The 288,358-nt window shown below is 40.1% G+C and overlaps 4 protein-coding genes and 1 long non-coding RNA gene across 7 annotated transcripts; 2 read left to right on the top strand and 3 right to left on the bottom strand.

Annotated features, from left to right (window-relative positions):
• Nucleotides 1–27,598: 27,598 nt before the first annotated feature.
• LOC133214647 (uncharacterized) lies at nucleotides 27,599–29,614 on the bottom strand. The gene is made up of 2 exons (XR_009726182.1): nucleotides 29,198–29,614; nucleotides 27,599–27,827 (listed from the first exon to the last, which is right to left on the bottom strand). It is a non-coding gene; the product is annotated as an uncharacterized LOC133214647 (long non-coding RNA).
• Nucleotides 29,615–34,807: 5,193 nt separating this feature from the next.
• Nucleotides 34,808–68,050, top strand: ZNF366 (zinc finger protein 366). 2 transcript variants are annotated; one of them, XM_061357739.1, is made up of 6 exons: nucleotides 34,841–34,959; nucleotides 50,552–50,621; nucleotides 55,282–56,609; nucleotides 58,660–58,851; nucleotides 64,438–64,612; nucleotides 66,231–68,050. In XM_061357739.1, exons 3-6 carry the CDS (start codon nucleotides 55,311–55,313, stop codon nucleotides 66,764–66,766), a joined length of 2,202 nt encoding a protein of 733 aa, XP_061213723.1. In that variant the 5' UTR covers nucleotides 34,841–34,959; nucleotides 50,552–50,621; nucleotides 55,282–55,310; the 3' UTR covers nucleotides 66,767–68,050. The 2 variants fall into 2 exon arrangements, with proteins under 2 accessions (XP_061213722.1, XP_061213723.1); XM_061357738.1 differs by lacking the exon at nucleotides 50,552–50,621 and having other exon boundaries at nucleotides 34,808–34,959.
• A 32,205-nt stretch (nucleotides 68,051–100,255) lies between these two features.
• On the bottom strand, nucleotides 100,256–116,091 carry PTCD2 (pentatricopeptide repeat domain 2). Its single transcript, XM_061357736.1, is given in 11 exon segments — nucleotides 100,256–101,419; nucleotides 102,790–102,903; nucleotides 103,710–103,784; nucleotides 105,317–105,430; nucleotides 107,456–107,547; nucleotides 108,751–108,829; nucleotides 110,227–110,344; nucleotides 111,267–111,396; nucleotides 113,741–113,833; nucleotides 115,868–115,978; nucleotides 115,981–116,091. Coding segments are annotated over 11 exon segments (1,221 nt in total). The 5' UTR covers nucleotides 116,051–116,091; the 3' UTR covers nucleotides 100,256–101,194.
• MRPS27 (mitochondrial ribosomal protein S27) lies at nucleotides 115,979–168,720 on the top strand. 2 transcript variants are annotated; one of them, XM_061357735.1, is made up of 12 exons: nucleotides 115,979–116,112; nucleotides 118,215–118,292; nucleotides 125,759–125,829; nucleotides 127,738–127,796; nucleotides 151,907–152,021; nucleotides 152,498–152,576; nucleotides 153,889–154,004; nucleotides 156,903–157,005; nucleotides 159,773–159,915; nucleotides 163,225–163,380; nucleotides 164,805–164,927; nucleotides 168,297–168,409. In XM_061357735.1, exons 1-11 carry the CDS (start codon nucleotides 116,049–116,051, stop codon nucleotides 164,916–164,918), a joined length of 1,098 nt encoding a protein of 365 aa, XP_061213719.1. In that variant the 5' UTR covers nucleotides 115,979–116,048; the 3' UTR covers nucleotides 164,919–164,927; nucleotides 168,297–168,409. The 2 variants fall into 2 exon arrangements, with proteins under 2 accessions (XP_061213719.1, XP_061213718.1); XM_061357734.1 differs by lacking the exon at nucleotides 164,805–164,927 and having other exon boundaries at nucleotides 168,297–168,720.
• An 11,236-nt stretch (nucleotides 168,721–179,956) lies between these two features.
• Nucleotides 179,957–246,921, bottom strand: MAP1B (microtubule associated protein 1B). The gene is made up of 7 exons (XM_061357733.1): nucleotides 246,625–246,921; nucleotides 241,745–241,846; nucleotides 199,038–199,120; nucleotides 194,918–195,058; nucleotides 184,689–191,238; nucleotides 182,327–182,565; nucleotides 179,957–181,618 (listed from the first exon to the last, which is right to left on the bottom strand). The coding sequence occupies exons 1-7, from the start codon at nucleotides 246,800–246,802 to the stop codon at nucleotides 181,463–181,465; spliced, it is 7,449 nt and encodes a 2,482-aa protein (XP_061213717.1). The 5' UTR covers nucleotides 246,803–246,921; the 3' UTR covers nucleotides 179,957–181,462.
• Between the last annotated feature and the right edge of the window lie 41,437 nt (nucleotides 246,922–288,358).

Raw genomic sequence — 288,358 nt, 5'->3', positions numbered from 1 at the left:
AGAAATTCCCCAAATTTTCTAGAAGCTGCAATACAGTCACAGGAATGCTGAGCAAACATGAGCACAGCTGTTACACATCTGCTGTGTAAGAGAAAAAAAATCATCTGTGCATTTGTTTACATAGTCTCTGCTCTGACATTTGGCCAGGACACACAGCTCCAAGCTGAAGTGTAATACAAAAGTCATATACTGCATGTATGCTGAGTATGAGAGGGCTTCTCCACAGCTGGCATCCCTGTGCCACACGTATAGACAGGAAGAGAACTGAACTCCAGTTAGCCTACTGTCATCTTAGCATGTTAACTCTCAGTTCAACATCCAGCTGGCTGAAACCTTCTACTCTCCAGTGTGCTGCTGGCATAGGAATGGTGCAGGAGATTGAAGGAAGCCCGGCTGGGGATGAAGTCCCAGTAAAACTGGCTGCAAAAGGGATGTGGGGTTCTGAGAAAGGAACTGGGGACCTGGAAAAGCCCCTGAGCTGCACCCTGGCTACTGGTAGAGGACCTGGTGGTATGTGCAGGGGTACTGTGCATCCTGCTGCCTGCAGCAGGGAAGCAGCTCATGGGGACTTCGGTGTTTTGTGCTGCTGTACAAACCTGCCTTGGGCTGAACTTGATCAGAGTGCTGTCCTTTGTAAAGTGACTTCCAGTACTCTGAACTTAACCTTTGAATGATTTCACTATTTATTTCTAGTGGTTCTTCAGAGATACCTTCACTTTGAAGTGACATAAAATGGAGCATTACAGTTCCACTGCATGCAGTTCCAGGATCCCTAAAAATTTCCAAGGAGATGTTGAGAGAATATAAGCCTATTGAGTGAGGAGTTGCCATTCTTCACTCTTTTCTCAGAAACTGTAGAAATAGCCCACAGGTCCCCATGGTCTACATAGAGTGTATTGAAAATGTTGCTAGGAAAAAATGAACCACACCTACTTCTGTAAACGATTACATCTACTTATTCATTTTAGTTTGTGTTTGTAGGCCAGAAAACACATGAAAACAAACCTGGTTATATCTAAGTCTCTCAAGTTAGCATGAACATCATGGTTCAGTTATTTAATTTCTGGTCACAGTTCAGAAAGAGGTAAAATCAACATCCATTTGGTGGAATTTGTTTGCTTTTCTGTTCATCCCTCCATTGATTTTCCATCAAGATTTCTACAGGAAAATGGTATTTGTTGTCTTTTGGAGTTAGTAGAAAGTACGACATGTTACCCATAAAATTGGAGGAGGCCTTACATGTTGCTGTTTCCATGAGCCAGATTATACCTACAAATATTTATAATTTGGACCTATAGGTAGTTTGTGTGTGCACAACACCTCTCACTTTTTGATTAATTTGACTGTAGAAATAACAATGGAAAAAATCTTAACAAATATGGTCCACTTCTATTTTTCTTCAGATTTGTTTCTGATCCTATAAGCTTTGATCTAAGTATAGATCAAAGCAAAACCTGAAATGAAATTATAATAACATAATATATCTACCGGTCACACTTGTTGATCATAATGTGTAGAAATACACTTACACACACGTGCTTTTGCTCATTCCAAGCCCCATTGAGCTCATTTAGAATTACTCTGGAGATTTTGCTGTGTAGTACATCAAATTCTGGTCTAAATGACATCATGCTGGCCAGACAGTGGCAGTGATTAATCTATAAATCATCATTAATTAAAAAAAATATATCGTAGCTGAGATGCCAAGTATATTAAACCCTTGAAGAGCAATGATCTAGAAACTTGTGTGGAATGTGATGATTTCACTCTGGCCATGGGTCAGAGTCTGCACACAGTTGAGATGTAGAAAGTTGTTTATAATGCTATGACAAAGCAGTAACCTGACTGTGGGCCAATTTCAGAGTTGATGTGAAGGAGTGAAGAACTGATTTAAAAGGATGGAGTTGCACAAGGAGGGGTTTCTCTTCAGAGGTGCAGAAAGGTCCTTGATAAGTACACTCCAGTTAACACGGCTATGTTCATTCAGAGACAGGTTTTGCTCATCTCACTCTCGTTGAGTAACATCCATTTAGGACACTGGCATCTCACTATATTTGATGGATAAAGTAGGAGAGCTGTGATGGTATCAGCCCTACAGATGGAGTACCAGTCCAGTGTTTGGGCCTGGGGAAAAGCACGCTCCACAGCAGAGCACAGCACAGGAAGAGACACCCATAAGTTAAGTGGTCTATTTAAGTCTCCAATAAAAAAAGCTGACAGAACATAAATAAGCATGGCAGATCTCAAGACAATCAATTTGCAGTCTTTGTAAATAAAAAGGAGTCACAAAACCCGTTATTAATGGTGGTTTTAATTTTATTTACATGTTCTGCAGCAATACGTAATTAATGTTCTGCTTCCATGCACAGTAAAGAAATTAATAAATATTGTGGGAGTGGGAATTGTGGAAGAACATGGAATAATTTGGGGATTATGCATGTCACTTTGACTTGCTGTATGGCCGTTGAAGAAAAGACCCAATATCCATATGCTGAGATTACTGAAAATATAGAAGATATATGCAAGATTATTGAAAATATAGAATGTATATGCAAGCATTAATTTTCCTTTGTAGTTCACGTAAAACCCCCCATAATTTGGATACAGATTACCAGGGTAGCGGCTATGTCGTTTTGATTCCACCGTTATTCCATGACACTTATTCTAAGTGGACTGAAAATGAAAAGTGAGATTCATTTAAGCCTCTTTTCCTTTGTTTGGAAGAATAGGTAGCTGCTACCCATGGAAGTGGCTTTTTATGGCTGTGCCTCCTGCAAATGCAGCCACTAGCTATCTGTGTGCTAGAGATTTCTTATCCTCTGCAGAGAAGAAAAAGGAAAATACAGTGAAATTGCTCTGTGAAATATCACCCATGGTGTCTTCCAGGATCTCCTAAACTACTTCAGCTTGAGGCACTTGTTAGTACTGAACAGAGATGAGCACTGTTCTTGCTGTCATGACCCTGATAAAGCCAAACTTAAGTGGCTTTTTAAATTGTTGTTTCATATGTTAATTATTAAACTCCATTCAAGTAGAAAAGGACACTTACACAGCAAAGCAATCTTTTTCTCTTGCTGTAAAATCACTTAATCAAACTCACTACATCAAAACTATTTCACTAGCAACATCTGATTTTGCAAACACAAAATCAAGCATTTGCTGCTGGAATATGCAAGTGCAACTCAGCTAACAGAGTGGAGCTCTGCTTGCCTGTGTCAGCAACAGATTTGGCATCAAGGATCATTATTTAGATTGCAAATACCTTGTCTGAGGAACTATGTATTTGTTTGAGGGATGTTTCAGATACTTCATCTGCTTTATAAATAATAATATCACAACTAGAAGCCTCAGGGAAAAGGATGTCTGATTGTAGAGAGAGAGGGGCTTTGTAGTATTCAAAGAGACCTCATGCCAACCACCTTCCAGGGACTCAGAAATAAATTAAAAAAAATGCTTAGGTATTTACTAGTTATGTTGGTCTTTAATTAAAAGCTTTGACCAGGGTGTACTTAGGTCTTTGGAGGTACTTCAACATAAGTGCCCTGGACTGTGAGTTACTCACCTATGAATGGTCTTACTGCAGATCCCAATTTCATCAGGATTTGGGGAAATACACGGATGGAAATGAAATATGGGAAGAACTTTTATGGTCCCTTTTTCAGATGTGCTTGGGAGAGGGTTTACTGTGGAGGGTCTGTGAAGACAGATGCCTTTACTACTGTTTTCTGAGCAATGTGTCTCACCATCTCATGATGCTGATGAAGCCAACACCTACTCAGGCACCATGGTCATTGTGGTACCTTTCTAGCTGGAGACAGCTTACAAAACCACCTTACACAGTCCAACTGAACAGCCAAAATTTGCTTTGAGTAATCAATATTGAACAGCTAAACCGTGCAGCCCCTAAGGAGCAGGTAAACTCAGTCATATTTGCAAGTACTTGGGAGAATTTTTACTCTAAATTTAAATAAAATAGAATGTGGAAGATCATAATCTTTGTAAGGGAATTAAAGTTTAGATTTTTGAGCCATAGCACAAGCATTTGATGAATAACCTAGTCAATCAGGCTTTGTCTGTGTCATTGGTAGTACCAGTTTTTAGACATTAGCAGTCTAAGCAAGCAGCACTCTATCTTTGAGCATCCTGAGAATACAGCTAAATAGGAGTTTTAGTAGTATGATGAATACAAGCAGATCCCAGAGCAATGACTTTACAGGACTGAACTCATTTGAATACCCATTAGGTAAATGTATAGAGATTACTATACACTCAAACTATTGCGAATTTGCAAGAACCCTCTTGCTGCAGAAATTTTTGGAAGATGACAGTCACAGTGTCACTTTTTTCAGCACAGACCAACACTATGCTAAGAATTATATACAGGGGAAAATCCTGAGAGCCAAATGTAATTGAAACTTATTCCCACATAAAATATTAACATGAAATGTGTTACTATAAGGGCCTCTGGAACAACGTGTGCAGTGATAGCTTTGAGGAAGATAGAAAATTAGATGCATTTACAACCTAGAAGACAAGGCCTATGGTGGGATTTGAAGTCCTTCTGCTCATTTGCTGAATCTTTGAAATGACAGGTTCATTAAAAAAATACACGAATTTTTCATTTCAATTTATTTAATCTCAGGAACCCCCTGAAAGCCACACAGATTTTGTATCAGTATTCTTACACTGCCAAAAGTAGTCATTTGAGCTTCTCTGCACATCAATACATTGCAGAATTGCGTTAGATTGACATGGGCCTTGTTTCAGGTTGTCTAATCTGAGACTGTTTTGAAGCATGTATATTTTATAGATCCAACTTTGAAGAAGTACTGTGTTTTGGGGATATGAATGTTATTAAAAACTGTATGGATGAATCAGCAACAAACTGTGTACTTAGACATACAATGATGAATGAAATACATTCTTCATTAGTATTGAGAAGGAATTTTCAGTGAAACAACAGTAATGATTGATTTTATTACAGAACTGATTCAATCATATAATGTCAGGCATATGATAAATCTAGCTTGTTCTCTTCTAATAATGCAAAAATACTGTAGATCAAAGTGAAAAGAGCAATTCCTAACAACAACAAAAAAAAAAATGCTTGCCCATAGCATACCACTTGAGACAAAGTAGTATTTTCCACCCCTCTGCAGGACAGAAAAGGTTCAAAAAACACCCTCCTCCTAAAAAAAACCTACTTCAACAGGGCAAGTATTTTCTTCTATTCGTAATTTAAAGAGAAGAATGAAAGGCATACCACTGTGAGTGGAATAGCAACTATGGGACCTTTCCACAAACTAGAGGACTGTCCAGAATACAAAGGATCAACAAGACCACACAATTTAATTAGAAAATTTAGTTAAATATAACCCATTTTACTCAGGTGTCACAAATCAGTAAAGTTATAACAATAGCATCGTTTCTGATCCCAGATGTGATAGCATTTCTTATACCAATTATAAAATTCAGCTTTTGTTAAGCACGCAAAAAAGCAGTCACACATATGAAGTACAAAGGGAACAGCTTATATGAGGATAATTCCCTATATGTGTAAAAACTGGTGTGTTTTAGATTTGAATTGAAATCAAGATAGATTTTCTTGGGGAGGTAGGAGATTTTTGTTTGTTTTCTGGTTTAGAGAAATGGGAGCAAGCTAATTTTGTAATAGCCACAACAGCATTTTAGAATACAGTTTGGAAAAAAAGAAAGACACATCGTTGTTTGGTCAGCAAACACGTACTGCCATTTGTATTCGTGTTTCAGTCACTCTACAGAAGTTAGCTCTATATTCGAGTATTTTAATATTTTGCTACCCCATGCTAATGGTTGGAAATTCTCTCTGCTTTCATTTGGTCAAAGAACAAAAAAATAGAACACCCGCCCCCCCAGCCAACTCTTTCATGCCACCAAGACTCTAGCAAACAGGCAGAGAGAAGCAATAGAGTTTATTTAATGCCCCAGGGTGCAGTACTTTTAGCTGATTTTGTAGTTGTATTGCCAGACACTAGGAAGTCCTGGCCTATGAAGGCCGCTGATACTCAGAAGGGGAAATTTGGAAATGAGAGGCTGACACAGAATGCTGGTTACAACAACAGCAGATCATATGGTGATTTTGCGGACTGGGTGCACACGGAATGCTTTCTATGAACCTCGCGACCTTCCTCCTTAATTTTCCCTGAATGTAAAATGGGAATAGTATCTCTGCTTCAAAAGAGAACTGATGAATTAGGGGGGTGTTTGTAGAGCACTGTATAAGTTATAAAACACAGTCAATGCAGAAAATGAGACAGAAATCTTTAGGAGAAAGTCCAAGTGAAAAACATCTGGCAAAACAGAGAGGCATAGGAGACCTGACAGAAGGAACAGAAAAGCAGCATTATTGCGTTGTTTTTCCCTTTGTAGATCAAACCGACATGTCAGATGCAGTGCAATCTGTTGTTTGCACAAAAAAAATAGGGAAAGGAAGAATGGGAACATCTGAAATAAAAAGTCTCTTAAAAAGTAACTGTGCTGTGCAGAGAAGTAGATGGAGGGTGTAGATGGACACACAGGGGGGACACAAAGGGGTACATGGAAGGATCTGACTTTGAGCACCAGCAGTCTTCCAGGACAGGGATATCCTGAGCTCTGGGGTCCAGACTGGGCTGATACGGGTGCGTGGAAGTAGCTTTTTGAGTCTCTGCAAGGAAGTGAAAAAGCATGGCCTAACGTGGTCTAACTTATCTGTTAACTCAGCTTCAAGGCACAGTGATCAGCATTCTTTTGCACCAGTGAAACAAGCTTTGAGAGATTGTAGAGACTGAAGTTTTTCCTGTTGTCTTCTCCCCAGGCTCCCTGTTCCTACTTCAGTTTTGGTCCCCTTCTTTTCCTTTTGTCTCTATTACATTTTTTCATTTCTCCTGCACTCTTCCTTAGTCATCTTCTGTCCCATTCCTCCTTTTTCACCTCTCTACTCCATTCTCAAGTTCCTTTCTCCCTTGTATTTCACAGTGTGACTATGTACTCATTTCCCTGAAGTCTCACCATGTGTTGTTCCTTCAGTAAATAATAGCAGCAACAACTGTTGGGCCTTGGTGCTCCTCTCCAGTGCTCTTGCCTGTAGGTAATGTTCCTGTGTCTAATGTTCCTGTTTAGGGAAACAAAACCAAACTGATACAAACACTGCAGGCACAGGATATACAAACAGTAGCACAGAAAGATTTTGTTATCAAAAAATCAACAGTGGGTGTAAGACAAAAGAAGTGGATGAATATTTTCAGACAATGAACTACAAGGCAGAAGAAACAGCATGACAAGCCAAAGTTCTAGCAAATTAGCTTAAGAAAGATTTTTGCAAGTGTAACAGTCAAGAATATGGGTAATCAGCCTAATCTGGGGCAGAGCAGGGGAGCCCTTAGGAAATGGAAAGAACAACAAAACAAAGTGGTGTGCTGGTTTTGGCTAAGATAGAGTTAATTTTCTTTGTAGTAGCTGGTATGGGGTTATGTTTTGTATATTTGTGGGAAACAGTATTGATAATACGGGGATGCTTTGTTATTGCTGATGCTGAGCTTGTGCTTACACAGACTACGGAACTTTTCTACCTTCTACCCAATCCCACCAGTGAGTAGGCTGGAGGTAGGAAAAGCTGAGAGGTAAAACAGCCAGTATAGCTAAGCCCAACTGACCAAAGGGACATCCCATATTATATGATGTCATGCCCAGCAATAAAAGATGGGATAAGAAAGATGAAGGGGGTATGTTTGGAGTGATGGTATTTGTCTTCCCAGGTAACCGTTACATGTGATAGAGCCCTGCTTTCCTGGAGATGGCTGAACACCTGCCTCTCAACGGAAATGAGTGAGCGAATTCCTTGTTTTGTTTTGCTTGTGCATGCAGCTTTTGCTTTACCTGTTAAACTGTCTTTATATCAGCCCATGGGTATTCTTGCTTTTACCCTTCTGATTCTCTTCCACCATCCCACTAGAGGAAAGTGAGTGAGCAGTTCTGCAGGGCTCATCTGCCTGCTGAGTCAAATCATAACAATCTGAAAAGGGTCTGTGAGAAGATCCAGCATAGGAGCACTGTAAGACAGCATCATGAGTGGTCAAATGTGAAAGCTGATCCTGTCATACTGAATGGGAGAGGGAAAGTCTATAGAAGACTTGTGGAAAGGGAGGTGGACCATTTCTGTCCTGTGTGCTAGAGAACGAAGACCCAGCAGAGTGACAGAGTTGAAATGATTTAGCTAGGTGAGTAGCTGTTGTTCATGCACTTAAGGTTCCCATTTCAAGCTTTTTTCTGCTTTTCATAGTTAAAGCAACTTAAAAAAATAAGAACATTGGGTTTCATATCACAATACTGTTTTAAAAGCTATGGCTAAGGATAGCATCAAGTCTTGTGCAACTCCTAACAGAAGAGCCAAAGTCTGAAATGCTGGATGCAATTGTGAAGGTTTCATGTAGAGTTGCATGAAGCTGGACATGAGATTCTCACTAGAAACAAGACAGAGAAGACATGCAAAACCCACCTTCATCTGAAGCTATCCTGGAGGAGTATGCAGATGGAAAACACCTTTAGGCTACCATCAGGGCGGTGAGGCACTGGAATGAATTTCCAAGGATGCTGTAAATGCTGCATCCTTGGTGGTGTTCAAGGCCGGGCTGGACAGAGCCTTGGGTGAGATGGTTTAGTGTGAGGTGTCCCTGCCCATGGCAGGGGGGTTGGAACTAGATGATCTTAAGGTCCTTTCCAGCCCTAACTATTCTATGATTCTGCCTCTGTAGAAAAGGTTCTCACATATTAATGTATCTGTTTTGAGGCCATTTGTCTCCAAAACTTTCTCCCTGAAAGTGGCAAGTCCTTTTCTAGTATTGCTGGGGCAAAGGGTCTAAAGTACCTGATTCCAAATGCCAACTCAGCACAAGGTTTAGACCTCAGTTTAAGCCTCCTTATCTATTCCATTTAGATCAAGGTCATGTTCCCATTATATTCACCTTCTTTTTTTTTTTTTTTTTTTTTTAAATTGAAATCACTAAACTTTGAGTTTAGAGGTATCAGGTCAGGCTGAGAACGCATATAGTAGGCACTAGGAATCTTTTATCCCTTCCTCCAAAGTTGTATAGTGGTAGTAAAATTCTTACTCGTGTCAAATCCTGGTAACTTTTCAAAGCAAAGTTGTTATTTAATCTAGACAGGATAATTTCCTTTCTCAACTTCTCCATCATATTATTTAATGTCAAGCATGCATGACTTCAGCAGCACTTCCTCACCAAAGTTCTAAAACAGGAATAACTGCAATCAGTGAAATATAAAAAAATCAATAAGGTGTTCTTGTACTAACAGCCTACTTAGAGTAAATATATAGCATACTGACCTTTAGGTAGAAAGCATACTGAAATGAAACATCAGGAGCAAAGCTAAAAACATATAGTAGCTTTGTGATGTGAGCTCTTAAGTCTCATTAATATCAGTTGTACGTATGGTTCAAAGACAAAATATACCAACAAAAAAAGGAGGGTAATTAAAAAGAAGGGGGCTTCCTCCTAAATCTGTTGTCCCAGTGCAGAACTGCTTTGCTGTCCTGCAGGAAGCTAATGAGGAAACTCACTCGCACCAGAAACAACCAGCCAATGCACTGGTAAAGAAGATTTCTACTGGTGCTGCCAGGAAAAAGCGGTGGGTTGTAGTAGTAGGGGACTCTGAAAGGGACAGAAGCACTCGTCTGTCAGCCTGACCTGGTCTCAAGGGAGGTGTGATGTCTACCTGGATTTGTGCAAAGTGTTCGACACTGTCCCACACGACATCCTTGTCTCTAAATTGGAAAGACATCAATTTGATGGATGGACCACTCGGTGGATGAAGAACTGGCTGGATGGCTGCATACAAAGAGCTGTGGTCAGTGGTTCAATGTCCAGCTGGAAACCAGTAACGAGTGGTGTCCCTCAGGGATCGGTGTTGGAACCGGTCTTGTTCAACATCTTCATTGCTGATATGGACAGTGGGATTGAGTGCACCCTCAGCAAGTTTGCCAATGACACCAAGCTGTGTGGTTCGGTTGATATGCTGGAGGGAAGGAATGCCATCCAGAGGGACCTTGACATGCTTGTGAGGTGGGCTGATGCCAACCTCATGAATTTTAACCATGACAAGTGCAAGGTCCTACACCTTGGGTCAGAGCAATCCCAGACACAGCTACAGGTTGGGCAGAGAAGAGATTCAGAGCAGGCCTGTGGAGAAGGACTTGGGGGTGCTGGTCAATGAGAAAATGAACATGAGCCGGCTTCAGTGTGCACTTGCAGCCCAGAAAGCCAACCGTATGCTGGGCTGCATCAAAAGGAGTGTGACCAGCAGGTCAAAGGAGGTGATCCTGCCCCTCTACTCTGCTCTTGTGAGACCTCACTTGGAGTATTGTGCGCAGTTCTGGTGTCCTCAGCATAAAGAGGACATGGAACTGTTGGAACAAGTCCAGAGGAGGGCCACGAGGCTGATCAGGGGACTGGAGCACCTCCTGTATGAAGACAGGCTGAGAAAGTTGGGGCTGTTCAGCCTGGAGAAGAGAAGGCTGCATGGAGACCTCATAGCAGCCTTCCAGTATCTGAAGGGGGCCTATAGGGATGCTGGGGAGGGACTCTTCATTAGGGACTGTAGTGACAGGACAAGGGGTAATGGGTTAAAACTTAAATAGGGGAAGCTTAGATTGGATATAAGGAAGAAATTCTTTCCTGTTAGGGTGGTGAGGCACTGGAATAGGTTGCCCAGAGAGGTTGTGAATGCTCCATCCCTGGCAGTGTTCAAGACCAGGTTGGACGAAGCCTTGGGTGAGATGGTTTAGTGTTAGGTGTCCCTGCCCATGGCAGGGGGGTTGGAACTAGATGATCTTAAGGTCCTTTCCAGCCCTAACTATTCTATGATTCCATTACTCTATACCCCAGGATATTTAAATTAATGTAACTGATTGAAATCAATTACAAACCCTACTGCAGGCAATTACAAATGAAAACATAAAGGATCTGAATCTTAACCCCTTTCTGATCTAATTAACTACCCAGTCACAGTGTATTTATTTACATGCAGGAGGGCTGACTGAATCAGGACCTAATTTTCTAAATAACATCTTTCCTTCATATAAAAAGAAGACAGCTAACCTTGAAACTGTGGTTTTGAAAGACATTTTTTGGCTATGTTTAGCAGCACACTTTATTCTTAACATTGTAGTGTTTGAGAAACTTACTTGGCTTTCCTTCCATCCTCAGTTATGATGAATAATAAGATGAATATCAATAATGTGTCACACTTATGTAATGTCCTTCATTTCAAGATCTTTAAGGGCTTCTTGGACATGAATAAATTGAGCATTAAGACAACAGTCTGCTGTGATATAAAGAAGGAAATGAAGTGCTAGGAGTGACATAAATCACCCAAGTTGAGTCAGTGCTGGTTGGGAAGTGGAACCTGGATAACGTGGCTATTGCTTTTCTCTTCTAACCACTAAGCACATCATCTGCACTTTATCACTAAGAATATTTTGTATTAGCAAAGTCAAAACAAAAACCTAATCAAAATGCTACATAACAAAAATAATGAATCATGAATAATGAATCAAAACAATGAATCAGAGAACACAGGATTGTGAGAGTGTTTGAGGAGGCTGCCTCCTGAAGGTCTTTCGAGATGCCGTTCCCAGGCAAGCAAAATGAAAACCAGCAGCAGCTATTCGAGATAAAATGTTGCAAGATTTCCCATGTGGTTTCCTACCTGGGTACTCTGGAGGTATTTTCAAAGCAAATTCCATGCAAGAATCAGAGATGCATGTTTGTAAGGGAGGGGAAGGAAGGAAGCTGTGCACTTACCCACCCACAGTGACCCTCATAGGTGCCACCAACTCATCTCTTCACCTCATTCTCATGACAAACGAAAACTAATGCAGCAGGTCTTCAGTCTTTTAAACTCAGACTTGCCTTGTAACTGAATTTTAAAGAGTCCATCTACCGGAGGATGGACTTTCAGGTGGAGCAGTGCATTAGTCGTTGTAATCAATGCAGTCCTTCCTCTTACCTGCAAAGCCTATTGCTGTGCATAAGCAATGGAAAATGACGGTAATTTCGATAATTAAAAAAAAAATAAAGTGTTTCCCTTAAATATTTCTTGACATTCTTATAAAAAATAATAATACTGAAAAGGAGAAAATGGGAGAATGAAACAACAAAATGACAGTGTAGCTGTAGCATATGAAAAAGCCCGTGAGAGTAAATTAGTGACCTCTATGACTTCAGCTTGTGATACAGTGGTTTCCTCAGAGCAATGAGAAACAATGAAACTGGTTCAATAATCAACAAAATTATCAACTTCAAATCTGGTAATTCAGCTGTGATATAAAATGTGCACACACATTCCCAGGTACAGGTGCTTATTTTCTCATGTGTCTAATTTAATAACATTCACACGTAGTTTTTCCAGTGGATGGTTTCAGGCCTGTCACATTTTGTGATCACAAGAGATTTGTGCTGAAAGAGGAGGGGCTGCTTTATTCATCAAGCACTGATGCTAACAAGCTTGAAAAGAGACCTAAGTCATTGTGCTTGGAGGACTCTGTCTTACTACTGGGCCTGAAGAGGCTCCAAGAACTCACTTAAGGCCAGGCAACACTGAAGAGAAGAGCATATAGGGAAGTAAATAAAAGAAGAGGAAAACACAAAAAAGAACATGAAAATTTTTCCTTTCCCAGTTACAGGATAGTAAATACAGAAAAAGTGTTGACTTAAATGGGCTTATGCTGAACATGTTCCATATAAGAGAAGGATGTTTAATCTGAGGTGCTCTCAGCAAAATCTTTATTTTTTTTCTTCTGATCACTGATTTTTATTTTTTTTTTGTCAATGGAAAGACTGATCTAGCCTTGATTTTCTAACATGTTTCCCTGCGTCTCATTTTGATTTGAGATGGAAAACGTTTATTCTCGTTTACATCCACTTTAGGTTATGTCTGTATTCCTGTGCAGAGATTCATTGACTGAAGTGTTCTTTAACATCCAGGTGAGAAAAGGGAACTTTGTGGTGGCCTTCCTGGTGGCAGTTACGGTTAGTATAACCACTGCTGGCACCTGGGACAGCAAGAGGCAGACACTGCAGTATTCTCTTAGTCCTCTAGGTGAAGAGGTTGGGTTTTTGCCACCGCTGCCTATCTCATGTTGTGACCTGCTGGAAGATGCAGTTGTCTTGGATTTTCACCAACTGCCTGAGCTCCTTTTCTTCATTTTCCCAGTTCTTTTATTCCCTTTAGGAGTCCCTTTGTGGAGTTATGTTACATTAGTATCTGGCAGTTTTACCTGCTCTGGTACCTGCTGGGCCCAGAGCCTGGTTTGACCCTATCTCAGAAACCTGACTGCAAAGTCCTCAGAGTCCTAAAATCTGCATTTGGCTTGTTGCCAGGCTGTACATTATAAGGGGACACAGGGTAACGTGTACCAGTGAAGTCTGACATTGTGTAGTGTACAAACTTGGGACAGTATAACTTCTGATCTTGTTTAATGGAAAACATTACACTGAACTTGACCTTCTGACTGAATGCAGTGCCGCTCTAATAATGTCTTTCTCATTTGTATCGCTCAAGGAAATCCTGCTGTCTGTGACATTAGGTTTTATCTACACCATCGATCTCTAGCAGAAAGACATACAGAAGCTCTGCTTAGGGAACTGCACAAACCTCTTTTATTATTATCAGTACTGAACATAACTACTTCAGCTTTGTAGTCATTGCTTTCTGAATTCATCTGTTCACTTTTTGGAGCTTGAGAAAAATGTAGGTTTTATGTCTTATTTAACAAACTGTAGTTCTCACCATAATGGAATTGCAAGTTACTGTCAAATCACAGATAATATGCCACTGTGATGTTATACTAAACTGTTGAGACAAATATTCTTCTGATATAAGTCAGCATAGTTTAATTTACATAATCAGAGCATTTCAACCAAACTTGAAATAACAAATCCATCCATCCAAATGATCTTTCCTTTCTTTTAATTCCAAAGTGCAGATTTCAGAAGTTGCATTATAACCTCTAGGAGAGCGAAAGTACTGTAAGTGGAAAGCAAACAAACAAGCAAATCAAACTAATATTTTTTAAAACAAGTTCACATATAACTTAAACACATATATTGTGTTCTGTCTGCCTCTAAACATTAAACTGATCAGTCTGTAGCAGAATCTTTGTCTTCAGTCTTCAGAAATTAATGCAGGAACTGAGCCTTTCCTTTTGTTGGTGTTAGAGGTCACTATTTTTCTTTTGAAAGTGGGTATTATACTTGGTCCAAAGCACTGTCATGTCTTGGCTCTTTCACCAGTACAATAACAAACAGGCTTTCTGATTTTATTATATTATTCCTGCACAAATACCTGAGGTAGTTCAAGTACCTGCAGCAGCCTGCCTGAAGCAATCACCTTTTCAGTGAGGGCAGAATGTCATAATAAAATGGCTACTCTACCTCCATGCTATTTCATATGGGCCTAGCATGAGTGTCTAAAAAAGGCATGTATGAGACATACACCTCTAAAAAGGGACAATGACACTGGGTTATCTGCCAAAACTCTTTCTGTATGCTACAACCACTGCCCTCTGTGCTGGAGATTCTCAGGGACAGGCAGGGAGGTTGCTGTGGGCAGACAGATTGCTCAGACACCCACAGACATGTCATGTCCCCTCCAGTGATGGATATGTTACATGACCAGATTTGCATCAGACATGTGATGAGGGAACTGAAATTTTGGTAAATGCTAGAGGCACTTTCAGTCATTGGACAAGAGAGAACACGGCTTGCAGTCCCAACATAAAATGCTACATGACCTGCCTTTGGTGTAGCACTTTTCACTCTCACTTAAAATATGTGGAGTCACAAGTAGTGTCATTATCAGGCATTGACAAAGAAGTTAAGCACAATGCAATACTCTGACTGTATTGCTTAGAACGTGATGAGACAAGAAACTCAGAACAGCTCAATGCTTGGCCAAAGGCACAGTTAAGTAAGATATAAACAGCTCATGAAAAAAGAGCATCACAGATGCGTTCAAAATTTTCCCAAACTGTACACATTATGGATGTCAGGACACCTGACCCAAGCTAGCCAAAGGGGTATTCCATACCACAGCATGTCATGCCCAGTATATAAAATGGGGGGAAGTTAGCTGGAAGGGACTGAACATTGCTCAGGGATGGGCTGAGCATCGTTTGGCCAGTGGCGAACAATTGTATTTGGCATCACTTGTGTTTAGTTTTTGCTTTTTTAATTCCTCTCTCTTTCCCCATTTCTAGGTTTTTTTTCTTATAATATTTTAATTTATTTCAATTATTAAACTGTTCTTATCTCAATGCACATGTTTAACATTTTTTCCTGATTCTTCTCTCCATCCCATTGGAGCATGTGGAGGGGACGAGTGAGCAGCTGTGTGATACTTGGTGGCTGACAGGCTTAAGCTATGACAATGGCAAATCAGAAAAGAAAAAACCCCAGCAATTTTATGGGAAAAAAACTGATCTAGGATTTTTTGGAAAGACATAGCAATAATTGCGGATACACCCACAGTCTGTTTAATACTTGTCAGCAATAAAAATTCTGGACTGAGAGAAGATGAAAGCTGAAGCACTGCCATTTTTATCTTCTGGAATTAAAATAGCTTTCCTTTCACCTTGCAGAGCAGCAGCACAAACAGGGCTGCCCACACCCAAGCAGTCAGAACTGCATTGCCAACACTCAATCACTGTTTGGAAAGAAAGCAGCATTGGGAAAGAAAGGATGGGAAGATTTTTCTACAATGTTTGAGAATGTTTGAGGCTGCCTGCTGTCCTGCCCAGGAGCTGGTGCACAGAACTGCAGATTCTGCTAATATCATCCAATGTGTTAATTTGCCTCTGCTTTGAGTGTTTTTTTTTTCATCATCCTTGTCCAAAGCAAGAGGTAGATAGGAGGGACTTTTTCCTTCTCCCTTTGAAGCCAACAGCAGGTTTCTCTTCAATAAAAAAGTGCCAGGATCTATACCTAACCAAATAATTTTGTGTTTCTGCAGCTGACTGCATTTCCCTAAAAGTTCCTGATCTGAGTTATGGTTTCTAGAGGGAATCGCATGGCTCTGTAGGAATGATTTTGGCCCTGCCAGTGCAGATGATCCTCCTTCTCTTGGAGGATCTCACTGTAGAGAATCCTGGGGTTCTACTGGTGGCAATGCCCTCCCTGTTGTCTCTGGGTTAACCTGTGTCTTCCCTGAGATCATACCTTGGCCCTTCTTTGTTTTCACTTTCTGACTTGTGCTTACACTTGCAGCTTCACTGGCTGTATTAGCATCAGGAGAGATCAGCAGGATCTCTGGGTTGTCTTCCTTGCAGTTCTGGTCCGTCCTGCAGCGGAGTGTTGCATTGCAAGGGAAGCCATCATAAATGGTGTCCTCAGTGACAGGTCTCTGTTCTGGTTCTGGTGCCACAGGCAGCAGCTCCAGTGGGAACAGTTTGAGAGATGTGACCCTTGAGCTGTATGCCCTGAGAAGGTGAAGAATTCCCACATCACACACACACAGACTGAGTTTTATCCTCAGACAGAAAAGACACTGGTTATGTTAACTGGAAAGATAAACTCCAGCCTGGAACACCATACTCACTTTGCATGTAAGCACAAAGTGTTTCATGCCAACACACAGGGTTTGCGCAGGCTCTGCTCCTGTGGTTCCTCCCCGTTTGTGGCAGAAGGGATCAAGGAAAAAGCTGTAAAAGTGAGTAAAGAAGAAAGCCTATACAACATCAACCACCTGCTTTTCAAAGTGAAAGTCTGGACCTGGTTCCTGTTTCACTGTCATTGTCAAGCAAGATGGAAGCAATGGGAAGTGGTAGCACTCTGTTTTTAAGCTCAAAAGCATTAAGAGGAGTATGGCACTGAAATTAAGAAAAATATCTGATTTTTTCCTTCAGGAGATGCATACTTTCCTATCAGGGAGATCAAATTTGAACAAGCACAAAGAAACACTTACATAACATGACTGTAAAGAAGCAGTATACTGTAAAAGAGATCTGCAGACCAGAGCTGAAGTGGCATTGATTTTTCTGGTGATAGCAATACTCAAGTGAATAAACCATGGAGCTTTGAGAGCACATCAGAAATACACATTAATGCTTAAGGCATTCAGATGAAAGCAGAAAGGAGTCTGTTGAGCTATTCCGTATCTGAGCAAGATGCAAATATAGTTTGCAATATACTTGTGTGAATAGAGCTTACAGACATAATCAGGAAGCAGGAGGCCCTATACTATGTGTTTTCACAATACATGTCATATACAGTGCTTTACATCATGGTGTGATAAATTGCTTGTATCCACAGCCTGACATACTTTAAAACAATCAGCAAAGGACTGCATTGCAAAAAGGCTCATCATTGCTGATGCTGTGACTCTATAAATCTACAGTTTGGTTCAGATAATTGCCGTCTTCCTTTTAAAAAACATGTGGCAATATAGCAAGTATCAAAGTGGGAAGAAAGGAACGTGGCGAAAGCCATAGTTTAACTGTACCCATCCTTTCTCATAGCAGAGCTGGTGTCAGACATTTGCAGTCTGGATGCTAAAGCACTGCAACTTTCCCCTTCCTCCATTAACATCATGCAACTCGCAGAGTTACCCAATGGCCTTGCTCATTTCTACAGCCTATGGTCCCACTCAGTGCATTTGGTTGTTAAAACCAAATAAAATACATGTAGACTTTCTCTCTGCCTTGTACCATAATTAAAAAATAGGAAGTGGTGAATAAACTTTATTTTTATCCAAAATTTCGTGCAGATTTACAGGCAATTGTTAAATGTCTCAAACCTCAAATAAAAAAATGTGTCAGTGCATTTTGTCAAGATGGAAACACAAGAAGAGAGAAGTTAAAGGACCTGTTGAAAAGAATACCAGAAAGTTAGTGGCAGCATCAAGAATAAAACAAAAGTAAAAACCTCCTATCTTATAATTTCTTGTACCAGCCACTGTAACATAGTCTTCATCACTGTCCTTGTAATACAATGCACGGCAGTGTGTGACAGCTTCCACTGATGCTTTACCACTAGGAGATTCATTGCTTAACAATTTCTTTTTCTGAGATGGGAATATGTTATAATAAAGTTTTTCAGTGTAGATTATTCCCTGCCAGTAACAATTATCTCTAAAATCCTCAAGTGATTCTTCAGTGTTTTTCACTTTGAAAGCAGTCTGTCTACAACAATTTTTACTGCACAAGCAGGAATAGTTTAGTATTAATTTTTCAGGGTAGGATACTGGTGTACCCAGAAGAGATGACCCTCTTCTTAAGGGAAGTCTAGTGAGCACTAGAATTTTCTTAAATTATTGACATCTAACATTGAACACTAGGGGTCATATTTAGATAATTACTGACATACTCCAGAGCACATGCAGGAGAAAAAATAACCACATACACACAAATGTTTTACAATTCACAGAGGAACATCTGTTACTTTCATAATATACAGCACAAATGCTGGTTTGCTCTGAAGTGCTGGGTTGACTTCTATATTTCTGTGCTTTCAGCAGGCATTTGGAAACAAAGTGGGAAGTATCACAAGCTAACAGCATAAGATGAGCTCTACCTTTTCTCTTAAAGGGGAATGCCCCTCCATGGATGTCTTAGGATCTGTGCCCTTTGTATTTTTAGTGTCACATCAATTCCAATTCAGAAAAAGCAGGGTACAGTTGTTGAGCTGAAGTACTTTTGGGAAACTGAGAAAGTTCATTTAGTAGCCAGATTCAGAAGCAGCAACACCAGTTGTTTCATCAACTTTACTAAGCTTTTGTATCCTTAAGTATTTTTTCAAGTTAACTGTCACCACCTTCAATACCCACACAGAAGGGACCTGACTCCAAGTGAAGTACCTTGACATTACACAGATTCCTGGAGGCCCAGTTAATGCTCTTGTGAGGAATAGCCATTGTGGAGCATTAATTTTTCCTCATTCTTACAATAGTGGAAAGAGACTGCAAGGATATAGGCTCTTTTGTGGAAGTGCAGTCTAGGTGCTGAGAGACAGGTGCTCAACAAGAAATGCTAGAAGGGGCCTGGCAGATGGCTCTGCATCCCCACTGTGCCCAGATGTGCTGTGGTTCCTGGATGGCTGCAGAGGGTTTGTGTGCTGACACTGTTACAGATTGCTGTAATTCAGGATAGATGTCAACTTGGAGCATTGTATTGTAGTAGTAGAACTGTTGTAGTTCCATTTGATGAAATGCAGGCCTAGAAAATAAGCATTAGCTTGTGCCTAATGCCTTTCTGTCTGCATGGTTTGCTTGTTTCCTATGTAACAGTTTCCACTGTGCTGTCCATTCACCTTTAAAAGCCCTAAGTACTGGAGTTTCCCCCATTTTCTTTAGGAGTCTATTATTTCACAATTTGAAATGTCTTGCTGTCAAGGAGGTTTTCCTGACATTCATCCTAAAATTTCCTTCTCTTAATTTCATCTCATTATTCCTAATTAAACACCCATGTAATGAATTCCTTCCCACAGCTAGAGCCAGATTGTGGCTGTTCTTTCATGTACGAGCAAGTTGAAGAAGGAAAAGGGAACCTGAATTTACCAGTGCCCTGTGAGGTAAATGCAGAACCAACATCAAGCAACTCTCTATTCTTTCAAATTTGAAGTGATGAATAAATTAATATATACAGTTAGTTTGAACTCCGATCCTGTAGAAAATGTTCATCAGAACTGAAAATAAACAAGCAGCTCAAGACAAGTAGAGGTGTAGTGGATTTTCACTGACCTTAAGCTTTTTCAGCAACATTTACTGCTATTTTATACTAAAAATATGGTTTTCTTTGAAAATGTATTGCCACACCTAAGTACTCCCACTGTTTTGTAGAGCTTCTTGTGAAACTCCCTAAACACTACAACTCCTTCTTAAGTGTTTAGCAAATTACTTCAAAATCTTATTGCTTGTGACTTAGTAGTAACAGGTTATCCCTCAAAGCAGGGATCTGTGATCAGGCACAGTGTGAGAGACTGATCTGAAATCAGACTCCACTGTCCATTGTCTCAAAGATTGGTAGGAGAAGCTGAGATTGGATTCCACTTATCTTTTGTCTCAGAGATGGGTGGAAGGAATTGAGATAAGTCTTTTCCACTGTCTATTGACTGAGGGATGAGTGGGAAAGAGCTGAGATAAGAGTCTTCTGTCCATTACCTCAAGGACTGGTGTGAGGAATTGCTGTCTGTTACCCCAAGAATTGCTGCAGACATGTATGTGTGTGCACGCGCGTGTGTGTGTGCGTGCGCATGTGTGCGTGCGTGCTTGTGTGTGTGCAGAAAGGTGAAGTTGAAGAGCTGACTGCAAGGGAAACTGGTCCACCAGGAACCTGTAATACAAAACATGAAGAACAGAGGTACTCCCCCCAACTCATTATAAAAGGGGGAAAAGGTAATCACCAAGAGGCACATCGCCAGGGAGTCTCTGCCATGAAGATGACCCCAGGAGGACACCTCCATGAGGGCACTCTCCACCGATGACTACTATGGACACAGAGGGACACCCTCCAAGAGGCATCGTTATGAGGGCAACTCCACAAGGACACCCACCTCCGACGGACTCTTGGGGGACACTCTGCTCAAATACCGACTACAAATGCTGAAGAACTCCCACCACCAACGACGATGACAACGGAGACCCAGGACATTGCTAGATCCATGGTGATGACTTTCCCCCTCTCCCTCTCTCTCTGCACCCCCAAGCCTTGCTTCATTTTCTACTTTTTTTCCAATCTTGTTCTATTACTATCTTCTTTATTACAATAATTTCCCCATTTATAATACCTGTCTTTTTATAATCTGTAATAAACAAACTCTTCTATTATGGTATTTGACCTTGTTTGTGTCTTAATTTCACTCTTGGGATCACGAACTGAAACAGGGCCCAGCACTGGGATTTTCTCCAGTCAGACCCTGACACATGGTGATAAGAAACCCTGGATCCATAGATTTAACTCAATCACACCAGCACTTTGGGCAATAATAAGTTACAGATTAAGTCCATGTTGTCCTGGTTATATTCCGATTTACCACTGTTTTGCTGACATTTAGTTCTCCTGTAGTTTCAAATTGAATGTACAGTTTTTAATTTCCCTTCTCAAAAATGGTTGCACAACACTGGCCATTCCACAGTGACGGCTTTAGTTACATCCATCTCAGACAGTACTCCTCAACATTAACTGGAATAACTGGTGAGATACTCCAACCCCTAAACATTCTGTAGGAAAACAAAAAGCTCTACCCATTTACAAATTTAGTAGCATAGAATTTTTTTGTTGTTGTTATTTTTTGTTTGGTTTGGTTTTTGGTTTTGTTAAAATGCATAGCCGTTCATGAAATTTGCTTTTCAGAAACCCATGTTTTTCCTTACGTATATCAAGTTTCTCTCTGGTGTGATTTTAGAAATGTCAGGACAGTATCAACTGAGACTGAAAAGGACAATGCCAACTTTTAGAAGTAAAAAATCTACAGAAATAGAAAGGAACTTTTAAAAATGCTCCAATTCAAATGAAACAGCCTATGTTTAAACCATTCTTGTTTTCTTTAAGATCTTTGGGAAGAAATGGGTTGGCTTTAAAAAACTAAGCAAAGCACAGTAAATATGAGCTATTGTGACTTAGGTCTCTTACTTGGGATACCACAAAGTTACATTACTTACATGCTTTTTTTGTGCTCAAGACAGAGAAGCATCACACGGCTAAGAGGTGAAGCAAATACATCTTTTCCTACTCTGTGCATGGCTGGATTTGTGGGTTAGTTTCTAGCACCCAGGCACACAAAAGAGTATTGGTAAACTACCTCTCCTGGCTCATCTCAACAGGATTAATCTGATCTGAACACAATTGATGATGTGATGCCATCCCTGATTTCAGGGTGGGCAAGGGGAGCACAGATCCAGCTCATGGTCCCTGGGGATAGAATGGACTCTTCCATGGACTGCAGATGAAAAGTGTGCTCCTTGCTCTGCCTGTATCTTGGAAAGGGTCTCGTCTGGTGAAAAGCAAAGCAGGCAGGGAAATTGATTTAAAAAATCTGGTTTGTTTGAGGCCCTGCAGACAGTTCAAGTGCAAAACAGCTATAGTATTAGTAGTACTTTTTTCTTCTTTGGGTACAATGCAACAAGGGAAGTGTGTAAAGGCTGAGGCTAGGAGCTGGAATAAACCAGCTTCTCAAGTGAGTCTTCACAAAGCTTTATTGATGTATTTTCATGATGGTCAATTTTAAACAATTTGTTATTACCCGTTTTAAATCATAAGGGGTGTCCTATTAATTCTGTAAAATGCCATCTTGAAAAGGGGAAAGTTTTACAGACTGTCAGCAGTTTTATGATTTACTACCTTCCAGCTTCAGAACTGAACTTTTATAAGAGTATTTTTCCCTGTCTCTCACACTGTATAGAAAATTATTTTGAATGGGCTATTATGTTTATTTTAGCATAATCTATTCCTGAAATCAGACATACTGTAAAAGAAGGATAAATACTAAGCTACAAATTTTCTATCCAGCAGCCACAGAGGACTATTTTTATTAAAAATATAATTTTGGAACAAAAAAGACACCTGATGTATAAAATTAAGGCAGATGGGGCAACTCATCAGAGGCAGGTCAGAGGCTAGAAGAATTAGAACTGAAGCCTTATACAGATCACTTTTACCTGGCATGCTTTGTATTCCTACAGGTAATCACATAAGCATTAGCTGCGTGCTTAAATGTTGAACTGAGATGGACAACTTTTAAAACCTGGTTTTAAAAATCCTCTCCTGGAGAAGGACTTAGCTTTGGAACCACAGCTTATGCAAAACTCGGCATTTCTTGTGGGATGAAGACAGTGGCTCTCCTTTGAGGTGCTAACTTCATTAGGTGACTCTTCAAATAATGATTTCCCTGCTGGAAGTAGCAGAGTCCCCTGCTAAGGATGTGGCTGAACATCCTCACTTCTTTTCAATGAGGACTGGGGAATTCAGCACCTTCCAAGAGCTGAGTAATGTTTATGGAATTACAGTGTCACGTTTGGTGTAATTTTCTGTAAAACCGAGAAAACATTCCTTCAGTTGGAGTATTTAAGCATACTGCAAGTCAAATTTCTGATGTTGTAAGTGCTAGGTCCATTTTCTGTAACCACTTATAGGGGGTTTTATCCAAAATGCGCCAGCAAAATTTACAGATTCACTAGAGAGTACAGCACAATGACCAATGCCCCATGAGTATATCTTGACAAAATGTAGTTATTTTGCTTTGGCAAAGAAGGACATAAAAGGTGATGACTGTAATACCTGAATATGACAGTGTTCACTTAAGGCCACGCTTTTCAGAGTATAATCGTGAGAACTATTTGCTTAATCACAGAATCACAGAATAGTTAGGGTTGGAAAGGACCTTCAGATCATCAAGTTCCAACCCCCCTGTCATGGGCAGGGACACCTCACACTAAACCATATCACCTGATTGTTTAATGTTGACAGTCCTCTTGCTGCTCTGCAATAACAAATGAAATCATATTTTAATGTCTTTGAGCCAACATAACAAAGAATAAACATGACAGAAAGGAACAAAATAACTAATCTGAGTTATTGCTTTTAACTTCCAGTTTTATGGCTATTGTAAAAGAAATGAGTTGTCAAAATGGATTGGGTGGTATCTTTGGTGAGATGAAATCAGGAGGATCCAATGCACGTTTTCCATACTGTGCTGCCTCTGTCACACATGGTCATGCCATGTAGCGGGCACTGGTTTTAGAATATTTTACCTGAAATCTACCCTTCCAGAACACCATATAACTTCTTGAAATAATACTTACCTCTTCTAAAACTGTGAGAGATATGTTGTAAAGGCTGAACCCAAACATCCAGTTTGTTTTATTTCATTATTTCCAGTTATCATGTTTAGTCTTCATTTAGACAAAACTTCAGATGAAAGGTGAATATTCATTGATATCCCTCCCTTTTCTTACATATCATATAAAATATAGTGTTGAATTTAAATTGGGTTTGTCTTGCAAGGAAGCCAATGACAGTGGCAGGAATAAAAAAAAATAAATTACATAATAGACAATTTACATGAACATGTAGATAAGAACATCTATATTTTCAGTATCTGGTAATAAGGACACCTGAAAATATGAGGTCTGAAAATACAAGCAGGCATGGAAGGGAAGTCTACATTTCTACGGGCTGCCTCGTGACACATAACAGCAAACTAGGAAGAAAACTCAGGACAGCAAAAAATAAAGACCAATTCACTCTAGCCTTTCCTCAGGTAGAGAAAGCATGGGGGTCTCTGGCTATCCTAGTGGCTGTTTCCACTGGGGACACAGAGCTGTAGATCCTAGAGCTCTGCAGGACTGCAGGGTGGCCTTTAGAGGAAGGCCTGAAGTGTCACCTTTCTACTTGCTTCCCACCTGCCTTTCAGAAGGTGGTTGACTCATGAGTCTGTGGCTTCCTGACATGACCTGCTCATGGTCTTGCCGCTCCCCCTAACCCCTCATGCTATGCACATGCCACATGATAATGCTCCATTTGCTAAATTACCCAGTAAACAGAGACTAATTCTTTACACTAGGATGGATGATTCATTGTGCCAAGAGGGACTGTTCACTCACAGGGTCTCTACACCTCAGCACTGCCTCTGGGACCCTCTTTGCCCCACACACCGCAACTCTGTCCTGGCTTTTCATTCACAGTACCACCAGTAGCTTGCTCCTACCTTTCCACAGCCCAGTGGAATGTTGAGAAGGTCCCACGTGTGTGTACAGCATGTTCTTTCATGCTTTTCCTCATATTCCCATTGGTCTCAGGGCATGGAGACATTTTAGTGCCAGATGAAGGTAGAAATAAAACATCAGTGAGAAAAATGGGGGTCTTGTGGGCCCAGCTTCCCCTTTGAACTGTGATCAACCCCTTGGGACACTTCACAAGACAATTAGAAATTATCTGAGGCAATGTTAAGACCGAAGAGATATATTTGCACTGTCTGATTTTAGACGTACATCATATGTATTCTGACTAGTCTTCTGAACAGCTCAATCTTTCTCATTAACTCTGCTGGCAGCTTAGTCACTAGGCTCCCCTCTTCTGCCACCATTAAAAGCCCAAAGTGGCCCAAACTGTGGGATCACACAGTTACACAAACTATACCTCTGCTTTCCTGAGCTCAGATGCTGGGAGCTGTTAGTTGGTGCATGAAGCAGGACATCCTTTGCATTTCTTCTCCTGATGCACCAACCCCTTCCATGCATGCGGAGGGACCAGGGGCCAAGGAGCTCTCCCTGTCAGCAAGCAGTGCTGAGCAGTTGTGGCCACATGTTCTCCATGGTATTCACCTGAGGAGACCCCTTCCCCACAAAGAGCCACTCTCGACCTTCTGTTTCCCAAGGGAACAGCACAGGGACACATGAGGCTAGGACTGTTATAATGAAGGCACACAGAACACTGTGAAGAATGGAATTTTGAGTCTTTTCCAAGAATGGGTGATATTTATATGAAGTGCTTAGCTCCAACTTCGTTTTCTAATAGGATGTGATCTGTCTTGCAACTGCAAAGTGCTTCAAATCTTATCTTTTGGTGCCATTGCATTTTATGAAGCCCGTGAAAATGACGAGACACACCAGAGACTGAGGCTGTATGCTTAGTAGATTACAGGAGCAAATTACTAGTGCTAACATGCAGAGGATTTTTTGTGTGATTGATCTCTCCATGTATCTCATTTAGTGAGAGCAGTTGGCAAATAAGATGGAAAGAGAATCTATGTTACAGCTGGCCATGGGAGATTGAATTGAAGTTAAAAATGTCTTCAGAGCCTGTGAGCTGATTTTATGCTAGTGCATTAAAGCAGCTTTAGGAGTGTGGCATTTGCTCGTGACAATAAAAGAGTTTAAAGTTACCAAGAGGTAGTTGAAGTCCCAATTTTTCTGCTGCCCAAATCAGTAAAATAAAGGTTTACAGAACATAAAGATCATTGAAGTATCTTTCAGATGAATGTGTTATCAAAATATAATTTTTACTGTGTATTTTGTAAAAAACAGTAAATGCTATTAAACCTGATTTATAAGAGTGGTTTATCTGATTAACCTTATTTTTCTTAACTGAATGAAGGCAAACATGAAGCAAACATGAGAAATAATGAAATATATATGCACTTGAGAAAAAATACTACTGAAATTTAAAAATCAAATTCTAGATCTGTCTGTACAAAAATGGTTAACTGAATTTGCTATGAAAATGTCTGATTGTCCCTTGCTAGGGAGCAAGGATCATCACCTGCACAGACATGTGGTGGCATTCTCGTGATGCCTGAGCACTTCTACATTCCACCCTTGTCCATACATGCTGAAGGAGTAGTTCAGACATTGTACGATGCAGATGCAAGGATTTGGCACAGTGTGGGTCTGTCCGTCAGAGTTTATGACACTTTGTCCCCCACCAACCTTGCTCAGTGTGGCACAGAACTCATCAGTGATTCCAGCCACTGGGGGCAGGGAGAAATCAACTTCTTTGAGTATTTTTTTCTTAACCCTGTGTGGAATCACATTCTGTGTACATTCCTGATGGTGCCATCCTATACAAAGGGATCCAAATCGTCTGCTCTTACAAGGACAGTCACTCCCCTACAAAAACTTCCCTTCATCTTAGCTCCCGCCCTTGCAGAACAACTTGATTTGTATCTGATTTAATGATCAAATTCTGATACTTTGCTTTAGCTACATTGATCCTGCACGTATTCAGATGTTACTGTAGAAATAGAATTTTGATCTTGTTCTCCTTCACTCAATTGAGGGTATGTTCCCTGCTGTTCTAAGTTGCTTTGTGATGATTTTCACCCATGGAGAATCTGTTTTGAACCAGTTTCAGGTTTGTAACCAGTATCAGGTTTTGAACCAGTATCAGACTCACCCTAAACTATCTTGTCTTTTATTTCTGCTCTTGGCAGAAACCTCTCACTCCCCTCCTGGGACCTTCCCTCTCCCACAGGTGGGACATTTCAGGCTCCAGTTTTTTTCCAGGGTGACTCCAGAACTGTTAACTTAGAGTGAACTAAATCAAGACATAACCAGAATCAGGCATTCTGTTTCTAATCTGATTTCATCCTGAAAGCAGACTTTGCATGAAAATCAGCCATTTTGGTAAATCCAGCTAGCTTTTTCAATATAGGAAAAGCTGGGTGTATTGCTCTGAGTATTTCCTAGCACAAACTCAAACTGGAAGATACTCAGAGAAGCATGGAGTTTTCAGTGAACTAAATCACTGTAAAAAGCACACAACCAGACTGACCACACAGAGATGTGTCATACTGCTGCATATACATTCCTCTTGCACACAGAATCAAAACTCAAGCTTTTGGTTGGAAATATGCACGATTTAGGAGATGAAGCCTGTATAACCACTCTGAAATTTATAGTACTTTATGTTTTAGCAGTTTAAGTTTAAACTTGTATTCATCTTAGAGTTTAAGACAAAATAATAAACAGGAACAATTTTATAGGTAAGTGATCTAATAATTTTTCATTAGAAAGCAGTTAATTCAGGAGCCAAAGAAAACCTGGATTTATTGTTATTCCTGCAGTACAAAATAGGTTTCTCATGTCCATAATTTTATTTTTTTTGAAAATTAGACAAAAACAATGATTACAAGAAAAAAAAACGGTGACAGGTATTGTGAAGGTCTAGTGGCACAGTAAATCCAAAATACTTTGTTGGACTTCATTGGGCTCATGCCGGTGTAAGAGATCGTCTTCACAGTTATACAGGGCAGGCTGGAACCAATCTTGCCGTGCATTATAAAAATCTTCATCCACATTGTAACCTTACATGTGGAAAATAAACAAAAGAAATATTGCAGCTGAGCTCGAGAATGGTATCATTGCCACTTGCACCCTGTTGACAGCTATTTGCAATATGTTCCCGAGAGTGCTGATTTACTCCAACAGCCTGAACTGTGGTGTTAAAGTTATTAAGAAAAAGAACAGAGAAGAAACCCGCTCCTTATGTTCTTGCTATTTGTTAACCATCTGATTTGGAGCCACTTGGGCATGTACTGTGCGGATATAACCACTGTGCATGGGATGGCTGCCAAGCAGAAAACATATGATTCCTCTTTCTCCCCTTTTCATGCTTGCTGCTTGTGTAGGTTGCTGCCTTACACAATCTTGACAACCTTTGCAATGTAGGTGGTTTCAGACAAATAGAAGAAAGGCAAGAACAGCATGTCTGAGAAGGGAACAACAGGCTTGTCTAATGGCATCCCCACGCAGAGGGATGATTCAGGAGCTCATTTGGGTTTATTTTCTCTTTCCCCAGCTTATTAACCTATTCATTGTCAGACCCCTTGTGAGACACCAGAAAAGACAATGGCATATGTGGATGTTTGGCTTCCGGGTAGCTCTTCCCAAGCCAGCACCTACTGGAGCTCTCTGCAGTTTCTGCCCAGGGCATGTGTCTGGTTTACTGCTGTCTTGTTTGGTCTCTCTCTAAACCAGAAAACAAATACCAGAAGAATATGCCAGGGCCTGGGGATCAGCCTGTGCAGCTGAGGATACAGAGTAGAGAACTTCTGCAGCCAACAAATTTGATTTTCTCTTGATATGAGACTTCAGTCTTACAAAAAATCCCCACCAATCACAACAAAGGGAATTATGATCAAATGTTGTTGTCCAGGTCTGATAATGGTTTAGACTGATAAAGTCTCTCAAAGGGACAGTCCAATGAGTGGAAAATCTTATAGCACCAGCAATGTTGCTTTAGTGCTCTAACCAGTCCCGTCAAAATGGACAAACTACGCTAAACATCAGTGAGAAACGAATAACCAGTCCAACGAACTTAGGGGAATTGCAACATCATAAAGTAATCAGACCTAACAGCAACTTTTATGAAGGATTCCTTCTTGGAAGGAGACAGCAAAAGGCAGCAAAGAATATGCAGGTGATCACTGTGACCAAATGTGTCACAAATGAGTGATTTAGATTACTTAAAGAACCACTGTCAAAGGTATTAGAAAAGGTGGCTTTAATAAGGTATTGTAGAAGTGTGACTTAGCAAGGTTTGATGGCAAGGTTCAATCTACTTCTGTACAGCACAATCATTTGAGCAATGATTCAAAACTACCAGGACAAAATCAAAGTTACCAAGTCCCAAATCAAAGTTACTGCAAGGTTATGAGTGGTATCAGTTGCTTACCAAAGATCTGCTGTTGGCAAAAGGTCTCTCTGCCTTGAGAAGCAACCTTGAGAGGTGTCCCAGATCAAGAGAAGATCACCACCATGCAGCCACACTGCCTGCTAGGGAGAGCTCAAGGAAAGCTGCTTACAGAGGCTGTCCTATTTATTGAATAAAGTGGTTGGCTCATAGTCAAATTACAAAGATATGCAGGAAAGTCCTATACACACAACTTTCTTTGTTCCTTGATAAATGAATCTTGGAAAAGCCACCTGCTATTCATGTGTGTGATTGGTGTTTCAAGCTCATATGCATCAATGCTCACTGGGTCACTCTGCTCCTTTTTGTGGGTTTTCAGAGAACAGATTGAAACTGGAGGAGTTCTTGCCCCATTAATGGCCTAGGCATTTACTTCCTTTGGAGCCTGTACTAAGCTGCCAATAGCCTGGTTAAGGGATCAGAGTGCACAAGTCACAACAGTGCCTCCAGCTGCAGACATTTCCATTTGCTGCTCTACCTCAAGCAGCCAGAGAAAATACCTATCATTTTAAGTCTGTGTTTGACAGGAGACAAAAAGCCTGCAGAAAACTCAACACACTATCATGCAAGCCTAGCAGCTTGCATGTTCTGTAACTGCAGTCTTCAGTTCTACTCCAGGCTGTTCTTCCATCCTCCTTTTTACTGACTGTTGCCTAGGACCAAGCGTTGCCAGTTAAAAATCTTGCTAGACTCTTAAAAATAATTAAAAGTACCACACAAAATAGCACCATTGTCAATCACTACACATACACATACATAGACAGCTTCTCCGGAAATAGTCAGGAACCTTATAACACTGTTTACTGAGTAATAAGTTTGTAGAAGGGGTATTCTGACATTATGCATATGCAGAATGACCACCAGCAGTGTTGCATCAGGGCATGCTTTTGGTGTACACCAAAGTGAGCAGCCCTAATGAGCAAAAGGGAAAGCTGAAGAAATCCCAGTGGAAAGACTTCTAGAGTAGTTTGAGGGTTTTCCTGTAGGTTTTCTTTTCCTGTGCTTTAAGTTATAACCAAATTCTTTTCTACAAAACAATAGCAGTCTTACCACAAGTGTTTTATTAAAATAAAAAAAAGACCACCAAGGAGCAAATCCAAGACCCATTTGAACTTTTTGAACAGAGGAAACGTAACAGACCTCAGAGCTCTGCTTTGTTTTCTTTTCCCCTAATTATTCTTGTGAAGGTGTCTTAGCACTCCCTTTTTATTTATTGATAACTGCTTTGAACTCATGTGAGCTCATGTGTTGAACCATATGCTCTGTCAGATGCAGTAAATTAGTTTACATTGTCTGATCACTGTCTGTAGCCTTTAATATGTGTGGGACCTAACGAAATTATCTCCAGTTATGGGGGAGTCTTACATCAGTCAGTAGGAACATCAAATGAATGAGGACTTCAGCAGTACAGTGTTTGCTCTGCCTGGTATTTCAGAAGTGTCAAGGTACAAAACAAACCCCAAAATACAAAAATACAAGCAAATCCAAACAAAAAAAAAATGAATACACCAAAACTACAGCCCAAACACAAGCAGAGAGGCCCTTCTGCCTTGCCTTGCCTTGCCTTGCCTTGCCTTCCCTTCCCTTCCTTTCCCTTCCGTTTCTTCTTCTGCCCTCTCTCTCCCCACTCACCCTCCGTTCCCCAAAACCTTTTTCCTTCTTTCCTTCTCTCCTTCTCTCCTCATTCATCTAAAAAAAACCTTCAAACACAATTTATCACCATTCACACACATATGGAGTGCTGATTTCCCAAGAGATTCCTGGGCTCTAGAAATCAGAGGTATACTACTTAGTAGCAGTGGTGGTGGGTGTTCACTATCTTGCTCCCAGAAAGGACCTTTTTGAAGTGCCCACAGCCCTTCAACTGAAGCACAATCACTGAATACTTTGGAAAAATATCACAAACTAAAAGACAAAATTGTATCTCAAAAATCAGTACTACTATTTACTTCTCTTAAGACAGAGACCTATGTTACCTAAATTAACTAAAGTAATTAAAATGCAAATGACTGCAATTGCAGACAGATGAGAAAAATTAGCTAAATCCATATTAATTTCAAATTTATCTTGAAATATACACTCAGGCTTCCAGGCGAAATATTATCATGTTGTCAGAACTTACAAAGTAAAGAACATCACTGCATAGGGAAGAATATGCCAATATGCCTGTTCCTGAAGAGTGACAAATTTTACATTAGATGACCAGCCTAAGCCTGTAAACATGTTAAGTAATTTCAGATGTTACTGTACACTTAGCGGATATTAGAGTACATGAACACTCTTAATCAAGTGAGGTCATCAAGAAAACAAGAACAAATGTTGGATTAATTTTCCAGTCTAAGTAGGGGTAAGACTGCAGCCTTTACCGCTGTCAAACAGCCAGACCAAAACACTTGCTGGATACTTTGGCAACTTTCCACATGTTACAGATCTTCAAACGTGACACCAAATTCAAACATACTGACTAAAGACAATTTCTTATCCACCTCTGACCTGAATAAGGCTCACAATCCTGCTCACATAACTTTATGCATGTCAAAAGATGAAAACACATCCTCTTAATCATACCATCTTATTTTAAAATAGCTTTTGATGGTATTGTTTTAATAAAGGTAGTTGTGATGATTACATACAGGGTACAGGAAAAGCCTGTCTTTGAATGACTTCAGCCAATGTCATTTACCAGAAATTAGTTTGGCCCAGCATGAGTTATAAAGGCCACTTTAAATTATAATAAGGTATTTATTGCCAGGAAAGCTCCTCTCTTTAATAAAAATCCCCACTTTTCTCTTCCCAAAACAACTGAAAAAATATGATTGGTCCAAAGGTTGTAGTCTGCAAATGTCAGTATTTAATTTAAGCGGTGGTTAGATATTACTTGACTCAGAAGTAAAAATGTGTAGGTGGCAGAGTAGTAGATATAGCTGTACAAGCAAACAGATGTGAGAATACTCTGATCATACTATGATCCTGAAAGACATGTAGTAGTGTAAAATATCTGGAGTATTTCTAACATCCTAATATTTTCTAATGTGAAACAAAATGAAATACATATAGTATGACTGTAATAACTAAAAAACAAACAGAAAACAACCAACCAGAAAAGCCTGGAGTTATATTACTGTGTAACAATGTGACACATAGCCGTTCAACAAATCACAATATGTAACTGAATACTGACAACTACAGCCACATCCTTCACATGATGCAGCACGTGAGGGGGGTCCTTTAGGCCAAGCTCCACTTGTCTCTGGTCCCATTAGCATTCTGCCAGCTTGTTCCTGAACAGTCTACAGTAAACATGCAGTGCAGAACAGAAACCAGGAAAGCAAAGTTGATAGTCACGTAAGGAAAACAATTAGGGGTCCTTCAATATTTTTTGTCTCTAAGTGAGAAGTGTATTATTTTTACCCAGTTAAAATTCCACAGGTATATTGTAGACCGGAAGGAAGATATTAACCTTACTTTTTTGCAGACAGTTCAGATGTATAAGGTTATTGTCCTAAAGCAAAGCAAGCAAACCAGTAAATGTCTCCATGTTTTGCCTGCAGTCTCATTTTTTCAGGATGAAGTGAAATACCGTTGTTGCTGCAGTTACCTCTGTGTTCTTTTATATCCATGCTGGATAGAGGCTTAAATTACTTTTAGCATGCTGAACATGTTTATTTCATTCTTATTTTGAACATATAGGATGCCAATGGAAGGAGCTTCCAAACAAAATTCCTTACTGGAGCTAAATAAAAGAAAAAAACAGACCGACAGCAACAACAAAAATAAATCAAGGCTTTAACTTCTTAGCTGTCAGTCTGGCAGAAGATCTAGTCTCATCTAAGAATAATCCTAACTTAGTCAGTATAGGTTTTCAACTAAACTTCTTCAATGCACTCCAACAGGGAGGAACAAAATGATACATAATGGCAGTGTGTAGGGTCTCATTAACCTGACATGCCTGGCAAATAAGTGGATAAAACAAACTTAAAAAGCCCGGAAGCTTCTACCATCTTCAAGATCTTGAAAAACAATTTCTAAATAAAATATTATTTTTTTTTTTGAGCCATTCGATTGACCTTCACAGGACAAGACATTAATTTGGTGGTTTCCCATGTCCTTTTACTTTCCTTGTGCTTGGTATGCACTAGACATCTGGAGTGTCAAGGACTTCATTTTCAGTATATACCTAAGTGCATTGCGTTGTTTTGTTTTTAAAATTCACCCTCCTAATAAGCTTTCACCTACTCCAGGAAGCACTGGAGATCACTCGTAACACCTGCACAGCTTTGTCAAGTTCTGATGTCCGTTATCAAAGCTTTCAGTTTCTGAACATTAAAATACAAGCCTCTCCAGCCAAAAAATTGTTAGATGTCTTCTGGAAATAGCACCAGAAACTGCATGAAGGAGCACAGGTGCCAGAAAGCTACTTCTTATGTTGGTTTGCAGCTTATCAATTTTCATTACTGTACAATAAAAGAAATAATAATTTTTATGGGATAAAATACCAGCTTGTCTTCCCATTAACAATGGTTTTATAGCAATGTCTCAATTTACTTCAGCAACATTCATCTAGCTATTGCTCTCAGAGAGAAGTCTGGATGCACAGATTATAGGAGAGGTCCACTTGAAATGGCTTTCTGTTTTCTTTTGCAGAGCTCAACCCTGAATTACTCATCAATGAGCAGCTCCATCTCCAGTACCACATTACAAGATTAACTGAAAAATCCAGCCCTAGTGACTGTGAAGGTGTTTACTCTCAAGAATATATATTAAAAAAAAAAAAAAGAAAAAGAAGGAAAAAATATCAGTGTAAGTGAACTTCAGATGATAGATGAAGTTAGGGGAAAACATACAAGCAAACAAAAAATACAGTAGAACACAATAGACTAAACTTATCTGAGGTATAACTCTTGCCAGCTGGCCAGTATCTCTTTGTCAAAATATATTTAATGAGTAAAGAAAGAAACAAAATACAATATAAAATGTGTCCAAGAACATAGCAAATTGGTTCATTTGGATACATCAGTATGCCTTCTATGATGAAAATCTTCGAGATAAATTACTGATTACTGAATTCTTACCAATTTTGTGACCATTTTCATCCCATTTCTTATTTCACAGCTTTCTATAAATACCTAATGTACTATATTCCTGTGATCACAGTAAAGAAGGTACCTATATCACCATGGAAACAAGATATATGTATACATCTATGATCAGTCCTTCTCTATAGTAAAAGCCTACACTATTCGTGCAAGCTTATGGCTAATTGCTCTGCACAAGATACTTGTGTCTTATTCCTACCTACTATGTTGGAAATTCATTTCATGTAGTTGCACATAGCAAGCTGTAAAGTAGGTTTTATGGAGCCAATAATTCAGATATAATACTTGAGGAATTCCTTTTAGTTTAGATATATTTATTTTTCCAAACATTTTGTTTGAGAGAAAATGAGATTGCTATCTTCTGTTTCCTTATTTTTTTGCAGGAAAGCAAAGGGTTGTTGACTTCCTCTCCCCTCCCTTCCTTCCTTCTTTCTGAAGGTACTGTACTCATCTGAAAAAAAAAAGAGAACGAAATGATTGTTCCTGTTCTCCTTCTTAAGTCATTTGAAACACTGTCCCTGCTAGTTTTCTAAGTTTACTGCAATCTCTGCACGGGGGGAGGGAGAGAAAGGGAGAAAGAGACAGAGATTACCAACATGACAGCAGGTAGAGAGTTTAGGGCAAGACTCCTTCCAGCTTCAACAACTGGTAAGTTAAGTAAAAATGTATTTATGGTTAACTCTTTACAAGTACAAAATATATGCTTCTGTATTAAGAAAAGGCGCTAATCAGATGCACATTTAACTGATAAAAATGTAATAACCATATGCATTGACAAGGAGTATATTTATGCTATAGTTACCTATAGTCTGTTTTTTAGATACTGGTGGTAATAGCATAGTGTTTAATCAGTACAGACAAGAGAGTGTTTTCCAGTGAGGCTGATAATATTCATAACATAATCTGCTGAGAATTTTGCATATATCCTTTCTGCTACCAGAATCTTGCTTCAGGCTTCACTAACCTTATCCTGAATGTTTCAGCAAGGTTCACTGGGCCATTGCTGAAATACAGACAAAAACTTTGTCATATGCAAATTGATGTATTTCATATATCATCTGCCACTATTGAAGTCTGCTCCAACCCAGCAATCTGTGCTATCATGGGCGAAGAATTACTAGCTGTTGTTTTTTTTCCGTCAAACTGTATTGTGTTTATGATTACACATGTTTATCTCTACTCATCTGTGTGTATGATTAGTGTAAGAAGTGACTTTTAAGACATGGTAAGATAATTCCAGGTTCTCACTTGAAAACAAAAAGTTTCATGTCGAACTGAGGCTGATCACCACCACTGGTAATAGGGTGGATTCAATTTTTGTTTGTGTTTGCATTGTTGTAGGTATCAATATTTTTCATGTTGGGTTTAAATGTATCAAAGTTATCAGCAGCTGCATGTAAAATGAGTGACTGAATGCAAGCATATGTTTCAAATATCACCCCCACATAGGCTTTTATACAAGTGGAATGCAGAGGTGGGGGTAAGAATTAGGACAGGTGTCCGTTTATCTGCAAAAGGAAAACTTGGTCATCTTCTGATCCAGTATTTCTTAAAGCTGCTGCTCTCTGCAGCACAGGGTCCTCTGCAGGATACCCAGAGCTCAGTCAGAGTGTCTCCAAATGGTGAGCAGGCATCGCAGACAGCTGGAGCTGCCTTGCTCCCGCTCCTGCTCCCACCAGAGCACCTGGGCTGTGCTTCCGCCCCAGGACAGCCCTCTGCTCCCACCCCTCGCTGAACCAAGTAGTGGAGATGATTTTCTTCTTTCTCCCTCTGGGGTCTTTCTGCAAGACTTTCTTTAGGAAGAAGTGATCTACCCCCATTTCAGCCCGATTTCTGGGTAAGTTGTAGATTCCCTTTGCTTCAGGAGCAGCATATGGGTTCTACCAAATGAGGTTTCTCGAACTCTGCATCTTAATGTTGCAGCTTGGTTTAGGTTGGTACCAATTGTTAGGTTTATTTGGTTATACTTAACCCACCAAGAGTCCTCTGCTAATAGCAAGTAAATGCCAGATATTACCATGAAAACCACTTGCCACTTCTTTCGCTTGGGACACATGAGGTTATGTTTTATGTGACTAAATACTGATTCAGATGAAATAGATTATTTGGATAGCTATTGTGACAAGTTACATGTCAAATATATGGAAAATCTCTTTTTACTTTAAGTGAGAAATAATCTCCCAAACATTAAAAAAAACCCACCCAAACCAAACAACAAACCATAAACATAAGCTCTGTAATGGCAGTGGGATTTTTCTCAAACTGTAGAGTGTTAGTCTGGATTGCAATTGCCTGTAAGTTTTGGTCTGGTTAGTTCAGAAATTCAGTTTGTTATGTAGGTAAGAGCCAGTTGCAGCCTTTAGGTACCAATTTTGTTTCTGAAGACACTAGACATTAACGTGTTATCAGTATGGACATGAATACAGTACACTCTTTCTCTGAGAGATTGTCTGAAATACATAAATAAGAATGTGCGTTCATATTCATAGTAGGTGGTCAAAGCAGTATATGTGATTTTTAAACCCATTACCAAATAATAAGCACACAGAAAGAGCATTTTCTGAATGAATGCTTAATAATTTGACAGTAAAAAACAGACCTTGAATTTTGAAATTCATTCTTAGATTTCACTTACAGGTCTTACTTTTCCTTCAAATAGTACATCTAAGCAATCGTTTGGAGTTTGTTTTCAAATTGTATAATTTATTGCTGGAATAACTGTAAATGATTTAGTATTATGCTAGCTTGTAACACAACTAATACCTTTCTTCAGGTGTCAGGAATAGGAGATTTTTAGTTGATGTGTAGTCTTTATCCCACAAGCTGAGATATTTACAAGCAGAGAAGGATATCGTCTGAGACTGCATTGAGTACAGATCTACTACCATCTTATGGCACAATTTAAATGCTTGTGAAAGGAATTTTCAGTTATTCACCTCTATGTTATTAAAAAAATAACATTGAAGCAATAAACCAAGAATAAAAAGAGAGAGGCTCTGCTTATTTTGCTTAAAGTGTTATTGCTTCTCTTGCTAGGAGCTATATTTATGTATATATCATACATAACTCAGTGTATGTATTTTCTCAGAGAATTATTTCGTGTTTTATTTCCATTTCCAATAAATATTTCTGTTTGATTTGTTTGGAATTATAATGAAAGAAAATATAGACATTTTGCTTTTGTTCTGAAAAATAAAACCAAAACTACAACAGTGACGGCAAAGATGTTAAAAAAAGTCATAGCTTATGGAAATCCCAGGTCTGATTCAAAAAAGCATAGACACTGATACAAGTCTTTCTAAATGTCAATTGCCTTTTTATATTTAGGACCAGCTTCTTTAATGATGAAAACTGTTGAGAATCAGAGTTTTGGATGAAGGATAGTAGCATAGATTTACATTCCTAGTAACATTTTGGAATCTGTAATGTAGATTTTTGACCAGGAGGTAATTTGAACCTTTTTTACTGGTTTTGCATTCTTTCAAACCCTGGGATTTCCGTAAGCTATGACTTTTTTTAACATCTTTGCCGTCACTGTTGTAGCATCAGTGAGAGCCTTGCTTCAGGACTATCTGGATGTAGAGCAGATACTGGTGGACTAAGAGGCATGATGTGCATCTCACAGATGAACATATTGGCATGTCTTTTAGCTGCTGTTTCTAGTAGCATCAGACAGATATGCAGAATTTAGAATGGAAGAAGCACAGGGGGATGAATCATGGTAGCAACCCAAAATAAACCTTATATAGAGGCAGAAGAGTATGGATTACCCAGAGAGCACTTCCATTGCTTGGAATCCTTGATATTGCAAAGGCTAGATGCCACAGAAAGACATCTGTCTGAACTGTGTGCTCCAATTAGCCAGACATGTCAGCAGAGTATCACCATGAGAAACAAAAGCAGTAAAGGCTGCATAAGGTAACACTGATTTTCTGTGGCCATGGTTTAAGGACACAAGTCAGGTAAAGCTATGTAAAGAAAAGTAGCTTTGTATTAGTTGATAAGAAATGGTCTGTTGCTTCTGAGCACTGATGCATGTTCCTCAGTAGTAACTGACCCAATAAAACAAACTGACCTTATTAGTGCTGTGTAGACTGCTACAGATAGTTGTAAAATTACTCATTTGTTTGATGAACTAAGTTTATATCCCGACTTTTAAAAATAGACCCCCTTTTATGAGCATTTTCTTCTTAAATGCAGTAGTTTTCCCCATTCTAGTTTACAAGCCCAGAAGATCACTGAAAAGGAAGGAATGACAGCTTTATAGAGAGAAATAGTGTGAATCATTTAAAAAGAAAGAAACAATTTTGGGAAAAAAGATGACCTGGGATTATCTTCTTTCTGCTGAAAAGTTGATATTTGGAAACTGAGACCACAGCTCTCCATTGCTGTTTAAATGTAGTGGAATGCTATTCAGATTTTCATCCAATGAAGAAGCCTACCATATGTATTAATATATGCATTGATTACTTGAAATACGTATTGAATTGCATACTGGATGTCTGATTTTTCTTTATGTCTATCTGGTGTCTATGTTTGTATCTTGTCTGGCTTCTAAAATACTAATGATCCAATGAAAAATAGTATTTAATCTTTGTTTTAGTTTCTTCCAAGTTAGTAACTTGGTGACTTGCTTTTGTAAAACAAATACTTTTATACTAGTGTTACCCTGATCTTGATAAACAAAACCTATCATTTTCCTTCTAAACTGAAAATATTTAATGTATTGTAAAGACTTCTAACATCACTGGAAGTAATTAAGCAAAGTAATTATATATTAAAAGAAAATATTTTTGTGCCCTGAAGGTTATGGGAAGAAATTATGTGAATATTTGCCATTTTTTTTTCTTTCTGCTTTCACTCCTTATTTCCTGCTTTGTATGTTAGAAAGACACATTACTAATTATTTGAATGAAGGCTGAAAAAAAAATATAACTTTTTCTTCCCTCTGTCTGCCACTATGAAAGCTAAAACACTGACACATTTCCCTTCTACTTTGTGGATGTATATGAATTCATGTGATTTACAAGAAAAACTTATGATAAAAAGAGTGTTTCATGAAAACCCATTTACCCACTACTGACACTCATAAAAAGTATATCTGGAAACATCAGACTTTCCAGCTGCTTATTCTCATTAGCAGCACTAGAATTCAGAGAATACTGAGAAATGCAAATGTTCGTTGAATCTGCAAAAATCTACAAGGTAAATTGAGTCTCGTATGTTGCTAACATCACTTTTTGCTAATGAATTACAGAAAGGTACAACTGTTTTGAAATTGAAAGCAAGGCTACAAGAAGGGTCATATATTTTTAATAGTTAGATGATGCTGTACTGCAAGGAATAATAATTCACAGCAAGCAGGCATTACCTATGCCAGCCTCTTGAGGCCTGATGAAAACTAGAAACCATCTAATTTCTCCTTGTGGAAAAAAATTTGGCAGGGTAGTGTTCCCAGGGTAGAGAAGCAGCTGTGGCAGTTCTGGGATGGAAGTTCACAGCTTTGTCCCTCCTGTGGGAGAAGGTTGTTCTGACACCAGGCCCTCTGATAAGCCACATGTGTGTTGGCTGGGAGGGACAAGATGACTTCCAGTCTTCCTCTTCACTGGTTTGTTACTATTTCTGACTGTGCAGAAGACACTAATGCTTTAGTCTTCTATGGTTAGGGCTGCAATCTAACTGTAGACTCTTTTTTGCAGTCAGGAAGGATCTTTTGTTGTTATGCTGTATCTGCTACTAACGACTTTGTAAACTGGAAAAAGTATGTGCTCTTACCCAAATACACTAATTTATCTTTTTCTTGTCCTTTACAAAGGGAAGCCTTCCTAAGCTTAAGCTGCAGGTAAGGAAATGCAATCAAATAGGCATCACTGGATTCTATAGGCAAGTGATCAGGATCTGCATTGTCTCTAATAACTGCAGTGAGGATTTTCACTAGCTCGACCAATACCAGACACAAAAAATTTGTGAACAGGCACCCAGTGGAAGGTACTGAACATAGTTAGGACAGTGAATTGGAACACAATTCACACAATTATTTATTCTCTGGGTAATATCCTCTTGTCTACCACAGCCTTGCCTGCTATTCCTCCCAGAACACAGCTATTTCTTCCAAAACACAGCAATAATTTCTATCAAATCTTCCAGGTTTTTGTACATGGCAAAAATCCATGAATAGAATTAGGGAGTTGGTGGAGGAGTTGGGGGGAGGAGGAACAGATACTAAGAAAATGGTTTTGATATATAAGGTGGTTTTCACAGAACATTTTATACTGCTGGATGGCCATTCTTAGTCATGGAGTAGCATCACTGTGTTTTGATGTTTTCTTCTGCTTCTTTTTTCTTTTAATGAAAATCTGAACTAAGTTAGTACCTAGAACAAGCCTTTGGCATCACTAATGGTGAAGGATTAGCATTAGAGTGGTTTGGGGAATGTTCAGAATTTCAGATTTGAAACTATGTCGAGTTTCTTCTCGCTCCTCACCCCCAACCTCCGCCCCCCCCTCCCTTTGGCAAGAAGTGATTTCTTATTTGTTTGTAGCTCTGGACTCTGTTCCAGTGTCTGCTTATGACTTTTGGTTAAGTCTGAGCAGCCATTCCCACTTTGCATGCTAATTAACTGAATTCAGTAAAATTGGCATTTTAAATCTGTTTCAATTTAAAATAATTAACGTCGAGATTTTTTCCCTGTTAGTTGATTTACATAGAGGTTTGTTTTCCAACTGATCAAAATCACTGAAGCAATATTAAATTTGTTTTAAATTTCAGATTTTCTTCAGTTGTGCCAACAAACTAATGTTTATTTTCAAAACTTTCTAGAAGCTAACAAAAGAGTTAAGACCCATAGGCATGATGCATCTTGGGGATCAGAAAGGAAAAGCATTTGCTTTTTGCTCTTTAGTCAAGAAGAAGGTTCAACTATGGTAGCATAGGCGAAGGGCAAAGTCAGGGAGGAAGTTATCCCAAACTACTTTCTTGCAGACTCTTCAAGTGATCAGTCAAAAATACCATTTATGCTGGAACTGAATAACTAAGCACATTACTCTTTAAAAAAATTCAACTGATTTTTAGAAGTTAATGCTTATTTGAATGCAATTGTGAGATGTAGGCGAAGGTGATATTTTTCTAAACAATAAATATCTATTCAAAGTGGTTTCGATGTTTTAAGAGAGATGCTATACTCTGTCAGACTGAAAAGCAGACCTCCTTAATCACAGTGCAGATATATAAAAAGTAGTTCCAATGCCCCAGAAATTTGCCTTAAGAACGATCTTTAACTCTGTGTCATTGCTCATGATTCCTCTATATAATTTTTTTTTCTATTTGGGTATTAATGGAATAAACACAGCGGTGTCTTAGGAATGTCACTGACATCTCTAATTCCTTTGCTGTGTTTCCTATTGAATTTACGTTCAGAGTGAAATGTTTAAGTCACTACTGAGGCAGCTTTATTGCAAGTGAGTAATAGAGGTCCATAGGGCTTAAATAGTCTTTTCAGCCAAGCAGCTTTTCCAGCAAGTCTGCTCAGACTTCAGCTGAAATCTAAGAAAGCCTCATCTGGTAATTACTTTTAATAAGTGGACACCAAAAAGAGTGCTCGGTAGCAGATATATTTTTCCTATTTCTGCCAGTTTCTGGATTAAATCCTCTTCTTTTAGTTCTTTTAGGACATAGAATGTCTTACTGGAACACATGATACCTACTACTTTAGCAACCTTCAGTTTCACTATGAGTTTTGAATTGTGTGAAACAAAGAACTGAATGCAAAATAAACACAAAAAACCAATGGTCCTGCTGAAGACTAATAAGACTCCTCCATGTCTAGACTTTCATTAAAAAAAAATCTGCTTTGGAGACTTTATATGAAAGTCTCCTATACAATCCTATTCTCTCTTGGCCCTTCTACAGGCAGAAGTGCACATTTCACCTGGTACTTTCTCTTTTGAGGTACCTGTTGATTTACACATGCCATGCCTGGAAGGTCTTATTAACTGCTAATGGTGCTAAGGGTGCCAGCAGGATGGCTTGTAAAACCAAGGCTGAAATCGGCCCTTAGTTACCCTTTAAGATAACAAAGAGGTAGGAGGAGACCAGACCATCTCTCTGGCCTCCACAGAGGTGATAAGGACACTGGGACTACAGTAGGAAGGAAAGCTCAATCTATTTCCTTTTTAAAGGTCATGAATGCCAGTGAAAGGTTTACTTTCGAAACAGCAGCCCAAGCAGTGCAGCATAAGGGTTATGGAAGGGCATGCTTTTTTCACCATTCTAACTTTGGGTGTTCTGTATACCTCCATTGTTTTAAAATAACATAACTGCACAGCTCAAAACCCTCTGTCTCCACTTCACTCTATAGCATTTAATAGCTGTGCTTTGTAGGTGGAAAGATTATGCCCAAAGTGTTCTTTCAGGGACCCCACACTCTATTCAATATTGCTATTTTACTACTAGGTGTTTCCTTACATTAATATTATTTATTTTTTCTTCTGTTTAGGCCATCTCTTTTAATATTTGTGTGGTGAGAAAAGGAAAAAAAATCCTAAACCTTCATTAGTGCTATTTTGTAATTTTCCAGAGGAAAAACTATTTAATATATAGGATTCCTATGGTGCCAAAAACGTGCTATTTTAATTTGCAGTGGCAGATATGGAAGTAGACAGGAAGCAGGGATGGAGAGATAGGATTTTTGCCGAGGTGAGTAGCTCTAGGGAGGATGCCTTCAGCACTGGAGCGTGGGAACCAGGAGTCTGGCTCCTGAATGGCCAGAGCCTTGAAGGGAGCCCCAAGTCCTCATCGATCTTTGCCCAGGAGCTGGCAACGCTGCTGAGTGAGCAGCTAATTCATAGACAGCACATTTGAAGCTGTGCTGCTGTATGTGCTCTGAATGTCACCATCATGGCCAGCCCTGAACTCTGGGTGGGGTCTGAAAACTCAGTATACCTATGAGGAAATGCTCCTGGGGATGAAGTCCTGTAAGAGTATTTGTATAAAACTGAATATACACCAAAGACATAAAATTTGGTGCAAAATAGAACAGCTACAAGATGGGAGACTTGGATTAATTTTCCCCCTTTCTCCCCAGGGAATTTGGACCCACATCTCATGCCTGTTAAGAGAGTGCCCTAACTAAAGCTTGTGAGGGTAACCTTGCTCCCCTTTTGCTGAATCTGTTCCTTTACACAGACAAAAATGTCATTGCCAAGGGGCAGGGAGCAGAGAGAAGACAAATGGGGTAGACAGGCTGCAGATTCTATCCATCTAACCGTAGGTCTGGGCTCCAGGTATTGTTTCTCCAGGTTCATTGAAAGTTAAAGGCACGTCAGCCTCCTGAGTGATTATGTTTATGGCTTGGCTATGGTGTCAGGCTCCCTTTAGTTCATTCTGACACACAACCTCTTTTCTGCAGTGCAAAACCTCCAGAAGGGACAAGTATGGGTGAGTACAATTTTTTATGGTACATCCTCAGTCTAAACTCAGGTCTGTACTCATTTCCTGCAAAACAGGTCCCTGAGCTCAGCTTTGTGTTTGTGTTTTCTTTTTGAAAACAGGCAAAACTGGTCTGGGGTACCTAAGAAAAATTTATTCCTGACATGGACATAGGAGTGCCTCCAGTGCCATACACTGTGTGTGCTCCATCCCTGGCAGTGTTCAAGGCCAGGCTGGATAGAGCCTTGGGCTGCATGGTCTAGTCTAAGGCGTCCTCTGCCCATGGCAGCAGGGTTGGAATGATGCAATCTTAAGGACCTTTCCAACCCCAACTATTCTGTGATTCTATGGCACTGGTTAGCCTGCTTGAGGTAAATAGTTCACCCCCATGTATCCTTCAAACTTCTATTCAGAATATGAATGTATTTCACTTTCCCATTTTAGTGAAAAAGAAAAGAACAAAAGAAAGGAATTGTACAATAAAACCCCTTTACATAAAGACTATACGGTAAAAGGCTTATCAGCAAAAATGATCTAGTTTTATAGTGGCTAAATAATGGCTTCTAAAGACGGGAGAAGTTGAAGCAGGACAGGGTCAGCTGATGAAGGACTTGATGGGGGGATAGAAAGTGAGGCATGAGTGAAATAATCTTCAGTACACGTTGGTTTCAGGGGACTTTCAGGAGAAGAAATAGAGGTGTTTCCTGGAGAGGTAGGTAGAGAAGAAAGTAGGTAGGCACCTCTCCTCCTGCACAGCACAATTCTCACTGTCCTGGCTTCTCTCTAATCCTCTGGAGGTACAAGAACCTCCACCAAAGCACTCAAAGATATCTCACTTCCTATCTTTGCATGTCCCTTCTCCCACAAGAAACAGTTGTCTTTTGATTTTTATATTAAATAACCTTCGTCCACATCCGTTCTTCATGGAATAAAATAAGTCAGAATGCAACATGTTTGGGTCAAGAAAGCTCTGAGCCACAGACAGCTGAAGGACTGAGGACAATACTGGAAAGCTGTCACAATACTTCCTTCTGGTTTTCATATTCTTCACAAGTATCTTGGTGTAGCTACACTAGTAGCCTGCGCTGATATGTCTGGTTTTGCATCCTTCCGTACCTCACCAGCAGCTCTGTTTCAGGCTACACTTGACAGGTTTGTGTGGGGTGAAAGAGAAAGGCAAGAGCCCATTCTGCTATGGGCAGAGATAAGGCAGGGCTGTGCTGTGAACCCAGAGATATGCCATCAAATAACTGTTCCTTCTCCACTTTGTTCCCACCCCAAAGTAGCCTTGAATTCCTTGCTGGTACCAAAGAATCAAGAAGGTGGAAGTGCTCATCTGAGGATATTTATAATATTTGTTCCATTACACACTTTTAGACAAGATCATTTGCTGTGCCTTGCAGGCTCCTATCATGTGTGTCTGTGGTTTGGGGTGACTTTGTGAAAACAGCTTCAGAGCCTGTGGACTTAACATCAATTTCAATATCTAGGTTGTCTATGTGCTGCTGACAATTTTAGCAGATAGAATAGAGAAGCAGAGAGGGAGTGAACCACAGATAGAATAGAGAAGTGAAGAGGGAAGGAAACATAAGAGAAGAACTAAGAAAACTCACAAAGGGGAAGAAAAAGAAAAAAAAAGAAGAAAGGAGGATAAGAAAAAGAGAAATAAAGAGCCAGACCACCAGCAAGTCCAAGCTGTACTCAAAGGGCACTTTGTATGTACATCAAAATAACTAGAGGTGGTCCATGAGGCTTAAGTACTGCTCAAGGCATCACCAGTAAGGCCCTGTTGCAGATGTTCAGTGGTAAACAAAGCCATACTGCTTTGTGGTTTCCACTTACTGTCCTGTTGGACATCAGGACTAAACTAAGAACACAACACTCACACTGGAGAGAGGGAAAATGTCTAAGGGTAGCTCACTACAACACCAGGCAATTTTTTTCTATTTAATCCATGCCACCACTGAAAAGCTAGTTATACCATAAATTACTCTATAAGTGCTCATCATAGCACAAACAGTGCCTCAGCTTTCACAGGGTGGGTGATGGGATGGCTCCACACTTTCAGCAGAGGAAATCTCAGAGTCTAGTTTAACACCTCAGAATCATAGAACGGTTTGGGTTTGAAGGGACCTTAAAGCTCATTCAGTTCCAACCCCTCAGCCATGGGCAGGGACAACTTCCACTACACCAGGTTGTTCAAAGCCCTGTCCAGCCTGGCCTTGAACACTGCCAGGGATGGGGCATTCACTAACACTTCGTATAGTTAGCAAAACAAAAATGATCTGTAGGTTATGGAAAAGTGAATGCACATTAATTTTGATACTATTTTAATAATTTTCTCTATTAAAAGAAATATCAATAAAACCTGTTAACTGTAAAAGTGCTCAGTGTCTTGCTCCCTGAAAACTGAGTACAAAACCAAGTTACACATATATCCAAGATGACTGCAAAAGCCACTTTATAGGCAAACCAGGCAAACTGGTATGTTCCCTTAATTTTGTATTTTCCAGCCAAAACAAAACAGAAAGGATTTAACTTAAAATGTTAAAATTTGGGAATAACAAAGACAATGCAGGGAGGGTATTTCTGTTGCATAATTTTCTGAAAAAAGACCCGTTTCTTCACATTGGTGTCATCTCCCACACAACATTAATGCAGCTACACTGCATAGGAAGAACTTAGAGCAAAGGAATATCTAAAACAATCAAACTTTGGACATGAAGCAAGGAAGACATGCCAAAACAGAGTCAATGAAGGAAAAAAGAAAATAATTAACATATAGGACACCCTTGAAAGTTCATTTCTTCTTGCATTTGTTTACTGAGTCATGTTAAACTGTTCAACCATGTCAGATTTTTTATCAGTTCAGTTTCTTATGTGTGTGGTCGTATGATTTCTACTACATTTATCTGCAAAGTTTGCCATCTGCTAGCATGTTGTCTCAGGATATAAGTTGTATTTTTCATATATGTACCATACATTTGCTAAAAGTAACCAATTTTGGTCATGGCATAGATGGATTCGTATCTCACTGGACAACAGATCCTATAACAAATAACAAGGAAAATTGTGACAGATTAATTTCAGAGTTCATTGGAAGTCTTCCCATAAACCTCAGTGAGCTCTAATTATGCCCTATGAAGAGTTACCAACGTTATCAGTTTTCCTTTAATGTGTGCTGAGAAAAAAAGCACACGTTTGTTAATGGAAAGAAGAAGTTTTCTCCTGAAGCCTGATACCAGCAGATGAAGGTAATTTCCCAGGGAGAAGTGAAAAAGACACTGAGATCCTCAGTACTATCACACTAATGTAGGAAGAAAAAACCTGATCTGGTCCACTTCTCATTTTCAGTATTCCAGATCATTTTCATGATCAACTTGTTTCCAAAGGCATGTGACAAGAAGCCTTAGCTTAAATGACAGTTAAGGAGATGTTAAATCATGGACTTCGTTTAATACCAGGTCTGCATGCGAGAGAGAGAAAACAACTGTTTGTAGAAGTGGTATTGAGAAGTTTCGACTAAACTCCACAATGGCTATTATTTCCAGCACAGGACTGTTTCTTTAAGGTTTCCCCACCATTTGTGTCTTCCTAATCAGTATCTGCACTCATTGATTTTGGATACTTTCCCTCAATCCATGTTTATTTTTGCAAAGTAGTCCAAATTTCTGTCTTCTCCTGGCTCTACACTGTAGCAGGAAGAGTGCTCTCTTCGTTTAAAATGTAAATCAGCTTTTAGGTTAGCTGCAAATAATGTAGCTTACGGACTTCAAGGCTGATTTGACTATACAACACATACCCAGTTTATATACTTGTCTTGAGTATAAAAACATGTACTCAGTATATGTTAATGGACTCAATTTTTCAAATTTGTGTGCTTGAAATGTGGATATTTATACTGTGAGAACATGGATGGAAAACACACTTTGCATAGACTTCTCTAAAGAATTAGAGAGTTGACATAGATTTTAAAGAAATTCTGATGAACGTTTGAACATGGTCTTTTATCTTTTACCCTACTCTAATGACTACAGTCACTCGCTCCTAGAGTAAATAATGTACGTTAATTTGAAAAAAACGCTATGCAAATAATCTATTATTGAATAACCATCACAGTTTGAGCCAATATCTAGTGAAATATCATATTCAAATAACTCTGTATCTTCCAAGCATGTTTAGAACTTCTGCATCATTCATTATTGCAGCAGCATTGTAGCACTATTACCTAGAAACAAAAATTTGACTGTACAAATGACAAGCAGGTGCACAGATTTTACAGCTGTGGAAGTTTATTATCATGTAGTCTAACTTCTTACGGCAGGCTATAAAACCGGGAAAAGAAACAAGAAAAATTTTAAAATTACAGGTTAAAAACATCCAAATGATTGATTTACAACTCTCTAAAACTATTAAATTCCCAATAGAAGAGGAAATGAGGAATGGCAACATTGTTGCATGACTTCACTCACACTCTGAAGGCAGCAGAAAAGAAGTGGAATAGAAAGAAAAAAGGGGTTAATGGAGAGTTCATGCCATCACTGAAGGAAATCAGCATGGAGGATAGTAAGGAATGATCAGATGTGTACTAACTCAAAATACTCCGTTACCAGGAGCGTATGCATTCATGTTTGTACAAGTATTCCTAGCATTTTCAAAGTCTGACAAATAAATCAGTGTAGATGCCATAGGGAACACTGCTTCACTGCTGAAATGAGATGAATTTGTAACCCCCTTTTTGGTCAGATCTGGAGACTGATGTGAATTTTGCATAAATCGAAATAGTAAACAAGTGAAAACTAAGTAAAGACTTTGGTTCTTAGTTCAACAGCTGTATGACTGAGTACATTTAAAACCTGTTCCAAAACATCTAGTACATTTAAAAACATTCCAAAACCAATTTGGAAATGTGAACTGAATGAAGAAGATTCTATTAAGATAACCATGACCATCGATATATAGCGGGTTACAACAGTCAGTGACTGAAAAAAACCCAGCTGGTTGCTCAATAAGGCTGAAGCTCTCCAGCTGCTCAGCTTCACCTCAAGAAATGTAATAGTGTGTCATTTTTCACTGATCTACACCATTTCCAATACAGAAACAGCTGTTAGATTTCATTCTTTCCTTACAGAGGCCAATATTTCAGGCCCCAAAGGAAAGCAGAAATACATTCTTACAGGGCACAATTTCTACAGTCATACATGTTCCATCAAATGTGTAACTTCTCTTTCAGTAAGAGAAGCCGTTCAGTCTATTCAGCCACCTTTACACTTCTTCCACTTTCCTCTGTTTCTTCTTCTTGTGAAAGAGCAAACACAAGTGCAAACCTCTTAATAAAGTAGACCATTTCCCTTTGTTAGGGAGTACATAAAACTTTCACTCATCTTGGTCTCATTTCTGGTTTTAGCTTTATGCTGCCCAAGAGCAAAATCAGAACAGTAGTATTCAGTGTTTAAGCTTGAGAAAATTCACCACCTCACACTTTTATTATTAGAAGACACTTTCATGCACAACTTTTGTTCTACTGAAGTCTAAAGAAAATTTGCTGCTAACCAGTGCAGAATATTAACTGGAAACTGTAACAAGCATATGTTTGTAGAGTGAATAGCATGATTTACATACTTTTTTAATCCTTTGTAGAAATACGGTGAAAGGAAATGAGAAAATAAAGGGGGATTCATATTTGGTATAAACTATTCCTCTTTAATGGAAGTTAACAACATTATTAGGTGTTGCATAAATATTCTATCGTGGAAATATTTCAATAACTACCTGAACTCACTGTAGTATTTCTTTTCTTTTGTTGAAAGTGTGGGGTGGGAGCTTGTTTGCCATTCTATTTTTCAAAATCATGTATTTCCAAGTATTTACATATAGAAAGAAACCATGAGGATGCTTGTCTGTTCAAAAGAAATTAACTTTTTAATAAGCTCTGGAGTGCTAGGTTTAGTGGGGTTTTTTTTAAAGTGTAAGTGCCAATACAGTATGAAAACCGCTGTCTCAGTGAGATTTCCATACCAAGTTTTCAAAACTGAGGAGCTGAAATGCTACTGATAAAAGATAGAATTTCATAATATCTATCCAGGTTTAAACTAAGTGTTTAGAATCACAAGCCGCTGTGCTACATAGCATTACAATTCAAATAATAAGTGCTGAAGAAAGAAGTTTTAAAGTGCTTTTATAGGAAACACAAAAGATCACTAAGAGATATTTAAAACAAATGTTTTTCAATTCACACCCTCATTATTCATTGTTGAGTATTAAAATGAGATCAGCTACTCCAGAGTCATACAGAATAAAATTACTGAGGAGCTGCAGTTAAAATCTTTGAAGCTCCTTATTTCTTGCATGGTGGTTAGATCTGTAGTATCTTCTGTGGTTTCTTCAGGACTCACATACTTATGGAATTAAGTTCTGATCAAGTGAAGATCATGGCTCCCTAGAAATTAGTAAGGGTTTGCTACCAGCATGAAAGCAGATGAGAAGATAGGTTACATCTAATCTTTCCTTAATTAATTTCTCCACTACAGTGTTTGGCAGATTGAAGAGGAAAGAAGAGCAGAAAGTATTTACACTGCAATATATTGTAATATAGTAAATATTGCAATATATTATAATATTTTGTAAATATAAAAAAATACAGTAGAGTTTACAATATATTATGATTTACAATATATAGTAATATTGTAAATATAAAAAAAATATTTGCACTGCAAATCTGTACTCTCCCTCCCCTTTTAGGTCCTCTTTTGTTGGATTGTGTAGCACCTCTCTGACTGCTTGTCACTGACTGTTTAAATACTTTCCCCCATAGGTTTTGTCCTGTGATGTGTGTAGCTGTGGACAGTGCGATAAACCCACAAGCTCAGTGAAAGCAGCCAAAGGTTAGTAGTGCAACAAAATTAACTCTTTCTAGTAATTTCAAGCCATTCTACAGCCTTTGCCATGAGTCTGTATTCCAGAAAGATTGAAATTTTGCATAATGCAGGCAGTGGAAGAAGGGAGTAACTGGCAGCCAAGAGACAAGAGAGCGATTAGTCACAACTTCATTACTTCTGTGTATTTTTGGCAGTATTTCAATAATCTAACAAAAGCAGTAAATAACATAGCTGGGTTTTCAATTGTTGTGGGCTTTCTGAAGCATTTTATACCCATATTGCTGGGAAAGAATCAGTTACACAAGATGAAAGGTATTTGAGGGACAGGTCCATACTTCGAAGGGAAGATTTTGGTGTACAGGCATAATTTATGTTCAAATTGTGGGAGTTTAACTTTGCTTATACTGAATTTTGAAAAAAACCCAACCCAAACCCAAACTTTTTTTCCTTTTAGGAAAAAAAAGTGGAGTCTTTTTCGGTATTCAAAGGATTCCTCTCCCCTTCTCCTTTTTTAGTAAACCAAGCCTTTGCACCCAAAGAGTCTTCAAGGTTTAACTGCTCCTTATTTTGCCCAGGGACTTAGGATGACAAGGAAACATAACAGAATGCATATTCCATAACAATCCTTTCTGATGGATCGTACACAGTTACATATATTACTTAAATACACATACAAACACAAAAATAGTGTACACATAGTGTGTGTATATACACATACACTATATCCAGTCAGTGAGTCAGGGACTAAAAGTCACATCCTGGCATAATTATTAAACACTTGTCCCAGTTTTAAGCAATGTTTTTGCAGCCTTTTCTACTAGCACAGATGTTTTCTGAGTAATCAGTTTAGAGCTCCTACAATTTTTGCTTTGGTTACTACTTCTTATCTGTGCACTGACTGATCCCTTTGTGCAAATTTTCCATCTTAAAATTTCATCACTAAGCCTTTGGCTTCAAACAGTATCTCAAAGATAATTCTACAGTCTAACCTGTTATAAGGAAGTAATTTGCTTGTAAGAACGTTTTTAAAATGCCTTCTTTTGTCCACAGCCTAACTAGGTCACAGAAATGTGCTTTTATCTATATTTAGAAGCAGTTTTATCCAACATAGAGCCTCCTGAAAAAGAAACAGGAGTATCTTTAACACTCCAACCACCTTCACGCTCTCCACCCAGCATTTCCAAGAACGGGGTTATAAATAGCATCAATGTGTCACAGGTGACAGAGGGAAAATACGTCTGGTTTTCCAGCACAACCTCTGTTTGGTTGGATGGATGCATGTACATAAACACACATGCACGCACAGATAAGTGCATCCCTCAGGAGGACTACAAGGATGTCATGAGGTTATGCATGGAGAAAATTAGCATGGCCAAAGCCCAACTAGAAATTAATCTGGCTACTGCCTTAAAAGACAATAAAAATATTTCTATAAATACATTGGCCACAAAAGGAGAGCTAAGGACAATCTCCATCCTGCATTGGATGCAAAGGAAAGAGTGACAAAGGATGAGGAAAAGGCCGAGGCACTTAATGACTTCTTTGACTCAGTTTTTAAGAATAAGACCAGCTGTTGTCTGGGTGCCCACCCCCTGACCTGGAAGACAGATATGAGGAGCAGAATGAAGCCCCCATGTTCCAAGGGGAAATGGTTATTGACCTGATACACCATTTAGACACATATAAGTTTATGCAAACATGAGGGATCCACCCAAGGGTACTGAGGAAGCTGGCAGAAGGTCTCACCAAGCCACTTTCCATCATTTCTCAGTAGTCCCGGCTAACTGGGGAGGTCCCAGTTGACTGGAGATTGGCAAATGTGACCTTCATCTACAAGAAGGGCTGGAAGTATGACCCAGGAAACTACAGGCCTGTCAGTTTGACCTCAGTGCCAGGGAACATTCTGGAGCAGATCATCTTGAGTACCATCAAACAGCAAGTACAGGAGAAGGACAATGAGGCCCTGTCAGCACAAGTTTTTGAAAGGCAGGTTCTGCTTGACCAACCTGATCTCCTTCTATGACAAGGTGACCTGCTTAGTGGATGAGGGAAAGGCTGTGGATGTTGTCTTTCTAGACTTCAGTACAGACTTTGACATCATTTCTCACAGCATTCTGGAGAAACTGGCTGCTCATGGCTTAGATGGGTGTCCTCTTCATTGAGTGTAAAACTGCCTGGATGGCAGGGCACAAAGAGCAGTGCTGAATGGAGTAAATCCGGTTGGCAGCTGGTCACTAGTGGTGTACCCCAGGGCTCAGTATTGGGTCCATTTCTGTTTAGTATCTTTATAAATGACCTGGATGAGGGGATCGTGTGCACACTGAGTAAGTTTACAGATCACACTAAGCTGGGTGGGAGTGCTGATCTGCTTGAGGGTATGAAGTCTCTGCAGAGAGATCTGGGAAGGCTGAATCAATGGGTTTTGGCCAATGGTATGAGGTTCAACAAGGCAAAGTGCCAGCTCCTGCACTTGGGCCACAACAACCCCATGAAATTCTCCAGGCTTGGGGACAAGTGGCTGGAAAGCTGCTCATGGAAAAGGACCTGGAGGTGCTGACTGATGGAGCTGACCATGAGCCAGCTTGTGCCCAGTAGCCAACAAGGTCAACACCATCCTGGTCTGTATAAGAGATAGTATGGCCAGGAGGGCCAGGGCAGTGATCATTCCCCTGTATTCGCCACTGGTGAGGCTGCACCTTAAATCCTCCATTCAGTTCTGGGTGCTTCACTGCATGAGAGACATTGAGGTGCTGAAGCATGTCAAGAAAGCCAGAAAAGCTGGTGAAGTGTCTAATTAACAAGTGTTAGGACGAGTAGCTGAAGGAAGGGGGATTATTTAGCTTGGAGAAAAGGGGGCTTGTGGGGGACCTTATTGCTATCTACAGGAGGTTTTAGCGAGGTAGGTGTGGGTCTCTTCTCCCAGGTAACAAGTGATAGGACAAGAGGAAATGACCTCTAGTTGCACCAGTGGAGGATTAGATTGGATATTAGGAAAAATGTCTTCACCAAAAGGGTTGTCAACCATTGGAACAGGCTGCCCAGGGAAGTGGTTGAGTCACCATCCCTGGAGGTATTTAAAAGATGTGTAGATGTTCCATTTGTGGACACAGTTCAGTGATGTACTTGACAGTGTTAAGTTTGTGGTTGGACTCACAGATCTTAATGCTCTTTTCCAACCTAAATGATTCCACGATTCTGGAGAACAAAGACAAAAGGTAGCTGCATTATTTAACCTGAAACATAATTCAATATTTTAGGTGAACCCTAAATTCAGGAGAAGCTTTGTGTACAGAATCATAGACTTGTAGAATAGTTAGGGTTGGAAAGGACCTTAAGATCTTGTAGTTCCAACCCCCCTGCCATGGGCAGGGACACCTCACACTAAATCATGTCACCCAAGGCTCTGTCCAACTTAGACTTGAACACTGTCAGGGATCGAGCATTCACAACTTCCTTGGGCAACCTATTCCAGTGCCTCACCACCCTCACAATAAAGAACTTCCTCCTTATATCCAACCTAAACTTCCCCTGTTTAAGTTTGAACCCATTACCTCTTGTACTATCACTACAGTCCCTAATGAAGAGTCCCTCCCCAGCATCCCTATAGGCCCCCTTCAGATACTGGAAGGCTGCTATGAGGTCTCCATGCAGCCTTCTCTTCTCCAGGCTGAACAGCCCCAACTTTCTCAGCCTGTCTTCATATGGGAGGTGCTCCAGTCCCCTGATCATCCTTGTGGCCCTCCTCTGGACTTCTTCCAACAGTTCCATGTCCTTTTTATGTTGAGGACACCAGAACTGCACACAATACTCCAAGTGAGGTCTCATGAGCAGAGTAAAGGGGCAGGATCACCTCCTTTGACCTGCTGGTCATGCTCCTTTTGATGCAGCCCAGGATACAGCTGATCAGTGGAACATAAAATTTTGCCAGAAGATAATTATTAATCTGCTTTGTGACAGTCTGACTAGTAAGGCTTGGAGCATTCTTATGTATCAATTCCTCTGGAGACCTGGGGGGTTGTTGACATTAAATCTGTATTTAGTTTTATAGTGGTGATTTCGCCCATTTATTTAGAAACAAAAACCCCTCCAGATTAAGCCTATAAAACTGGAAGTAATTTGGAGAGTTGTCAAAGGTTTTTTCCTCCTCCAAATCTGCCAGGTAAATATCTCTGGGATTAAAACAAAGAAAATAAATTAATCTCCGCCTTCTTATTACAATACAAAGTGAGAGAAGCCAGGAAACATGGCGCAAAACCTGATGGTACACAGTGTCCTTAGATCTCTTGGCCATTGTTTTCTCTCACAGCAGCACATGTTAATGATACAAAGAAGTTTAACATTTTTTGGCATTGGCTTTTCATGTCACAACCATAATAAATGTGAACATTACTGTTTGTATTGCTATATCCTTTAGATGCACAGCCAATTTCTAGAACCTGTGCATGCACAGCCAAGGACAAGATTTTGCCTACAAATAGTGTGGTTGAATTAAATTAAGCATAAATCTTGCTATACAGATTCAGATGCAAAGTAGTGTGTCACTACATGGTACTGATTGTTTATGTTGCAAAGATATTGTATGGGTCAAACTTGATAAATAAAATAACACATTAAATCCAGGAGAACAGGAAGAAATAAAGAGATTTTGGTGTTTGTTTATTTGAAGGAATTTGTGCAACACAGGAAAAATCGAGCATGATGAAGAATGAAGAAATGAGTTTCAATGTGGACAGTACTGCAGCCTCTTCCTTCTCTCGCTGCCTGCAGCCACTAAGCCCTGTTACAAAGCCACAGAGAACAACTCCATTTGGTGAAGAATTCAGATCGCACCTCTCACATTTCCACTATGGCCCTCCTCCTCTTGGAGACATGGAAACATTTCAGGGGTCCTTGGAAGGAGGTTCTCGGAAACGTAAGAGCATGCCAACAAAAATGCCGCCTTCCATTGCCCTTGAGGGTTCTTCATCACCACCAGACAGACCTGAAGACCACAGTGATATAGGCTCTTCTAGTCTCTCCTTGGTGTTCCAACAGCCAGCACAGCCCAAGTACAGTTCCCAGATGATCGACCTCTGCAACTTTGGGTTTCAGTTCTACAGAACTCTGGAGCACTTTGGAGCCAAGCCCATTAAGCAAGAATCAGTGAAGCCTAATGTGGCATGGCCCAGTAGCCCAGGTTTCATGCAGGCTCCTTACCCTTATTATCCTAAAGTCCACCCTGGCTTAATGTTTCCTTTTATTGTGCCGCCAAACTTTCATTTCAGGAACCCCTTTCAAATGAAAAGACCTCCAGAGCCACCCTTCAGGAGAGCTGAAGTAAGAGAAAGTGGTGAAAATAAACAGAAAGTGGAACGAGTAGATGTCAACCTTCAGATAGATGACAGTTACTATGTTGATGTTGGGGGTGAACAGAAACGCTGGCAATGTCCCATGTGTGAGAAGTCCTACACATCCAAGTACAACCTGGTCACCCATATCTTGGGGCACAGTGGCATTAAGCCCCATGCTTGCACCCGATGTGGCAAGCTTTTCAAGCAGCTGAGTCACTTGCACACACATATGTTGACACACCAGGGCACTCGGCCACATAAGTGCCAGGTGTGTCACAAGGCTTTCACTCAAACCAGCCACCTCAAGAGACACATGATGCAACACAGCGACATCAAGCCTTACAACTGCAGAATCTGTGGCAGGGGTTTTGCCTACCCCAGTGAGCTGAAAGCACATGAGTCTAAGCACGAGAGTGGCAGAGAGAACATTTGTGTGGAGTGTGGTCTGGACTTCCCAACCCTGGCTCAGCTGAAGAGGCACCTCACAACCCACCGTGGCCCTATACAATACAACTGCACTGAATGCGATAAGACATTCCAGTACCCAAGTCAGCTGCAAAATCACATGATGAAGCACAAAGACATCCGCCCATATATCTGCACTGAGTGTGGCATGGAGTTTGTGCAGCCCCACCATCTCAAACAACACTCCCTAACTCACAAGGTAAGCCAGAACCGGTTGCAATCTCACTTTGCATCAGAAGGTAGCACAGGGATTGCAGGCTACTAAAGATACATGTATGTAGCTCCTCGGAAAGAAGATAATCAGGTCATAGAGCCTCATGCTGGCCCTTTGCCAGCTGGAGAGTTTTATGTAGAGCAAAAGCCCCAGCAGTACTGGTAATAGTAGGTGCCATATGTCTCTGTCTGTCTTAAGAAAGTACACACAAACTGTGCTCTGTCATAAATGGGAGTCCAATTAAACCACCTATACTATTTCTTAAAACTGTATTCACATGTTTCCATCTGTGGGTTTTATCTTCAGAATGACCTCCTGTAACATAACATAATTTGGTAGAACTGTATAACCCCCCTGAGATTTTAACAGAAATTTTCCACTGAAAAACAGGTCTATCGCTATGCTCCCTTAATTGGGAAGTAGGTGGATTGGCAGTAGACTGCAGCGAGAGACATTATTACTCAAGAGATTTGGAAGAATCATCATAATGAGACACTTAGGGAAAAAAAACAAAACACCAAAACAACCTAAGAAAAATTCCCCCTCTCACATAAGTTATCCAGAATGCCAGCTAATGAAAGTGGACAAGCAGGACCATAGTCTCAGCCAATATATATCAAGCAGCGGCAGCAATGACAGCAGAGTCAGTTTAGGCTGGAGCAGGCTTTGGAACACATCCAGGAAGACTGCTTTCAAAAATAGCGAAAATGTGACTGATCAAGAATATCTGAAATTGGCTTATTCGCCTTTACAAAAATGCTGTTAAGATAAGCCAGAACTCCATATATTTTGTAAAAATTTGCTTTGCATACTTTTAACTCTTGAATTTTGGCTTTTACATGAAAGACATTAAAAATACAGAAAGCTACAGCATTTCAGTTTTATAGACACGTTTGCTTTTAAAACCCAACAACCTCTATATCCACATTTGCTTTTTCTTTCCTACTACATGATTATATTTTTTTGCTGGTTTTGGAGATTCTGTGGTCTTTGGATTTACCATGCAAAATTCTACCAATCTGAGACCTGTTAGTTTTCTGTCACAGGAAATGCAATGCCTCTGAGTCTTTAGAGAGCTTCTGCTTCTTTGTCCACAGCTGCAGGTGGATTCAACTGTGAACATAATTAACAGCACTTAGGTGACCAAATGCAGTCTCACATCAGACAGGCGGACACTTAAAGACACTGTTAGTGTTCACAATTTTAGCTCCGCAAGTAACTGTGAAAAACACTGATTAGCACAAAAGTAGGGATGGTTTAGAGTGTTCTTTGTTATGGGGCCTGCAGGAGGAGTAATTGCTCTCAGCACAATTCTCATTACCTTCTGCAAGTTATACCTGAACTCTTAAAGTGTTTAGTGGTAAATTCATTGATTTTCATAGCATCTAAATGAGTTTTTGAGGAGCTGGCAGTAAGACCATATGTGCGTAAGCAAGAATATTGAATTACGCATTAGTAAAACGACTGGATGGCATAAAAGGTGCTAGAAATGCTCTGTAAACACCAGGTAAAAATTGAATGTAACACGTATATCGTTATTTGGTTACATTGCTTGACTGCTCCTCAGTTGCTTCAGATTATTTTCTATAGCTTTCCTCAAAGCAGGGCTATGGGTTTTTTAGAAGCCAATGACATTCAAAAGCAAGCACTACTTTAGTTTCTTAACTGGTTAGTTTTTTTTCTTGTCTATTAATTATACACATTTAACCAATAAGTAACATATGCAGCAGAGTGGGACACAGAAGCTCTGTTCCTGACTACGTCTCATAGGATTTTTAAACTTACTGATGGAAATAAAACTTAGTATTCATTAAGCTTATATTTCTCTGTCTTTCAGATCTCTGTAAGAATTTGCCAGGAAAGAAATACATAAGTATCTACAACTTCAGCAAATGATGTTAAAACTGAAATAATTTATTACCTGCTTTGCTAATGAAGAATAAATAATTCATATATTTTTGTACTGAACATTAAATGATCTAGAAAATTTTCCATCTATAGAATTTTCTGATTTTTTTTTTTCCTTTTCTCACAGGGTGTGAAAGAACACAAATGTGGAATTTGCGGCCGGGAATTTACTCTGCTGGCCAACATGAAGCGACATGTCCTGATCCACACCAACATCAGAGCCTATCAATGCCATCTGTGCTTCAAGAGCTTTGTGCAGAAGCAGACTCTCAAGGCCCACATGATTGTTCACTCTGATGTCAAACCTTTTAAATGCAAGGTAAGTTCATTTGGTGTCAGAGGCATTAACACACTGGATATTTCTGTGATATAATGATCTTGTGATGTGACAGCAGTAAAAAACCAAGACGTGACTAACTTGCAGTTGCGTTTAAACTAGCATAAACTGGCCTGGTTTTCTGCCTTTATCCAGGTTCTGCTTACATAGCACAAAATAATGGAGGAAAACTTCCGTGGTTTACTCCTTTCCCTTTCAATATCAGCATCTTTCATCCTCAAGTATTTTTCTTCTGCTTTGTGATCATTTCAATGCCACAGCAGTTTGAGGACAACAGGTATACCTGACATTTGCTTAGTACAGCCATCCAAACAGAAGTCAAAGTGTTTAACAGCTTGAAACAGTGACTAAAAACATAGTTCAAGTCATGCACCCCACAGAGGACTGTAGAGAAGCAGCAGCCGCGATTTCACATAGTGATGCTGTGTGACAGTTCAGAGAAAGACTCGAGGAAAGCTACAGAAAAATACAGCTGCAGAAGGGATTTGAATGGGTCAAGTGTAAATACCAGGCTGAAATTCAGGGCAGGACATCAGTATCCTAACAAAGCAGCCTCTAAGACCATCTCACCTTTTTAGGGTTCTGTGTGAATTCCAGCTTGCTGCCTTCTGCCAGCCCATCGGAGGTTGACACTCCCTTTCTATCCCCTCTTCTCCCTCCTCATAAACCTTTAAAGATTTGTTTTTCTTTACTGAGCTCATCTCTAATATCTTCCTTATGAATTGGTTGTGTTTATATTCTTATCCAGTATTGGACACTGCATCTGCTCCTTTGCTGCCTATCTGGCTCATTATTTTAGACATAACTTGTCAAGTCAAAGGTTGTAGGTTTTATTCTTACTATGATCTCCTCTAAGAGGGTTATAAATATAGAGTGGAGCATTTTATCCAGTTTAAGCATAAGTAACTGAAGACTGATCTGGAAGCAATTTCTAGAACTCTTTGACCCAACATCTTCATGGAATTAAATATTTTCTTAAAACGAAAGCATCATTGAGAAGCAGATTTGGGTGAAACATTTTAAATGGTATTATTTTGTCTCAAAAGATGTAGAATTTCAAAATGTCATAGGAAAATATGGCATTCAGTGATAATCTTAGTAGGAAAATGTTAGACTTAATCAGTGCATTTTGCTTTGACAACTTTGCAGCATTTCACCTTGAAAAAATAACAGAAAAATCTTCCAACTTTAGGTTTTTGTTTAATTTTAATTTATGTCCTACTAAAAAGTTATTTTGTATACTAGGATTTATGTTAGTCTAGACTGATTAAATAACTTCTGTTACTGAATTGCTTCCATAATTCTATGTCAAATCTTCTGTAGACTTTCATTCTGTGTGAATACCTGCAAACCTGGCCTTTTGTTCCCAGTTGGTCAAAGTTCTCATCTGATCCCTCAAATTTCAGAAAAGAAACTCAATTGTTTGATCAATTGCTCTGCAGTATCTGGACCCACATTATTTTTTAGTATGTGCAGATTAGCTGGAAGTTTGTGTTCAGCTTACAGTTTGATGATGACAGACTATTTGTACTTGGAGATGGCAATAGCTTGAACAGGGAACTGGAGTACCACCAGGAACACCTGTTTTTCTTATTTTTTTACTTCTCTGTCCCCACCCAGTGTTCCTAGGAGAAAAGAAACAAGTAAGCACAGTAAACCAGTTTCTCCCATGGCTGCAGGGATGCCCCTGAACAGAATGTAGGTTGTAACAAGCAAAGGGAGAACCAGCATTTGCTCTTTTGTGTTAGGAACATCCCTTGGCTCTCTGGTAGGGCAGAGACTTGGGCAAATATTCTGGCTGGTATTCAGAGGGTTAAGGCAATGACCAGATAGCAGCCTTTTGGCACCAAGCTCCTCCTCAGCAGAAGGAAGGATATAGCTGTATGAACAGCCTGCTTTAACAATGGCTCACATGTCCCCAGGGAACCGCCTGCAAATAGATTTCATCTTGCTTTCTCTTGTACTTTTCAAAGCTTCCTGTTTTCTCACGGTCCTTTTGGACAGTTTACAGTCTTTCTCCCTCTCCCTCTCTCTTTGAGGAAAGGAACACCCTTCTTATGAAGAAAAAAAAAAAAAAAAAGAAGAATGTAAGGGAAAGAGAGCACAGCCAGTAGCCTTTCTACTTCACCACATGCAATGGTTTTCTTTACCTTTTTCTCACAGCAAAAGAAAACATGAGGCTTTCCTATGTGTCTAATCACAGCTAAGCACAGACTATCTGAAGTGAGGGAGTAGCAAATAACTGTCCCTTCTGTTTCCTCATCCAGCTGCAGCCAGGATCTGTGTCTAATTTTTGTCTGAAGACTGAACTTCTCTGTAGTGTTTAAAGGCCTGAGCCCATGCTGCCTTTTAAATTTCTGTTTAAAAGAAAAACAACAACCCCCTCCACCCAAAACCACTGAAGAGTTCTGAAGGAGTTGCACCAACTGGTGCAATAGTGCTAATTCTGATTTGTAGAGGAAGCTTCTGTGAAACATACCATTGCTTTTAGTGCTGGAGTCAGCAATATTTTAGACCTCCAGTAAAGAATGTAATGAAGTTTTCTCCAGCCCAGCCAAACACACTTTGCAGCAAATGTTTTGAACTCCACTTTTTTCCCCATCTAAAATCATGGGTTTAGAACAGGAGTCAAAGCCAAAGGAAATGTGAGAGAGAAGTACTTCGGAAGAAACAAAACAGACTGACAAATCTAGAAAGGTGATACTTCAAGTGGTGACTTAGGAAGACAAAATCTAGTGTTGATCTAAATTACTTCAGTCCATTTCATCAGCTAGTGCAGCAAAGTGTGTTCAGCAGACTTGCAACTGAGGTCCTTCTCTTCAGGGCTTGAATTTTACTTTGTCCAATATAAGCCTAACAAAAGGTCCACAAGTAAACCTGTTGTTCCTACTATCCCAAGATCTCTTGCATGAGCTTTGATTCCCCTTCAGTGCTAAGGTGCTCTGTGAAGAGTTCTGCTGGAGCTCCCTCTCACGCAGCTGGCTCAGGACTCTGATCAGTGCTCACAACTCTGCCCTTTCACAGAGGCAAAATCTTGTGCACCTTCCTGGTTTGGTCTGCAGGCTCAGGCTGTTCTTTAAGCGCTGGCCGTGAAACCCAGCTAGCTCTAGGTCACTGTCTTCCGGCATAAGAGCACACAACCTGACCCCTTCATCCTTTGGATCATGAATACTCATCTGAAAGTCATCATGTGCCTTTTGAAATGTACGGGTTATTGAGAGATAATGCCACACAGAGCAATCATCCCAAAAAACAATTTTAATATCTGCATTTCTTTCATTTTCCTGCCACTCCTCTTCACTGTGCTACCATTTCCTCATGTTCTCAGGGGAGATTTCAAGAGAAGAACACATTACACATCCATAAGACTGTGCATGACATTGGGTATAGAAAACCTACCCCATTTATTCAGATACACAAAATTTTAGTCCCTGTCTTTTCCTTATGGAGATAAATAAATATTGCCTTCACCAAAAAACAAAAACAAAACACAAACCAAACACCAAAAACCCCACCCAAACCACAAAACAACAACAAAAAGGGCTTCTACTAGACGCATTTCAATAATCAATACCTTATAAAGATAAAGCACCTGATAACCTTTTTTTCCTGATTATCAGTTTAGATAGAGAAATAAAGACCTAGCTGTCAGAAAGCAAAAGCTGGTGAGAACACAGATCAGCCACAACACAAGCAGACAACTAGAAGCCTTCCGCTGAGGGGTGTTATTATTGGCATTCTTGTAGCCTGAGAAACATTGACATGTCGTAGGTCATTCCATAAGCTGTTGAGATATAATCAGCTCTGTTCTTCCTTGCAAATTTTCTGTGTTCATCAGTGCTGCTTCTCCTGTTTGTTTCCCCCATCACTTTCAGAGTGGTTTTGGGTTTTTTTTGTGCATTCATTTCCCTGAATACCAGTCATCAAACATATTAACTTCATTCAAATGCAAAGAGACAGTCCTCTTTCCTAAGTGGATGGATGACCCTTGGAATCAGACATTTTAGTTTTACTGGTTAATATCTCGTTTTCAGTGGCTTTCCCCACCCCAGCTCCCTATCTTGGTGAACATTTTGCTGATAAATTTGTCAGAATATTAATTTTAGCAAAATTGCAGAGAGCAAATCATGGAAGAGAATTTGTGCAGCAAATAGTTTTTTTGAAAGCAAGTGAATATTTCCAAACTCTCTTTTTGCAGTGCTGACTCAGACCAAGCTTTTATTTGAACACAATACCCCTGTAAATTTCTGTATTAACGGAATGCTTCCATTTTCCCCTCGAGAAATGGTTTAAAATACAAAAGAGATACAGTACTATTTCACCAAGGATCATTCCACTATCTACATTTCATCCACATATTTCAGGTGATGGCTTTGTGAATTTGAATCAAAAAGTACTGTAACAGACATTCTGTATTATCCAAATAAATTAAATCAGAATTCAGATTAGACTAAAATTTTGGTGGACTCTCAATAATTGTTTTTCTAGTAATTTTCACCTCAATGAGTACACTGCTTGATAGAAGTTTCTTTTACTCAGTAATAGTGATTCTGGTTCATATAGCGATAAAGCTTGTAAAGAAAAAATATCTGATGGTAAAACTATTCCTAAGAAAGGACCTGAAGTAGAAAGCAAACACCAAAGTTTGCAGAGGATGGAAACAGCCACTTGAATGTGAGTAAAATTATAAATCCTAATAAGGAAAGACCAGAAGACAAGTAAGACTAGAAGCTTGTAATAGTGATTTCAAACTCTCATGTCTTGAGAATACCTTTGACTCATAAGGAGCTAGATTACAAAAGGATCCATCTAGATAAACAATAATAATGAAAACAGAAATCCCCCTTACTGTTTCATGAAAGGCAAACTTGCACGATCAATGTCTTGTTGAGCACGATCAGTGAGGAGCACGGTTCAGGAAAAGCTGAGTCATTCTTGTAGCCCCATGACTGTTTAAATTCCATCTTACTCACCAGAGAGACTGAAACACAGAAGTTGGTAAACAGAAGACAAGAGGATCAGAGAAAAACAGGGGAGTAGAAAAGAAAAAGAAAAGGAATTGTTCTAGTTTAAGCAAAATGTGCAACCATTTCATTTCCACTTAATGAGAAGTAATACTCTGCTTGACTTTTTCACAGAAACCATTCATTAGTTTTATTTTGTATCTCTATCTCTGTCTGGTGTTGCTCCTGCCTAAAGGCCGGATTTATAAACTACAAACAAAATGGTTCACCAGTGCAGAAAGTTATACTTTGCATTTCACTAAAATTAAGAGCCTTCCACACTTAAGCCTCTCACCTCCTTACAAGAACATTCCCTGTTTTTGGAGAACCCTTGACTGTGTGTTCTACTCACCAAATTTAAAATATGACAGCAGTGCAGAAGGCCCTAGGTAGATCAGACTCAACTGGATATTCCTGTCCATAGTTTTTTTGTCTGTATCTTTAAAAAAAAAAATTGTAGCCAGAAGCTGCCAGGGCTCAAGTTGAGAATAGGTCCTATTTCCTTTCAAAATGTTCTGCTTGTACCCACTTTAACTAATCATTTTCATTTTTACTTTTTTTGCAGCTTTGTGGAAAAGAATTTAACAGAATGCACAATCTAATGGGACACATGCACTTGCACTCAGACAGTAAGCCTTTCAAGTGCCTCTACTGTCCCAGCAAATTCACCTTGAAGGGGAACCTAACCAGGCACATGAAAGTCAAACATGGGGTTATGGAACGAGGATTTCATTCTCAAGGTAATATTTTTCAGCAAGGCTGTTCTCTGAGAGATTTGAAGATGCATATCCGTAAACCCACATGGGCTTTGTACTACAGATCCAACGTGATTGGAAGAGATTGAATCCCATAAGCCCTGGAGGTTGCCATTAACTATTTGTGTCACTTCAGTGATACAGGTCAGAGATCCTCAAGGTAGCGACCCTTGTCTTGGAGATCTTTCAGACTAGATATCTGATAACACACAGGTACAGACCGAGATGGAGGAATAGATGGAGACAAAATGCAACAGCATTTATGAGCAGAAAAGAAATAATTTTAGCATAATAAGTTGCTGTTGTCAGGTGTTAGGGAGAATATATTCAGCAGTATGAGTGTAGAAGATTCATCAAGCCATACCAAATGTTCTTATACTTTACAAAGTTCCCAACAGGCAATGAGATAAATGGCTCATTTTTTTTTCCTATAAATCTCCCACAGCATCATGCTGGTTATGCAATTACTTGTAATTGAAGACAGCCTAAGAGTTTTTCAGTGTACAGAGATTTTTTCAGCCCTTGAGGCTGTTAGACACCAGGCAATTTGTAAGGTTTGCCACCTCCTCATGAGTCATTTTAACAAATACAAACTGTTGCAAATTAGCAGCTGCATCTAGTGAGGCTGCATTGATCAACTCCTAAGAGGAAAAAAAACCCAAACCAAACTAAAGCAAATAAAATAGAAGCTTTCATAGATACTTGCTAACAGGTGAAATCTTCACCCTAGTAGTATCATTATTCTTTTAATTAAAATGGACTATGCCTGCAATGTCTGAATCTTCTTCAGTGCCCCCCAGTGCTCAGAGTGCATTTGAGTCCATGGATACCTCCTAGGTAATGCCTGGATTTCCAGCAAGATAGGAGATGCTGACAAATACTGAGATAAACCAGATCCAGGATTATGCTCAGACTTACACTGCACTGCTCAAAATCATCATTTGTTCAAAATGATTTCCTCAAGCTAAAGCACTACCTATTTCACAGAGCTTTTTCAGTGGCATGAATGGCTTCTCAGTGGCTGAAAGATGAAAAATTAAGAAGAGTGAAGGTTGTAGGCTGCCGAGACTTGATTGTCATTTCATTTTGAAGTGGTAACTTTGAACTGAAGTGTTTATAGGACAATCACATTAAAATGTTTTTAATCTTTTCCAACCATCTGGAAAAAACCAAACCAAACCAAACCAAAACAAAAGTACAAAACCTGAGGCTTTGGTCATGGCATGTGATGCTTTAGATCAAAGTTTTCATTTCTTAAAAGAATAAGAAGGAAGAGGGAATGTACACTGGCAAAAATAGTTAAAAGGGGCCAGGCCACTTCACTTTTATCCCTAGCTCCCTAATCCAGTGTCTGGCATGTCCAGCACAACGTTTTCTGTGTCATGACCTGGCTGTGAAGTGTATACAATAGTACTTCTTTAACAGTATCTCAAAGGAGATGTCATGAGACATAAACAGCAAAGTACTTGGAGACAGCTGAATGGAAAACAAAGGTAAAGTATGAAATAGGAGGCCACCTCACATTCCGTTTTTTTAACCATGTGTCATGTAAAATTTCCTATATATAAATTGTTCCTTTTCTCCTCCCTCAAACCACTACAAGGTTTTGGAAGAGGAAGAATTGCTCTGTCCCAGACAAATGTCTTAAGAAGCTTGGAACAGGAAGAGCCCTTTGATCTTTCCCAGAAAAGTCAAGGGAAGGGAATCTCATTTCATTCAGATGGCGAGAGTGCCAAGGGAAGCTCATGCCAGGAAGAAGAGGAAGACAACTGCTATGAGGCAGAGGGATACACCCCTGCCATGTACCACCAGGATGACAATAAGCTATACACGGCTCAGGATCTGTCTGGCAAACCTGAGTGCATGATGAAGGACTTCAGAGAGTCCTACTGCAATGAGAAAGAAGAAGTGCAAAGTGAGGGACGACTGGAGAATAGAATAGGGAGCTCAGACAAGCAGGAGAGCCAAGGAGAGAGAGACCTTGCAGAGGACAAAGAACACCTCAGCTTTAAATCCTTTGAAAAGGCAAGGCTTGGCCACTCTCTCTCTGATTACTTGTATTTCAAGCACAGGAACAAGAGCTTGAAAGAATTGCTGGAAAGAAAAGTTGAAAAACAAGCAATGCTTATAGGCATTTAAGATGGACATTTTAAAAAATCTGGAAAATGGGAACTAGATAGCTTTTAACATGAACTGTAATTTGTCAATACCTGGAATTTTGTAGGAGTCTTTAGAAACAAACAAGCCAATGAATAAAAATAATTTAAGGTAAAACACACATATTAAAACTATAAAGCAGTTCAAGGTCACAAAGAAATGCAATAGATATTGAAAAATAACGTTTTAATACTTACCCATTTTATGTTTAATCAGACAGTGGGGTAGGTAAAGAAGCTTATTTTTCCTTTATCTGGGATGGTAGAGACATATGCAATTTTCTAGTTATTAAAAAGCAACATATTCTAGCATTTGATTTATTATCTGACTAAACATACGAAGAATTCTAACTATAAAAGTCAGAAAAAAAGTAATCTCAGTGCTAAGTATTTCACAGTGTAAGTAAGAGTACTGTTAAACATGATGCACATGAAAGTGTTGTCATTCTCAGAACTAACACAGTCCAAATACTTCCACCTAGTGAAGTGACAGTTCAACCACTTACGATGAGAAATGGGAAAGAAATTAAGAAGAAATAGTAATGTTTTGTGATATGGTGAAGGGCAGCTCTGTAAGGACTGGAATTTATTACAGTCACAGAAGCTTTTTCTCTGGCACAAGGAATGTTTGTGCTTTGCTCTTTCAGTCAGTATGGGAGTATTCATCAATTCTTCAAGTGAAGTAGCATGGACTGTGCTGACATGTTGTTCTACTGTCTGCTCAGACCAACATATAATGAACAGCAGCAGCATGTAGCATTTGCAAGTTTTGCTGTAATTACACATAAAGCAATATGAGTAATCTAGTAGAGAAAATGGTGCAATTTTGCCATTTATCTCTTCAGTTTGTCTTGGCTAGCAAGGCTGATTTTGAAATAGACAGGTCTGAGCAGATTTTATTTTAGAAGATATGGCAAAAAAAAAAAAAAAAGAGCCCTTATAGGGAAAGCAGCACATCACAGAGGAAAATTGTTTTTGTATTTCCTCTTTACCAAGTAAGAAATTTTTCCTTTATCAACACGGTTTGACCAGTAACCTCCAGGCCTTTCAGAAGAATTCCACTCATGCTGTTTTTACTGAGTCATTCACAACTTTTCATTCTTTTGATTCTCATAACAGATGCTAAGAAACCACAATTCCCTTAAGCACATTCCATTAATTGCATGAATAATTTGATCAGCCCATTGATTACTGCATCTTCAAAGTAGACTACAAACAGCCCCACTCCACCCTATTGCTTATAAGGAAATAAAGATTTAATACGTCATTTAATTAGTCCTATGTCATTCTGACATTCCCACTCAAATGGTTTAAATCCATATAGGTGGTACATCGTATCCAAATATGATTGCCTTCTTCACTTACCTGTCTTGATTTGAATTACACTTAATACATAGCAAGTTATAATTAAATATAATCATAGACTTGTGACTCCCTAAGGCTAAAGTCATGTAGCTGCAACTCTCTGCCATTATTAGAAACCACTCACCTTTCAGAACTGATGATTCTCATACCTACCAGTTAATCAGTGTTCACAGGGCAGCAGCCCTTAATGATCATATAAAACTGGGTTTGTGTAGTCTGAGGCTGCAGAAGGCAGTTTCAATTTTCATGGCTCAAGCACAGTATAATAAAGATTCTGAAGAGCAGAAAAGCTGTTGATAAAAGAAGCTGTAAGATGCAAGTGACTCTTCTAAAATGTAATGAACTCTACAGCTGGCATACAGGGTATGCCAAATTGAAGTGGAATATAGGTCATGTTAGGCCTAGAATTAATATCTTTCAAAATAAGGTGTAATTCAGAGATGCATATCCATATTTTTTCAGTGATGAATTGTTTTATCATACAAATTCAGCATGGTTTAGGAGAGTGCCTGTTAGAAATAGGAACAAGTCCTTTGGTTACCTTCTTGGCAATATCTTGTCTCTGTCAGACAAAAGCTCCTATTTGAGAGTGCGTACTGCCAAGATCTGGGAGCCTCTGACTCTTAGAAATGTCACTCTCAAAGTAGTGTAGTTTCTAGATATTCATGATCCAAGATCAGTCCACTCCACCTTTGCAGGCATATTAGTTTCTATAATAAGAATACGCAGAGAATCAGGAGCCTGGTTGTAATTTCTAGAATGGTGTGCATGTAAATGAACTTAGCAGTTCCCTTCGCTTTTGTGGTAGGTAAAGACATGCAGCCTTTGCATTGTAAAGCTCTGTTGTCTATGCATTGGAGAGTGTTATGATGCAGCTAGACCAACCCTATAATGAAAGAGACAAATGTTACATACCAAAAGCACTCCAGGTAAGCAGAGCAGAGGAAACCTTTTCAGCAGAGCTCAGCTCCCAGTAGATAGCATAACCACAAACCTGATGTCTGCTGGAAGTATGTGTACAATTCAGAGTTCCCTTACAGACTTCATAAGGGAAAGTGCCAGACACGTCATTAGGAAAGGAAATCACTGCAAAGGGTTCTGGATTGTCTGGATTGTCTGTAAACCCAAACACTTTCAACCACATTGTCACTGCAGCCAAATTACCCACTTCTACAATCCTGCTTCTTATTGGAGCAAAACCAACTGCCAGCCACATACAGACAGGTGGAAAGGAGTAGAGACCCCCAGAATGGCAATGCTATTTGGGAATAATTTGTAATGTGAATTCATTTTCTTTCATTCTTCCTAGAAAGCAGAGAATATTCCATTACAATGAATCCTTGAGACTGTGCCCAGTCACATAGTCACACAAAACTAATTCACAAACACCCGAGGCTAATTCATGTTAGAGTAGTAAAGAACTCATCTAAAATCATTAAGCCACCAGTCAGAGGAATTACAAACAAAACTATTACTAAGATAAGGAGACAGTGCCAAGTGACCCAAGCAAAAAGGTTAGGAGATGATAGTCCTTCTTACTGCAGAACATAATGCAGCTGGGTCTAAGACACTTGTTAAAAGAGGCCCCAAGGGACAAATTAAAAGTGAAATAACAGTCTTCATTGTGAAGCACCTTGCTTTTCAAACATAAGTTATTTTCACGCTATTTACATTGGCACCGTTTTGGGAACAGACAGTAACAGCCTTTGCTTTTTAATAGCTTTGAAAATGCTTTATAGAAATTTGCTCTCATAATGAAGTTATTTCCCATTTCTAATTTTTGAGAGATTAGCTTCCTTGTTATGCTTTGAATAGAGGTTCAGAAGTACTGTGTCCTGGACCTTAGGGGATATATTTTCTTTTTCTTTTTCCTCCTTCCTAATCTATCTACCTTCTTCTTGCTATTTTGTAGAAAAAAGGTATTTGACTGACCCTTCTCTGCTATTTGGGTGTTCAGCTTGTGGTAACACATAGAATTAAAGCCCGATCTTTACCACTTCTGTATTAAATCACACCCATACTCTTTCTGTGTATTATTGTAAGAAGCCTAATTTCATCCTCTTGAAGAGCACCAGAGCAAATAAGAGTGGCCACAAATTCATACAACCAAGATGCTTTCCAAACTCATAATAAAATTAGATGCCTCAAGAAGACATGTTGAGGAGAGGCAAATAGGCCACACCATAATGAGTATGGGCAAGTGAATGCAGGTGGTTTATTACATTAAGAGGCTTGTCTGCTGTTAAGGTCAGCAGGGAGAATTCTGCAAGACACTGTACAAAACAGAGTACATGCGGATGAAAAGTAAAAAACTGGGTGAAGACAACGTATTCACTGGGAAGGTGAAGTTGTAGGTAACCAAGGAACAAACTGGTTTGTGTCTAGCTACCAGGTCTCAGCCATCTTGTTAACCTGAGTTCTCCCTGGCTGAGGACAGCCTCCAGCCTGTAAATACAAAGACAGGTGTTCTGTGTTCAGCAGCTCAAAGGATAAAACACGATGTTATAATGGAAGTTTATCTTATGCTGTGTTCTGTAAAACAAGTTGCTGGAAAGACCAGGTAATGCTACTGCACCCACCTTTTTACAACTCTCTGTTGATCTACTAGCTATTCTCCTATTTCTCTCTTCATATGGTGCTGCTGGACTCTGCTAGTATGAGTGTACAGTTAAGAAGTAATATAAGTACTGTATTTATTGTCCCAAGAAGTTTTTAATAATTATTAACAGTTTGGAAAATGTCATGTCTGCTTAGCTGAACAAGATGTAACAGAGCTAACATTTTGTACTTCTAACAGATTTTGCAAATAAAGTGATGTATATTTATTTTGCGTAGAATGCTGTGTTCCTATTCAAAGCCCCAGCTCAAAAAATAGACCAAATATCTGTGAATATTCAGCTTCTGGCTTTATATCTCAACAGTAAAAGCATGTACGAGGTATTGTATTAATTTAAACAAATAAATATGTACTGGAGAAGCTGCTGTACTTTGTGCTGAAATGGATCTGATGTTTTTGGAACTCTAGCTGCTTTATATAGTAAATGTATGGGGCTGGTCTGACAAGGTCATGCCTCACTCAGCACCGCTGAAGAGTGGTCCTTGTAAAGGGAAGCCTCGAAGACAGGAGTGGAAGAGCTGCCAGATCCTTCGAGGCAGAAAGACCACTTTATTACTACAGACTGCAGGAGGACATAAAAATGTTCTGCGATGATTATGGTATTTGTTAATGTGCCTTTACACCAGATAAAAATCAAAGATGTAATTCTTACCTTAAAGATATTTCAAAGATCTGCATTATGTAAAAAGAGAGGAAAAAACAACCAGATGTGTTATAAGACTGAATTTTAGAAAGTAGGTACACCTTTGTAACTTGAGCAAAGCAAAAGATTCTGAATTTGGAGGCTCAGAGTTTCTTTTTGTAATGGAATGAATCACTTTAAGTGATGATTAAACTCTTGAATTTGTTTGGTTTAATGAAAACCTGATGGATTTGGCATCATCAGACTTTGCAGAGAACATTTTAGTTTGTTTCTGAGCACCAACAGAAAACAACTGGAATGTTGGATATAAAATAACTGAAGCAATAATGAAAATAGATATATTCTAATTCTCAAACTTACATATCTTTAAAAGTGCAAGAAGGCTTATGCAAACACCAGAAATACATGTAATAGGCTTAAAGAAACATAAAAAAGGGTTTTTTGCTTTCCTGTTTTCCTACATTCTTATTTTCCCCTCTGTTTTGATCACAGATAAAAACAACTATGAAGATTATAAGCTACCTCTACATGAGGAGAAGGAGCGTATGTGGGAAGTGACATAGTTCATTCCCATGTGACTCAGCATCACTGAATCTCAAAAGTTCACCTTTGCCAGTCACAAATAAATAATTTAGGAATGCAAGCTTGGTCCTTTTCACAAATTTCCTTTTTCATTTTTCTTGAAAATTGAGCTATGCTCCCTTATGTCTTCAAACAAGCAGAAATGAAGTAGAAAAGAAAGAGCCTCTCAGATGTTCCCAGGGGGCTTTTATGTGCCTGTAACGAAATGGTGACAAGCCCAGAATATCTAAAGTATTTTCACAGAGACAGACAAATTAATACCAATGATACGACAAAAAGGGGTGAAATATTACATAAAAAATAACCCTAGTTATGTACAGATGATATCTCTGAGTAGAGAAAGTCACAGTCAAACTGCATTGTTAGAGTTTCAACAAATTAACATTCTAGTTTAAGAAACAAGCCTTTTATACACAACTTCTTGCCAAATTTGTCCCATTAATCTGCTCTATGGCTTGTGTAATGTAGTACAGCTAAATGTGTTTGCCCACTGGTTCATGGTGCAAAAATCTGATCTAAAAACACATGCAGGGTGTCAGTCATTTCAGCACTTGCAAATGGTGAAACAGTATATAGGGATCACTGCTAATGCTGTTCCCAGATATGATATGATGATGTGTTGGATCATACAGCATAAATGTCCTTAGAGATCAGCCTGCAAAGAAAGTACAGCTGGACAGAGAACAGACACTTTGTGAATAAACCTTCTGGTGTCCTATCATTCTGTTTACCCTGTCTGAAAAAGTAGTGTATATTCAGTGCAATTGTATAAATGATTTTGTTTGGAAGGAGCCAGACACCATTGCCTTACAGTGAATTACTTCCTGGACTGAAAAATCTCTTACAGGGTAAGCATTTTGTTCAACAGGCTTCTGTCAATTTACATCCATGGAAGACGTTGGCTTGTATTTTTGGAGCTGGGATTCTCTGTTTGTACTGTACTATTTTCAGTACTTGAGTACCCTTAGAGTTCTGAATGGAAAAATGAAGAATAGATTATGATCGAGACACTGATTAGCCAACTAAAAGACAGGATGCAATAAAATGAGAATGATGCAGTTGTGTGAAAACATGAAATGTATTTCTACCTGTTATAAAATTCAGAGAGATGGGAGCAGTACAAATTCGTCAGACAAGGTGCCGCAGAAATGTCTCTAAAAGAAATACCACTTAGCAAGGTAAGTGGCAGATACAAATCCAGAGAAATATCCACCAATACAGAGTGATATGTTGCCATTTTCAGCTACAAGCTATGTGACTTTCTAGGAACACTAACTCTTCATCTTTTTTATTTGTTTCGTAGACCAGGAAGACTTTTTAAAATTAGTATATAAAGCATTTGTACAAGAGAGGGAATCAACCCTCCAGCAGGCCATAAATATAATGAAAACTGACAACAGTGGTGAAGTCCTGCTGCGAAGAAAGTTACACTAAAATTGAAACAGGATTGTGCCTACTATAATCTATCTTGGAAGTCTGTGAGAGCAACACCAAAACCAGGCAGGTCAGAGATGGTATAGGTCTGCTAGAGACACATGTACTGCCTGAGAGTTTACTCAGCCAGTAAACTGTCTTCTTACTTCTGGGAAAAATTAAAAGCTGTCCCCTAATGAAGTTTTCTTTAAACTGGGACTAAAACCAGTGCAAGCTCTAAAAGGATTGTATGAGGCAGACTTCACATGATTTGACACTAGACACCATCAAAATTACTGCCATTGAAATATTTCCTACAGAAATCTGGGGTTCCCAGTGTTACCATCATTTTGTGGGAGGCAACCACCCACAGCCAGCCAGCAGAAAGGATCATGAGAGAGGTTTGTGCAAATGTCACCCATGCCAGTGCAGTTAGTCCATTCTAATTATACCATAGCCAGGTTAAGCAAGCCTGCCTAATTTCACTCTGAAGGTGATGAGGCATAATTGTGCAGCCTGTTCCACCCACTCTTCTGTAACATGCAGCTATGGGACAAATACATTTTGAATAGCTGTACTTATTTTAGTAATGGGCATCTGATGATGTCATCCACTAACATGCTTGATTTCAGCAGTGAGGTTAGCGGTCCTTCTGCCTGATTTATATTAGCAGTTCCAACACCTCTGCAGCATGAAACCACACAACACTGATACCCTGTTGGATAATGTAGGGCTTTTTCATTTCCATTGCCCCATTATTCTAATTGCAGGAGTCTGTTAACCTTGCTGATGGCTTGACCTGCTTCCTCCGTTGGTTATAATCATGTATTTCCACAACGATTTTTTTTTTTCCATGGCTTTAGTTCTGCATTTTTAGGCTTCCATGTAGAAAAAAATTTGCTTAGATCTTATAATGCATACCGAGAGGAGTAAGTGCAAGTAACTACTTGTATGAATTTTTGACAGACGGTGGCAAGCTAGCAAATATTTTCTAATGTTTTTGCTTTTTTATTTTGCATTTTTTAAAAAAGATTTCTTCTTTTCCATTTTACGTTTTCTGATCAAATCTTTGGGGCTCTATTACATAGACTACCAATCACCTTCCTACAGGGGACACTTAAGTGTTCAGGGTGATCTACTCTGAGACCACTGCTGTGGAGCCATTCTTATGAAATGTTTCAAAGAAAAAAGAACACTGTAGTGTGACAGACAGTCCTAGGTGCACTTAGCATCAACTCCAACAGCCAGCACCATGAATATGACGCATTAGTCCTCTCTTCAAAGCAAGGTGCAGATTACCAGGGAACTACGGACCAGTCAGTCCCACCTCTGTGCCTGGCAAAACATTGGAGCAGATTCTCCTGGAAGGCATGCTAAGGCACATGAAAAACAACAAGGTGCTTGGTGACAGCCAGCATGGCTTCACTAAGGGGAAATGCTGCCTGATCAATTTGGTGGCCTTCTATGATGGGGCTATGGAACTGATGGACAGGGGTAGACCAGATGATGTTGTCTACCTGGACTTGTGCAAAGCGTTCAACACTGTCCCACACGACATACTTGTCTCTAAATTGGAGAGACATCAATTTGATGGATGGACTACCTTATGAAGTTTAACCATGGCAAGTGCAAGGTCCTACGCCTGGGTCGGAGCAATCCCAGGCACAGCTACAGGCTGGGCAGAGAAGAGATTCAGAGCAGCCCTGCAGAGAAGGACTTGGGGGTGTTGATTGATGAGAAAATGAACATGAGCTGGCTGCAGTGTGTGCTCGCAGCCCAGAAAGCCAACCGTATCCTGGGCTGCATCAAAAGGAGCATGACCAGCAGGTCGAAGGAGGTGATCCTGCCCCTTTACTCTGCTCTCATGAGACCTCACCTGGAGTATCGTGTGGCGTCCCGGTGTCTTCAACATAAAAAGGACATGGAACTGTTGGAACAACTCCAGGGGAGGGCCACGAGCATGATCAGGAGACTGGAGCACCTCCCATATGAAGACAGGCAGAGAAAGTTAGAGCTTTTCAGATGAGAGAAGAGAAGGTTGCGTGGAGACCTTATAGCAGCCTTCCAGTATCTGAAGGGGGCCTATAGGGATGCTGGGGAGGGACTCTTCATTAGGGACTGTAGTGGTAGGACAAGGTGTAACGGGTTAAAAGTTAAACAGGGGAAGTTTAGATTGGATATAAGGAAGAAGTTCTTTACTGTAAGGGTAGTGATGCACTGGAATGGGCTGCCCAGGGAGGTTGTGAATGCTCCATCCCTGGCAGTGTTCAAGGCCAGGTTGGACAGAGCCTTGGGTGACATGGTTTAGTGTGAGGTATCCCCTGCCCATGGCAGGGGGATTGGAACTTGATTATCTTAAGGTCCTTTCCAGCCCTAACTGTTCTATGGTTCTATGTTTCTAAATATATGAGTAATAGCAGGCAGTGGAAACATACAGATTCACCCATAGTGGAAAAAGACTGTTAATCTCTCTTTTCTCTTCATATCCTGCGAATTAGCAATCTAGTCTAAAAGCATGTATTTATAATGCAGCTACTTCCATATGTGACGTTAACAAGACACACAAAAAAAAATCAGTTTGGATAGACCACAACCATAAAATCCTACAATCAGGGTATGAAGGGTGGTTTCATCCCATTCATATAATCCTCAAAAACCAGCTTCATAAAGCAGTACAATAAATAATTTTACCAATATTAAACACCTTCTAACCTATACATTGAATACCCCTAAAATGTCTTTCCTTTTAGAGTTTCTGTATGATGTTAACATGAAGACAAGCCCTAATTGCCCAGGAAGTAAAAAACTATCCAAAATATTAAAACCTGGAAATTCTTCAACGACATTTAATTAAATACTTAGCTTTTCATGCCTTATTATGAAGTGGTTTTGTTATAATATGCTTTCACATTACTGACCCTCTGCCACTTTCTGAATCAGTTAGGCAGGAGCATGCCCAGAGGGAAGGCCATCAGAGCAACCACACATCTCCAGCCTCCTGTCCTCTCCAGCCAAAGCACCTCCTCAGCTGATACCTCCTGACAACTGCATGTTGCAAACTGGTTACTGGGCAAAAGCTTTCCAGCTCGTTCTTGTGGGGTGCAAGCCATTGAGATCAGTTGCACAGAAGAGATGTGAGAATTTTCCCCACAATGTTAAAAGGCCACAAGCTTCAAACTGACCCAATGACTCCGGGCTGAAGCAGATGCTCCACTGCTGCCAGGGCTGCTGAGATGGCTCACACCCAGGCTGGGGCACTGGAGTCATCCTGCCACTGGTGGGAGAAAGGGACGCAAAAGGCATACAAAAAGGGACCACGCTATATCTGTGCATCACCACTACCATGAGTCATAGACTTTCACTTATAAAGCTCAACGAGTGGATGAAAGACAAGGGGTCTTTTTTGACCTGCTCTCTTGCATCAGCAGGAATTATTTTTAAGAAGCATGCCTTTCAGGAGAGCATGAATACTCTCGGGAGTCATCAGCTCTGTCGAAAAACAGCCCCAGAGCTCATCAGGACAGAAACACATAGTCATAACTGAGACACAGTTCTGTATTTCACTTCTTCTAGCTTCTCCCTGCACTTAGACCTACCTCCATTTTCTGAGGTTCTTTACCTCTGCGGGGTACAAGCCTGTCTCATAATGCCTCCAATAGCCATCTGACAAGGATAACCAGTCCTTATGCTCCTCATTTTTCCCTTACAGGTTTCCAACACCTTTAAAGCAAAGTTACATATCAAAACATCAGTTTTCCCTCCAAGCACTGGAGAAACAAGACCTCTTCTGACTGCCTCTTTCCACCTTGCTGCTCCCACTGACAAATCTCCCTCATTGAGTGGGTGAGCTCACTTGGTTTCCATGTTGATGGAGATGCTTGAACCCATTCCTCACCTGCTCAGAATCCACCTCCTAATCTTCTGTGTAGAGCCTGAATAATGTCCTGCTAGTGTATACATTTTGTAATTACGGAGCTCTCCTTTGTAAAAGAAGGAATATCTTCACTATCTGTAAAAGAAGGAATAGCAAGCACCATCAGACTGTCTTTTCAAGAAGCCTTTTTTCCCCTTCTGCTCTTTCTTTCTTTAGCTTGTTTTTTATTCTTTCCCGTAGGTAGATGAAACTTGCAAATCCTCTCTTCTGGTGGGAAGCAGGTAGGTGGTTATGTTAGTAATATGAGAACAAATGAAAATACAGAGCAAAACTGCATGCAGCTCTGTGAATGTTAAGGTTCACTGTGCAAGAAGTAACAGTAGTTTTGTGTTTATGGTGGATGCAATTGCACTCTCCACCTTTAAATGACAGTTTTAACTCCCTTGTCTTCCACCATCTGAGGGATGTTTTTTTCAAAAGGGTAAATTTTAAAACCATAATCCACAGGAAAGTTGAATTGACTTTCAGAACCGGCTTTTGCTTTACCACATACAAGAGTAAAAAAGACTTCACGGAGCCATTTTAACAGGTGTTGACAGCATCCCAGGTCTATTCCCTGTCTTTAACAAGCAGTAGATTGGGCCAGCCAGAAAGTGTTTACCTCAGCCACCAGCGATGACAGTATCAGCCAGAGATTTGTGTCCATAGGCAAGACATGCACACAGAACTTACACATCAATGTAGTCCACTGCACAGCTGAAATGGAAAACAGCTTTAGATGTCAGTTAAGGCTGCTGCCTGATGCTTACAGTTTCAGCCCAATAACTGAGGAAGGGATGTACCTAAAACAGGTGCCACTAGACCTTTCAACTTTGAATGCCTGATCAGCTGCCAGTTGGCTTTTTACAGTAGAAGATAAAACAAGGTTTCTGACAGCCAAACTTCCTTTGCTCTCTCTGCCTCCTCCCATGGCTGAGCAGACTGATCTGAAAATGCTCCCGTGTTGGTGTCTGACTGGACAGTATTATCCTGGTAAAGTGCAAACCTGACCCAGTTTGACTTAGCTGTTCAATTTTGAATGGCACACAGCCAACTTGCTACCAGTTGGGTTATTCATGCTGCAATAGGAAGCAATCTTCCTGACATGCGAACTTCCTTCTTCTTCTGCCTGCGCAACAGTGCAGGCAGTCAAAGATGCTGAGATAGATAAAGAAAAATTCTATCCTGTAAAGGTATGGGTCTTGACTGAAGGCTGTATTTCAGCATCACTTATCCCATATTCATATGCATATGTATGACCTGGAAATCCTTGCTAAATAAAGTGGGCCATGGAGATAGTAATCTAAATTGGAGTTCAAGGTGCCAGTGCAGAGTTTGATTACATTCATTTTGCTGTCAAGAATGCTAACCTATTAGAGATTCATCATCTGCCTGTTAAACCAGTTATTTGAGATGACTTTCCTCCTCTCCTTTTCTGTCCTTATCAGAGCTCTTAATCCTATTTTTAAAGGAGGGCTCCCTCAGCCTGCAATGGTTTTCATTAGCATGGTCACCTGAGCTGATGCACAATGTTCATCCTGGAGGACAGCAAGTTAGATGAACTACCTGTTTCACACAAGAACACCAAGGCACCAATACAAACCATGTGTTTGTACAAAGCTCTCCTTAGCTCCTTACCTGAAGGGCAAAGAGAGGTTTGGAAGAGCAGGAGGAAAGAAATGGGGAGCCTATATTTTACTTTTCAGCTGACACAAAAGTGATCGCCTACTGCTTGTGCTCTCACACATACTTTTTACTCATTCTCTGAGAGTGTTTGTCAATACCCAGCTGAACATGAGCCAGCTTGTGCCCAGGCAGACAAGAATGCCAACAGCATCCTGGCCTGTATCAGCAATAGTGTGGCCAGCAGGGTCACGGCAGTGATCATCCCCCTGTACTGGGCACTGGTTAGTCTGCACCTCGAATCCTGTGTTCAGTTCTGGGCCCCTCACTACAAGAGAGACTTTGAGGTGCTGGAGCGGGTCCAAAGAAGGGCAATGAAACTTGGGAAGTGTCTGAAGCACAAGCGTGATGAGGAGCAGCTGAGGGAACTGAGAGTGTTTGGTATGGAGAAGTCTCATGGGGGATGTTATCGCTGTCTACAACTATCTGGACAGAGGTTGTAGCGAGGTGGGTGTCAGTCTCCCAAGTAACAAGCAATAAGACAAGAGGTAACAGCCTCAAGCTGTGCCAGGGGAGGATTAGATTAGATACTGGGAATAATGTCTTCACAAAAGGGTTGTCAAGCTCTGGAACAGGCTGCCCAGAGAAATGGTTGAGTCACCATCCCTGGAGGTATTTAAAAGATGCATAGATGTGGCATTTGTGAACATGGTTCAGTGGTGGACTTGGCTGTGTTATGTTTATGGTTGGACTCAACAATCTTAAAGGGTTTTTTTCCACCCTAAATGATTCTACGATTACAATGGATTCTATGATTCTAATTGATTCTATGATGCTACGATTCTATGCCCTTCTGGAGAGGGGCTCCACATTGCCAGTGAGCAGTGCAGGGAGAGAAAGATATCCGTGCACAATACAGAAGGAGAAAAAACAAATTGTGTTCAGATTCCTGAACTGACCTTTATTTTATTTTTTTTTCTGCCAAAGATCAATATTTCCTTGTAGCTATGCAAAAGAAGGTGGAGAATAGAGATAACAAAGGCAGTGAATTTTAGAAAAAACAGTGGCTATGAACCAAATATCAGTACCGCAGGCACATAATCCTGCTTGCAGCCAAGACTCTTGATGGAAAACAAGTTAAATATGGAGAGTTTGAGATGTGGGGTGTGTGTTGCTCTTTATTTACAAAGAAAGTACACAGTAGGGACAAACAACAGAAGGCAGTTTCTTTGTTTAGAGAATTAAATCTGTTTTAAGCCAGCATTCTGTCCAAAATTAGAACTTTCACTCCTACTTTGGATTTCTTCCAGGGCCATGCTGCTGGTACTTCCTTGGCTGGCCCTGGCTCTTTCTTGACTGCATTTTTGTTAGGTTCACTTCACATTCTCACATATGCACCTTTATGATCTAGTCTGAACCCATCAACCGTGTTTGCAAATTGTCCCAGAGAAAGCTTTTAGACTGGTACAGTCCAGGCCCCTTGATGGTCTGTGACTTGGGTAGCAGTTTCTACCATTTCACTTGTTGCTAGGTAAAAGGGTATTTAATTATTTTCTCAGTTAGGTTATATGAGAGTCTACCAGCCAGCTATACTGAGGTATGACATAACCAATATGTCAGAATTATGAAGTCTGACAGCTACCAGCATCTTCCATCCTAGGAGTGTCGTATTTATTGAAAGTTTAGAATATGCAGGCATTCAACTGGCAGGTTGACAACATGATCAGAATTGAGAAGATTAATCTGAGTTACATAAAGGTGTGTATTCAAAGTGGAGCATTCTTACAGCTTTAGATTCTTAGGGGCTAAGGATAGCGTGAATTTGACTTGACTAAATTTCCTTTGAATTTTAATTAAGCTACCTAAAAATTTAATTATAAAAAACAGCATACAAAAAAAAAATTAAATGAGGTTTACCTAATCTTCTTTAAAATTATTTTGGTTCCACAACCCTGAGGGTCACCTTGTATATCTAAAACATGAATATTACCTCCCTGACTCTTTTCATGGCAATCATGAAAATGAAATGTCTGCTTGGTGTAGTATTAAAATATACTGCATACTTGAAGTAGTATGTAATAGGCATTCAGCATTGTTCTGAAAAATAACTCCAGCTGATGATATACAAAACAGAGGGTATAACAATGTGATCCCTCTGCCAAATTTGCTCTTAGCTGCAGCAGTTGTTAGATGTGACTCATGAACACTGATTTAGTCAGTGCTTTGCTGCTTGGGAGTGTGGCATATCCCTAGCTAATCCAGTTTAGGATCAAATAGGAAAGTTGACTTAATACATCTATGAGAAAGGGGCAAAGCAACCTGCTTGGCTGGTCCAAAAGCAGTCGGAAATCCACTTCCATGAGAGTGGCAGTTTGATGTTTGTTTTATTGTTTGTGTCACTGAAAAGTAATTTCATATACTGCCTCAGAAAAATGCTTTCCAAGCTGAAGTGTTTGTAGGGTCCCTTTCTAGCAAATGGAGGGCAGCAATTGTCTCAGCCTCCAAATATACTCTCCTTCTTCTTGTGAATCACCACCACAGAAAACAAAGACACGTCTTTTTCTCTGCTGGCTATGCAGGCGCTCAGAAATGTATACAAGCACAACTTATGCTACTTATGTAATATCATCTAATGTCATCAAATAACAATTTATTTTTTTCAAATAGATTCCAAAATGCAATCTGAATCTTTTATTAAGTTAAACATTTGCTGACTGCAGAATTTTTCACTGAAATCAATACAGCTTTGAAAGAAAGAGATAGGTTGACTTGAAACAGCTTTTTCTGACAGAAGTTACTTAGAAAGTGTTTCTGAACTGTAGCCACTCCCGACCTTATAACAACTTCAACTGTTCTCTAAAACTTGAAAGCTGTGATGGCTACATGTGCAGTGCTGTGTTCCTTTGACTCTTCCCCTTCCTTTAAAATGTAACCCCATGACAGATCCATCTATTTGTTTATCTTTCACAGTATGGAGCCACGCAAATCTCTTGTGCTATGCAAATGATTAATAATGTCACGACTTTTTAACCACTGTCTATGAAGAAACACTGCTTTTTACCCTCTGCTTTATAATTTGAAATCTCCCACCCCCATCCATGACATACAGGCCTGTCATTCTCTTTCACTGTCATTTCCTTCTATTTTATCTAAGTGTTTCAGAGTTTTCCCCAGGAAATTCTTTTCTATTCATTTTTAGTGCTTTTAAGGGAGCAAACAAGATGAAAGCTTACGGAAAAAAAATGTTGTCTTTTTTGACATTGTAAATATAGCTGATGTTTCCCTTTTTGCAGCTATGTGGGTTGCAAGCTGAAAACTATTAAGGTAAATAGCAGTTAGTGAAGCCCTCATTTTACAGCAAATCAGACACTGCTGAATATCTTTCAAAAACAGTTAGAAAACAACACAAAGTCAAAGCAATGAAGCAAAAATTTTCAATTGATAACTAAAGCCTAATTGTTCCTCTCCACAGAAATACTTGCCGAATATTTAACTACTGTTTATTCTTATTAGTGGCTTTAAACCCAGGAATATAACTTGACTGTCTTCTTATAATGAACTTGATTGCCTTCTTATGGTGTAAACCAGGAATAACTGACTTGGTCCTTTCCAAACCTAACTATTCTATGATTCTATGAAATCAGGTTGTTCTCATGTGCAAGGCTGCTAACCAGACTCTGGTAAAGCAGATGAAAGTAGTTTCCTTTTCTCTAGCTACTTGTGTGCAACAAGCAACATGCAGAAGATTAAATGTCTCTCCACATCTTTTGCTGGCACCGACAGCCATTAGGCAGACAGTTTGCTGAGCATTGTCTTCCAAACTCCAATCTGATAGAGTACCTGAATAGTACAGCATGGTAAAAAAATAATTCTGTAATAATCAGGAATTCTTCCACCTTCATTTAGGTCTTCTTAAAACATGATAATTAATCTAACAAGCAGAAAAAAATAAGAAAGAGGAATTCCCCTTGTCACCATGGAAATTACAACCCGTTGACTGACAAAGGAAGACAGGTTAATAGAATCACAGAATGGTTTGGGTTTGAAGGAATCTTAAAGATCATCCAGTTCCATCCCCCTGCCACAGGGACACCTCCCACTAGACCAGGTTGCTCAAAGCCCAGTCCAACCTGACCTTGAACACTGCCAGAGATGGAGCAGCCACAATCTTCTCTGGGCAACCTGTGCCAGTGTTTCACCACCCTCACAGGGAAGAATATTTCCCTAATATCTAATTTAAATCTACACTCTTTCTTTAAAATCTACACTCTCCTTTTTTCTCTAAAGCCATTACCTCTTGTCCCTTGTAAAATGTTCCTCTCCAGAGTTGATTTAGGCACAGTTTAGGTATTCGAAGGCTGCTTTAAAGTCTCCCCAGAGCCCTTTCTTCTCCAGGCTGATCAACACTTGCTCTCTCAGCCTGTCTCCATAGGAGAAGTGCTCTAGCCCTCTTCTCTTGACTTGTGCCAACAGTTTCACATCCCACTTGTTCCCTAGTGGGGGCCCTAGAACTGGATGCAGCACTGCAGGTGGGGTCTCACCAGAGCAGTGTGGAGGGGGAGAATCACCTACCTCAGCCTGCTGGTCACATTCCTTTTGATGCAGCCCAGCACATAGTTGGCTTTCTGGGCTGCAAGTGCAAATTGCCAGGTCATGATGAGCTTCTTATCAACCAGTTTGTTGTATTAATAACTTCAGCAGTTGAAGACAACTCCATATTTATAGAATTGTAGAGTTACAGGATAAATGAGATTGGAAGGAACCTCTGGAGGTCATCTAGTCCAAGTTCTTGGTCAAAATGGGTTGAAGTAGGTCAGATTGTTCAGGACATTGACCAGTTGAGTTCTGAGTATCTCCCAGGGATGGAGACTTCGCAGTCTCTCAGGGAAACTTGTTCGAGCACAGCTGGAATTTTCCCATGGAAACTGTTCCTTATTAACCAGTATGGGCCTCAGTCTCTGTTCCTGATGGACACAGTGAATAACAAGACATCATACTTCACACTTATGGTTACAGAACCCCTTGAGCCTAGCAGGTCTGCAGATTTTCCACCTGATCAACAATCTGTGTATTCAATCCCTAACTCACCCATTTAGGTACTAGGATACTACAGGAGACCAAGTCAAAAGCCTTGCAAAGTGCGGTACAGTCACAGCATCACAGGAGTTGGTCAGTTCAGTAACCTTTGAGCTGCGAAAGATTCATACTGATTTATTGGTTTTTCCATGTTTCTTTTAAGCCAGTAGTTTTGACTCTATTACTTAGTTAAAGTCTCTGGTTTCTGTTGTCCAGTTGCCCTGGCACTGTTTGAAAACTTAATGTCAAATGAGTGAGAGGAGGAAGAGGAGTTACAGCTTTAGATCGTTATTTTCTAGCTAATTATTCTATTGATGAAATCTTCCCCCAGAGATTTTCTGCCTTACATGAACAAGGATAAACTTTTCTTTTTGCCCCCAAATCATATAATTCCTTGAAATGAACAAAGCTTTTCTTTGTGGTTGAACTTTATTACAACCAGGAGCTCAGAAAAGGAGACCTACGCTGTCTTATGGCTCCTGCCTGGTGGTACAACACAGCTGTATTTGAAACAGTTTTCAGTCAGGAGGCTGGTTTTCTCTGCTGGCCAGGATCCCTAGCTGGTTAAAGCCACTGGGAAGGCATTATGTGGTCTCCTTCTCTGAAAAGAAAGAAAACTGTGTATTACACTCACACAGCCAAGACGTACGATAGAAGATTTAGTTTATTTATTGCTAATAGGCAGCACATTGCAAAGACACTATTCAGAAAATAAGTCTTTAATTTCGGCATAAATGCAATCGAGCTCAACCATAAAGGAAAGCTTTGCTCATTTCAGGGAATTGTATGATTCGGGGGGAAAAAAAAAAGTTTGTTCTTCTTCATGTAAGACAGAAAACCTTTGGGGGAAAAATTTCATCAAAAATTTAGCTTTCCATCAAAGAGCAGCTTAGCTAGAAAATATTTCCAGTATGTCAGCTAAGACTAGATGTGTTGAGTCACTGGAACATAGCTGAATATTAAGTCGTCATTTAAAAGTAAAGATAGCACTAATGACACTTGTATACATTTTACAAAATGTCCCACATCACTCTAATAAGAAAATGCCTCCTTCCAAGCTGCTATTAAGACTTTGTGGAAATTATTCAAATGAACATTTCAAGTATCTGATGTAATACCCAACATTAGTTGTTATTATTATTATTACAAGACACATAAAACAGTGTGGATAGTCCATTTGCTTCCTAACAAATTCCTATAACAAAGGACAGTCACACAGATTTTTAAATGTCAGTAACAGTTAACCAAGTAAAATAATCACCCCAAATCTATGATTCATCTGACTTCAGAGCAGTTTGCTCCATCTCCAGCACCCATATAGCCTCGTAAATGCCTGACGTGCTCTAACAAATCTCCATTGCATTCTCAGGATATTGTAGCTACTTCCTTGTACCTTGCAGTAAAAGTATTAGAACAGTAGCTCATGTATCATTATCCTTGCATGACATCAGTTCTTGCAAATATCTTCCTACACATATCTAAGTGGCTTTCATTTGAATTTGTGTAAACATTTCATGCTATTGAACTAGGAGTCACTTAATTTTGCACCTGTCCCTTCCTCAGTTTAAATAATACACACATATTTCTCCTTCCTGCTATTGTTCTCCGTATAGGAAAAGTAAGAAGATTCAGAGTGTGCAACTTGTAAAGGAAATTGCATTAATATATATTGGAAAAGCACGTTAATAATAAATGAGTTAGCAAGTGCCCAAGTTTGCTTTATAAGAAAATCCAGCTCTTATTATCAAAGGCATTTTTCTACAAATGACAGTATCTATTCTTCTTTGCATGTAGTTTACATCCAATTCCTACTTCACCCAATGGAAATGTTATTTTTCTCCAGCACTGACAAAATCTGTGAAGTACAAGAGGACAAATGATTTATACATTCTGTTTATCCAAAGTCCTTGTGTATGTCATTAACCATGAGAGATTATATAGCACATGAATGAGAGGAGGTTTAAATGAATGGTGGTGGCGCCTTGGAGGGGGGTATAAAGGACAGAGTTTCCAGAGGCAGAGAACCATTTTGAGCAACATAATTGAAATGTAGCACTAACCAAGGTTAAGAAGCTAACAGGCAACTGCAGAGTCTCAGAACAGAGACATCTTGATAAATTTAAGGACTGGGCCAAGAGGCAGTTCATATGTTTCAGTAAAGAAAAGTGGAAGAATCCTATGCACTGGTATGGCAGCTGTACATCAGGGAAACCTGGCTGATGTGCTGGGCTACTTGAGGAGGACTGTAGCCAGCAGGTCAAGGACATTTATTATCACACACTATACTCCCACTATGATGGTGAGGCTGGCTTTGGAATATCGCCTCCAGTTTTATTAATCGCCCCACAAGAAGGGTGTGGACAAAATAGAGTGAAGGATTACCAAAAGGCCCAGGGCCTGCAGCATGTATGTTGTGAAGGAAGACTGAAGGATTGATTTATGTCTTCATCTAGGGGAAAAAAAGTTAATGGGTGATCTAATAGGTACCTGTCATTACTTGGACGGTAGTTACTAAAGTGACAGACCAGTTCTTGGTAGTGGTAGATGATGTAACAGAGAGAGTAACCAAAAATTGTGGTTTGGGAGGTTCAGGTTTTATATGAGTGGCATTAGAAAGCATATTCTGCTAGCAAAAACTACTGCAGCACAGGAACAGGTTCTCTGGAGACGTTTCTCAGTCAGTGGAGGTTTTCGGGACTCAGCTGGAAAAAGCTGTGGCTGTGTAGGAAACTGGACTGAATGACCACCATTGGCACTTCCAGTCCACACTTCCAAGCTTCTGTGAACTAAACTGACCTGAAGTCTGTCCACTCTAACGCCAACAATAAACTCATTGAGATAAAAATGTAAAAATGTAGCAAAACTATGTTATTTACTAGCTACAAAAAGAACTGAAATAATTCATAGCAATCTTTACTAAATGCTGTGACAGATAAACAGCCAACAGCATGCCTAGAAAAAAAAAGAAAGTTAAAAGGCAAAATTCTTAAGGGCTTTTTTCATGGTATAATGACAAATTTCAAGATTTGCTGTTGAAGGAAAGTAGAAATAGCCAAAGTGTCTTGGTGTCTATTTGCCTCTTAATTGGAAAAGGCTAACTATTTATTTTGCATAGCTTATTTTTAGGGAAAACACCTTCTCTCTGGTCACATGCTCCATGTTTTCATATTGCCATGTAAGATCTCAGAAAGAGTGTAAGGAGCATTATTCCTTTAGTGATGAAACCTTCATAACTACAGTGGCATATGAAGGTCTATTTTCAGTCCTGTTGCAAAGACAAGGTGCAGATGTCACTTTCTGATTTTGCATTTAGTGAAGTTAAGTTTCAGTTGTGCTCACTGTAATGTGTTGGTGTGTCATGTGGATATTTTTCAGACATTTCCGGAGCTCCTCTAAACATAGCGTTACTCAGCCAATACTAGACATCTAGCTACTGAGAGCCATGGATACCAATGCAATATGGTATTCAGAATATTCAGAATAGCAAAGTCCATTGTGTTTAGTATGATGGGATACCTGGTTTTTATTTAGCAATTTGATAATATGTATACCGTGAGCCAAGAGCAGAAAATATCTTTAAACACAGAATTCTTCTAATTGCTTTTTTATGCATAAAGATGGATGGATGGGTGGATGGATGGAAGGAAGGAAGGAAGGAAGGAAGGAAGGAAGGAAGGGTGGGTGGATGGATGGATGGATGGATGGATGGATGGATGGATGGATGGATGGAGGTCACTGTGACCTCCTGGCTTCTTTAAAAGTACATGTAAACAAGTTTAGCATTATTCTGTATTTCCATCTCTCTTTGAAACCATTCCAAGGATGCAATCACTTTGATAGAATTATGGTTTCTGAAGTTCTTGAGAGTTAGCATCTCATGCTGAAAATGAGAGAGGACATTTTTATTCTATCAATGTCACAGTAAGACAAATTTTAATTCTGTGAACAAAACCTTTTACACAAGATGTTTCCTCAGTGTCATCTCTTCTGACAGCTGAAACTAATATCATAGAATCACAGAATGATTAGGTTTGGAAAGGACCTTAATATCAAGTTCCAACCCCCCTGCCATGGTCAGGGACACCTCACACTAAACCATCTCACCCAAGGCTCTGTCTGTCCCAGCCTTGAACACTGCCAGGGATGGAGCCCTCACAACTTCCTTGGGCAACCCATTCCAGTGCCTCATCACCCTTACAGTAAAGAACTTCTTCCTTACATCTAACCTGAACTTCCCCTGTTTAAGCTTAAACCCATTGCCCCTTGTCCTATCACTACAGTCACACAGCCACTACAGTCATAGTCAAATGAAGGTTCAAAAACAGTGGTGGAGTTGAAACAGAGGATCTTTTAGGTAAGTGTAAGTTCCGTGTAGCCAGTAGATGCATATGTACTTGCAAAGAGCCCATAAAAGAAATTTTGTCTTACAGATGTTGAACACAGAATAGAACCAACATAGTTCTGTTCAAAATAAAAATATGTAAAATATGGCAAGTAGCTGGACTAAGGCAAACAGTGCTTATGGGGTCAATCACAAACTTGCAGTTGCCCACCTAATACATCAGAAACAGTAACTACCTACTTAAGCATATTCACAGTATGTATGGATTTTATTTTATTTATGTCACACAAAATATACTCAGTAAATTTTAAGTAACTATTGCCTAGGTGAAACATTATGTCCTAGTAATAAATTGATTTTTACTGCCATATATTAATAGACCTTGTTTTGTAGAACAACAAGCAAAATAAGCACTTGCTGTCTAGATGCCCATCTGCAGCAGCTTTCTCCTATGCACATGGAGTTTGTTTGAACTTGTTACTTTATATTTGACACACAGGATTTTGAGATACAGGTTTACTTGCAGTGCTTGAACAGTTCTTGCTTTAGCTTGCCTTCATTTGCCTTCTGCTGTTGCTGATTCAGCATGATGATATCTGTATTACTAAGTCTGATTCCAGCTGCAATACTTTGAGCTGATCTTACATTATTTCATCTGCTATGCTTCAAAGTGCACTTGCAACTGTCTGATTCCATGAACCAGCAAAATATTGTTCTGTGTATTTCCCAGTTTCTGTCTGTGCTGCTGAAATTTATAGCCTACAACTACAATATACAGTTTACGCACACAAAAAGTTATCCTATGCCAGAAAAGCAGTGTCACATTTATCATTAGTGAGAGGAAGTACACAAAGCACTAGCTGACTTTCAGTGGAGTGTGCAAAAAGAACATTTTAGTTTTTCAGAAAGCCCTTTAGCTTTACTAGTTTTCAAACATTTGAAACCATCAGCAAAAATAACTGCAGTCTCACTCTTATCTTCATAAACACCACTGAAGTGGGTCCAGATTTAGCAAGGAGATATCTTCAACCCCTTTTTGCTGTAGAAATGGTGAATTTGGACTCTCAGTTTATTCCATAAAAGTAAAGAAAGAAGCTACAATAAAGAATGGCTGCAGCTACAGACAGCAGCAGCAGTCATGAGATGTACAAAGAAAGATCCATCTACAACAAAGGTAAAGGTCCCTACCTCCTGTCCTACCTGCCAGAGCGTGAGGTGCATGCTGAGTAGCAGTACTGCTCCACCAGAGAAAGAGAAAACTATGTTCACAGATAAAATCAGTACAAGGAGAACGGCTTTCTTGCAGGTCAGGGCATACTGAAATAACCTTGCCAATGACGAGGCATACATATTAGAAAATACATGGGGTTTATTCACTTACACAAAGAAGAAAGTAAATTAGACAAGGCCAAAATTAGCTTTGCGCAATAAACTGAAAATCTACTGTAGCTTTTTCTACGCTTCTGGACTGAATTTGTCTTTACTACTCAAAAAGGTCGTTTTAAAAAATATCTGATATTCTCAGTTTTATACCTTCATTTTTTCCCTTAAGGTCATTTAAGGAAACAGGAAGCATTCTCACTCATTGTGTTTCTGCTTATTATTTAAACAACAGCATTCTCTCAGCTGCCCTTTTAACCACATTCACGAAGTCTGCAGACTGGGTGCTTGGTGTTGGAACCCAATGAAAAATCCTCTAACAGCAGAAGTAATCAGGGCTGAGCTGAAGCAAAGTGACACGCAACAATTTTACCAGTGGAGGTTTCTGTGAGTTCTTGAGTTTCTACAGAAGCCCAGTAGCTTCACATACCTGAAAGAAACCTGCTGGGATGTTGTAATACAGAAGTAGTTCTGTTCCAATATAAGGTGGGGTTTATGAAGTTTTCAGTGTAATTGTGCTGGAATTCAAATTCTGTCAAGCTTTCAGGATCTTTGGATTTGCAAGGTGTGTAGGAAAATCAGAAGATCACATCACTTCCCATTATCCTTCTACACCTCTATTTCTGGCACAAAGAAGGGCTTTGGAAGTAAAACAGCTTGGTTAAGAACATTTAGAGTGGGCATGTGACTTGACCGCCATGAGTTTTTAATTCATTTCACAGCTGGAAGTCACCGAGATACCGTATAGATACCAGCCAAAACTGTCAACAACACTTTTACAGAAGACATCCAGTCTGTGCTGCCTCATTTCTGGGACACCCTATGCAGTGCCTGATTTTCTGAGCTGCCAGACAGCACAGAAAACCCTTACAAAACACCATTTGAAAGTCAGTTCCTAAATTTCAAGAGATGGTCTCCTCAAAACTGAAAAAAAATATCCAAAGTTTGGGTATAAGAACATATTTTTATATAAAATACATGGAATAATCCCATCACATAAATGTTATTTCTAAGCCCCTTGGACTTTCTGGCTAGTAACTCAGGAGTCAGGTTGGCTAAATTATCTCAGATTGTCCTAAGGAACAGATTTCAGTTCTCACACTAGTTACTGATTATGGTCACTGCAGCATGCAGAGGATACATCTCTACTTGTGCTTTGAATAAGGAAGAGATGGCAGTCCCTCATGACACTTCCAGAAGCTTTCTAAGTTATTTCATTGCATAGTGGAACTGATTCAATTACTCAGCACTACAGTAAATTTTCTAAATGTTTTCTTCTTAAAGAATACATTAATTGGAAACATATTAGGCTATTCACAGGTGTTGAAACAGCTGGAAAACATTCTCGGCATGACTATGAACCAGCTGATTTGCTACTACCCTTACTCTTTTCTTTGATTTGCCCTAGTTTGCATCAGGAATCATGACTGCACCCAGCATAGGAAAACAGCTTTGATGAAGTGAACACCCACTGATGCAGTTTTCTTCTGACATGGAGAAGTATTTCATACTTTCTCTTCCCCACCACTCTGTTTTCATGGGTCTCCTTTCTGAATGTGCAAGTTTAAGGAAAGAAATATTAAGAAACCAAACAGAAGACCAGCACAGTATGACTTTAAACTTGCAATTTCCAGGCTGTGTGCATAAATGTCCAGACTAATTGAATGAGCAGTCTTTCTCAATACTAACAGTATGACTCACTATTTATAAGACTGACCTTGAATATTTACAAGACAAATACCACATATGTAAATTATTCCCTGCAGCTAACAGGAAGACTAAACATTTATGCAAGCAAAATGTTGTAACAACATGCATGATATTCTTATTGGCAAATTGAGCACAGTGCTACATTCCTTGCTAAATGAAGAACACAATCGGGGAAAAAAAAAATCGCACCTGTGAACACAAAGGAAAAGAAACTCACATATCATCTTGGGACCACAGAAAATATCTGACTGCTGAAGCTTACTTTGGGAAGACAACAGTTTTGCTTGTTTGACATCCAAATCTGAGAAAGGGAGAAAAGACACCAGAGCAAATATAAGGCTTATATTTCTTAAAAGCTTTATGCCCAACATATATATCATACAGGAATAATCAGAACCATCCTGGGGTATGGCTTCTTATTGCTGCTTTTTTGGCAGTATGCAAACTTTGTTATCTGGACTTTTCTAGGTATGTCATCGGGATTTGGCAAGAGGTCTTTAGATAAATATCCTTGCAAAAAAACATCAGTACCACAACCATCCCTAGGAGTTCCAAGAAATAGAAGTGGTTAATTATATAGTTAGTCCACTAAATAACTAACATGGGAAGTTTTGACTTGGTTGAGGAAGCTGTACATTCACTCTCACCCTAAGGACATTTAAAAGAACAGTGTTAAGTACAGAAAGATTGTCAATGAAATAAATGTGACTTACGACTGCATACTAATTGATAATCACCTGTAATTGAAGGTGACTGATTATATTTAGCCAATAGTTAAGAAAGACTGTGAAGAAAATAAAATGGTGCTACAGCAAGTGAGATATTAAAAATCATCTGTCAATGGAAGAATACTTCTTTGTTCCACTCTGGTGCTCAGAAGATGCTTTGAGGCACCCCCGCTTAGGAAGAGAATAATAAAAGATAGGTACTAATACAGACGCAGAGGTTCTCAATCCAAAGTTAAACCACTCTAGTGAGTCTAGAGCATAGTAATTTTAGGAGTAGACACCAACAAGAGCTAACTATAACGAGGTATGAAGCAAGAGAATTAAGTGAAAATACATGTATCTTAATATGAATAAAAGTTGAAAGAACAAGTTTGGTTACACTGGAAGGCAAGGGAGCTAGGCCCGTAAGTCTACAATTGTACAGGCAACAAGCTGAATTTCCTTTCTCTGACTGAATACTGAATGTTTCAGTGCTATTCTTTGCTCGTATGTAATGGGGGATGGAAAAAGGTGGCCTCCAGAAATCTCTTTCAATGTAAGCTAAATTTACAGCTCTGCGATTAGTTTGCAAGAAAAAAAAAATAAAAAATCAGCCCAATGCACAGGTGTCACTAACATAGTTACAAATATATGTAAACCAAACGAAAAATCTAAAACTTCCCTCAGTAATGCAAATGTGACAAGGCATCACACTTTTTCTGCCACATTGTTCAAGGTAGCAAACTACTTTGCTACCCACAGCAGCTCAAGGAAGAAATGCTTTCAGACTAAGCAGTTCTGCCCATGCAAAGGGGCTTACTGTGTAAAATTTCAGGCCTGAAATTTGTCATGCTGATGTTTTCATCTGTGTGCTGGCCACAGAGAGCTGCATTAGGGCAACAGTCACCACAGGTTCATTTCTAAAATCAAGCATGCGCTTTTTTAGCAATTTGTGGGGCATTTTTCAAAGCTTTAACTTGTGAATGCTTATAAATCTCAAACCCTTCCAAAGGGTACTAAAAGTGCAGAAGAACAGAGTCTGTGGTCTGAATTTCCCCTGAAAGTACTTAACCATTGGGGCAATTCTGTAGATGTATTATCCTTTCTCCATCACAGTTCTCTTTTTCTGTCATTCTGATGTGAGAACTGATAAACAGTCAAACATAAAGAAGAAGTTTTCAACAGTCTCTGCCTTTTATTTCTCCTTTTTTTTCCTCCCTTCCTTTTACCCACCCCAAGTGATTGTATTATAGAGAAGGAGGATAAGAAGTTTCTCAAACTGTTTTGCTAATGCTTAACCAAATACATTTGACTTCTCCAGTTAGGTAAAGTGAATTTGTGAGCTGATTCCCTTTCTTATTCTACTAAATTATGCTGGACTCTACAGCTCCAGTTCTGCAGCACACTTTTTTCATTATTCTTTTCTAAACTTTTCCATAAAGATCAGTGCTGCCAAATCTCTTGCTACAAGACATTTCCTGTTCCTAAAGCAAACGTGATAATCTCTTGCATGGTAGTTAGCCTGAATTACTTAGCATAGGCAAGATTGGAGATGGGTAGTTTTCTACTTTATTTTGATGTTGCAGTTTCTGCTGAATATGGCTGTGGTCCTAATGTCTCTTCAGGCATCTCACGAAGTTCAGTGGGACTGAGACCCCACAAACTTCCTTTAACTGTATAGAAACTGAAAGCTCAGGACTTAGGAAACTGGACATGAAAAGCACATCTTACAACCTTCTTGAGTACAAAGCCTTGAAAAAACACACCTTTAACATGAACTAAGAGGACAATTTTTTTTGAGTATGTGCCAGAGTGAATGCAGGGGCAGGTTGCTGCAAGCACCCATCCCTTTGGGACTCCAGGAACAAAGAACCCCAGCTATTCCAGACAAACAACAGTCACATTGCCTGTTCAAGCATACCATCAGCCCAAGCAGCTAAGGCAAAGCTTTGTGTTTGACAGAAGTGAGTGCAAATTTTTTCTTCTGCCTAGCTCCTGAAGCAAGCAGTTGGTATGACTTGAACATAGAGCTGTGGCCGTTTGGTAAGAAAATTAGAGCAGACTGCTGGTAACATTGTCTTAGTCCACATCATTATCTGCTTTGATATTGTATGTGTAAAGGAGACAACCCCTTAAATTACTCCAAAGATAGAAAGAAACATTAAGACCATTACTATAATTGCCTGTTTATTGATGTGGTAAAGCAAAGCTCTTTTGAGATGTTTATTTTCTTTTATCCTGGCAGATTGTGAAGTTTCAGGAGACAAATAAGGGCTGATAATATGAGAAATTAAATGACTACACTTGAGCTGTTTGTGAAAACTTTGTACCAGCATATATATAAGCCAAAATACCAGGAGGTATATCATATTAAAGCAAAGAAATAGCAGTAATTTTGGATATAAATGGGGAATGTAGCAATTGAATGTTTGAATCATAGGCTGACTAGACCAGTTCTGTCCAGAATAATCCAGGTAACAATACAATGTTGGTCTTATCCCTTTCAATCTTACATTTTATAATATGAATCAGACAACTGTGGAAAAGGAATAAAATGTACTATAGTTCCACCATAGATCAAAGTATCTGACAGTGTTCTTGAACTCATTTTAAATCCCCCTGCTGTCCCAACAATCTTGGACATTTGATTTTAGAGATGCTTACCTCCAAAAAAGAGTAATGTTTGACCACATAACACAGGTCCTACAAAGAACTGGTGAAAAGATTTTTCATGCCCTTTAGCAATGTCTACCAGCTCATTGCGTTCCCAATCCACCTTGTTCTTATTATACCATATCCAGATAAATTCAGTGATTTCCAGTCCAAAGGGTGGAATTAACCAGACTAGCTATCATCTTGCCTATTTGCAGAGCACATGATTGTCATATGATTTGGAAATTTGCACTCCTATGCTCTGGAGAGCAAAGGAGCAGCAGAGAGGCTGGGTCAGAGTCTAGAACTTTCATTGCAACTCATAATCCCCAAGGGAACATGGGGACCAGGCAACCCCCCAGCTGGGTTGAGCACCACCCTCAGTACAGATGAGACTAAAAAGAGAGCCTTGTCTATGAAAATGTGTAAAAACTGACTAATGAGCCAGCTACATGGTGGCATGCTGGGAGTTTGAAACCTTCATGTGCATTTCCCACAGGACAGTGAGGGACTGCAAGTCAGCATAGTCAGTAGCTCACCCAGGTGTCTCATAGAACAGTTGAATTTAAAAGGTCATATAGTCCAAACCACAGCTCACAGCAAGTCCAATCAAGCAGGTAACTTGGGGCCATGTCCTGTTGAATCTTGAAGACCTACAAGAACAGAGATTTTACATCCCCTCTGGGCAGCTTGTTCCAGGGCTGGATCTCCCTCATGATAACTTTTTTTTCCTAATACCTGAACAGAATCTCTGATGTTTTAACTTGTGCCCATTGCTCCCTGTCTTATCATCATGCATCTTTGAGAAGAGTCGAGCTCCACCACCTCTTTGTCCTCTGATCAGGTTGCTGTAGAAGAGAATAAGGTTTACCCTGAGCCTTCTCTTTTAAAGGCTGAGGGAAACCCACTTCTCTAAGCCTCTCTTCCCCAGACCAAAAAGGCAGTGTATCTCAGCCTTCTCCTTGTCACTTGTTACTAGTTCCCCTGCCCCAGTGAACACAGGCCCACATTTTGTTAACATTCCTTTTGCTGCCAGTGGACTTAGAAAAACCTTTTTTCTCCATCCTTCACCTCCCAAAAACCTTTTTTCTCCATCCTTCACCTCCCTTGCTAGTTGAGCTTTGGCTTTCCTGATCCCGTTTCTATGTGCATGGTCATGTGTTTGCCTTCCTCCTGAGTAGCCTATCCCTGATTCCACCTTATAGAATCATAGAATAGTTAGGGCTGGAAAGGACCTTAAGATAATCTAGTTCCAACCCCCCTGCCATGGGCAGAAAAACATCACACTAAACCATGTCACCCAAGGCTCTGTCCCACCTGGACTTGAATACCACCAGTGATGGAGCGTTCACAGCTTCCTTGGGCAACCCATTCCAGTGCCTCACCACACTCACAGTAAAGAACTTCTTCCTTATATCCAATCTAAACTTCCCCTGTTGAAGTTTTGACCAATTTCCCCTTGTCCTATCACTACATGAACAGTCCATCCCCAGCATCCTTATAGGCCCCCTTCAGATACTGGAAGGCTGCTATGAGGTCTCCATGCAGCCTTCTCTTCTCTGGGCTGAACAGCCCCAACTTTCTCAGCCTGTCTTCATACGGAAGGTGCTCCAGTCCCCTCATCGTCTTCATGGCCCTTCTCTGGACTTGTTCCAACAGTTCCATGTCCTTTTTATGTTGAGGACACCAGAACTGCACACAATACTCCAAGTGAGGTCTCATGAGAGCAGAGTAGAGGGGCAGGATCACCTCCTTCGACCTGCTGGTCACGCTCCTTTTGCTGCAGCCCAGGATACGGTTGGCTTTCTGGGCTGCAAGCGCACACAGCAGCCGTCTCATGTTCATTTTCTCATGGACCAACTCCCCCAAGTCCTTCTTCTCAGGGCTGCTCTGAATCTCTTCTGTGCCCAGCTTGTAGCTGTGCCTTGGATTGTTCTGATCCAGGCATAGGACCTTGCACTTGCCATGGTTAAACTTCATAAGGTAGTCCACCTATCAAATTGATGTGTCTCTAAATTGGAGAGACAAGGATGTCATGTGGGACAGTGTCAAACGCTTTGCACAAGTCCAGGTAGACAACATCAACTGCTCTACCCCTGCCCATCAGTTCTGTAGCCCCATCACAGAAGGCCACCAAATTGGTCAGGCAGGATTTGCCCTTAGTGAAGCCATACTGGCTGTCACCAAGCACGTTGTTGATTTTAATGTGCCTTAGCATGCCTTCCAGGAGAATCTGCTCCAAGATTTTGCCACGCACAGAGGTGAGACTGACTGCTCTGTAATTCCCCGGGTCATCCATTTTCCCCTTCTTGGAAATGGGGGGTTATATTTCCCTTTTTCCAGTCATCGGGAACTTCACCTGTCTGCGATTTTTCAAATATGGTGGACAGAGGCTTAGCAACTTCATTTGCCAGCTCCTTCAGGACCCGTAGATGGATTTGATCAGGTCCCATGGACTTGTGTACATTCAGGTTCTTAAGATGGTCTCATGTATAGGACTCCTTTATACAGAACTCAATCTCTCTGTCGTTCTTGTCCACCCCTGTCTTTCTTGCAACATTCTAGTCATGAGAGCTACCCCACTACATTACCATGATACTAATGAGGTCTTAACTCTGTAGCTGTGCACAGACTTCCCTCTGGCTTGCTCCTCATGCTACATGGATTTGCGTACAGGTATTTGTGATGTGTCTTAAATTATGCTGCTTTACAGGGGAAGTGTGAAAGCCTCCCCTGTCATGCTCTCGCAGGTGCATCTATCTGCCCTGCCTCTTGTGCCTTCAAATCTCTCTCCAGCTTGGGCAGCATCTCCACAACTTCCCGATTCTTTGCCAGATTGCTGCCTTTATCTCTGTATAAGGAAGCCTCCTATAGCTGTCATACCACATTTACCCTTCATGTAGACACCAAGTTCAGGCTCAGCAGGTTCTGATCCCATATGTCTGATTTGAGCAGATGGTCCCTAAATCAACTTCCCTCTGGCATCAGTGCTCCTGCATTTATTTGGAGTTGCTGCTTGGCAAAAGGATTTGGGAGCTGACCTTACCTGACAAGCATACATAAAGGTTTGTAGTTAGAGCATCAATACTCGCAAAAAACAGCACCTATGCTTGAGGAGCTGAAGTCACACTACCCCGGTTTCCACTGCATGTGCTGCTGGAATCATTAGGAGGTTTAGACAACTGTGCAGGGCAAAGACACACCAAAAGCTCCTAAAGGACTTCATCTACCTATCTTCAATAGCAAGAGCAAAGATAGATGTGGAAGTAGCATTGTATCTCACATCACAAAAAATGAAGCTAATATCAGTAGTAGTTTTAAGTCTACTTAGCCCCTCTTGCTGCTTAACTATACCAATCAGATGAAAATGAGGTGACTTCAAAAGTAGCCTGGAAAGGAAGCAGACAGACACTTGCTGAGTTCTAAATACTGCTCATAAGCAGCAGGAGAAAAGAAAGAGGAGGAAAGGGGTGTATGAGCAACATCTACTTTTAATAAACTTAGTAATTAGTATGTGGCAGTACAAGGGCATGTAAGCAGTCACAACAGACGCAGCTTTAAAACAAAGAAAGAAAGAAACAAGTTTTTGTTATTTTGCAATAAAAATTTTTAGAAGGATGCAATTTGAAACAACCCTGAGGAAAAGAACACCTGAAAACCAAGCTCAAAGTTGAACAGCTCTGGATTTACACACTATAGGACTACCTACTTTCTATAGTGCTGCAAAGTTCTAACAAGTCTTTGTTTCAAAAGTTATTTAAGCTTATGTAGAAGGTTGATTAAGTACCCAAAAACTTTTCTTTAGGAAGCATTCCTGAGCTCCCCTGTACTGATTAAGCCTTTCACCTTCATTTTCATTGCTCTGAATCACAAGATTAACAGGAGCACAGAGGAAGTGCTCCTTCCTCACTAAGACTCAAGATGCTTGTCGAAAGGAATATGAATGAGGTATTAACCCATGGAGAATAGCAGAAGCATCTATAGCAGAGGAGTATCAGCCCTTTGAAGACTGCACACAATAAAGATGCCATGTAAATGTAAAAATAAATTGGTTTACAATTCAAGCTGGAAAAAGTGCCCAACTTTCTCTTCAGATGTATAGCAAAGTAAACCTTTATAATTGTCATTGGCAAATTAGAAGTAACTTCAACAGCCTGTCTTCTACGTCATTGATCAGTATTTCCACAGAATACTCTAAAAACTGCATCATGATCACTGGCAAAGATAAGTTGCTTCAACAAATGCAGTAAGGTTCAAATAAAATACTGTAAATCTATAGGTTTGCAGTCTATACCTATCACCAACCACTCAGTGGTGCGAACTAATGCCTGGCTTTTCCATTTTGAGACTGCATGTGTTAGGCATAGGGCAAACTGTTCATTCTGCCCTGCCTTTACACAACTGGCACCGCAGATGCAAGGTATCCCTGGAAATTGAGTCGATAGGAAAGCATGATCAAGAAACGCCACCTGCTGTCTCCTGAATCACTGTTCTAAAAAGCTGCTGGAGTGCGAGGACAGCGCTCTAAACTCATGTTTCCTTTTATTGCAGGAAAAATATTTGAACACAATAAACAACAATCCTTCAGATCCCCATTTAAGACACTTACCACATAAAGTTTCAAGAAGTATTTCCTACAGAAGTCTTTTGAAGTGAAACCTAGAAAAAAAGGGCAGCAATTCCTTTGAAATATGCCTTGTTTTTTTCCAGATTGCTCCCCTCCCTTCCCTCCAAATAATTAATTGCATTTCACAATGTTGGCTTCTCTTGAATTTCAAGGTTCATCCTTGATTAAAACTCTATATAAGCAAAGTATATCTATACACTGGCTGCAATAATATAGCGCATATCTTTCCTTGTGGCTATCCCCAAGAAATGCTCTGTAGTGACTCAACCCAGGACATTCCAGCCACTCCAACTCAGCAAAAGTTTGGTTTCCTGATCTTGGGCCCTAGGAAACTAGATGCCAACGTGCTAAACTAAGCATATGGTTGAAGAACTGCACAAGAGCCAGTGTGCTCAGGACCTGGATGCACCAAAAAGTAAATCTGTAAACACATATGAAATCCAAGTTTCCCTGATGAACAAGCTGCTGTGCAACTTGAAAGAAACAAATCAGACTTTGTTTGGATTAATGTGCATAAATATTAGAAGTTGCTCTTTTCACCTCCCTTTTTTCCTAACAGAAGATGTTACCAGTCTTCTACAACACTTCCAGAGCAACCTTCAATATTTTCATATTTAATTGTGTGAATTTTGTGTGTGTTTTTCTTTGAACCTACCCTTCTTGGGTTCCTGCTTTCTTTTTCTACTGAAATATTTTTAGTTATTTAAGGGCATTGCCTTTCTCTCTCAAGACAAAGAAATGGTGCTTCCTTAAAACAGATTATAGCTTGAGTAAATCAGCCTCAAGAAAGCAAATAGTCAAGAGAACAAAGGATGGAAAACATCAGCTATACTGGTGATTGTAATAGAAGTTATCGTTACTTCAGTTACAGGTAGGACATAGCCTGAGCCAGGAACCTAACCAATTCAGATTAAAACAAACATGTGAATCTCAGTCCGAGGATGAATTAACTTCTTGCAATTAATTCAAGTTTGAAAGTGCCAAATAAGGAAATGAAAAAGACTTGACCTTATATATTTGCTCTGTAACATGCTAAATGGATAAAACAATCTTCTATTATTGCCAATAAAAATGTAGTTTTACATCAAACAGTTGTCCTGATAGTACTAGCCAACCAAGTAAACTGAACAGTAGTGCACACCTTTTTTTTTTTTTTTTTAATTAATCCTTGCCACACTGCAAGCAACCTTCACAAATCCTTTATCAAAGTTATTTGTGGAGAAAAGATTGGGAGCTACTTAAGGTTCCACATTGGAAGTGCTGGAATAATTTCCAAGTGAGGGAAAAAGATGCCTTCTTCTCTCTGATTCTCCTGAGATGTACAGAATTTGAATAAACAGTTAACTTTTGTACTCTGTTATCTAGAATCTGGACTGCATCTGTCCTTTCCGTCAGAACACTACATCTGACGAAGACTGAATTTTCTTCCCACAAACCACAAATCAGGTCAGACACACAAATTGTTCTGGTCATTTTCATCAGGATGTTTAGCATAGGAAAATTCTGATTAAAGTGCCTGAGGAAAAACTTCAAACCATTCTATCATTCCATTTCTGACCAACACACAAATATACATTGTCATGGCTTCTTTTTATCATCAAAATTGAAATCTGAAAGCTACATGATGTGTATTTTCACACATGATGTGCAGTTCCACACAAACAAAAAATTGCTCATTGTGGAGGAGAGGACAAGACATTTTACTTGAATGTGGCTTCTAAGAGATGCTAACAGCAGTTCAGTGTGTCATCAAATATTCAACTATTCCGACAATAGATTCGACCGAAGTGGTTTAGCAGCTTGATAACCCAATAACTTCTGATTGAAAAGCTTTGCAGGGATCTTCTTTGAACTTGGAATCTGGAAAAGCATGTCTTCTAGCGTGCACATGGTTATCCGTCCTGAAGTTTGTAGTTTCATATGAATATCTCTTAATTTGGCAGAAAGGTAGGCATTTTCTTCCATCTTTTCCCTGACTGCAGCCAGCTAAGGAGGAGAAAATGACAGACTTACAGTTCAGCAAGTGAAGATCTCACTCAACCACCATACTGAAGGCAAGCAATCACTCAAAGAAAAACAAAAAAAAAGGCACACAATGTAAGATATGTGGCTAACACAGTGACCAGTAAGAAGAGGATTTCATGCATCACCAAATACAATACCACACATTACACATCACCAAACAATGGTGGAAATGCACTGGCTAATCTATCACAGAGAATCTGTTAGATTTAAAGCTTCCTCAAAATATACAGTCCAGTTTTCACTCCTAGTACAGACTATCACTAGTACAGACTATCACAATTATTTTTCTATTCAAACCCAGGAAACATTAATTGCTTCCTGAAATCTACTTTCCAGATCAGCACAGTCCTAGTTATTATTATGTATCACACTAAATGTACAGAAAAAGTAAACAAAAAAGTCAGACTATAGAACACTGAGAAGTTCTGTATGCCATACCCAGTCTGAGCTCAAGTGCAAGTATCTCTTAAAAATTCTTATTTATCAATAACCTTTTGTGGAAGGAATGGATTAGGACCAATGCTTAGTTGTCTTAGGAACTGTTCGAAATTTGCCTAACAAGAGCAAAATACAACACTGACAAATGCAACATCTATTGCAATGAATTTACAAAATGAAATGCTGCTTAAAAAAAAGTTCAGTTTCAACACACCAGTTAACATACATGGGCTGTGTTTTGCAAGATGTGTCCTACTACTTTTTAGTATTTGTTATTTTATGTGTCAGTTTAATAGGCAGCAGCGAAAGGCTAAGTATTTAATTATTAACATAGTCTTAAAATATCTTATTCCATAGACAAGTTTCAGGAAAAGCTGCAGGAATGCTTCCAAGCTGATAGGGGTACATATGTACTCTGAAGGAAGTCTTCTTGGCGATCAATATTGTAAAAGCTTTTTTTGAATAGTAAAATATAATAAAATAGCAAGTTATTACTTCCCATATCACATTTCCCTGTGTAGCACCACAGGTCTTTGCAAATATCACCAACCTAGCAATACTGTTGTCATCAGAACCTTATTCTCATTTTTATATCAAATGGAAATAGCACAGAAGGCAAAGGATTAAATCACTTAATGCCACAAGGGAATGCTTCATCTGCATTCAGATGAAATCTGGGCTCCTAAGAGCAAGATCTACAACAAAGGGAAGTGGGCAGCTAAGTGCTTTATCCAACAGTACAGAAAGCCAGCCAGCAGCCTTGCCGTCTGACTGCATCAGATTCCAAACAACCTCAGTAGGGTGAACTCCGGCACCTAAAGTTCTGTAACTGACCCACCATCACCATGGCTCAGCCAAGCACCATGGACCTCCTCTCATTACTGTACACTTACCACCTGCTCAGAAAACTCGATTTTTTTCACAAAGGGAGGAGTATCAACTTTCACTGCTGCCTCTAATGTCCTTATTACTTCTTCTAGCAAACCAGATCTGAGCTGGACAAGAACCTTAAAAATAAAATAAAATCACACAAATAGTACTTATAATCAGAATGCAAATTTTAAGAAACAAACGTGTTTGAGGAAGAAATGAAGCAATGCAGGAAAAAATACATTTCTAGACATTGAACTGATAAAAGTCCATTAATCATGAAGAAAGCCAAAGGAATGACTGATTTCCACAGATGTTTAGGGGGTCTTTTTTGCAGCTAGGACCTCGAAAGGGTGAGCCTGGAGACAAAGCTCCTCTGGCAGAGCTGCATTAGCTGTTCTTGTGTAAACTGAGGGTTTTTTTCCCACAGCTTAGAGAAGTTACTCACAGGGCACATGCAGGAGACTTTCCCTCAGGTTTTAGACCATGCATTTAAGGTGAAAAAGAGTTCCGTGCACATGAAGTTAAGATTCAAAGGGCTGTAGGAAGCCTGAAGTGGGCAGAACACAGCTAAGGAAGGCATTTATTTGGAACTGTGTTTTTTTTAATCTCTTGTAGCAAGAAAGCAAAATGTCACGATGTCACAATTAGAAATTGTTCACAGCCTGTACTCACAGACATTGGACTGGTCTACTTTTCATTCTCATCTATGGTGGGAAGCGATTTTAAAAAATGGTGGCAGGGTGTTAACAATTCAGAAAGCATTGACAATTTTGTCAGTACATCTGACAGAAATTGACTGCTCAAAACAAAGCTGAGCAACAGTACTGGTACATGCCTGTACTACTGAGAAGCTGGACTTCTGTTATTCTGCACAAGGGAGTATTTTGTCCAGTATAGCATAATTCTCAGCAAGATCCTAATACAAATCAAACATACTTACTTTAAGATTATTGTATAGTCTGCTCTCTGTTTTCAATATCCGGGAACAATAAAATTTGGCTTGTGAAACATCATTCTAGGAAGCCATTATAAATAATAAAAAGAATATGGTTAAACATGTGGGACACACTTTGACAAGAAAAGTTTAAGAAAAACAAGTCTTTCGCAACTTTTCAGTGAATCACAAACCAGCATCTAGAATCCCTTCACCAATCCATGGGTCACCAAGATCCACAGATTCCAAACAGCATCCAGCCTGTGAAAGGAACACTCCATGCTGGAGTTCCCATGTCATCTGGCTCTTTAGCACAGTACTGACAGTACTCTCTGCGTCAGACCAGCCACAGAAAGAAGCATGTAACCAACAGTGAACATGAGAGCACCTAAAAGATAAAAGATCTACACACGTGCCCAATCTGGCACAAGTCAGAGTACTTAGATGAATTGCAGTATACGTTAATGTATTTATCCTGCCCAGCACTTCTAACCTTTTGGACATACATATTTACAGTACTGTGTCTGTGCCATCAACTGATTTGCATAGACAGTAAATGTTCCACTGACATTTACTAGACTAAACATTGTTACTTGGGGTCAAGAAATATCTTACAGCAAGATGTACTATCAAAGATCATGCAGCTTAAGGAACGTAGAGCATTATTTTGTTTGCAAAACAATAACTGATTTTTATATAAGGCAACATCATGAAGGATATTTCATGTTGTGGTGGAGACACATATTTTGTTTTTAAACCTCAATGTCAGTGAGATGCCCTGTCATTTCACCATGCACATCAAAAAATTCATTAGATGATGCTGTTGTTCAGTGTCTCTGTTCACAGAGACAGTGCAAAAAAAAGAACACAGAGTGCACAAGAAAATTTTAACGATTTTACTTCATCCATTTAAATCCATTAACAACATCAAATCACTAACTTACAGTGCTTCTGACCTCTGTTTATACATGAAACAGAGAAAGTTCAGAATTTTCTTCAAGTGGTATGCACAAATTATTTGTTGGTGAAATACCAGACTTTACAATTTCCTAATTGTTATTTTCTTTCTCAGTCTTTAATCCTGTACTGCCTCAGAGCCTCTCCACATCAGTGCTTAGGCACATGAGGCATATGAAAACCTCCCCCTGAAGAAATGTTGTGGAGAAAGACAAGCCATCTCCCAGGCAGTAGGACAATACATGTCATAGCCTTTGAGTTTGCCTCCCAAGATACATATTTTTAAAAGATGATTATACACATACTTTAAATTATCATTTTAATTACATTTAGAGGAAACCATCACTAAATAGCAGTATCTGAAGGACTGGGCCCATGGTGACATCTGACCTGCTGGCTGAACTCTCTTTACTGGCGTTGTTACTAGCACCAAATATCTGTGCATTGGACTCAGGATGTATGTTTAGATTAGAGAATTTCTATATTCACTTTATGTGGGAATTGTCTATAATCTTAAAGGGGCCTAAAAATTCTAGTACTTGAAGTTATTACATATCTCAGTTATGCTTCCTCTATGTTAGCTTCCTTTCACTGACTATCTTACAAAAATAAAACTAGAGAGATTCAGGCACAAATCAGAACAAAAGGTACTGTACCTGCTTCAGAGCAGTTGCCACAGCAAAGCAGTATGCTCGCAGTGGTAATGTGTCACCTTTTAGCTGTGCTTCTTCAAGCAGTTTCTCACAGATTTTGCAAGATTCCAGGTTGTCCTGCATTGAAATTTCAAACCTAAGTTGCACTTGCTATTCTTGTGATACGAAAGGACTGTAGACAATTGCAATCACATTCAGAAGGCAATCAGAAGTCAATATACTGTAAGATACCAGCACCATTATTTTCAGTATTCAAGTAGCGCATCTTGAAGATATTTCCCTTCAAGGTTTCTTACGAAGTTTTTTTATGTTGCATCATGAGCAAAAAAACTTTGGAGCTTCACGGTTTCCCACCTACCGCTAACAGCTGGATCAGTAGATTAAATTTTTCAAAAATCCTCACCTAATCCTCTTTAGTGAATATAGGGTTACTACAGCTTATTCCCTTATTGATAGTATTTTATCTTCATTAAAAAACCAAAACAAAAAAAAACCAACCCAAACCCCAAAACCCCAAACCCATCAAAAAACCAAAAATGAAACAAACAAAAAAAAAAACCACCCCCCAAAACATCACACATTTATTGTGGCTCTGAAAACAACTGGGTGACAGTTGAGAATCATTTCTCCTCTATTTTTATCAATTCACTAAACAGCTAATGATCGGTCAGATTCTCTACTGGAAATATAGGTAGGGCCAGAAGTAGTAGAAAACAAAGTCTTGGGAACCTCTTCCTGTTACACATGCCATAAATCCAAGGGTTCTGACAGCAAAAGAACTATGTAAAGATTTTAGGGAAGAAACTACCAAAGACTGAGTAAAGGATACCTCAGAGAAACACAGTAAGTTTCTCTGAAAGCCTTTACCTATATGGGCAGTGTTTTACCAGGGAGCAACCCTGAAGTGTAAATATTGCCTCAGTAGATGCTAGTAGTAAACACCAGGTTATAAACTTGGGTTGTAGCATAGCGTCAAAAGTCTTTGTATATTCACAGCTTTGTAAAAAAGGCACCTTCTACATAGAACTGGTAAGAACCCTAAACTGTCTGTAATCATCAATCTCTTTTTTTTTTTTTTTTTTAAACAGCAGACATCTTCTGCAGCTCTTTCTCAGCTCAGTCTACTGCCTTACTCCCCAAACACCAAAGCCACATGGCTATTCCTGACCTAAAGGCAGCCCTGATTCATTAGGACTGAGGACTTCAAAAGCACCACATAAATTACTACTGAGCTACAATTTGAAGCCAACTCCTTTTTATCATATATGTACCCAGTTTCATTGTATGGTTAGTTGAGAAACATGAGAAAGCTTAGTTGAGTGATATAATTTTTCCTCAGCTAGTGTCTTTCATACTAAAAACATGGGGAAATTAAAGAATATTTCCCTACTGAGTTTGGGAAAGGCCTAATTTAGCATTTAAAATTGCAGAACTGATTCAAATCTGGATAGAAGGATCAAAATAAAAAAATCTGGGGATCTCACTTTGCTACAAAAGAGAAACAGTTATAAGGAAACACTCGTAGAACCTACGTAGCCTAGTTTCTTGCTGTATTCGTGCTCTTTTTCTCTGAGCTAAAAATACAGTTAACGTCAAGAGGCTGCCTGTCTCTCACTGAAGGCATTCATTTGGGTTTCTTTTCTCAGCTGCCCATTTCCATCAGGCATGCAGGAACAGATTACCTTTGAGAACTACAATCCTTGTCAAGTTTGGGTGCAGTTAAAGAAATGGTTCATGTTTACTTGGTGGGGAAGGCAAAAATGTATGGGAGATGTCTGACAGAACATATCATATATACACCTTATTTCTTAAGAAAGCCAGACTGTAAAACCAACATTGAGGCTCAAGCACAAAGCACAGTCTGAAGAGGTACACAGGATCCAAGAGAAAGAATACTATCACAGTGTATCTAATTTGCTCTTCAGCGCTTATGCCCACGTATGTTGAGATTTGCTTTGTGACATTAGTTTCCATGGGAAGCTATGTATGTGTACTCAATTAAGCAATTTAGGACTTAAATATGCCTAAAATACTTGTGCTAGATAAGAAGTAATGACTGGGAAATTTTAAATTTCATAGAAAAGAAAGACATGGAGAAGGCATTTCAAATCCTTTTTCATCATGTAAATTGAAAATACTCACCAGTTTGTAGCATATTGCAAATGCAATTAGATAGGTTTCTTTGCTGAAAGGTATACTTTGTTTTTTCATTTCAACCAGAACTTCCAAAGCACCTATCAAAAATACATTAGTGTTATTTACTTCACAAATTTAAGGCTGTACATTTTGTAACAGGGAAAAAAAAAAATTAAATCATGATGGAATAATCTTAGTAGGTGTATTTCAAAATCGGAATGTAATTGAAATCTGTTTAAAAAAAAAAAAAAAACCACACACCACAAAACCAAACATTTAAAAAAGTTTAATTTAGAATCAGTTGGATGCAAATATTTCTTGCCAGCAAGAAGGTTTTCAATCGACATTAGCATCTGGCCTTACTGTTCTATTCTTTTCATACAAATCTAAAAATAAATACTAGACACTTGACAAAGCTGCCTTTATTCTTCCCAACTGCCCAGAAAGTCGGCCTTTAAAACACATAAAAAAAAATCCACCATTTTTTGGAAACTAGCAGTTCCTCAGCAACACACATGTTCCATTACACCACCACACTGCATTGAGGCTCTGATCCAGTTATTTTTACAGTCTTGACTTCTATGACAACCTCTGGACTTAGATTTGCCAAACATCAAGAGAGTTAGCGCTGTGTGTTCAACAAATTTCAAACAAAGGGATTTGCTTGAAAAGCTTACTCCACACTCAATTTAAGATTTTGTCATGGAATGTCTTTTCAGTCAGGTCAGATGATTCACCATTATCCTCAAAAAGGACTAAAATGATTTAAAACACTTGACTTAAAATACTGCAGTGCTACTCTGTATGGGTACACTAGTAGGACAAACAAAGCAAAGACTGCAGCCTGGTTTTGTTATCCAAGGGAAAAAGGGTACCCTTCCCTGCTCTGACACAAATGCAAAACTGCCAAAAAAGGTTGTGGAAGAGCTTACTGTTAAAAAAACTGCATAAAACAAACTCTGAATAGAGAAAAGAAAAAGCTCTGGAAATTACAAACCAAAGAGAAGTTAAGCCTTCAGAAAAGAGGGGTTAGGAAACAATCTCCCTGGATAACTACAATTCTGTGCAACTATGAAGGGTAAGAATACTAGTAGAAATGCAAAACAAATACAGTCTTCCATTTTTAGTACACTCTACAGTGCTACTCATCCACATCTACACTTATATACAGGATGTTTGGCCTTTGAAACCATAAACCAATGAGTAATATTCATTAAAATGTACATGTATTTATAGACGCACACTTACAATGAGAAGCATTCTCTTCAAAATGCATTTGCCTTAGCAAATGGAGTACTTACTTTCAAAATGGCCCTTTTTAAATAACATAGTCATCAAAATATGGAATGATGTACTCTCCGAGAAAAAACCACGCAAATTCTGGAGAACAGACACAGCGAGCGTAAAGAAAGTTAGGAGAGTGAGCATTCTTACTGTGCACAGCATCTTGCAGGTCTTCCTACTGGAATAGTCCCATCTTCCTAAGTTCCACATTTAACATTCCGGGTTCCCTGACTGTCCCTCTGTCAAGTCACCTCTAAAATACCAGTGATTAAGTATAGTCAAAAGTTCTCTCAACTTAAGCAGAAATTTCCCAGAGATTCCCCACTACCAATTTTTTTAAACAACAGATTGTGACTTCTAAACTGATGCAAGCAGAAGTCACTGACTAATGGCAACTTCAAAATCTCAGCAGAAACACAGCTTGCAGCTCATTAACAGTATCTTTAGTGTAAGGTACCACCACTATGAAACCAAAAGAATTTTTTGCTCATCACAGTATCAAATGATGAACAGAACAGCACAATGGCTTGAGAACAGAATAGCAGAAGAAAGAGCAAGTACATTTTACATTCTGCTTCAATGACACTGTGTGTTGGGAACAGCCATATAAAATGCCAGAGGTGTTAAGTCTAAATTTCTGCAGCAGTCTGAAGAAGTGGTGCTCTAGCTTACTCTCCATTAGTTACTAAGTACAGCAGGACTTGTCTCAATGAAACAGCTCTTAAGTGAAAAAAAAAAAAAATCAAGACGAGACAAAAACCACACATACTTTTACATGTGCCTAATTTAACAATAGCAGCACAAGCAAGACTTCTCCCATTTCTGGCTAGATAAATCACGTTTTAGAGGGGACTTTCCACTGGCTGCCAGAGATTTTTGAAGACATGACGCTATTGCACAGAACCTTGTATATTTATTATACAATGGGCATGACTCCTGTCTTGTCCTGATAGCATACGCAGCATTTTACAGACGTTCAGAAACAAGCATTTAAGTTTCTTCAACATTTAAAATGGCCAAGTTCCTGAGCTGATTAATATTACATCATCACTGCAGGGTTCAGAGGGAGTTTGAAGCACAAAATAATGAGATACATATGCTGGTGCAAACAACCCAAGGGATTTCAGAGGACTACTATGTGAAGTCCCAGAAGTGTTCATTTCCAAGAACAATCTAATGCATCACAAAATGCAGGAAAGCATGCATCAGCTGTGTTTGAGAAATTTTTTAATCAATACTTATAATGCAATTATGCAGAAGTACAACAGTGTTATCAGTCAAACTAGCATTTAGTTTTCTTTTAATTACCGTCTTGCTATTTTTAAGGTAAACCCCATTTAATTTGCATCCTCACATTAATATCATAGACATCCTTACTAATGCAACACATACACTTCAAGTCCATAAGCTCATGCAGGGCTCTTGTAGTACACGAATTACTCATATAGGACTAATAATAACAACAATATTTTCTAAATATATATGTGAATTACCTGATCTTTGATAAGTTCTACTGCAGGTCGTTCAAGATCTAGCTCATAGCACAGCCTCATAAAGAGTGGCCCAAATTTAAAATTATGTAAGGCTGTGATTCCATGCTGCTCATGGTACCTATTGGAAAGATTAAAAAAAGTTAATCGCACACGGCATGGAATTTGTGAAGGGAAAACAGGTTTAACTAGACAGAAAGATCTGTATAGGCAATGACAAGCACACTTCTCTATCTGCACCACCCAATGACATTTAGATAACAGAAGATTAATTTTATGGAAAAAATACTGTTTTGATCAAACTAATAAATTAACCAGTAATATGCAAAGTAACCTGCATTGGATTAATAGCAGAATGGGTTTCTGCCACAAAAATTCCAGCTACTTTACCCTCTATCCCCAGAGCAATAGCACAGGAAGTGGCAGCATTCCATTTTAGCAGCAGTACCTGTCCAAATAACTTTTTCTCTCCAACATTAAAAGAACCCCAATTAAAATGATAAAGTGTTTCATTTTTTTCTTTGCAACTCCTACACTGCAATTGCTGGGAAGGCTTTAATTCACAAAACCTGCCACTACTGCATCCAGACCAGTTTATAACGAGGGATGGCTTGGCTGGAAAACGCCACTGAACACACTATTGTACCTGGCAGTCCTCAAGGCCAGGTTGGACAGGGCCTTGGGTGACATAGTTTAGTGTGTGGTGTCCTTGCCCATGGCAGGGGTGTTGGAAATAGATGATCTTAAGGTCTTTCCAACCCTAACTATTCTGTGATTCTATGATGCTTCTATGTGGCACTGCTCATTCTGCATACAATAGGAAAGCACTTTGCTCTTGTAGCTTGACTCTCCTTTGATCTAAGAGTCTGTGAAGGGTTGGAAGATCCAAAACAAAATAAAATACAGCCTTATTTTAAGGGATTAACTATGTATATGACCACTGAATTAGGGTAAGCCCTCAACTACAGACATAACCTGAAATGATCTAATAAAACCAAAAAAATAAAGACAGAAAAGAGTGTTACCTGGATTGTTAAAAATACCTGTAAATAACTTCTCTGGCTAGTTCCACATCAGATGAAGTCTGACATAAATGCAGCAAATTTTTTAATTCAGTTTTGAGAATTATTTCATTTTTCTTTAATTTTTCTTTAATACTTTTAAAATACGGATCTGAAAATAAAACACATTATAGCAGTAGTCTATAGACAATTCCTTTACCTTCATTGCATACTTCGTACCTGAAACACGAAGATTCAACGAGGCAGAAAGCTTGGGTGTTTTTTCACCAAGAAAAATGCATGAAACTTCATGCCTAGGTGTCCCCATGAAGTCATGTCAGACTTGGAAAACAAAAGGATGCTTACTATGAACTTAACTGCATTGTGTGTGTTATGTAATACATAAAAATTTTGAAGAGGAAGGAAGTTTTGTAAGTGACATTTTCTGCCTTATGTTTTTTTTTTAAAAAGCAAGCAAACAAACAAAACCAATCCCACTCAGCCTTCAAATGACTATAGGAACTCCTACTCAACACTGCTTGTGCAGAAAACTTAAATTCCTTCATGACTGATGCAAACACAAAGAATCTCATACATAATCTATGTATTTCTATATATATCCATAACCTTAGGAGTTGTTGCCCTTTTCCTGCCAAAACCCAAAAGAGGTTTCTCTATCCAGTACGTTTTCCTATGACAAAGCAAGCACAAAGATGACTCCTTCATTTGGTAATCTCAAGCCTCTGATTCAGACACATCCAAGACTAAAAATCACATGCACCACCTGGCAGCCCCATTCCTCCAAGGGTGCTACCCCATCTTGGCCAGCGTAGTTAACTTTTTGGTAACAATTGCTGGGTAAGTGCTGTTCCCAAGCTAAAAACCTACACAAGAGGCATAAAGTGAGACTCCCAGAGAACAAGGTATTCAGCTACTGGATACATATCTGTTGCTACTGGATACATATCTGTTGCTACATGCAAATACAAGTCCTTACTCAAGCTGCAATACAGAGCTGAATCCTGTGAAGTCAGAAGAATGTATATAGATGTATGCATATAATAGTTGTATTCAAAGATGCATAGAAATTAAAAAAACCACCTGGGATTCCAACTGTCTTTGTATTATAGTATGTGACCGTTTAACTGCTGTAGTTAATAGAATAACTATTACAGCTAATAGTTGCATTATAATAACTAATAGCTATTATATACTGTGTAATTTCTATATATATATTGTTTCTGCTTCTAAGCCAAGTTTAATAATAACCCTAATTACTTCTTTTCAGCTTTCAAGTATTAGACTAAACACAGAGTACAGAAACCATGCACACATACACACAGATAGGTGCTTAGAACATTGTTTTAATTAGTCCATGGAAGCTTCTATTTGTACAAAACAAAAAGATCTACTGTGACCTGTAAAGTCAAATATTTGCTTTCTATAAACCTGTTTTAGCAAGAGTGATTAACCCATAGCAATAAATTCAATTTGTTATATTTAATAATAATATTCAATACATTTGATTTATCACATTCATCCTCCCTGAAGGGCAGGATGAATAATCCCCCATGTGAATATGTCATCATCACAGCATAATATAGCAATATTATGACTTGCCACTGCCTGATTTAAACTGTACTTTCATTTAATATAGGAAGACTGTCCTGTTGACTTTACCTCCTACTCTGTCCCAGAAGACTGGCTTACACAAAACAAAATTTGATTATTTGTCTCTTCTTTGACATACACATAAAACCCAAAATTAACTACATCCTTTGGAACAAGTGCCAATTTGAATCACTAGAACACCTGCACATGATTAAACAGGTGCAGGAAGGGGAGCTTAACCAAATCTTTCTTGAATATTAAGGACAGATTTATGTTTATATTTACATTCCTTAAAGAAAGGAATTTGTTTATTTTTTAAGCAGCTTGATAAAATCCCCATCAGGTAAGAACCACTGATCTTGCTCCTTCGTAAGTTTGGAAAGCCTAAATTTGTTTTCCATATTCTAAGTATGTATATATCACCTAGAATTGGGTGTACAATTGAGAACTTACATTAGGTAAATAGAAACAAATCTAAAAGAATAAGCTAACTAAATTTACAGAGTAGATCAAAAGAGAATTACTGTCATAGGCATTCTCTGGATAGTTAAGCAGCTATTAGGTTTTGTATTAACTTTCGCTGATACCATATTTGAAGCAAGATTTGTAGACTGAAACAGTATTTTCTATTAGACTATCTGACAAAGTTGGAAAAGCAAGGGCACAAACACTTATGTGAAAGTCTGCATGCTTGAAAACTTCTCCACATTTTCCAGCACACCATAACTAATATTGTTTCACTGTATATCTTCCAGTAATTTTAGGAACAAAAAATTTGCAAGAGAAAGATTAAGTCGTTGTTTTACGTGGGGTCAGTTGATATCACATTATAATGACTATGACTGTCTTATTTCCTAGACTTATTCCAAAACCGAGAATGGTGATTATGAAATAAATAGTAATACCTTTGTTGCCGTGAACTTCATTTGTAACTACCACTTTCATCTGCTGAAATTCTTGTAACTTGATATCATCTTCTGTTAGCAGATACCTCTTCCCTACCACCAGAAAATAAAGATGAAGGCAGAGTTTTATGTCACACTGTCTGTTTTAATAGTGCTGAACTTTGTATTTATTAATGACTGTCCTTAATTACTGTGTGATGCCTAAACAGGGGCACCATGACACTAAGAAAAAGACTGCAAAAATTGCAATTGCTCATGTGACCGACAAAAGTGCCTGAGCACTATGTCTCAGCTTCACAAAGTTAATGTCTACAAGGATGAAGAAGTATGTATTTACTAGATTTGCAAAAGTTTTCTCCACCAATCTAAGATACATGAGGATTCTGCACAAGCATAAGGTATTTCACCCCTTTCATATTTTTTACAATGATTTTTTCATATTTTTACAATGATTTGTCTTCTCTTTCTTCACAATGCACTAGTGGCACAGGCTCCTCACATCTGCTGTTCCCCCTATTGTAGAATGTATTGTTCTAGAAGCTCCAAATGCAGTAGAAAGACAAAAGTTAAAAAACATAAAACTTACTATTTGGACTGCATTAACACTCAAGAGACCTAGTAAAATTGTAGTGCAGTACAGACATCAGAGAAGACAGTCATTGAACCCAGAATCTCAAAATTAGCTTTGGGTGCTGACCTCAACTGTGCTGTGTTGTAAGCTCCTTTAATGGAAGTGTCATGCAAATGATATTTGTGATTTTTTTTGCTGAAACAAAAAAAGCCCTCCAGTAAATTTTTGTTTGCAACCAGTGATTTTATAACAGACAGTCACTGTAATAGTTTATGTTGTCACAATCTAATCTTTTAAGTTTTTGGCTTCTTAAAGAATGATTCTAATCATGAAGGGACAAAAGCAAGTATTATTCTGAGCTAAGTTATTTCTCCTGCTTCTGTGTTTCCCTAGCAAAACAAAAACGTTTTCTATGCAAGATAAGCATGCTAATGATACATTTCATAAAATCTGCAGAAACCCCCCTTCATTAAATGGCATCTTTAGCCATTAAATTTAATGGAAACAGTTTCAATGGGTAAGCAAATACACTTTGTCCAGCATGAAATTGGCATGGATTATATTGCCATCACTTCCCAAAAACCCACTCAGCTGGTCTAACAGCACCCCTGTCCTGGGCCTCTCCATAGCTGATGCGGGAATCACGCCAGTGGCTGGGCTGGTACACAACACACCACACTGTATGGACACAGCAGTCACAGGTGTGATCAGAGAGCTTGGGACAGCAGAAATTTACCCTTCTTGAAATTAATTTGCTCTATTCTACTGTTTTCTTAAATACACACTTTACAGTGTTGTAGAAAGAAACTAATGCAAAGAGGGCCGCTGAGCTAAAAAGGAGGGAAATCGAAATGATGGTTGGCACACACAAAGCAGTGCAGGCCATCCCAGAGAAATTAACTGACCAACCTGCTTTATCTCTGACACACTGTGACTCTCTAAAAGGAAGGCCAGTGAAAAGTGGTGGGCAGACCACCATGCAGCAGGGATCTTCATGTTTCTGAGGTGTCTAAGAAACCTGTAAACTAAGCAAACCCTCCACAGACGTTGGTACAGCAACCCAGAGACCCAGACGTGGCCTATGCTGGAGCCTTCTGACACGTCCTTTCCCCAGACCTTGGAAGGCCTCTGAAGGCTGGTCACGGTGGTGACAGCCAGCAGGCGCGTCTTGATAATGTTACTTTCCCAGAACAAAACCTCATTTATGAAGCTGAATGCTTATTGGGTTTGGTGACTCCTATGTAGCCGACGGCAAAGACAGGATAAACCGAGTAACCCTGCCCCGCGGGACAACCCTGTCCCACCAACCCGGTAAACCACGGCACCCACGCGCCCGCCCTAAGGCCCATCCTCAGCCCCTCAGCGCTTCTTTCGTTCCATACCTAGCGCCGAGTGGGCCTCCCCGCCGGAACTACAACTCCCGTCAGGCACAAGGTTACGACAAACGCCGATCCTGCTGGGAGTTGTAGTACCCGGGCCGGAGCCACAGCCCGCTGACAGCTCTGTGCCCTGGCTGCGCACCCCGCCGCCCGTCGCCACCGCTCAGCCCGCAGTACCTGCAGGCGCGGAGCCCCAGCAGCCGGAGGCGGGCGGGTGAACAGCGGAGCGCCGCACCGCCTCCCGCACCACCCACCGCGACCCGCCTGCGAGCACCACCGCCATCTTGCTCCAGACTTGCCGGAGGCGGGGCGCTCACGGACCTCCCCCACACCGCAGCTCGCCTCTTCCCTCGGCACCATGGCCGCCGCCGTGCTAAGGCGCGGAGTGTTCTGCACCAGGAGGGCCCTCGGAGCCGCCGCAGGTCGGTGCTCTGTTGGCAGACGGCAGCAGCGCTCGTCGGGGGCTCCCACTTGGGGGGACTCCCTGAGGGGCGGTGGGCGCTCGATTTGGGAGGACAGGCCGTGGCGGGACGGGTCGCTGAGTCGCTTGGTTGGCAGAGCGTGAGCAGGCGCGGGGTGCTGCCTAGGGAGTTCCACTTTGGCTTTATACAAACATGTAGAAAGGTGCGGGCAGATTTGAGAACGGCGTACCACTAGCATGCGGTGCGGGAGAGTGTTCTGAATCTGTTTTTTATAGGTATTCCACCTTGCCGATTTCATAGCTTAGTATGATAGGAGCTGCCGTTTGGGGTCACGTGAAGCCACGCGGGGTTGTATGGGGGCTGCTGAGCCCGCAGCAGTCGGTGTTCAGCACAACCTACTAACTCAGGTCACAGAAGCACAACCAAGATTGAGGGGTTTTAAAGCCACCTTTCAAAAAATCCTGACATTTGGGATGATGGGTGACTGTGTCTTTTCTGTTTCCCTCAGCAGGAATTTCATAGTGTTGCTTCCTGTTACCTACGTGTCCCTGTCTCAGTAATGCCACCCATTGCTTTGACACCAGACCTCCAGCTTACCTGAGCAAAACACTGTCATGCAGGCAGTTACTTGTACTATAGAAAACAGTTCTTTAAAGCTGTATCCTTGCTAGTGGTGTCCTTAGCTGTGAGTGAGCATACAGAAGTTTATCCTAACAAAAGAACATCGCAAACCCTGATCTTTTGTGTGCCTCCTTCATGAACATAATTAGAAATAGCTTTAAAGGAAAACCCACCAACTAGATAGACTGGATATTAGAAAAAAAAATCATCACCAAAAAGGCAGTCAGGCATTGCAACAGGCTGCCCAGGGAAGTGGTAGAATCACCATCCCTGGTAGTGTTCAAAATCTGTGTAGATGAGGCCCTCAGTGGTACGGTTTTTATGGTGGTCTTGGAAGTCCTGGGGTAATGGTTGCACTTAAAGGTCTTTTCCAACCTAGCTTATTCTATGATTTTGTGATTTGAACCAAACAAAAATGCCTCTTTTTCTTCCTTTCCAACTGTTTGGCAAAGCATTGCATTTTTTTTTCACATTGTGACTGTGGAATGCAGTGTACCTAGTCTTTTTTGACAAAAAATTGGTAAGATGTTCAGATGCGTATGTATAATTTCATGTCATAAGAATGATAAGGAGAAAAATTGTTTCACACAAGAACAGCAAACGTTTAGTGGTAGCAGATAGATTTTCAGATAGAGGCTTTCAGATGCTAGCTAAGAATTCTGTGTAGCATAGTGATGTCTAGTTCTTGTTTCTTCACATGGATTTCCACAACCACTTGCATCTATTTCTGTATATTCTTTAAAAAAAAATTATCCACATATTCCTCATGCATTTTCAAGGCCTCATCATCTGTGAATGATGCACAAACATAGTTTGCTCTTCCAAATTAAACAGTTTCTGTTTTGTTTCACAAGCTAGAACATGTCTTGAGCAGATTTCAAAAGTGGCACAAGATAGTATTTGGAAAATAAATGCTTAAAAACATTTGAGCAAACTTTGCATTTCACAGGAGATGCAAAAAAGGGAGATGAGCAAAAACAGAGTATTTCCAAGACTAGCATCTACTTTTAATTTCCGCTGAGACAGATCTTTACAGGTGAAAAAAACCTGTGCAACAACAGAAAAGCTTTTTAGTGTATATTCCTTTTTTTTTGTTTGTTTATGTGTTTATATCTACATATAGCTAATTGTTAGCATTTGATGATAAAGGACTGCAGGCACATAGAAGCTATTCCTTGTTTGTTTTTTTCTGTGTTTACAAATTTGTCATTTTCTTAAATATGGAGTTTAGTTTAGAAAGATTTGTTTCATGCTGAAAAAAAATTAGGTAAGGGCTTTTCTGTTTTAAACATGACGAGGTAATGGCTCATCCACATAGAAGGAACTGAACCATTTCAATGTCTGCCGCTAACAGTTGTGTCATAAGACAGTTTAATGCATCCAACTCAGTAAATGTGACAGAAAAAGGTGATATCTAATGAAGTGTTTATTTAGAGGTGTCTAAGCAACCTGGCTTTACTAGTGATTTCTTGGTTCATTAGGGAGAAGATACCTTCTTTCTGCAGCCTATGTGGACAGCTCAAAATGGGAAAACAGAAAAAAAGAAGATCATAGCCTAGGTAAGAAAAGTTTGTTTCCTTTTCTACACTTTGACTAATTGCAACCTGCACTCATATTAGACTAGCTCATCATCTATAAGTATTTCAAAATTAAAATATTTGTGGAGCAATATGCTTCTTTAGGATCTATGTCAAAATCTGCTGAACTCATTAAAAATCTGTCATGTTCAAAACTATAATGCAGAAATAAGTTAAAGTTTTCCCATTTAATTAATGTTTGGCTTCTACAAGCTAATTTTTTTTCTTTGACAAAATTCAAGGTTTTTCTGAATGTCATAGTTTTGTGTCTGACTGTTAAGACTGTTTCTAAGTGGCCTCTTCATTGATACTATGGATAAGGGAAGAGCATCTGATGTCATCTACCTGATTTGTGCAAAGCATTTGACACTGTCCTGGCTGACATCGTTGTCACTAAATTGGAGAGGCATGGATTTGATGTATGGACCACTTGATGGGTAAGGGTTGGATGGTCACACTCAAAGAGTTGTGGTCAACAGCTCGATGTCCAAGTAGAGATCAGTGACAAGTGGTGTCCCTCAGGGATTGGTGTTGGGACCAGTCTTGTTCAACATCTTTGTTAGTGACATGGGGGATTGAGTGCGCCCTCAGCAAGTTTGCTGATGACACCAAGCTGTGTGATTCAGTTGATACACTCGAGGGAAGGAATGCCATCAAAAAGACCTTGACAATCTGGAGATGTGGGCCATTGCCAACCTCATGAAGTTCAGCAAGGCCAAGTGCAAGGCCCTGCACCTGAATTGGTGCAGTCCTGAGCGTAAATAAAGGCTGGGCACAGACTGCATTGAGAGCAGCCCTGTGGAGAAGGACTTGGGAGTGTTGGTTGACAAGAAGCTCAACATGAACTGGCAGTGTGTGCTTATAGCCCAGAAAGCCAGGCTATGCTGGGCTGCATCAAATGAGCATGGCCAGCAGGTCAGGGGAGGTGATTCTTCCCCCCTACTCCACTCTTGTGAGACCCCACTTGCAGTCCTGCATTCAGTGCTGTGGCCCCCTCAGAAGAAGGATGTGAACTTGTTGAATCGAACCCAGAAGAGGGCCGTGAGGATGTTCAGAGGGCTGGAGCACCTCTTCTGTTAATTTAGGCTGAGAGAGATGCACTTGTTAAGCCTAGCGAAGAGAAAGATTGGGGGAGATGTTACAACAGCCTGCCAATACCTAAAGAAGAGGGCCCAATACCTAGAGGAGAGATTTCTTTGTACAAGGGCATGTAGTGGCAGGACAAGGGGGAATGGCTTTAAACTGAAAGTGAGAAGATTTAGATTAAATATTAAGAAGTTCTTTACTGTGAGGGTGGTGAGGCACTGGCACAGGTTACCCAGAGAAGTTGTGACTGCTCCATCTATGGCTGTGTTGAAGGCCAGGTTTGACAGGGCTTGGAGCAACCTGGTCTAGTGAAAGGTGTTCCTGCCTGTGGCAGAGGATTGGGACTAGATGATCTTTAATGTCCCTTCCAGTCCAAACCATTCTCTTATTGTACAATATGATTCTATGATTGTTTTGATTGTAATGCAATGAAAAAGAAGACCTATTCTGTAATTATTACAGGGAATTCATGTTTGAAAACATTTTTTAAGACCATTTTCTTCATAGTTTTGCAAAAGGAAAGTTATATTTCTTGTGGAGACTTTAGATTTTTCTTTTGGGGAAAAATGAAATTATGCCTTTATTTCCAAGAATCTGTACATTAAACTGTATCTTGGATGGTAGTGAGATCTCTTGTGTGAATTTCATGGCTAAATCCTTTCGCTAGTTTACATTTGAAATGACATTCCACTATCTTTTTGGTGACTGTGTTAAATGGAAAGCATCATACAAAACTTTTTTTCATGCTAAAGATACAAACACATTTTATACTGCAGGTGTTGTAGAGACTCCTTAATGCATTACCTTTGTCTTCCATTTTTTGATCCCTGGCCCCTGAACTGTGTTTGCTAATTGTAGCACAGATTATGAGGCTGAAAGAAGAAGCAGCAGGTGAAATTCAAGGGCTTTTGTCAGGCAGGAAGACAGACAAAATGGTCAGTTATCATTGATCAGTAAATGATCAATAAATGATCAGTAGTTTTTATGCACTGATTTGTTTCTGTTGTTTCCCTATAAGCGGCTAGGTTGGTATTGTCAACATGTTTTACTGTACATGGGCCAGAAACAGCCAGTGGCTGCTCATGACTCTAGCTTGGATCCTGCAGAGACTGTTAATACCTTCTAACCCTTCACTGTTAATAGGACTGATCCTACAGTATTTTGGGGCTGGAGTCACAGTCTAGTGGCCTGAGATGCATTTGAATCACTCACCTCCAGACAAAAAAAGGTTCTTATTTTTGTCAACAGAAATCCACTGTAGAGGAAGACGTTGTGCAAGTGCTAGTACAGTCCATGTTTGGCTTTCCCTGGGCCTGGCAAGACCCTTCATGACTGCTTGGCAAGTCTTCATGCCGCTCTGCTGATGATCTTGATCCAAAGCAGATGTCTGTTCCATGCTTTTCAAAGAACTGCTTTGCATTTTCGTTTTGTGCTCAGCAAGTTAACACAGTGTCAGCTGTATTAGCATTTTCAAAGGGGAGACAGCCCCGCAGACGTCTGCTCTGTAGCTGTCAATTGTGTGGTTGCACATATAATCTAGCGTGTTGTAGCTAGAGTGAATTCCTTGTGTGGAGATGCTCTTTTATTTGTGTATTTCAAACACTGTTTCAGAACTGTTACTCTGCAAAACTATGTTGTAAGAATACATCTAAAGGAAAAATAAGTATTTTTGATTTAAAGTCGGTTCCATTTCTCTGATGCAGTGATGTGGTGCCATCCCAGACTTAAACTCATTTACTGTGTCCATGTAAGATATGCTTTATTCTATTCTCCATAGTCTCAGTTTAGCATTCCAATTATTACTAAGTTTTGCTGAACTTCAGTACTGAAAAAAGCATGGGAAAAAACAAGACTGTATTTTGTGTATAGAAGAATGTTTGTTCAAAAAGGTAGGACCTGAAAATGTGTTGATTTGCAATTTAAAAACTGCTAGCATTTAGAAACCTGTCTGGAAGTAATTAAGTGGCAGTAACCATCTTGATGAGAAGAATATCAGTTATCAGAATACATGGGGATGGTGGAATCCGAGTAAGACAGTAAGTGGCTTTTTTTTTTTTGTTAGAAAACCTCATGGTGCCCAGAATGGTTTATCTGCAACACCAGGTGGCAGTGTTGCCTTTAGAAACTTGAATAATTTCCATTCAAAGCCTTTTTTGGTACAGAACTGTAGTTGTTTCCAGAAGATGCTAGGGATGTGGCAATACTGAGCAATATGGAGCATCTAAATTTGTAAGACAAAGTATTTGCCTCAGCCTGCCTTTGTATTTTAATTGGATATCTAAAATAAATCAGAAAATGAAATGTTAGCCTGTGAGTTAAGATACTAGCTCTGCTCAGCATTCACAGGACAACTAAATTTTGCATCGTAGTTGTATCCACTTTCATGTTGCTGTCTCGTCACTGGATTTAACCCCTGGCTGGGGTGGACCACGTCTAAGAATAAGGGGGTAGCGACCTTATATGGTGGCCAAATGTGCCACTTGTTGATGTTGCTACATCCTATGGGTAGGTAAAGACTGCAGATCAAAATGAAACAGGGTTGATCTCATAGGTCACCAAACTAACCACTAACCATAGTGTCATAACCACTAACTTGGGAGGTGATGGTCAGTATTTTCCCAAACATTGTCCTGAATCACCCTGTTGAAGACAACAAGGCACTGAGTTTATATGAACAACAAAACAAAAAAATTGAACATGAAATCTAAGTTACTAGTGTTGTAGAGAAAACTGAAGTCATGACCAGAAGTTAAATGATCTCATCTCAGGCTTATAGTTTGTTTTGTTAATTTCTTTAAATCCATGAGTTTTTGCAGTATGTAGAAATGAAAGTTTTTTAAAAATTCATCTTGTAGAACTGTATTTTTAGGTAACGTGTATGAGAGGTTATATCTACTAGTGTCCTCTTTGGTAATGACTATCAAAGAAAGGTACTTGCAACATATATATAGTAGAATGTATGTAGAATTTTATTTTGGCCATTAAAACATTTGTTTGGTTCAGAGACCAATGTTAGTTCTCCAGTTTTACTGCCTACAGTGGCAGGAGACTTGAACATTCACATCCTTGCATTCTGGTACTTCTGTTGGGATGTTTTTAACAAAGAAGCGGCTTTTATCTTGGTTATAGAATGGCAGCTTATGAAACAAACATGGTTTACAAAAGGTGGCTGAATTATTTCAAATCATGAAAATAAGAAAAAAAAATGATTTTAGGTGCTTTTCAGAGAAAACTGGGGATTATTCAAATCTGGAAACCACAGCAGAAACAGCCATTTTTCTGGAAACAAACTTTCCTCCTAGCTTTATTTGTCTTCTATTTAAGGTTTAATCAGCTTTCATGTTATTGTGAATCTTATACTGGAGCTGATAGAGAAGTGTTTCATGTTGTTTTCCATGGTAAAGTTCTTATGGAGAGATCTAGCTTTGTAGGCAGCATAAAAGGTCAGTCATTAAAATTCTGTATGTGAACTTTCCCAGAGGAGGCCTGTATATAAATGGCTAACAGTCCTGGGATTTTGTACTCATAGCGTTCTATTCATTTGGTTTATATTCTGCATAAGTATTTAGTGTTTCCTGAAATGAGCTCTTCATCTTCATGAGCAGGTGAACAAAAGAAGTGCTAAGCTCAGGCATTGCATATGTCACAGAGTGGTCTTAGGTACTGCTTTCTAGTTTTCTGAGGAAAATGCATAACAAAATTAGGTCTGGAATAGATAAATAAACTCCCAGCCTGTGCGGTTGTCTGTCACAGGTCCACATTGCTATGTCATGAAACATAGCAGATTTCAGAGTGAATAATTTTTTCCCAGCCGTCTTCAAATGCCGAGGAAGAATGTTGGAGGACAGCAGGCTTAGTATGTTTAGGCAAGGATTTAGCCAGCTCTTAGTTCCTGACAAGGTGACTTGACCGCAGCATCCTTTTGGTGTAACTTCTAGCACTGCTGAGAATGCCCCCATAGTCTTTACCTGCGTGCTCCATCATTACATTTGTGAGTGCTGGAGAGATGGGTAATACGAAGTCAAATACAGGCAATTCTTGTAAGGGTATTCCCACAGAAATTTCTTTACCATTAAAAAAGTTGATCCTCTGTTTTAGTTGTATATCATGGCCTTGGTGGCTCACATCAGTTCAGCATCCTGTGCTGTATTTCTTAGGAGCTAGTACTTGCTAAGTAATTCAGCCCCAGATTTCCATTTGCTTCCATAGTCATGAAATACTTGCATTCCTGTAGCCAGAGATAAATGCTCTTTTTGTGTTTTGAAGAACACCTTAAGGTGTCTGAGGAAGGAAGGTGTTACACAAACACAAAATACTGCTATGCGGCAGACAACAACATTGTACAGACTAAGAGCCAACTTTTATTCCAAATCAAGGCTTGATCATTTTACTGGAGCAAAAATCTTTGCGTGTTTTGGAATTTGAGGGACTACCTACAAGGTCAGAATAGCATGGAATGCCATTTGTACTGTTAGAACTGTATACCCCGCAGTGTTCACTGGCAGTACAGGTGTGTTTTATAACATAATGAACACTGATATCAAAGTGTTTGTGGACTGAGCAGATATGGGCTGCATCTCTTTGAGACATAGCATGTTACTGGTGCAGTGCTGATTCGAACCCCTGACAACTTTACCAGATTTGTTCTGATGTGGTGTGTAAGTTGTGCTTACTTCATGTTTCATTGACAGGTGTGGAGGTCAGATGAGCTTTTGGAAAACAAATCGTAAAGTGAGCCAACCCATAAACTCTTGAGGGATGACCAATGGGACTAATGCCTGAATGGAAGGATGAGTAATGGGACTCAGATGTGTCAGAGGAGAGGCTGGTTTAGTAACAGTTGCAGTCTTGGGGTGCAAAGGATGAAGCAAGATGCTGATGAAGCAGAGAGAATATGTTGGATTCCTGGTTCTAGAAGACGCAGAAGAATAGAGTGATTGAAGCCTCAAAATATTGTAGACAGGATATCATCAGTTTGTGTCTCATTGAAGAACCGAACATAAGAAGCTGACATTAATCATACAATAAGCAGCTTACTCTTCTTGAGTTATCATTATTTTACAGGAACATTACAAAACTAAACCTTCAAATTAATTTAACTTCTAATTAAATTCATTAAATGCAATGGTTGGCTACCTGTTCAACAGTCAGAAGCTTGAAATTCTTGTGTGGTCATATCAATATTGTTACATGACTGTGGGAGCAGAATGCTCTGAAGTTAATAGAGTACCGGCACAGCATCCAGTTTGATTAACAGGATTTCTTTGGATTGATGTTTGTGACTATAGGGCTTATCAGTATGGTAGTTTGTTTCTGTGTTTCATTGTTTTACTGTAAAATAAAGGATGAACGCATGGCAGAGGCACTGTCCAGCAAATGCTAGGCTTGAAAGCAAGTGTGAATTTTAAGGACATCTGCTCAGGAATTTTTTGTGAATTATATTAGTTGTACCAATTTAATCTAACACATTATAGGGTAGTTTGCTTTCCCCCTGTTCTTTTTAGCAAGTTAAAATTACCATGTTGAGAATATTTCTCTGTATTACTTTCTGTTAAACTATTTAACAATAATTACAGAATCATAGAATCATAGAATAGTTAGGGTTGGAAGGGACCTTAAGATCATCAATTTCCAACTCCCCTGCCATGGACAGAAACACCTCACACTAAACCATCCCGCCCAAGGCTCTGTCTTGATCACCACCAGGGATGGAGCATTCACAACTTCCTTGAGCAACCCATTCCAGTGCCTCACCACCCTCACAGTAAAGAACTTCTTCCTTATACCCAATCTAAACTTACCCTGTTTTAGTTTTAATCCATTACCCCTTGTCCTATCACTACAGTCCCTCATGAAGAATCTCTCTCCAGCATCCTTATAGGCCCCCTTCAGATACTGGAAGGCTGCTATGAGGTTTCCACACAGCCTTCTCCTCTCCAGGCTGAACAGCCTCAACTTTCTCAGCTTGTCTTCATACGGGAGGTGCTCCAGTCCCCTCATCTTCTTCGTGGCCCTCTTCTGGGCTTGTTCCAACAGCTCCATGTCCTTTTTATGTTGAGGACACCAGAACTGCACACAATACTCCAAGTGAGGTCTCACAAGAGCAGAGTAGAGGGGCTGGATCACCTCCTTCGACCTGCTGGTCATGCTCCTTTTGATGCAGCCCAGGATACAGTTGGCTGTCTGGGCTTCGAGGGCACAACTGAAAGTATTGTTTTCATACAACCTCACAATGAGATGTTAACAAGGAGCCATAATTTAATTTTGTGGACAGAGGTTATTTTCTACATCTATATGATGGTTCTGCCAGATTTTCCTATAATGCCAGTTGATTAAATATACTCTTTTTCTATTTTCTGCAGCCGACTTAGCCCACTTAATGGACAGAACCTATGAAAGAAAGCTACCTGTCAGCTCTTTGACAATAGCCCGGGTAAGGAAATAAATCCCAATCATAAAGTAATGGAAATAACAGTGGAATGTTTATAAAGTCAAGTGAGCTGAGGGGAGATAAATGATACCACCTCTTTTGGGAGGTTCTGGGATGGTAAAAGTCTTGTTACACTGTTAAATTGCTGTGTAAAGCTGTTTTATTGTTACTTTGTACTCATTAGTTAGTACCTGGACTGTAGGGTCTTCAAGATAGATACAGGGTTTTTTTTCTGAGCAAAATCAGGTCTTGCTGTTACGGGGCTATGTATTTCATTAATACACGTTCCCTCTCTTTCTGTGGTTTCTACCTTAGTGAGAGCTTTAACGGCCCCTCTGGTACTTAATAAGGACCCAGGCTGCTAACGGACTGCAGTGAATTAGTGCACTGCCTGTTTGCCTGTATCTTCCGCCACTTTCTGGCTTCTTTCAGAGTAAGGCAGAGGTGATACCTTTTGCCTCTATGGTTTTCTTTTCTTGCCTCAGGAGACTGAGGAAGGAATGCTGGTATGGGAGAAGCAAACCCATTATTTTTATTGGAATTATTAACCAACTCCATCCTCTGAATGGGTTAATCTGGGGAGGAGGAGTGAAGGCAGAAATGTGAGGTGTGCTTTTAAGTTCCCTGTATGAGTGTACTGAAGAAGGAGAATAAATATGTCACTTGTGTTATACAGAAAGTTGACTAAAATTTCAATCTTCAAGATTATCCAAAAAAGCTGCATGAGCACCTTGGTATACCTCAGTGCTACCACTAATTAGGATCATTGGCACCACCAACTGAGGAGTCACAGAATACTTTGTGCAGTTAAAAGCTCAAGCATTTATACAGGTACATTCTTGACCATTGCTTCTGAGACAGGATCTGTGTGGGTAACGGTTGTTCCTCTGCCTTTTATTACTTAGCCAGCTTTATTCCTTTGCTTCGTGTTCCTGCTTTGGGTTGACCACTCCCCTTGACATGTGGCATTTCCAGTTGATCAAATTTTCCAATACCTGGAGCTCATATCAGATTCTTATTTTCTAAAGTGTAAATCATGCAAACATACTGTTGCCACACACAAAAGATGAGACCTATATATGCAGCAAGCAAGGAGCATGAAGAAACTGGAAACAAGTACCAGTCAGCTGAAATTATTATTTTTAGCTTAGGATAAAGAGAAGTACTGATCTTTAGAACATGTTGTTTATATATTCTGAGTTATTCTTCTTGTATTGGAAAGACTCCAGAGTGTTCACTCAGGATTCACTGTTACCATAAGGCAGAGTCTGGTTAAAAACTTTGCTTTTATGTAAATACTTGACAGCACCGGGAATTTTAGAAGATTGTGTGGAGTAGACAAGGTTTGAAATGAGAATAACATTGTGCTTTACAACATGGGGGGTGATGTATTTTCTTACTGCTATTTATATGTGTGGTGAAATACAAAATGCTGTTGCCCCTGTCCCTCAGAATTCACAGTATGAATAGGCATAGCAGGCAGACTTTAGGGAAAAGATTACTTTTTAGTGAGAGAAGTAAGACATGTTGAGACTTGCTCAAAATTGGGGAAAAAAATGAGCTGAGTGTTCTCAAGTGAAAGAATGCCTCTAAAGAGCAAAAAATTCGGAGAGAAGCAACAAAATTACAAGGTACTAAGCTACGTGGGCATTATGCTTAGATCATCTCCATGTTTTCAAGGGGTATAACTTTTCTTTGAGGTGAGGAATGGCGTCATCTCAGTTTAAAAAGATTTGATTTAGAGCAGTCTAGAGGAAACCAGAGTAGGATCAAGCAAAGACTTGAAGATCTCCGGTACTGTGAGACACCTAATTGCTTTATGCATGTATTTTGTTTATTGAAGTGGCATTTCTTTCTAATATCCTCTGTGAGTTCTCCCTCTGAAGCTTTTATTTCTTATTTTTCAATCAGTTTGTTGACAACATTTCTTCACGAGAGGAAGTGGATCAAGCTGAGTACTACCTTTACAAGTAAGCATCTTTCCCCCCCAACATGAACTTTGAGACGTACAAGTAAATACCTTGAAATCTTGCCCTTTTAAGACTCTGACCCTTTCCAGTTGACTGGCTTTAATTTCTCTTTTGCAAAATATGTGCATCTACTTGTCTTACAACTCACAGCTAAGGGCCTTCTTAGTAACTTCTTTGTTATGGCTATCCTCCTTCAGGTGTTCTGTCATAGACTGCTGTCAAGCATGTTGGGCTGGGCCACTGAACAGCTAAAATACCTCTAGCTATGATTTACAGTAGAGATTCTGAAATAGTAAAAGAATTATGTTTGTACATTTTTTCCTTCTGTTACTTTCTTTTGTACTCTTTAAGTCATTATTTAACTAAATTGGCCAGATGCATAATTGCGTATTCAGCTGTAGGCCTCATGGAAGCTTGTTTCCTTAGAACAAACAGAAATGAGAATGGGCATGCTGTGGTAATGATCAAGTCAGCAAGGCTAAATGAAGTATATTCTTGGATTTTACTCCCTTGGTACTTTATGTTCCCCAGACAAACTTTTATTGTTCACCTTCTGCATGGTCTGTTAGGGTTTTCTGCAACTCTTTTTGAGTTGATTGAAGTGTATTGGGTACCTTTTCTGCTAATGTCAGGTTGAGCGCTTGCTTGCTTCAGGTCAGTACGTCTCAGTATCTCCCTTAAGAGGGCAGTAATTCTTGCTGGTAACTAAAATAAGTTAGTTCTCTTACAGCTGGTTGCATACACATTTTGAGAGCTAGGTTTTCTGATGGAGAAAGTAACTCATCCTGTCAAAATGCATGAGAGAGCATCTTTACAAATATTGTCAAGTTGTTATTTCTAAATAATAACAATTGTTACTTTAATGAAGTTTACTGGATGGCCTTTTTAAGTATATGTGTAGTTGTAAAGGCGTGACTGCATTACATGTCAGATCTCTGTGATTCTGTGGTATTACTGGGGCAGTATCTGAACCTCAGAGAAGTCCAGTTTGCTAATACTAGCAATATCCTGTAATTAAAAAATATAAAACGAGGAAGAGCAATCTCTCACAGATAGAAGGTTAATAGAGTTTTTGTCACAATTTTGTTAGTGTTGTGAAAATCTGTGCTCAGAAATCAGTTTTCCTTCCTGCAACAGGTGAGATGAAAATAGGAGAAAGTAAAGCAGTTTAAGGCAAGCCTTCATTTTTGTTTTACAGATGTTCTTGAAAACAAGAGGTTCAGGGAGAGTGGCAAAAAATTAGAATATAGAAAACATTCCATAATAAGAGGGAGAGAATAAAATGGGAACCTAGTATATATCATGTAAATATCCTCTCCACTCTTCACCTGTATCTCAGTTTAAAACACAGGGGCTTTATCCTTTATCTAAAAGAGAGGTTTGCAGTTCAAAAATAATGACAGTTATTTACTGGTTCTCTAAGAAATAATTCTCCTGTGGCTGGTGAGAGCATAGTTATGTGTGCATCAAACATGATAATTTGCAATTGATACAGATTTTAACAGTCTGTGTGGAGAAAATAGAGAAGTACTGATGTGTCACATGGCTTGTCAGACATGCTTTCATTGACATTGTTCTTGTGTGTGTCCCTGTAATGCTGCTTTGTTTTGGTGTTGCAAATTGCTTAGTCTTTTAGTGATGTTAGCATAAGTTTTCCATGAGACTTCATTCCAACAGGATCCATGAAACTATTCTCAATATGCATTTATATGCACGTAGTGAAACAGCGTAAAGAGGTCTGTAATTCATGTGAAAATGTAAAATCCCAATTATAACATCAGCTTCCCTTTCAAATGAAAATGTGTGCTAGCTTCAGGAAATTGGAGATGTGATTGGTATCTGAAAAGCCCCTTTTTGTTGTTCTTTACATTTTATACTTAGGCTGGAGTTCAAATGAAGGACATGTTTATAAGATACCTCTTTGCAGCTGGGAGGATGTTTGACACAGGAAAACTTGTGCAAAAGTGGCCACTCCATGTGATACAAAAGAGGTGGTAGAGAGGGAGAGTTAAGAAACAAAAAAACTTTGACAGGAAATCACTTTTTCTGGCTTAATGAGGAACAGTTTGAGAAACAGTTCAGAGCACAATTTTTGCACTGTATGTAAGAAGAGTAAACCTCTAAAAAAGAAAAAAGGCAGTATCAGCCAAAAGCTTTTTAATCTCTTTTAAGGTACAGAAATCCATTGTGAGCAAATGGCATATAAGTGGCCTGGTAAGTTTGCTGTGTGTGCATTTGCCTGAACATAAGTAAGAAGAGTGCTCGCAGAGTCCTGCATTTTTCCCTCGGGAAAGGAGGAAAGATATAGGGGATAGATACATATAGGGGAAAGATTTTGATGTCTCTCCCCAGTGTTGGCTGCCTCTGCAGTCTGAGGTGAAAGGTAATCAGTTCCAAGGCCCCATCAATTTTGGAAGCTCTTCCTGATAAAAAAGGGCAAACTGTGCCTGTGAGAAGAATCAGAGGGAGGTAAATGACATTTACATGCGCATGGTGTGAGGTTTTGCTGAAGATGGGAGTGCGAGAACTTGAAATTACAAGCTTTGTAGACTGGTGACTTTCTTGTAGTATTTCAGGAAGAACATAATTTCCAAAAGTAGTACTCTGGGGCATTACCATAATGCATTTAGGGTCCTGAAATACAATATATGTATTATATTTAGACCTGTTTTAACTTTCCATCCTCTTAAAGCAGTGATCTTCTGCCATACTGTCTCCACAAAGAATCTTGAGCTCTCAAAAATAGCTGTGTAGAAACTACTTCACTACATTGTGGAACATGTCAGTAAGACGATAAAGGCCATTTTGAGGCATGACATCATCTGCTTTCAGTGCTCCTCTTTTTGTTCTCTTCTGAATACCTCCCCCCCCTCTGTTAACTGTCAGACTTAAAAAAACCCCTTTCATCTCCTAGGATACCAGCAGAAATTCTAATCAGAATGCAGAGCTCTTTGAGCCAGATCAAAGACCTGCAGTTCGCCTTACTTTGTCCTCTCTCACTCACTGTCAGTATTTCTCAAGTCAGGGTGTTTTTTGTAGGATAGAAACATTAGCATAAAGGAGCAGGGTTTTGTGGTGAGGTAACTGCTGATTCTTTCTGTAAATTTTATACCAACAAAGATTTTCAATGTGCTTGAAAGCAACTGGGGAAGATTTATGTTGAGATTCCTCAGAAGGATTTTTAATTGCATTAAACACATGACCCACTGTATAGAAAAAAGTGTGCACACTGTCTGTAAAATGTAAATGTTTGTGCATCTATGTGCTCTGTAAATTCTTGCACAATCTACCTAGATTTTCTCATTGACTTTCCTTGACTAATAATTGCTTTTTTTGAAATCTAGTTATTTCTGCAGATTTTAGAATTTGTTGCCTGGGGTCAGTATTTGATTATAATCACAAAATGGGACAGTAGCAAACTCCTAGAAGATACTCTTAGATGTGATGTTGTATCTTTCATGGTAGTAAGTTGCAGTTCCGAGGCCTGATTTCAGCCATGACATCGTTTTGGGACTACAGTGCTCTCCATATATACGAATCTGTGCTTGTTAATTTTCATGCCAGTGTATTAGTAGTTAGTCCAACGTCACATGCAAGATAAATTTCACCTGCGCTGCCTATATCTGCATGTCTCTTCTGTGAATGCAGAAGTTAGAGGTTTTGGTACTTTCATGCCAGTCAAGCAGTTAGGTGTCTGAAAATGTTCAGTTACTCTGAAGTAATTGCTTGTAATAAATGATAATAATAAAATTACTTCTGAAATATACTTTTCATGGCATTCATTATTAATACAATGTTTTGTTTTTGTACAAAAATCTTCAGGGTGTAATGAATACCATTAAATTGTTTCAACACAAAGAGAAAAAGGAGAAAAGACTTAGATACAATTCTGCAACATATTTAAATCTTCCTTTGACATGTCTTCCTTGTTCTAAGACTGTAGCCAATGTAGACTTTGTCAGTTAGGTCATCAGGTATGGGCTTTCGGTCCTTCCAGAGAAATATGGGGGGGGTGGGGGGGTGGGAGGGAAGTGTAAAAACATGTTAAGTCTGAAATATCTGTCTATTTTTCAAGTTACGTAGCAGTTATATTTTGAAATGAAATTGAGAAGTGGTGGAAGCATATGAGAGAATGCTTTCCCTTTGTATCCAGAAGGGTATGTTTTGCCAGTTTGAACATCTGCCTCAGCTGAGCAATCCAAAATAACTTCATTTGCAAAAGATCTGGGCTGCTTTGTCAGGCTGGGAGACACAAGGAAGGGAAGCACCAGGTAGGTTTTTACCTCATTAGAACGTTCTAGTAATTTGCTCGTGAGTGACAGAAATACCTGTGTTTATTTTATTCCATTGTGGAGACCAGTGTGTGATGCTGCTTCATGGGAAGAGCTGTTGGTCACTTTCAAAGCCAGTGCTGTCAGATGGAGGCTTTATGGTCTGAGAGACTTCATTGCACTTCTCGCTCAAGCATTCACTAATTTCTGCACAAAGAGGCACATGAGCTTACTCTCCTTGTAATCTTTCACAGTTTCTCTGTTGCTATTATCCTGATTGCTATTATCCTATGGCTATTATCCTATGGCTCAGAGTCTGAGCCATAGGAATCTAGCAGCTACATTTCCGAACCCAGAACCCAGTTTCAGCAAGCCTGATTCGGTAACCACATCTGATTCAAGTAGGTGGGCTCAATGTAACTATGCTGTAAAGTGGTGGAGTACCATCCATAAAGATACAACATTCAAAAGCATTCAAAAAGATGTCTTCCTGTAACACAGGCCTTTTCAGTCATCTGCTTTTCATAATTCATGTGTTCTTATGTATATGCTTTCCTTTAAGCTTGACAGAAACTGGACAAGAATTTTCTAGGCACTGCATATAAAAGCAGAAAAAGTAAGAAGACTTTACTTCAACACTAGTTTTCTTTTTTTTCATGTTTCCAGAGCTCAAAGGATAAACATTTGGATTTTAAAAACTTTTCTAATTAAAACAAGGGGAAAAGAAGGATTCTTCTACAAACAGAATACATATATGAACCTTAGCCCTCTCTTTCCCTCCAGCGTTTCTGGAGTAGTTAGAAAGATAAAGCCAGGCAGATTTAGAAATGGAAGGAACTGAACCACGTAGACACATTTTTTCATTGGGAGAAATGCTTTCGTTACTGTTCTTGCTAGAAAAGAATATTAGCAGAATTTTCATAGATTTCAGTCAGCATCCTCTTGCCAACAGCTCAAAGCATTCTATCTAGTAGATAGTGTTGGAAATAGCCTTAAGTAAGTTGTGAGCAGTTAATATGTGGGACTGGATCTTGAATGTTGCATGTGTTACATGTTGAAGGTGAAAAACAAGTTCTGTCTCAGAATTTGACTCCTACTTATCTCAGAGGTCAGTTTTACTATATACCGTGGCATTCTAGAGGTTGGTTTGTAAATTCCTGCAACACCAATAAGCTTGTCTATAGGCAGATGTTGAATCATGTTTTAGAAAAGTCTAGACAGAAGTTAAATTATAGCAAAAAATGTAAAGAGATACAGGTTCATATTAATACAAATGACCAGGACAGAGTAAACCCTTTTATAAGCTTCAGAGATTAAAACACAAACACATGCAGAGATTTGTTCCTTTGCTAGCTTTGGTGATGAATAATTGTAAAGATAATCTTGAGAATTAACACCATCCAGCTTCCCTTGAAAGGAACTTCAACTTCCATTACCACCTCTGAGCAGTAATGGCAGCCAGAGCCAACAGCAGCTCCAAACCCATGTGAACAAAAAAAAAAAAAAAGGAATATGAAGTTATTATTTCTCTTGAGTTCTCTCTGTTACAGCTTTCTTAAGTCATGTTAAACATTATAGCAATCTTTTCCCTTTAAGTAATGTTGAAGATGGCAACTAGTAGGATAAAACCTGATTTGGGCTTACAACCACACCCAGAGCTGCCATGATCATAGAATCTTAGAATAGTTAGGGTTGGAAAGGACCTTAAAATCATCAAGTTCCAACCCCCCTGCCATGGGCAGGGACACCTCACACTAAACCATCTCACTCAAGGCTCTGTCCAGCCTGGACTTGAACACTGCCAGGGATGAAGCACTCACAACTTCCCTGGGCAACACATTCCAGTGCCTCACCAACCTAACAGTAAAGAACTTCTTCCTTATATCCAATCTAAACTTCCCCTGTTTAAGTTTTAACCCATTACCTCTTGTCCTATCACTAGAGTCCTTCTCCAGCATCCTTATAGGCCCCCTTCAGATACTGGAAGGCTGCTATGAGGTCTCCACACAGCCTTCTCTTCTCCAGGCTGAACAGCCCCAACTTTCTCAGCCTGTCTTCATACGGGAGGTACTCCAGTCCCCTGATTATCCTCGTGACCCTCCTCTGGACTTGTTCCAACAGTTCCATGTCCTTTTTATGTTGAGGACACCAGAACTGCCCACAATACTCCAAGTGAGTTCTCACAAGAGCAGAGTAGAGGGGCAGGATCACCTCCTTTGACCTGCTGGTCATGCTCCTTTTGATGCAGCCCAGGATACGGTTGGCTTTCTGGGCTGTGAGCACACACTGAAGCCGGCTCATGTTCATTTTCTCATCAACTAGCATCCCCAAGTCCTTCTCCTCAGGGCTGCTCTGAATCTCTTCTCTGCCCAACCTGTAGCTGTGCCTGGGATTGCTCCAACCCAGGCGTAGGACCTTGCACTTAGCATGGTTAAGTTTCAAAAGGTTGGCATCAGCCCACCTCACAAGCGTGTCAAGGTCCCTCTGGATGGCATTCCTTCCCTCCAGTGTATCAACCGAACCACACAGCTTGGTGTCATCAGCAAACTTGCTGAGGGTGCACTCAATCCCACTGTCCATGTCAGCAACAAGGATGTTAAACAAGACCGGTCCCAACACCAATCCCTGAGGGACACCACTCGTTACTGGTCTCCAGCTTGGACCACTGACCACATCTCTTTGTGTGCGGCCATCCAGCCAGTTCTTTACCCACCGAGTGGTCCATCTATCAAATTGATGTCTCTCCAGCTTAGAGACAAGGATGTCGTGTGGGGCGGTGTCGAACGCTTTGCACAGGTAGGCATCAAAGTCCAGGTAGGCAGCATCAACTGCTCTACCCCGTCTGTCAGTTCCGTAGCCCCATAAAAGCCCATCAAATTGGTCAGGCAGGATTTCCCCTTAGTGAAGCCACGCTGGTTGTCACCAAGCACCTTCTTGTTTTTCATGTGCCTTAGCATGCCTTCCAGGAGAATCTGCTCCAAGATTTTGCCAGGCACAGAGGTGAGACTTGGCTGGTCTGTAGTTCCCTGGGTCATCCATTTTTCCATTCTTGAAAGTGGGGGTTATATTTCCCTTTTTCCAGTCAGTGCAAACTTCACCTGACTGCCATGATTTTTCAAATATGATGGATCGTGGTTTAGGAACTTCATTTGCCAACTCCTTCAGGACCCGCAGATGGATTTCATTAGGTCCTATGGACTTGTGCACGTTCAGATTCTTAAGATGGTCTTGAACCAGATCCTTTCCTACAGTGGGCCCAAGGTCTTCATTCTCACAGTCACTGGTTCTGCCTTCCAAGACTTGAGTGATGTGGTCAGAGCATTTACCAGTGAAAACTGAGGCAAAGAAGTCATTAAGAACCTCAGCTTTCTCCAAAACCAGGGTAGCCAGTTCTCCTGATAGCTTCCGGAGAGGGTCCACGTTCTCCCTAGTCTGTCTTTTATTTGCAATGTACCTATAGAATCCCTTCCTGTTATCTTTCACATCCCTAGCAGAGTTTAATTCTAACTGGGCCTTAGCTTTCCTAACCTGGTCCCTAGCTTCCTGGACAACATCCCTTTATTCTTCCAGGCCCCCTGTCCTTGTTTCCACCTTTTATAGCCTCTTTTTTTCCTTCAAAGTTTCCTCAGCAGCTCCTTATCCATCCAAGGAGGTCTCCTGGCCCTCCTCCTTCTTTGGGATATCGTAACTTTGTGCTTACTGTGTCTGTCAATCTTAGTCATTCCTATATGGTGCAAATATTTACTCCTTTCTATATCTAAATAAATACAGCAGAAAAAATAACAATGAATCACGTTGTTAAGGAATAATCTTTACATGCTCTGGACGATGCTGTCTTACTACAGATAGGTTGTTTAGAATTAGAATTACTTGAATTCTTGAATTTGATCTCAGCTTAAATTAGCAAGTAAGAAACCTTAATTCAAATAAAAGACTTCAACCATGTTTAATGTTTAGAATTTTATTATCTTTCTAAACAAAGCCTTATTGTTGTTTTCTGGTAACTCTTTAAACCATTTTTATTTTCTTTGGAATTATTTGGAATTATTATTTGGAATTATTCTACTAAATTTGAAACCATTTTTTACTGAGCAAGGAGACAATCTTGAGTGGATACTAGCAAGTTTAACAGGTATTTAGAGGTTTAATTTATGTATTTGATTATCTTTAAAAAAAGTAAGAAGTGTTTACCAGGGTGCCATATTTCGCTGGTGGGGACAACTCTCTTGAGAAAGAAACTTGAATGAAAGTATTACTTTTTCTGCAAATGTAGATATTTTAGTAACTATGTAAGCATTATTAAATACAATATGGAAAGCACTTGTCAGAACATGTTTTGCATTTAAAATTTAGAAACTACACGAAATCTTGGTTTTATTTGTTGAAATTAACAGATTCTCAGGACGTCAGAGTTTTATTATTTGTAGGTGCCATTTTTTATTTCTTTTTTATTTAAAAGAGGTAAGTATGCACCCCTGCTGGTTTTAGTCACAAGTTACTCAATAATGAGTTGAACTAACCATAACATAAGAGAATACAGAATGTATTGTGATTGAAGCTATAGGAGGGACAACAGTGGTTTAAATTTCTGGTTTTAGTTGCTCAGCTAGTAACTTTCTCTAGTCTGTGGCATCGTATCCTGCTAGCAAAATTAGCTGTAAAATACATGTTTCTTAAGGGGCGGAAAAAAAGTATGTAATACAAATTTTTGAATTGAGCTTTGCATTTTTGTGTTGTTTTGGTTTTTTTTTTGTGAGTTTATTTCAAATAGAAGTTATCTTAATTTTTTTGTTAGCTTTAACTTACTGAAGTTAAAGCTAACTGAGTCACACTGCTGAGTAGCACTGGATTGTGGTGGAAGCAAAAATGTAGGTAGCCATTCAAATGAAAATATTAGGCCATTTGTACTTCGTCTATCTTCACGCATCATGTATAAAATAACAAAATAGGCTGACAATGGGGGAGCATTTATCCTATGTTTTGTGAAATAAAGGTCTTTGAGCTATTGCAACCAGCATGTATTTAAAATGCTCAGCAGTTTAAATGTCCTAAGACAGAGGAATAAGTAAAGTCAAAAGGCTTACAGATCAGGCAGAAAGATTCTTTGAAATTGTAAAGATATCACAGTGGTTTGGGGTATTTCGCTCTAATTAGTAGTAAAAGAGATTTGTAAGATAAGTTACAGTGCTAATTTCTTGCCGTTAGCCATGGTTTTCTGTGGGATCAATCAGGCTGTTCATGACTGGATCAAAAAGGGAATGACCAGGAAGTTGAAGGAGGGGGTCCTGCCCCTCTAATCTGCTATTGTGACACCCTACTTGGAGTACTGTGTGCAGTTCTGGTGTCCTCAACATAAGAACATGGAGCAGGTGGAGGAGGAGTCCAGAGGAGGGCCACGAAGATGGTCAGGGGACTGGAGCACCTCCCATATGAAGACAGACTGAGAAAATTTGGGCTATTCAGCCTGGAGAAGAGAAGCTCTGTGGAGACCTCATAGCAGCCTTCCAGTATCTGAAGGGGGCCTACAAGCATGCTAGAAAGGGAGTCTTCATCAGGGACTGTAGGAATAAGACAAGGGGTAATGGGTTTAAGCAGGGGAAGGTCAGGTTAGATATAAGGAGGAGTAGTTCTTTACTGTGAAGGTAGTGAGGCACTGGAACACGCTGCCCAAGAGGGAAATACTCCATCCCTGGCAGTGTTCAAGTCCAGGCTGGACAGAGCCTTGAGCAACCTGGTCCAGGGTGAGGCATCCCTGCCCATGGCATGGCGGCTGGAACTAGGTATTTCTTAAGGTCCTTTCCAATCCTAGCTATTCTGTGATTCTATGATTCTAACATGGTTTTGACTTTGTCAATTTTATTCTGGAAAAATGTAAGTTAGGAGCTGGAGGTGAAATATGTGCAAAAAGTGGTCTTGGCTCTCTAGTGTCCCGATGCTGGGTATTAGTGTTCCGTAGCCTGTCACAACTGCCGTCTTGGTAATACATACTGGGTTGAATAGGCATGTTGTAAAGCTGATCTGCTTACCTGAGTTCACTCAGAATTTTATGTTTTAATTGTTTTACTTGTAACTAAAAGTGATGCTTGTAAGAAAGTGATATTGGAGATCCATTAAGAATGTGAAAAAATGTTTTGAAACATTCCATACTGTAGGTTAGCCTGAAGGAGATTTGTGTCTATCTGTCCATGTATAGATTTTTGTCTTCATTTTTTTTTTCTTTAAAATGTTTGAATAAAAGTTTCTCCAGTAGACTGTTATGAATGCTAATAATACCTATACAGGCAGTTTTATGACACTTCTCTACCATGGAAACAGTATCAGCTCTTGCAGGGTGCATGGAAGCAGAGCTGGAACCAAGGCATCTCTGTTGACATTCCATGACATGAGAAATGCTTTTCTGCACCACTATTAAGATTGTCAGTATGGTTGAATGATGACAAGTCATGTGTAAATTTTGTAATGTAGACTGATGGACAGAAGGAGAAAGGCCCTAAAACATTTGTTTCCTGTGTTACTTATCCAACACATGAGATACAAGGTTCATGTGCTTTTTCGGTGAGAACTTCCACTCATTTTACTCTGTAAAAGGAAAAATACATATGATCTTAACTTTAAACAAATCATTGTTGTCTGTAAGCTTGCTGTGTTCCACAGAATGTGTAAGATGGATACAGTCTGATAGAGCATGTAAAAAAGACCTACACCATCTTACTGGACTGGTGCTTTCTTGGTAACAGTGAAGATGTTCCACTTACTAATAGGATCCAGTAGAATGTATGTTTGTGAGTATCTGTGGTTGTGTTGAATGTTGCTGCATAGTATGTAGTAACAGGTGGCAGATGTGGTCCAGGTTCCAGAAGGTGAAAGCCTTTGGAAATGGAAAAAACATAAAGATGACCACGGTAAGGAATGAAATAATGCACCACAGGTATATCTCTGATATTCTTTTGTTCTGTTATACTCCATTATAGACAAAATGGTTTTCAACAAAATCAAAATTACTGTGTGACAGGGATGAGAGAGACTCACTTTAGTATACATCTTTCTTTAGCTTTTAAATAATGGGGAGTGTTAATGTTCAAATAGTTGTCTTCTTTTATTTACAGAAGTGGATGTTTATGCTTCTGTAGGACTATAAATGTTGGGCCAACAACCAGTTATCGAGACATTGAGAAGATACCTTGATTCTATCCATCAGACTGTAGATTTCTTTTTGGCCCTAGTAATAAAAAAAAAGCCAGCTTCCATTGCTTGGTTCCTTCCAGTGGTTCATTTTTTTCTAAATACTCCCATGTTCTTCAGAAATATCCAGAAACATTGGAGTACAGAACAAAAATGAAAATAAGCAGGTATGTTTATTCAACTTCTGTGACTGATTATTTCTGCATATACATTCATGCCTGTGAAAAAGTGTTTCCCTCCCTAAGGGGAGAAGAAGCTCATATTGCAAACAGACACACAAAACAATGTTTTGCTGTAATTAAATAGAGGTTCTGATAAGCAAAGGTCATAGTTTAACATTTTCCTGGGGTGATTTCTGAGGTTATTACTCTCTCTGTTTTCCAGAAATGGAAAATAAAAGTGCAAATTTCTAAGTGTAAGATGTCCAGTAGCAAAGTGAAAAAAATATTTCTTCAGGTCACCTACTTTTTGAGGTTTTGGTTAGGGGCTTTTTCTTTGTTTATTTTAATGCTGCTTTAGTGAGCTATTTTTAAAGCTGCATGACTGCATGCTCCAGGTAACATACCTATACTGTCTGCAGCAATGAGGCCAGCTGCATCTTCAGTGCTTCTCTGTAGAAAGCACTCTCATCACTCTGCTCAGCTACCTGTAACTGTTCTGGCAGAGTCACTGTTACCTCTTTTTCTACGTTTTTCCTTTACTTGGTAAATCTTTGATTCCTTGGCAAAATAATCTCTTCCTTGCCTCTTTTTTTTTCTCCCTTTTTTTCTCTTTTTTTTTTTTTTATTTATTTTTTATATCCCCTTATGTATTTCCCAAAATTCTGGTGTGTCTTCTTTTCCTGAAGGGGAATGCCCCCAGGCTTTTTAGCTGCCTCCCTGTCTCCCCTTTGCTACATCAGTTTAAAATCCTGAAGGGCTTTGTTAAATGTGGAGTTGGTAATTTCAGGAGTTACAGCAGCTCTCAGCAGTTGGTTTCTGTGTTCAGCACCCTGACAGATTTTGTGGGATACTGGGCTGCACATCCTTAAAAGTTACTGGAGTTATCATTCCTTCCCAGACTTAGTCTAGTTAATAACCCATGAATATGCATGATGTGCCAGGTCCTCATTAGATTGGGCAGGTTGCTGGTAGCTGGGGAGCCATGTGTTGTCTCTTTGGATAAGGTGAGGATTTGACCCAGGATCTAGTTTAGGGAACACTTAAACAGCCAACAAAGAATGCTTTCTTGGGTTTGCTGTTAAAATTGGAAAGAAGTACACAAGAGAGTAGCTGGTAGAAACTCATTTTCTCAGCTGTAAATGTAGACACAATAAACATTCCTTCTTTCTCTTGCTGAAGAATTAGTGTGGATTTTGATGAGTACCCCCTTCACTGTGGAGTTTGTCAAGCTGAAAGCACATGGATTTTGGCAACTGTCTTGGCAAGCAGATTTGCTGCTTTATGAGTAGTATCTTTTTCCAAGAATTGGGGTGGATGTAAAGCTGGCTTAAAAGTCTCTAAAGTCAACTTTATGATCATCCTCTTTAAATTGTCATTTATCTAATTCTGATCTCTCCTCTTTCACTACTGTTTTCATTTAACAAAAGGGAAAAATACTCCATTCTTTAGCCTAATCACCCGCTTTCTACTTAGTTCCATTAGGGAGTGAGCAGAGCAGGGCTGAATCCAGTGGCAGCAGACACATGGGAGTAAAATGACAACCCACCCTCCTGCCTTGCCTACAATGCCTGTGCCAAAGCTTTAGTTATTGGACTGTTCTTACCTCAGCCTGTGGGGTTTACATTCTTTTGATTCTCCTCCCAATTCTGCCCAGAGGAAAGCAAGGGAGAGATGAGAGAATGGCTGCGTGGTGCTGAGTTACTGGCTGGAGTTAAACCAGGACAAACCTGAACTGTGCCAATCCAGTTTTTGAAGTGTTTGAAAGCAACTGTAAAGTTTGGTTCTTCCCTTGCTAGAGTTGACACCTGGGATCCATTCAATATTTGCATTCCCGCAGCAGTCTCTTTCTAGCACCTCCTTTTTGCTTAGGTTGCATATGGTGTGAAACCCAACAAATTTGCAGAGTAAACTGTTTGGCACCTGTGCTTCTCTATTACAGCCTTTGATACTCAAGACAGAGGAATCCATGTCTTGTAATGTGTGCAAGTTCAACTGTGATCAAGCTGAAAAGCGTCAGGGTTGTGTCAGTGGGTGTAGTATTACAATAGTTTGAAGCTAGCGTGTGATGTATTTCTGGGAGGTATTTTATGAAGAGTAAAGAATTTGAGTGGAATAAATAGAAAATGTAACTCTGCTACAGTGCAGACTCTAGCTCTCAGTGAATTAGGTCTCTGACAAAATTATGTTAATTTTGTCTCAGGTTAAATTTAGGCTGTACACTGGGTACTGCTAAAGGTTGGTGTTCTCAAATACTGTAATAGCAATGTCTAGCTACAGGCTGGTTTTTTTTCCTGCCCTTAAAATAATAAGTCATTATTGGCTTTTGTTGAGACTGGTTTTATGCATAGCCATAAAGTGTTCCTTTTTAAGGTGTACGGGGGGTATTGTCATAGTTTAAGTTTAGTGCTAGAAGCAGAAACTCTTAAATGTTATTCCTAAGTCCAGTTCAGTTCCCTCTGACACCGAACAACAGCAAAACTTGGAGTCACTGTCTTCTCAGCTTGAAAAGCCTTTGTGCTACATCTCTGTTTGGCTTATTTAATAGTTACTGGAAAGCAGGCTTCCCTGTGGCATCCCTGCAAAAGTTGATGGCTAAGATGGACGTTTTGTAAAACATCTGTAGTCATTTATTGTTAAAAATGCAACATCTAACTAGCTTTGAAGCAATTTATTCCCTAAAATCACATAAGTTTACAGACATTCATGTTGAAGAAAGCCTATTGATGTAAGTATTCTTTGGTACCTAGCAGGTTTTAAACTTCCAAATAATGCAGGTAGTAGGAACTAGCTTTCCACTAGAAACTGACTTTCTGGCAGCCTTCAGCAGGGGATTGTTCTCACAATTCTCTGCAAAGTGAACCAGGTACAAAGGTGATTTCAGCAATTCTGGATTACAAATGTTTTTTCACAAATGTTTCTTTTTTATGTTGAAAAATGAATGCAGTCGTTAACTTGAGCTTTCAGGCAGGTGGAGGATTAACTGAAGTAATGGTGAGCATAGCTGGACTAGTAAAATGGTAACAATCAAATCAGTACTTTACTTATATATACCACTCTTTACAGTGTTTGTGTTAATCAGTTAATCAGAGTAAATATTCCAGCAGAACTGCTCCTTTGTTGAGCTTTAATACAGCAAGCTTTAGCCTGACACACTTAAAAATTGCTAAGATTCAAAAATCTCCCTGAAGCAAGAAGTAGAGTGTGTTGTATAGTTCTTAATTTCTCTAAATATGTTTTTATATGCCAGGATATAAAGAAAAAATATAATTAATTGAAGAATTGGTTTTAAATTAGACTTTGTTGTGGTTGCATGGGGACAAGGAAAAGCACTAAAGCTTATCTTACGAAAATCACTATAGCAACAGCTCACCCCATCATTCCCTGCCTTTTCCTTAGGCTGTGGTACTCTATTTAATCACTAGATTATTAGCGGAATTTATATTCAAAACCAGTCATTTCAACTGTAAGCTCAGAGGTATTTCTAACAGAAATTCTAGGAGCTGTATCCTTTACAGCCGATAGTTTGGGGAAATTTTAGGGGTTTTATTATTATTATTATTATTATTATGGAAAGACTTCCTTTTTCTTGTTAACTATTGCTCTTTGAATTTCAGCTTTAGTGTGACAGTATTATGTATTCTTCATGTGCATGAGAATAAAATCTAATTTTCCTGCCTGGCTTTTTCAAAGGGAGCTGGGAGAGACGGAGGGTGGACTAACAAGATGCCATTATCATAAGAGGAGGAGAAAAATAAAAATACTACATTAAAGTGTCTGTTTATTTGGTTTCTTTCATTGAGAATATATTTCTAAGCAAGAAGTAAAACAGGTTTTCCCTGTAGTTCACCTTATAATTCTGTATTGACCATAAAGCAGTAAAGCAAAAAATGGTGTCGCTTGTTTTGTAATTTGTGTTTGAAATACAACTTCAGAATGTTGATGGAATGATCCAGTCATATTTTCTTTGTGAAACTAAACAAGGCATTGCCACTTGTTCTTAGTAGCAATATTTATACCATCACAATGTTCTTTCCTCTACCAGTAACATTGGGATCCCCAGGTGTCCAGTTTTAGTGAGCTAGCAGGCAACCTTACCTTTAACCTGTATTGTTTAAATATTATGCTTAGAACAGTAAGCAAAATAAATCCCTTTTTTGAGTGTTAAGACCTGTAGTTTCTAGCTAGACAAGGCCTGTGACTGGTGTCATATTATGGTAGTTGAGGCATACAGACCATTTTAAATTAAGCTGATACAGAAGATACTGACTCATGCTGAGAAGTGAACTTCCATTGGTGTCCTGCCAGGAGATGCATAGTTCTGGAGTATTTTGAATTTACATGGCTAGAGGAACTTCTTAGGAAACATTCACAGTCTGACAGATTTTTCCCAGGGACAGAGAGTGAGCCCTGGCCATTGCGTTTTCAGTCTGGTTGTGAACTAACTAGTATAAAGCTTTGAGTAATGCAAAGCAAGTCTGTGGGATACTTAAGTTAGAATTGTAGAATCATAGAATGGTTAGGGTTGGAGAGGACCATAAGATCATCCAGTTCCAAACCCCCTGCCATGGGCAGGGATGCCTCACCCTGCACCAGCTTGCTCAAGGCTCTGTCCAGCCTGGACTTGAACACTGCCAGGGATGGAGCATTGACAGCTTCTTTGGGCAGCCTGTTCCAGTGCCTCACCACCTTCACAGTAAAGAACGTCTTCCTTATATCTAACCTGACCTTCCTCTGTTTAAACACATTACCCCTTGTCCTGTCACTAAATCTCCAGTGAAGAACCCCTTTCCAGCATCCTTATAGGCCCCCTTCAGATACTGGAAGGCTGCTATGAGGTCTCCACGCAGCCTTCTCTTCTCCAGGCTGAACAGCCCCAACTTTCTCAGCCTATCTTCATACGGGAGGTGCGCCAGTCCCCTGATCATCCTCATGGCCCTTCTCTGGACTTCTTCCAACAGTACCATGTCCTTTTTATGTTGAGGACACCAGAACTGCACACACCTCTCCAAGTGGGATCTCATGAGAGCAGGGTAGAGGGCAGGATCACCTCCTTTGACCTGCTGGTCACTTTATTCGAGTTGTTTGAAGCATTCCTCCTCTCTTTGCTTTGCAAATGATTCTAGAGGACTTGCAGGTTGCTTGGAGTAACCTCGTGGCAGAAGGTTAGAAGAGCTGCTGTTATGTTCGCTGCCTGTGGATGGAAGGAGAGATAAATAATTCAGGTAATTAATTTCAGACACAGGAATCCCAATAAATTACGTCAAACTTTGTTGTAGTCTCTGGATCTGCTGCCATTAGTTTTGTGGTAGTTCTTAAGTCCATTTTTAAATGATAGAATAGTTTGGCTTGGAAGGTACCTTCAAAGTTATCTAGTCCAATCCCCCTGCAATGAGTAGGGGCATCAAATTAGATTGTCAGAACCACATCCAGCCTGGCCTTAAATGTCTCTTAAATGCACCAGGGATGGTGCATCTACCACCTCTCTGGGCAGCCTGTTCCAGTATTTTACCACTGTCACTGTAAAGAACTTTTTCCTCACATCCAGCCTGAATCTCCACTCTTTTGGTTTAAAACTATCACCCCTCGTCCTATTGCAACAGGCCCTGCAAAAAAAGTATTTCCCCATCTTTCTTACAGCTCCTTTAAGAACTGAAAGGCCTCCCTGGAATCCTCTCCAGGCTGAACAACCCCAACTCTCTCAGCTTTTCCTTCATAGGAGAAATTATATTTATATATAAGCATATATATAGCATTATATATATAAACATATATATAAGCAAAGCATTCTTTTGTGCTGCAGTAAACTGCTTCTCCATTCGTACATTGTTTTGAAATCCGTAACATTTTTCTAGGACCTTGCAGCAATTTGATGATACTATTTTTATTTTTAACATAACAAGGCTGTTCTTTGCATTTTGCTCACAAAGGTGCCTTAAATCTGTCAAAAGGAAGAAGAGCATTTAGTGATACAAAAGATTGGCAACAGTGGGCAGAAATGCTTGTTGTATCATTAATTCAGATTGTCATTTGTTAATCGACTCTAGTAACTGGCTGGCACAGTATCTAGGTCAGTAAAGGATAAACTAATTCCTAGCTGCTATATGGTGTGTTTCTGTGTGATAGTCGTCATTGGAAGGAGGCCTAGCGCAGCTTTGTTTTCTGGTGCAGGAGTGGGGTTTTGAGCAATGCAGTAACTACTATGAGATTACTGAATGGTGAATTCAGTCCGTCCAGTTGTTAGGAAAGCATGGTTACCAAGTTTATACCCTGAGACCTTCTAAATGGCTGTATAGTATGTACTTCTATGCAGAGTATCTCCCAGATGTGGGCCATAAGGATTTAAGACACAGGTAAACCTGCAACATTAAGGCAGACAGATACAAAAGCTGAATGTGGTATATGTGGAAAGCAAGACCCAATACTGTAAGTATTCTTTATGTCTCCTGTTCATCCTTGATGTTTGACTGTGTTTCTGCACAGTCAAAAAAAATATAAAAAAAACCCTGTATCTAAAAGCTGATCATTTGGACCTGCTTTGAAGCCATATTCATCAGTGATGGTAGAGGTCAGAGGTCCTGAATGAAAGACACTGTGCAGGAAATAGATGTTCATGTGGAGGTGGCCAAAGCAATTGAGCTAAATTAGTTTGAAATCAAAGATTGGGGAAAGTCAGTAAAATTAAAACTGAACAAGGGCTCAATGTGGTCTTTCTTCAGGGAATCTTCCAACGGCTTCTCTTCATGTGTAAGATCACAATTCTGCCTCAGCATTACAGTATCCTCTCTTACAGTTGACTTGTTTATTTTACTAAACCTGTCCTGTTACTGCTTTTCATAACTGATTTCTTATACTATGTGTGCTGGTTGAGTATTTTATTTCAACACAGAAGAAAAGTTTTCCCTCTGTTTTTGCTTGAGTGTAGTCAGTTAATGCATGAGGTATTTGCTATTTTTATGAAATTTTTAGAACGATACATACAAAGAAAGGTGTAGGCTAAGATGCAGGCAAAGAACATGGAAAAAATGAAGTTTGGTTCGTGTTTAAAAGAAATTTCAATCAGCAAAGATTTTTTTACAAGGCTGTTGCCTTTGATGCTGACACATGAGCAGTGCCTCTGGGGCAATTTAAAATGCAGACGATTTTTCCCAAGACCTATGGCTTGAAATGACAAACAAAGGGGGAGTTTTGGGTGACATTTCCTTAGCTTTTCAGTTTCCAAGCTATGCTGTCCTGGAATCCATTTGATCATTATGCACTGCGGCTTAAAAAATGTGCCTGGGAAGAAAAAAACATGGCATTGCCAAGGAGCTTCACAGCCTTATATGACTTGTGCAAAACATAGTGTGCTTTTGGATTCATTCCATTGAGAGAGCTTCGTCCTGGCTCAGAGAGACATTTCTTATGATACTTACTCATTTTAAGTCTCCTTACATTTTGCTTCAGGAGTTTTTAGAATTTTAAGTGGATGAGAAGAAATCTGGCACTCTCCCCTCCTGATTCAAGCAAATCAACTTGCAAACCAGTATTTCTCTCTAGTTCTAACAGAAGTAATGAAGATCTGAAGCATAGGTGTAAGAGATTTGTTACAGTGCATACCACTAGGTAGGTTCGCTCCTTTCCTGAGCTAGATCCTGCAAGGGGACTAGCAGCATGTGAAGCCTTTTTGTTTTTAACTCTGGGGAAAGTACAGTAATGCATCTAAACGATGTATATTAGAAATAATGAAAGAATGGAGATTGCTCAGTGTCCTGTTGCTGGTTTTTCCACTTCCTTGCAATGTGGCAGAAGATGTACAGGAATCTCTAAAACTTTAGATCAGAGAAGAACATCATCGAGTCATAGAATGGTTAGGGTTGGAAAGGACCTTAAGTTCATGTACTTCCAAACCCTCTGCCGTGGACAGGGATGCCTCACACTAGACCATGTTGCCCAAGGCTCTGTGCAGCCTGGCCTTGAACACTGCCAGGGATGGAGCATTTATCACATCTTTGGGCAACCTGTTCAGTGCCTCACCACCCTCACACTAAAGGACTTCTTATACCTAACCTGACCTTCCCCTGTTTAAGTTTAAAGCCATTACCTTTTGTCCTATCACTGCAGTCCCTGATGAAGTCCCTTTCCAGCATCCTTATAGGCCCCCTTAAGATACTGGAAGGCTGCTATCACAGTACAAGAGGTTTTATTTATGGAATTGGTTTTATATATGGTAATGCAAAAAATCAGCAAAGTACAATGCAGGTGAAATTTAGAATGTCTTGGAGAAATCTGGACACCTAAGGGATCATACAGTCTATGCACTGGATCTGTAGATCATTACAAAACATTTCCTCATTAGATTAGATAAATTTGCAGAAAGGAAAGAAACTCATCCCTTTTCACAGACAGGGAGGGGAGAGGGGAAAGGGGAAGAAAACAGTGTGTTGCACAAGGATAGCTTCTGGCAGTACCAGGAATTGGATCGACCCTTAAGAAAGCCACATAGTACAAAATGGGAGCTTGTCATCAGCTTATGAAAGAATTAGGACAGATCTGCTGAGCTTGCTTTCTTCTGTACAGGAGAGCTGTTCCTGGTAGTAGAAGTAATAACTTATGCAGAGTTTGCTTTTCTGTAATCCAGAAAATTTTCCTTCACCATGTTCCTTATTGTGATTTTCCCCAAAACAAGAACTCCCCTATACCAAACCTAGGGAAAAGAATACAGTCCAGCCACTTGGTGCTTCTTTGCTCTCAGGGTGGATCTATTACCTCCTTGAGAATACAAGGTATGTGAAAGCAGCACTAGAGTGTATCACCACTTGATGGCACCAGACAAATTTGGAAGACCATATAAAATAAGTAAAAGAAGTGAAGCAACTCAGCTTTTCTGCAGTGTAGGAGGGCACCAACAGAAGTGAGCCATGCGTTTCTGTAAGTAGAAGCACTCTCAGCATTTGATAAACTTCTCCATTGTTCAGTTTTTTTAACATGGCATGAGAACTTCAGCACTGCTGCAAATAAGCAACAGGGCCTTATGCAGGAAATTGATAAAATGTATTCTTAGCCCAATGTGGCAGCCAGTTTGTGAGCAAGAGAGACTGTGCACTTGCTTGGATAAAAATGGCCTGCTTACCTTGTATTGAGCCTGTACATTCACTCTGTCTCTTCCAGGTTATAGTAATTTGCAAGTAGACAGTGGTGGTTTAATGAAAAATCAATCTTCTGGACTACATAATTTGAATAATTTTCCAAAATAAGGGGAAATCTAGTACCGTTGCGCTGTGTGCTGTTAGATTCACAATGACCTTGATATTTTAGGAACTCGTTTTCTTACACATGCTCTTCTTGTTCCCTGTGGAGACAGATGTTCTCAGTTCAATGACTGGAAGGATGACCATATTGATTCCTTAGTCATTAACATTAAAGTATACCAACAGGGACACTTTGGGAGCTCCTCTAATACTCGTCTTTTCTGAACATGTTGTAAGAATCATGTGCTTCTTAGCTTTGTATTAATTCTGAGAAAAAATAGTTTCAGCAGCAAACATCTGCAAGGTAACCTCCTGATCTTTCCATTAAATACGCAGCAGTAGTTAGAGGCTTCCTATATTTAATTCACTCTAAATCCTCTGCTTTCTGTTTAGTTTCCTTCTGGTTTTGTTCCTCAGTCCTGAACATACTGCCTTGCTTAATTATATCCTGTTCTGTGTTTTGTGGAATAAGAGAAGCATGATGTCATTAATGCTTGTCAAAATGACCATCAATCTCCTCTTTTCCCCGATTCCCTTTCAAATAAAGATGTCTGCCATAATATTTGGTTAGTTTGTCTAGGTTATCTGTAAAAACAGATACCCTGTTGGTTTCTGTTCTTAGCTATGAGAAGACAAGACAGAGCTCAACTCAGCATTCTATGGATCAGAAAAAAATGAAGATTGCAATGTGCATGTTTCCCTTTCACTTCCAATTCTCCTTCTACCACATCATGGATTAATGGAAGTATGTAGGCTTGAGGGATCATGTACACGCATATGCGTTGCATTCTTGTTGACATGGAGACAGAAACATTTTGGCATCAGTCCCCTGTCTTCATTCCTAGGCAACTGTTTTGTAGTTAATGAGTAGAATTAACTAGAAAGTTCTTTGGCTGAGAAGCTGTATGCTTTTTATTTGCATAGTACCTATCACAGTGGGGACCTGGTCTGAGCATAAAGATCTTAATAGTAGATCTATTATAATAGTAATTATAACTGATAAATCTTATCACACACACACTCTCAGATCAGTCTCAGCCCTACAAAACCCACGTGAAGATTTCTTTGTTTTATATAATTTTTATAACATGCCTCTGAATTTTGTGTGTCTCATTTCCAGAAACTTGCTTTGATTGAGGACGAGTTTCATCCTGTTTCTAGACCTCATGATATCCCTGTTAAGCCTTTACTGTTAAAGTGCAATTTGACTTTGAAACCTAGATGCATTTCACCATTACAGTAGGCTGTAGCATTTCCAAGGTGCAGGAGGTATTGGAGTGCTCACTTTCACTGTGATGTACTCAAGAGAATAAATATAGCTCTGAAAAAAAGTGAATATTCAAACCCATTAAAACCTTTGGGGGTTTCGTTTGGTTTGTTGGGTTTTTTTTTAATGTCTGTTTCCTTCCTGTGTGACTAATTAGTAGGAAAGATGCCAAAGATTATATCAAAAGAAAGGCCTAAGTCTTTGAGAGCATCAGTGTCATGGTGTTAGAAGACAAGTCTGTTATTTTCCCCTTGCAAAACAGTATTAACCATTTAATGAAGCAACTTTAAAAGATGCTGGCAGCTTTATTACTGGGTGCTGGTGTTGCACTCTGACCCATCTTAAATGGCTGGTGAAACAGTCTGTAGCAATTAGATAATTGTTTCATTAAAATATGATTAAGTCCAAATGCCTGTAATTGATGCTTCCTGCAAGCATTACTGAAACAGAACTTTAATGAAAGCAAATATACATTCTTGCTGTTCCCAATATTTCAGCTCAGTGGGAAGAAAATGGAAAGCAATTAGAGCAACAAAATGGATGTTTGTAATTTAATATTCAAAGCATGCTTTTCTTTTTCTGTTAAATTCTAATTTAATTGGGAGGTTTCATGTGCTACTTACAAACTCGTATATTTAGACTTCGTGTAGTTGTTTAGCAGGTTTTTGGCACAAATATCTTCTGCATCCTGAAGGCTGTCTGGGCTGCAGTGATTTTCCAGGGTCGGTCATCTGTGTAGCCCTTAGCCATGGGATGCAATACAGGGAGATTCACTGAAGGGGAAAGAATGTTGGTGGCCACGTTAATCTGATAAATGTTGTGGAAAGCATGCTCTCTCATATGGAAAAGCCAGTCCTGCCTCCAAATGGTGCTGCAGCTTGGCTTGAGGCTGTAAGCATCTGCACATGAGCCCAGCTCAATCACTGGCATTTTCTACAGGAAGTGCTGGGGAGTGAGCCCATTTTTCATGCATACAGTTTGAGTTGAGAAGGGTTACATGCATCTCTTCACATTGGGGTGTGAAATTCAGCCCAGAACCATGACAGCAACTCCTACCACTTGGCTCTTAATTGTTTTTTGAGTCTTTGCCAAAGGTAAAGCTCCATATGCTTTTTGTCACCACTTACCCAAATACAAAGCAAAGTGTATGTGTCTAAATAAGGATGGAATAAAAGAGGCTGAACTGAAGAGTATTTAAACCTACAAATTGCTTGAGCTCTCAAGTAGGTTGCCTGGGAAGACTGCTGAAGCCATGGCATGAGGCGAATCAGAACAGGTTAAAGAAACATCAGTTGGGAACAAGGCAGCTGGTGCAGGGGAGGGCTCTCCAGCAGTTTTCCTTTGCATGAGGCATGCCTCACTGATGAAGCACTTCTAAAGCAAATGAAGCATGTAGCTGCCCAGGAATGGCCTGTGCTGAGGCACAAAGAATTCTTAAGTGGTTTAAGTGAGGCATGAGTTAGAGAGAGTGAGAGACACCAGATTACACCAGCTCTGAAGTTCAGACCAATCTGTATTTTGATGTAATTTTGATACTTGCTTATGTCATCAGTCATAATGCAGTGTTGCTCTTTGATGAGATCAGCAAGGATACAATGTGACACGATCAGAAGGACAAGGTTAAAAAGCACTACTGTGTTTATAGCTATCTCAGTTGCCTTTCATAAGTATACCAAGTTATTCGTTTATGGTATTTATCTTTCCAGGGGAAAAGCAGTACACTTCCTGGAAAGTGAGAAGTTTGAAATATTATGCATTTGTGAAAAGGCCTGATTTCACCTTCATACATACTATTATGTATCTAAGGGTTTTTTCCCTTATTTTAAGGGGATAGCTGGAGCTGTTTGGAAAGGAATGACTGACTGCAAAGTCAAACCAGGTAGATACATATTTGAGATTATGAAAGGCAGGGGTTCTGAAACTCATAGTTTGTTGATTACAGAAATTGTTTCTGTGAAAACAGAGAGTCATATTGTCACTTGGACCATTTATCATTCTTTAGGTTTCGGCATAGTCCAAATTGCTGGTACTTGAGAGACTGGACCATCCATACCTGGATCAGACAATGCTTAAAATATGGTGCACAAGACAAAGCCTTATACACATTAAAAAACAAGGTAAGTTTTTACAAGGAAAACTCATGAGTATATTTGATCAGCTTTTTTGAGAAAATGTGGCTGACCTGGAATCTGTATTGCAGCCAGCTCCTGTAGACTGTGTTTTTAAGTTCAGATATTTCTTTACCAAAACAAAAATTAATGTTGCACTTGAATTTTATCTTCTTTCCCTGGAAGATTTTTGGTTTTTAACAGTATGGTGGCCAAAACATGCTAGATGCAGAAGCATAAAAACCTGATAGGCAGTGCCCCTCCTGGTCCCAAAGGCTCACGTAAAGTGCCAAAGCAAAGCCAGTACATCAGAAGTTAGAAGGCCTACATCACAGAAGCTGTGCTAATCTGCTTGAGTTGCTTGGGTGTCACATAGCATCAGTGTGCAATGGTGTGATTTTTATCTTTCTGATAACCTGCGGTAGTATACTTGGGAAGACTTGGAAAAGCAGATCTTCACACTGTTTTTTCCTTCCTTTCTTCAGGTTCAGTATGGAATTTTTCCAGATAATTTCACTTTCAATATTTTGTTGGATTGTTTTATAAAGCAGAAGAAATACGAAGGTAAGAAAATGTATTCTGCATAAAGATGCAGTTCTGCATCCTTAGTAGTGTGCTCCTACATCTGCAGAGCCTCTCTTTGAATTAAAAAGTATTCAGCCATATTTTCTCTGAAGTCACCTTAAAAACATAATGCGTTTTTTCTTTAAGCTACTTTTCTGCAGGTTTATCTCATTTCAGTTGGGTTTTTTTGGTTGTATAATTTTGAAACGTGCAGTTCATAATTTCTACTGTGATTAATCCCATTTCAAATATAAATCAACTTCTCCACTTTTTGCAAGTCTGACTTACATGCGGATGACATCATATGAGTTTTTAGTGACAATTAAAATGTTACAAGGATCAAAATGTGTGTTGGTAGAGTTAATTCTTTGTACATTTAGTTATTCAAAAAGTTGCATAGCTAAACTGTTTGTTTAGACTTTCTCTGTGTCTCTGGAGAGAGCCAGCTATACTGTATTGCTGTGTTGGGGTGCCTGTCTTTCACTACTGACTATTTAAGTGTTGAATAGTCCTCTCATGTTTGATGACAAATATTTAATATTTTCATTTTACTGCAGGTTTTCTGATACTGTAGACTTACAGTGAGCTTTTCTTTGCTTAAGCCTCTTGTAAAACAAATAACTGAAAGAGGCAGTAGAATTGCCCACTGTCTGTAGCTTTTATGTCATGAAGGTTTTGCTAGATGGCAAATTAATACATATTTTTATTTTATTTTGTGAGTTCCCCTAACTGTGAAGTACCCCTTATTCAATCCATATTTCTTTTCTGTGATAGGCTCGAGTTCTTTTGCTTAACAAACTGTCCTTCCTGACAGGGAGTGTCACTGGGACTCCCTGTGGAGCATCTCCAGAGTATTGTTTGCTGAATACAGTGTGTGCTGTGGGTGATCTGTGGCAGCATTCCAGCTCCATTGTACTCTCCTGTCACCTTAAGGCAATGAATTTAAGCCAGTCTTCTCTTGTTTGTAATCTAAACACAAGAACAAAGAAGAAATTTTTCCAAATTTTTTTTTTTTATTAGTGTTAATGATTGAAGGGCTGAGCAAAGAAGAGCCAGTTGAAGAGTGTAGAGCTGAGTTTGGAAAGATCCCTGCTGTGTTCTCATGCTGTTCAATCCATTCTTCCTCCTCGAAGCATATTGAGTAACCCAAGCGAATAAGACTAATTCCGCATTACCTGTCATAAGAAATTTAACTTTCTCCCTAAGTACCTCAAAACTTTCAGCATCAATAAAGTATCAATGAACCTGAGTAGGTATGAAAGTGAACTGTGTAAATTTGCAGTTGTTGATTATGTATTGTTTTACTCCCTAGATGCTGTGTCAGTAGTAACAGAGATCATGCTGCAAGAAAGTTTTGATGAATTATCAACACAGCTTCTTTCTCTTTATGTTTTATACCAGTACCTGGCAACTAAGCGTGAACATACGGTAAGCTGACCACACAAAATGATGCACATAAATCTTTGTTTCTAAGTGTCAACTGCGTATTCAATCTTGAATGTATTTTATTTCCCTTAAGTTTGCCTGAGAAAAAATAATACTCCTTTTTTTATTTGTCATTAGTTTTACAACTGCAGAAGAAAGAAATAAAAGAAACTCAAAATATAAAATCCATAAAATCACTTGTCACCTTTTTTGCCCCTTCCTCTGAAAAGGAAGATGTGTTGTGATTTCCAAATGTAATGCATGCCCATTGGAAGATTATGATAAGACATTTCAGTTCACTTCAAAGAGGGCTTTATCAGTTAACAAAATAACTGTGTCACCTCTTGTATAGGAGCCTGTTTAGGTGGTTATTGTGTACCATTAGACCTTGGTAATGGTGATAACTGCACAGTTATAAAGCATTTTCACTAGGAGTTTTGCTACCTGATTTGGCTTTGGGTGTATTGTTTCTAGTATGTATTTGTTTTAAAGCTCAATTTGTTGCATCTCTTCTGTCTGCGAGGATTAGGGGTTTCTTTCACATCATGCTTGCTTAAGGCCAATATGACAATTCAGGCTTTCAGAATTGGCATTGTGTTCTTCCTTTGCAGAAGGAGCTCAGTTAGTTATCAGCAAAGGGCTCTGCCATGTCTGTCACTTTAGGCAGTTACTTTTTATGTAGTTTGGCGCAAGCCTTCAATAGCATGTTGTCGTCCACAGGAAAATGCTTGAAGCCTCCATTTGCCTTATATGAAGCATCTTCCAAAATACATGTTACAGATGCCTTAAGGTTTTACTCAACTGGATTGTTATTTCAGTTTTCAGTATAGAAAACAGATGTGCATTTGCCATGTTCTGTATTCTGCTTCAATCCACAGAAGTAAGCATAATCATTTGTATATGAAAAGCAGGGGGAACAAAACCTGATTTTCCCATTGTGTTTGTCCATGTTCATATATCCTGACTGCAAAGATAAGAATTTATCAATATGTATAACATTTAATGAAAGCTGAATATGTAAGCAAGGGTTGTGTGGACACGTGACACATTTAAGGCAAGCATATTCGTAATAGCTATGATATTTAATAATACATGGCTGTGGCATTTCGAAATTACCCTATCCAGTGCCAGCAATAAGCCATATTTTTCTGTGTATACATTATACAGAGTACTATTCAATACCTCATAACGCTCAGTACCAATTTTCTGTGTTTGATTTAAGAAGTGGTGGTAAACAGAATTAAGAGGTCTGCTCAGCTATTCCTGAAAATCCCATTCCCTTTTCAAAGGTGCGAGGCAGGTCAGCCAGTTTGCTGCTTCAGACAGAGACCATTGGCAGTAGCTTAGGGTTCAGCAGTGTGATAAAATGTTTTTTAACTTTGAGAGCTGAAACTTGGACATCTGGCTATGTTAGTCCTTAGTGTGTATAGCAGTGGTGATAGTGGTGATCTTTATGCTGTTGTAAAAACCACTGAAAGCCTGACTGATCTTGACTCTCCCCAGAAAGTTGTCTCCTTGACTGCTGCAAACAATCACTATGACTGCTACCTGCCACTGAAAGCTGTTAACATTAAGTTCTTGCAGTTCTTCCAACTTGTGGAGCCAAATGGGCTAGCTCACAAAAGAACCTAGGCCATATAAGCCTTGTTTTTCCAGTTGAGTCTGATTTTCCTATAGCATTTAGCTGCAGTGCTGAATTCAGCATGAAATGACCCTGTCTCCTTGTATCACTTTTCTGTGTCAGGCAAATACCTTGCCTGGCTGTTAAGTAACAGTATTTTTTGTCAGATGATAACATGCAAGTTCTGTAGCACCCAGGTGGAGCCACGAAACAATACCATACTTTGAAAAAGACATCTTTGAATAATGCATTAAATCAGAAGGTTGAACCTTTGTGGCTTTTAAGACTGAGTGTACCTTGCGGAATTTTTCAGAAAACTTGGATGTTTTGCCAGGGATATTTGTTTCAGGTCGTATGATAATAAACAAGACACAAGTACCCTGCCACAAAATCCATGTGTTAGCAAGTCATACTTCCTCCAATCTATTGTCTTTTTTTAGCTTCCTTTTTATCATTTTCTTAGCAATGGGAATTGTTTGTCTCCTTTCACTTGCAGTAAAGAGACATTTCTCCTCAATGTTTGTGCTTTGCTGGTCTTGAAAAATATACTGTACTATCCCATAGCAAAACAAAATTCGAATTGCTCTTGTGATTTTAAGGTGTTTACTGATAGGGTGACGTTCGTTTACCAACACTGGTGGTCTGGCTCAGACAGCTGGTACTTCTCCCTAGCTGGAGAGACAGCTGTACTTTTAATCCTCGGGCATACAGGGGCCTTGGAGAGTTGCATATGTTCTTTTCACAATACAGATTTTGGACTCAGAGCAGCCATTAGCAGCATATTCTCTCAGCATTTTCCTGTTCTAGTGAGGAATAGAGAACCATGTATTTGTCCACATACTTAAAAGAAAAGGCTGCTCTAGCACAGAAGCCATAGAATCTTTTCTTCAGCAGTGTTAGTCTGAAGCAAATGGTAGGGCATGTTCCTGTGTAAACTTATCTAGGTGTTCCTGCTCCGGCAGGGGGATTGGACAAGATGCTCTTTTGAGGTCCCTTCCAATCTCTAGCATACTGTGATACAGGACAGAGACAGAGCTTAGCTTAAACAGTGTAAATTCATTTGGCCCTGTGTTTTGAAGGAAATGCACTGATTAACCTCTGCCTTCTGGAAAGAGAAATGTTCCTTGATGTATTGTGTGCTATTCCTCAGGATATACGTACTGTAACTCTGACCACTAGACATGTTTAGTGATTTGTTACTGCTGAGACATCTGATGAAAGCCTTACGTGCTGTCTTTGTGTTTGTCAAGGAACACTTACTTAATTTACATTATTTTCAGTGGGAAGAGGAGAAAAATCTTGGAGCATCGCTAGTGCTTACAGGTCTCAAGCAAACAAGTACTGTGGGTTTTAGCTCCCAGCTGTATGGCTATGCATTCCTTGGTAAGTTTTATCTCCCTTACAGTCATCTTTTCCCTCTTGTCTTCAGTGGCTGAATTAAGTTGGCATCTTCACTTTATTAAAAGGTAATCAAGGAGAAAGCTAAGGAAAAGAGAAGTAGTGGAAGGAACAGTTTCAGAGTGAAGACTGAATCCGTTTTGTAGGCCTGGGGGATAGTACTGATTTGAATGGTACGTCCTTTATCAGACAGCTTTGGAACCTCCTTTAGGACTCCCTGTGGTTTGAATTGGCAGCTGAAAGAAAGATATTCTTGAAACAAGTAGGTTGGTTGGTTTGTGGACCAACAAATTAAAAAAAAACAAACACAAAAGTACAGAGTTCCATAACACAAATTTAAGGTTATGGACAGTAAACTTTCTTTCTAGTTAGTAAGCTTCTTAAAAGAGTCCTTAAACCTCAAGAAGTTTAGAGAGCACAATCTGAAAAACAGTATCTTTAAACATTTACTACTCGATGTAAAGTTAATGTTTCTGTTGTGAACAGCAGATATCGGTGCCGTTACCCTGTATCTGTTAGGAAGTCTTTACTGCTTATGATATGCTATACTATTAAAGAGCAGTTACACTATATTCAGAATTAGGGGGAAATGCGGTACAGGGTAAGTAATTTTTGAGTTCAGTGCAGACAGGTTTTGTCCTTCTCTACAAAATGGTAATTTACTTGAAAGTTGTCATGGGAACCCGGGACAAAAGTAATTAATAAATGTAAAATATATGATTATGAAGTTTTTTCATTACCACATAGTATTTTATGTTAGAATGTATTGAGGGTAATGAAAAGTGCGCTTGTTCTTAAAATGTGGCCTCAAAATACAATGTGTAATGTCAGAGTTAGGATGCTGATTCAGATTTATCATGACTGTAAGATAAAAACATCCTTTTTAGTCCAAATGGGGGATAAATGTGAAAATTAATTTGAAAGCAGGATTTTCCGTGGAGCTGTAGTTTGTTACCCAGTGGAGATACACATATAAATAGGGACTTTGCTGTCCTACTGTCATTCAGTTTGGAGTGGTTTTAATGTCATATAGATTGGTTGAGTAGTGGCTGTATTTCACAAATGCACTTCACTGTTGTCTGTAGGCAGTAGTACTTGTTCCATGACATTGACAATCAGTAGATCAAGAGCTATTTACTCTTACATTATGTGTTTCACAATCTTGCCAACACTAATGGAACTGACCTCAGAGAATGAAAAATATCTACAGGCACAAAGTTGCTTGAAGCACCTCAACTATTTTAATTTAGCCATAGTTCAATAAGCTTTGCCTGTGCACTTATTTTCTTGCTTTTCCTAAACTATTCTCTTCAATGTGAAGAAGAGTAAGGTGTGTTTCATAGTTTTATTTCATTCTAGCTAGTGTGCAAATTTGATCAAGAGCTTAGGTATAGCTCTCATAAGCTACACTGAAGTAGTATCATTCATTACATTGACAATGAAAAAATCAAAGCCTTAGAGTGACAATAATTGTAAATTAGTACTGACCCAGTGCAATGTGATGTACATTTGCTCTATTATATAGGAGTTTCATGTTTGCTGGTAATTACTGGCAGAAGAAAGCCATATTGTCAGTAGTGCTGCTTATCATAAATCCTGCTGAAGTCAGTGAAGAACATGTTGCACAGAAGGTCTTAAATCAAGAACCAAAATTTTATTTTGGCAGTTCTCCTTATTTCCTGTACAGTAGAAGGAAGCTACAGTAGTGTCGTGATTTAATCCCAGCCGGTAACTCAGAACCAGGCAGCCGTTCTCTCACTCTCCCTCTTCTTCCTCCCCCTGCTCCTGGAGGGATGGGCAGAAGAATTGAAAGAATGTAACTCCCATGGGCTGAGATAAGAACAGTCCAGTAACTAAGATATAACACAAAAGCACTGCTACTACCACCAATAAGCGATATAACAAGGGAAGAAAATACAACCACTCACCACCCGCCGACCAATACCCAGACCGACCCGAGCAGTGATCTAGCCCTTTCGGGTAACTGCCCCCAGGTTATATACTGGGCATGATGTGCTGTGGTATGGAATACCCCTTTGGCTAGTTTGGGTCAGGTGTCCTATCTCTGCTTCCTTCCAGCTTCCCCTCCTCCCTGGCAGAGCATGAGACTCAGAAAGTCCTTGGTCGGAGTAAGCATTACTGAGCAACAGCTAAAACCATTGGTGTTATCAGCATTGTTCCCAGGCTGAAAGTCAAAAGCACAGCACTACACCAGCTACTAAGAGAAAAATGACTGCTACTGCTGAACCCAGGACAAGTACAAATAAGGCCAGAGTGTGTGTTGTTCAAATACCATACAGTCTGGCCCTGACACATATGTGAGACCCCAAAGGCCAAAGAGTTGACTCTGTAGCCTTAGATTTAGTGGACAGATGCTGCACAGTCAGTACCTAAAAGCTAAGGAGACATTTGTCCTAAATCTTCAGACATCCTTCTCAGAGCTGCTGTTAAAACTGCCAGACAATCAGAAAACCTAACTGCTTTTCCCCTTTTTCCTCTAGACACAATTTCCAGGAGATGAGGGACTGGGCATGGGGAGGAGCTGGAAACAAACATGTGGTAGCCATGAAGGTGGGCAAAAAGAAGGCACCTCAATAAAATAATAGCAGAGCGGGTTTGTGGAAGTGTGTTGTTTTTACCACAGAAGCCAGACAATTGCTGTCACTTCTGAAAAATAGAGCCAACCCATATGGATTCTCTTAAGGCTCAAATGTTAAAAGTATTAATGCTGAAGTATTTTTTTTTATCACAGGGAAGGTGGAGTTGAATAAAGGGCTAAGAGCTGTATACAATCTAATGCCACTGATGTGGACACCTGGATACTTGAATAGAGCTTTACAAGTGATGGAGAATGTGGCTTCATTGTCAGGAGACAGCAAAATCTGCAAAGAAGCTGTAAGTATGAAGGCTATAATGCCTTGACCAAAGGTAATTTCATAGAAGCCAAACTCCAGTAAAACCTGTGAATTCTGTGCCTTGCTAATGAGAAGTTCAACTACACTTCAGAGATTTTTGGGAGGCAAGAGAAAAAGTAATGTTTAGAACAGAACCATGATCTAGTTGATGAGCCAGTAATGGCATGTTTTTGGAGTTGAGTGTCTGTTACTCCCACAAACCTTTTAAGTATGTTTCCTAAACCTTTCCCCTGCATAGAGACACCTGCGTCTGTGTCACAGGAAGCACTTCTGTGGAGATGGGAAGACACCTTTGTTTCCCAAGCTTCTGAACTCACTTGAAGATACACTTCTTAGCAGTGAGAAGGAAATACCACATCTTATTCTTCTCCCCGCTAACTCTACATATTCTGTTTCCTCTGAGATGATGTCCTGAGTCACACTGGTCCAAAAATTTTACAGAGTAATTTCTAGAAGAATTTTAGTGCCCTCAGCTGGGGAGGATGGATAGATTCAGTCCATTTGTGAAGTCAGCACCAACTGAGGAACTTGTGGATTAGGAGTGCTCTGGGGCATCATGCTAATCCTGGAATCAGTTTAGGAAGAGTAATTTAGGAAACCACCACATGGGCTGGACCATAGGAACAGCACTGCTGGCATCATGACTAGGCTTGCAGTCTCTGCAGTCCCCTTGACAAACAAAGGCCAGGGCACTGCTCAGCAGATTCTCCTTATCTATTGCTCCATGTATAATACTGGACAGAGAAGGAAGTGTCACGTATGCAACTTGTGCCAGATTGAGTTACATCTTTAGGTATGTGGGTTTGGGAGTTTCTTCCTCACTCCAAGTCTGAAGAATTCAGCCTGTCATGCTTGTAATCTTTTATGCTTGCAAACCCCAGGGAAATTAAGGAATTCCTCAGATAGCTCTGGGTTGTAGGTGAACTTCCTAGTATTGGCCTACATCAGCCTGTGGTACAACAGGGTCCCATTCTTCTATGTACCAATGCTGTAATAATAGTAAGCACTACTGGTGATCTACCAATGCTTTTCTTCATAGAAACACTTTTTACTTTGTGCACTGAAAAGCTAAGAACTTAGAAGGCTGTGACTGATTACTCACTAATGCTGCAAGTGTCTCTGTATGAAGCCAGTAGTTGAGTCCCAAAAGCAGTGACCGTGAGAGCAACACGGAAACTTCCCTGAAAAGATACTTTGCCTCATATGGATTTTAGGTAGCAGTATATAAACAATAGTGCAAGTCATATAAGTTTCACCAAGCTGAGGACCAAGAGCAGGCTGAGGTGGTTTGTTATTATCAAAGTAATCGTTCTATAATGCATTTTTGTGACCCCAGTGCAGAAAGGAAAACAGGAAAATATGCTGGTCAATAACCCTCATCTGGTGTAAAGTAATTATAGTGTACTGATTTGCATCATCTGGCCTTTTATACCCAAATGCTTATTAAGATCTTACTATTAAAATCCATGCTTGACATTTTTAATTACTATTTCTGACTAAAATGGGGTATTCCTAAGGGCGAAGGACTAGGAGCACTGACCAGGTCAATATGGGGGTCAATCAGCTTTCACTGAATTCAGCAGCAGATAAGGTAGAGTTTCAAGTGCCATAAACCCTTCTTTCCTGTAGTATCTTGGCTCTCTCATGGGCAGGACTAGGTTGAATATTATGCAGTTGTAATGAATCCATATTGTAACTCTGAGAAGTATGGCACATGTTAAAAATGGTGTGCACAATCACAGGTTTATTTGAGAAAGACGTGGAACTTAGTTTTGTTTTGGGGAACTTAGTTCTTTTCCAAAATGTAACATTGTTTACTGGCTGAATGAACTTCATTATCTAAAAAGGAAGTTTTCAAAAGAACTTTTATAGCTGAAGTTTTGGTATAAACGTTTTCAAGTGATGCCAAATGATTATCAGTCACTTACTTTTCTTTCATTAATTAATGGAAACTTAAAGCCTGTCTAGAAGGGAGTCTGTTTTCCCTCTACAATTACTGTCTTAACAAAAGCATAGAAATACTGTTTTAGTGTTGTGTTAGATTGTTTAACTATGGACAAGCAGGACAATTTTTGCGTGTTTTAATTGTTTGAGAAGGTCTCTGAGTAAGTGTACATATTTCCAAGCACATAGTTTATTTCATTGCTTATTTAATCCTATTTCAGTAGTGTTAGTTTAAAGATTGCATTTCAGTGTCAAGATTGTTATTTCAAATAAGCCTAATTATTTCAAATAAGCCTAATTTTTATTCCATTATCATTATATATTTATGCTGGGAAAATTAAACTGTAATTATCAAGATCCCTTTTGCTTGGAGAAAACATCACAGAGTCAAAGGTTACGCACAGTTACTTTATCCTACTGATAAACATTCAGGATTCATAGAAGGAAAACAGTTCTTTGCATTTGTAAAAGCTAACATTTGAAATGCAGGCAACCTTCACCTAATAATTCCCATTATGAAGATCATGTTATTCCTAAAACAGCACCAGCATCCATATAGCAGTTCTATCTTTTATATCAATAATACATACAAAAATAATTTAACAGGTCCCTTAGTGAAGCTAATGCATTCTTCTCACACAAATGCAATTAGATTAGGAGGGTGGTTCTCTCACTACCTCAGAAGCCACACATGAAGAGAACAGAGGTGTCACAGAATAAAAATATATCAATATGTTAAATGCTCATTTCCATTTTTCCTGTTAAGTTGTCAAAATAATGACAGGAATGAGTGTTCTTGTTGCTGAACGGGTGATTTCCGTGCTTCTTTTCACCAAAGAGGTACTATCTTTGTACCTCTAATCATCTATTGTAAAGATACACTAATCATCTATTAGAGATTATACTCTTCAAACAGTCGATAGTAGTATCTTATTTAGACGTATCTGTGATTGTGTGTCATGCTGGTGCTTTTACCACTGTGACTACCATTCAGCATTAGTATCCATGGCTGGGTATCAGGCCAGGAGATAATAGCCTAATGCTTGACAAATCTGCAGATACCAATCAGCATCTGAGTCACAGTGAGTTTATTGCTGACAGAGGGTGGTAGAGTTTTTCTCTTGTGGGTATTTAATGTCCAGTCTCAAAGATCTCAAGCACAGTACAAAATTCTTCCAAGAACAAGTCCCATTTCCTTCTAGAATTTGGTTTTCTTTTTATCATACACAGAAGTCCTCCCAAAGTATGTGGTATCCCCTGAAGAAGTTGTTAAATGTGACAGCAGTGTTACTTGGATTGTATTTCCATGCTGTTTAAGCTAACAGTGACAAATGTGATTTTTCAGATTGATGCTTTGGAGACCATTTTGCAATCTGCCCTTGAAGCAAAACCTGGTCCAGAATCAGCTGAAGAAGTCAAGGAATTAGAGCAGAAATCACAGTGTGCAGAATCAGAAGAAACAGAGCAGTCTAAAGTACCTGAGTACTACAGCCGATTCAAGGTAAGAGAGTTTCATTTATCTAAATATTCTAAGATGGAGTAGAACTCCATAATACTTACTAGAAAATGTATATATGCTGGCTTATTATGGTTAGTAGACTGACACCCCTTCAGTGCCTCAGGAGTCCCACCTGGCATTTTTGAATGAAGATATCACCTTATATTTTTCACTTATTCAAGCAGGAAGCAGCAGCCTACAAAGACATAAATGCTCAAGACCACTTGTCTTTTATCTGTCTCCTGGGATTTTATCTTCTCATTTCATACATCAAAATGATAAATCCAATCCTGTTTATGAAAGTGGTATGGGATTAGAGATCCATTATCTGACGTTGTGTGGGCTCTTTCTCATTAAAATAAATTGTGATAGGCATGACACCATCCTGAATTTGCTGTCCATTTGTCTATGTTATGATTAAGTAGGAATGTTGCATTCTGTACTTTGGGGAATTAAGAAAGGCTGTATCACCTCCGTTTTATATTTATGTCGTCACACTGATGATAAGAATATGAAACACAAACAGTTGTTCATTAGGGCATAGCTATATAATAAGTGCATTGTATTTTTAACATCTCTTAGCTATATAACAAGCTCATTCTATTTCAGCATCTATGATCTCTGCTTAGTAAAAATCAAATTAATCTGTTGAAATTAATCTGTTCTGTAGTTCCAGGAGCATACCTGAACTCCTCCCATACCCCATCAGTTTCCATTGCAGCTGTCATGACCTTAGACAGTTGTTCTGGATGCAGACCATTGCTTTCTAAAGAAAGTTCAAAAGTTAAAGACTAGTATCCTGTGGTTTCATCTCACATACACACCCTTTCTTTAATTTTTATTTACATAAATTATTTGCCACTAATCTTCAGAAGTTAAACACACTTCGTAGGCACTTAGAACTTTTTAATTGGGGAATCACTGGGTGCTCATCATGTGATAATTAATGCCTGAATGAATCACAGTGAATTAGATAAATGCAAGTGCCCTTTAAAGGAGGGAGTGTGACATTTTTTTGAGTCTCTCATTGTCTATATGTTTTTGAGCCTTGAAGAAAATAATGCAAAGTGCTCAAAACAAGGCCTAAATGTCAAATTGAGCACAGACTAGTGGCAAGAGAGTAGTGTTGTTCTCACCTCAACGTTTCCACAGGTTTCTTAATTAACCCCAGTTCAAGCATTCGCTGGTGTGGCAGTGGGTCCCCTGACTTTGAGTCAGCAACTACAGTCACAATGCTTAGCTCTAAGCTCTCACCATAAAATCTGAATATGACAAAGACATAGTCCTCATGTGAATTCTAGGCATCCAACACTAATTTAAATAAGCCACAATTTATGGTTGTCTGGATGAGAAAAGGAGCTCTCAAGTCAGAATCTGTTTCAGCTAAGCCTGAAAGAGTTCTCAGACTCTTGCCTCATATCCATCAGTATGGTACCAGCAACTCTTCCCAGTTGAACCCCTGGACACCTATGAGCATAGTTGACATGGCTGAGAAGTTCACTAGAAATCCATACAAGTCTGAGGGAAAGTGGGAGCTCTGAAGCAACCTGGTGATGTTGGCATTCACTGCTGCTGTGCTGCTGTCCCAGCACAGATCATTTGCCCCCATGTGATGTAACTCCAACACAGAATTTGCACTTCTTCTGCTGAAAACACTTTGCACTTTGTGAGCCCAGCTTTAGCCACCACGTCCCAGTCTTACTCCTTGAGCTCAAAACCAATTGCTTGTGTCTCCTGCTTCTGCAGTTCTCTTTCACAAGTCACATACACCTTGGTGTGTGAGGAAAAGCATGTGAATTTGCTCCAGACACACTGTTCTTGACTAGAATTGTATCTTCTTGTGCATGGCTTTTATAAACATACTTGGACTCCATGTCTCATACCAACCTTCAGAACAGCCATGTGTGGAAGTACCTGAAAAAACCATGGCAGCCTAACAGACACAATGTATGAGAGACAGCTTGTCCTTCACTTCCACAAGCAGGATATGAGGACATTTGGCTCTTTCCAGATAAATCCTTTAGAGCTGTAATTTAGACTCTGACACTGTCATTCATATTGCCTGTTTTCAGATTCAGTATGCTGAAGCTCACTGTTCAGTAAAATGTTCCTCAGGCAATTCGCTCCATCTGTGTCAATGATCAGTGAGCAAGCATTTTATCACATAAATGCTGGGAATACCCTTTCTAAAAGCAGTGCTCCTTCTCTAATGGTCTGCATTTAGAGCCCTGGAGGCTGCTTTTAAAACTCAATGATGTAGCCACTTAAAAATGTGACCTTTGGTGCCTTCAGGATATAGAGCTTGCTTTCCTAAATAAGTTTCACTAATGTATCACAGCAGAGCAGGGAAGATTCTGGGAGCTGGGCTGATGCCAACTTTATGAAGTTTAACCATGTCAAGTGCAAGGTCCTACACCCGGATCAGAACAATCCCAGGCAGAGCTACAGGTTGGGCAGAGAAGGGATTCAGAGCAGCCCTGCAGAGAAGGACTTGGTGGTGCTGGTCAATGGGAAAATAAACATGAGCTGGCTGAAGTGTGTGCTCGCAGCCCAGAAAGCCAACCGTATCCTGGGCTGCATTAAAAGGAGCGTGACCAGCAGGTTGAAGGAGGTGATCCTGCCCCTTTATTCTGCTCTCGTGAGACCTCACTTGGAGTATTGTGTGCAGTTCTGGTGTCCTCAACATAAAAAGGCCATGGAACTGCTGGAACAAGTCCAGAGGAGGGCCACGAGGATGATCAGGGGACTGGAGCACCTCCCGTATGAAGACAGGCTGAGAAAGTTGGGGCTGTTCAGCCTGGAGAAGAGAAGGCTGCATGGAAACCTCATAGCAGCCTTCCAATATCTGAAGGGGGCCTATAGAGATGCTGGGGAGGGACTTTTCATTAGGGACTGTAGTGATAGGACAAGGGGTAATGGGTTAAAACTTAAACAGGGGAAGTTTAGATATGATATAAGGAAGAAGTTCTTTACTGTAAGGGTGGTGAGGCACTGGAATGCGTTTTCCAAGGAAGTTGTGAATGCTCCATCCCTGGCAGTGTTCAAGGCCAGGTTGGACAGAGACTTGGGTGACATGGTTTAGTGTGAGGCGTCCCTGCCCATCACAGGGGGTTTGGAACTTGATGATCTTAAGGTCCTTTCCAACCCTAACTATTCTACAATTGTATGATTCTATGAATATCTAATCTGTAAACAAGAGTATAGTTGGCAGGCTCCTTCCCCAGACCCAGGTCTCTTCATGTTTCTTTCTCATGCATTGTATACTCACTGACATCTCAGAGATGAATACACCTAAATATTGCTGAGTTTGGTGTTAGTCCATTAGCTTCAAAGCCATTGGGTTTGCCTTTATTCTTTATCATAAAACCAACACCCAAACAGAGCCAAATACCCAGGCCCCTCAGACCTGCAAGTCTAGTATTTTAAAGGCTCTTTCATCTTCTGTCTGTCCAATTCAAACCTTCAAGGGTCTAGCAAAACACAATGAAGCTTGCAGTTGTATTGGCTCAGGTAGGGAAAAATGGAGAGGCCTCAGAAGGAATATCATAGTTTCCTGCATAAGAATAAGATAAGAGCCTCAAGACAGTAGCTGAGGGGCAGTGCCTTTACAGATAATTGCCAGCAGAGGCTGAGGCAAGAGGAATACTGTGGTCCAGCAGCACAGTGCATAAGCTTCCAGTGGTAAGTAGAAGTCCTGTTATCTGTGGCCTCAGAATTGCCACAGTATTTGGATGGGAATGATCCCTACATCTTCTTTCCCTCATAGAATCATAGAATGGTTAGGGTTGGAGAGGACCTTAAGATCATCAAGTTCCAACCCCCCTGCCATGAGCAGGGACACATCACGCTAAAACATGTAACCCAAGGCTCTGTCCAGCCTGGCCTTGAACACTGCCAGGGATGGAGCATTTACCACTTCTTTGGACAACCTGTTCCTATAATACAAAACAATAGGCTTTATTCAGAGGGCCCACAAAAGAATCTTTTAAGGACATGTACTTACTTTAAGCATTTCTGCAAGTGTGGGCTCAGTAAAATGTTTCAATTTAAAGAAAAATCAGGAAAATGTGTTGCTATCTACTGAGTGAGCAAGGGGTAAAGAATATTTCAATGGCATGTCATTTTTCTCTCCCAGGAAACTCCTGTTTGGTTGTGTATCTGCACTTTTAAGGCAGTTCAGATTGTTAGTCAGCCATCAGGCTAAAGATTCCAGAAAGCCAGAAATAGTATCACTGGATGATTCATTATCTTAAGTGAATTAACTTTTTTATGCTGCTTAAAATCTAGATAAATAAAGCTCAAGAAAGTAATACTGCGTGTTTTCTTACTGAAGCTCTGCTCTTAGTTTCAGTATAGACTATCTCTGAAAAAATATCCCTTGCTTTAGTGCTATTGTACAGTCTGTGTGAATATAGTCAAGCCTCAGATCACAGTAACTGTTGGGAAGAAAAATCGTGGGAGTTACTTAGTATGTTGCTAGCAAAAGAGCATTTAAAATTATGTGTATTTGTTGAAGGATGCTAATGCAGACAGTATGGAGCAATCAGTTGGTTTTGATGTAAGACACAAACCTAAGGTATTCAGATTATATTTACTGTAGTTGACTGGTTAGCTGATCTTTAGAACACATAACCGAACTTGGAAAATTAAACAGAATTTCAATGTTTAATTAAAATGAAACTTCAGTATTTTTTTTTTTAAGTTTTATTGCTCAAAAAAATATTCTAAAGGTTAGCATTTCAAGAAATGGTACCAGCAAACCACAGCACAACAGTGGTGGGATAAAGTACTTCCCTGACCTACACAGTCCAGCTAATAGTTAGATTCAGGCAGGTTATTACAGAGTAGTATTTTGTGGCTATTTTGTGACCAACTGGCTCTCTCCTTTTCACTTTCCTTTAAATTCCTTTTTGTGACAGGAGCTGTACTCCAAGCTGCATTCACTTGGCAAGGTTGAAGCTGGAAGCCTCTTAACCCTGACCACCCAACTTGTCAAGGAAAAGATGCCAGCATGTGAAGTGGAAGACATTGCAAAATATGAGGAGAAGCTAAAGGAGTGGGAGCAAGAACAAGCACTTCTCATTGAGAGAGAAAGAGAGATGAGAGAAAAGGCTAAGAAGGAAATGGAAGCTAAGAAGCTAGCTAAAGCATCTGCTTAGTACTGGAACTCCAAGACTGCCATAGTGGTATGCCTTCCTCTGTCACTGAACTGAAGTGCTTACCATTATTGATATTCACTTCAGTCATGCTACAAGTGTGACTGTATGGGACTGCTATATGGAAATTAAACTTCTCCCATTTTGTCTGTTTCCTGAAGTAAAGCACATGTGGTTTAGAAATTTTTATCCTGTGCATGGTATATTTTCCTCCTAACATCAGCCAGGCAGGGGGCAGAATAGAGACAACACAAAGAAACAAAGGCAAAAGAAGTAGCTTGCCTGTAATGAAAGGTGTAAAGGGTGAAAGGAACAAAAGAAGAGGGAAGAATTTTAAGCACAAGTTATTTCAGTAGGGGTTTCTCACAGGAAAGAATGCCTTGGCTACTCTGAACTTCAAACGCTAAGAGGATTAACATATATTGATTGCTTTTTTCTTCCCCAGCCCATTTAGAAAATCCAGGCTACTATACATGGAGTTGGAAGCCTAACTTTAGACTGTTTTAAAAGTACTTAAAGAGTTTCAGCCTAGTGAGTTAGCACTGGTGCAGGCACTCTGATGTGCCTTGCCTACAAGGAAGTTAGAAATTTCTGATTTTACTGCTGCTGTGCTGCTCCATTTTTGAGGTCAGTAGAGAAACGCACACAGTCACCTCGGCACGCACTGAGGAGCCTCATACTGCAGTGCAGTTTCTTTTTATATTCTTGGCGCTGTTTCATGGGGGGTTTGACCTAATTCCCTTCATGTCTCAGCTGTGTACATGGTCCCATGCCCCATTGTTCACATCGGTAAAACAATGTAGCTATTCAAACAAGGAAAGGGCAAGGGAGGGAAGGATCACAGTGCATTCGTTGGCTGTGGGATGCAACAGCATCCATGCCTGCTTATATTCCCTGTCACCACTGAATTTCATCACCTACACCCAGTGACTTCATTCAGCTCAGGGCAGGGCAATCTCCTGGAAACCATGGAGATCCTAACAACAGCCCTGCTGTATTGCAGCTTCTTAGGGCAGCAACACTGTTGTCCCATTGTGCTTTACTAGAGGGTCTGATAAGCATTCCCAGTTTATCATGCACCTGTCTAGTCTTACAGTAATAAAACATCACAAACTTACTGTAAATCCAGTGAGAACATGCTGCAAATCCTTGAACTTCTTTCAAGTGTAGGGAGAGCATCTGCGTATATCAAATACCTCTCTTATTCCCAGCAAATGCACTCAGAGCCTGATTGCCCTTTTGCAGCTTGGCAGTCAGACCCAGCACCCTGTCTTGTTAGCAAGTGCTATAGTTTCCCCCATACTGCAGTAAGAGAGTGCTGTCTCCTGGTAAGTGGATGATTTCGTGGCTTAGCCTAACTAAACCAGCAGCGGATTTTCCTGGGCAAGTTGTGTAAGTCACCTGATTATTTTGTTTCTCCTTATTTCTTATTCTGAATGCTTTCTGATTATTAGAATTTAGGGAGCCTGAAGGGAGATAAGGAAGCCAAACACACTTTTTAAAGAATAGTTTATGTAAAACTGGTGGCTTTAGAGGCCATCTCTCCTATTCCAGTCACAGGAGAAGGAGTGTCTCTTCCCTGACTGCCTATTTCACTTCTTCAGTATCTACATGGGTTGTACCTCCAAAGGTTCATGATCACTCCTGCTTCCAGATTCCTTTTTCAGCTTCTCTCTACAAACACTACCTCTCCCTTCTGGAGAGCACAGTTTTAAGACCCTTCTTGCAGACACATGGCTTCTAGCCACTGCAGCTGCTGATCCTGTTGCTTATGAGACACTATTTGGCTAGGTCACAGTGGGCACTGCCACATTTCTCCTTGTTTCCTGTTATCATCTGCTTCTTGCCAGCCCAGGGAGCCTGTTTCTGGCCCCACCTCTCCCTTCCCTCACCCTGCTTGCTAGATACACCAGGCTGCTAATGCTAATTGAGCTCCAACAAGCTGCCAGCTGCCATACCTCCCACTCTCTCAGAGCATGCTTCACTTCCCCCACAATTAATACCCTTCCCATTTATTTAGAGTTAACTGTTGCAGCAATAGAAGAAAAAAATCCTCCTCTAAGCTCTGAGTAGCCTGTTAATGAATATTACAGGTTGCGTTCTTGTTTTGTTCCAGACACTATGCGTTTGCTTTCAGCCCAGTCCAAAGCCTAAGCTTAAACACTCGTAGCCCTTGGGAGGTGGGGGCGGGGTGGGGGGGGGATGAGACATGTGCTGCCTATTGCTCTATAGGAAACAAAGCAGATTCCTGGGGCCACATGAAGGATATCAAACCCAAGACCCTGCAGCAGAGGGTCCAAACCATTTGTGGCTTTAGAAACCAAAAGTTTTGCCAAACTCTCTCATTCATCTGTCCCCTTGCTACCACCCTGAGCAAGAAATCACTTCTGACACTTCCACCAGCTGCACGCTGGAGCTCCTCTTCCCTCCCTTTTATGCCCAAGCCAAGTATTATTCCATGGCCCAGTAGCCTCCATCACTTCTCCCCACCCACGTCTCACCACTCTCAATAGCAACCAGCTTCTGCCAAACAGATGTTCTCTCACCTAACAAATCCTCACATTTCCCACAAGCATACCTGGACCCTCTTGAATTCTTCAGCAGTCCTCTTCGCTGCTTCCCCTTTGACCTTCCCCTTGTTCCCCTTCAACCTCCTTCCATATATCATCTCACATTTATTTCTTTCTCTTTCAAGGAGGCTGGCCATGTGTCTGCCCCGCATGCCTGCCTTAAACAGCAGTGTCCCCACAGCTCTGCAGACAGCAAGCAGCCCAGGGTACTAAGTGCTTGGGCACCCTGAGATTTGAAGATCCTGGATACAGCTCAGTCACAAGAGGTTGGAAACATGAATTACCAACTGAAGCTTGAGGGAGAAGAGGAGGGTACTCTCCTCTTCAGCAGTCTCACCCACTAGCTTTGAGCAAAATTCAGCAGTGAGACAAACTGTGAGACGGGGTAATTCACAAGACCAATGCTGTTCAGGCATGTACTCAGCTTCCTAAGGGAGACATGGATGGTAGCTGTGTACTACAAATGCAGCAAATGAAAAATCAACAGAATAGTAGCTAAGTCAGCTTGACTTACCTGCTTTCCTCCTTCCCACTCCAGAAAAAGTAAGATAAGATTTCACACTTTGCTCCCTTGCATAAGTCATGTTGCACGCACAACCTGATCTTCAACTTTCTGGATTACTCTTAAATACAGGTTTGAAGAACACTTGTAGCAACAGCTAAAAGTGAAACTGGGCCCCAGGTAGTCAAAAGCCCTTCCATCCAGGTGCCCATGGCTTTCTGTGCACTCCTGTGATAGCCGTCAGTTGCTGTGATGCCAGCTGCATTTAGAGCTGGGGAGGCAGATTTTGGTCTGCTGCTTCTTAACCATGAGCTCTGATGGTAAGTGAAGAATGTGGATGTGTATATATATGCATCTAAAAAACCCAAAACTTTTGTACCCTACAAACATGTAAAGCTTCCTAGTTCATCCAGTCCTGTGCCCTGGTAGTCATTTGTTGCAAGCTCATAGCCCAGTGGGCACTTCCTCGTTAGGACACTTAAGCCTTTTGAAATGTTGCTGCTCCTTGCTGTATTGTTTCAGACAGCTGTCTAGACCCTTCTGTGTGTGGATGGGACTGGCAAAATATTTCCTGGAGAGGACAGACCAAAATCTCTTTTGGTAGTAGCACTATCTCTTTTTTTTTGGATCACTTCTCCCAGAAATACTCCTATACCTGCTGTTCTCATTTGTGACTACAGCTATGATTTGGATTAAAGCTGTTGCAGTTTCTCCCTTATCAGTATATTTCTAAGTCACGGGAGTGCATCTGTCTTTTTTATAGTTTCTGAATAATTTCACTGTTATTCTGCTGTCTGTGTAGCTAAAGGCAGGGGAAAGTCTCCCAGTACTAGAATTAATATATTTGTACACACAGTCACTGAGTTGTGCATGCAAACAAGGTGACTGGCAGCCTAAATGATACCTGCCTTTGCTAACATTTATGGTACAGCATTGACAGATTTGCACACGATAGGCAGCGTTAACAGCTCTCCTGTATTTCCAGAGGCGTGGGAGAGACCATTCTCTCAATAATACTATCCGAAAGAAACAGAAACCAGTAAAAATGCAAAGTGTGTTTGGTATGTTGGCATGAAAAAAACCCAGCACTTCAAAGGTAAAAGCTTTCACTTTTAATTCAAAAAGCAGCTTCCCAATCCAAATCCGTGGCAGACATCAAGTTCACTGCTGATTAGGCAAGTAAGTATGTAACTCTTCCTCCCATGAGTGTAACTAGCTTGCAGTGAAGCACTGAAGGTCATTATCCATCATTCACAAGAGGAAAATTACGTATTTATTCCCTTGCAGCTCAAATAAATGCTGCCTGAAGCCTTGCACAGATGGGCCTTATTTAGTGTAACACCCGACCTTGCCAAGATAAGGTTACTAGATGCTCTCAGACCTGGTCCTACACACAGCAGGGTATCAAGCCCTTTCCCACAGCTTCAAGCACTGTCCCTCCCCAGTGGCCTGTCTCAGCTGCTTGCCTGCCTGGGGTCCTGTTCACCCTGACACTGTGGGACCAAAATGATGGCTTACTTCAGCTGAAGATGGAGGTTGGCTGGTGCCAGGGGGGTTCTGACCTGGGCAGCCATCACTGTGCCAGGCAGAAGACAGCCAAGAGCACAGGTTAGCAAGTATCCTCTTCCCCCACCTGCTACGGAAGGTGGAGTAAGGTAAGTACAAAAGGGAACTGTGTCCCTGGCTTTAAGTCATGCAGGATGTGATCAGCTGAACTGCATCTGGTTTGCAAGTACTGCTCTGGTTTTGCAGATGTGATACATGTGATAGAAAACTATCTCATCTACTTTGGGTCAGTGTCCCCACAGAAATATATGTATGTTTCAGTAATTACAAAGCTATCGCTGAACTCGGCAAACAATTGCATAGTACTAACTCTGTTGCTGCTTTTAAACCTTTCTGGTAAACTGAAGTCCATTCAACCCATTCTAAATTCCAGATGCCCCAGGCACAGCAATAATATTAGAGCCCCAGTGACAAGCACATTAGATTATCAGGACAAAATTCAGCTTTCAATATGTCTTTATTGCAAAACCTAACAACTGCTCTCTTAAATGAATTGGAAAAGAAACTTTCAGGTTCTGGTCCTTATACATGGTAACTGCTGCTATAATTATGTCTTTGGAAACTGAAAATTCACTGGAAATACTGACCTGCATTCTGGGGGCTTTCATATTAACTATTTAAGTGGCTCATTGGTTCAGTTTACCTTCAACTCTTTAAGCTAAGAAAGTAACAGAGCTGGGCTGAGATAATGGAGGGTTTATAAAAGCTCAGTCAAAATTAATTTCTGGAGCTTAAGAGGTATAAAGGATATGACCTCAGTATAAATATATTCACATAAATAATATATAGGTAGATACATTTATATTTAGCTTTGTTTGTATTAGGACATAAGTTCCATCTATTTTGCCTATCTTGTCTGTGTAATTTACAACACAGGAGATGGCCAAGCTGTAGTATAATGTGTAAATCATGGCATGCAGTTATTTCGGCAGTGAAGCTGACAGCAGATGCACAGTCAAACTCCACCACTGTGTTCGCAGCTATTTACACTGGAGCTGGTAATGCTGGAGTTGTTGAACTGCAGACAGGCAGCTACATAAAGTGGTAAGGATCCATGAGAACCAGCAAATAGAGCTTTTGCAGATTACAGGGCCTGTATCTCTCCTCCAAGTATTTCATTTCTGGTAGAAATGATGGTGAGCGTGTAGTCAAAACCGCAAATCCCTTGGAAAGCTGAAGATACTCAGCTTAGTATTTTTGAGCTGAATCTGAAGACAGCACGCGTACCTCAATAGAGAACAATGTCTAGGGGGCTTCATGATAGTGTGGACTAGTTGTGTCTGTGGGAGGTGGAAGTAGAGACCACAGCTGTAGGTAGTGCTCAAGAACTGTTCACTAAGTGGAGAACAAGTAGCATTAAGTACCACATGCCCAGAGAAACCCTCTAAGAAAACAAAGAGCTTTGCTGCAACACTGGGAATGACCTGGATCTATGATGTGTCACCATGGCTATTACTCAAGAGACCCTGGTCACCTCTTTTCACTCCATCCTAGGAACCATGAAAAGCAACAATTTCCCCCCAGCCACAGAACACTAGAAATCAGTATTAAATAGTCTTCAGGTCTAGGATGCCACTAGACAGATCCCTCGTTTTGTATAGACCGGAAACTTTATGGAATCATAGAATACTTAGGGTTGGAAAGGACCTTAAGATCATCTAATTCCAACCCCCCTGCCATGGACAAGGACACCTCCCACTAAACCATGCCACCCACGGCTTCATCCAGCCTGGCCTTGAACACTGCCAGTGGTGGAGCATTCACAACCTCACTGGGCAACCCATTCCAGTGCCTCACCACCCTCACAATAAAGAACTTCTTCCTTATATCCAATCTAAACTTCCCCTGTTTAAGTTTTAACCCATTACCCCTTGTCCTATCACTACAGTCCCTAATGAAGAGTCCCTCTCCAGAATCCTTATAGGCCCCCTTCAGATACTGGAAGGCTGCTATGAGGTCTCCACGCAGCCTTCTCTTCTCCAGACTGAACAGCCCCAACTTTTTCAGCCTATCTTCAAACAGGAGGTGCTCCAGTCCCCTCATCATCCTCGTGGCCCTCCTCTGGACTTGTTCCAACAGTTCCATGTCCTTTTTATGCTGTGGACACCAGAACTGCACACAATACTCCAGGTGAGATCTCACAAGAGCAGAGGGGCAGGATCACCTTCTTTGATCTGCTGGTCATGCTCCTTTTGATGCAGCCCAGGATATGGTTGACGTTCTGGGCTCTGAGCACACACTGAAGCCGGCTCATGTTCATTTTCCCATTGACCAGCACCCCCAAGTCCTTCTCTGCAGGGCTGCTCTGAATCCCTTCTCTGCCCAACCTGTAGCTCTGCCTGGGATTGTTCTGATCTGGGTGTAGGACCTTGCACTTGGTATGGTTAAACTTCATGAGGTTGGCATCAGCCCACCTCACAAGCGTGTCAAGGTCCCTCTGGATGGCATTCCTTCCCTCCAGCATATCAACCGAACCACACAGCTTGGTGTCATCAGCAAAGTTGCTGAGGGCGCATTCAATCCCACTGTCCATGTCAGCAACAAGGATGTTGAACAAGACCGCTCGTTACTGGTCTCCAGCCAGACATTGAGCCATTGACCACAACTCTTTGTGTGCGGCCATCCAGCCAGTTCTTTATCCACCGAGTGGTCCATCCATCAAATTGATGTCTCTCCAGTTTAGAGACAAGGATGTCATGTGGGACAGTGTCGAATGCTTTGTACAAGTCCAGGTAGATGACATCAACTGCTCTACCTCTGTCCATCAGTTCTGTAGCCCCATCATAGAAGGCCACCAAATTGGTCAGGCAGGATTTCCCCTTAGTGAATCCATGCTGGCTGTCACCAAGCACCTTGTTGATTTTCATGTGCCTTAGCATGCCTTCCAGGAGAATCTGCTCCAAGATTTTGCCAGGCACAGAGGTGAGACTGATTGGTCTGTAATTCCTCAGGTCAGACTTGTGAGTGACTGTCATTTCCCTCTGCCATCTGAAATACTTGATAAGCTGACTGAATTTCTTCATTAACAGCACTAGTGTTAAATTTCTCCTTCTCAGCAGCTCTGTTGGGGAAAGGATGTGGCAAGCCTCAGATTAGGCTGGCCTGCCCCTATTCATGTGTATTCATGTGGTCCCACCTGTGCAAATCCAGGACTTAACCCTGAAGCTGTAGGTGAATAATGGGAGTTGAAGCCTGGCCTGGTCTGCTTTGCACAATCACTTTAATTTATTTGAGGCTTTTTTAAATATACATACATTCAGGCTACTCTACCAAAAAAGGCTGAAAAAGCCTTGACGTACACATATGCAGCAAAACTACAAAGTTGGTGCCTGATCTTACAGCATCCCTTTAACAGCAGGAGAGGAAAAATCTGATGTTTATAAAGTAAAAAACTAATTTCACTGAACACTTTGTCCCCTCTCCCAGGAATTACTGGGCAGCAGCAGTCAGGAAGGGTCCATGTCCACTGGAAAAAAACTGCACGCTCTTGTTAAACTACAACAACTTTGGAAAAGACCTGTTTTCCAAACCAGGGTGTGCTCAGTTTGATGCAACTTTATTGGGTATCATCTCTGACACAGCCTCTTGAATGTGTACTTCCTGAAAATGAGGTGTTTTCTCATGCTGCTGAGGGATACATAAATGAGAAGAACAGAAAAAAGCCATGTCATGATACATCATGGTAACTCTTTACACCACAAGGAATAGAGGTAATCTTCCACATTTGCTTTCCAATTTCTAAATAATGATCGTTTTTTATCTGGCAGTTAAGTAGTCATTATTGTTTTGAGAAAAAAATCCATACAGTAGGCAATAATGATTGAAGGAAAGGGAGAACTTAATAAATACATACACAAAGACAAGAAACATGTCAACACCACTTTACCACTTTTGTAGTTTATTGTGGAACTGAGTTTGTTTCTTTTACATCAAATATCCTCAATGGAAGAGGGGATATTGCACACAAATATCATAAAAGCACTACATATTACTTTCACTGAAACTAATTTTCTACTTTAGATATGACTGGATAGAATAGAAGTGATGCAAGATTATAAGACATAATACCATACACAGCTGCAGACTGACACAAATACCATTCAGAACAAGAGAGGAGGTGTGTGAGGTGCTTCTCAGCCAGCAACAAGACTGTTTCTTTCCATAGTCTGGAAGATAATGGCTGCATGCAAACGTGTGAAAGCTTGTTTCAGATTTTCTCTTTTACAGTTGTAAATACAGCCCAGTCTTGAAGAGGTAGCTCCTGCCATCTGGAGCTCCTAGCTAGTCTAGAGCAGAGAAGCTGCTTTTTTAATTCTTTTTTTTTTTTTTTTCATTTTCTATATTTTTATGCGATTGTTTTATTTAGTTACTTTTTTTTAATTTTTTTTTTTAAGTCTCAACAAACAGACTTTTTTCTTTTTTTTTTTTAATTTTAAATAACAAACATTTTTAAACCTGGTGAATAATATAATTGTATTCTAAGAAACGCTTACCCCTAGTTCCTTTTAGTGTTTTGTTCAATTATTAAGTGAAAAGATGAAAGCTTACAGTTTCTTTCAAGTGTAAACATTATACTTTATGCTTTTCTAATAAATCCAGACCAACAAAATTACTATTTCTCTCAAAACATCATTACTGAGCAAGAATCTCTGGTGACAGATGAACAAAGAGAAGCGTAAGACAGTAATGCCCCAAATGCACAGTAAGCACTCATTGCAGCTAACTGGCTTGTGGTGGGAGCAATTGAAAATCTGATTAACTAATTGATTAAATCTTAGTAAATGAGTACTGGGACTCTCCTAAAATGTGTAAGCTATTATAGACGGTTAAAGAAAAGAACATTCATATACACAGTTATCTTCACTCATCACAGTATGTAAAGTAAAAGAAAAAGAAAAATCAAAAATAATTTCTATGAAAGATGGGGTGAAAATAGAGGTCAATGAACTCAGGCCCACCACAGGACCTTAAAAAGGCATGCAAGAGAGGCCCTGTCCAAGTTCAGGAGTGGGGTGGGATCTCCAAAGTTATTTCTTTATTGTATTATATGAAGCAGTATAGTGATAGCATAACAATCATGACTGGGGATGTTCTTATGAGTAATATCACCATTTAAGTGGAGTGTTCTTTATACTCAGATATTGAATCCTTAGAGTAATCAATAACAAACCATGCTCCTAGGAATCTGTGCTGATCAACAGCACTCATCTTTAATGTACACGGTACATTTTGATGACTGCTACACTAAACTAACTGTGTAGTACTGGGACTAGCACAGGTAGGTTAGTTTCACAGGCAGGAAAGGAGCAAGAGGAGCTAATGGAGGAGTTCATTGCTGTGTTGCACCCAGGTGCCATTGCTACTTGAAAAGGAATGGATGGAACAGGCATTACAATACCTCAGAATAGCCAGACTGGGATTTTCATATTCTTGTAGCAGCAAAAAAATGAGTGTAATTTTTAGATAAGCTGTAACTGTCTAATTATTATTAAATTAAAACAAATGCTTGAGCCATCACAAACTTGCTTGGGGAGACTTAAGGCTTGATTCCAATTTCATTTGCAGTAGGACCAAATGACTGTAACTTCCCTGACTGTAGAGAAATTGCTCCTGATTCACAGGAGTAAGTAGCATAAGTGAGATCTGTCTCAGGACCACTTCTGTACTTAAAACAGATTTTCTACCAAAGCAGAGATATAAACTATTTCTGATATTGTGAGAAAAATCAGAAAATCTGTTCCCACCCTCTCAAAAAGTTTGAAATCTAACCTACATAAGAAAGTAGACAAAGCAGAAAGAATTGTAGAAATAGTACAACTATTCTGCTAAACACTTTGCCTATAACTTTGTAAACTACATATTACAAAAGCAATTTTAAGTGAATGATTATGAGCCCAGCAAACATGCTTGTTTTCACAACACATTTCCATCTGCCTTTTGTGCCATAGTCATTCCCTATTATTCTTAACAACTTAAAAGGTATAGCAATAAATAAAACAGCATTGCTAGAGATACCTAAAAAAAAAGAGAAGACATGAAAAAGAAATCAAAACCCCCAACAACTGACAAACAGTAATTCACAGCATTAAATGGGCCTCAGGAGCCCACATAACAAGGACCCTAAAGCAGTATTTAAAAAACCCTCATAAAAGTTAGGAGTGCAAACTTATACCTATTAAACAAAAATACCCTAACAATGTAAAATTGAAATAAATTATAAGTAAAGAAAACAAAATGAGGTCATAGTTCACTACATTGTGAAACTTAATGCCAGTCTATATACAGACCAGCATATATCCCCATTCTGGAGGCTTTTAAGCCTTCTTTAAATTCAGATTTGCAAACCTGCAACAATGTAACAAGATTTTTATTTTTTTTTAATTGGGGTAAAATTTCTGAGACTAGAAAATCCAAACTGTCTTAAATTACTGAACAGTGATGCTGTTCCTCTGCAATCAGTGTAGAGAAGGAAAGCAAGGGGGAGAGGAAGGGCAAAGGGAAAGAGAAAGAAGCAAAAAAAGGGAATTGAAGGGAAGGATAGGAAAGGAAAGGTAACAGAAGAGGCAAGGAAAGGAAGAGGAGGAGAAGGAGAAAAGAAGAGGAAATGAGAAGAAAGGATCAAGGAAGGAAAGAAGAGAGGAGAGGAGAAGGGAGAGGAGAGAAAGAGCGACTTACTTATTTTAGCTTATTGCTTATTCTGTCTTTTTCAAGATCTTGTGAGGGTTGAGAATGTAGGTTACACCCTTGTATTAGGCAATCAACTTTTCAAATTCCATTTTCTGTCATCATCAATAGACTAATTTTACTACCAGGGTGCCCTTCCATCCTCCCCATCCCCCAAAAGGTATTGGCAGTTGATTATTTTCAATAAATTTTACCTCAATATCCATTCTCACTAGAACCTTAAATAACTTCTTTCCTTACAAAACTACTAAAAAACTGCCTTCACCTGAAAATTTTTAGTTTGCATTTTCCTGTAAATGAAAACGCTTGTTAAAAATTCATCTATTAAAAGTTTTGCAGCACTAAAAAAAAGGTTTCTGTACATTTGTTCCCGTATTCACTTTTAAATCAAACTAATAAAATAAGACAAAGGAAGGCTGAATACTGTACAGGTTCACAGGTAACCCTTTTCATCATTCTGGATGTTTCACTAAGTTTTGTAACTCTGATACTGGACACCACTTCAATCTTGCTTCGACAGTGCAAAAGAAGCTTTCCAAAAAATGCTTGTCTTGTTCAGCTGTCCAGGTGCACCAAGGAAGCATTCACACAGCTAACGTAATTCATAGCACCAAGCCATTTGACCAGTCAGATAAGTTTCTAGTACCACACATGCATGCTCACACTTCTTTACTGGTGTAACTATGATCCTACACAGATGTTTTATAAATTTGCTGTCTCAGCATTAAAAAATAAGTGCATCAAGTTTCTTTGTACATTCAAGTCACTTTCTAAGGCAAATTGTCTACTGTATGTACCGCTTTGGTATTTTGCTTCAGTTAATCAACAGTGGGCATGGGTGTTCAAGCATGTGGACTGGTCAGTTCTGGCTGGAGCGAGTAGACTATCACTGGGAACATGCCTCAGACCATCAATCCTGCATGTTGAAAGAAGGGTTTTAGGCTTCTGGGTAGGGTGCACAGTACGTGCATATTTGGTTTATGATTGTTATGGTATGTCAGTATGCAGAGTTCAAATTAAAGTGGAAAACTGCTGATGATTATTTAGGTTGTACGCCCCTTCCTAGCCATATTCTGTTTCTTTTTAATTTCAAGCTAATGTAATTCTGTAAAAAAGGATCCCCTTGCAATAGCTAAGATAGATAGATTGATACAAATTTAAAACTTTCTTTTCATGTGAGAGCATAAGCAGACTGCAGCAAGCGATACATCTATTGCCACAAGACTAATGTAGATCTAATTATTATTTTCTCCTCCTACCCCTCTCTCTCTTTCTCTCTCTTTGTGTTTCTTTAGAGGGCAAATGCCTCTACCTGGCAGAAGTCAGTTGGGGTTGCTAGTGCATGGTTTCCAAACGCTCAGCAGAGATGAAACTGGATCTGTATTTTTGCAGTAATTTGAACCCTACTATGGGAATACTGTTATTTCCCTTAGCAATCAGCAAAGACTGAAAAACATTAGTGACTTGCATCACTGTGACACAGTATAGCATTTGGCAGGTATATAGTTCAGCAGTCAAAATAGTTGGGTTGAATTTTTAGAAAAAGTGTTTTCAAACGGAAGAATTTTTGGAACCAAAGTTTAATCTTTTGTGGTATGTTCTTGTTCTTACAGTTCAATCTTGCATGCGGGAAAAGATTCATCTTGCATAACGACAGTGCTGCTGCTTGCCAAAACCATGATGTTGAGGTCCTGCTGCTTCTCATGGGTCTCCTGGTACCATTCCCGCATCACTTCTGAGTCATGGGTTGGGATTAAGGTCACCTGCAACAGAAAATATTAGAAGTCCTGAGGAATGGACAACAGAAACAGCTGATAAGAAAAATGTCTTTGTAAGAAGACCTGGGCAACAAGTATGTTTCCTTTTTAAAAAGAGTGGGTCTTTATGCAGTAAATACTTGGATAAATGGATAGATAGAAAGAAATAAATGAACACATCGGTAAGATAAAATGACTGCAAAGAAGTAGTTGCTTTTCTAAAATGCTGAGATACAGTTTTCCAGAGAAACAGCAATCTGTAGTCTGTAATCTGATACCTCTTCAGATTACGGCCAAATATTTTCTTTATTTCTTGATGGAAAGGCACATAAAGTTTCCAAGTGTAAGTGACTGCCATATGAACCACAAAACATTCACTTTTCTTTCCTACTTACAAACTCCAACATTTCCAGCCTTGGATCATATATAGAACAGTAACACAACGAAACAGACAAATGGCCTATAAACCACCTCCCAGCTGTTTTATTCAGCAGCAGCCAGTCAGAAGGGCCACGAATGGAGGAACAGCTGAGTGCAATGCAGTGCAGCTCTGTGCTTCATTTGGGTGTCCCCCCACATCATCAGTGAAACGAGGTAGCCCATAGGACCCCTTTCCTTGGCAGCCACTATCTACTCCGGAGGTGCTCTGTCTTCTCATAGTTGCTTCCCAGAGAAGGTTAAATTTCCAGGTAGAGATACAAGTGAAAAGCCTACCTGTATGTTGCTCTCCCACTGTGCCTTGCCCTCCAGCAGGGCGTCCAGAACAGCCCTGCTTGGCTCCTCAGCTGCAGAATCGTTCCCGCTCACCACATAGTAGGATGATCGCACCCTCTTGAAAAACTCAGTATCGACGTTCTTGCTGTTGCTGTGGTTGGGAATGTACACCAGATCCAAATACACTGGAGGTCCTGGAGGCACTGCTGTGGATTTTGCCACCTTGGTATTCCCAGGTCCTTTAGAAAGCAAACAATAAAAGAATATGTCTCAGGCTGGTTAAAAACATGCCTTTATTAATTACTGTTGTAACTGCTGAGATGAAATGTGTTCAATTACAGCATAACCCTCTCACATCTAATGACACGTTTCAACTTTGTTGTACCCAAATTACCACTGAACTGTAATGGGAGGAAAAACCTGGAAACCTGCAACTATATAATATAATAAAACGTCACTACTATGTAACAATAAATTTCATTTCCCAGTAATACACTACTATTATCCAACAATTACTACACAGGGCTGTGATTACTGTATTACCAGTCAATAAATGGTGGTATTACTTTCCAGGCTAAGAAGTATAACTTTTTCAAAGTTTCAGGTATGCACAATTATAAAACCTAGGGTCATAGAGGGAGCCATGCAGATGTGAAGCAGTCCCAAGATTTGGGGTATCAGCACATAGCAAGATGTAGTAGCTGTTGATGTGCTCAGACGGCCTTACAGGTGCTTCAGGAAGCTACTACACATGAGCAGGAAGAGGATCAGAGGCATTTGGCAGGACCAACAAACTTGTACTTCAGGGAACTCAAAACAAGTGTTTGCCTGCTGAATACTCATCTACATACACAAATTAGCCGCTTATCACAAAAAGTAGGGGGAAGCATGTTTCTGCTGCTGTACATAGTACTCTTTGTAAGAAGAGCTTCGGTCAAAAGGAAGTTCAAAGTTTAAACACATTAAAAATACTACTCTCCAAAACAAGCAGCTTTTGCCATGAAATGGATCATGATGTGAACTGAAAATCAGGATTTAATCGATAATTTTATCCAGATGACCACCATCTATGTTATATTGGCTTCTCATGTTGCTACAGAGGATGAAGCTTGGCAAACAGTTGTCTGAGCGGTACACTATATTTAGGGTTACACACTGTAAAGCCAGTAAAGTTCATTGCAGTTGTCTAGCATGTTCTGCTGCTCATTGTAGGGCAATATGCCAAGCAAACACAATGATACGATAAAATTTCCAAAATTAGAGTTTTTGCTATTAGTTATACTAAGAAATCTTTTATCACCTTTTATCTTTAAAAATCTGTGATGTGTTTTTCTGATTTGTGGATACCAACACTGGATAAAACATTAGATGCTATATTTTACACTTAAATATCATTATCTCATAGAACCTTGTCTTCTAGTCTAACATATATCTGGGAACTATAAGGAAGAAGAATCTTATGTAAAGTTAAAGTGCTGGAAAAATGTACAGAACGAGGAACTATATTGCTGCTTTGAAACACATCTACTAACAGAGACATGCAAACGATGGTGTAAAATGGAATGGCAAACCACTTGCTCAAATCAGGAAGCTGAAGACAGTTGAATGCTGGTTTGTTTGTACTGAATCCTAGATCTGCTCCTTGTAAAAAAGGTTTCAAGAGAACATTAGCTTTGACAACAGCAAAATCAAAGTATCCAAACACTCTCTAACAAGACCTGCTGGAAAAAAACTATTAGCACAATGCCTCCTTCAGTAATCTAATTCATATTTTGCTGCTATTTTAGAATACACAACAGCCATTCAAAATGACATTAACATTCTGTATGTTTAGTCATCACTGACAGCATAAGATCTTAAACGGATTATGTGATGTACATGCTCAGCTCAGTGGAAGTGCTGTTACTACTCCTATAATTTTTTAAACACTACTTTTAAAATTAATCCAGCAAAGTAATACGAGCATCCAATGGCCAATAGTACCTTTGCACTCCACAATTTTAAATTGCATCAATTTACGTTAAATGTGCCTGCTTGGTTCTTACAATGTATAAAGAGGTTCATTTTGATACTGACTTCTCTTCACCTACAAAAGTCATACTTCTATTAGCTGCTTATCAGTTTAGACAGCTAGTACTAAGTTCTTTGTATTTTATGTACTGTTTGAGCAAGCTAACACATGGAGTTTCTTAAAGCACAACAGTTAAATTAGTGAATTTCATGCATTTAAATGTGGCCTTTACACCTTGGCTTTCTTTGGGAATTTGCTACAAACCACATTATCAACTGATATAAAGGCAAACTAACTTCACTGCAACAGCAAAGGAAATCTTAACACTAGGAAACTGCTATCTGTCTTTACCTGTGGTTGCAGTCTTTGCTGACTTAGATACTGATGTATTTGCTGCATTCTTGGTGTCTTTATCTTTCTCTTCCACTCTAGACTTTACTTCTGGGTTAGAGATATTTTTGGTTGCCTTCTCCACAGACTCTTTCTTTTTGGGAGAAGCTGTTTTGGAAATTTTGTCTAACGAATCTTTTATAGCTGGCTTTGGTGAAGCCACTTGTTTTGATTTACCATCACTTTTCTTAACAGGAGAAGATGACTTGGTCTTAGTACCCTGCTTTTTTGTCTTCGTCTTTTCTTTAAGATCCTTCTTCAAAGGTTTACCTAAATTCTGATCAACAGGCAGAGCCTCTGGATCAACCATGGAAACATCAGGGTGCCTAGGGGAAGGGCTGCGATCCTGCATCGGGACAGGTGGCGGGTCAATATGTTTGTATGTAATTGTCTTGTCTGTTGGAATGGTTTCTGACTCATCTTCCGAGTCAATGTTAGCATCTGCAGTAATGGAAGGGCATTCCTCAGTCTCGGGGGGAACATCTGAATCTGTCTGTGATGGTGCAGACTCGCTCACAGATGTGGGAGGAGTTTCATCACACTGCCGCCCTTGCTGCTTCCCCCCAGAAGGTGGCTGACCTCCCCCAGACTGAGTTAATGGCTTGTCTTGGTCTTGAGACTGTTCTTCATTTGCAAACCACTCAAGGGGGTTTGGGTTGATGAAGGAGGGTGAAAGTTCAGTCCTGGAATGTTTGTATTCACAAGAGGACACAAGGCATAGGTCAACATCTTGACGGGATTCTGCTAGAGATTTTCTTGGAGTGAAACATGCACTTTCTTCATAGGAATAGCTGGTAGCTTCCGGTGACCTGGTAGCTCTCCCAGTTGTCTCAAATGAATAATCTGTGGCTTCAGGTGAACTGGATGCTTTCGCAGTTGTCTCATAGGAGTAAGTCATCGCCTCTGGTGACCTGGTGGTTCTCCCAGTTGTCTCATAGCTGTAGCTAATGGCTTCTGGTGATTTAGTTACTGTTTTCCCTATTGTCTCGTAGGAGTAATCCATACTATCAGGTGATCTGGTAGCTTTCCCATTTCTCTCATAGGAATAATCTGTGGCCTCAGGTGATTTGGTGGTTTTCCCAATTGTCTCATAGGAATAATCTGTGTCCCCAGGTGACCTGATGGCTTTTCCAGTCATCTCATAGGAATAATCTGTATCCCCAGGTGAATGGGTGGTTTTCCCAATCATCTCATAAGAATAATCTGTGGCCTCAGATGACCTGATATTTTTTGCAGTTATCTCGTAGGAATAGTCTGTGGCCTCAGGTGACTTAGTAGTTTTCTCAGCTGTCTCATAGGAATAATCTGTGGCCTGAATTGATCTAGTAGGTTTTCCAGCTGCCTCATAGGTGTAGGTAATATCCCCTGGTGACCTAGTAGTTTTCTCTGTGGCCTCGTAAGAATAGCTAAGTTCTTCTGGTGACCTGCTTTTGTCTGAATCTTCTTTTTCTGGGCTGAGTAAAGGCTCTGGACTGTGCTTTGTTAGGGGTTCCTGGTAACCAAATGCTTTGGCAGGAGACACCTGCAGTGACAACAAAGGTGCATGACTGGCTGAAGCCGCTTCTGCAATTGCAGGAGGTGAATCTGGAAAAGTAGGAGAGAATAGAGGAGAAGATTCCCTTGGAGTTAATGGAGATAGGTCAGACTTTGGTGACAGCTTTTCTCCTAGGCTCTGCACCTTTTCTGAGGTAAAAGAAGAATGGAGTGACATATCTCTGGGTGGAACAGCACCTGAAAAAGTTTCTTCTGGCAGTGGTGAAGCTACCTGGGAAGGTGTATGAGCTGATGAAGTTGAGGATGAAGCTTCAATTTGAGAAACTGAAATGATTTCTGAAATATCTTTCTCCTGAGAGTAAGATGAATGCTCCACAGGAGAAATCTTCCTTGCAAAAGTGGGCTCCTGTATATCCGAAGGGCTATAATCTACCTCTGTTGGTCCATTTTCAGATACATGGTGTACACTAGTGCCTACAGTAGGATATTCTGGAGATTGCCTACTAAAGTCCATTGCTAAAGACTGCTCAGGGGACTCCTGACCAAATTCTACTGACATAGTTGACTGCTCAGGAGATCTGCGATCATGCACCGGTGTTCTTGATTTTGCAGTTTTAGGTGAGAAATCTGGTGGAGAAATCGACATGGGCCTTGGGCACTCTTCCTTAGACGGAGACATTTCTGTTTCCTGAAAAGTTGTTGGTGTTTGTACAACTGACACTGAAAGGGAATCATCAACTTCGGTAGAGTGGGGAGATCCAACCTCAGCATGCAAAGAAGGAGATACATCATCTGTAGTTGGTTCTGGAAATGAACTAGTAGCAACAGATGCTGTAGAAACAGAAGCTACTCCTTCTATATGGGAATAGGTGTCTTCTGCTACAACTTCATCAACAGGAGTCGCAGACTTGTCAGAAACAGTGCCTTCAGAAATTGACATTTTGGTATCTTCTTTTAAAGAACCAAACTGACTGATATCTATTTGAGTAGGTGAGAGATCACCCGCCAACTTGCGCTCATCCAGAACCAGTGAAGACTGGGAGCTGCTGGGTTCTGTATCCTCCATTTTTCTTTCTAGGCTGAATCCTTCTTTAATTACCATAAACTCCATGCTTTTTTCATCTTGTTTTTCTTGGAAAAGGCCCACAGAGCTGGCTTCAGAACCTGGGCTCATCTGAACTGGTGATTTTTCTTTTTCAGGTTTCCCCTCAGAAAGACTTCCATAATCTCTTGTGGGAGACTTTAAATCAGCACTCAAAAATGTATCATAACTGGTTTCTGAACCTATCAGTGGCGGACTCCGCAGAGGGGAGAGAACTTTCTCAATGGGAGATTCTGAATCTGGTACAGGCTCATCCATAGGGCTTATTCTGGGTCTTGCAGACTCATCTTTGACTTCACTGAATTCAAAGCAGACAGGAGCTTCTGTTGACTTTTCACTGGTTTCAGATGGAAGCTGACTGGACTTCTCATCAGTGGGAGACTGATAATAAGGTGTGTGGCCAGCACTACCAGCAGCAGACTGTGAGGGAGATGCTACTTCTAATGTTTTCTCTTCAGGGCTTGTGCAGTGCTCTTCAGCAACTTCTTGATGTACATCAGGCAATGGAGCGGTGGGGACAGGCTCAGGTGAGACCTTGATCTCATTAGGAGTGAGTGAAAAGTTCACACTACGTTCACTCAATGGAGTTTTGGGAATGGGTGATGGAGGGGACAAACTGTCAACTGGACTCTTTGCTGGACTATGTTTTCCACCAAGATCTTCTTGATAGGGTTCTTTGATTTCTAGTTTGGTAGTGCCTTGGATTTCACTTTCCTTTTGCCGGTATACATCTTGGAATACAGATTTGCAGAATTTGTCCTCCTCTAATGAAGAAGGTGGAGAGATAGTGGAAGCCGAGGCGTTATAGTCTTTACCTTCTGTGGCCTCTGTTTTGGATCCTTCAGATAAACCATTATTAGCATCTGGAAGTGGAGAAAGTTTAGGTCTGCCAAACTCTTGAGAGTACAGTGATGTCTCATACTTGGTAATATTCACATACTCCTGAGAGGGTGATTCACTTTCCTCATTGTTAGTTTCATCACTCATGACATCTCGGGGTGTTGACATTTCATCCATTGGAGTTGGCTCACTGGATATTTCAATGGTAGACTGTGTGTAACCTGAAGTAGCAGTGAATTCCTCAGGTTGATCTTCTCTATTTTCTTCATCAGAAACAGTAGCTTCACTTTCTGAACCACCAGGTAATGTCTCATCATGGATGGAAGAGGCTGGTTCAATTGCTGGAGACTGAGGCTCTGAGTGTTTTGTCGGTGTAATTATGAGTAGGCCATATTTATCTTCAACTTCACCAGCTTCTGCAGCTTTGTCTACCACAGCCATCACATAATCTTCTTCAGCTTCTATTTTTTCAGTTTCTTCTTCATCTCTGATGTCTTCTGCTTTGTCTTCCTCATCTTCTTCAATCTCTTCAGTTTCTGCTTTTTCTATTGCTTCTTCTCTGTCTTCCTCAGCACGTTCATCTGATGCCTCATAATATGCCTTTTCAATATACTTTTCATCTTTAATGTTAGCATCTGTCTCAGCCATTATTTCTTCAACTTTTCTTGGCTCCTCCATATATGCTCTTGTGGTGTCCAGTGATGTCTTTTCTTCTTCATTTTCATCTCGTTCTTCAGCTTCTTCTGTCTCTGCCTTTTCCTCATAATCTCCTGCTTCGGATGATTCTTCCAAGCCAGTTCCCTCATCTTCAAACTTTTCATTGTCATCAACTCTGTTCTTTTCCACAGGTTCCAGCTCTTCAGGTGTCTGTTCAAGCTCACCCTCAGCCTCTGTGGTCGTTATGCCTTCATCAGAGGACTCGGCAGGTCCTTCATGATCTAATTTTTCTTTTTGTACTTCCAAGCCCTCTTTTTGTACTGTGCCAGTGAGTTTCAGTTCATCCTTTATAAGTACAACTTGAGGTTTTGTTCCTTGTTTTGTTTCTACTTCTTCAGCTTTTAATTCCTCAAAATCCTTTGTTAAATCCTCTGGTGAGGACATGAGGGATCTCTCTGCTTCAAGTTCCTTTCCACTGGCGGCTATTTCTGCAGTTGCTACAGCTGCTACAGTTGTGGCAGCAACTCCAACTGCTGCAAGGGCAGCCTGTGCTCCACTGACTTTGATCTCCTTCTTCACAGTCTTAACTTTTCCTTTTTCCTTTGGTTTTCCAGCAGGTGCCACTTCTTTCTTAGCAGGTTCCTCCTTCTTTTGCAGCTTAGGCTTTGCTGCTGGCTTTTTGGATTCAGCTGAAGGAGTGGCTGTCTTCTTTGTTTCTTTAGGAACCTTTTTGATGTCCTTTTTGGTTTCTTTTTCTTCCTTCTTAATTTCCTTCTTCTCTTCTTTTTTAGCCTCTTTTTTAGCTTCCTTTGGTGGGGCTTCTTTCTTTACTTCCTTCTTAGTTTCCTTCTTCTCTTCTTTTTTCACCTCTTTTTTAACTTCTTTCTTGATCTCTTCTTTCTTGTGTTTTTCCTCTTTTTTGATGGGTGTTTTCTCCTCTTTCTTAGAAACCTCTTTCTTTGGTTTTTCTTTTTCCTCTTTTTTTTCTTCAGGTTTTGCTTTGACTTCCTTTTTAATTGGCTTCTCCTTAGACACTTTTGGTTTTACATCTGTAGTTTGTTTTTCAGGAGTTTCAGATTTTATTAATTGGTCTTCTTTACTTGTTATGTCTTTTTCTGCCACTATCGGTTTGGTCTCCACTTTTGCTGGTTTCTCTTTTTTAACTGAAACCTTTTCTTTGCTTTCCAACTTCTGAGGCTTTTCTGGTGCTGGACTAGGTTTCGCAGGCTCTGGTGCTTCTTCTTTAGATTCTTTTCTGACAGGCTTGCTTGGTGGTGTCTTTGCAGCGGGCTTGAGACTCTCCTTGCTGTCTGTTCGTTGTTTCAACTTTCCCTGTTTCACAGCCCCAGTAGCAATGTTTCCAGTTAGGTCTTTTTGTGTAACTGTTGGTTGTTTAAGGAAGTCCAAGTGTTTGAGTTTTTCTAGTCCTTCTAGAATATTATATTGGGTGCTGTTTCCAGGAAACAGAACTCGGATTATTTTTTCTGCAGGATTAGCTGGATGCCACACAATCAAGGATGACACAGAGGTGAAGTAGGATAATGGAATGTCTAGTTCTTGGCCATTTGGTAGCAGGAATTCAGCTTTATCTTTGTTACTACCACTCCACTGCTGCATAAAATATTGCATCTCTTTGCTATTTTTGACAGGATTAAGGACATACATCTCAAGTTTGCCGACTCCCATTTTCTGAAATAAAATGATGGGGTCAATGGTATTTCCCGTATTTCTGTGAAGAGGTTCTGGTTTCATAGACAATTTATTTAAGTACTGGAGAGTAAAACAAGCTTCTTCTACACTTCTTTTTACTCTGAAGTTAGGATCCAGGTTCTTCAGGTTCTCAGGTACATTAAGGAATACAACTCCTAAATCAGGTGAGATCAGATTTTTCATCCAGTCGCTGTTGGTAGTAGACCCTTGTGACTGTTCCTCTTCTAGTTCAGCTATCTTTCGCTGAAGCATGCTATTGATTCCTGGCAGGTTATCATCTCCAATGTGAGTGAGCAGAATGGAATCTACCCTGTCCAAGTGCCGGATAAGTTTCCAAAAGCACGATTTTCTTTCAGAACCTCCATTGATGAGCATGTTGAATCCATTCACTGCAAACAATGCAGAGTCCCCTCTTCCTCCTGGGAAAATGTAACAGCAGGGTTTGGAGAGTTTCAAGAAGCCTCCTGAGGTTGGAGGCTCCAAAATGTCGAAAGGTGATGGCACTTCTACTGATTCTGAGAGATACTCGGTGAATTCAGAAAGTCCTTCCATTTCGGGCAATATGGAAGACGAGTTGAGTTTAATGTTAATGAAGTCTTGAAGGTTGTGTCTGTCAAGATTGGAATTTTTCCAGTCTCCTTCTTCAGGGCAGAAAAGAGTCAGGCTGGCTTTGTTGGCTGGGTGTGTGGTGCTCAGTAATTCACCAATCTAGGGTTATAAAATGAAAACACAAGAAGATGCATATAAATTAATCTTTTTTATGATAATTAAAGTCAGAACGTAGTATTTCCTGATCAGACAGATAAAAACCTTTTCATTGCTTCTGCACTGGTGAGTACCCATTCTGGAAGCTAAAGTAAGCTGTTATCACAGTTATTTTACTGTTGTGTTTTTATAAATACCAAGAAGAACTTTATTCCTGATTCCTATAGCCCAAATATAACAGTAACCCAAGGTTCCCCCTTCCCTCCTCTACCTTTTACAGAAGGATTGTACAAGCTTTGACATTAAGAGGCTATGAGGACTATAAGGCTAATGCTGCCCAAGCTGCCACTTATCTCTACAACTGGCTCATGAGTCTTCCTGTTGCCCCAGTCCCCCTTGAAAAACCAACAAATACATAAGGGACAAAGCACACCTTCGTATCAGGCAGAGAGTCAGGAGAGGAAGCCAGTGTCCTCCCAGGGGCAGCTGCCTTCCTCACCCCTGTTCTCATGGGATATATTCCACTCTACCATTGCTACCACAATCTTTCTCTGCAGGCTGGCTCCTGAAAAGCCAGCAGCACTCCCACAATAACACAACTGACTGCAGGAGAGCTTTCAGGAACACCGAGAAATGAGTTATGCTTCAGAAATGAAAACAGTTCAAAGTTTTGTGTTTCACAGACCATGAGGCAGAGGGCCAAAGAAAGAGCCAGAAAAAAATTGTTAGGGGAAAAAACGCTCTTGTCATCATTTTGATTTTAAGCTCATGGACCACAGAAGTAGCCTCGAATAACTCCATTAATTTTGACCATATTTGATAACATACTGGTACCAAAATAAGCTGCTGAAATAAAGGCACAGAAAATAAGAAGTTCTATGCCATAGTATGAAGAGCTGTTTCTGTTCCAGTCTGAACTAAAAACCAGTATTTGATGGTCCCAGATTAGCAGTTGAACAAACATGAAAAAGTGTGACATACTTTACACTTTCTCCCAGTTCTAACTTTCTTTTGGTTTTGATTTTTATTTTACTGACAATTAGGATAAATGTTGCCCATTTCTGTTCTATTTACTCTTAACAAAGAGACCATCAAAGTTATGTAAACTTCTTCTTTAAAGAAGTAATTCAGACATAATAAGGCTATATGTCAGTGAAAAATATGCCAGCACTTCATCATGCAAAATACCACAACCTTCTCTGCAGAGAAGCAAGATGCAACAACAGATTTCATAAAGATGACAGAGATTATGTTACAGCTGAGTAATCTGAAATTCCTGGACCACAAGCTGAATCAGCAGAAGAAATGAATATATAAAAATTTAATTATGTTTGATTGTATTAGACCTCTTCAGGCTTTCATGTGTGTATGTTCCCTTTTCTTTGTGCTACGTAATTTATTTTCAGCATTTAAAAATAAGTAAAACTCAAAAAAGATGCAGTGGCTGTTATCCAAAGAAAAATAATCCAGCCAATACCTAAGTAAAGCAGATTTTGTATCTTCCTTTGTCAGCCCTACTTAGTATCCAAACCATTTGACAGGAGTATAAATAAATCTCACTAATATGTCGGATGTGGCTTTGTTCAAAAAGAAGCAATGGAAAAAACCCCAAGCAAAACAAAACAAAACAAACAAACAAAAAAAAAAAAAGAATGCTGAAAAGGATGAAAGATAAGGAAAATAGGAGAATCATTTCTATTGTTTATTGCAGAAATAAGAGAAAGGGGCAGCACAGACCACAGGTCTGAAATAGAATCTCATTAATACGTCTTACGCTATGTCTCTGATTATCAGGGAGAGACAAAAGTAGTAAATGATCACTTCCTTTGGATAAATAAATCTGAGTCTGTTGCACACATATGTATATAAATTGAGTAAAGACTGTTTCTCATTTTCTGGGCAAATATTCTGGCTAGATAAAAAAACCATTGTAATACACTAAGCTAATTAATACAATGGGCCAGGGTTTGGGCTTGATCCTCTCCAGTTCATATTGTATCGTATTTGGATTTCTGCTTCATACTCCTAAATTCTAATTCTCTTTGCTCCTAAAAGTTGGCACTCATAATACAGTGTTAAACCACTGATAGCATAGGACAATGAAAAGTTGGAAAAAAATTATTCCAGACATAGATCATATCAGTTAGGAATAGCAACTTTTGTAATACCTCAGATATGACCTCAATGGATTTGCATTTCAAATGGTTACACCAAGGACATCTACAGTTTAACTATTTACGCTATTTGATAACACGAAGGAAACCACTAATCATTTTTTTCTAGCCCTTTTTTTCTAACCTTTTTCCCCATTCATAGCCCAATTTTCCTGGTAATGGCACCCTTCTTTAAAAAATGTCACATGCACAGACTGCAGTATGGTAAATGCAAACTTCCTTTGCCTTTGTGAAACCTTGTAGAAGCAGTGAGAGCCCAAGGCTTCAGAAGCAACAAGCTGGAAGCCAACACTTTCAAAGAGCCATGCCAGCTGGCTGTTGAGCCTGCTGCTAGCCACAGTGATGGCCAAGTGAGCCTTACTCATAGCCCATGCGAGTATGCCCTGTGTACCCATCACTACAGCAAACCCTTAGTGCCTGAAATGCATTGCCAATCACCATCCCTCTGCTTTCCAGCCAACAGTTTCACTTCCTAATGATAATGGTAAGATTTGCCCCTAGTTTTTACGTTTAGTCATAAAGTAGTAATGTGTTGCTAACTAATCAGAGATGCAAGGAGCTTGGGTTTGGAATTTCTTAAGAAAGTAAGTAACTCTGCATACTGCTAGTGAATTTTAGGTGTCATGTGTATTTCAGACAGCAGGAACCCAGCTCTTTCCTTAACCTACAACCATATGCTGAACAAGGAGGCTTTGAGAACAGGATCAAATGAATACCATAAGGTCATGTTGGAGCTATGCAAACTTGACTTTTTCAGCACTGAGCTTTCAAATTTCATTCCACTGACACACTCCTAATGAATTTTGGAAACTAAATTCCTAGGGATGCAGCCATATAGTTTATTTAAATATATACTTATGCAGCAGCCAAATTAAGTGTGACAGCTTGTTTACTATGGGTTCCTCCCCTGTGGGAGCTTTCAGACACAGTACATTAAACAAGACAGCAAAACAACAAGTCATGAAACAAACAGCATTAAGTACTGGCATACTTTATACATATCTTTCTGGTATGTAAAAATCACAAAATTTACTGGCCAATATTTAACACTACTATAAAGAACCCAAGCAGATAGGCCATGCAAAAAAATGACAGCTTTCCTACAGACAGCCTCTATCTTGTTTAATGTCACCTATTACTTAGCTGCCACCAAGAAAGAACCTGGTGTCAATCTGCCTGTTGTGTACATGCATCTTAGATAAATAAAAGGTATATTTTAAACACAACACTACCTCCTTCCATTGTCCAAAGGTTCCTTGATTTTATGTTTTTGGAGTTTATAGTGTAATTTCACAAATTAAAATTTAATCATTTTGGTAAGCAATTTACATCTAATCTAAAGTAAATTAAAAAATGTTTTGAAAGAAAGCCTATACTGAACAGTAAAGAGCATCAGCATCAGGCTGCCAATGTGTTGGTAGCTCTACCAACACAGAAGGCCATTTTTAGTCTTCTAGAGACCTCTGCCATCACATGGCAATATGTGGAAGACACTTTTCTGAACACACCTCTTGATCTGTGAAGATCTCAATGAAGTTCTGGAAGGAGAAGGACCCTGACTGAAGAATGAGTTCTCCTGTGTTTTCAAAGCATTGACCGGTCAGTACAAGGAGCTTGTGTCTTGCAGCATCTGTGATCATTAAGCGCACCTGAAGTGAAAGAGAGAAATACATCAGTAATGGGAGTTACCACGTGTTTCTGTATTCTTCTGAGAATGGGCAGTTCTTCTCTCCTAATTTAAAACATATTTTGCACCAGAATCTCCCAGGATTGTTGAAACAAATTACAGTGCTCTTTACGAAAGACAAGTTAAAGAAAGGTACGAAAGGGAAAAATGGAGGGGGTCTGATGAATAAACCAAAGGAATGACATGGAAAAGAAGAGCAAAGAATAGAACAGAATAAAATCTGAATAAAAATCGCAAAAGTTCTTCCATGAAAAAAGCATATTCCTTGTATAACTTGTTGAATCTTAATAGCACTGTGTCAGAACAGCCTTGGTAAACTGTATCCCATGTGCTAATGCGGGTCAACCACATGTGTCAGACTCAGTTTTTGGAAAGTTGCTCTTCCTTTCCCAGAGTACAGCATTACTTGCAAGTCAGCTGTAAAAACATCACTGAAAAGTAACAGCCACAAATCACACATAAGCGTGTCATATGTAGACTGTCATCCTGTTGTAAACTATATCATCTAGAAAGGTAAGGACAATCCTGCTATGATAAATTTGAACTTCAAGCACCCAGAAACAGTCACATGCACCATTTACATCTCATGATGGACTGACTATGAACACTGTAGTCAACCCAAGATCTTTTTCAATATACAGTAGTAAATTAAGTGGGTGTCTGACAGCACAAATGAGCTTGCTACTGTGAAATAAACGTCTTCTGCATTTCAAAATAACTATTTCAAAGCTCATTACTTTACTTGATCCTCACTACAGCTCTAATAATTTCTGTTTCCCCCCTAGAGGGATATTTACTTGCATGCTAACATAAATCCATATATTCAGTATATTTCTTTTGGCTGAACAAAATCTAAATTTAAGAACAAAACTAAGCAAAACCTGTGTAAGATTCTGTATTGTTGAGTAAGTTTTTGCAAATTCTTCGAAAGTCTTGTTCAACACTGAAAAATCAATTCAGCCTACAGTAAGGTATGAATTTAAAGTGCACAAATTCCTCTGTTTCAGAAGGAATTATGTTAAACCAGAATTGTGGTTCTAGAGCTTTGCTATCCATGTACTAAATCAGATGAGCAGAGTCCATCTGGAACAACTCCACATGATATTGCACCCAAGCTTCATCTCCATGGAGAAGACATAATCACCTCGGTTCTCGTATTCTGTCAAATATTTATATTGATTGTTAAGCAATCACTTCTGCTAAATAATTCCTGCTTATACCAGGGAGGCTGAGCCAGAAAAGCTTGATCTGAATCTCTCCTGAACAACTCATGTTTTCAGTACAGGTAGAAAAGAGACACTGAACAGTATCTACCTGAAAGAAGATCCTAACTCTACTACATTTTCTTTGTTATATTATTAAATAAGTGATACTGAGCAGCAGAAAGTTCCTGGAATTGAACACAGAGCTAATGGTGGTCTGTCGCTAACTGCATTAAATAATTCTATATTCAGCAATATTCTTGCTGGATGTAGTATATCTATTTTATTTGAGACAAAAATACAGATAAGTGCAGACGGCTGATGTGTGTTACTCAAATCTTGTCTGCTTTAGCTGTATTAAAACCATAAAAGAACTGGCTTTCTCTTCTATGTTTTCTCTTGTTGCTGGCAGCAGTGCTGGACAGTCTGCCAACTTATGTTTAAACTCACCAGGTTTTTCAACAGCAGAATTTCCTGACTTGTGAATCACTAATACGTGACTGTCACATAATTCCCCTTCAATCTATTTTGTAAATCGATGATTAAATACATTCTGCAGAGCTAGCAAACTATGGCAAGAAAAAAACTAAATAAATGCTCATCGATTACAGAGCATAACGTATGACACACATGGAAGACCTTCAAGAGACACATAAATTCTGTGTCTGGGTATAACCAAGGCTTCCCGAGGGACTACCAGAAGTTTGTCTCCTGACTCCTGATTTCAAGACTGCTGATTTCTGAAGAAATACTGCAAGGTGATGATTCTGTTCAGCTCCACCTGAACAGAAGCTGCTTGAAGTCCCGAACTGTTTGAAGGAAGCAGGCACTAAGATGTAGGCTCAGTCAAAATGGATGTAAAGATGGAGGGTGAACAGACAGGAGTGTCAGCTGATCAGCAGTTTTCCAGACTAATGGTACAGTTGCAGGAGGGTTAGAGCAACAGAATGGGGACTTCTTAGGAAGGAAGTAACTTTTCATGGGGGTTTCAGAAACTTATTTTATTTGGGAAACTACAGAATCTCTCTCTTTGTGCCTCTTTTCTGGGAGGTATTTTGGCATCTGATTTGAATATGACAGGAGCTGTGGGCAGAGCCATGCTCTGACTCCCAGTATGGCTATTGCCAGGCAGACTAGCAGGAATTTCTTTTAATGTCATCTTTGATTTTCCTGAATGGGAGATTCAACTCCTCTTGTGGCAGTCTGAGCTCCTTGGTAGGTCACTGTGTCCCCAGGTACAACCTGGAAATATCTTGATATATGAAACTAAGTTTTACATTTGAAATAATGAGCAAAGCGTGACTATTAGAATCATAGAATAGTTAGGGTTAGAGAGGACCTTAAGATCATGTAGTTCCAACCGCCCTGCCATGGGCAGGGACATTCCAACCTCTGATTTAATTCTTCTGCCTCTTTCTTACTGTCCTTTTCTGGACTGTGTTCAGTTAGCAACTTGCTTAGACAGCCAAGGTAAATCTCAGCTTGTAACTTCTGGCTGTAACCAGTTTGGCAAGATGAAGGTGAAGAAAAGATTGCCTCCTGCAGTCTAGCAAGAGGAGATCAACAGTAACCTAGCCAAACATCTTCCAGAGCCCAAGGAGTAAAGAAGTCATTAATGGGCCTCATACTGTGCTCTGCTATATGGTCATCCATCAAAGGTATGACAAGCAACAGCAACAACAGCAAGAGAAAATTGATTTCCCTACTTTTGTCTGTTTGGCACTTCCCTCCTCCACACAATCACATCACAGCTTTTTACTCTGAATGTCTGAATCTATTAAAGAGGTGCTATCCAGCTGCTCCTCACCAAGTACCTCTAAAGTTGTTTTTTTTTTTGGTGAATAAGCTGCAATTAACTAAGGTGAATTACTTATTCAAACTTGAACAACTGCAGAAATTTCATTTCAGAGTCCTTCTTCCTTTCTTTAATTTTTCAACCATCACTTAAGGCTGGTAACAAAATAGATTTTTCATTACGTACTACAAGCATATTTCCCAACAGAAATGGTACTATGTCAGTGCTCTCCAGCATAGGCTGCCAATGCAATTATCCCTGTTCTTTCAACCTTCAGTCTCACTAGCTAAATTTGTCAATTTTGTTTTTGAGCTACGTGACCCTTTCTTTGACTCTATTCTAATGAACTCTAATGAGTTCACAAGGAATTCATAAGGAATACCTCTTCTGAGTACTATCCACAGTCTGTTGATCATGTCACATGCTTTTTGAAGGACAGATAGATCAACCTAGAATCATCACATAGCTGAAAATTATTCTTAAAGACCTAAATTTGTCTCAGGGTACTTTCAGGAACTTTCTTCATGTGTAAAATAGGCATCCCAAGCTACCAAACAATAAAGGATCAGAAGAAAAGTAGATGTAGTTTCACTGCAACTGCTTTCACTTAAGAAGGCAATTCGGTGCACTATGAAAAAATGAATACCGAGATCAGAGGTGTGTTTCTGTCCTATGTCTCTGACGTTTTGTCAGGAGTCTGGGAAAACAGGGAGAAAATCAAAGGGTGGCTGATGTTTTTCACAGCTTTTGCTCCTAACATGTTCTTTCATCCACAGTTAGGACCTACTTTTACTCTGCTAAGACTCTGAAAGATGTATTGGGTTTTGCCAGTCACTAAGCTGCAAGGCAGTAACTGACATCCAAGAATACGTCTCCTTCGCTGCTCTGATCCTGTCCACTTCATGGATTTTTTATGACACATGCAATTAATTTTTCTGACTTACCTCAGTACTAACTGCTTCATCTGAGGGATTGATCAGGACTACAGTCTCTAAGACATCACTTCTGTGATGAAGAATCTTCTGACCTGCAAGTACAGAGAGAAAGGAAAAAAAAGTAAAGAAATGTAATTCAACCAGTATGGTTTAAACCAGTACTTCCCATGAGCTTGTTGTACATCCTGTTCTGCAACAGCTCTCTGGTCACCCAGAGCTTTGCACGCTGGCCACCACAGCTGCTGTACAGCTCATCTCTTCAGAAACACCCATGTCATGTGGTCCTGTGAGCCAGAAACATCACTATGGGATATCCAAGGTAATGGAAACCAACTGGCAACTGCACCAAGCCCTGTCTCTTCCTCCTGGCTGGGGGAGTCCCTGTAACTCACCATGGTCTCACAGAGCTGGTGTGGTCAGGGACTAGAGTAACTGTCACCAGCTGAGCATCTGGCCCTGTATTTTCACATATACACATCACAGATATATGTGAGATTACACAGTCCTGTAACATGCCCAGGTGATTTTAAATGAGATTTTCCAGCAACTATCAGTGGCTTAGCTGCAGCAGCAAGAAAGATGCTGCAAACTTCCCTGGCAAGAAGCAAAGTGAATATTTGGGCTGTATACTGCTCTGCCCACCACAGCTGATGAGCACAGTCTGTGAGATAAGCAAAGGAGCTCAGGGTGTCCCTGCTGCCCACCACCAGCAGTGCCATCCCGCATGACACTCTGTGCTCCATGTCGTGCACTGTGGTTGTGCTCCTCATGCATTCATACCCCATGCAGACCCCAGGTCCCTGGCCACACCAGACGAGCCAGGTGAAAGCCAGGACCCACCCTGCCAAAACTCCCCTTTCAGCCCTCAGCTAATACTGATTAACATCAGGACTCTGCGAGAAATTGCCTATGATGGTGGTCAGACACTTGCCATGCTGCCTTGCTTCATCTTCCTCCTGCTTACAAAAACCGTAGCAAGCAATGTTAGGCAACAAGAGTGAACGGGTGTACAAATAACAGCTAGCTCCTGAATGAATAATGTCTGGACAAGACTGGTGCAGCCTCGCAGCCCACTGGCTTTCATACTTAGCAGTCTGTCTCCGTATTTAATAGCGATATTCATCTGACTGGGAGTGAATGCCAGGAAAACACAACAGAACCCTTGACATTTTTTTTTCTTATGTTAATTGGCAAGTTCTTATCAGGGTCTCTTTCTGTGAGAACTGCAGTGAGATTAATTAGCAGCCACACTGTCATTCAGAAATCCAGACTGGTAATTAGTCCAAAAAAACCATAAGAGCTGTCCCTTCTGAGCAAACTGCTCGGTGCCATATTAACTAATTAAAATAAATAATTACGCTTAAAGGGACACACAAGGGGCACAGAACAAGTCACCTATTTGCCAGCTTCAAAACACTACCCTGTAAAAGAAACATAAAATGACAAAGCTGAGAACAGCCACGCTGAAAGGATCTCTGCATTCCTGGGAGCACCAGGCGGCTGGGGCAGCCTGAGAGGGTGGGCAGCCAGCCTTTCCCACAACACCTTGGTGCTGCCCCAGCAGTGAGCCTGCCTGCACCAGCGATGCCCTCTTCCTCCTCCTGTCTCTGCCTCCGCCCCTCCTGCCTTCCTCCTCCTTGCCCACCAAGCTTGCCGTGTGCTGTGTCTTTTGCTGTTGCTCAGGGGAAGGTCTGTGTTTATATTAAGAGCTTAGAATCAATTTATAGAAAGTGCAGGAGAAGGAAAAAACCTCTAAATGTTCTCAAGTAAAACATGAGATGGGGTTGTAGGTTACTTTTTTATGCATGACAGTGCCCAGAGACTTGTATATAATAATCTAATTTGTTTTAAGAAACATGACTTTCTTAACATCTGGGGTTTTTTTTTTGGCTATACTTCATTGACAGTAGAAGGAGACAGACTGTCTATTACAAATGGGGAGGAGGGCAGGTCTCCCACTGCAGCATCCAGTTCTGGCATTATCCTCTGTAATTCAATTTATTTTTATAGCTCTGCTTCCTTGCCTAACAGGAATGCATATATAAGGCTACATTCAATAAAGCATCCAGATGGTTCTGTTACTACAGACTCCTTTAGAAGATGCTCTGCGATCTGATATTTTAGTTATTCTGCAGATTTCCCTCAAGAGATTAGGCAGAGTTTATTAAATCTAGTCTTCACCCTTGGTAAGGAAACAAAAGAAATTGCCACCCTTTAGTTGCCACGGAGATTTCTCCCTTAACATTTGATGACAGAGAGCACACATTTTGCTTCGGGCCAGACTCAGCTTCATACATGATTGGATATTAACACATTAAACACAGATAGAAAAGAAATGCAATTGGCCACATGAATAATTTGACAAAGATGCAGTGTTCACTTCGAAGCACCCACTTTGGATTTCACTGAAGCTGCTCCAAGGTGTGTAGCTGCGAGAGATTTGACCTGAGGAGTCGCAGCTCCTGCTGACCAGCACCAATGGTGGTCACTTACGTCCTATTCACCCATGGGCCAGACTCCAAGCCAGTCTCAAGGTGCATGGGTTCACGCACCTTGAGACTGATTTCCAGGGGCAAGCACAGAGGTCTGCACCCTATACACTGTGTGACTGCCTCCCTCTTTGATGCCTCAGCATCAGCACGTGTTACTGCTTATCACACAGGGTGGGGGGACCAAGTGCTGGCAGGGGTGAGTCAGTATGAGGGCTTCCACCCCACGTAAAGCTTGATAAGTTTATGGCTACTTGCTGATACCAGCAAGGAAGCTGTTGATATCCCATGTTGCTACTTGAGAAATAAAAAAATGCATCTTTTCAAAACTATTTACAGTTTTGTAAGAATGACACAGGCTTACCCCTCCCCCCCCCCCCCGATCCCTTGAAACACTCAGATACAGTGAAGGGAAGTCTCCCATGGGAACAGTTTTATCAAACAAGCAAAATATCACAGTGTGAGCACAGAAAGCAGCAACAGCATTTCACAAACTGGAAAGAGACTGTGACTAACTAAACTACAGATGGAGAGGGAGAATCTGAGACTTGTGTAGAAGATCTAGGGTTACTTTGTATTGACTTTACTGGATTTTTGCAGGCCATCACTACGCATTTGACAAGATATTTCTGAGAGCGTCAGAGGAAGGGAGGAAGAAACTTCCCGGTTGCACAGAAGTGGCTGGGTGAATAGGTTTTACCTGCTTACTGATTCTAGAAAGCAACTCAAAGTCTCACCTAAAGACTTCCAGAAAAGAATATCAATCTTGTCTGGAAGAAATCTAAGTATCTGCACATACTTGATTTTATTAAGTAAAGCTTTACAGTAAAACCAGATACGAATAGAGTTTTTGTAGCTGTTTGATTCAGAACCAGAGCAGAGAGGAGAAGTAAACAGCATATGACAATTGCTTAAAGGGTCATTTCCATATGCATCATCTGAGTTCCTATGGCCATAGGATACTATTACTCCCCAACTTAGCCAAATATCAATGGCAGTTATAGTAGTATTATTAAGATGGGGATGGTGTTGCTAACATTTCCTAGGAAAGTGACTGAACAGATTTCTAATTTACATAGTTGATCTTTACAAGCCAATCAAGCAGCATGATGACTTTTAACAATGTTTATGTTACATTTATGGAAACACAAGATGTAATGGCAAGGGAAAGCATTTTTCCGTCACAAAAAAAAAGGAGCTTTTTGCCTAGCCAACAGTAATGCAATAACCCATACATTTTAGATAATTTCAACCTCCTAATTGTTTTACCTACTTTTTCAAGTGGGAACTTAAGATTTATCTTCCAAAAAAGACATGTTAACCTTGTGTTCAGCATGGTTGCTGATGTTATCAATAGAGAATCCAGAGCTCTGGATGACTGGTTATTTGATGGTTGCTATTTCTTGTACTTACTGAATAAATCTGTTTTTCCTTCTTTTCAAGACAAAGATCAACAGGCATAATTGTCAAATGATGCTATAATTGTCACCAGCCCCCAAACCTCCCCACAGTCTATCTCAAGGCACTAAATGACAACGATTCCAGACCAAGGAGAAAGGATCAGGATTCACTTTTACAGATTATCAATTATCTGAAGAAATATTGCATAAATGCTATGGAGCACTCCATTCCCCTTCACCTTCTCTGTTGAGACAGGGTCACCAGAGCACATTAAGTTTCCACTGACATAAACTACAACCTGGACAAATAGGCAAGAGTACAGCATTAAACAAGGTAGTGAGTTTTATGGAACTGCCAAACCAAATTCTTATGTAAAAAATCTGCAGTTCTTTATCTGCAAGTAAGAAGAAAATTATTTGCAGACTTGACAGAGAAATGGCTGTATAATGAACAGGCACTGAACTACAAGAGCTGAACTTCAGAAAGCCTCTTCTAGAAAGCCCTGCAAGTGATGCCAGCAGCTGCAGAGGCTGATCAGTCAGTCTTCTAAATAGCTGACACCATGGGGAGTGCGTAACACAGGCATAACTCCATTTACGTCAGAGAAGACAGATTCACTGCCTCCAGTGCTTAATTCAGCCCAATGTTTTCTTAAATTTAAGTTTGGTGCAAGGAAGATACAGTCATTTTTCCAGCCAGAACTCTCATATGTGTACAAATAATAGAGTACTTTACACATTTCTAGGTGAAAATAAAAATCCATATACCTACTAGGATGCTGAGTTAGTGTGACAGCTGTGAACAAAGAGTCAGCTCTACTAACATTGCTGAGCCCTCTGATGGGGACAAAGATTTGAAAGAGTGACATTGACTGCAAAGAGCGACTGTTACTTGTGACTGTTTAAACCTGCCTCCTCTGAACACAATGGTTAGTTCAAATTCATATCTAATGCTACATGTTTTTTATAAGAATTATGTCTCAAAGTTAGATTAATCATTCTTGCATCTGATCTGCTGGAATACTGAACTGTTTTGTGACTGCAGGAGGCATAAATCTGTGTTTTATCTTCTCCCTTCATAAATGGAATTCATATTCAAGTTTCATATGGTTCAGCTGCAGCCTGGTGATTGTTAAATGTTTTTCCTACTCACATTTGACTTGCAGCAATTTATTAGCAACAAGTCCTGAGAGGCAATGTCGTGCATGCTGTATTTTAGGATTTTTAAGCTCAAGTTTATTTAATGAAACAAGGCTTGCATATATTTCATTTCAGCTGTTGGGTAAGTTCCTATCTGTCAGGTCTCGTTTGAGTTTCTACTTCCAGGTAATAATAGAGCCCTGAAAGTGGAAGGCTAAACAGAAGATGATGATGCAGTCTGAACAGCAACTGCAAGACTCAGCCTCTATTTACTGTACATGAACCCAGTCAACTAATCCTTGCTCAGGACTGTGAGGGAAAGCAAGCTGACCTGTCTGCATGAATGTTCATAGATGAATTCATACTTTCTGCCTCCAACTTTAATCTCTAATACTGGCAGGCTTATGAACTGAGTGTGCTAGGAGCTGCTGCAAGAACTACAAGTATTCACAGGGGAATTCACCCCTCTGTGACCCATTCCCATTGAAATCTCCTGAAGTAAATTTAAGGCATTAAATCATGTTTTCAGACACCCTGTTTATCAACAGACTAATGGTATCAACTTTTCACACTAAATATCGATTTCTTGCACTATTTGCCAACTTCATGTGACGTCTAATTTTTTGTCAAAATATAGCCATTTATCAAATGGAAACAAACTGCTGACCTTTCGCTCCCATCTATTACTGAAAGGGGCAAATTATTACCCTCAGCTGTCATTCCTCACCTTCAGAAACAATGATTTTTGGCATAATTCTTGGTTTTTTACAATTTCAGGGCTCTCTGAATGACTGACAAAGTATTGAAAATCTCTTCAGAACAAAGCAGTACTAAAAAACAACCTGAAAAATTTGAAGCAAATCAGTCTGAAGCACACTGACAATGAAAGCTTATATGTTGTATTTCAATGCCTTCTGAAATAAATAGGTTTGTCTCCAGAAAAAGGGGATATGCCACAAAAACGGAACAAAGTGCCCTAAGGATTTCCTTATCAATTTCACTGAGACTCTGGAGAGGAGTGAAATTTAATCTAAGGTTGCTTAAGTCCCCAATAAAATCAAAGGGAACAAGAGTACACCTGCTGTTTATATACTGAACTTGCAACAACAGTTGAATCCAATGGTTCTGACAAATGGGCTCACTCTTGACTTGGCTTAAGTAAAAAATAAATATCACAGACACACAACAGCACCAATCTGTTCAAGGAGTTCAGCTACCTGTTACTGGTATTGAGCATTAAAATTCGCTACCAGTAGGGAAAAGTCAAGCCTCTTCTTGAAGTGAGTTACTGTCTTTAATTATTAGAATACTTCTTTGATCAGAAAATCAAACCTTCCTCATCCTTCCCACTATAATCAATTATTCCCAATACCTAAGATTTCATACTTCTGGGGGAACTACCCAGTATCCTAACCAGTTGCTGTGCAGATGGTGGGTCCCTGACAGCAGTCTTTGCTTTCTCATTTAATGCCTAATTGTTGCTGTAGTCAGGCATGCCTGTCCCTAAACTCCACTGTTTCTGTCTTTTCTTGACCTGTGTCATTTACCATCCAAATGGTAGACCAAGCTCAAACCCCAGAAGCCTTGTCTGTCAGCACTGCAATTTCAGTGAGAGGATGGCAAACTAAGGACATAAATCTGAACTGGCACAGCTGGAATTACACATTGCAGTCAGGTGAGTGCAGCTTTATGACCCTGTACTAAGATTTGATTTCCTGTTGTAGGAGTTACAGGAAGTAAAAAAAAAAAAAAACTCAATCCCAAAAATGTGTTGATAGAGCAGAACAATTTAATATCTGGTCAGAAAGAGATGGAAGAATGACGGCTGCTTGTCAGAGGGCCATCATGCCTTGCTCAATAGCATGGCTGTAAGTCAGTGTGGATTGGAGAAGCCAACACCCCATCCTTGTCCCCAGGGCACACCCCAGTGTCTGACATGGGCTTTCCCATGCAATTATTCACCTGAAGTCACCATCTCCCTCAGGATTCACCCTTCCAACCTTGAAATAAGAGGCTTCAGAGAAAGCTATAAGACTGCTGCACTCATCAATATGGAAATATTCATACGTGCCTTTATGTCTTATCCTTCAATTGTTTTGCCCTTAAAGCCTTTTTATATAAATTGTATAACCTTTTCCATTATTTTCAAGGCAATATGTAGCACTTGCTAATGCTCCATATATTTAAAAAAAACCAACAAAACCAAACAAACTTAGGATCTTCCTTCAAAATATTTGTAATTAAGAACGGCTTCCTGAAATGCTGTTTTAAATCTTGTTTAGGAACATTTCCACATATTGGTTTTATAGATTAAAACTCTACATACGCTGTGGTCTCTGAACAACTATTTTCACAATAAAGTTTATCTTTAGAACACATCTGAATGGTATGAAAAGATTTTAACCCCATAAATAGAGATAGGGAAGCAATTTCCAAGGTCATACAGAAACAGATACCTGAATCTTTAGAAACCAACCAGAATGCTGCAGTTACACAATCCTTTTTGTTGTGGAAGGTAGATCACTATGTTGTGCATTAAAGAACACTGAATACTTAAAAAGCAATGGATAATGGGTTATTGTTTCTTTTGACTGCTTCTCAGAGCTAAAGTTCTTCTATAAACCACTTGCTGGCTATTTAAAAAATAGTAGAAATTTGTTCTATCTAGCAAAAGCAAAGCAAAGCAACTTAATATTTTCCTCTCTTAGTTTTTGTATTTCATAAACTTAAGGCAAGCAAGTAGGCAAGTGTGAGACTCACTGTAAGCACTCGTCTTGAGTTACGCATCTGTGTTACAAGTAGTAATCTTAAAAAGCTGTTAACAGCAAGTTAGTAAATTGATGGCTTGTATACTATGGTCAGACCTGTGTTTTTAGGCTTTAATCTTTTCATTGTCTCACATTTACCACTTGCCTACCCTTAAGTCTTAAATGCGTAGAAAATGTCAAGGACATCTGTATGATACACTGCAGAACTGATCCATGGACTGGAGCTTTAATTTTCAGCTGTACAGCACACTGCCCTCGTACTGCATAGAAAATGGCAGCCAACAGGCACAAACGATGGGAGACTGCAGTGATGCAGAGCTGACTCATCAGCCCTGAAGGTCAGTGAAAGTCCTCGTCTGAGCCTGCATTTGGAAGTGTTACTAACCAGGAAAAAGTCAGAGAGCTGCACACCATTAGCCCTTCCAGAAAGAATTTTCTGTTTAGAAAGAAAGAATTTTTTTCTTTTACTACTGGAAAACATTTCAGATCCAGAAAGTAATCATGAACAGAACAGACCATTTCTCACTATAATTTGTTTGCAATAGTCCCCAAAATGTGGTATTTTAACTTCACACAGAAGAAAAGGAATCTCTTTCACATCCTAACTCAGTGTTAACTGTCAAATGGCCAAATACAATCTTATTTGGAAAAAATACTGTTTCTTTTTCAATACCTCTGTGGCTTATTACTCACAGTCCACTCTTTATCAAACACTACCATATAACATAATTCACAAGATGAGTTAGAAGCGTAAGTGTTCCTTTGTTATACCAAGTGCCAAGTATCACAGTATCACAGTATCACAGTAGGTTAGAGATTGGAAGGGACCTCAAAAGATCATCTAGTCCAATCCCCCTGCCGGAGCAGGAACACCTAGATAAGGTTACACAGGAACGTGTCCAGGCGGGTCTTGAATGTCTCCAAAGAAGGAGATTCCACAACCTCCCTGGGCAGCCTGTTCCAGTGTTCCGTCACCCTCACTGAGAAGAAGTTTCTTCTCAGGTTTAAGTGGAACCTCTTGTGCTCCAATTTGTATCCATTACCCCTTGTCCTTTCATTGTTTGCCACTGAGAAGAGCCTGGCTCCATCCTCGTGACACTCCCCCTTTATATATTTATATACACTAATAAGGTCACCCCTCAATCTCCTCTTCTCCAAACTGTAGAGACCCAGCTCCCTCAGTCTTTCCTCATAAGGGAGATGCTCCACTCCCTTAATCATCTTAGTTGCCCTGCGCTGGACTCTCTCCAGCAGGTCCCTTCCTTTTTAAACTGAGGGGCCCAGAACTGGACACAATATTCCAGATGAGGTCTCACCAGGGCTGAGTAGAGGGGAATGAGGACCTCTCTTGACCTACTAACCACCCCCCTTCTAATACAACCCAGGATGCCATTGGCCTTCTTGGCCACAACGGCACAGTGTCGGCTCATGGTCACCCTGTCGTCCACCAGGACCCCCAGGTCCCTCTCCCCTACACTGCTCTCTAACAGGTCGTTCCCCAGCCTATACTGGAACCTGGGGTTGTTCCTGCCCAGATGCAGGACTGTACACTTTCCCTTGTTATATTTCATCAAGTTATTCCCCGCCCAGCTCTCCAGCCTGTCCAGGTCCCTCTGGATGGCAGCACAGCCTTCTGGCGTGTCGGCCACCCCTCCCAGCTTAGTGTCATCAGCAAACTTGCTGATAGTACACTCAATTCCCTCATCTAAATCGTTAATGAATATATTAAATAATACTGGTCCCAGTACCGACCCTTGAGGCACTCCACTAGACACAGGCCTCCAACTAGACTCCGCCCCATAGACTACAACTCTCTGGCTTCTCTCCTTCAGCCAGTTCACAGTCCACCTCACTACCCTATCATCCAGACCACACTTCCTCAATTTAGCCGCAAGGATGCTGTGGGAGACCGTGTCAAACGCTTTGCTGAAGTCGAGGTAGACCACATCCACCGCTCTACCATCATCCATCCACTGTGTTATTTCCTCATAAAAGGCTATGAGATTGGTCAAGCACGACTTCCCCTTGGTGAAGCCATGTTGACTGCCCCTCATAACCCTCTTATCCTTGATATGCCTTAAGATGGCACCAAGTATAAGGTGTTCCATCACTTTCCCAGGAACGGAGGTGAGGCTAACCGGTCTATAGTTACCCGGGTCCTCCTTCTTGCCCTTTTTGAAGACAGGAGTGACATTTGCTTTCCTCCAGTCCTCAGGCACCTCTCCCGTTTCCCAAGACTTGGTAAAGATGATGGAGAGCGGTCTGGCAATGACCTCAGCCAGTTCCCTCAGCACCCGCGGGTGCATCCCATCTGGACCCATGGATTTATGGATATCCAGATTGCTCAACTGGTCTTTAACCCATTCCTCATCGACTAAGGCAGACCGCTCCGTTGACCTATCTTCATCCGGGGTCTCAGCGGTACAGGACTCTTCAGGACTGCCTCCAGCAGAGTAGACAGAGACAAAGAAGTCATTCAGTAACTCTGCCATCTCTGTATCTTCTGTCACCAGGGCACCCGTCCCGTTCATCAGCGGGCCTACATTGCCTCTGGTGTTAGTTTTACCTGCCATGTATTTGAAAAAGCTCTTTCTGCTGCCCTTGACCCCTCTCGCCAGCTTTAATTCCAAGGAGGCCTTAGCCATCCTAGCAGCTTTCCTACATCCTCTAGCAGCAGCCTTATATTCTTCCCAAGTGGCCAGCCCTTCTTTCCATGACCTGTAAACTCTCCTCTTCCACTTGAGCATACCGAGCAATTCCCTATTTAACCACGCAGGTCTCCTGACCCTCTTCCTCGACTTCCTACGTGTCGGGATGCTCCGATCTTGAGCTCGGAAAAAGCAGTCCTTGAACGTCAACCAACTATCTTGGGCCCCTTTCCCTTCAAGCAGCCTAGCCCACTGTATTTCCCCTAGCAATCGCTTGAAGAGGCCAAAGTTTGCCCTGCTAAAGTCCAGGGTTGCGATTCTACTTGCTATTCTACTGACCCTACCACACAAGATCCTGAATTCTACCATCTCGTGGTCGCTGCAACCAAGGCAGCCCTCAACCTTCACTCCTTCAACCAGACCCTCCTTGTTAGTGAGGATGAGATCCAGCAGCGCACCTCTCCTGGTTGGCTCATCCACCATTTGCATGAGGAAGTTATCATCTATACACTGGAGGAACCTCCTGGACTGCGGCTGGGTTGCCGAGTAGTCCTTCCAGCAAACATCAGGGAAGTTAAAATCCCCCACGACGACCACGGCCTGTGACCGTGAGGCCGCTGTCAGCTGCCTGTAGAAGGCCTCGTCAACTTCCTCACCCTGATCCGGTGGCCTGTAACAGACCCCCACAACAGTATCGCCCCTGCCAGCCTGCCCCTTAATTCTCACCCACAGACTCTCGACTCGCTCATCATCTGTCCCTGGACAGAACTCAACGCATTGTAGCTGCTCTCGCACGTAAAGAGCAACCCCACCACCCCGCCTGGCTGGCCTGTCTTTCCTGAAAAGGACATAGCCCTCCATGACTATATTCCAGTCATGTGAGCTGTCCCACCACGTCTCTGTAATTGCCACCAGATCATAATCTCCCGACTTAACACAGGTTTCTAGCTCCTCCTGCTTATTTCCCATGCTGCGCGCATTGGCGTACAGACATTTCAGGGAGCGAGCCGAGCACACCGATTTCACCCTAGGATTACAGGAGGCCTCCCAGTCTTCATCAATTCCGGAGCGCTGTCCCACTGAGACAAGCCCAGCTACAACCCCATCACCCTTCATATCTAGTTTAAAGCTCTCCAAATGAGCCCCGCTAATTCGTGCCCCAGCATCCTTTTACCTCTGTGCGATAAACCTTTCCCACATGCCAACGTCCAGGCCGGTGCCCTATAAAACCAGTCGTTATCAAAGAATCCAAAGCCCTGCCTGGAGCACCAGCCTCGAAGCCAATCATTTATGGACTGCATTTTCCCATTCAGTCCCACATCATCAACAGAAGATGGAAGGAGCGATATATATTCACATTACAACAAGTATATTCACATTACAAACAAAACCATTTACTGGGCTGTTAGAGATGCTAAGCAAATTTGTGCATTGAGGGAAAAGTGCTTGGGACTTCTTCCAAGGGCTGCTTTTTATGGAAAACAAATACCAGATTTGCTTTGATCTTAATTATATCAAAATATGATTGTGTCAATCTGCATTAAATGACAGTTTCTAACTCAAATCCAAGTGCACTCCATAGAAAAACTGCCATGGAGATCAGTGAGGAAAAGAAAAGGTTTTGCACCTGGGTGAGGACAATGCCAGGCACAGCCACAGGTTGGGCAGAGACGAGATTCAGAGTAGGCCTGCGGAGAAAGACTTGGGGGTGCTGGTCCATGAGGAAATAAACAGGATCCGGCTGCAGTGTGCGCTCGCAACCCAGAAATCCAACCATATCCTGGGCTGCATCAAAAGGAGCGTGACCAGCAGGTCGACAGAGGTGATCCTGCCCCTCTACTCTGCTCTCATGAGACCTCACCTGGAGTATTGTGTGCAGTTCTGGTGTCCTCAACATAAAGAGGACATGGAACTGTTGGAACAAGTCCAGAGGAGGGTCACGAGAATGATCAGGGGACTGGAGCACCTCCCAGATGAAGACAGGATGAGAAAGTTGGGGCTGTTCAGCCTGGAGAAGAGAAGGCTGCGTGGAAACCTCATAGCAGCCTTCCAGTATCTAAAGAGGGTATATAGGGATACTGGAGAGGGACTCTTCATCACATACTGTAGCAACAGGACAAGAAGTAATGGGCTTAAATAGGGGACGTTCAGATTGGATATACGGAAGAAGTTCTTTACTGTGAGGGTGGTGAGGCACTGGGCATAGGGTGCCCAAAGAAGTGGTAAATTTTCACCCCTGTGTTCAAGGCCAGGTTGGACAGAGCCTTGGGCAACATGGTCTAGTTTGAGGCATTCCTGCCCATGAGAGGGGGTAGGAACTAGATGATCTTACGGTCCTTTCCAGCCCTAACCATTCTATGATTCTATGATTATAAATATCTGATGTTGAAAACATGATAGGGAATATCAGCATTATGTTTGTCCTTAATGGAATTTAAGCAAGTAGCCAAGATCCTTCCTGTATTTAAAAGAAAAACAAAAGCAACCTCAGTTAAATGTACTTTACTCCTTTTCAAATGTTGCCATTTCTAAAACTTCCTTCTTACATCTTTTTATTTTACTTTCCTGTGCTGCAGTGCTTGGCTGTACCATTCTGCCCTCACCATCCTGACTCAAGAGCAAACTCTGAAGGTTGCTCAGAGTTTTTTTCTTTTCTCTGCAGCACACTGCGCAGATGCTTCCTTGCACTTTTCCACAGCTTCCACCTTCATATGGAAAGCGGAGCAAAGCAGCATCAGGGAAAAGCTGATGTAAATGCAAAATGTGTAACAAAGGAATAAATACTGCAGTGAATATTTCAGGAAAATATATTTCAGTACTCTGCCTTTTTAATTCAAAGACATCACCACTTGAATGCATTTTTAGTGTTTCGCTCCCTCTTTACAGGAACGAGTCTCTGGATTTTGATAATATCAAAAAGTCTCAATGTTTCCAGTTTGCCACAGCCTACTTGCTAGTGGGTTTATCACTATGGCAGCTGAAGTCGAAACAAAGCTCCAATTAAAATCCTCTGGGGGCTATTTCTGATCTTGAGGTCACTACTGCTTATGTGACTTACTTTCATCCTCCTCTGCCATTTTTGTCAGAAGTCAGACAAGTCAATACAACCTATGAGAGCTTCACACATGGGGAATTCATTATTTTCCTCGAGCACATTTCCTTTGACATGTATTTATTAAAGTTTCTCAGTTTATATATAATTTTTATCCTTCCTCCTAGTTCAAATCAGAGAAAGATTTCATTGCCTTTGGCAGCCTATGAATAATGAATGACAGATTTGTTTGCAAGCATGAAGGGCTGATGCAGGGAGGCTTGCACTGCAGGCTAGACAATTTTGCAGGATATAAAATTATTTAAGGTTGAATCTTCATACAGTCTGGCCATGAATAAGTTTTCTTGGGGAAAGACCCCACAGTTTATAACCTATCCTTGATAGTTGCACTGTAACATTTATTATTCATATATATATATATGTGTGTGTGTATATATATACACATAAAAATTCCTAGTTGTTTACCAAAATAATTTTTTAAACATGATCTACCTAGAATTTAAAACACTGTCAAGTTCCTTCACAAATAACTTCACAGTTTTATTGCTGTTTCCCGAACAAGTCACACAATCATAACAGCTGTATTACAGTGGAAAAGTTGATTTTTTTAATACTTGGGTTTACTTTTGTCTGCTTTAGAAAGTTGTCATTCTGTTAAGCGTATTATTATTATCAACTAATGTACCAGCTGTGGAATATCCCCGAGCCTCTGCAACCCCTGCAAAAGCTAACAAGATGCTCTATTTGCAAGCCTTTAATGAGAGCCAGGTTTAAGCTTTTCCCCTGGCAACCATCTGGCTTCCCAGCTCCATGGGACAACTTGCCCAAAGCTTTTATTTTGCTTTACGTATAGTCAGTGAAAAAAGCCATGACAATAAGCAGTGTTGCTAATCAATTTCTGGATGTGAATTCCTTGTCCTATCCTGGCAGCAACTGCTTTCCCCATCTGAAAGAGCAGAGCAATTGTTCTGCCTGAAGACAGAGATCTTGTTCTGGCAAGAGCGAATCACTTGAAAACCTCAAAACACCTTCATCCTCTGATTCTTTACAGGATGTGTGTAATTCTCCACCGTGATGCAAATTGCAAATGGAATATGAAATCAATTGTCTCTACATGCAATTCAAGCAAGTACTATTAATTAATTACAGGTTTTACAAAGAAGAAAATGAGAAGGTGCACCTGGCAGCTAGATGTTTCAACACAAAGGGAACATTCGTTTCTGGAATTAAGTCATAAATAGTCCCTCCAGTCTTTGGCCTTTAATTTTCTGATGATGTACTTAAGTACAACCAATGTGACTACATTATAAGACTGAAAAAGTCAATTCTTTCTGTAATGAATACACCAAAACAGGAAAACAGGAAGAGAGGGAAGAAATGAAAAGTGTCTTCAGGAAATACACACTCATATCTAAATATTATCTCAAAAAGTCAACGTTTTTTAATACTTAAATGCCGAAATTTGACAAAGCTTTACCATATTTAGTGGTGGAAACTGTAGTATCAAAAAAAATGTATGAAGAACAAACAGTGACAGCTCATGTCCACTGCTCCAAGGAAAAGAATTACTCGGCAACAGAAGTCAAAGGGCCTGGAAGACAGAAATCAATGGACCAGCAAGTGTGAAAGCAAAAGCTGGCCCTCCAAATGATGAAGTGGGCAGACTCGAGAGGCCAATTAAGAGTCTAGCTTGGATTATTCTCTTTTTTGTTTGTTTACTGGCTCTGGACACTCTCCCTGCACCAATTTCTGTATGGAAAAATAAGAGATAAACAGATGCAGTTCTGAAAGCACCCGTTTTGATCTTCAAGTGTTTGAGTTACCATTTCTGATGCCCTTTCATACTTCCAGTCATTGTCCGTGGAAGACACAGGTGCCCCCAGAAATAGTTCAGGCAGCCTCTGAGCTGAGAAGCAGAGGGTTACTTTTGCTGACTCACAATGGGAAGATCTTTTCTGCTTACACAACCACAGCAAGTTTTTGAAGGAGGGCACAGAATTTGCACCTGCACATGCAGATTTGTATAGTTAAATAGTTTCTTCTCGATGCAGAGAACTCTCTCATCTCCAATGAAATAAACATCCACCAAATTCCCAGACACTTTACCACAGCGCTAGGTACACAGTACTAAAGCAAATGCTCACCCTGTGATGGAAAGGAAAAACTTTTAAATATAAGCTCTGTCGCAGGTTCTGTCTCTTACAACTAAGCCTTCTTACCTTTTCATAAATCTTCATTGTTATTTTGGATCCTCTAATCACCCTTTATGCCTTTAAAATATAAATTTCTGGAAATACTTAATGTCTCCCAGTGGGAATAGTCAATACAATTTTGGCCTGGTCCTTTGTGAAATTGTGAGAAACCTTTAGCGTACCATGATTACTTAAACTTTAAGGTTCATTCTTCCTTTCATATGCATGCTTAACTCCTGTTAAGGCTGATGAGAGTTATGTGCATATAACAATGAAAGATTAAACTCTTTATTGTTTAAGAGGTGGTGATCAGCCCTGTGCTGCTTCAGGGAAAAACCTCGAGGATATTGCAAGTACTACAGGGAGTTAATCTCATTACACAGTACTAATAGCATTTGTGGCAGTGTTTGCTTTTTAAATCAACCATAGGTGACCACATGGTGCCCTGTAACTGGAAAGCTGTTTCCATAACACATGCACAGACCAGGCTCTGCTTAGAAGATTAGTCTGTAAGCTGCTATGAATCTATCTCCTGACACTTTCTCCCCCACTGAGAAATACATGGTTTTATTTTCAGTTTGAGGATTTGTAACTCAACAATAGGATATTTTTAATTGATTTTTAACTACAAAAATCTTTAATTTTATTTTTTTGTTAAGCATCATGGATTCAAATACAAAGGTGTTTAGTTAGGAATGAATATATTGTGATGCTTTTCACACAGGCTTGTCTTCCTGAGTTATCATAATGATCAAGTCCACCTAGTACTTTCCAAATGTAAAATTGCTGCAAGGGTTGATTTTAATTCAAGACTGCAATCAGAGAAAATAAAGACATCTGCAAAAGATAAACTAGTAAATCAAAAACCACATGAGATGTCTCTTTTATTAGTTAGCATTGTCTTGTCTATAGAAGCTATCCATGCTATTCTTAAATATACAGAAATATTTTTAACTAGGTTGACTTGGTGCATAGCAATTAAATCAGCAGAGTCATGCTGACTTAAACCAGCTAGTGACCTAACCCACAAATCAGTTTTATTGTAGATTTGAACAGAAAGGCCACCAATCACTGAGCAACTGTTTTCAGGCAAAAAACTGAACAATTAAAGCTAGTTTTATCATACAGATTTCATTGTGCTGTGAAAAAAAATCACCATCTAAAATCTAGAAATTTACAAAAATCAAACTTAAGAGACTTTTCCACACTAGGCTCAGTATTAGAATTAATTCCTCTGGCTTGCATCCAAGGGTACAAGCAAGAAGAACGGTGATCAATATTTTTCAAACAAATTTCTTTTTCTAATTACATTTGGCAATTGACACCAAGTCCCCTCCAGCAATAGATTGCCAAGAGAAGACTTTAAAGACAATTAGAGAAAGTGCACCGACACATATCCCAAAACTGAATTGTAGAGATGTGTAGCAGAATATTATTAATAGAGCTGATGCATCAATATGGACACTGAGAAGTGAGGGCTGCAATTAAAATGGAAACACTGAAGAAAGAAATGCATGGTAGTTTTATTTTGTAAGATTTAAAGGATGTCTTCTATCTATACTCCATCTGGGAATTTCATTATGATTGACACTGATAATTTATTAAAAGTGGTAGCTTCTGAGCAATACTGGGTGGATCCTATAGATGTAAAGGTTCTGTTTAAATCACAGGATCTAGAACATTTCAGATTATTAAGAGAGCCAACCCACTTTCTCATTCATAAAGATGCCCCCTCCAGGTCTCTGGCCCCTATCCCCAGCAGGCTCCATGCTTTGTCTGTGCATTATTCGCTCCTGGAAACATACCCTGGAAGACCTCAAGTAGGAAGGCTCTTACCTGTAGCTCCAAGGGTCATATTGTTGAAATTATCTTCATGCTGTGTTTCCCCAAGATAAAACAATTGGGGAACACAAGAGCCAGAAAACAAGCAAACAAAAAAACAAACAGAAAACCACCAGGTACTGGGACTTTCTTAAAAGAAGGTGTTACGCAGAAAATCCGGATAACAGGAAAAAAAATCTCAGCCCTCACACAAATGAGGGATTGTGGTAAATTCAGTAGATAAAGAAAAATTTTGTTGAAATTTTGTTAGTATAAATCATTTCTCAACAGCCAACATCTTCATTTTGATCTAGATAGTCCCAAAAATTCATGTAGGGAATTTTTGCCCCCAAAATTCTGCAGGATCTGTAGCAAAAGTGGGAATTCTATGGCATTTGGCAAGACCCCCTAAAGATCTTAATAAACTCTAATAGAATGCCCTTGAACAAGCCAATACAAGAGGAGGCCTACTCCAAGATATCCTGAAGAAGACACCTGGAAAAATCAAGAAAAAAATATTTTCCTGATTCAGATACGATAGTGTAATGTTCTGTGTTGTCTAAGAACAGACGTGTACATGGTAAATCAAGAAAGTCAAGTCCAAAAGTAGCATTAGGACCATCAGGTGCTGTACAGATTCAGGCTGCATATGCCTCAAGCCACATCTGTCTTACGGTAAACAGTATGCACCAGGTTTGAACATGTAGCAGGAAGCAAGGCAACATCACCTTTGCACAAAGGGTGAGATTTCACTGTGTTCTCCTAAGAAAAAGAGCATTCTATATTGCCCATGTTTCTTAACTTAAAGATGATTTCTGGAAACCTCCTCTTCCATGAACAGTCATTGCATAGTCTTGGGGTTTTCTATAATTTTCAGTTGATACATAAAATTACTCTCTTATTCAACTTGTAGCCCACACAGGATGAGCTCTGCACCACACACTCCTCATTACTACACTATCCTAGCTAGACTGATGAAAAACTCACCAAATCTCAAGAACCATGTACCTTCCTCATTTGAAACATAAGTGGTACAACACAACACTGAAATAGCAGATTTTTAGGCACCTGGAAAAAATAAATACCCATAACCAGAGCTGTTGGTTAAAGTGGCTTTCCCCACAGAAGCCTAGCAGTGTCAGCTGAATCCCATCTTCTGGTTCTCAATATTTAATAGGTCATTGGGCAAAAGTAATTATTCTTTTATGAATGTTTAAAGAAAAACTGGGTATGGCTGCTGGTAGATATGGGGTAAGTGATTATATCTTTACATACAGAGGCTATTTATTCTTTGCACATAGCTAGGAAAGATAAAAAGAAAAAACATATAGGTTTATCCTTACACTGAGACTACACTGCTGGGAACATTCAGCACTTACTCTCAATTGAAGGAGAGAACCAGAGGAAGACACCTTTACCGATCTGCAAGGCAACGGGGGTGGTTCGGGAGGGCTCAGTAGGAACCACAGTCACCCTCAAAAAGAACAAGTATCACCCAGATGTGAGAGGGCCTTGTCACTACCTCAGGATTGTTCAAACTGGGGATCCGTGAGATTGTATCCCAGTTTTAGGACCTATCCTCTGCAAGGATGGTCACTGAGTTTGTCTGACACCAGAGAGATTTGCCAAGGTGGGTAAATTTGCTTCCCCATCACTTCCAGGAAAAACCTGGTGGGTCAGAACCATGCTTTATAGTGCTTTAGGCAACCACTAACAGAGTAGGAATAAATCAGATTTAGATTTTGAAACAACATCTCTACTCCCCTTCCTAGCATCCCTTACTTCCTAGCTTGAAGGTCTCAGTAAGATTACTAATTTCCAACAGATCTCCTTTGCCCTGATTTCCCCAAATACTGTGAAGTGCTTTTGTATTTAACTTGGAAGACAACAAAGCATGGGCTAGAGTCCAATCAAATTCTAAGCACATTGTCTGGTATGAATATTTGACCATGACACTAATATTTTACATGTTCATCAATAAAACACTCATAATAATGGCTACAATTGAGGGAAATATTTCCTTTTTCATATGCCAAAGAATGACACACACACAAAAAAAAGTCAAAGAATCCCATGGAAGCTGGAACATTTATTTGGAAACTGTCTTTGGCTTGGTTGCTATAAAACAATAACACGAGTTCTTTGGCACAGCTCTCCCTCTATACAGTTTTAATCTATTTGTTGTTAGCGAATATTAGCTCTTGATATGCAACTGTAAACACATCTCTGCTGTTCCCTCAGATCAAAGAATGTGGACTTACATTTTATAGATGTATCATCAAGTCACAGCATGTTTGCTGTCATTTCAACATATTTATAAAATATTCCATGCCACACTCCTTTGAATGCTAAAAATTGTTTTCATTATTTGCTTAGGGATACTATGGATTCAGCTGGCATTATAATATTTCATTTAATGAATGAAGCTCTCAGAAGCACTTTGTAACATTTGATTAAGTCAGACCAGACAGTTCTTAAAAATATCAAGGGTTCATTTATAACTTCAGAGTATGCATCAGTTTTCAAGCTTCATGAGCTGTATATGCAAACCATGTTTGGGAGAAGAATATACTCATGAGCATACAATCAGTTAGTATCTGACTTGAAGCTTTAATTACGGTGATACAGTTTGGTCCATCCTGTGTCAGAATTTCTTTACTGCCACTTCTGTATACTAACATTCCTATATGTCAACATGCCTATAAGACAGTGCTTCATTCTCATTTCTGTGAAAGTTGATACATGCCAATTCTAATATGCCCACTTTCGCTATCCACTCCTAATATCTTAGCACTTGTCACCCCACCATTGTCAGCCTTACTATATATGTGCTAGTCTATACCCACATACATGTTCACAGTTACTATAGCACTGTAATTCTAACCTCCAAGGAAAGTATTCATTGTCTTAGCATCAGATAACGCATTAAACAATAGGTTCCTTTCAATTATGGATTGCAGCACATCTTCGCAGCTTGTACTGCAGTAAATTCTAGACCTTTCAGAATCATGAAAGATCTTAATTCTGCCTCTGAAAAACTTAATACCAGAGTCTGCCTCTTTCCTTTTGTAAAACCAAGATCTGAACACCAGTCAGAGGAATTGCCACCACTCAGGTGCAGTCCAGCAGCTTGCAAAGATCTGTCTTCACTGGACAAATACAGTGCTGGTTACCTGCAGTCCTCTGAAAAGTTTTGGCTCTTTTACCTTACAATGAGGCTGAGTTGGCCCCTCACCTTGCACCATGGAATTTGATTTCCTTTGCACCATCAGCATCACAAAATATTGAATGTTTGTGCTAGTAAATTGTAAAACCTTCCTCCTTTCTTCACTTGTCCCTTTCTCCTCTTGTTCTTTATCTCCTTTTTGTCTTTGTTTTTTTTTTTTTTTTTTTTCTGTAATTTTCAGGAGCAAAACATCTTGTGAGAAGTATGTGAAAGGACACAACCATGCAATACAAACGAGTTTGACAAAAGCAGCACGTACTGCCCCTATCAGGTGCACGGAGGCAGTATACATGTCTAGGACATCTTCTGGCTGCAGTTTCCCTAGTAGATTGGATGTGGGCAGTCCTGCACATCAGGCCATGGCTATCACTGCTGCTTACAACCTAAATACGTGCCTATACCTCAGCTGTGCAGACCTTCCTCCTTCACCCCGCTCCCTGAACAGACTGAGGACAGAAGGCCTTTGTAAGAATCAGTGCCCCTGATAATAGTTTTACAGTCCATGGAAAGCAAAACAGTGCCTTTCTGGTAATATTTTTTAAATGGAACTGAATTGTCCCACCATGTTCAATTTGAAAATGTGAGGTCAGAAAAATGAACATAAGATTTGAAATATTTCTCTTATATATGAGAAATAATTAATCTAAGGAAAAACACATTTAAAGAGAACACGAATTTTATTGACAGGGTATTTTCAATTAAAATATGCTTAACCAAAATCTTTGACCAGCTTTGCAATCTTTATTTTTAGTGAAAGATATCAAAATTCTACTTTTGGTTTCCTTTCAACACTCCTTCCAGCTTAGCTCCCTAGCTCCTGGGAACGCTTGCTTGCTTGCTTTACTCCTGGCAAAACCCCTCCAGGCCACAGGAACAGGGGCTTGGTTCCTGTGTGCCACATTTACACTTGGAGTGAGTGCCATGTTTCACAGCTGCAGCTGTTGACCTACCGTTTCTGCTATTATTTGCATTTAAAACAGAATCAATGGAAGCAGTAAACTACAAAATCAATCGAAGTTTTTATAGGAAACAAATGCCTTTTATTAATCTGACTCAGCTGCTAAAGTACTGAATCATAGAAAACTTGGTAAGATTGCACAATCCCTAATGCTGAATACCATTTCAGGTGAGATGAACAGTTTTTTTCTGTCAAAAACTATAATTAAAAAAAATCTTCTACAGATGGTGGTAACCTTATTTTCAATAGGCAATCACCTCTGTTGTCCATCTTAAACAGATTAAAATACAATTACAAAATCAGTGCAATAGAAAAGAAACTGTGGCTTAATAATTCTTCCTCTATTTTCCCCTCAAGTATCTTATGCTGCTCTATCAAATATTTCATGTGCTATAGTAGTCTGCATTTCCTAGCTGGCAGTTTGATTTGGATTGATTCCTATCTCACCACCATTCTCATGCTCTTTATATCATTTCTCACTCCCAAATTTGAAAACTTGCTTTGGAGACTACTGTCACATATAACAGAGTAACTGCAGGCAGTGTTACAAATCAAGATTCTAGAGAAAAAAATAGAAATAAATAAAAATAAAAGAAAAAAAAAAGGCAGCAAAGTCACAGAGAAGCTACAACATCCCTAAGCAAACTCCATGGACACTCCCTGTAAGAGTGGTTGAACACAACCCCAATTTTTATGTTTCACTGGGGCATGCCAGCACTTGTACAAGAGGTTCCTACTGTGCTAGCATGTCTGCAAGAAAGCAGATCTGTGGGGAGCAGAATGAAGAGCACTCTGCCATCTTTACCACAGCTAACCACTCCAGCCATTGCTGCTGTAAAGGGAGCATTCACTCCTGCTCCTCCTAACATCCTGGAGTGTAATTTAAAACTATTTTCTCCCCTACTTCTGAACAGCCCTGTCACCCACTCCCAGTTCTACCTTCAAACAATATGCATCATTGCCTCCAGCTACTGAAGAACGTTTCTGACAAAAAAATTACCCTATTCCCTGGGGAGGGAGGTAGTGGGCGAGCACAAAGACTTGAAATAACCACACTGAGCCTTTGGCTATGACATCAGACCTCTTAAGCTGATGGCTGGGACACTAATAGCAAGAGTACTTTGTTTCTTAATGGACCTCTGGGTTCCTCAGTGCACCTTCTGTGTGAATTGTCAGACATTATTCCTCCCTTCAACTCTCTTTTTCTTTTTTCCACTCTTCAGAGTTGATACAGGCCTAGACAAATCACCTTTGCAAAGCAGTGTTGGCATCAAGGTTACTATTCTGCCTTCTAATCCCTGATGCAAAATGTTCAAAGGATAGCTAGATACTGCAGGGACTCATCTCTTTGTAGATGTCAGGATGCACTAACAGATGTGGTCACTCAGACACAAAACCAAGGTCCTGTTCATAAAGCATGTCTTGACATCTTGCTGAATAGTTTGTGTGTCACAACTGAATTCCTACCATGAAGTAGGTTTTTGTTTCCACCTGCTTAGTTTCTCCCTGACTATCACATTTGTTAGGTTTTTTATCATTTTCTGGGTGCTGTTAATAAAGCCATCACACATTTTGCTCTACAGCTGCACTTCAAAAAAGTCAATGTCTGCTTACTATTTTTATTTCTGTTTGTCTAGTTTTTTAATGAACATTTTGGAAATACTTTATTTTATAACTAGCTGTGCACAAGGCTCTTTTTTCCAGATACAGCTATTGTGCATGATGCGTAAGAAAAATAACATACATACTATGGAACATAACACATTGTTCTTCTGTATAGAGATAATTTGACTGTGTAGATTTCTCATGCTTCATCTATCACAGATGCTGGAAAAAGAAGAAACATCTGAAATTACACAGAGTAAGGGCTCATCCAAATGGCCTTCAGATAACAGAACTTTTTCCACTGACTTCAGTGGGAGTTGAACAAACTCACTAATGAGTGATTAAAAACAACAGTCTACAAAATATGTTTTACAATATAAAAATACAGGATTTTTCACACTGCCAAATATATTTTCACTTGCTAATTAACAATTCCAAGAAAATGTAATATTTTATGAATTATTACATTCACCATGCACTGCAGTGCGAATTTCGTCATGGCTTTAAGAATAAGTTAATTGTGAGTTGGTTCGTGGTCTAATATTGTAAACTCAGACATAAATTATTCATCCTCTCTCATATAGCTCTATATCCCATCTGCAAGTTAATGGAAATTACTCTCCCCAGCTCAGATTCCACCAAGTGTAAATTGGCATAGCAACAGTGAATTCACAGTAACCCCGTATTTAGCATGGACTTAGCAATAGGCCTAAGAAATTCTACTTGGGAATGTCTTTAGTAACTAAAAAGTTCCTTCAGATGTGGTCCCAGCATAAACTCTCTAGCTTGTCTACCAGACGGATTAAGAGCTGTGGAAAACTGTACCAAGAAAAGCCACTATTTCAGTATAATGCTTAATACCAACTTAAATTAAATGCATTTGTCTAATTTTACTAATTTAGCTCCAAGCATCTGCAGATATGTGTGTCCTTTTTTATGTTCTCATTCAAGCTTTTCTCAACAAAATCAGACTAAGAAGGGAAATCAGATCAGAGGACAAAAAAACTTCGAAAAACTCCACACTTTAAAGTGGCATTTTTTAAATGTCTGTAAAAAGATTATGTTAAAACATAAGGAAGTGCTTAAGTCTTTGAAGGATAGGATACAGCCAAATCTGTAAGTCCACTGAATGAGTCACCCGAGTATGAAGTTCAGAATTAGACCTAACTGTGCAGTATGATAGTTACCGTGACACTAAGGTTGTTCTAAAAATTTCAGAAGACAATTTATTGCTTTCCCATCTATTTATGCCATGTATTACCTTTTAATTATTTCTTACAGTAACTTTAAAAATGTATATTTTAGAAACATATTTGGGAAGGTGCTAACTGGTTTACATCATTGTCTGTTAACTCTCACATTTGCCTATTTCTCTAAGTGTATGTGCAAATAACCACCCAGATTGCCACCCTTCTTTGGTTCACGAAGAAAGAGTACCTTCTAGTTTATGTTCTCTTCTGCTGTTGAAGACAAGTTCTATCGTATCAGATACTTATCCAATGTCAACTTCAGGACAAGTGAAAGATGAAAAATTATTTCTCTCCTACCTCCTATGTCTGATTTTATTCATGCCTGTCTTTTGTGATCCCCTGTTGTACGGCACACAGCTTATCAGCTGACACAAAAATAAATGCATAACAAATATTCTGCAAGAGCAGAGAAAGGAGTTTGCTAAATATAAACAAGCTGCCTGGTCAGACTTCTACCTTTGTCCCTAAGGGTAAATACTGTTGTCTGAAGCACTGACAATCTTTCAGTTTCTTGCAGTGCTGTCTCAAGCACAACCAGCAACTAGCAATCAGCCTAGTTCTCATATGCCTTGAGTGCCAACAGAAAAAAAAGGCAACAATTCTTATACAAAGCTATTGTAAAATCAACTTGCACAACCGGAGTACTGCAATGGATGGCTAATAAGGTCTTCAGAAGGGATAAGCAAGAAAGGAGAGGCAGTAGGGTAGTCCCGTATGTTAGGGAGAGTTTTGATTGTTTAGAGATTAACGGCAATGATATGGTTGAGTGTTTATGGGTAAGAATCAGGGGGAAGGCCAACAAGGCAGATGTTGGGTTCATGTTGGGATCATGGTGGGTGACACTCAACCAGGATGCAGAGGCAGGCAGAATATTCTGTAAGTAGCTAGGAGACTTCTCACAGTCACCAGCCCTTGTTCTTGTGAGCAACTTCAACTTACCAGACATCTGCTGGAAATACAACTCATCAGAACAGGAAACAGTCTCAGAGTTCCTGGAGTGTATGGAAGATAAATTCCTAACCCATCTGATGAGGGAGCCACCTAGAAAATGTGCCCCACTGGACCTGTTGTTTGTGAAGAGAGAAGCACTTGTGGGTGATGTGATGGTTGGAGGCTGGATTGGGCATAGTGATCACTAAATGATAGAGTTTTAATTCTTCAGGAATTGAGGGTAAAGGGAAGATTTAACAATTCATTAAGTGTTCTCTTGAAAGAAGGTTTGAGTCTTTTACACTGTTATCTCACATCCACTCTGTATCATATTATTGCATTATTCCTCTAAAAAATCCTGACTACTTTTATAATATTACATGAAATAGTTTAGCAGACTTGCAGGTAGACCTATCATGAGGTACTGTATGCTTTACTTTCTGTGTAGAGTAGGAACAAGTATAAGACAATGTCTGGATGCATAGCTATTTAGGTGAAGTGGTCTAGCAAAGAAAGTCGACAAAAATGAGATGCAACCATAATGTAATTTCCTGACAAAAAATAGTCTTCTTGCACTTTCTCCTGGGATCTGGGTATATTTCAGAATTCATCTAACAATATAAGAGCTTTTGTAATATACCTGTAGAAGCTAGGTTGTAACCTCATTACAGGCATGGCCCAGGAGTATAGATACAAAAAGACACTTGCAGTTGCTGGGTTTTTTCTCATAAGCTACTGTTTTTGAGTGGTTCATAATCTGACCACTGTAATTCACTTCCCTTATCAAAAAAAGCATGCAAAATAAAAGTTTATTGTATCCTTTTTAAATGAGTAGTGAAAGTTTACAAAATCACTGGGGTTTATTTACACTTCTAGTGCCCAAACAGGTTTTGTTTCTTCTACAAACAAGGAAAAAAAACCAAACACTCACTTAAAATTATCTCCCTCAGCTTAAAAATTTCCTGTGAATCATCTGGTTCTGGCCTTTATAATAATCTGGTGGTCTTTTATGAAAATTATGTATTTCCTATTCTGACAGATTTACAGTGTAACTAGATGGGAAACCCACAAAGGAAGTGGAGCAACATAAGGTACATACAAAACAGTCCAAGGAAGTGTTGAGAGAAGGTAACACAGAAAGAGAGCATTGCAGACTGGTAATCCTTATCCATGGAAGAGAACTGGGGTGGCAGCTGCCAGAAGGATCTGAGTCTGGGAGAATCAGGGTTTTCCAAGAGGTCAAGCATACACTGTAGGCCCAGGGTCCTTGACTCCTGCATCCAGAACAAGGGCACACCTGGATGTTCCTTGGGGGGAGTCAACTCCCCTCTATATGCCTTCATTTCTGATAGTGTGCATGATGTTGTTTACAAAGCCATATGTGCCATGTAGCTGATGTGACATCAGCAGTTGTCAGTAGATATAATAGATTGTAGCAGCACTGACTAGTCATATCTGGTAATATATGGACTGTACTGAGTTCCTGTGATATTAATGACAATTCATTTAGCCTTCTTTCTACAGAAATTCAGGTTGTAAATCTGTTTAAACAAGGCACAAAGGGAAGGCTTGGCTTCCCATCTTTTATGTTTCATTAAAGAGGACAGGAAAGACAATACAAAGATCATTTTTCAAAGAGTCTTTAAAATGTCAGCTTTGGCTTTTACATCATTTATGTAAATTATACATACATGTATAAACTGCTAACTATTTATGCAGAGTAAGCATTCCTCTGCAAAATTAGTAGTAGGATGTATGATCTCCCATTTGGGGAGTTATTCCCTATTTCTGCATTTTATTACTTTGTTAACAAATGCAGATTTCTTGGTAATTAACCAGCCATTTAAAGTTCTGAAGTATGTGACCATGTCAAGATTTGCTGAAATTTATCCCCAGTTATCAGGTTAGTACAGCAGAAGTTAGCAAAGGAATGTGATAATTAGAAAATACACAACTATAAAGAAACACAGAAATGGATTATCTTTCCCCTTGAATATTATTATGCTGACAACTGGTCTGAACAGCTTGTCCAACTAGTGAAGAGCCACTCACCTACTATTTTAAAGTTTTAAGCTTTGTAAGAATTCTCCTTAGTACATATTAACCTGAAAATTATGTTTGAAGAGCACATGTAACAGAGTATGTACTACACTGATTTTATTTTTCATGGGAACACAAAAGCAATTTTCAGGTCTGAATTTCAGTATCGGTTATTAATAAGTATTGCCTCCAAGGAGAAAATTATGTTACTTTGGAAACAGAAAGATTGCCCTTGAGCTCATATATAAGGGTTAACATGCTTTTTAAAGGTCTAGATTCAACGTGGGTTTTTTTAAAATAGCTTTTTCAAGTAACAGTAAGATTAAGACAATATTAGTTACTTTGGAGTTTGATAAAACCAACAAAACGTTTTCCTTAGTAAGGAATAAAGCCTGCTCAGTGAGTCTCTGCATAACACCAAGGAAAAGTTAACTCTAGTCTCCATCATCTGCTTCTCTTCTTCTTCTCAGCATTAGCACAGGTCTTTTCCAGGACTGGCTGCACGGTAGATGGATGTACCAAGTCTAGCACTTTGTGGTGTTCTTGTTTCAAAAGCTATCTCAAAACAAAACTGGAACAAGAAAAAAAAAAACCAAGCCTTTTCTATAACATCCAGAGTGATCCTGGAGCTCTTTTCTTGCAGTCTTACCTGGACCATGCTAAATCAGAAATGCAGAAAAGTAGTGGGCAAACTTGGCTCTTATTTTAAAGCCTGTGCCAACTTTGGCTTCTTTGATCTGTATATATCACTGAGAGACCAAGAAACCAGATGGCAGCTGTGAAAACTGAGGAGTGTCTGACCAACCCTATCTTAGATAATTGGCCATTCTCATTAACTGCTTGAGCCTGGCAGAAGATATGGCCAGGTATCACAAGAGGTCTGAGCAGACCACAGCTCCTGCCCCATGGGGAAGTGACTAGTAGGGAAAAGGGATGTCCTGGAAAGAGCACACTAAAGAGCAGAAAATCTGTCTCTCTCTTCAGGGTTTCTGTTAGCAGCAGCCACCAAAAAAAAAAAAAAAAAAAAAAAAAAATATTGATGGTGGTTTGACAGGAAAATATTGGAAAACTGGACATAAGCAAATCTAAAGAAATTCGAAGACATTCTTTTAGCCCAAGTATTAGTGAAAGATACAACAGTATATTTCTGCCATTTTATTTTTTTATAGCCGTGAGGCACATCCAGAGACCTCATAGAAGGTGAGTAAAAGCCTTGCAATCTGTTTACCAGTGATGTTTCCCTTGATATATTCCTTGATATATTCCTCAGTCCCTATTGTTCCTCCCCTGAGAGCCACTGTCACTAACCGATCACTCCTCCTGTCCCTTAGACAACAGTATCTACAGCCGTCAAGAAGCTGTGCTAGCACTGATCTATTAATCATCTGTCAGACAGCACTCACACAGGCAATTCCATTAGCAATATCTATCCCAATGACAAAGTACAGCTTTTATGCGTCTGGGTTCCAACCACATAAATTTAAGTGTTGTGCTGGGCCTCTCTCTTTTGACAATGGAAATCACTGACCTAGCGCAAGTTGTGTTTATTATCCATCTTCTCTCAATCAGATGGGTTGAGAGAAATTTTGCCATAAAAAAATGGCCTGTATCCTTTGCTGATAAGCATACTGTTTTGGCTGAACTAAGAGAAATAGTAACAAAGATTCAGCTTTCCACATAAAGGAAAAAGAAAAGTTAAAAAAATTGATCTTTGAAATCTGAACTTGTATTTTAAAAGGTTAACCTCAAAATCAGGTTGAGAATATTGGGAAAAAATCCTTGCAAGCTGTAGGAGTGCTATACTTTACATTATTGTTGTTTAAATGAGAAAAGTAATCCAGTAAAAATTAAATGAGCAATTTTCATGTGGATGCCTGTGAGCAATATTATGATTCACAGTACAAAGTGTCATGCTGCTTCATAATAAATTGATCTGAACAAGGTAGTAAATAACTACTGCCTTTATAATCAAGAAAACATTTTGCATTATCAATGTTTCTGAAACAGGCTGGCTGAATCGAGTTTTTCCCTAAATACATAGCCGCAGGTTAAATGCTCCAACATTTTCCAGTGGTAGCATCTATCCTCCTATACTTTGGCAGCAGCCAAAACAACCCTGATTAAATTAATCAGTGTCTTCAGCTGTTGTGCTCATTATCAGCCCTCTAACACTGTATGTTCTGAAGATATATCCTTAAGTGCAATAATGGTAGGCATTTGTTCATTAGCAAGTATGATCAACATGGGTTATCAAAAGCATTTTTCATGCATAACAAATAGAGCAAATTACTAAAACAATAAAAGAAATATCTAAGATCTACAGCAGGTCAATTTACATGACGTAATATTTAATTAACATAATCAGAAACAGATTTATAATAACTTAATTCTGTCTAAATGAGACCATAGATACTCTGCGGTTTCCTGCAGAAAGCTTGTGCCTTGGTTGGCAGAATGTCAGGTGAAATTAGACTATGCAATGAAGAAAATGCTATTTCGGATGTGATACACTCCTTTTAGTGTATCACACTAAGCACACAGGCTGCGTAATTACAGACACTCGTGAATTGTACTTCATTAGAATGACAAAGTGTCAGCATTAGTGAGACATTTAACCCATCCAGTATTAAATGAACACAACTCAAGTACACTTTTAGGTTCATCATCAGCATTTTAAAAAAAAAACACCCAAAAATGCAGGGTGATGCTTAAGGAACATGAAACCAATATAGTTGGATTCCCTCCCGCAAATGAGTAAAATAACTATTTAATTTATTTTCTCTTTCGGGGGAAGAGAAATCCTGTGAGTTTCAGTATTTTCTCTTCTTGAAGAAATGAAAAGGTTGCCATTAGATTCCACTGGAAGCTCCCACTGTCTTTCATGACAGACAGAGTTGCATGATATTTTATTTTTTTTTTCCATATGAATCATAAGTCTGGCACATGTAATTTTCTGAGGGAGTTACACTGAGAGGAGAACTCTTACTAGATGTTAGCAACTGACATGCCTGATGATAGTTCTAAGCTGTGCAAATGCACAAGTATTCTTTCTTAAATTAAGAAAAAAATGCATGCCTGTTGAGAACGGCATAAATAATAACAACAAATATACAAATAAATAAAATATTTAATAACTATTTGAACAAATAAATAACGTTGGGGTTGACCTGCCTTCACTGAGATCAAGAGCAAAATTCTGATTGATTTCAAAAAATTTCAGATACAACACTTTTTTTGCTACATGAGTAGCAAATTCAACCATGTAAATTAGTCCAAATTACATAAAACTTAGATAAATGTTCATTAACTGTACAGATCCTTTGCAAATCCTCACAACCCAGCAGATCTTGCATATTGTTCGAACTTGCTCCCTAGGGGAAAACTGCTTCTCTTGCACAGAACACTAAAATTAATTTGACAGAGGTGGAGGAGAAACCAGGAAAAAATAAGACCAACAATGACCTGACCATGCAAGCTCATCATGTGGCATTTCCTGGATGGCCACTGTAAATCTGGCTAGTTACATGAGCCTTTAGAGGACTAGACTGCTTCGTACTCATCTTTCACATCAAATGTGGATACCAGGATAAATGTTATGGAATTAAGCTATCCAAAGTTCTTCCCAGCATAATGGCTGTATATTCCTCACAGTTACATATTTCTGCTAGGCTTGATCATTTTTAGCCAATACCGTGGCACTTTTTATATCCTCTCTTACACTCTACACTGCTGCAAGGGATGGGCAGCTGTCCCTGAACCCAACTCCCTTTATCAAACCTACATATCAGAGGAGAACAGCAAGGCATAGGAACACAGCTGAAACTGGAGAGAGTGCGCGGTCTGTCAGCATTAATCCTTTTTAGTATTCTGCTTCACACCAGAGAGGATTTAATTGTTTCTTAAATGACTCTAGGGCCTTTGAGTGAGCAAACCTGTCTAACAGAGCAGACATTTATTTGAAAGAATCTTTGTAATAAATACTAATCTATCGTATCTGTAGATCATTCTGGAGACACAGCAATCTCTCCTTGCCTAATTAAACTGTGCTAATATGAAAATTCAGGCTAGCCCCATAAGGCACAACAGATCTGCTGGAGTGTGGAAATGCCTGGAAGTCACAAGCTCTGGGAAAAGAGGCTGGGAGCATGCACTCTGCCTGCATGCTAATGAACTCCTCCAGATCATAATCCATACAGATGCAATTTATATTCTCTTCCATAACTTCAGCCTCAAAGTCTTCTAATTAACCCTCAGCCATGAGATATACATGGTGCAGAAGAGGGGATGGCACAGCAGAGGTGACAAAATGCAAAAGACTCCTCCTTGCCACTTCTCTTCCCCAGGGTTTGAAGGTTGTGTCACTCACTAAGAAGGGTAATCAAAATGCCATTTACTTCACCTCCCCATAGTATTTTAACTTTTACGCTGTAAGCATCCTGGATTTAGGACCAGCGAGTATGTTTTAGTAATTAGAAAGCACACATTTCCGCAGACACGCGGCTGCACTTAGAAGCATTTCACTGCCACTTGACATGGAGCTTTATTAGAGACGGCTGACAATATTTCACCAGCTTGGCTTAAGATTTGCACAAGCACTCAGCTTCCTATAGATGTCTAGGTCTAATGGAAGTCAGCTGATTTATTGCCAATGCCAGCACTGCCCAGCTCACAAGGAAGCTGTAGAAGAGAATTGCTGGGTTTTATTTCAAGTGGTGCCACAGCAACCCAGTAATGCTGCATTTAATTTTATGTAGAATCCAGCTCCCCACAAACATTTCCCTCCGACTATTTATAAATGGGATCTACAAACTGCAATTCTTCAACAGCAGTTCAAATCTGCCCTAACACATAACAGGGTAGGTCTGGTGGGACCCTTCTGTTTTCAGTCATATTACTCATAATTTACACATGTTAAAAGCAAAATTTGTCAAAGTGATGCAGCAATCACAATTAAAGATAAAATCCTGGCTATGTTTTTGGTTATTTGAGAGGGGTTTTTTGTTGTTTGTGTTTGGTTTTTTTACATAAGTGGCAAAAGACAGCTGCTTCCAGCAGCCTTTAGAGCCCTAGTACTTTGCCCACAGTCAGCTCAGCTGAAAATTATTTCAATGTCCATTTACCAGTATTTGCATATATCAAAAGTATTTTGTCCACAGAGATATGTGCAGATATTCAGCTTCATAAAATGGTGGTCACATGTGTGTTTTTTAAACACAACTCAGATCTGAAGGAGTTACACAAATTGGTGAATGGCTAATCTCAGCTTTTCATCTTTGGTGTTATTTTCAAATCAAGTTGAGTGATCCCTGTAGTAATTACTTTCTAACATCTGGCTGGTAGCTTATTTGAAGAGAGTTGGTAGCCTCATTTTGAATTCTAATGAAGTCCACACTGCATAAATCACTGATGCTAGGTTCCCTACTGGCACACTTTGCAGAGCAGTCCCCAAAGGGAAACTGAAGCAAGAAAAAAAAAATAAAAAAAAAAATAAATCAATGTCATTACATCCCTGCAACTGAATAATCCATGTCAAAGACTGTCCACAGCATCTAAGTGTGACTGCTACAGTCAGCCTTTATGTACTTGAGGGGAAAAGTTAGGGACTAAACTTCAGGTCTTTTGATTCAGGATATATCACGCGTTCTACAGTCACTTAGAAAGCCATAAGGTTGGGGTTTTTTCCTATCCATAAGAAAGGCAAAAGACCACACAGCGAATATACTTGTATGAACAAGTATTTTCAGACACAATTATAGCTTAGACTGAGACAGGGAAAAACATGTGAGATACATTAAACCTGATAAGTGAATTGGAGTCTAATTGCATAGATCTCAGGTCTTTTATTCCATCCTGTGCTCTAAATTCAACATGTGAGAGGAGGCACTGCTGTACTTCTTGGTGTGGTTATAGTTCATCTTCAAAAGAGGGGGAGCTCAGGTCTGTTAGAGACATCCTGAAAATGCAGATCTGTATACATGATCTGTAAGGCTGATTTCCTCAGCTGTATCCACAGCATGTGTTAATTTATGCACAAACATAGCTGCATATATAAGGGTCTTTCTTTTCCCCCTGCTGGCTCTGCAGATTTAATGTAAAGTTAAGCATTTTCATAAATGATCACTATCTGTGGTCTTCTAACTGAGAGACCTCTCACTTGCATGAGCTATGCTTCGCTTTCCCTCTGTTGACTGTAAGATTTGAAGTTTGACAAGCACATTTACAGTTGTAAATGAGCTTCTTCCTTCATCCTTCACAGTAAACAGAGCTGAAGTTACTGAAATTTAAAGTCCAAGCAAGTTGTCAGAGCAAAATAGAAAACATATGTCTCACATTAAGTACTACGACCTAAAAACAGTACAGAAGATTGTATGTGCTCATTTACTGCACAGTACGAGTATGGGCATTGAGAATGCCATCTACTGGAAAAAAAAAGCACGAGGAAGCATAATTCTATGGCAGATGACTTCCAAAAAAGGGAAAGGGTAAGAAAACACGTTAGTTTGTTTGAGGTTTGTTTGGGTTTTTGTGGTTTATTTTTTTCTTTTTTGTTTGCTCATTTCCAAGTGTTTTTTAAAACAAGTATTTGTAACTGCATGACATTATGCTGAAATTTATGTAGAAACTTTGATGGAAATGAGTTTTGAACCTGAAGTATATTATTATAGCTTAATTTTATACTGGAAGAGGATAATGTTTGATAGTAGTAACAATTTTAAAGACATTCAAGATAATGAGAAAATACGAATAGAGCTGCAACACTGAGATTGCTTGCACTTTCCTATGGTTCCTCTTATTTTACAGGATCTCAAAAATGATTCTCAAGAGTTCTTCAAAGGTTTGGTGGGAATATTCAGAGTATAAACCTTTGAGACTAAAATCTGAAAAAGCATCGAACTCAGCAGTGGATCTGTTTGTTATTGTGCCGTCAGCTATAGCAACCATGTTTCCAAGCTTTACACAGCCAATTTCTGATTTGATTGCAAAAAGCCGTCTCAGTGGAGAGGATCTGTCCTGTTAACCCCACTTACAAATCAGTAACTGCCATCATAGTATGGTGGCAAGGCAGATCCAGACAGGCTACATCTCTGCTGGTTTAAAAACATCTTTTTTTTCCCCCAGTGATTATTGGTAAGTTTTCTTACTGTGTCCAGTCCACACCTAGCCAACATCATTGGTTAGTCTAGGTTACCTAGATTATCTAACGAAAAACAGTAGGTCTAACATGGACCCAATATTGTCTGCGTGCCATCTTTGCAAGTAAGTCATAAGCATGGAATAGTACAAGGAGTATCCTTTGGGGGGGTTCAGCAAATCCTTTGGTTTAAATCTAATTTAATCATTGCCTAGGTTAAGGTAACAATCACTGACAAAGAGATAGCAAAAAGCTCAACCAGAAGAGCAACAGAAACCTGGAACTGCCAGAAGTAGCCTCCAGCATATTTAATACCAGGGGAAGCCAGAATTATATAAAGGAAAAACTACAAAACATCATTTCTGAGCTGAGCCCTCTCTGACCACAGCTTTTTCTGAACTCGTCTCCCAAAAAAGTACACATTCCTTTATTGTTAGCTGTGGTGTGGCTCCAAGAAAGGCAGCAAGCCTGGAAGTGCCGGTAGCGGCAAGATGCTATTCACATTTTACCACCTAACTCCCGTGGCTTACTGTGACATACAGGAAGTCTGCAGGAGGATCAGCACTGGGGAAAGGAAGAAAAAAGTATGTGTAATCTAGGATGAGCAAAGGCTTCTCTGTAGTCTTGAAAACATCTGCTAATATCAAGCCTCAGCATTGCACTCATTTTAGGAAAGCAGAAGGGAGGAGGACACAATGTTTAAAATAAGCTGAAGAAACAAAAAGATAAATCAGGAAAATGGGAAAAATAGTCTTGGATATCAGTGCCACAGATTAAAGCCTGTGCGCTTTGTACATGAAAAAACCGCCCTTGCAGACATATCAAGCTGTCTCTGAAACATGGCAGTAAAGTCTGCCAGCTCAGAGCTGTGGTGAAGCTAAATACTGATGTGATGAGATCTCCTGATGGTCTTTTGAGAGGCCCATCACTGATGAGATCATTCTGCTCCGAGGGAGTGAAGTCTGGAACTGCACCTGCATGGGGCTGCACCATCATGGGTAGGGGTACCAGCTCACCTGAAGCTGGTAGATAGCTCTACATAGAGCCGCCTTGCACCACAACTCTTTCACTCCCAATACTGAAAAAAAGCTTTCAAAGTGGCCCCTTCTCTTAAAGTCATCCCTGTTTGTTTGTGACTACAAGACAAGAAGGGAAAAACTGCTACTAAGCCAGGACCTGAACATTGCCCTGGGCTGAACTTGGAATACTATCTACTACACCCCTGGAAAGCAGCAGACATTGTGTTGAACACTCATTAGATTCTCCAAGCCCAAAAAGCACAGGAGGACAGTTAATTTCATAGATTCCCAGATGCCTCCAACATTTTAAGGGAAAAACACTCAAGTTAGGAATGGACTGATAGATTGGCATCAACTCTGCAAACACCTAACATGCTCTGTGAAACTAAAAAGTAGTAGAAGACATCTAAAATACAGTAAATCTTTAAGTCTCTTCCAGATTCTCTGCAAAAAAACTGATTCCTTGGCCTAGAATTTGCTTTCAGTTTAAACCAATTTAATCACAAAGGGAGCACACAGGCCCTGAGACGATCCAGAAGTCAAAATTGCACCTTTTTATGTAAGTATGGCTCTAATGCACAATGGCATCATACTGTTCAATGGACTCAGTAGTAAGCCTATACTGTTTAAGGAAATCTGAATGCTTTGCATCTTCTCCTTCCTGTGATTACTGTCTGGAAATGATAGCCCAGTAAGTGAGTTTCCCCCACTCAATAGCTCCTCATAACAAATTAATACTATCAGATCTTGCCATTCAACTCAGAATGAGAATGTTGGCAAAGTCTTCCTCCACATGATAATCCCCTATTTGACATACAATGACATCATCCCACCAAAGCTAGAGAGAAATTGTAGTTCTGGTTGTAATTATAGGCTTTAATAGGTATAGAGGGTTGTTAGGTGCAGAGCACTATTCCCACTAGGGACAGTTCAGGAATATGATTGCTGCAGCCAAACTATTTATGCAGTTGAGACACTGTTATGATCAAAGGGGCCCACCTTTATTTTAAGAATTAATCACTTAAATAGTACACCATCTCCATTTGGATTTCTTTTTGATGACTTCCATGTCTTCCATGTGTTATGTTGAAAGGTGTTATGTTTTTCACTTGATCCAGCAATTCAAGTTGCAGGACACAATAAAAAACACAAACAAAAACCACCAAAACCAAACAACCAAAATGACACAATTTCAAGCTTGTTTATATATAGTAGATTGAAACGTAAAAAAAATAGTATTCTGTAATAGCATTATTAAAGAAGTGGTCAGGAAGATTAAAATTTATGAGGTTGCTAGGAAACGTTAAATGTATGAAAACCTAATTAGTATTGAAAAATATTTAAATCCTCCAGTTCTAATGAACTTTTAGAATCTGAACTTTGCAGCTACTGATAAGTTTTAAAAATTCAGTAGTGTTAGACAAACGATTATGAGTAATGCCATTAAATCATTAGCTTGTGACAAGCATAAAATCCTATCCAGAGATACTCTTGAATACATTGTCTACTACATCTACTTAAAGTACTGGTCACATAGAAAATAATTCTTTATTACTTTTTTTTCAGCTTGTCTAAACTCCATGCAGGTTTTGGAAGACCAAAGGCACAGCCTGAGGTTCAGAAACCATACTGGATGGCCATAATACCCATGCCAGAATGTGCACTGAATGTTTCAAGGCCCCAAGATCAGAAGCAAGCCTGCTCTAGTTGGGCTCACTTGTCAAGATTCTGTCAGACTTCATCCCATATTTATTTCCCAGTTCAGTGATGGTGCCAGCAAAAAATGACTTAACCATAAAAAGATGAAAGCAAGGCTTCCTTCTTCTCTGTTTTAATTTTTAACTAATTTGTTTTGTCTGTCCCATGCATCTGGGACAGTTTTCATGACGCCAATTTCCTCACACCTACAGCGAACCAGGGAATTCCAGTCCTTCCCTGATAAATCTTTAAAAGTAGCAGAAATTCCAGGCAAGTGAAAAAAAAATTAGTCTTGGCAAAGTTAAGAAAAACTGACATCTGAGAAAAAGGTTGTCGATTACAACCAGAAAGTAGATGAAAAAGTGGCAATGATGTTCTGGTTACACATTTATTATAAATCCATGATGGAAGAGATGAGAAATAAGTCATCTGTAAATAGTAATGGGCAAATACTGTGTAAATCTTCAGTTTAAATGTCCCACACAGACAAAATATTAGAAAAGAAAGATTGAAGTATCATAAGAGAAAATTAAGGATTATAATTCTGTAAGGTTTTGTTAAGTAACCTTTAACGAAATAACCTTGGGAATATATCATTATGTATGCTGAATTAAAGAGGAATGGGGATTCAAATTTCATAACAGAGTTTAAATTCTATCATTATTCACAGCTAACTTAATCCCATTCCTCTGGTAGCTGCCTCACACAAGCCAAAAGCTTGTTCTCATAAAACAAGGGCTATTCTAAGGCCACTGAAGTTATTGTATGTACTTGTGATGAAAGGCATTTAAAAATAACCTCTCAGTCATTTTGCTGATTCATGCTAACATTTTAGCATCAGCAGGTACTGGTGTTTTGGCAGCAATGTAAATTCATGCTAATTTTCTTCGAGATCACTCCTAAAAAAGCAGAAATGGAAGTCAGTGCCAGAATGATTGTCACATAAGTGCAACAATTTATTCACTGAAGAAAAAGTCACTTATTAGCCCATCTCTGGAATTTTGATTAGTACTAAGAAAGGAAAGCTTTGACAATTCATGTATCCGAATATGTAGGCTGTTGCACTGTAACTCTTTCCTGAGCCACCAAAATCCTAATATATCCCACAAAAAAAAGCTGGCAAGTGGATGAGAGCTGGGTGTGTGCCCCCAAGACAATTGTTCCCTGCAGGGACATGGAAGATCCCCAGCCTTGCTCTGCTGGGTGGCCCCAACACTCCAGCCCCGAACTGATGGCAGCAGCATCCTGCAGGGATACCATTCACTGTTGCAGCAGCCTGAGTCAGCTCAATTCCCTGTTTAAGTCCTAGTCTGCCTCCATTTTCTTTCTTCCAAGGCATGAATACTTCAAGACAGAAAATAAGTCTGGTAGCCAACTAAAATTAACTTCTCCAGTGAGCTAAAATGACTCAATAACTATTTCAACTATCATAGTCTCTAATAGCTGAAAAATTACATTTATAGGATGTTCCTAAATGCATATACTAGACTACTTCAGATTTTACGTGAATTGAACTCCAAGGCAGTTAATGATGGTGCTCTGACACCAGCTGAGAAATACAGTCTTGACTTCTTGGATCTTTTTCTTTCATTTTAACTGATAGATTTTGCTCAAAAATCTATGCCCTCTTACTTCACAAATTTTGATTAACTGGTTTCCAGTAGGACAGCAGTAAATCCATGCCCTTTAGGGTTTTATCAGCAACTCCACAAGCTCACATTGCAAGCTACTAGGTGTGATATTAACTGGGTTTGGATCTTGGGTGAGCCTTAACAACCAGAATTCCCAGACCCCAAAATTCTCCACAGGATACTAACAGTTCTAAACAGTAACTTTTGAAATGGGAACTTCCAGAATGAAAACTGTTAGGGCTTTTGGGGGTTCATGACCATTTCAGAGAACAAAGACCTCCTTTAGGAAGCCTGAAGTAGGTAAGCCAACTGCTGCTGCAGATGTAGGTGGCTGTAGGTGGCATGGACACCAAACATTTTGCATTTTGCCAAGGTCCCCCCTGGCCACAGGCAGGCTGGAGGAAATAAAGTCTTGGGCACACATAAGGAAGAACTCAAGACAGTACAGTCACCAACTGCTGATTTAGGGGCAACAGGAGACCTCCTGGTACTGCTCAGATAGGAAATGTGTCTTCAACAGACACATGTTCTTCATAAGAACAGAACAAAGTAGTCACCGTGCATTGTTTAGGGGGTATCTTTTAGAAGGGTAGGGGTGACTAACTACCAAACAGCTATTTAAATAAAGTAGATTTAGTCTAGGCAAGGGCTTGAATACACACCAATGCAACAGTCAAGTGGCCCCAGGAGGAAGCTGAAGGACAAACCAGAAGGTGTCTCGCAGAAAGGCCCTCAACAGCTTCACCCTTCTCTACTGCAAAACCCATTTACTTGGTCTTTTATGAAGCTGCTTTATGCAGCTGAAACTTTAATTAAGATTGGTAGGTACAGCTGCAGCTTCAGATACAGCTGCAATTTCAACAGAGCTCTTCCCAAGTCTCTACTTGCTCTGCCTCTCCATCCAACACACAGTTCCTTTTCCACCATGCACATGTTACAACTCACTGTTTGAACCTTCATCCTTGTGATATTAACATAAGATGGAAGTTATCAGTACATAGCAGAGAACAGAGGCAAGCACTGGAGTGCCCATTTTAAGTCATGTTGCTAGTTGTCGTGGCAACCAGCTGATAAGCTCTGTTACTCATTTTTTTTCACCAGCACCCAACTTTTCTGCAAAATGTGGTATTACTAAAGAGTCTGCTAACTCAGCTGCTTTACAAGGTATCAGAAAAGAACTGCTGGCATTTCCATTCTGAATCTTATTTTTCAGGAATTACAAGTCATCTGTAAGTTGCCCAGCAGCTGAATATAAGATGCATAAAACCACTGTGACAATCCATTCCCTTAAAAAGAGCACAAAAAGAATGCTGGGATGGTCCCTTCAGTATCAATATGTACACTGTCTTTCACTACACAGGGAGAAGGACTAGACCTTAAATTCCTCAACTGAAAAAACATTAATGCTTTGACAGATATTCTCTCACATGCTTCTCTTTTGACGCTGCAGGCACATGGCATGGGGACAGGTTTGGTCCCACTTCCTCCAAGCTTCCTCTTTGAGAAATCATCCTACTCTTCACATTGCTGTTGTGCATATACTTGAGCTACTCTGAGAAGCACACAACCATGTACTGAGCCAGCACTGCAATTACCATAATTAAACATCATAATCAAACAGGCTTCAGTCAGCAGTCAGACCTAACTATACGAGGAGCTCAGGAGACATACTAGATGACTCTAACCCTTCTTCAAAAGCAAACTGTCTCTATCTTTGTAAGTTGCACAAAGAGTTCATTTTCAAAGGACTGGGAAAAAGGCTGTTTAATTACATCCCCACCACCTTGGATGAATATTTTCCTTGGACAAAAAGTCACCTAGTTACCTAAATGCTGCAGAATTTCTGAGTTTGGGACCATAAGGGAATACTACTCACAATCATCTCTTTTGTACAAACATTGACCATCTCACTGCTTAAATATTCAATATTTGGGTGTTGTAACAGAAGTCAAACATTCTGAGGTTTTATTAATGGCATCAAAACCCCCTTCTCTCTGTCGAACATTAGAGATGATCAAGGGAGCCTCATGCAGATTCAGCATCAGAGAACCACAGAAAGAAACCAAAATAGATGACCCTCTGATCTGGGCAGTGGGATTCTGGAGGTGCTGTTGGGCTTCCCCATAGAATTTTAGAAAAGAAATTAGTCAAGAGGGCCAGCTTTTTTCCTGATCTTCCCTTTATCCAAGTTTCAGGCTCCCTCAATGCTTTTTCAACATGGATGTTGGCAGTTTATTGTTTGAAGATTGAGCAGTGGTGAAAAACACATTCATTATTGCTTGTCACAGAGATATCGATGAATCCCAGTCTCATGCAATTAAGCTGTAATTCAACACAATGACTAAACAGGCAAGTCTAGACAAACAAGAAAAAAAGAATCAAACCAAAATACAATTCATAGAGAAAAAATCCTGGAGGATTCTATAGTCATTCTGTTGCAAAAAAGGGATTCATAATCTTATTTTATTTACCATATGAAAGCTGAGTATTTGTTTTACTTTAATTCAAGCAATGGTGTTAGGATGTATCATCTAAACGAGACATGCTGGAATATTTTTGCTGAAGGAGAAGGTCAGGATCCTTTTACTCCGTGAAGTTTAAGTAAAACACATACATGTTAAAAATGCACTGCATCTTGCTTTCCTCACAGATATATTCTGCTAATTTGACTTACCATTATCTACCTTCTCTGTAAAACAAAGCAACTAATGTCACTGAGAAGTTGAATTGGCTTCATGACATGTCAACTGAAATGAAAAACATGTATACTAGGCCTGAGTTTACTTCTATGTCTATCAGGAGCTACATCCCTTAACTAAATCTTCACACTGTGTATTGTTACATTGGTTCTGTTGGTTTTCAAAACAGGAGAACTGTAGAGTTTTTTGTTTGTTTCTTTTTTTTCTTACCTCTGGCAATGTTTTACTCTCTAAAGATATGGGAAGATATAGCAAAAACTGCTATAACCTATGCTGAAAGAGGAAGAATTAGTTACACAAGACATTTCGGCACATTATTCAAAACCATTAGGTCAATGCTGTCATGATAGGGAAACATCAGGGTCTCATTATCAACAGTGTATAAAAACTGACCCCCAGCGTAATACAGCATTTCATAGCCCCTTTTCACCACAGTTAAGTACTATCTTCAGGAGCATCTGTTATAATACTCATCAGTACTAAACTGTACTAGTAATGTGCACGTGACCACAATGATTTCAATGAATACAACCTCTTCTTTTTTGAGGTTATATGTTTTTATGTGAAAACTGTGATCAAGTCCACCTATGCTCACTCAACATTTGTGTTAAAGTAATGAGATGTTAGAAAACTTACCAAACACTTGATTCCCATGCAACCAGAACACAGTCAATTTTACACTTCACAAAATTGGATTTTGTTTTGTTTTGTTTTGCTTTATTGTGTGAATCCTCTAAAGTAAGGATAGGCTTCAAGAAAAAGCAGCAAAAGAAAATTAGTCTTATGAGCCCTGTAAATTTCTCATTTCCTCCTACCAGCCAAAGAATGTTCCTGTGAGTCAAGGTAGGCCCTCCACCCCTCAGCTTCTCCCAGATGAAAGTGGGCTATACAATTCCAAAGTATTTATTAATTCAATAGTTACAGAAAAGAAAGAAACCAAACAAAACAGAAACCAAAACAAAACAAAAAAAAAAACCAACACCCACTAACATTTGTCAAACACTTCCCAAAACCTCACCTCGAACTTCAGGGGAGAATCGAGCTGAATGGCGAGACACAAAAAGTTTCAGTTCTTGGTCCAAGTTGCATTCAACCAAGTTTGTGTCCCATGATCGGATTCCTAAAATTCAAAATACAACGCACACTGTTTTTGGAGTTTTAACTGAGTGATTCCCCATTTGCATTCATGCTATTTGCATATTTTTAAATTGCAAAATCAGCTTCTCTCCCTTTCAAGGCTCATAGCTATTTTTTGGAAAGTGCTGAGTGCTCAGAAGTAGCACTCTGCACAGGAATCAGTCACAAGCAAGAGGAATCTGCCTTCCAGAGGGTGATGATCTTCACAGCCCCATCTTTAGGACTGCTTGTCCCACATCCTAGTAGCCACATGATGTCCCCCACTTCACTTTAAAATAGCAATGCCCAAAACTGATTTACAAAACTGAAAGAGTGGACCACTTGAAGGACACTTAAGTCATATTGCAGGACCACTGTACTTGCTCCTCCGAAAAAAAAAAAAAACATCACATAGAATGTTGTAAATTAATATTTAAATGCAAAGCATTAAATTGTTGAATTCCTCATTTGAAAGCTCTGGAGCACCCAGTATTTTAAATTAAAATTTAAGTAATCTTTAATTTATGAAGTATCAAAATTCTGATTTTGAGATTTAAAAATGCTATGCTTGATCTTTTTTCTTTTAAAAACTATACAGAACATTTCTATTCTCTGTTCCCCCCCCAGCTACTTAGAAAGTTAAATACTTGACGCATGATCAAAAAAGGATTGAAATCTGACTAGAGAAAAAAAAAAAAACAAAACAAAAAACAACTTTGAAGTTAAAAGACAAATTTATTATTCTTTCCACAAGATTTTGATGACAAAAAAACCCAAACCACCAAAAAAGAAACCCAACCTACACAACCTCCCCCAACAAAAGGAAAGAACATGTTTAACACTTTTCAATAATCTTCTTGTTTTGAAATTGTTCTGAAAAACTCTGTTTTGAAAAATAGTGAGCAGGCAGTTGCAGTACAGGTAAGTCCAGGCACTGCTGCAATTTTGAACACCAACATTACTTTTTTTTCCTAAAGGAATATCATTAGACTCAGACAAATAACCTGGCAAACACAGAAGTGACTGCGGGTGAGGAAGTTTCTGGTAGCCCCTCCCCACATGCCTGACTATGCCTTTGCATTAAATTGTTGAGTTAAATCACTTCAAAGGTTGGTGAAGAGACACCTGAAGAGGTGTGAGGCCATCCCCTCACCATGAGGTTAGCACTGTCGCTTCTGCTGGTACCTTTGTCAGGATTTAGGGCTGTGAGTGGTACTGTCAACACCATCTCCCTTGATACATTCTCTTTCAAGGCAGCAGAAATGTCATGGCTCTCAATGGCTGAAACTGTGTTGTAGGGTTGAAGGATGAGCAGGAGAAAGAAGAGAAAGCGCAGAGAAACCAGTTCTGCAGTGCCATTGCAGCTCTGGATAGGTTCCCCATGCAAGTATGAACATCTATATTTCAAGAGCCTGAAGCCTCTTCAGGAAGAATTCATCCAGGGCTTTTTGTTGTCAGCATCCCAGTCCAGTTAGAAACACAATTACTACTGAAATATGCTACCAGTTATTTAGTAACTGCCATTTGTAACTTAAATAAATTTGGAAATACAGTATTGCCTGTTTCATAACCACTCAAGAGAAAAATATCTGAGCCATAACCAGCCACCTCCACTTCCTGAGTGATGCATCATTGTTCTGAGGCATAAGCTGCAAGTCTTTTCTGCATGTCTCCTTATTTCCATTTCTCAAAAATACCTTGGCCATATGGTGCATTTCTGGGGCGTAGTTTTGGCAGACAAATACAGCTCAGCAGGCTTTAATGTTTTCCAGGTGTTAGAATATTTGAGAGCAAGAAAGTAAAGATGATATAATACCACACATGTACAATGCATACGAGAACTGTGACTAGTAAACCACCATCAATCTTGAAGCTGAAGTACATTGAATGAATGAGTGCCGAACTTCAAGAATCTTGAAGACAAGCAGCTCACTAGCCTCTGACAGCAAGCTTGTGCAGGGAGACTACAAAGCCTGCTGGAGGTCAGTTAAGCAGCAGGAACTATGATTCAGCAATGCTGCTAATTATAGCGCATGTCCACCATCCTTAGCTGCTTTTGTCGTGAATCCAAATTTGCTGTAGGGATAAGATTTGGAGAAGGAATAGTAAAGACTGCTGAGCAAGGCAGTGTCCAAAATACAGGATGCAAAATAATAGGAAAAAAAAAAACAAACAAAAAAAAAACCCTAGACACTCCAGGCACAAAGTCGTCCTAGAAGCTAAAACTGGGATTTGGATAGAATATCCCAAATCTGCAGCTGCATGATTCAGCAGTCTAGATGCAAAGATTATGTATGTATATTATAAAAGAGCATAATGTATTATATACATTATATAATCAAATCAGGTTTGGGTAGAACAGGTGTAAATCTGGAACCAAAATCCAAGGTCAATCCAATGATTTAGATCATTAACAGCATGGACGTAACTACGGAAGCATGGCTGAACTGGAGCTGTTGCTTTCTTTCTGCAGTCTTAGGAGTGTAATGCCACTAGGCATAGGACTAATCAGACAGCAGGCAGGGCACACCCAGTAGCATCTGCCATATTAGTGGAAAACTCTTGAAGGCTTCTCTTCACTTCTCTCTTCTTTTTTGCTGAATGGCGGGTCAGAGGACTGCCTCCTTAGCAAAGTCACAACCCAAATGTAATTACTGAAAATGCATCTTGCCACACCATTCCCTCTTCATTATCTATTAAGAGATGACTCTACATTCCAGCAGGTTGCGTAGCATCACGCCACTGATGTGTTATCAGCAGATGTTTTCTTTGACGCGTTGCTCTGCAGTTTGGTGCATGTATCCACAATTTCCAGTGATGGTACTCAGGAGATGTACCAGAGAAGACAGTGAGGCAGAGTTATCTAGAACCCAAAATGCATTTAAGGCTCTGTGGAAAATAAAGGTTGAAAGAAACATTTTCTTCCAAACTACAGCACACTTCCCAAAGAAAGAGAGGTTGAGCCCTTATTTGGCTCACAGACTGAGCTTCAGACTCCAAGTGTACTCATCCAGAACAATGTACCTCAAAATCTGATCAAGGGTTTTTTTTCCTAGCAGGCAAAATCTCAATCAGATCTTCTGACACTAGGAGGAGCAAGGTGACTTCTAATCCAAAAAGATGACTAAAAAGACCAGAGCTTTTCCCCTGAACATCTAAAACTATAAGATGCTCAGTGGCAGGAGGTAGCAGCAGAGCTATGCAGCAACAACTGTACAATAGAAGTGTAAAGAAGAGACTGAAGAGCATTTTTTTCAGAGGAAGAATGACTTCTGTCTTGAGGACAGAAGTTATATCCATTTGCTTTATAATTTTCAATAATTTTATGAATATGCAGCCAGTTCACTTCTGGCACAACTGAAAATTAGATAGAATTAGAAAGTGCAATGCTGAAGAGGTTCTGAATGACAAAGCATCTGCCTCAGTAATTCTCCCTAGGAGACAATGGTAGCAATAAAGATGAACAGGTCACAGTGAAGCTGGTCAGCTGTGAAGAATAAGCCCTTTACCACAGATAGTCATGAAAAAGAATCAAGACAAATAGCAAACAAAAGCAACAATGCTTGAGAAAGCAACAACAGAGACAAACGAAGTCCTAGCTGGACTGCTGAACCACACCTACATGACAAGGCTGATATCAATTCTCGGTTACAGGATCTCTTCCTCCCTGTAACAATGGCAGGTTTCTGAAATCTTCGTTTTCACCAGCCCAGAACAAGATATATTATACAAAATCAGGTACCAATTGGGTTTAACAAACTGTGTGGTCTGGTAATAATTTTCTTTGTGCTTCATACCACTAGTACTGCAACGGGGCTTCCCATCCACCACCCCCACCCCGTATCCCCCCCCCCCCCGCATGTACACCGCAATCTATTGTATTAGAAACCACACTGAGAACTTGTAAAACTGTCTTTTCACTTGCCATATCATCCCATATTGCCGTCTTAAGAAAAGGACAAATGAACAGCAAGTCAAAGTCTCCTATAACCAGACAATAACGACGCTGAGCACTCAGGTGTTAGCCGTGTTACTCATATGGTTTTTCTTTATTGAAATGTATGCTTTTATAAAGCTCGGGTCCAGGAAAACCCTCCAGCCAAGAGAAGTCTCACCGCCCAAAGTTGGACACAAAGGCGCGGCCGCGCTCTCGCACGGGCAGCCTTTGCCGCCGAGAAGGAAAACGCCCCTAATGCCGCCGGGGGATCGGGATTGCGGGCAGCAGCACTCCCCCCCCCCAAGCCCAACCCAGCCCAGCCCAGTCCAGTTCAGTTCAATTCAGTCCAGTCCAGTCCCATCCCGCCCCCATCCATCCCATCCCCAGCCGCGCTCACCGCCCTTTGTCCGCTCCGGGCTGCCATAGGGACCGCAGTGCGGACCGCGCCACGCCCACCCGCCCGCGTCTCCGAGCAGATGGGATCGGCGGCGGCAGCGGGCTCCCGCCCCAGCCCCTCCACCCGACAATGGCTTGGGGGTCGCTGCTACCAGCCCAGTGCGGGTCCCCCCAAGGGCGGCAGCGGAGCGGAGCGGGGCCCTGCCTGCAGCCGTTCTCCGCAGCGCCCGCACCCCACCGGGGAGGGATGGAGCTGGGAGAGAGGGGTTCTGCGGCGGGACCCCGGGGAATAAAGAGCCGGAGACCACGGCTTGGCGACTGGCGCGTCGGTGCCTTGCAGGGGTCGGTGGGGTGTGGGGCGAGCCCCGGGCGCGGCCAAGGAGGGGGAAGCGCTGGCAGGAGGGGTGCCGCGGCGCTGCCTGCGGCGTGACCGCTCCCAGCCGCCTCACCTCGGTCGATGTTGGCGATAGCCCGCCGCAGGTGCTCCTCGGTCACCAGCTCTCCGATGACCACCAGCAGGTAGAACTTGCTGTCGAGGAAGCGGTGAGAGAGGCTGGGTGAGGGAGAGGTGGGATTGGGTATGCTGCAGGAGGGCTCCGAGTCCACTTCCACCACTACGGTGGCCATCGCCTCCGCCCCGCGGCTCCGGGGCGCTGAGAGGAGAAGGCGGCTCCGCAGGCGGCAGGGAACGAGTGAGGGTGGGTGGGGAGGCGGTGGCGCTTTTATACGGAGACGGTGCAGGGCAGGGACCTGGCGAGGAGGAGGAGGAGGAGGAAGGGGGGGGAGCCGGCGCATCCCCGCGCCGCCGCCGCCGCCTTTCCAGCATCCACAGCTGATGTCATCTGCGGCAAATCCTGCCCGCGGCGGCCCCCGGAAGCAGGAAGGACGCGGGGGACGAACAACCCCGAGGGGGTGCCACGGGGTGCCCTGCTGGGACAGGACCCGCGCCCCTAAACTGTACCTCGTCCTTTGCTCTCGCCACCTCCCGGGCGTCACCCTGCCGGGCTGATCACCGCAGTGTCTGGCTCTGCTGTCTCGGCTCCCTGGGCCCTCTCGCGGTCCCAGCCCCGAGGAGCTGCAGGTGATGCCTTGCCAAACCTGGGGGGCTCGTCCGGGAAAGCCGGCACAGGGGCTGCAGCTGCACCGCTGGCGCCGACGCGTGAAAAAGCAGTTCTACTGGCCAAGTCTGTGGGTCCTGTCTCCTGCATCGAACTGTAGCATAGTTGAGCAGTATTTTGCCTCAGTTCCCCCCCAAAATATTCTTGCTACCTTCTTACATTTGAAAGCAGTTCACTTACTAAGATGCTTCAAACACAGCCTTTCTGCACATGTTCAAGGCCCCTGGTTATATGACTTAGAGCAGAAAAGCACAGGTTGTGGACAAGCTGCTGAAACCCATCCTCTTAAAGCTTCAGGAGTTCAAAGGACTAATTTTGACCAGGCTCAAGCAACTCCAGGGAGCAATGGTATTGGAAAGCACCTGCAATTACGAAAACTAAAGTTTCCTTCCTCTCCACTTAAAAGTTAGACATCTGCTCCCCAATAATCACTGAGACCCATTCTAGAGGTAAACTCAAATCATTTCCTGTTTTATCCTCTTCAAAATGGAGAGTCAGATCAATCAGCCTCTGAGATGTTCCTCTCACTTTACTGACAGAAGCAAGGCACTAGTTTACACTAAGCCTCTTATTTTTGTGACTGAAGTGGTGTGGGAGAAATCTCACTGTGACCTAGGAAAGGATATAAGCTTTCATAGCCTGTTTTTTAAGATAACCTCTGTCCCTGACTGAGAAGACACTTCCTTTGTGTGCAGCTCCTTCCAGTACTGACTGCGCAAATTCACTGCCGGCTGCTCAGAAACACAGAGTGCTTGCCTGGATGAACTAATACATCAGTTCTGTTTCTTAGCATATGTACTTTGTTCTAGGACATACTGGATTCGTTCTAATTAACATGCATTTCAGGTTGTCACTACTGTTATTTGTCTCACTTGCCTGGAGGCACCCACAAAGATTGATATGTCATTGTTGTAGGTGCTGGTCCATAACATTTCATCAGCCTATAGCATCTAGTGTTTTTAATATAAATAGTTCCTCTGCATAAATGCAGATAAAAACACTGAAAGCCTTGGCTAATATGTCATGGTGTGTTTGGATGTTGCATTCAAAGTAGCCTGTTTTTCTGAGCTCCAATTAGTCTGAAGGTTGGGTGCAGGCAAGTATTTTTATAGCCACGTCAGGTGGCTGAGATGACATGGTGGTAAAGAGCAATGGTGCTCATTCTTCACTAGAGCTGTCACTGCTGATGAAACAAATGCAATGGCATGGGTGCAGAAGAACTAGCAGCAGTTCTTCCAAAGTTCACAAGGTATTCACAGTGTTGCTTTTTGGGTACCCCTGTTCATCTGAGCCGAACTGTGAATCTGGTGTTTCCTTGCTGATCCTGGCAGTTTGCATGGGCTAGTTTAGATGTCTACCTAGAAATAATGTCCAACCCCTGTGGCCATGTCCTGTATAACCCCCCACCCTAATATTGTATTCAAATTATACATGATTTCAAGACTTGTCACATGGTAGCCACTGGAGAAAGCCAGCTTTTGGCTTCAATCACTGCAATATGTAGCTTTGGGATATGCCTTTTTTTTCAGTCACCAACAAGAACAGCTGGCCTCTGGAGCATGGAAGGGGCTTGCCAAAGTGACTTGCTAACTAGTTGCAGAACAGATTGGTTCCCGGACATGAAGGTAAACAATTACTTGCCTCACAAACACCTTAGGTTAAATGCATTACTCTGGGACATACACAACAGTACAAAAAAACCACAAACAAACAAGCAAACAACAACAAAAAGCATTATATTTGCTTTTTAGTGCTTTATTTAAGAAAAATACAAGATATACATAACTGGAAAAATGCCTGTGAATGTGAAAAGAGGTGAAAAGAATGAATTTTATCAACAAAGATGATTCTTACATACAGCTAGGTGATACAGGTATGTTTGAAATAGCCTGCTGAGGTAGTCCTCTATTTTATGTTGTGATGTACAGTAATATGCACCTACAACATGATACGATAAAAGGTGAATTTTTACAGTCTTGTGATGGGAGACATGTCATTCAAACCTTAAGGACATGAGGCTGCCTTTGGGAGAAAATGGTCTGCTGAACCATTCAAGGGATGTAGACCTCTGTGCTTATCTGCTCACAAGCATATGGCACTTCATCTGAGATGGAAGTTAGACAAGAAAAGATGCTTTAACCTCCGGGATATGTCTCTAAGGAAGCTGCTGGTTCCCAGCTCTGTGGTCAGTGTTCGTGCTGTGACTTGCCCTGTCAGTATTGTGCTCAGGTAGTTTTGTTTGTCATCATCCTTCCCTATCTGGAAACCCATTTATATGCTGTAATATGGAGCATACCAACAGATGCACTGCTGAGCAAAATGTTGACATGCACTGTACAAAGCTGACTCAGGGCCATGTGACTCTTACTGTCCAAAAGTGATACCAGCTTCCTAGCTGCAGCCACATCACACAGATAAGCCACTTCAACAGAAGGAAAACTCAAAACTCAAGTGGGCTGTGGCATATGGCTTGCTCTTTTAAAGAGATGATGATTGATACCCACTGGTGCCTGGCTTTTGTTTGCTTTGTTTTGGTTTTGTTCCTTTTGGACATACTGTCCAATATCAAATTGGTGTTCCCGAACTGAATACAGCTGAACATTACATGCAAAACTGTATTTTTCTTGCAGTGCTGGAATTTTTTAGAGTAAACAGGCAGTTTTAAATTAAGTGTTTGATGTCTAAAACTAGAACAACCTTCTTGGTGGTGTGTGCTGCTTGTTACCCACTAATATTCAGGGTATATCCAACTCCTCTTTTCAGGTTTTAAATGAGGTTTCATTTATGCACAAACCCTTAGGCTGGCCCCTTCATCCAAGGACAAATGTCACATATTCACGTGCATTAACTAGTTAAGAACCTTACTGAAAGTGAGGTGGCTTAGAACTCTTTTCACTGAGAGAAACACCAATCTGAGGACTGCACAATGTGTCATTAAGCAAGTTCCTAAAGAGGGTAGGTTTTCATAAGAAAAGGCAGTTAAGGCCGAACGTATTTTGGAGATGAAGCTGTGCCAGCCAATACAGGAGGTGACAGAATCTCAGAATCAGGTTGGAAGGGACCTCTGAAGGTCATCTATCCTAGTCACTCTGCTCAAGCAGGGCCACCTAAAGTAGGTTGCCAAGAGCTGTGTTCAGTTCCCACAGAAAAGGGGGAGTTAAAAAAAAAAAAAAAAAAAAGAGGTGAGGAAAGCAACACTATTGCTTTTAAAAGTAACATTTTCTCCCACTTTCAACTTTCGCTCTTGAAGCGAGAGAAAAATCACACCAAGTAACATTTTGTATTAGCTCCAAGTGGAAAAAGTTAATTATTTTTTATCAAAGTAATTTTCCTCTATCTGTTCAGTGGCAGAAGAAGTTAGAAGTAAAAATAGGAAAAATACTTTATTTAATTTCAGTGACAAATGAAAAGAAAAAGCATTTCCTCTTGACTATTAGAAAAGGCAAATCAGAAATCAATAATTTTGAATAAACTTCACTATGAAAAAACACATAGTTTTGCATAAAAATAGAATGATTGCTTCTCCACTGTTGGAGAGATAATAAAGCAGTGTTAAGTAATTAGATCCTGTTTGCTAATTAGAATGACCCTTGAAATTCAGCAATAAATGACAGTAAAAACATTGAAAGCAATGACACACATTTTACAGCAATGCCGTATAGTTGAAACAGCAGCAGCAAAAATAATGGCAAGACAATGTGAATTCTATGATTCTACCAGGAACAGGTTTCCCAAGGAAGTTGTGAATGCTCCATCCCTGGCAGTGTTCGAGACCAGGTTGGACGGAATCTTGGGTGACATGGTTTAGTGTGAGGTGTCCCTGTCCATGGCAGGTGGATTGGAGCTAGATGATCTTAGGGTCCTTTCCAACTGTAATTGTTCTATGATTCTATGAATTGGTATCAGGCAGTAGTTTTGAGCTTTGTTTGAGCAGTTTGAACCCCCTCTGAACAAGAGAGATAAGAATGATCTGTTGATAATATCATCTACTTCGTGTTTCAGGAGGTGAGTTTTGCAAGTTTTTAATTCTTGTGGAAAGACTGGAACATACAGACCTACTACTACTAGCACACCAACCTGAGGAGCCCTGCAGTCCAGAGTCCCAACACGTTTCCTTTCAAATCTCTTTTAGAGCTCCCTCTTAAGAGGAGTGCAAATCAAGCCACAGGTTTTGAATGGCTATATATACACTAATTTGGGGGGGCAGCTGGAAGCTGAGAGTTCTCACAAGGCGGTGTTGGCTGCTGTAGCACCTATGTTCAGTTTGTCTGCAGGCTGCCTGAAACCTGCCTGCCCAGGCAGTACACCCTCTCCACAGCCCCACTGGAAGACAATCAGCTGTCTTGTGTGTCAGGTGTTAGTCCCATAACTCACTGCAAGCATAGAGGAGAAAAATATTGATGTGCTGTCAGTCACACACTGCTCCATCCTCCCCACTCTGATGGCAAAAGCACATGGAGATGCTCTAAAGCAAAGGGCACCATTTTTTGTTCCCCCCCCCCCCCCCAGGCTGAATCATTTAAAGCTGCTTGGCAGAAGTTACCTAATACTACCAGTTCTGTAGAATTTAAACCTGATTATTATTTTACAACGGTCCATTCTCATGTTCTCTTGAGTACACTACAGTAGAAAAGGCATATTGCTACTTCATAGATAATAGGAAGCAAAAAGTCAGGCAAGCATTATTTCACACAGTGCACTGACAGGCTTCTAAATATTGGAAGCTCCTCCATCTCCCTATTGCAGAGGTCAAGCAGACCATGGTTCTGCAGTGGGAACAGCCCAGCTCTTCAAGGCCATGCAATTTCACATATTTCATAGCTGTGATCAGGGTAATACCTCCTTTTTTTTACCCTTGCCAGGTTTCTTTTTTGGCATGCAAACTACATTCCTGCAAGGGTCTTGGTGGAGCCTTTCATTCTAGTTCTTTTCCGTGAGACCATGGATTTCAGCTAAATATTTGCAGTAAGTAACAATTAAATGTGGCCTATTCCTGTAAGAGTAATTTGTGACTCTGGTATTGACTTGAAGAGGTTTTAGTTATTCTACTGATGTACCATTTAGTCTTACTGACACAATAGTCCAGCTCTTTAACCATTTCGACTACAACAAAAAACGCCTACATTTGTATCAACTTGATATTCTTACAGAAGAAATGTTCGTTTTACATGTCTCTCAAAACATGACATTTTTTCATTAAGAGCACTTACAAGACTGACTGTCAGCTTCCTTTCCATCTTCTTGCACTTTCTTTTGTGGCTTAATAGCACCATTACTATTGGTACAATTTTGTAGCATCATTCTGGGTTTGTTTGGTTGTTTGTTTTTTTTTTCATTTTTTTTTCCTTCCATTTGTTGTTTGATTATTTTTTATCTGTTTGTTCCATGCAGTCCAATAGGTTGATACAAACTAAAGAAGATTTAAGGATGTTTTTTCTGTGATCTTTACTTTCTTTCTGCTTTATCTGCTCTTTAATAAGCCATTCCTAGTCATCAGTGTTTTGCAATAGGTTGGGATGTGCTGACTAAGGCTCACAATGCAGAATTCAGTGGATGGCTCAAGTGGAGACCAGGTAGCAGGGTCGTCCAGAGAAAGCATCAAGCTGAGTGTTTTGCCAGCCCTCGGTTCAGGAGGGGGCAGAGATCACCACCACTGTGCATTATCATACACAGGGGGTCACTGTTAGTGTTCGCCTTACACTAATGGGAATCTCTATTGGTCCCACCACAGCAGTGCCTCAAGAGTCCTTGTGAAGCTGGCATCATGACATGGGAAAGACAAGGTTCTGCCATGATTTATCCCTCAGAATTGTCCTGATTTTTGTCAAGTATCCTGTTTGCCAGATCTTGCAGGAATTGAAACAAACATTAAACCTGGTGACTTCTTTTCCTTTGTGCTCTCTTCAAGAGAGTCAGTGTCCCAGGTGTGAGATGGGAATTCACCAGTTGGGGAGAAAAAGAGAGTTGATTCTGGAACCCTGCAAAATCAAAGAGTAATTCAAGGTGGGCATTGGCCAAAGAAAGTCACTTCATCCCCTCAGACAAACAGAATCCTTTCTTGCAGCAATGGTCATCTGTGCATACAGTTAGGACCTCTGGCATTCCCTGACTCTCAAGATCCCTGCAAAAGCTTTCATTTCTCCTCTGGGCAATTCTGGAAGGTAACAAATACTGACAGCACTCATGAATGGCCTCCAGGGTTTTAAGACTGAGCAAACAACTTGTTATGATTTTAATTTAATTTCAGCCTTTATCAAATTCATCTGCTTTTCTGTGGAGGTGCAGGTTACCACAGCTGACTGACCACAGACTAGATTTTCTGAGTTGTGTGTTACAGCTCCTGAGAGAGCACCTGAAATTCCCGTACACACAGGGACTGCACTAAAACCCCTGTTGTAATCAACAGGATTGTTTGTACAAAGCAGGGCTAGAGCATCGTGTCACAGGATTGCTATGCACCATGCTGCTCTTCTTTTCAATCAATGCCAACATGCCCTGGTGCCAAGTCCAAAAGCCAATGGGATGCTCCCATGAGTAAGCATTTTTCAGACTGAATGTATTATGATGTCTCTGAACTCCATGTCTTTGAGGAGAAATTTCTCCAGATTGTTTACAGACCGCTGCCTTCCTCTTATGTCTGCATTGTGTCACTGGTGACTCGGCCTGTCCATCCACTATTGCAGTTGGACAAGCGCTATTGCACCAGCAGCAAGTGCACAAGAACTAATTAGGGGCATCTAACCTAGCTCCAATTTAGTGTTGCCCTGCTGTCTGACTAGGGGCAGCTGGTAGAATTTTTGTTTCATTAGAACTGTTTTCCAGTGGCTTCTACAAAAATTTCCATTTAAAAGCTTTTCTAAAGCTCTGTTTTGTTTTGCTTTTTTTCTTCCTGAGCACGAACAGGAAAACATACACCAGAATCTAATAAATGCTGAAAGCCAAGCTGGGTTATTTTGGGCTGATGCATCCACAGTGATACTTTGCACTGAGAATTTAATTATCAGTTCTTTTGATGATAAATAAACGAGGATAAAATCCAGCTCATCTTCCAAGAGCTGAATTTGTTCTCTATTGCTAATGGCAGTAAAAATCTATAAAATCTCATTTTAGTGAGGATGGTAAGCTTAGGTTATTCTGAAAGAGTGAGAGAAGACCACCTGCCAAGGGAAACAAAGTATTTTACATTTGTCACAGATGTATTTGTATTAAGTCATGTATTCAACCTTCACCATTCTCCTGTGTTTGCATTTTTAAACTGTGGATTTGCTTGGTTTTAGAAAGATGTTTGAAATACACAGGACAAAAGGTAGGTGTAAGTTCCTAGAGAACAGAAAAAGCAGAGGTGTTTCTTCTATGGGTTTCTGTTTACATTCATTTTCTTCTGCTCGATTTCCTACACTTATATTTTGCTTTTAAGGAATTTTCTGCTGATGTTATTCAGTTGTTGTTTGGGCTTTTTTGTTTGTTTCTTACCTTAAGCATATATGCTTTTGATGTCATTGATGAAAAAAGCAGGGATATGTTGTCATTTTGCAAATGAGTAAAGGCGAGTTTTCGTAACATAAAATGATCATTCTCTTTTTGCTTTCCTTTTCACTTTTTCCTAGCCTGAGGGGTCTCCTCATCTCCTCTCCAGATACATTTTAAGCATGTTGTGATAATATTCAGAAGGGATTTTATCATATCAGAGTTTATCATTCTCAAATAATTTAAGATACAGGCACACTGAAGAAAAGTCTCCTGTAAACTGGATTTTGTTTTTTTTTTTGTTTTTTTTTTTTTTTACCCACTAGGATAAAATGTAAGAGACTGAAAAGTTTACTGTGATGGGGTAATAGTTTATCTAATACAATGCAGTAGTATGGCTTTCTTTGTACTTGTGATACAATGCCTCTGATTTAGTATAACCTCAGTATGCAGTAAGCCCAGTTTACTGAAATTATGGAAGATGATAACAATAATTAAGCAATAAGACCTGACAAGTAGTATTTTATTATGCTATCCCAATGCTTATGTGAGTTGCTAGGCATAGGGCCAAATGCTTTGAACCACCTGGAAGAATTATTTTTACACATATTGCGGATAGTGGTAGAGAACGATCTGATTTCCTTGCAGCTGTGCAGTTATCACAACCTAATCATCCTGGTAAGAGCTCATCTGCTTGGTAACTAGACTGGTACTGACTTCAGTAATAATGATCAGGGTTGAAGATTCCTGCTGGTTTAACAGCTGGTAGTGTAAACACATGGCCCCGATTGTAACAGTAGGCCCCTATTCCACAAGCAGAACCCCAAAATTCAGCTGTGGGTGTTATTGTAAACTGGGACTGATTGCAGGTGTTTCAGGTATAGAGGAAGGAACAGAAAAAAGCAGCATCCTTGGCTGAATGTAGAGTAAGCCTATGCAATAAGTTGTGCATAAGCCATATGATTTAAATGTGTGTTCAACATTTCATAGGGACTGTAACAATGTGTAAATTTACATGAACAGATTATAGTCTTCTTTGAAACACTTAGGATTTTTGCATTCAATTTACTTAGCTTTTCCTAAGAAGTTACACTTCCAGAAAATGGGGTTTCCTCAATATGTACACTTTATCCTCTGATGTCCAATTTAATAAAATATTGTCATTTTCAAATTTGTTTGTGCACCTTCCCAAGCCTTAGCTCAGACTGGATCTAATCGAAGGCATAATGAAATCACTGGGAAAAAAAACACAGCCTGTTTTTTTTTTAATGGGAGGACAATTGAGGCCCATTTGTTTTGTATTTTCAGGGTTCTATCATTTCTGTAGTCCAGACCACAGTAACTGTACCTCCTGTCTTCACTGTAGCCTTATTAACACAATGGTCCATCCTTCTGCATTGCTGCTTAAGCTGCATACATACGTTCTGGGTAACTTTCACATCAGGATTTCCCAAAAATAGCCATTACAGGCTAAGTCTGAAAACTGCACAGTGAAAATTTGGAACAGTCATGCTCTTTAAGAAAGACACTAAACTTGTGTTTCCAGGTTAGGAAGGAAATCTCTCTCTGTTCCCTGTATCGTCAGGGGATGTTGAGATGCTTGAGCCTAACTGTGGTTCTGTGAGCAGCAGTCTGTGGGAGCACCTCTTTCCTCTGCTCATTGCAGTGAGGACTGAGGATGATGCACCTTCCCATTCAGCTCAGCTGAAATGAATGAACACTTTGTCATTTGTTCAGTGACCTCACTGCTGTGTGTCACCTAAACTTAACTGTTCAAACAAAAAGGTAGCTAATGAAATAACTGGAGATGACCCTCTGATTTTGCTTCTTGAAATATTTGTTGATCACCAGGATGCCCTGAGGGGAGAAACATTGATATATACTCTAGAAGAAAGAAAGCACATTTACTTTGCTTTTTTCCTGTGTTCATGTCATATTGGTAGATGCTGACTCATAACTTCATCCCATAATATTGATTTGGGTTTGTTCTTGCTGGATATCATGTGGTTCTCTAGCAACACATGGAGATCGCAGCCATTTTGTAATGCAGGTCATTCTATAAAAGGTTTGTTTTCCATCAAACAAATTTCACTGGTACCAAAACTGAAATTTAATTAAATAATGGGAAGTTCCTCACATGGGCAAACAATGACCGAATAATTCATTACTGTATTCATCTTTCTTCAGTAAAAATTCCTTCCCTCAGATATACCAGCACTGCACTTCAGTTCTTCCCATTTTGAAGGTGGGATCTGCATCACCACTCTGTCAAATCATTACAGTGCATAGAACAACCAGAGTAGTAAGAAAGGTTACTTGAGTCTTACTTGCAGGGAGGAAGTCAGGGAGTTGAAGTGAGCTGTGCAAGAACTCCCCCACCCTCCACTTTGTTGACTATACTGTAAGGTGAGGAAGACAAGCCTTCTAAGGCCTCTGATATAAATTCCTACACTTACTATATACTGAGCAGTATGCAAATTATGCTGGATTTCTATAGATCCTTGTCTTAGAGCATGAAAGGCAAAGTTAGTCCAGATCCAGAAGACAAGGAACACATTGTGCCATGCGTTTTTACTGCCTCAATAAAAAAAACTTGATAGGACTTCACTAAGCTTTCAGCTTTCTCCAGATCTGTATAATGAACCAGTGAGTCATAGTACAAAATCATTAATAATGCTATTAGTCAGATGCTTACAAGTACTGTCCAATAAGGTGTTTGAAAGAAGATTGATTTTCTGTTCTTAGTAAATGAAGGGCCTATAAGGAATTTTGCCTTGAATGTTGCTTCTGGAACATCATTTTGTGCTACTTTTGCTATGCTTTAGAATGCAAATTCAGTATATGTATTAACACAAAATTCTACGTACCAGTTTCACACGAGGACTATTTTCTTTAAAAAATATTTCTAATTGAAATTTGAATGGAGATGTTTTATAAATTAACAGGGTTCATGGTGAGGCAAATAGCTGCAACTCAGCTTCTCCTCTTTACAATGTTATCCCTTCAGAAAACCCATCATGCTGTTTCCTCATTTTTATGCTAAGTGCTAAATGAGAGCAGTGATCTTCCTTACCCAGGAGGCCTGACTGGGTCCAGTATTGACGTTATTCCCTTTGTGAATCAGTGGCTGATGGTGAATATGGTAGATTCCTTAAAACAATGTATTGATCAACCCGATGATAGGAACAGAGCAGGATATAAAAGAAGTGGAAAGCTTCTAGACAAGCTGTCTGATTTCTGAGAGCGCTTCCAAACTACTCTTGCAAATTAGTAATTTTTTGCAAAGTTTTGTCTTGCTGGTTTTCTTCTCCTTGCCCCACAGTTCACCACTTGTTTCCTGAACTTCACAGAAGGTCAAGCCAGGCCCTTTGGATCAGCTGTTCACCAAACGATTTTTGAACAAATTCCCCAGAGTTTCTGGTAAGGTCTTTCATCCTCATTGCATCATTTTTCTTCATTATTTCTATCCTGAGAGTCCTGCTGGCTACTCCTAATATAGTTACATATTCAAAAGACACAATATAATGTTAATACATTGCAGACTGTACATACAAAGTTTAATTCATATCCAGTCTCAGGCTAATAAGGCTGTATTCAGGCACAGTCAGAAACACTCAAGCAGTGTGATTGTATTTCCTGGGAATATTTCACCTGGCTTATGTAAGGTTTTATGTTCCAGGCACATTGTCCCCATCTCTCTTCAGTCCTGGGACCCCAGTGCCAGTTGGGGCCAACCTTACTGATTAGCCTGTTGTCCCCTGGACCTGTTCACACAGTCCTCAATGAGGAAGGAGCCAGCATCTTTGTGAAGAGACAGCTCCTGGCTGTAACCTCAGCTTGACACCTGCTCCCTGCTCTAAGCTTCACTCAATAAGGAAAATGGTGAGTGTCAGCAAACACAAGCGTGTATGCACAGGGGAGATTCACTGTGCTTTCATGCAATGTAAAAAGGGCCATGTTTTCTGAAAATATTGATATGAAGTGATGCAAGGCAGGACTGTGTCAAAATCTGGGAGCATGAGAGCAGAGATTTCCAAAGATGGGTTCCTGAAGCTGGAGACCCATAATTGTATTTAAAGCATAATTAATTTTATAGAATGATAGAATCAGAGAATGGTTTGGCTTGTAAGGGACCTTAAAGACATTCAGTTCCACCCCCCTGCCATGGAAAGGGAAATCTTCCACTGGACCAGGTTGCTCAAAATCCCATCCAGCCTGGCCTTCAACATTAGGGACAGGGTGTCCACAAATTCTCTGGACAACATGCCAGAAGGCTGTGCTGCCATTCAGTGAGATCTGGACAGGCTGGAGAGTTGGGCGGGGAATAACTTGATGAAATATAACAAGGGAAAGTGTGGAGTCCTGCATCTGGGCAGGAACAACCCCAGGTTCCGGTATAGGTTGGGGAATGACCTGTTAGAGAGCAGTGTAGGGGAGAGGGACCTGGGGGTCCTAGTGGACGACAGGGTGACCATGAGCCAACACTGTGCCCTTGTGGCCAAGAAGGCCTATGGCATCCTGGGGTGTATTAGAAGGGGGGTGGTTAGTAGGTCGAGAGAGGTCCTCCTTCCCCTCTACTCTGCCCTGGTGAGACCTCATCTGGAATATTGTGTCCAGTTCTGGGCCCCTCAGTTTAAGAAGGACAGGGACCTGCTGGAGAGAGTCCAGCGCAGGGCAACTAAGATAATTAAGGGAGTGGAGCATCTCCCTTATGAGGAAAGACTGAGGGAGCTGGGTCTCTATAGTTTGGAGGAGATTGAGGGGTGACTTATTAGTGTATATAAATATATAAAAGGGGAGTGTCACGAGGATGGAGCCAGGCTCTTCTCAGTGGCAAACAATGATAGGACAAGGGGTAATGGGTACAAACTGGAACACAAGAGGTTCCACTTAAACTTGAGAAGAAACTTCTTCTCAGTGAGGGTGACAGAACACCGGAACAGGCTGCCCAGGGAGGTTGTGGAGTCTCCTTCTCTGGAGACATTCAAAACCCGCCTGGACACGTTCCTGTGTAACCTTATCTAGGTGTTCCTGCTCCGGCAGGGGGATTGGACTAGATGATCTTTTGTGGTCCCTTCCAATCTCTAACATACTGTGATACTGTGTAACCTGTGCCAGTGCCTCACCACAGACATAGTGAAGAATTTCTTCCTAATATCTAATCAAAATCTACCCTCTTTAAGTATTTTTAAGTGGAATTTCTCCACTGGATTCCTATAGGCAAAATCTTCCTGGAGTCACCTTTAAAAAAAATTAGAAAATCTTGGTTGTACTTAGGCCAACAGATATTTCAGTTATAGACACTGAAAGCAGGAAAGACCAGACATCTAACATATATCACTGCCAACACTGTTGTATCCCTGATTATATTCTCTAATCCTTTTTGTCCTTAGAGTAAAAATCCTGTGTAAGTCTACCATTCATGTTTAGATGCACATGGACTAAGTACCTGATCAGTAATAGGTATGCCATAGATCCATACAGGAATGTATAGTAAATTTCGATTTTTTTCATGAATGCAATTGCTACAGTACTGAGCTGGAAAAACTGGCTGCTCATGCCTTGTTTGGGTGTATTTTTCTCTGGGAAAAAAAAAAAATGACCAAAACCTGGCTGAATGGCCAGGCCCAAAATATGGTGGCTGGTTGGCAGCTGGTCACAAGTGGTGTACCCCAGGGCTCAGTACTCAGGCCAGTTCTGTTTAATACCTTTATCAATTATCTGGATGAGGGAATTGAGTGCACCCTCAGTAAATTTGCAGACAAAACCAAGCTGGGTGGGACTGTTGATCTGCTGGAGGATAGGAAGTCTCTGCAGAGGGATCTGAACAGGCTGGATCAATGGGTTGTAGCCAATTTTATGAAGTTCAGCAAGGCAAAGTGCTGGGTCCTGCACTTGGGCCACAACAACCCCATGAAATGTTCCAGGCTTGGGGACGAGTGGCTGGAAAGCTGCTTGGTGGAAAATGACCTGGGGTGATGATTGATGGAACCGAACATGAGCAGCTTATGCCCAGGCAGCCAAGAAAGCCAACAGCATCCTGGCCTGTATCAGGACCAGGGCAGTGATCATCCCCCTGTACTCAGCACTGGTGAGGCTGCACCTCAAATCCTGTGTTCATTTCTGGGCCTCTCATTGCAAGAGAGACATTGAGGTGCTGGAGCGGGTCCAGAGAAGGGCAGCAAAGCTGGTGAAGGGTCTGGAGCACAGGTGTGATGAGGAACAGCTGAGGGAACTGGGAGTGTTTAATCTGGATAAGTGAAAGCTCAGGGGGGACCTTATCACTCTCTACAACTACCTGAAAGGAGGCTCCCAAGTAACAAGTGATACGACAAGAGCAAATGGCTTCAAGTTGCACCAAGGAAAGTATAGATTGGGTATTAGGAAAAATGTCTTCACCTAAAGGGTTGTCAAGCATTGGAACAGGCTGCCCAGGGAAGTGGTGGAGTCACCATCCCTGGAGGTATTTGTAGATGTGTAGATGTGGCAATTAAGAGACATGATTTAATGGTGGGCTTGGCAATGTTAATGGTTCAGCTTGATCTTAAAGGTCTTTTCCAACCTACATGTTTCCAGGATTCTGTGTTCCCAACAGTGGATCAGGTTGTGTCTGGGGGAGGGGTTTGCATCTGCAGTGTTTTGGGAACGTGACTCAACTTTCTTCAAGATATTAATAAGAACTGCATACTTCAATAAGAATTTTTTAAAGTAAACTTTTTTCACTGATTTTGAGCTTTCATGTACTTAGCTTTTGTTGCTTTTCAGTTCTAAGCATCTAGAAAAAAAGACATACCCAGCTTTTGTTGCTTTTCAGTTCTAAGCATCTAGAAAAAAAGACATACCCAGCTTTTGTTGCTTTTCAGTTCTAAGCATCCAGAAAAAAAGACATACACCTTTCAGCACCTTCAGTCTTCAGTTGACACGCTATGAAAGCTGGAAAGGTTTTTAAAATTTCTAACTTAAAAACAGCCCACATACAAGAAAAAATTTGTTTCCAAACATTAAGTTAAATGAGGCTTAAATATCACCAAAATATTTTTCTATATTTAGAGCTAGAATTGCTAATAAGGGTATTCCATCCATAGACAGTATTTGGTAACCTCAATAACTGTACCAGTATTTTATGTCTAGAGTTTATTGACTTGCTTTCTCACCAACTCATTAAATGATTTTTTTTTGAGAAGAAACACATTATCTGAAAAACAAGCTCACTACCTGCTTTAAATTTTCCTACTCACATGACCAGCTCCTTGCGTGTCAACTAGTCTACTGTAGAGCAGCACATAGGGTAGCAGGTTTCTGCTTAAAGTAAATGGTCAAACAGTTTGATTACAGATGTGTTACTGTACTCAGCAGAGCATTAGAAAACAAAACTTGTCTTATGAAGTTAAAACAAGCATATTTGCTGCACTAGGAAAACATTCCCTCATGAGATCAAAAGAATTTTTAAACTATTATGAGATTGTAAAAAATAAACTTTTGAAGTTTGTTGTCTGTGTTTGCTTGTTTAATTTGCCTTTTGAAACCCATAGGTCTTGTTTGTAAGCTTTTCTTAAAAAGGAGGTAAGCTAGAAACTGTTGTTAAAGGAAAGCAGAGTCTCATGTTCACAGGGCATGAAAAGAAAGCAAGCACTTTCCTTTACAAGATGCTAAATATTCCAAGAAGGATGGTGTCAGCCTGTTGGCACCTCTTGCCTCTTTTATTACAATCCCACTACAATGAGCCCAGCTTTCCTTGCTATGTTTTCGTGGTACTGCCACCTCAGCATGCGTAGTGAGTCCAGCCAAGTGTTACTCGTAGAGCTGAGCAGGATACAGCCACAGCCTAGCCACAGATTACTGCCAACAGTGTATAATAATGACATTTTAGAGCCTTTGTTTGAAACAGGGGTGCTAATTTGTCTCCCTCTACACTGCTACTAATGGTTATAATATGCGCAAGAACATTTGTGACATTGTTCACTCTGTCAAACTTGGTTGAAACCTGTCCAGAAGTCACAAGGAGGAGAAAGGAGGGAAGCTGACAGACAGACAGGAGTGATCACACCAGTCCCGCACCGTTCAAAACCCAGCTGGAAACACAGCTCAAATTCCTGAAGTCTCTGCAATTTGCTGTAACACAGAACAGAATTCATAACATGCAATGGTAATTTTGGTTGCCTGTCTGAGAGGCAGACCAGTTTAGGTGGCCATCTAACAATGGCTGCTCTTGTGTAGGCCTTCATCAGGCCGATTACAGCCGAGGGACCGGCTGGGAACACAAGATACTCTTTGATTTCTTACCTGTGACCATATGGTCTCTTGGTTTGCTTGGACTGTACTCAATGGAGTACTTAGGAAAATAATCACTTCCCCCCCCCAAAAAAAGAAAGGAAAAGGAAAAGAAAATATTACCCCAGCCTAACTATGGTCAATAATTGGGCTGCAGTTAAAATAGCTAAGTGTTGCAGGAGAGTTGTGAGCCCATACAGAGGTTGGGGAAGTACAGTATTACCATGTCAGTTAAATCAATCTTTCCAAAGAAAAAAAGGTCAAACAGAGCTGACATTCCACTTTGGCAGATCACGAACCTGCAAAATTTGTGTGTAACAGTTAATAAGGAGAGCATCTGGGTGTGTATTTACATGTCATATAAACCTTCCCTCTTAGAGAAAACACTTAGCAGAAATATTTTGGCAGACTTTATTCATGCAAGTTGCTGACTGCAGTGGCACAGGGCATCATCTCTATAGTAACACCACCACCAGAGGCTTGAGAACTGTGTTTCCAAGAGCAGAGCTGCACAAGACAAGTGGAAATATCACACAACTCCTTTTCCCAGCTTTAGCCCTGCCCTAAGTAGCTAAGATGCCTCTTGCTTCCCAGGCAGCTTAGAAGAAAAGTAGCCTGTGACTATGCTGCTGCCAGCTCAATGTGGCTTCTACTTGTTATCAAAACATTCGGCATGGTGGGTAACATGGGAGAACACAGACAGACAAAGAACACCCCCTCCCGTTTAGGTTTTCATTTGTTACTGTAAACCCAAGAAAAATTTCAATCCATGAAGTTTTGCATAAAGCTTAAATGTGGAATGGAGCAGAGAAAAAGAAGACAAGTGCTCAGTATTTTCCCACTGTGCTGCTTTCTTTGGTGGTGTGATGGGCTCAGAAGCTGGCCTAAAATTAGAGTTTTGCAGGTGGCTGCAGAATACAAGTGCAGTCTTCACCACCAGGCTCTGAAGAAATTTCCAGTTTGATTGCCCAGAAGCAAGTTGCCCTGAAAGGTACTATACCATCAGCAAATACTGCCAATTGTGCTTCCTCTCTGGAAGTTTCAGGCTTTTAGCCCCAGGACTCCATCCAGCTGGAGGCTCAGCATTGATGATAAAGCAAAGCTTACAGCCAGCTGAGCTAGATGGGGAGCAGTCTTTCTGATGCAGGCAAGGAAGGTTGCTTGTCTCAAACAACGGCACGTAAGATTTGCTTTGTATTGTTTGCTTTTCTTGCATTTGATCTGGACCACTGAAATGGGGGACCTTGAGGCTTCTCATGCATACCTTGCTTCAAAAACAGGTTACTATTGCATTCCAGCCTCAGTCCCACATGAAAGAAGGGGCTACATTATACAGTATTTTTATCCTTCACCTAATAAAACCCAAGTCAATATCTTTACTTCTTTCTGCTCTAGCACTTTCTTTCAGTCCTCAGTCTTTATCAGTCCTAACTGCTAGATGAAGGCAATCCTGGAGGGTGACTGAACTCCCTTGCACAGCGCAGGGAATAGTGCCAGAACAGATTGCAAGGAGATTGATGCAGCACAACTCAACTCCCTCCTTCACTCCTCAAGATAGAAACTGTGCTTTGGAAAACACAAGCTGCCCCACTAGGCATTCTCAGAAGCTGCCCACTGTCTGCTGATTACTGTCAGTATCCATTTATGGCTTGAAAGGTGAAACAAGAAGTCAAGCTTCAGCCTTTTTCTGAGGTACAATAGAGTGAATCACTGTTTGTGTAGTCTTAAAAAATATAAATAGTTGATGAGCTACAGATTACCATTATCTCCCAGTCCCTTTTCCTGCACTATATTTATCACACAGGGAAAAAACTAAGATCCATCTCCATACAAAGACCACATATCCCCCCGTGTGAAATGAGCTGTTAAGGTAAATGCATCTCTGTGAACCCTAGGTGATAATTAAATTGACAATATCCTTTACTTTGAACAAAAAAAGGCTTTGCCGTGATTTAGAGATTTTCTCCTGCAAGCCAATTTCTTCAGTCCTTTCCCTTGGATTTTTCAAATGTCGTATTTTTCAATGCTGTTAGTTTAATTCAACATCAGTAAAAAAACCGCTGAGAGTGCTACAAAAATGGTAAATTTTATCACTTCCACTAGGGTGTTGAAGGGATCTCAGACTGGACAAGTAGTCCCTGGGTCACTGTTGAGCACAGCAGTGTGTCATGTTGACAAAATAGAGGTAAGGGTAACTTTAAGGGTAAGGTCACCAGTAAGTGTGAGAACAGACATATCACATTCAGAGCAATGCAGCGATCTTAGAAGACAATGAATTTGCTGAAATATTGAGAAAAGAGTAAAGATTACTCAATTAAAAAAAAAAAATTTCCTTTCTCCTTTCTAATTGCTTAATTAAGTGTAATTTTTTCTAAAGCAGAACTTGGCTAAAGGGTTTTTTTGAGAAAGCTCTTTCAGGGAGCTTATAGGTCTCTCATAGTCACCAGCAGAGAGGGGTATTTTCTGTTTATTCCAACACATGGAAAAAATAAAGTAATCCTGACATTACAGTCACCATAGAAAGAAGCTTGTCTGGTAATTCAAACTACATGGTTTTGACAAGGAACGTACACAGAGCCTGATAATAAATTTTGTTTCTTGTTTGCTTTATAGCTACAATTCTCATGGTTTATGGTACTACTTCACTGAAAACGGTTTGCTCTCTAATTTTCAATAGTCCCCAGTTGCACTAGAAATTCTGGACAACGTTGTTATTCCATGAAACCCTGCATTATGCATCTTCACAGCTCACACATGCTCTTAGTCTGAATGGCTTTATTTAGATTATTGCAGCTAGCACAGAAAGAATCATTATAACATCTTATTGACAAAACACACAGCCTGTACAATGCAGACAACAATATCGCTCTTGGACTACCTACACAAGGAACAGGCCGAATACAGGACATGAACCTTACTCTATACATAATGAGGCATTGCACAGCTTTGATATCACTTGGCTTCACATGCTACTAAGCAGCAATAAAGAATATTCCAGCTGAATTCATGGATTACATGCAACCTCCCCCCCAGACTAAAAAAATTTCAATTCTATGCACCCTCAAAATAAATAATTACAAATAGCCACCCCTTCACTTAGTGGTATTCTATCTGTCTGGGGACAGATATCTCTCTTTGATAATGCTCCTGTAGCCTTTTGAATTGAATAGATAACCAAGGGCAAATTCTACCAGAGTGAATATGAGAATGAAAGCAGACATTAAGTAAGAGCCATACAACCTCTTTTTTGATATCGTTACAGACACTTTAACCTGCAAAAACAAATGAGTAATATCTTTAACTCTGATCCTATTTTTTGCTAATCAAAGCACTCTGATGAATCAACTTCTGGCTAAGAATGAAGTTTAGTCAAATAACAGCTTTGAGATTCTGAAACAGTTCTTGCAGGCATAGATAAGTACAGGTATAGTCGATGACCAGCGCTACTCCAAGGTCCATTAGTGAAAATAAAAGCAATGCCATGGTGGTCAATGAAATTATTTTCTTTCAGATGAAAACAGTTTGCAGGGGCATTGCAAAGTGACATTAACTGAAATGTTTCTTTATGATATAAATGACCATAAACGTTTATATGTTGTTTCAAATGCATGTTTGTTCATTTCTATTTTTGTGTGTGATACTCAATGTATGCCTTTATAATTGCTTGCCCAAGTACTGTATTTGGTAGTCAGGACACATGATGTCCAAAATAGTGATTCAGTAGCTTACCTCTCACTGCAGGCATCTGAAACTGGAAAAAACACAGAATCATACAATTATTGAGGATGGAAGAGACCTTTAAGAACAGGAAGACCAACTGTTAACCTAACAACTGTCAAGTTCACTGCTGAGCCATGTTCCAAAATACTTCAACCACTTCCCTGGGCAGCCTGTTCCAATGCTTCCCTTTGTGAAGATATCTTCGTAATATCCAGAATTGAACATGGGATTTGAGGCGCAGCCTCACCAGTGCCAAGTACAAGGGGATGATCACTGCCCTGGTCCTGCTGGCCACACTGTAACACAGGTCAGGATGCTGTTGGCCTTCTTGGTTACCTGGCCACAAGCTGGATCATGTTTAGCTCCGTCAGTCATCACCCCCAGGGTCCTTTTCCACCAAGCAGCTTTCCAGCTACTCGTCCCCAGGCATGGAGAATTTCATGGGGTTATTGTGGCCAAAGTGCAGGACCCAGTACTTGACTTGTTGTATCTCATGCTACTGGCCAAAACCCATCGATCCAGCCTGTCCACATCCCTCTGCAGAGACTCCCTATCCTCCAGCAGATCAACATTCCCACCCAACTTGGTGTCATTTGTAAATTTACTGCAAGCTCACTTGATCCCCATGTCTATATAATTGATAAAGATATTAAACAGAAATGGACCCAATACTGAGCCCTGGGGTACACCACTAGTGACCAGCTGCCAACCGGATTTACTCCATTCACCACCACTCTTTGTGCCCTGCCATCCAGCCAGTTTTACACCCAATGAAGAGTACACCCATCCAAGCCATGAGCAGCCAGTTTCTCCAGAACGCTGTGGGAAATGTCAAAGTCTGTACTGAAGTCTAGAAAGACAACATTCACAACCTTTCCCTCATCCACTAAGTGGGTCACCTTGTCATAGAAGGAGATCAGGTTGGTCAAGCAGGACCTGCCTGACCAACCCATGCTGATAGGGCCTGATTCCCTGGTTGTCCTGTACATGCCACATGATTGCACTCATGGTGATCTGCTTCATTACCTTCCCTGGCACCGAGGCCAAACTGACAGGCCTGTAGTTTCCCAGGTTTGCCTTCCAGACCTTCTTGTAAATGGAGGTCACATTTGCCAATCTCCAGTCAACTGGGACCTCCCTGTTTAGCCAGGACTGCTGATAAATGGTGAAAAGTGCTTTGGTGAGCACTTCTGACAGCTCCCTCAGTACCCTTGGGTGGATCCCACGTGGTTGCATAGACTTGTATGTGTCTAAGTCGTGTAGCAGGTCAATAACCATTTCCCCTTGGATTATGGGGGCTTCATTCTGCTCCCTGTCCCTGTCTTCCATCTCAGGGGGCTAGAAACTCAGACAACAACTGGTCTTACTATTAAAGCCAGAGGCAAAGAAGGCATTAAGTACCTCACCCTCTTTCTCATCCTTTGCCCTGCATCTCCTTAGCCTTCATTTTGTTGCTAAGGTATTTATAGAATAGAACATAGAATTTATATTACAGCAGTAATATAAATATGGTAGAAATATTCTATTTCTTTTTTTGCCAAGACTGCATTTACCAAATGAGCGATATGCTGTAAGTATCATTTGCTTTCACTTAGATCGATCATATTCATTATTCTCTCACTTCCGCAGAAACAAAAGAATAATAGGATATGCTGGTGGTGGTTGAGCTAAAATGTTGTTTATGGATGTCTGCATGCTTTCTACACTTGTACAACAGCCTTTAACATTATAAAAAAAAAAAAAGTTTACATAAAGTTTACTTTGTATAAGTACAGGCTTGTAACACAAAACAATGGTCTAAGATTCCATAATATGTTTTTTGCCAGCTCCCCTTCAATTTGCAGTCTGGGTGATGCTGGAGCTATTGAGTGGATGTCACAACTCTGAAAATGACTATCCAGACCATTTTGATCTTGTTCTCTATCAGTTTAATGATATCCCAGGAGGCTGATGATAGGCTCTCTTATGGTTGTGGCATGTCGCTCCTTGCAATTTTGATTTTTATACCCTGCAGTCATAAGCTTATGATATAAAGTCCTGGAAAGGAACACTTCCATACTCTTACCTTTATAAGCCTTTTTTTTTTTCTTTCATTTTAAGATAGATAGAATAATGTCCTTTGCTTTGTAATTTTACTTGCATTTTTCCATGCTATTTAGCACTTTCTTGCATACCGATGTTGTGGTGCTTGTTAATTCCCAACAAATATCACACAGATGTGGTGAGGACTCATTGTTTGTTCATTTGTAATGATAACTTTGAACATCTCTTGATGAGACCTTGTTATTTGTTCTTTTTCCTTGTTTCTTTCATCATTACCTTTTGGACTCTGCTTTCCTTTACTCAGAAGTAGCCCATAACACAAACTCTTCAATGGTATGATTTCATATTCATTACCAATGTAGCAAAGACTTTCACTTGATTTACCAGTACCTAGACATCTTCATTTCACTGGAGTCCACACTCCTGCCTCAGCTGGCAATGCTGAGAATGCAACAATAACAAAAAAGTTAGATGCATACAAAGGTATTCCTATATAAATAAGAGATACAGTTTGACAGCCAGAATGGAAAATCATGCTGTCTTTTACTGATAAATAGTGTTTACTTTTCATATTTAATGCATAGGGGATAGAAAATTAAGGGGGGGGGGGTTGATGTCACAACTGGCAAAAGGAAAAAGAAAAACTACAAAGGAGTGGTACTTCCTGTCAAAGCACAGACATATGCTTCATATCACAGTAATGACATGCTGATTCACAGCAGCTACAGCCTATGTACCGTGATTCTGGATTAAAGTAATAGAAAATAAATTAAATGTTTGGGTTCCAAAATATTGGCCAGATCTTTTATTTATTTATATATGTACAAAAAACCTTGCTTTTCAGCAAATGCAGGAGGAGGCTGAAGGGCATTTGGCTAAACCAGAATGAAACACCAGGAGCAGAATTACAGAGCAGTCTTTCTTCTGTCAGAAAAAACATTGCTACTGTCTTATTGTCCAGAGCCAATCGCATCAGCATGAGACTGGGCACTGCTTTCAAAAAAACATTGCACTGATCTATACTAATTTATTAATCCCATCCCTTGAGCAGGCATTATTTAATTCCATACACAGACAAAATTTGTTAGCAGTCAGATCAGAAAATTCATGGAGGTATTATGATGCTGCTGGGTTTGATGCTAATATTTACACCACTTACCAGATTCGTATTCATGAAATAAGAAACAGTGCAGAATAGCATCCACTTTATGATGCTATTCCAAGACTACATTTTGCTGCCAGAAGTGGTTCAGCAAAGTTTAGGATACCGGAAAAACCATCTGCCAGAACTCTTAAAAATGGGGTCTCAAGGGCTGTAAAAGTGACTTAGAAATGTCTGAAGGGCTGACTCATTCCCTGCTCTTCAGGCAAGAATGACTTTTTGAACCATCATGCAAGATAACACACATTTGTCTGCTATGTTAAAATCTCTTCTTTGGTAAGGAGTCTTTTCAACTCACTGCCATCTCATCTCCATTCATACCCCCCTCCAAAAAGACCCCAACAGTTTGAAGGTTGCCCCACAGCAAGTGCCTAGCTTTTGCTCTGACTCTAGTTGTGTCACCTCAGAAGGTAGGGCCAATGAGCCTGGAATGGGTAAACCAGGTTAGCCTGACATGCTACCTAGAACCAGTGCTCTTGCTGAGAATCTCACAGGGCGGCTCTGTGCAGGTACAGAGGTCTTGACAGAGGTACTGCTGCATGTACACGACATCACATATGTGCAAAACTTGGGTGCAAGGCCATAGGATCAATGAAAATGGCACTGCTGCTTTTAAGGTTAAGCAATAGTTTAGAAGCATGTAACCAACAATCACTAGGTGATAGCTGGAAAATAAATGAGCACACTGCGCTGTCAGATTCTCATTGCCATGTGTTAACATCAAAGCCAGTGGAGGTGTTCTGGATTCGTTCTGGTAGAAATGAGATCAGCATCCTGCCTGCTGATGTGAAAATACTGTAAATATAGAAAATAATAACATATTAAAGTGAAATGTGCTCCATCTTTTTATATATAGAGTGGCTTCAAAGTGGCTTCTTCATAGCACAGATACCATCTCATTTACAAAAAAAAAAAACCACAAAAACTCAGAAGCAAGCTCATTTGTTTGTATCTTGTATATGGTATACTAACTCAAATAGTTTCAGTGCAGTTTTAAAGATAAGAAAAATAGCAGTCCTATATGTACTTTTTCCCCATTGCTCATTGATCTTCTATATTAGACACATTTTATTCTGTAGCCTTCCACAGATACCCTTTCTCCCTGCCCTCTGAGTAGCTGTGTGCCTGATGCCAGGCATGTCATTTGTTCTACAGCATGAGGAGGGAGAGGTATGGAAATGTGCTCTGTGCTACCCCACACTCATGCACACTAGCCCCACACACACCTGGGGGCACCCTGCTGCCCATTCCCCTTGCATTCATCCCACAGCTGCAGCCAGCAGTCTTTCTTCCCCAGCATGATCCCCTCTGAAGCTGCACCAGTGGCAACAGCAGATCATTGGGTGATGCCTGATGCATGGTATATTGTGGGCTGTGCGGATGCACCCCTGAGGGGCCAACAGGAGTCTGGAAGTCTAAACACCTCCAGGCAGTGCTTTTCTGGGTATTTTTGGGACATGTGGCTGGACCCTCCCTGGTTCCCAGCATAGTGTGTATGTGTGTGAGGATGCTGCTCACCCAGTCTCCTGGGAAAGCTCAGATGCAGCAGAGAATCCATCCCCCAGAACACTGCAAAGGGGCTGGGAATAAAAGTTCACAGTGAAGTTCACCCTACTTGCATAGCCATACTGAAGTCATAAACTTCTTAATTTCCTAGTCTTCACTAAAGTCTGACAGGATAAAGGAAGGTACAGTTTCTGTATGCAAGAAGCAAGCACATTGTGATACTCAGAGCAAAGACACACACCGATGTCACAAGCCTTTGCTTACTCTCCACCTGGCTAGAAGTATACTCTTTCCTTGAGGAAAAAAAAGAATTTTATATATATATATATATATATATATATAAATTATTCAGTTCTGCTTCATCTACACTGAGGAATACTTTATCATTATTATCATTATTCACTTGTGTTACATCATTATCCTCTAGCCAAAATCCAGGGTGAACAGTTTGGTGTCGAGTGCTGCGGAAATATGAAAGAAAACAACAGTGGCTACTTCAAACAGATGAAAGTGTACTTCTTTTTTGGCTCAATCCTGGCTCTTTCTACAAAAGCATGAACTATGCAATGTTTAAGGCCAATGTTTTCCTACCAATAATGGAATTAAACGATTGCCTCAAACAAATAGATGCATGAGGAGGAGGATAAATCAGGGATAACTGGAGCATGTGTTCATGTAGATCAGCTGTGCTCACCATCTGCCTCCTCCTAAAGTGCATGTTCAATATAGCACTGGGTTTCACAAAGGGGTGTGAATTTTCTTGATGCATTTGGATGAAATGGCTGTTTCCTGTACAATAGTTTGCTAATGGTACACCTTCCGCCCCATCATGGTGACTGCCTTTCAGCCATGCTAAAAATATGCACTGTATATTTGCACTGTGGTTCTTTGTATATAATACATATATGCTACATAGCAAGACTAATATATATATATATACATGCTCTATCTCTGCACACATGCACAAATATAGACACACACAAACATATTTCTCTTTATATATGCATTTACACATTAGAGTTCTGTATGATAAAACAGTCTTTCAAGGGTACATTAGAAGTGTATACCTGGATATTCATGGAAGAAAGGAAGCAATAGAAATCCAAATGCAGCACATTAATTTTAATTATCATAATAAATATCTTATTTGCGAGGAAAATTCCCTTTTTTATAGAATCAATGGAAAATTACAGGTCTTGATGTATTTGATGCATGAGTTGCTTATTCAGCTTTGTATCAGAAGGAAATAAATATATTGACTAACTGCTCTTAACATTTGAAAGATACTGCTTAAAATAAACCAGTGCTTAAACTCTCAGCTGTAAACTTCTTAGCTGTAAACTTCTCAGCTGTAAACAATCAAGGCTCTCTTGCCACTAATGTTATTATTTCTCCAAGGTATTCCTCCATGTCCCCAGAAATCTTGTTTAAAAGCCAGGGTGGGAAAAAATACCAAGATCTGAAAGACTGCGGGGGACACAATTCCTGCACAGGCCCATGTGGATTTGGGGCAAGCACTGGGAGCTGATCCCTTTGCTCATTGCTTAACAAGAGGAGAAAAGCAGAGGCCATTGCTTGCGTATAAATACATAGATGATAAAGTGCAGGGGTGAAAACAGGACAACTCATCTAATCCAGCAGTCTTCTATGAAGCCTGACTGCAGAAAAACCTCAGGTTTGGGTTTTGTAAGTGCCATCTTCCCCATCTCTGCTGCTTTTTTTTCTGGTTTGATGTGTTTGAATCTCACTTTGGTCAATTCATCTTTCATATCCATCAGTGCTACTTTCCTCTCTTCCCTAGCTAGACATTTCCAAGATGGCTTGGCTTTGTTGTTTTTCTTTATTTTTGTTGTTTGGTGTTTTTTTTTTTAACAGCCTTAGACACTGTCTACACTGTCATTTCCAATCACTGTATTTCTTTGCATGTTTACTGTAGGGAGAAGGTGAGCACGGAAGATACTTGTAATGAACCAGGGACTTTGAAAATTGATCAAACTTCTCTTTTTCTTTTTTAATGATTAGCTAGACATTAGTCTAACTGATGTCCAGTTTAATAATGGTTTAATAACTGATGTCTAGTTTAGTAAAGCTGATGTCTGCTTGCTCAACACAGGAGCAACAACTTACTAATAAGAGGACATTTAAATAATCAGCAACAGAGCTGTATTGCTGAAAACAGGAAGCTTCAGGTCATAGTGGATTTGTAATGGTATTATACCAGCAATTCTAGTGCACTGCATGAGAGGAACACCTCAGCTCTACAAAATCAGCGAATCAGGGCAATAGAGACCCTACTTGCACAAAAAAAAAAAAAAAAAAAAGTAAAAAATCAACAGATAAAAAGCATCTTAGGACAAGCTTCCAAAACAAACTAATGAAAAGGGAGTAGCTTAGTCTATTGCTGCAGCCTTTTGCAAGGTAAGGGCATTGTACTGTAGGACTTTGGAGGAGACACTGCCCAGGCAGCTGTAAGCACATTTCCTGGATGCAGTGACGAGATAAGGAGTCCAATTGCCTTCTTTGATCTCTAAAGTTTTCTCAGGTACTCTCCCCCTCTAATTTCAAAAGCACTGTACTTGAGCTTTCAATTTTCTGGGCTTTTTTCTCAACGATGTATTTACTGTCACCTCCCTGAATCTTTGGAGACTCTTGGGTTTGCTTGCTTTCTGTTGTCAGGGGGTCTTAAAACTGAAGATTAAGTACTTCACAGAGTATCCATCACAAAAACCTATTAAAAGATAGCAGCAGGATTTGAATCCCAACATGCTTAAAGTTGCTTGATAGCAAAATTTTCAGTTTTTTCAATTTCTGATATATTTTGGGATGCTGCCACCTGCCTCAAAACCCTTGGCTACTTGCCATCATCCTGAAAGCGGAACTGCCACAGAAGTCAATGGGAGATTAGCATAACACTCAGTGACAGTGGCATGTTGCATCTCTAATACTGAATTTGCTTGAAGGTTTAATCACTGTTCAGATCAACCTCTGCAGTTCTTTACAGTCATCACATCAAGTTATCTCTAGACTTTTGCCACTTCTGCCTACTTTAAGATTTATTTTCAGTATTAATTTTTAAACTCCTGCCTCTAAAACCAAATATGAAACATACAGGCTTTATTTTTGCATGCAAGTGGATATTCATTCATTCAAATTCGTACATTCATTGTTAGATACTTTCTAGTTAGCCTTTGCACACATACAGAAATGATACTTCTGAAAGGAGAAATAAAAGAAGGTTCAGCATATGTACATGTGAACTCAAATGTTAGTTTAAATCTCACTGGCATTTTGACTTTTACCACTCATCAACTCAAATTCAGAGGCTGGAATGTGTAAAAATAAGAAGAGGAGGAGGTTCTGTTTTAATCCAAAATATGAGCAGCAAATGACACTACTGAAATTGGGCAATCATTTAAGAACCAAGAGAGTGAAGTTATTTCAGATTTATTTTGGATGAAAACACAAAGTGTTACTAATCCCAACTGAAACACATCAGACACAATCACCATTTATTTGGAGACATAAAATTGAAAACTTGCAAGCAATATTTACAAACCCATGACAATTAATAATTCTACACTAAACTTTTGCAACTGAGTCCACATACATCATAGTGTATAACCTTTAATAAGCAGCCAATAACCACTAGATCAAACACTAAATAAACTCTAAACTTGGCAAATGAGCAACCCTTATCAAAATTGGAGCCACTAACAAGGATCTCCACCAGAACTTTTCCACCATCATCTGTGGGCTAATCCTGGGAAAGCTGAATAACAAAAGCAAGGACATAGATACACACACCCAGTAACACACATATATGTGAATTTTCTTGGGGGAAATGCCCCTTCAGCACAAAGCAGCAACAAATAAAAGCAGGCGTGGCTCTGCAGAGAGTGGCCTGCAAGCCCATTTCTAGCTCACTAATTACTATCCTTCATCATTTCAACCTTACTTTTACAAAGGTCTTTGCTACATCTTCCTGTCTGATTTGATTCTCTGTTGAAAGTGACCACAGAAAAAAATAGATGTCTGATGCCTTTGACTATCACTGAAAACATGGAGATGAAAGATGCCCTTTGTAAACAAGAACCCCTGCTTGCTTCAATTCCAAACCATCAGGGCAAAACAGAGGCTGACAAGCTTATGACTCTTTCTCTTAGTTCCAGTTTTGTCAGTGTTTTGTTAGCTGAAATGCTGCTTTGTTACTGGGCTTGACTCCAATATTTACATTGCATTACCAATATCTGCTGTATTTTGTTTCTGTCACAGTGCTTCAGATAGCATACGTTTTCATTTTATAGCTCTTCTGCTCGCCTTTAAATTATGACCTTTACTGCAAGTGAATGCGTTTGACTGCAGACTGTCAGGCGAAAGGGTTGAATCGCAGGCTTGGCATCTGCAAAATGCTTTGCAATCCACAGCAGCTGTACCAGGAAAGCAGTGACAGAAGACCATAAACTGTCCTGAGATTAGCAGTTTATTCTGGAGGATCTTAACTTTCCATTGGAAGGCCAAGCACATTTCATTCACTGAAATGAAAACAAACACCTGTTGGGAATGGACATCTTGTTGCTTCCCTAACATATTTCATTGTTGAACTTTTCAGTATTTTGAAAGCATTAATGTTCTTTTCTTCATATCTTTAATGCTCATGCAACTCATAGTCATCCTCAGTAGATTGTAGGTATTTGCACAAAGAGTTTCAGAAGCTAAACGGGGACTCTGGAACTCAGCAGCGTTTGGCAACAAGGACAAGACTGCAGTACCAGGATATCACAAGTTACAAAACAGAGGCAAAAGGGCATTTTGCTTTTGTTTCAACGATTCATTAAACACCAGACACTCAGGATCTTACATCTGTATTATTTCCCAGCAACCTAGAGGATGTTTTCAGTTTAAGAGAGACATTGTTTTCTGTTCAGAGCAGAGCAGGGTGAGCTCAGCAACAGCGGTCCTGGCAAGGGAAAGGGTTTAGCACTCTTACCAGGAAGGATGAGGCAGGCATGAGACTACTTGCATATGTAGGCTGTTGCTGCAGATATTCCCCTAGAACAAGCTTCTTAACAACCAGACTTGAAGCTAAAGAAGTTCTACCTGAGAGCACCATTTACAAGACTGCACAGTTTTCCAGGGGTTTTGGTGAAAATCAACAGTGGATGAAGTAACCTGTGCAGGCAACCACAGGTTAAGCCAGTCTCCTGCCTGCTGCCCCTCTGTGCCACTGGTAATGCTCTGGAATCGTGTAGTGGCAAGGCCACATGCAGTTACCCTTATCACAGGCCAAGGATGGATATCTTTGTTCCTCTGCATGAAGCTGAATGGAAATCTTGTGGCAGATTCTGCTGACTGGGTACAGCCTTTGGAGTGGCAAAAGGGCTGGAACATGAAAAATGGGCAATAGCATCAGTGCCACACATCTCCGCTTATTTGACTGGCTACTGAGCTGATGCTTAGGCTCTCTTGCTAGCTGTGTGCCAAGTATTGACAACTCCTACAGTAATGACCTTGGCACTGGTCAGAACAATAGCATCTTTACTGAACCTGAAGTTTTGGAGTTGGAGGTCTTTGAGATTCTGTGATAGGTATGTTTGAACATGTTTCTGAAAAAAAAAAAAAAAAAGAGAGAAAAAAGGAAGAAATCAAGAACCACAGTGAAGAAGCTGATGGTGGCATTTATGTGTGGTCCATGCAATCGAGAGTCAAGTCTGCATCCTAGTAAAACATGTAGTTCATGCCTACCAGAGTTTACTTGACACCTAAAGCAATACCAGTTCTTAAAGTTTAAGCTGGGGGTGGGAGAGGGAGCAGTAGTGGGGAGAGGGGCGAGAGTGGGAGGTGTCACTTGATGCCACAATCTTGAAGAGATATTCAAAATGTGGATGCCCATTATTATGGAAAGGAAGAGGTTAAAAAACCCAGAATAAACTAAAAGAACACTGCTCAACCATTTATTGATCACACATGACTGTTCAGGCAAATTCATCTGGTATGAGATGCCGTGGAACGTTATCATATTCCTATATTGCAGTATTTCCTATTGCAGTACATTTATTTTTATGGCTGTAATAGGGCAACCTGTTGAAATAAAAAAAATGAACTAAAAACTGTATGGAGCCCTCAGGACTGTTCTGGCTGTTCATATGAGTTCTCATTTGCCTCAGTAAGCTATCTCAGGCAATGGTCTGATCTAAACATTGTTTCCTCCCCAAAAAAACAAACAAAAAACCAAACACAAAACCACCCCAAACCATATTAGACAATCGTGATACAACTTTCCTTAAAGGGACATGTATTCTTGCCTCTCAGAGCTTGAGATACAGCCTTGAGGACTAAGGGAAATCTAGTAGTGACCTAGACAAGTCACCTAGGCTGGCCAATTGGCAAAGAAGGACTGAGATCTCAGTAGCAGAGTAGCAGACAGAATTTCTTTCTTTTTTATAATAAAATAATAATAAAAAAAAAGCAAAACCAAAACCAAACCTGTGTATCGAGCTGCATGGAAAATTCACCCTCAGAACTCAGCTGTGCCAATGGTTGTCTTCCCTTAGGAAACTGTGCAGGCTTTTTTTGATACAGCATGAAAGAGATGAGATGCTTGGATGCTTGGGGTTTTTAGTTTCATTTAAAGGTTTCCTTTAAATTTTATTCTTGTTCTTTCTAAAAATTTTATTTGCAGTTAAACAAGATTACTTGTAGACTGTGGCTTGTGTGATCTTCTTGAAGTCTCAAAGAGCTGTATCACCTCATAGCAAAATTAGGCTTCATCTACCAAAGCATATTTATTGTTCCTTGCTCTACTACTGAAACATCTAACCTTTTCTTCTCTCCCTTTTTTGGTGTGCATAAACAATCTGCTTCTGGGCAAGCTTATATTGATCTAAAAAGCCATCATAAATTTTCCAGGTTCAGATTTAAGTTGCATTAACTGGAAAAGGCAGATCACTGTAAAATGCAGTAGTCTCAAGGATCAATAAATCTTGCAGTTGGAATGGAAGAGGGTATTCAGCACCTCCCCCCATATGCTACCACCCTCTTAAGAGGGGAAACAACATCATGCCGTGCCCAAGTAATGGTCACAAACTGAGTCCTTGTAGCACCTGCCAGTGCTGTTTTTTCCCATGGTAGCAGCATCCATGTTCTGGTTACTGAATTCAGCACAGCTGCAGGAACAAGAGAAGGGCTGGAGCTGGCAAATTAATTCAAGTAGCGTTGACATTGCATTTCAGTCTTACCAGTCATCTTGCTGCCTTAGTAGAATTGAGGTGTGCTAGGCCTGCATCAATCACTTGCCCAATCTCCTTTGTATTCCCCTTCTTATTAGGGTTGAGTGCTAACTTTTAACGATACATGTCGGTGTTTTTTAATTTAATTCTCACAAAGGATATTTTTTTCTTGCAAACATCCTTCAGATATGTAGAACAACAGAGTGCCATTTCGAATTTTGTCTTCTTGCATATATTTTCATCGTAAAATCACTACTGTGGACACCTGGTTATAACAAACTCATTGCAAGCCATGTTGCTGCATTAGTCTTGTTGCTGGCAGTTTTGTCAAGGACAGCTGGTCACAGATATTTCATCCCATGCAGCATTTATTCCTGGGCATGGATCTATTTCCAGCACAGGGAGATGAAGTTTCACTACAATCACAACAGCTACTAGAATTCTGCAGCTTTGCAAACTACAGAGGATTCAGGCAAAGACATTTTTCATGTGGCCACTACAGCCAAAGTATCCTGGATAAATGAGAAATGATAAAAAAAATATAATGGCCTTCCAGAGAGATGCTAAGGGTGGTATCACCAGTTCAGGTGTCTGAACCCTAGTTTTTGCTACAGAGTAGGATTTTAATCATGATTGTCAAAGCCACTTGTCTTTTATTCTTAACACAAGGAAAATGACAGATCTCTACTGGTGCTATAACCAAGAAGTGTTACCTATTTAATTCCTGATACTTTGAAACCTAGTCTCAGTGACTTTAGAAGTGGCTTCATGAACATTGGCCTCTCTAATAATCTTACTGCATGTATTCCTTTGCAAACTCTATAATAGGCACCTACCTGTGAAGAATAATACATTTCTTTTGACAACTGAAAAGCAATTTTACTGATTTTACTCTTGGTTGCCTTTATCAGGTGGGCATAGTACAGTCCCAGCAAGTGCTAATTGAGCATTAACTGCAGCTGAGCAGTGACACAATTAACTCATGCTAACTGATAGTCTGGTATGACTTCCTTACCCTTCCCCCAGCCATCCCAGTGATGCCCATACAAGAGGAAGGACCCCTGCTTCCAATGACTTTGACATTTTAATGACCAGTAGGTCACACTGCCCCGTACATGCAGCCATGACCTGCCATCACCATTTTCTCCCATAAGTGGAAGTGGTCAGTCTGACAAGGCAATGAAAAAGAATGGACTGTTGGAATAGTATCACAAAGCTTGGGATGGAGACAAGCAAAGCAGCTGGCTTGCAGCAACCCAACAGGGTCAGTGGGATGCCCTCTGTCTACATGGGAGCACTGTCTTTTTTAAAAAAAGCTCTGGCCTCAGCTTTACCAAACTAAGCCCATCTTCGGGTGCCTCAGTTTCCCTTGATTTACTGTTAGAATATTCTCGTGTGTTTTTCAATGAATGAATAATCTCATTTCAGGTCTGTTTGCTTTAAGTCACTATTTTCAGCCTTGGTTTTATTTCTAACACCTGTGTTATTCTTCAAATCAAGTTCATCCCTCTTTAAATTTTCTGTTTAATTGACAGCTGCTCACTAAAGCCAGGTAACAGATGAACCTATCAAATCTGTTTATTTCTGTGGGGAAAGAAAATCAATACCAGCTTTTGCATTAGTTGAAAAAGAATCACAAAATTGTGGGGACAGGCTGGCACCTCTGGAGATTCTCTAATCCCACCCATTGCCCCAGGGTCAGGGGCAGCAAGCTGACTTGGAGCATGCCCAGTTAAGTTTTCATATCTCCAACAATACAGTAGGTATTAACAATATTGATTCACTGTTAAGAAAGCCAGCTGACTCTGGCTCTCTGTAGATACTTTCTAACTTCCTTGCTAATTGAGTGTGTAAAGGATTTTTGGAAGTAATATCAGCTGAGACAAATTATGTCTCATTAACAGTGTGGAAATTCCCTCCTTTGATACCAGGATATTTCCAGCTACTGCCTCTTTCCATATAGTCTAAAACAAATACCTCCTTCTTGTTTGGAACAGAACAGTTTTCTAGTGCTAAAAATTAACTGGTTTTGTGGACAGAGCATTTTAATCACTTGCATGATGCAAATGTCACTGCAAGCAGAGTTTTTTATAATACTGGGTATTTCTTTAATACCAGCTGTATCAGATTTTCTTATAGTACTTTAGGAAAGATAACTCTGGGACATCTTTGGGTACCTATAGGTTGGTCCTGTATGCTACTTCCTACACTCTCACTGATGGGCTAGCCAAAAATTTGGTTCCATATTTCCTTTGCACTCACAACCACTTGCATCTCAGATTTTGGTTCAGGCTACTCTTTGCAACAAGGAAGATTTTGCTGAAGTGGGAGCTTTTAGAGCAGTGAGTGCCTTCTGCCTCTTATCAGTTTATCATTTGACGACGCACAGGCTCCAGGCTTCTCCTTGTGACATACAACATGGCACAGCAATTATTTCAAAGGGGCCCCAGTACTCACCTGCAACTCATGGAAGTGCTGTTTTAATGAACACTTCTCCCCCCACCAGATATACATCAGTCAAGACCCTGTATACAACCTTCTCCTGCCCTTGCCTGAAGCCAGCACTGCCTGTTTCACATCCATCTGATCAGCCTGTAAGGTCACTGCAATGTTATTACCCCCCTGCGAAGGGACATATTTGCTCAGGGAACCCACAAAGGTGCATTCAGTAAGTTGAAAAATGCTGTTACCATTTTTATTTCTTCCAGTTTCAGCTGATGACAAAACCTTGATATCAATTTAAAACTCAGTTCTGCAACATGAACACAAGCGAGCTTTCATTCAAAGCAAGCACTTGTACTTGCAAAATAAAGCATGAAAATGATGAAAATGCAGTGGGCAAGGCATTACCTGGGGTAGAATGAAGCAGACCTAAGACCTGGGGAGATGCAAGGGTTTAAAGTTGCCAGTGCTCCTCCCCTATGTGTTAGAAATCTGTAGATGCATTTGTCATCAGCCCAGCAAGGCTCATATAGGAAGAGAAAAACTAGCACAGTCCACAGCTTTCCTGGGCACCCGCTGTGCTAGAGGGACTTGGGCTGAGAATAGGGGAGGAAACACAATGGGAAACGCAACTCTTTACAGGCGCAGAAACTGCCGAAGCAGCAGCTCACTCCCATGTAGCAGACAACATGGGGTTGCAGAGCTGTCAGATGAGTGACAGCAGCAAGGTCTGTCATTGCCCGCCTCCTGAGAAGACTGGATGCATACAGGAAGGTGATTTCTGAAGCGAGCATTACTGCTTCACACAGAAGCCTGACTGCGCATCTTGGAAAAAATGCAAGGTCTCTCCAGGCTCCTTTCCAGCATGCATGTAAATCTCACAAATGCATCTGTGCTCAAGCAAAATCAGCTGAAGTGACAAATGCTTCCATAAATCACAGGCTTTTTCTTTAGAGTATCCATTTACAATCTGTAAACAAACCGTGGCAGGCAGTAAACTAACAGACTTTGGTATGAAATTATTTATATTCTTTTAACACCTTTACAATGACAATACGTAAGTCATAAAGGTGATGTGGATGGCATTTCAGTTGCTGTTGCAAACAAACTAGTTAATGCTAGCAGTAATGCTGAAATTATTGTAGGGCTAGTTTTTCAAAGCCAATTTGAATTACCTTGACTCTAATCCCACAAAAGAAAATGGGGCCAGCTCTGACAAATACTGAGAATCCCACCCATGAACACTATTTTTGGTATCCATGAAACATATTCCCTTCTAAGAAGGCAATAAGCCATTCTGGTATAAAGCTTCTTACGTCAGCCTGACTTTGGATCCTGACCTATGGTCTGCTACATCATTGCAAATACTGAAGCTCAGACCAGGCAGCCCAGACTGCTTTGGGTTGACCAAGCTTCAAGGATCTGTTCAAGGTCTCAGAGAACATCTGTGGCAGAGTCGGTATCAAAATCGTCTTTTTTAATTTCTGAAGCAGTGCTGTAATTTTTACCAGCTTGTTACCCTTCCTTTAGTATTTATGTGTGGACACTGTGTTCATTTATGGTGCTTCTTTACAAGTGTGCCTAGAATGGTCTAGCTGCATTTGTCATAGATGCAGAAGCAAGATACTGCATCAGGCTGAAAAATTACTGAGACCATAATCTCACCCACTATTCAATCTCCTCACTTTAAGGGCAGTTAAAATATACTTTGATAACACTTTATTTTTAAAAATTAAAGCATTATCTAAGTGCATTGTATATTAAAAGCACCAACAATTTTGATAATGCTTCTGTTGCCAAAAATTCACCCTTCAACATCCCTTTTTCCTTTTCAAAGCTTTTATGTTACTCTATATTAGAATATTAATATATCAAAACCAGAATTGTCCTTCCAAAGGCACAGCATAATTGTACTCAATTTTAGCATCAGAACATCATCCAGCAGCAATAAAACTAATTACCACAAGAACATTTCACAGTCCTTGTGCTAACTTGCCTTTTAAAGTACCAGTAGAAAAAGTATGCATGTATTTGGCTATTCTTTGAAATAGACTCTCTCCGTTTGTGCTTATTTCCAATAATTATTGGTACAATTTCCCTTTTCGCTATGCTACCTACAGAAAGTGCAAATTTTGAATTCACAGGCTTGATACCCAAAACCCCTCTCCAAACAATTATTTCCAAGCTTTTGATCACAAGCTATATCCATTCAGAAATGGCATGAAACCCAAAACAACAGAGTGACGCTGTGTGATTAATAATCTAGTCAATGTGCCTCCAGTCTTAAGCACTGAATTCTCACAGCAAAATGTTTGCCATAAATCCAGAGTTCAGGAAGAAGGGGAAAAATTCACTGAGAAACTCGAGGACAGGAAATCAAGATCGTCTCACTACCATTCTGTAAGAAGGAGAGCTAAAACAAATCAAGTAAGTAATGCACTGCTGAATTATTTACTCAGAACTAGCCAGGACATATTTGGAGCAATACTGCTTTAGAGGTGAAGTTAAGCTCAATGTTACTGCAGCCTCTGCTGTCAGGTAAGTCATATTTCTTTAGACACCAAGTGGTTCGGGCTTTTTTCCCCATGACTAAAGTGTTTATATTCACTTCTTGTCAGTCAGCCACAGGGCATTGTCTGGCAGCTCTTGAAGCACTGAGTGACAATGTCAAGGGGAACACTACTAATATAGTAGGAGCAGCCACGAGGAGAAATAACTAAACTTCTGCTGAGCCCATCTCTGGTTCGTTGTTCTCTAGGAATTAGTGCTCAACAAGGCATTTATAAAAATCAGCTGAAAACTTACAGCAGGAATCAAGCATGTGATTTCACTCAAGTGTTCTACCATAAAGGGTTCATATCACAGAGCCAAAGTGTTGCTGTTAAACCCCTATCAACTAAAAGTAGGGCAAAGACGTTGAAAGAGAACAAAGGCCTTCAAGTGGGAAAAAAGACCCAGCTTTTCTTTTTCCTTGAAACTACCAGCTTGTGTCTCTCTCCCAAGGTCTCTAACTGCTCTGCGCCACACCACTGCACAGCACAGAGGTTTTCAGGAAGCCCAATTGCAATGCTGTGCTGTTAATGCTCTTTACACTACGCTTCATGGTGATTTGCCTTCAAGGACAGAGGCTGCAGTATCCCAGCGGTAGGGGTGGCATCCCCGGCAGACAGTGGTCCTACCGATGGTCCTGCTGGATCGAAACACATGCCAGACCACAAGCCAGAAGCTGGTTCAGCTAGCTGACTGATTTTCTGTTCTCCACATCACTGCTGAGCTGTTTCTGAAGCCTCCCCCTCTTTTACATCTTGCAACAAAGCCTCTTTCATGGGGAGGGGCATTTCCAATTCAAGGGCAGAAAATCTGTGTATCCAGTATTTTGGGGGATGGGGAGGAGGAAAATAATTACAACACCTCAGACAGTCACTCTGGTTTTGTCTGACTGCTTAGCAAGCTTTCAAAGGAAAACAACTAGTCACTATAGAAACTGCCATATCATATGGTTGCTTATGCTGCCTCTGAGAAATGGAATATCCTTTTAATGAGACATTTGTGGTTTTTTTTTCTTTTTTGCTGCCGTTAGAAAACACTTCACAGTAAACAGCTCTGTTGTGAGGGTTTGTGTGTTGGTTTGGGTTTTGAGGTTTTTTGTCTTTTTGCTGCTGTTGGGTTTTTTTTTTTTTTTTTTTTTTTTTGCTTTGTTTTAATCATTATTTCTTCAGGCTTTCTTTTTCACCATTGAATGGAGGACAATATACAAGGCTTTATTTGAAAATTCATTTTCACAAATGATAAATGAACAATCACATCAGACTGCTTGAGCTTCACTGTAGCAGCAACATGAATTTTTAAGACTGTGAAAGAACTCACATTGCAGGATAGCTATAAACAAAAGACAATAGCTGTATTTAAACAGGCAATCCACAGCTTATTGAGATCCTGTGGTGAAGAGACCACATGCATGAAAGTCCAGCAGGTCCCAGTCTGATGACCAGTAATTCAATACTAAATATCTAGAGAAAAAAAGCCCTAGCTGTCTGCATTGACTTTATAGATAATCGAGCTGTTGCATAAAATGAGACCTTACAAAAGCCTTGATACATGCAAAATACCTAGAGTCAGTGAAGTTCTCAGTAAACACATTAAGAAAAACATGATACATGAAACTTCCCACACATCACTCACCTTTAAACCATGGTGACCTATTTCTATTTTATTATTGTCACCACAATAAAGCTGAGAAGATATAAATCATTCAATGGCACAAACCCATTGAACTTTCCCTTTGTTCAAGTGCTCACCTCTCAGTACCCAGGTCTAGTTTTTCTTTTATTTCTTCCCACTGAAAGGATGGAGGACTTCTGGCTGAAGTATGTGCTGCCTGGACTCCCTTTTTTCCCACAGTGAAGACTTTTTTTTCTGTCAGGTGTTTCTTGGTACATCTGCATGAATAAAAGCATAATGTATTCAAAGGTGCAGGACTATTTCACGGAACACTGGATGCTTTCCACTCCTTCAGCACAGCCCCCAGATCAAAACAACCTCTTCCACCAACCCCAGCCTTCTCCCTCAGCCCAATGTCCTCCTGCTCCATCACAAAGAGCCAAGCACACTTGCTAATCCTCAGATGATACTGTCCCCTGTTTATCTTTGCCAGCTGCTCTCCACCTTGAAAATCTCAGTGTGCCAGCTGCTCTTGTCTCAAAGCAGTCTTTTGCCTTCTAGCCCTGCTAGATATACCAAGCCTTTATTTCTAACAAGTTTCAGGCTGCCCTCTGCACCTGCTGGTGAAGGCATGCCAGAGGTTGGGCCAGGCACTTGATACCCACATTGTGGGGCTGGAGGGCAGGGTGGGACAAAAATAACCACCCCTCCTGACTCCAGCTACCTGGGTGGCAGCTGTACCAGGAGAGGGGCAAGCACCTCAGGTCAGTAGGTATAAAACCAAACAAATCCACCAACCCACCCCACACAGCTGGCCTGATTTGTATTTCTGTCATGCAGAGGAGGAAGCCTGGCAAGCCTGCATTTCTATGTTCATCTTTTTCTTAGAGCCACTGCAGCTCTCTGCTGCTATCAAACCCAAGAAGGGCTTTTGGGGTTTTTGTTTCTCTGTTTTTGATTTGGTTTTAATTCTTTTTTGTTTGTTTGTTTGTTTTTGTTTTGTTTTGTTTTGTTTTAAGCATGCCTTCACAACATACTTTGTAGTTTAACTCCTGGAAAATTGCTGTTAATCAGTCACACAGGACTGGCTGTGGTCTGAAGACTGGAATGAACTATGAAGTTCTGGATCTCTACCAAACATTACTTCAGCAGATTTTTCAGTCCAGTTTTGAGTCAGACACTGGATAAACCCTACCCATCAGTATAAACTTGACCAGAAGATACCTTTGTGTATCAACTTGGCAAACCAGAAGTCTGGCTCCTGCTAGATCTCCAAATTACAAAAGCAAAAGATAAATACAGGTATTTCTGGTGGGCCAAAGGAGTCTGTTCACAGTCCAGTGCTATTTGGTGTATTTTCTTCTAGATGATGGCAAAGAAACAGCTGAAAAAGTTGGAAGACAAGACAGAATTGTAGAATAGCGAGTAAATCAGGTCATAACTACTGTCAGATCTGTGTCCCAATGGTAAGGAAACTTCATATCAATATATCACATTACATTGATAGATACACATGTAGGAGTGAAGGCTGTAAGACACACAAATACAGTCATAGTTTGGAAAGCCAGAGTTCAAAAAGATTGAGAGTCAAACAGGCAAATACACTAACCCTGCCCTGCCAGCCTGCTTAGCAAAGTAGGTAAAAACACAGTGACCTCAATGACCAGAAGAAGTAGGGAGGGGTTACTCTATACCTATACATGGCATTTGTACAGCCACTATGGAATCCCACACCTCTGCTGGGAGCCTCCATGGTGACCACATTGAAGCACTGTAAAGAGCTTGGAGGAAAACAAGAAAAACAATGGGAGGTCAGGAAAAACTTTGCCAAGCAAGCAGAGTCTGGTCAATTTAGCTGAGGGAAGGTTACGATGTGACTTGCTCCCTGTCTGGGACTAGTTGCATGTAGAGGTGATTAATACTGGCAGAAAGCTTTTCAGCAGGCAGCGATTTAAGAAGGTCAAATGGCTAGAAGCAGAAGCCAGCTGAATTCATAGTAAAAAAAAAAAAAAAGAAAAGGCTCCTGTTTAGAAATCAGTAAATGTAATTAATCAACACCAATTTTCTAGGCCAGTGGTCTCATCTCAGTGTTTTAAATCAAAACTCCCTGTTTTCTCTAAAGATGTGCCAGGATTTAAGCTCTAGAGGTAGGAATAGCTCAGTTAACTGCTATGGCCTAGTTACAAAACCACGACAGCAGCAGCTGCAAGTCTAACTTAAAGGTCCACATATCACCTGTCTCCAAGAGATGCCAGGGAAGGCTGTGAGAGGGGCCAGGCACAGCACAGTGCTTCCACAGGGCAGGTACCTCAATCCGTGTGGCTGGCAGAGCAAGGTAACAGCCTGAGGAGAGCTGCACATCCTTGAGGCAACCTGTTAGCCTCTGTTGCACCACAAGAATTGGCATGGTGACCTTCCTGCTAGAAACCAGGACAGACAGCTAACACATACGCCACCAGGAGAAAGACCAAACCAGCAAGCCTAGGAAAAGCACCCAAAGGCAGTGAGAGATCTGGCAAAGAGAACTCTCCCTGCTGGGGCCTTGGGCCAAGGACATTGCACAGCTCACCCACTTCCCTCCTCCACTGAGGCCACGTGCCCCCATGGTCAGCAGCTGCTGCTGTGGTCCTTGAGCCCTGATCACTATCCTTCTTCTTCCCAGTTTTCTTCCTTTTCTCCACATGTCTTAGTGATGTACAGTGTGATGAAGGTTCCAGGATGCAAATGCTTAAGCACAACTTGTCCCTGTTACGTGGCCACCAGGACTGGGCGGATGCCTGTTAGGTAAAGATACACTCCATCAAGAAGCTGGAGTGTTTCCAATAGGAATCTTCCCAGCAGAGACTTCTAGCAAGGTGAGAGCTTAGCACAGGGCCTCTGGAATGCCTAATGTAACAAATGCCATGAAAATACACAAAACGTTAAAAACACTAGAAATCCTCCAGTTTTGTAAGGAAAACCCCAACCTCACCCCCACCCCCCCCAAAAAAACCATACACCCCCCCCCAACCACACATAAAAGGGGTTTCAAAGTAAGAGCTATGTGAGAAAAGAAAGATTAGGTTTA

The sequence above is a fragment of the Neopsephotus bourkii genome, unplaced genomic scaffold, assembly GCF_033783945.1.
Source record: "Neopsephotus bourkii isolate Nb327-2 ecotype Australia unplaced genomic scaffold, CSIRO-AGI_Nbou_v1 NB_915, whole genome shotgun sequence".
Lineage (NCBI taxonomy): Eukaryota > Metazoa > Chordata > Aves > Psittaciformes > Psittacidae > Neopsephotus > Neopsephotus bourkii.
Note: the sequence above shows the minus strand (reverse complement) of the source record. Positions and strands in the feature narration are given on the sequence as shown.

Excerpts from the sequence above, each read along its gene's own strand:
- ZNF366 (XM_061357738.1), top strand. The coding sequence starts at position 34,908 with ATGACAGCAGGTAGAGAGTTTAGGGCAAGACTCCTTCCAGCTTCAACA. Across the intron at positions 56,610-58,659 it reads AACACTCCCTAACTCACAAG|GGTGTGAAAGAACACAAATG; the intron begins GTAAGCCAGAAC and ends CTTTTCTCACAG. Across the intron at positions 64,613-66,230 it reads ACGAGGATTTCATTCTCAAG|GTTTTGGAAGAGGAAGAATT; the intron begins GTAATATTTTTC and ends AACCACTACAAG.
- MRPS27 (XM_061357734.1), top strand. The coding sequence starts at position 116,049 with ATGGCCGCCGCCGTGCTAAGGCGCGGAGTGTTCTGCACCAGGAGGGCC. Across the intron at positions 127,797-151,906 it reads GCTGAGTACTACCTTTACAA|GTTTCGGCATAGTCCAAATT; the intron begins GTAAGCATCTTT and ends ATCATTCTTTAG. Across the intron at positions 154,005-156,902 it reads CAACTAAGCGTGAACATACG|TGGGAAGAGGAGAAAAATCT; the intron begins GTAAGCTGACCA and ends CATTATTTTCAG.
- MAP1B (XM_061357733.1), bottom strand. The coding sequence starts at position 246,802 with ATGGCCACCGTAGTGGTGGAAGTGGACTCGGAGCCCTCCTGCAGCATA. Across the intron at positions 199,121-241,744 it reads ATTCTCCCCTGAAGTTCGAG|GTCAGAAGATTCTTCATCAC; the intron begins GTGAGGTTTTGG and ends CTGTACTTGCAG. Across the intron at positions 181,619-182,326 it reads AGTGGGAGAGCAACATACAG|GTGACCTTAATCCCAACCCA; the intron begins GTAGGCTTTTCA and ends TTTCTGTTGCAG.